Source organism: Thunnus maccoyii, chromosome 11, assembly GCF_910596095.1.
Source record: "Thunnus maccoyii chromosome 11, fThuMac1.1, whole genome shotgun sequence".
Classification (NCBI taxonomy): Eukaryota; Metazoa; Chordata; class Actinopteri; order Scombriformes; family Scombridae; genus Thunnus; species Thunnus maccoyii.
Genome location: NC_056543.1, coordinates 33,020,620 through 33,246,323, shown reverse-complemented (window position 1 = coordinate 33,246,323; position 225,704 = coordinate 33,020,620). Strand labels below are relative to the sequence as shown.

At 39.1% G+C, this 225,704-nt stretch overlaps 8 protein-coding genes across 21 annotated transcripts in view; 4 read left to right on the top strand and 4 right to left on the bottom strand.

Annotated features, from left to right (window-relative positions):
• The first annotated feature begins 15,558 nt into the window (after nt 1-15,558).
• On the top strand, nt 15,559-24,478 carry si:dkey-69o16.5 (Alpha-aspartyl dipeptidase-like). Of its 3 annotated transcripts, none has more exons than XM_042425432.1 (8): nt 15,561-15,789; nt 16,320-16,408; nt 18,117-18,191; nt 19,089-19,168; nt 19,861-20,034; nt 23,206-23,265; nt 23,718-23,800; nt 23,903-24,478. In XM_042425432.1, the coding sequence occupies exons 1-8, from the start codon at nt 15,740-15,742 to the stop codon at nt 23,967-23,969; spliced, it is 678 nt and encodes a 225-aa protein (XP_042281366.1). In that variant the 5' UTR covers nt 15,561-15,739; the 3' UTR covers nt 23,970-24,478. The 3 variants fall into 3 exon arrangements, with proteins under 3 accessions (XP_042281367.1, XP_042281366.1, XP_042281365.1); XM_042425431.1 differs by having other exon boundaries at nt 15,563-15,834; XM_042425433.1 differs by lacking the exons at nt 23,206-23,265; nt 23,718-23,800; nt 23,903-24,478 and adding an exon at nt 22,450-23,198 and having other exon boundaries at nt 15,559-15,834.
• Nucleotides 24,479-31,838: 7,360 nt separating this feature from the next.
• Nucleotides 31,839-103,377, bottom strand: rab3gap1 (RAB3 GTPase activating protein subunit 1). Of its 2 annotated transcripts, XM_042426029.1 has the most exons (25): nt 103,290-103,377; nt 103,111-103,166; nt 96,685-96,763; nt 96,437-96,569; nt 93,590-93,668; nt 91,117-91,236; nt 86,772-86,937; nt 82,433-82,532; nt 79,265-79,346; nt 79,013-79,081; nt 74,797-74,870; nt 72,099-72,191; nt 71,728-71,900; nt 70,217-70,324; nt 69,524-69,696; nt 67,395-67,449; nt 60,880-61,227; nt 58,973-59,110; nt 54,465-54,692; nt 54,121-54,217; nt 51,594-51,697; nt 49,409-49,524; nt 46,004-46,106; nt 41,831-41,854; nt 31,839-34,285 (listed from the first exon to the last, which is right to left on the bottom strand). In XM_042426029.1, the coding sequence occupies exons 1-25, from the start codon at nt 103,305-103,307 to the stop codon at nt 34,037-34,039; spliced, it is 2,985 nt and encodes a 994-aa protein (XP_042281963.1). In that variant the 5' UTR covers nt 103,308-103,377; the 3' UTR covers nt 31,839-34,036. The 2 variants fall into 2 exon arrangements, with proteins under 2 accessions (XP_042281963.1, XP_042281964.1); XM_042426030.1 differs by lacking the exon at nt 41,831-41,854.
• Nucleotides 103,378-106,638: 3,261 nt separating this feature from the next.
• itgb2 (integrin, beta 2) lies at nt 106,639-132,290 on the top strand. The gene is made up of 16 exons (XM_042426649.1): nt 106,639-106,690; nt 110,948-110,999; nt 113,449-113,546; nt 115,783-115,984; nt 116,520-116,690; nt 118,403-118,644; nt 120,077-120,235; nt 120,515-120,610; nt 120,711-120,800; nt 120,945-121,082; nt 123,836-124,029; nt 124,438-124,670; nt 125,466-125,685; nt 125,825-126,039; nt 128,117-128,283; nt 131,659-132,290. Exons 2-16 carry the CDS (start codon nt 110,951-110,953, stop codon nt 131,722-131,724), a joined length of 2,340 nt encoding a protein of 779 aa, XP_042282583.1. The 5' UTR covers nt 106,639-106,690; nt 110,948-110,950; the 3' UTR covers nt 131,725-132,290.
• A 1,121-nt stretch (nt 132,291-133,411) lies between these two features.
• ubxn4 (UBX domain protein 4) lies at nt 133,412-154,358 on the bottom strand. Of its 2 annotated transcripts, none has more exons than XM_042426151.1 (13): nt 154,090-154,358; nt 153,218-153,320; nt 152,553-152,581; nt 152,043-152,161; nt 149,564-149,738; nt 147,540-147,672; nt 146,668-146,722; nt 146,016-146,180; nt 142,938-143,065; nt 140,108-140,210; nt 138,576-138,707; nt 138,042-138,253; nt 133,412-135,632 (listed from the first exon to the last, which is right to left on the bottom strand). In XM_042426151.1, exons 1-13 carry the CDS (start codon nt 154,169-154,171, stop codon nt 135,494-135,496), a joined length of 1,575 nt encoding a protein of 524 aa, XP_042282085.1. In that variant the 5' UTR covers nt 154,172-154,358; the 3' UTR covers nt 133,412-135,493. The 2 variants fall into 2 exon arrangements, with proteins under 2 accessions (XP_042282085.1, XP_042282084.1); XM_042426150.1 differs by having other exon boundaries at nt 138,042-138,256; nt 154,090-154,356.
• Nucleotides 154,359-161,237: 6,879 nt separating this feature from the next.
• Nucleotides 161,238-171,951, top strand: nmi (N-myc (and STAT) interactor). 2 transcript variants are annotated; one of them, XM_042427335.1, is made up of 10 exons: nt 161,239-161,705; nt 161,804-161,851; nt 161,932-161,997; nt 162,775-162,933; nt 163,038-163,154; nt 164,418-164,580; nt 166,157-166,263; nt 167,340-167,526; nt 169,248-169,351; nt 171,128-171,951. In XM_042427335.1, the coding sequence occupies exons 2-10, from the start codon at nt 161,816-161,818 to the stop codon at nt 171,329-171,331; spliced, it is 1,143 nt and encodes a 380-aa protein (XP_042283269.1). In that variant the 5' UTR covers nt 161,239-161,705; nt 161,804-161,815; the 3' UTR covers nt 171,332-171,951. The 2 variants fall into 2 exon arrangements, with proteins under 2 accessions (XP_042283270.1, XP_042283269.1); XM_042427336.1 differs by lacking the exon at nt 161,804-161,851 and having other exon boundaries at nt 161,238-161,705; nt 161,905-161,997.
• A 2,967-nt stretch (nt 171,952-174,918) lies between these two features.
• On the bottom strand, nt 174,919-192,024 carry LOC121907494 (rho-related GTP-binding protein RhoE-like). Its single transcript, XM_042427098.1, has 5 exons — nt 191,609-192,024; nt 191,439-191,526; nt 181,404-181,513; nt 181,044-181,169; nt 174,919-178,455 (listed from the first exon to the last, which is right to left on the bottom strand). The coding sequence occupies exons 1-5, from the start codon at nt 191,711-191,713 to the stop codon at nt 178,210-178,212; spliced, it is 675 nt and encodes a 224-aa protein (XP_042283032.1). The 5' UTR covers nt 191,714-192,024; the 3' UTR covers nt 174,919-178,209.
• Nucleotides 192,025-204,551: 12,527 nt separating this feature from the next.
• mmadhcb (metabolism of cobalamin associated Db) lies at nt 204,552-212,444 on the top strand. 4 transcript variants are annotated; one of them, XM_042427159.1, is made up of 9 exons: nt 204,568-204,807; nt 205,056-205,083; nt 205,234-205,283; nt 205,631-205,775; nt 206,097-206,314; nt 208,611-208,719; nt 210,331-210,461; nt 210,854-210,940; nt 212,116-212,444. In XM_042427159.1, the coding sequence occupies exons 3-9, from the start codon at nt 205,275-205,277 to the stop codon at nt 212,308-212,310; spliced, it is 894 nt and encodes a 297-aa protein (XP_042283093.1). In that variant the 5' UTR covers nt 204,568-204,807; nt 205,056-205,083; nt 205,234-205,274; the 3' UTR covers nt 212,311-212,444. The 4 variants fall into 4 exon arrangements, with proteins under 4 accessions (XP_042283094.1, XP_042283093.1, XP_042283092.1 ...); XM_042427157.1 differs by having other exon boundaries at nt 204,605-204,643; XM_042427160.1 differs by lacking the exon at nt 205,056-205,083 and having other exon boundaries at nt 204,552-204,643.
• Nucleotides 212,445-224,076: 11,632 nt separating this feature from the next.
• lypd6 (LY6/PLAUR domain containing 6) overlaps nt 224,077-225,704 on the bottom strand; it is a 66,589-nt gene continuing 64,961 nt past the window's right edge. For all 6 annotated transcript variants that reach the window (XM_042427025.1, XM_042427030.1, XM_042427029.1 and 3 more), the window contains exon 5: nt 224,077-225,704. This exon is cut by the window's right edge and continues 2,952 nt beyond it. The gene's annotated coding sequence lies outside the window, so the exon portion shown is untranslated.

Genomic DNA, 225,704 nt, shown 5'->3' with positions numbered 1-225,704 from the left:
CAGTTCCAGCATTAAATGCAATTTGATAACATTTCTAGCAAGAAATGTGCATTTTATTTTCATAATCTTTGTTCAGTGAATGTATATGATGTTTAGTTTGTTAGTTATTATGACGGTTGCTTCAGGTCTCACCAAAAAATTGTTGAAATGCAATGTTTTCTATCATTGCCATGGACCCTGCTGCTGCTTGCATTTGAAATCCAGAATTTTAAGCTTTGCAATTGGCTGACTGGAGGACTTGCCGCCCGGAAGTATTTCCTCACTGTCAATGTGTTAAGGTTTTCTTTTAATGATATCTTCAACATTTCTTAACACAAAACACAAAAGTGTCCTTGATAAGTTAACAGTGCAATAGGTTTATCTTAAGGCCATTCATTTAAATTAAAAAAAACCCCATAGACTTTAGAGTGGAGAAATATATTGAATTTGAATTCCAGAATATGAAGCTTTATGATTGGCTGACCAGGTATTGGTATTGGTATGACCGGAAGTATTTTCCTCACTGTCAACGTGTCAAGGTTTTCTTTTAATGATATCTTTAACATTTCTCAACACAAAAACGCAAAGGTGTCCTTGATAACTCAACAATATGATAGGTTAATCTTAAGGGGATGGTAAACACATTTCTGTAATCAGATATTAAATATCTAATTGTTAAATGGGTGAAAATTAATTTTAACCATATTTTACCCATAACTGACAGTGCTCCCAGTTGTTGACTACACTCTCATTATAGCTAAGGTCAAGAGCTCTCTATAACAGTTGGTCCAATGTCTAAAGCCCCTTTTGTTGCTGAATTATAAGCCTTCAAACATGCACCGAAGTCATGGTTCAAAGGTCAGTACTGACATATGTTACACTTCAGGTCAAGACCTTTCGAACCATGTGTTTGGTTTAGCTCTACAAAAAGTTTAAATTTTCTCATTTCATGGACAAAAGCCATCTCAGGCCTAGTTTTAGAGAGCACTTTGAAGGCCCAAGATATAAAATGAAAGTTTTTGTTTGTTTGTTTGTTTGTTTGTTTTTTTCTTTTTAAGTGGAAATAGTGACCAAAATGAGGCACCTTTAGAGATTACAATACTGCTGAATCTAGTACATAACTATAAGCTTGGAGGAAGGCCTGAAGTGCTTGGGTTAGGGTTAGGATTAGGGTTAGGGCTGAAAACACCAACCCATTCTCATTTCCAGGTCATCAAATTCCAACACATGCATAGGTTACTATTTAGAGATTTTTTGTATCTTTATGATTCTTGGGATTTTATGTCAGCATGACATAAAGTAGCCCATTCAATCGCTGTTCATCTGTTTCATTAGCCAATGCAAGCAAAGAATGTGTCTTGGTGTTTGCTCCCAAAAACACACAAAACAGAAGAATAAAAATAGACAGAAGTAAGGTAATAATAATAACAATAATAACAATAATAATAATAATAATAATAATAATAATAATAATAATAATAATAATAATAATAATGAAAATAACAAAGTAATGTTAAAATTAAATTGAAATTTTAAAATCTATTTACAGAATGGAATAGTAGTAGTTTTGGAATGGGATAAACATTTGAAATAAAATATAAACTGTACAAAAGAAATACGGACTGCACTCTGGACAAAGAAATGAAATGTATGAAATATATGAAGGTGACAAGAGCAAAAATTAAACTTGATGCGTGTAATTAAATTATGCAACAGTGGAGGTTGAATGCAAAGTCCTGTTGAAATATATGAAAGTGACAAGTGCAGGTTTTAATTGGGTGATGTGAAACGTAAAGTCCAGCTTGATAACCCCATCTTCAATGTGGTACTGATGCGCACGCACATGCGCGTGCACACACACACACACACACACACACACACAATGGTGGAGTGCTTTATTAGATGACGTGGCTCAATATTCACTGAGGAAGACTATTTCTTAAGAAAGATGATTTCATATTAAATATCCTCAGCCACATATTCTTGGAAATATAAAATTAAATGAGCAACTTCACATTTTACAATCACAGGTTATAACAAGCCTTTTCTTAACACAGATGGATTTGATTGCAGTGTACGGCAGCTATTTGAAAGGGAATGAAGCCCACTGACGGCAGACAACCCAAAACAGTAGTCGAACGCACCACATCAGCCCACAATACAATGCTCTTCCGTAGCCTTTTGCTATCAAAACCTGACAAAAAAAATTTATTTCTCAGAATCAAAAGAGAAATAATTTAAATGGATGGCCTTAAGATAAACCTATTGCACTGTTAACTTATCAAGGACACTTTTGTGTTTTGTGTTAAGAAATGTTGAAGATATCATTAAAAGAAAACCTTAACACATTGACAGTGAGGAAATACTTCCGGGCGGCAAGTCCTCCAGTCAGCCAATTGCAAAGCTTAAAATTCTGGATTTCAAATTCAATTCATTTCTGCACTCTAAAATCTGTTGTTTTTATTGAAATAACATCATCAAATAGTTACATAAAATAACACAAATAACATAACAGCTCAGATAACGACACAATGCAAAGGTTTCAGCAACAGCAGGGTCCATAGTTACCACCATAGCAACGATAGAAAACATTGCATTCCTACAATTTTGTGGTGAGTCCTGAAACAACTTTCGTAATAACTAACAAACTTAACATCATAAATATTCACTGAACAAAGATAATGAAAATAAAATGCACATTTCTCACTAGAAATGTCATTATAACGCATCTAATGCCGAAACTATCCTAAAATATTGCATTTTCCACTGAGAATAAAAGAAATGGCAGCCATTTTGTTTGTTTTCTCAGACAGAAACTTGATAGTCATGTGACGTGGACACAGGCCAATGGAAAAGAATAGGCAAAAAAACGTAAGCATGTCACAATTTTATAGCCGATATTGTGAAACAAATACATTTTGCACTGTGGACCAATGTAGCTATTATACATTCTGATGTGAGACTGGGTTGGTATGTATAATAATATAATATATCTTTATACTGTATAAGTTTTATTCTTATTATATTACTGTATATACTGTTTTATACCATAAAAATTAATTTATTTTATGTAATTCTGCATTTTGTTAAAACTAATTTATTAATTAGTTTCTATAGTTCTGTTAATTATATTATACATAATATATGTTATATATAATAATTAATCAATGAAGTTATATTTAATTAATATTTTTTTTTACAACTTACTCCTACAAAAATTACCTGAGTCATAAGTAGGAAAATGAGTACATACATACACTAGATTATACAACATAAGATGACAGCGGACATATAATATGTAATCATCATACATTGTTTTCATTGCTCATGATTTTTTCTTACATAACCAGTTCATATTACTATTATTATGATTGCACGCTAATTATTTATCCATGATTTGCCTTTCTATGTTTTTGCAACACAGATGAACTTGCATTGCATGCCAATGAAGCAAAGTGAAATTGAAATTGAGAGAGCGAGAGAGAGAGACGGTGACCACTAACAGGTTTATTCCAGCTCATTAGTCAGATTATGATGAAACAACAGTGATATATGGGATCAGTGAACTCCGGCCAAAAGCTTCACACAGCCACACACACTGATACATTTATACTGTTTGTTTCTTTTTTTAAAAACAAAACAAAACAAAAACAAACTTTATTGCCTTTTCAGTCCATTCATTTTCAAGATTCAAGATTCAAGATTTAGTTTATTGTCATTTTCTTGTGCATTTGCACACACAAAAAATGAAATGCTGTTTCTTCCAGCCCACAGCAATGCAACAACAATAGAAAGGATGACGATGTACTGTATATCTAAAAATTCCCTTTAAAAAATGATAGAAACATATAAATCCCAAGAGAAAAAACAAAACAAAACAAAAAGAGAATGAGCAGTTAGCAGCACAGTGCATTATAGTGCATTTAGAGAGAAAAGTACATGTCTCAGTTTGATGTAGACAGCTCTTGCATGTCAACGAGTGACCAGCACTGATGGGAGTTATATAATCCATGTTTCCAGAGAACATTTTATATGTCTTGTCACAAGCTCCACCATCGAATCAAACCTCTAATGTTATTCTGTCACGGTTGATTACTTAATAATTTGTCATCACGAAATGTCTAGCCTATGGAGATGGAAAGTTTTAAATTCCCTGGCTATAACCAATATTTTTATATTAACAATGGATCACATAACTATGTGTATGTGAAAGGTGTTGCTCCTAGTTATGAACCCACAGAGAATTATCACCTGACTCGGCAGCTCCTCTGAGCTCTACAGAGCTTCACAGTGTCTTCTGGCTCATTGTTCTAATTTCCTTGCTTTGATTCAGTTTCATTGTTCTCATGGTGTCATTTCCAGCAGTAACAGGCATTGAAAAACTCTAAAAACACACTGGACAATATCTGCTCCGCATCAAACAGCAGACCAAGTTAGAGGCTAGCTGGTGAATATAGTGGAGCATTTAGCAGCTAAAGATCCATATATTTCTCTCAGGTGTTGGTGGAGATCAAAAACAGAGCAAAAAGGAGAGTGGATATTACATTCATCAGGTGACCAGAAACACAACCCCAATTGAATGAATCAGTGTAAAGTTAGCCATTTTGGGAAATTAGCTCATTTGCTTTCTTGTCAAGAGTTACAGGAGAAGACTGATACCACTCTCAAGTCAGGAGACGATTAGCTTTAGCTTAGCATTAAGAAAGGAAACAGGTAACCCTTAACCTGGCTCTGTCCAAAGTTCAAAAATACACCTATAGTGCCAGCACCTCTAATGCCCACTAATTAACATGTTATTTCTGTAAGTTTAGCCTGTAGTGACTTCTTGCCTTTGTGTGAGGTTATCAGCTTCTCCTCCACTGTATTTCAGAGGGAAATGTTGATCCACTACATACATATAGGTGACAGCTGTACAGTAGTTACTGCAGTTACTTGTATTTGTAGATTCACTTTTTACATTCAAAACTCACAATGACCGCATAGAATATGATGCATCTTTCTTTATTGTCAAAATCCTCTTGTAAAAACGGAAATATACAGATACAGCACAAAAACAAATGCGTAGCTACATGTTAGAATAAAAAGAATTGAGGTCTCATAAAATCAAACTACATAAAAATCTACCTTAAAGCCGATGGGTTTAGTGGGAATGAACTAGTGAGTATACATCTCTTTGCAACATTATTATTCAGTTACTCATTTTTTTGTCATAAAATTGAGAAAAAAATCAAAGTGTAAGTCTAGAGAAATTACACTTTTCTTCTGAATTTAAATGATTGTAAATGTGATTATTCCAACGGGTACTTTTTTTTATTCACAAATGTTTTTCTCAAAGATATATGTTTACTCACTCATGATTTGATCAGATTTCATAAACACAAAAAGATGTTTCAAATGTAACATTAATCTGCCTCAATTTAATTTACTCTGATTATTTTCTTTTTCTCCTTTATTATCCTGTCCTTTCTATTTCATACAACTTAACATTCCCCTGTGTAATGCTTATGTCGTGTATCACAGAATATGTTGGGAAAATGTATCTCCAGTGAAAAATGACAGAGAGAAGTTAGCGAACTCAGATGGCCTCTTTAGCAGAAAGGTGAACTTATGTCTGCACTTGAGCAGCTCCCTGTATACACATAAGTACTACTGGCACCACCTTTAGGCAATAACAGGTAACAACACAGCGCCTTCATTTTCACCATACCCCAATGGCTGTCATGCAACTCTGATAATAACCTGCTTTGTAGCTTTTCTGGGGTGACCACCCTGAAACCCCAGAGAGAACACAATCATCCTCTATTGTGAGTTCAAACCTTCGTTTCACATATGGTTGTTGAACCACCTCTGTTAAATACTTTGACATGACACCCTGAACACTGGGTTTGGTTTTGGAAATCTGTAATCTGGTATTGTCAGTCTGGATAATGCATCAGCATTTTCGTGCTGCTTAAATTGGTTTGTGCTGAATGTCATAGGTATATACAGCTAAAATCAGGGACCATCTCTGCATCCTCACTGAGGCTAAGAGAGGCACTCTTGGACCTAAGATCTTCACCAGTGGTTTGTTGACTGTTACTAGAGTAAACTTACGACCAAATACTCATGATATTTCATCACAATACATCTTCTATCTGAGAGTATTTTTCTCAGCCTTTGCATCCTAGAAGCAAAAGTTATGTTTTTCACTGCCATCAGGCATCTTGTGGGAGATCACTGCACCTATTCCTACTGGTGAAGCATCACACGCTAGTATGAGTGGTAGATCTGGGTTGTAAGGAAGGAAGCTGTTTTTTAGCTTCCTCAAACGCTTTCTGGCACAATGCTGACCACTTCCAATCAGCATTTTTCTGCAGTAAATCTGTCATAGGTGCTATCAGGGTCGAAAGGTTAGGGATGAACTTTCCATAGTAACTCACTAGTGAAAGAAAAGACTTGAGTTCATTGTTAGTAGTGGGGAAATTAGCAATGAAAAATTAGCAAAAGGTGAATTCCCTCTGCATCATGACATGTCCCAAGCATGACACACTATGCTGGAGGAAGGCACATTTTTCTTTGTTAACCCTGAGGTTGTCTCTTTAGCTCTTCTTCCAGGTTTTTCATGTGTGTTTCTGTGTCCTGTCCTGTGATCAAGATGTCATCCAAATAACAAATTATACCATCTATGCCCTGGAGAACTTGATCCATTGGCTTTTGAAATATCGCAGGTGCACTTTCCACACCGCAAGGGAGTCTGTTTGCTTGATACAGCCCTCTATGCATGTTTATGGTCAAGTACTGTTTCGAGCTCTCCTCTACTTGTTGATAGGCTTGTGACAAATCAAGCTTAGTGAATTTCTTACAATTTGCTAGGTTTGTGAACAGGTGTTTTGGTATGGGGTAATGATCTACCTCAAGCCATGGGTTGATAGACACCTTATAGTCCCCACATATCCTCACTGTCTGATCTACCTTAGGGATGTTGACAGTTGGTGTGGCCCATTCACTGTAATTACAGGTGAAAAAACCACATCAGCCTCCATTTTGCTTAGCTGGGCTTCCACTACCTCCCTTAGTGCATAATTTGCTATTATTATTACTAGTCATTTCTCTTGTATTATTATCATTGTTATTGTTATTATTGTTGTGTTGGTACTGGTAGGAGTGGGTTTGGTTATTAGTAACAATTCATAATTATCATAGATTCATAATTATCATAGATAATTATGAATTATGAAACCAAGAGATTATTAATATCAATTAATAATTCGGGCACCAACTGTTAAAGAACCTCACATATGGGACACAACTGTCAGATCTGTGAGGAACACAGTTGGTTATTAGCAATAATTAATAATTATCAGAGATAATTATTAATTGCAAAAATTAATAGAATTATTAATGTGAATTAATAATTACGGGGCACCACCCGGAAATCGGGACGAATAACAAAACAAAGTAGTCTCATAAAAGAGTTCACTTTGAATGTTAATGTTATCAACATTCACAGGTGAACACAGAAGGTATGAATTCGAGCTCTGACTCCCTCAATCAGCCACTTTTAACAATATATAAAAACAAAAAGATAACAGACTTCTCTTTAAGATATAACACTAATTATTAAACTTAGCAAAATTAACAAATTTAAAAAAAGCTTAACAAATGCTCTGTTCAATAAACCACTGTTCTAAAATCTAATCCTACTTAAGCAAACACATAAACAACAGATATGTACAGTGTTAATCACATGCAGGTGAATGCATGTGTGTGTGAGAGAGACAAGATGGCGACGGGATCTGACGTGATGACGTCGAGGGCTTAGACATGGACGTGACTATGGGAGGAAGTCAAGTCATGTGAGAACCAAATGGCGGAAGTGACGGCGGTGTCTTGGTTAGACAATTGCAAGATGGTGCCGCCTGGTGGTCGGCGTCCTGCACTCACCCAATTCCATGTAAAACACACGTGTCTGATGGCAGATAACGAGGGATGTGTCCCACGTTATCTGACCATCAGATGTGTAAAAAGATATGTGTGTGTGTGTGTGTGTGTGTGTGTGTATGTGTGTGTGTGTGTATGTGGTAGTATGCACGCGTGTGTGGGTTAGGCGAACGAGAGGAAAGAAAGAAGGGGGAAAGCGACCGGGGGAGAGAGAAACGGTTCCTTTGTCAAAAGAGAGCACGCGTACAGACGGCAGTCTGTAACACACGTCGTCTGCTTTCTGGTCGACAAAGCAACTTACTTTCTCACTCACGGTGGCACAAACACAGCAGTAGTCCCGAGCAGGACAAACACAAAATAGTCTAGCGTGGTGAACACAACTAAACAGGCAGCACACTTCAAATACTCCTTGGAGTAAAGCAGAACACAGGGACTCGGTGGTTCGTCAATTCACACAACAAAGAAAATGATAGCAAAGCTTAAAAGCTAAAAGCTAACAACAGCACTGAAGCTGAAAATAACAAACAATCTAACACTGTCTCTGCCCAGACTTAAACCTCTTTCTTGGTCACTTTAGAAAGCAAGCAGGGTGTGTGTGTTAAGTACGGTCCAGCTCGGTTCCTCGGCTCCGATGATGACGGGGCCATCCTTGCGCTGTCAGCGGGTTTCACAGCAAGCTGATCCTCAGCGGCGTTCCTGAGGAGACAGCAGAGTGGACTCAGTTGAAGAAGAGTGGCGCAGAGAGGTTATCCACGTCTTCATGAAGAAATCCTTTGCTTCCTTCTGCAGCAGCAGTCTCTCTCAGATCTGGTAATTGTGTTTGGTTGAACACAGGGCGAAGTCTCATCTTGTCTGGCGAGGGGAGAGTCTTCCAGTCGGTGGGGGAAAAGCATGTGCACGGGGTTACCTCCAGTAAACTGGCTCATGGAGGCAGCGAAGCTTCCCCCAGCTCAGTCACAATGGAAGGCGTGTTTTTCTGGGTGTCTCCAGCTTTTAAAGGTGCGGTGATGTCACGGTTGTGTCACCATGATTTCCTCTGTGCAGGAGTGTCTCTGCCAATGAAATACTATTTGTTGAGACCATTTCCGGTTAGCACATATGTGTGAAATGAACAGTGCATGTTGGTCTATGGAGTCCGAAATGGACTCCCTTTGTCTCCTGAGTGCCATTTCTGGCTATCAGGCTTTGGAACTTGCATGCAGGCCTGCCTTTGTCTTATGGAGTATGAGGCCCAACGTTTCTCTGTGTCTCTCTCCCCCCTCTCCTCCTCCCTCCTCCTTTGTCTCTCAAAAAAACGGTCAAGGCAGATGGCCGCCCACCTAAGGCCTGGTTCTGCTTGAGGTTTCTTCCCGTTAAAGGGGAGCTTTTCCTTGCCACTGTTGCCAAGTGCTTGCTTATGAGGGAATAGTTGAGTTTCTGTAAATTAAAGAGTACGGTCTTGACCTGCTCTATGTAAAAAGTGAGATAACTTTTGTTATTGTTTGGTGCTATTTAAATAAAACTGAATTGAAAAATTGGATTGAATTGAATTGAATTAAATAAGGCACAGAACCTGGTTTGCAAAACTTAGGAATAGCCACTTGTGCTACATGGAGTTTGGCTTTGATCTCTGTCACCTTCCCTAGACTGGGCTGAAACACCTCTGGGTACCTGTCACATAACTCCTCCACATTCTCAGGTGCTACTCTGTTTACAGAAGACCAATCCAGTCTTAACTTCTTGATTCAGTTTCTTCTCAGTAATGCTGGACCATTACCTTTGACCACAAGCAAGTTAAGTGTGTAACTGTTCCCATTGCACTTCACTGTCACAGAAATTCTCCCTCTCATTCTAAGTTTACTGTAGGTTTCCAGCACACAATTTGTAGGCATTAGCTTTACCTTCTTAAACCTATGTTTGTACAGCTTTTATATCACAGATACTGCTGCTCCTGTGTCTACTTCCATTTTTAGCTGTTTCTCATTACCCTTACATATACATAGTAGGGTTTCTCAATATCTGCATCACTCTCAGAACAAGTGTCCTCACCCTCAGTCTCTATAAAAACAGTTTAACCCCTGTGATGTTGCCTACCCAGTACTCAGTGACAAAGTCTGGTGCTGGTTGAGTCTTTGCTGTCTTTGCCTCTGTCGCTCTGGCATGACAGGCTGGGTGGCAGACTCTGGGTGAGATCTGGGTGGGTTGCCGGGAACTGGCCTCTACCACTGGTATTTCCTTCCTTTACTCTGGTCGCTGTCATCCTCCTGGGCTGTAACAACCAGATGCTGGGTCCACTTGGTCTGCTTATCTTTTCTCCCTTCAGGTCGCGAACGGCAAGACTTGGCGATGTTTCCTTTCTTCTTACATGCCTGCCATTCCACCTCCTTAAATTGACAGTCCCCTGGCTTGTGTCCTTTTTTGGCGCTGCCGCCTTTGAAATTGCGTTAGCCTTGAACATTCTTTTTGGTCACTTCTTGTGTGTCAAATAGCGAGAGGCACTGCACTTCAGTTTGACATGTTTATTGAGCCACTGCAGAACACAAGTTATTTTACTTGTACTCTTCACAGGTCTCTCTAACTTCCTTAGTATCAGATAATCCCTGGACTCCCCTGACATGTGTTTCGTGTCAACCCAGGATTCACAACATAGCTGTACTATTAGTAAAGATGCCCACTCCTACATACATCCTTGACACCTCCCCCTTTTTTTCTAATCTCTCCTTTCGTCACAAAACCTGAGGAATATTATCAACCCTGAACATCATTCTGTCCCAATTACAACTCTCTAGCACATTAACTCTTTTCTAGCATAAACTAAGTAACTTTGACATTAGGTTTTAATAGTACTTTTTTTTCTTCAACAACTATCTGCCCTTACTGCAAATATACTCAATACAACCTCTACAGAGCTAACTTTTCAATGGGCTACCAGACTCTTCCCAGCCTAGTGATTGCCAGTCCATAGGGAGTCTGTTTTAGTTGTGGTGAGTTCAGAGTTTGCTCACAGTCACTGACTGGGCTTGGTTGAGTCAGACTTACATATTTCAGTCTTTTGAGGGAGAGCCTGTAGATGTCGACAGTTCCCCCTCTTGTCCCCCCCTGCTAGGGAGTGGACCACATACAATCATTGAGTGATGCTCTGCTGCTGTACCACCGATGGAGAAGTCCACCGTTTCAGAGTCAAGTTTCACCAGGACTGCTGCCAGGCTGCCCTACAGCTTTGGTTGAAATAAAAGGCCTGCCACTCTTTCTCTGCAGTGTCCTTCTATTGGATGAGAAATAGGTCTGGCCATTTAGGTTTCAAGTTACAGTACAGAGTTGGCAGTGTTGTGTGAATTTTCCTGCCCATCAGAAGCTCCATTGGGCTCATCCCGGTTGATGTCATAGGTGTGCTTCGGAAGCTCAGGAGGGCCAGCAATGAATCCTTCTGCTGCAGGATTCTTTTTGTGGTCTGCACAGCCTGTTCTGCCAGTCCATTCCTGGATGGGTGGTGTTTGCTGGATGTGATGTGTTGAAAGTTGTACTCCTGACTTGAAGTTTTCACATGAAAACTGTGGTCTGTTGTCTGAGCAGACTGTATCAGGGATCCTATAACTAGCAAAGGTAGCCTTCCACTCCCCACCACTTGGTCTGCTGTGGTAACAGGTAATTCCAGTATCTCAAGATAGCAGGAGTAATAATCAGAAACTATTAAATAGTCCTTCCCTTTGTGTTCACACAAGTCCATCCCAACCCTCTGCCATGGTCTGTCTGGTAAAGGGGTTGGGTTTAGTGGTTCTTCACTGTGCTCTCTTATTTTCACAACAGAACTCACATCTCTCCACTCTTTGTTTCAAATCAGCTGATAGGCCTAGCCACCACACCGCTTGTGCCCTCTCTCTACATTTGGATGTAGGCCCTGGTGCCCCTCATGGATTTTGCTTATAGCTCCTCTCAGTGATCGAGGTATAACTATGTGGCTTCTCACAGTGACTAACCCACCAGTCTCTGAGGGCTCACCTCTGTAGTGGTTATAGTCTCTTGCTGAGGGGTGTAGATGGCTAGTGTAGTCTGGCCATCCATTTTTTACCAGGTTTACTACTGCTTGGAGTTCAATGTCAGATTTTGTTGCTCTCCTGATCTCATCCAGCTTCTGCCTGTATGCAGGTAAAGTGCTTATAATGGAGTTAACATAATGGCTGACATCAGCCTCTGTGTTGCTGTCCATGGTGCTGCCAGCTGGACACCGGGACAGCGTGTCTGCCACCACCAGTATCTTGCCAGGTGCATACTCAGCTGCGGCATTAAACTCATCAGCCTGAGGAGCAATCTTTGGCACTTGATTGGCACTGTGTCCAGGTCTTTGGTGTTGATTAAGGGAACTAGGGGTTTGTGGTAAGTTATCAGATTGAAACGATCCATGCCACTCAGATATTTGCCAAACTGTTCGCTTGTCCAGATTCCTGCCAAGCACTCTTTTTCAATGTGTGCATAGCGTGTCTCTGCGCTTGTGAGCTTTCTTGAGCAGTAAGCAATGGGTTTACAATAATTCTCATGTTGTTGGAGAAACACTCCTAACTCATAGCTACTTGCATCTGCTGATACCGCTGTTGGTCTGTTTGGGTCATAATATGCCAGCTGTGGTGCTCATTAGGGCTTGTTTCAGGCTCTGGAGGGCTCTCTCGTGTGGTTGGTCCCAGGGCCATGCACTGCTGGTCTCAAGGAGATCATAGAGTGGTCCCCTGATGGTTGCCAGGTGAGGTATGTACTTCCCTACATAGTTAGTCTGTCCCAGTGCTCATTTCAGCCCTTTTATGTTTGTTGGGGCTGGCAGGTCTGCTTTCGCCTTGACTTTCTCTGGATCTGGCTGTACACCTCTCTCATTCACCACATGTCCCGGTAAAGTGTAGCTGCTGTTGTCTGAAGTGACATTTGTCTTTGTTCAACTTTAATCCAGCTCTCTCTGTCCTCTCCAGAACTTTCTCCAGGTGCACATCATGCATGCTGGATCTATGGACAATTATATATGTATACCTCCATCCCGTCAAGGCCAGACGGTACTTCAAGCATTTTCCTTTGGAAGATTGCTGGTGATATGCTTATGCCGAAAGGTAGACGTTTAAAACAGTATCTGCCAAATGGTGTGATAAATGTCGTCAGCAAACCCAGTGGATGTGTCAAGAGAGGAGAAGATTTTGGTCCCTGATAGTTTTGCCAAGACATCCTGGACAGTGGGGAGCATGTATCTTCCTCCTTTCACCTGCTCATTCACTTTTTTCATGTCTACTCATGTCTACTTTCCCTTTTGAGTTCACTACTGGCACCATTGGACTGCACTAGTTGGTTGGGTGGGTGGGTGACTTTCTCAACCACTCCCAAGGTCTCCATCCTTCTAAGTTCCTCCTTAACCTTGGGTATTATGGGCAATGGCTCAGCTCAGTCTTCAATGTGCCATGTTTGCCAAACACCCCACTTAATTCTTCAACTCTTTTCACTAAGCCTACACTTTGTTTCATGGTGTTTCCCTTTGTAGTTGAAGGCTGTGTTGAAAAAGCCTAGGCACGTGAAGTGTCCTCCTGGGGTACTAAGAGGAATGTCAGGTTTGTTTAGAACCTGCTCTGCCTCAGTGCTTTGAACGTGTCATGGTTTATTACCATTGCATCAGCCCCTGTATCAATCTTAAAGTGGGCGTGTACTTGACTTAGCTCTAAAATCACTGTCCATTTTTCTGGGTTGGTCTCTGAGTCAACTGCTCCAAGGTAAAATGATCCCTCTTCATTTGTTTAATCTCCTACTACCATGACTGCTTTTGAATGGCACATGCATCCCCAGTGTCCCTTTTTGTTGCATCTCCTGCATACAGAGCCTTGTGCTGGGCAGCCTGACTTCTCTTTATGCTGTGTCTTTCCACATCTTGTACATTTTCCCTCACTATAGGCATATTGGCCTCTTTATGTTTTATTTCCCCAGCTATGTTTTGATCTCTCATTCCTGTAATAATTCCCTGTTCTGTGTGTCCCTCTCCCAGACTGCTGTTTATGCCAGTTTATCTTCTGTATACTGCGCGAAGGCTCCCCCTGTTGGCTAATTTGTTGCTCCATGTCCTCTGCTTGTCTGACCATTTGTATGGCTACATCCAGCAGCTCATAAAAGACTGCTGCAGGTTCTTTGATAACTCCTTCGCTAACTCTTTATCACGGATTCCCATAACTAGTCTGTCTCTGATGTTTTCATTGCTTTTCTCCCAAAATTCAGTTCTCTGACAGTTCATAAAGTGCATGTATAAAGTTCTCCGCTTTCTCATCTGGCTTCTGTGTCCACTGATGAAACTGGGTTCTCTCATGTATAATATTCTTTTGCGGTAAAAAGTACTCATCAAACTTTTTCAAGATGACGTCAAAGTCACTGTCACTCTCTCTCATAGGGAATGTGAATGATTTAATTACATTCTCAGCCTCATAGCCCATTGCATAAATTAGTGTGCTCACTTGGACCTCTCTGTCCTCCTCATTCAGCTTTGTTGCCATGCAGTGAAACAGGAATCATTGCTTACAGGTCAGCCATTCCCTTGGCTTCTCAAAGCTTTCTGGTGGCTTGAAATTTGGCATTTCATCTCGGCGCGGTCACTGCTCTGTCCGGACCGCTTCTGACACCATGTCAAATAGAGCCATTGTGCTTCAGTTTGCCATGTTTATTGAGCCACTGCAGAAAACAAGGTTATCAACAATTGTACTTTTTACAAGTCTCTCTAACTTCCTTAGTATCAGATAATTCCCGGACTCAACTGATACATGTTTCAGCTCTTCTACATACATCCTTGACAGTGTGCAAGTCCCATATCATAAGCTCATGACAGTGTCAAGTCTTTAGTATGGGCTGCATTCAACATGCAGTCACAGAGTTCTGCACTTTTAACCCTGCACACAAATCTATCTCTGAGAGCATCATCTGGAAATGTCCCAAAATACTAGCTCCCTCAAACTAGCCATGTACTCACTTATGGACTTGTTGTCTCTCTCTGGTTTCTGGAGTTAAACTTGTATCTTTCTGCAATGAAGTTTGTCTTCAGGACAAAATGTGCATGCGGCAGTCCTTCAACTCTGGCAACTTTTTTTATGACGGTTTCAATGGTGCACACAAGTCCATCAGCAGGGTGTGGTTTCCTGCCCACAATAGTGAAAATCTTCACCTTTCACTGTCCTGCCATCTTCGCTGTGCTTCCCCATCCTCTTCACCAAAAGTCTGTTGTGTATCACAGAATATGTTGGGAAAATGTATCTCCAGTGAAAAATAACAGACAGAAGAAGTTAGCAAACTCCAATGGCCTCTTTATTAATAGAAAGGTGAACTTTTGTCTGCACTTGAGCAGCTCCTTGTAAGTACTGAGTACTAAACAGCACATTGGCGCCACCCTGGCAATAACAGATAACAACGCACCGCCCCCAAACTGCACTGGTAAACAGTACATTATTTTCATTAAGAATTTTTTACTCTTCAGTTATACACCACAGCTTAGGTTTTAATCAAATGGAAATTGACATTTCTATTGATTCATAAAGTTGTATAGGAGGGAAAATTATGTTTCTGAAAAAAAAATCCAGCATTGACAGAAACTGTAATCGTCCATTTTTTTTCTTTATTTCGCTTTACAGTTGTTCTGATGACTTTTATTCTGAAAGAATTTGGACGGAAGTATTTGTGTTACTAGCGGAAAAGAGATAAAACGTCACTGTTCACTCAGGTGAAAGTGTGGCACAGCTCACTAAGAGGGATAGCAGTAGGTGTGCTATCAGCTGATACAGCAGGACCTGTGGACTGTGCAACAGGTTCGCTCTGCTTCTCCGCCTGAGCTCAGTCTGTCCGTCTGTCCGTACTATTAGAGATGAAGAGGAGACTCCTGCTGGTGTCCAACTCCACTCTGCACGGCAGCGGGTACCTGGAACACTGTCAGCAGCACATCTCACGCTTTTTCGGAAAGTAAGTGAGGAGCGACAGATTTCATTCACTGGAGCAGAAGATTTACAAGGAGTAGGAGTCAGGACCAGCGTCCGTCATCAGGTTTACTGAGAGGTTTAACACATTACAACGAAAATTTAATTAAAAACACTCATCTCAAATATATTTCTTTTTTTTTTTCATCTTTTTCACTGCATGCTGTTACCTAAGGTCAATGTGAGAATAGACATTGACATAAGCTCATATACTGTAGTAGCTAAAGTCACGTTGTAGGCTTGTATTTAATGATACATTTAAATGCCAGATTTTTCAATGGAATTAGGTGTGGAGAGACTTGACATGTAAGTGTGAATGGAACTGTCCCATTCAGATCAGAAATCATACAGGTGGAACTCATGATAATGCGTATAGAATGTAATCTTATATGACCACTAGAGAGGCAAGCATGGTGACTATTCTGTTCAGTTTCTTCACTATTAATGCTGTCTATTTTCATTATGTTTCAGAGATATAAAGAGGGTACTGTTTGTTCCTTACGCTCTCCATGACAGAGATGCCTACACCAAGACCGCCAGGGACAAGTTTAAGACTCTTGGTAGGTGTGTGTGTGTGTGTGTATATGCATATGTGCGTGCGTGTGTGTGAGGCACTATCAGGACCAGGAACTTGGACCTCATCTGAACAGATGACATATTCTCTCCATAGCTGCTAGAAATATTTATCTATCATAACATATTTGTACATTTAATCTCATTAATATGACTGTAAGCAAAAATAGACAATGTTTGTCAACAACATGTCCAGGAATTGAATGTTTCTGCTATGCTAACAAACCTAAATAAAGGCTCTTCGTACTGTATGTTTCCTATGTACAGTATGTATTCTGTGGATTTAGTACTGTAAATGTCAAGTATTGTATTGTGCTGAATATTGTTTAGGCATTTTCTTTTGTTTGTCTATGTATTTTCTTTATTTTTCTATGTAATTTTGGTATATTTACGCTCACTGAGCACGTTATTGGGAACACCTGTGCAAACTAAAGCAATCAAATCCAATAGAACAGCTCTGCCATGAATTCTACTTTTACAAAACTTATAACATTTTTAGTTTTATAACTGTACTAAAATAATATTTTGTCAACCTCATTAACATACAGTACTGTGCAAAAGTTTTAGGCACTAAAAGTAAAGTGAGAATGCTTAAAAAAATATTGCTATAAATTATTTTAATTTATCAATTAACTTCTTACAAAGTTGAGTAAACAGCAGAAACCTAAAGTAAATCAATATTTGCTGTGAGCAGCTTTGCCTTTAAAACAGCAGCAGTTCTTCTCGGTTCACTTTAACACAGTTTTTCATGGTAACTTGCAGGTATGTTGTTGTAACCATCCTGGAGAAAGAATGTTCCTCTGTGGATTTATTTTTTAGGCCATCTCAGGTGCTTCTTCATGTAATCCCAGATTGACTCCATGATGTTGAGATCAGGGCGCAGTGGGGGCCAAACCATACCATCTGTTGCAGGACTCATCATTATTGTTGCTGAAAATAGTTAAGTGAAAGTGAAAATAATCACTTTATGACTCTAGCTGTATGCTTGGGGTCATTGTCATGTCATGAATAAATTTGGGACAGATCAGACACCTCCCTGATGATATTGTATAATGGATAAGAATCTAAACATCTAGGGTGCCTAAAACTTTTGCATAGTAATGTACATGAGGGGGTAAAATATAAGGAACACTTTTCAATATAATGAACTCCAGTACACTACCACCACCACCACCCACTATGACCTCAATAATAAACATAATGTAGAATCTTCACCTTTCTGGCAATGTCAACAATAACTTAACATGTATACGCTTTGTGAAAGTAGAATTTATGGCAGAGCTGTTGTATTGGATTGCATTAGATTGCACAGGTGTACCTAATAAAGTGCTCAGTGAGTGTATGTGTATCATTTCTATATTTGCATGTATACACTTGTGTCTGTAATTTATTGGACACGCTGAGCTACATTTATTGCAATCCAATACAACGCCCCTACTATAAATCCTACATTTTGATTATACTGAAAGGTTTTTCTACTTAATTTGCTTTTTTAATATTCAAGAATTTCTCTTTATAATACAATTCAACAATAACTCAAAAAAAACCCTCAACAAAAACATTAAAAGCTTCCTAAATGTCAGACCTCCTGCAGGGCAGTGGTAATGGATTCAATTTAGCTAAGTGTGCCTAATAATAAACCAGTAAATTGGTGTTTATTCCATGGAGAGCCTCTGATGTGTATGGCCCCTGCAGGTTACGAGGTGGACAGTATCCACGAGGCCTCAGACCCCATTGACGCCGTCCAGAGAGCCGAGGGCATTTTTATAGGTGAGGAGTTCCTGCTACCTTTAGTACACTCCCACCCTACCCCTCTTTTTTTCCCCTGCTCCCTTATTTAATGGTTCCTCACTGCTGGCTCCTCGGGTAGAAGTTGATCTGCTCTGCCGTCATGAAGAAACATTGCAATAGTTTTATTTCTGAATGAACGAGCAAGGATCAAGGAGGAAACTCTGAGATGGTTTGAGTGAAGACACACAAGTCCAGCCTTCACTGAAGCCTTAATCACACAAACACTCCTTTATTGTAAATCTGTTAGGGATTGGACGCCATAGCTGATCACCTCACCACAGCTCCACAGTTTTATACTGGGACAAAGAGCATAAACTCAGGTGTCACATTTTTTACTCTTTACATTTAATTCATATTTGATGTGACATATATGCAAGTCCCACTTTGCCTAAAAAAATGATGAGACTTCATAATCACTCAATCACTCATGTTTCCTCTTCCTCTTATCTTTTTCCTTGCATCTCTCCTTGTGTCTTCAGTGGGAGGGACTGAAACTCAAGGAAAAGATGTGAGGGGAGGAAAACATGGAGACAGTTAAGGGGACTGAGATAAACCCTTTGCTTCCTCCACTCTTATGCTGCTTTTCTTACCTCTTTCTTTTTCTCATTTTCCTTTCCTCATATCCTATTATTCCTCTGTCTATGTCTCTGTGTGTCCTTTCCTCCTTCACCACTTGGTTCCTTACATTTTTCCACCATACCACCTTACCCCCGCTACATTACTTTCATCCTTCCTTCCTTTCTCCTTTCTCCTGCCCTTTCTTCACTGCTCACATCAGCATGTTTTCTCAGTTAATGTGCTTCAGATTCTCTTCTTTAGTATCACAATCAGCTGTAGGTGTCAGTCTAGCGATTCATAGAAGTGTCCGTTTTATAGGAGGAGGGAACACTTTCCGGCTGCTGAAGGGTCTCTATGACAGCAAGGTGGTGACAGAGATCAGGAGGAGAGTGCTCGAGGTGACACAAATACACAAACAAACACGCATGCGCACACACACCTGTCACCACCAGCAAGTCAGAGTTTGCACTTATCATGTGAGATGTCTCGACAGCTATTGCCATGAACTTTCATACAGACATTCATGTTGTCCTCAGGATGAATTGTAATAACTATGGCGAAATTTTAACTTTTCACCTAGCACCATCATCAGGTCAGAATTTAAATGTGTCAAATACTTTGGTTTATGATCAAATACCTGCAAAACTAATGACATTCCCATCATCCCCAGCTATACTTTGTGTTTACTTCTTTGTAGCAAATGTTAGCATGCTAACATGCTAAGCTAAGATGGTGAACATGGTAAACATTATACTGTACCCACTAAACATCAGCATTGTTAGCATTGTCATTGTGAGCATGTAAGCATGCCTTACATTAGCATTTAGCTCAAATTACAGCTGGGCCTGAGTACAGCCTCAAAGAGCTGCTAACATGTAGTCTCTTAAGGCCAATCTGTGTTTTCTGCGTCCATGTGGCCGCAAGGGTCTGTGTGATCCTTCCTCCACTGCCTTTATTCCTTGTGTACGTCCTCTCCTTCCCTTCCATCCCTCTGCTCTTCCTTCCTCTCTTCTGTCATTCTTCACTCCTTCTTCCTTGACATCCCTACCTTCCTTAATTCATCCTCCAACCAACCCCACGCCCCATCCAGGACGGTGTCCCCTACATGGGTTCCAGTGCCGGGACCAATGTTGCCACCATCAGCATCAACACCACCAACGACATGCCCATCGTCTACCCTCCATCCTTCTATGCCATTGGCCTTGTTCCCTTCAACATCAACCCACACTATCTGGACCCAGACCCCAGCAGCCGCCACATGGGGGTGAGTCAGCAAACTTCAGCTGGTATTTAACATGAAGGCAGGGGTGAGGTGAAGGAACCACAACCATAACTATTAAACTAGTTTTGTCCAACACTTTGGTTTGTGATCAAATACCAGCAAAACTACTGACATTCCCATCAGCCTCAGTTGTACAAACCAAGCCCCATGTACACTTCTTAAACATGTGGAGAAATCCGAACCTTAACAGGCCTGCTATGCCTAGTTACTGTTGCTAAACCATGATTGGATAGTTGCTGTTTAGGGGAGGGGTTTAGCAAACTTTTTTTTATTGCAGCCCTTTGTCCCTTGTACCAAATCAACCTGCCTTTCTCTCCCTCATATCTACAGTTTACTATGACTCTGTACTTATGCCCTCTTTATATTGCTTCAACAGGAAATACATCATTAAGAGATTATAGATGACATTTCTTCAGACTTTTAATCTCTGTTCATCCAGTACAGAGATCAGTTTAGTTTAACTTTGCTTAGCACAATTCCTGAAATCAGGGGGAAACTGCTAGCCTAGCTCCATCGTAAGTAAAAAGATACAACCTCCATTTCCTTTGATTTATCTTGTATGTCAGCAAATTACTCACCAATACATCAAAGAGTCTGGTTTTGGTTAGACTTGAAAAATTGTGCAACTTTACAATGGAGGTCTTTGTTCAGCCAGCTGATTGATGGGAATTATGTAACCTCATTCATGTGGGAGTGATACTTTTGCTCTCCCTGATTGGTTGATTACTTGCCATATCAGCCCCAAGGTTGATCAGGAACCACCCTGACAGTCCTCTTATCATTCCCCTCAGGTCAAATAAAGGCTGGGTATGTGATAAATGATGAAACTGTAGTTTGACATATTTTAAATGTAATGTCAAGAGTTTCAAAGTTTCAAAATTTAAATTTCAAAAAAGTCAAGTGCTCAATTGTGCAACAACATGCTCTGTTGTTGTCCTGTGAGGACTAAGGTTTATCACCTCCAAGGGGACATAAGAACACACATTAAGTAAAAGCAGAGGGATGTTTCACAGAAGTGGCTCAGACTAGGACTTATTGTGAAAAGTCTGACTTGAGTGAGTTTAACAAACTGAACCAGGATTAAAATGTTTCATAAAGCTAACTCAGAGCTGATGAGATGTGATTGAGAACTGCTTGTTCATGAGCACAGATCACATCCATTCATAATAAAGATGTTGTTCTCAGCCACACATATTAAACATGAAGAAAGAATAGTGAAACAAAAATGAACAAAATAACAGCAATAAACAAAGCAAAAGAAACATTTTGATAGACTCAGATACAAGTAGAGATGTGCACACACACATACACAGAGGACCAATTAGAGTTTTAGATCTGTGTGTGTGTGTGTGTGTGTGTGTGTGTGTGTGTGTGTTTGTTGGTGTGAGCGTGTGACAGAGTACACACACATACATAAACGTGCCCCTATCAATAGGTTCATAGGCCACACACAGGGAGAGAGAGATAACACAGTGGTTAAGCAGAGGCCATTACAACAGGTATAAAGGCATTGTCAGTATCATTTGTAACACCACTGCAAAATGACAAAACTGCCGACAGCTAAGAAAATGAGTTTATTGGCTATTTTGCATAGCTGTGGTAATGTAGGCAATAGGTTATATTTTTTTCTGAATGAATACTCTAGCAGATACTGAAAGTTGGTGTACTTTCATTTTTTTTAACACTTCTTTTATAAATTTCAGGGCTAAAGAATTACATCTTGGACATGAACATTTTTACCAAAATTCTTAATTAATTAATTATAATTAATATAAATATATAAAAAATAACTACAGGATCCAAGTAAAACAACAAATTAACAGTGTTTCATCAGATTAATGTCAATGATGGAGGAAACAAAAGACAGAGCTCAAACATGTTCATTACATTACTGAATGAGTACAGTTTTGCATTTTGCCAAAGAATTTGAACATGAATCAAACCCATTTATGTAATAACTCATATGCTGTGAAAATGTTATATCATACAATTAGAATGGGATACAGGGATACAATGGTGACTGAGTCCGCCCACTTACTGCCAAAAAGAAAGAGATATGCCGTCATACTAGTTCATAAGGTGGCTTTACACCTCTCTGGCTTTGCTCTTGGAGTGAACAAACTGGATGTCTCTTATGTTCACATACTATTGTTGTACATGTTTCAGGCCTAAATGGCACAGTAATGTCTAGTTTTTACACAAAGTATTATGTTTTTGTAAGAGATGCACAAACCTCTGTAAATTTCAAAAATCCAAATGACCAAGTACATTTTTTCATACACACTAGAAGATTTAGTTTGAGGTACAGATATTAACATTATTAGGTAATGAACATTAATGAGACTTGGCTCGTTGGTAACAGAACTATAAAGCTGTTTTTACTTGTGTCATCACAAGGGTGAAGGTCCTTTACTGCCTGAGGAAGTTACGCAACACGTGGAGCTGTGGAAACTGCAGTGGTTAACAAAATAAAGGCAGTGTCAGTAAACAGAAATAAAGTTGTTTTTTGTTTGACATTTTAGAGGTTTTTATTTTGAATCCCTGGATAGTTTGTGAGTGAGTGGGGACCTTTGCATAAACATTACAATCCAGCTGTCCCATAGTTCCGTGCTGCTTTATTGACTTTGATTTCATTGCAAAAGTGATGCAAAATTGATTTCTTACCTCAAATCATCTCTGCACATTACATTTTGACTTGTCATAGTAGCAGAATCACAGTCATAAATCACTATTTAAGTGTCTCAGTAAGTCATGACAGTGTGACAGTGAGCCAGCATGCACAAACCAGGACCTGAAACTGAAGCAGCTAAATGGAATAAATATTTGGAAGTAAAAGAAGTAATAACATCAGTTATTAATACTGTGAATGCTCACTTAACGTTTGGCATTTCACAATGTGTATTGACTAAAGCATGTAATGACCTTAAAATGCTTATAACATTATACATTATATAATGTAAATATTACCAATTGAAATGTTTTAAAAATGCAAACTCTGAGCATGTCTCTTTTTCTGCCAATAAGGAAAGTATTGTTCATGACATGGACACTACTTTCACAGTGCAATTTGTCTTTATGAATTATCATCCCATTCCTAATCATTTCTCCAACACCCACAATCTGTTTACAATTTGTCATGATGTTCTTATGCAGGAGACCAGAGAGCAGAGGATCACCCAGTACCATGAAGAGCCTGATACTCCATGTGTTCTAGTGAGTGAGTGAGTGAGAGAGAGAGAGAGAACATTAATAAAAAATTATTTATAGGATATACATGTGAATAAGCAATGACTGGTTTTGTATGAATATGGCTAATTGTTGATTTTATAGATTATCACAGAAAAACACCCAGATTAAAAAAAGCAATGCAGATCAGTTTAGATCAATTTTCTCCTGGGTTTAATCTCTCCACCTTCCAAACTTGTGTTTCCTGGTGCAAGAATACACTGATTACTACCGTTTAGAGTACCTATTTGTCTGGTTAAAGAAAGTGAAGAGAAAAGTTGGGTGGAAAGACAAAGTAACTGCTGATTATGTACCAGAATCCCTCTGATTAATGAAAGCCACAAAGGTGTGTGTTGGCGTTTCTAAAATCTTATATATTTTTATTTCTTGTGTCATTCATTCTATTTGAGAATTAACAGTCATTTTGCATGTGTTTTTAGGGTCTAAGGGAGGGATCCATGTTGCTGGTGGAGGGAAACAAAGCCACACTACTGGGAACCACCAAGGCCAGACTCTTTACCAGGTACACACACACACACAGTCAGTCCACTGTGAACCTTAAACACACCACTAACCAACAGTTCTCACCATGATGTGTTTTGTTTTGTACCTGTGTGTGTTGTAGGGGAAAGCCCACAGTAGAGTACGACCCAGGTTGTGACCTCAGCTTCCTGCTGGCAGATGCACATTAACGAGTCAGAGGGAAGCCAGATGTGGAGCTCACCACTGCAACTGCCAGTGTCTTATCCTTTGGGGAGATGATACAGAGAGCAGAAGTCATGACATCACTTCCTGTCTTCTGAAGAACAAAGCATGTTCAATTAATAATCTAAGACAAATTGGCTTTAATGCAAAACTTGCTTTTAGAAATTTGAACCATTGTGACTTTAACAAAATTAAACATTTTTTAGCATTCAGAAAAACTACAGCTCCCATAAAATTTATTAGTGTAGCAGCACAGGCACCTCTGTCATCATAACTTGGTTTCGTCCTCACAAACACTCTCATCTAAAGTCAATTTTCCAGCTTTTTAGCTGAAATCTGTGCTATCAACAATTTTCAACACAGGCATGTCTGAGCCAACCACAGATGCACAACCCACCCATGGACACTTTTTAGTCAAGTGTAATGGGAAATTGCTGATCACTCAATAAACACACAAAGAGAGCATTGTTAGGTTATGAAATAATGTAATCAAATAATACAATCAGAAGTATAATGCATCATAGTTCTGGAGACAAAGGTACATACCACCTAGCTATCTTTTCTTTGTCTGAAAGGTTGGCACTTAACCAGTCCCTTAAATACTGCTCGTACAGAATTTAAGACATCTGTTTACTAACCTTACAGGTCAGCAACCCTCAGATAGAAACATAAGTCAAAAGTTCAGCTAACCTAGGAACAGTCTTTCTTCACGACCATATATGACAGTACATAAGCATGCACCGAGTAACATCACAAAATAACATTACTACTATATTAAATTAAGGACAAACCACACTATCCTTTAAAGCTTATCAGTTTTACACATAAACATCTACATAACTACAATTTATCTTATCACTGGCTCAGGTAAGGGTATAACAGAATAAACTTAACTGTTAAACACACAACTGCCTCATCTTACACAGCAAAGAACTAAGTTTAGAATAGACATAGCACAGAAGAATTTAGAACATGTGTGAAACACAAACTAACACTAAACTGAACTTAAACACTATCTGAAACATGTATGATATATTGAAGAAATACATCAAATGATAACCTGTTATTCAGTTTTCTTTTATACAAGCCATTATGTTCAATCTGTGATGGTCTGTGAGCTTATGGGAAATGGTGTTCATTACAGGACGCTAAAAACATAAATATTGAAGAAATAATATTAGAAGAGTTTGTTTTTTTAAAATTAGCATCTTTATTTAAACATATGGAGAGAACCACACAGCATGCAGTTGAGTAAGGCTATGGTTCAAGGCTGCATTTCTACTTTTTGCATTATTACAATTGTCAATGTGGTTTTAAATCATGTATCTTTCCCCTGGAAAATCCAGTTGCACTTTGACTCTGTATTTTTCTGGACGACAGTACTCAGATGATTTTTCTGGTCAAACGAAATAAATATTTTGAAGAAGCATTCACTGTGTCTCTGTGAAGATGGGACAGTGCTGATAAATATCACCTTGAGCAACCCAAATGTACTGGTTTCGGTATGTGTGTGTGTGTGTGTTAAGCCGCGAGTATTGGAAAAATTTGATGGGAAAGATTTTGAACTATCAGACAATCTTATCATTTTAACTCCACACTGTCTATATTTTGTCTAACTAAAGTCAAACCAGTAAATGTAATAATAAAGAGAATGCATGTGCGTCTACAGCATAGCTTAGGTGTCAGTGCTGTGTACTCCACTGGTCATTGGTAGTATAACTAGGTTACATATTGTTAATTAACTTTTCAAAATGCCTAAAGTTGCTGTTTTACTCTTTATTCGTCTGATTTTTTAAATATTTTCTAATTGTATAACCAACCAAGCAATCAGAAATAAAATCTCAACATATTTCTATCAGATGCATTGCTATGACATTTGGTTCAGACATTCATGGCTGCCATCAATGATGAACCCTTGCGACTCGTTGATCGTGTTTTGCTCAGGAGAACCTCTCAGAACACTGTTTTTACAAAAGAAACTGTGGAAAAGAAGAAGAAGTGAAGACCAAAGTTTTTTGTCTGTATATACTGAAACTCATAGAATCAGTGTTTTTCTAGGATTCTGGGCTAGATCTGATAAGAAAACACTATTTTTTCCACCATGAAAGTGGAAGGGTGCTTTGCTAAGGAGAAGCTCCTAAAACACTGTTTTACAGAAGAAACAGTGGGAAAAGGAAGGAACTGAAGCCAAAAAGTGTTTGTCTGTCCATATTGAAACTTTTTATATAATCAGTGTTTTTCTATGATTCTAGGCTAGATCTGATGAGAAACCACTAATTTTATCACCATGAAAGTGGTAATGTATTTTGCTAATGAGAGACTCCTAAATCACTGTTTTGACAAAAGAAACAGTGGGAAAAGGACAGAAATGAGGACAAAAGGTTTGTGTCTGTCTTTACTGAAACTCTTCATAGGATCATTGTTTCCTCTATCATTCTGGGATAGACCTGATCAGAAAACACAAATTTTTCCACCATGAAAGTGGAAAGGTGTTTTTCTAGGGACAAACTTCCAGAACACTGTTTTTATAGAGGAAACGTTGTGAAAAGGATAGAAGTGAAGACAAAATGTTTTTGTCTGTATTTACTGAAACTCTTCATAGAATCATACTTTCTCTATAATTCCGGGCTGGATCTGATCAGAAAACACAAATTTTTCTACCATGGAGGTGGAAGGGTGTTTTGCTAAGGAAAACCTCTCAGAACACTGGAAATGGACAAAAGTGAAGAAGACAGGTTGTTGTCAGTAGTGAAAATCTTTCCAGAATAATTGTTTTTATATGATTCTGTGTTAGATGTGATGAGAAAATGCTATTTTTTCACCTTAAGAGTGGAAAGGTGTTTTTCTAAGGAGAAGCTGTCAAAACGCTGTTTTTACAGAAGAAACAGTAAGACAAAAGTGAAGACAAGTTTTTGTCTATCAATCCTGAAACTCTCTCTAGAATGAAAGTATAAAGGTGTTTTTCTAGGGAGAAACTTCCAGAACACTGTTTTCACAGAGGAAACAGTGGAAAATGGACAGAAGTGAAGAAAAAAGGTTTTTGTCTATCCTTAAAAATGAAAAAAATAAAAAATTTTCACCATGAAAGTGTAAAGGTATTTTTCTAATGAGAAGCTCCCAGGTTACTGTTTTTTGGGGTTTTTTTTTTTACAGCAGAGAGATTTAAAACAGGAGAAATTTGAAGAAAAAATGTTTTTGCCTGACTTTTCTGAAACACTCCCCCAAAAAGCAGTTTTTGATCATTGTGAGCTATATTGATGAGAACACACAATTTTTACACTACTGAAATAGATGATTTTCTTGTGACAAGCTCTCAGAACGCTGTTTTTTACAGCAGAAACAGTGAAAAAGGGACAGATGTGAAGAAAAAAGGTTTTTGTCAGTCTTTCCTAAAAATCTTTCCAGAATCACTTTTCTTTGATGATTTTGAGCTGGATGTGATGAGAAAATGCTATTTTTCCACCATGGAAGTGGAAAGGTCCTTTTCTTGTGCGAAGCTCCCAGCTCCCACTGTTTTTACAGCAGAGAGAGAGGTTTCATTACTCAAAGTATGATGAACCAAAATCCCAACATGTTAATCCCACAATGCTGTGTGTGCCGGTTCAAATTCAAATTTCACAGTAACATCCATGCTTGATGTGACAGTAACATTCGAAGTACAATATTATAGTGTGACGTATGACAGTTACATCTCATGAAATCATTGAAATAATTTACAGTGCTGTTAAATAGTTTGATTATATGAATTCATTAATTAATTGCTTAGCTAATTTGGCTAATGTGAATGGATTATTTACATTTTAAATTGATTGCGTACATTTTAAAGTAAAATAAATAAATGAAATTCTAAATTTTAATCTTTCAATTTTTAAAATTAAAAAATAAAGAACAGAGCAAACCAGGTTCATAGGTCATTATGAAATCACTGTTACAGGTTTGAGGGGAAAAAAAGCTAACAAAAAAATTAATTAATAATAATAACAACAACAATAATAATAACAACTATGGCCCAAGCTTTCCTTAGTCCAGGAACTTTGGGGAACCTTTGACAAGGCCATCTCAAAAATCAAATCATTTGTAGAAAGTATTCATAAAAACCCACTATTTGTGCTTTTTGGGATACTGGATTCAGATTTGGCTCCACCCCTAGTATCAACCATTTCTACAGCTTTGTCTCAATTCAGGGACTGCATCCTTCGAAGGACCCGTTCTACAAAGGCTGGAACCAAGCAAATGAGACTGTCTGGTCTACAGAGGATTTCCAGCTGTGTCGCTAGGTGTTCCCATGCCTACTCAAAGCGCCACTCCTGTTGCCTAGCAACCTTGACAGCTGCTGTTCATTCAGCTGATTACGTTACTGGGAATCCTCCATAGACCACCGTGTCATTTAACGACGTAAAGCTTAAAGTGAAGAAAAGAAGAAAAAAGGAAAAGAAATGGAGCCATTAAAAAAGGAACTTATATTTCTTTTGTTTTACCTGATGTTCACTGAAATTGAGATGCTTCAATGCCGGTGCCTGCATGTGACATATTTCAGGCTGAGAGAGGACCAGGGCCATGATAAACTAACATTGGTTGAGCTGTGCACTTTTAGCCAACAGTAATGTTAACATTAGCTAGTCCAATTAACATTTAGTGAACGTAATGTATATGGCTGTCATTTAACTTTTTAAATAAGACAAATTTTAAATAACCCTAACCTTTCCTTATTATTAAATAATGGTCTTGTCATTAATCAGCTACAACAGGTTGAGTAGATAGATAGATAGATAGATAGCCTTTGAGCCTTATCGATCTATGCTCTCCACACTAAATATCTATCTAGCTACTGTTTATTAAACAGTTTTACTTATCCCTCTTTCCCTAAACCAGTGCAGACCCCTGTACTGCAGGATCAACCTCAGTATTCCTGTGCTGGACAGGTTCTTCAACCAGAAGGACACAAGGCCTGATTTTTGGCTGAGCAGGGAGGCCCTGGCAGCGCTACTGGACCTCCTGAACCAGGAACACAGACATGGACAGACCCTGGTTTTCCTCTTCTTGTTGGCAAGTGTGGCTTCATACAGGGTGGTCTCCAGAGTGTTTGGGATGCCTCATCCCACTGTCCTCTGCACATCATCCACAGAGTCACTGAGGAGGTGGTGGCCGTTCACCACAAGGTGATCCACCTCCTAATCCTGGAAGACCTGGAGGTAGTCCTGTGGGTTTGCAGGGCTTCCCAAAAAGCAGCTGGAGCAATCAACGGCTGCCATATCCAGATCAAGCCACTGTGGCCCTGATGGTCAGTGCTACAGGGACAGAAAACTGTTCCCATCTATCATCCTGCAGGCTGTATGGGACCATCGGGACTGCTTTATTGACACCCACGTGAGCTGGCCTGGGTCAGTACATGACTCTAGAGTGCTCCGCCACAGTCCACTGTATAGGAGGTCACTCTACCCACCCCCAGGGCACTTCATCCTCGCAGATGGAGGGTACCCATGCCTCCAACATCCACTCCCCCCTATAAGAGGCCAGTACAAGGTATGGGAACCCAGCACTTCAATTGACATCATTCCAGGGCACGCTCCATTGTAGAGCATACTGTTGGGATGATAAAGACCATGTTCGGGGCCATCTTCCTGCAAGCGCTGTAGGCGCACCACATCTTTGTACCTCACATGAGTAATCACTCAACAGGATTTATAGAATCCTGAGGAAGAGTAAGTCAAACAGGATTAATTATTTTTTCTGGAGATATATATTTTTTCTTTTTTTAACATTTCAAGTCATAACAGCATGTGCCTCCTCCACAACATCTGCCTTGGGGCTGGTGACATCGTGGCCCCGGAGGATGATGTGGAAGAGGATGAGGGGGATAATGGGTTGGAGGCAGTCAGTAGTGCTCTCTGATGGGATCAGCTGTCCGCTGAGGTGTCTGCCTGGAGGAGTTACCCCCTGACCATCATTAATTTTAGTAAGAGGAGGTAAAAGAATTGTAGAGCTATGATTTCTATTTATTTAAAATGTTTTTCAGAATATTTTTACCTGTTGAAATATTTTGTGGTGAGATTTCTTTTGTCAAAATAAGGTTGTGAAGTAGTATTTTTTTATGCACTGTCTTCTAGTCTTGTCTCTTTCTGAAAATATCTTAGTGACATGGCTGCCGTCGACTGAGTCAGCCCTGCAAACCCAACCGATGGATGATGCAGTTGACAGTAGAGAAATGCATCCCTAAACACACTCTGGAGACCACTCCAGATGATGTCCCACTGACAGAAGACACCAGGGTCTTTATTGTGGCAGCCCATACAGGTCCAGCAGTACCACCAGTGACTCCCTGCCTCCCTGCTCAGCAAATTCAATTGCTTGATTTAGCAATCGAATTATTCAATTTTGACTTCTTATGTACTTGAGTTATGTTCTAAATAGTAGTAATACTATTTATAGTCTAAAATAGTCAAGATGAAAAATGATATATGTTGTAAATAGTTGAAAAGTTCAAAGATGAAATATGTTATAAATAGTTGGAAAGATTAAATAAACAATGTATTCAACAATTACTGTATTTTGCTTCATTCAAATTATATATGCAGTCATTCAATGTTATTTTTTAACTTAACTCTCAAGTAGAGAGAACAGTCTGTCCATGCTCTCTCTGCGTTCCTGTGCTCTTCTCTTCTCTGCCTCTCTCTGCCACCTCATGTCTTCTTTGATGAGCTCAACAAGCTCATCTCCCCTTCTCTTTCTGTTGACTGGCTCTGACTGGCTTCTTTTTCTTTTACACTGTCATCTGTGCACATTGCTATAAGGTCATACACTGAAATGTTTACTGCACATAATGTGTAATATTTGGACACATAAAATCAATGAATAATTACCTCTATCACTCATGATGTGATTGGTCACACTAACTGAACATTCCAATCATAGTTTTATGTCATATTGGAGATTATATGTATGAGTAAGCAGGATTGTGGTGCAGCTGTAGACTTTAAGATTTTAAAACTAAATCTAGTTTGAAGTGAGTTTTTTTTTTTTTTTAAGGTATAGTCTTGACTTGTTCATTTTGGTGACAATATTGAAAATTTACATTTGGTGAAATAGTTGAAATATAACTAGATGCTGTTGAGCAAAATCCAAATAGACGCCTAAAACTACTCTTTTTGAATCTCAATGTTTTTTCACCTGCAAATCACCAAACTCATTATTACTTGATCGGACTGTGAGCTTACAATCATGTCTTTATATAAGACACGTCTTATCTGTTTGATCTCTATATTTTTTTAATCTTTAACTATATTTGTCATTAGTCACTGCCCCCTGTGTTTTGTCCCTGTCAAAGCTGAAAAAATAGGAAATATAATGTATAGCCTAATATAAAGATTACACCACTTCATCATCCATTTAGGAAATTCAAGTCTGGTAATGAATTAATGGACAACACTGAATAAAACAAAGAAACAACATCGAGCATCCGGTCAAATTTCAAAATAAAACACCCAGTGCTCGTATATCAACAATAAACGCAATTAAAACAGACAAGCAAAGCAACAATTTAACTAATAGAAGCACAAAAATCAAGGAAAATGACCAAATCAACGAAAATTAACAAAATTGGGCAGTTTAGTTGCCCTGCTACTGCAGTAATTATGGTAGCCTTAAGGCAGGCCAGCGGTTGCAGTCACGGACTTGCATTTATAGGGCTGGCCCCACTTTTGTGGTACAGCCAAAAATTTATATTTCTGAAATCAGTACATTAGTATTTTCATTCATGCAATATAGTATCCATTTTAAAACTGTAAAATGTATATTTTGTTAATTACAATATCAAACTTTGTTTCCCAAACTCAGCAAAAGAAAAATCATACAAAGAATCACTGAGACAGCAGAAAAGGTTTATTTTTAAATAAGCAGACATTAAGGACCAGCATTTAGCATGTACTGTACACACATTTTGCCTGCATAGACAAAGGACCCCTACACCTACAAAGAATTTACCACTGGTTAACTTGATAATACTACAGTTCATTGAAATTGATACAAACTTTTGAGTGATCACCCTGGCCTCACTGTGATTAGTAAAGGTACGTTTTTCCAATAGGTATGTAATTGCACTTCAGAGCAAGATCTACACACATTGATGTGTGATTGCACTTATGTATCAACAAGCATTCATGTGCAAAACACTGCTTAAGTCTGTAAACTAGAGCAGGAATGCCATCAGCATATCGACAATAAGTGGGGTCAGTAAACCCATTACTGCACACCACAAAAATATAACAGGTATAGAACATGTTATTGAATATGTTATTCTATCACTTGGAATGTGGTCAGAAATAAGGAGATTACAGTCACACATAAGAGACCAGAAGAACAGAATCATATAGGCAATGACAATACATAAAATATTTAAATCTGAGAATAAGCTCTGAATGTAAAATGTGAAATGTTTTTTGTAGCACAACAGTGTTGAATTCTAGGACTCGTGCACATATAACTGATTGAAGAATTTAGTTTTATTTCATCAACATATTTTTCTGCCGTCAGATAACTAAATGACTACGCAATTGCAGCTCATGAATGCTACATGTTAACCAACAGTCATTCCTGTGTTGCTGCACTGACATCCTTGATGATTTTATGCTGCAAGAATATTAATGCAGACCAACTACATCTGTGTTGGGTAATCAGTTAACATCGATCACAGAAAACTGGCGATGACAGAAATTACTGCTACGTAGCACATGGAGCCCCCAAAGTCACAAAATATATTTGTTTTTATCTGTCCACTGCCCGACAATGTTCCTAGTCAGGGTCAGCAGCTCTCCTCCCCCACTGTAAACAACCTGGGATCAGTCCTGTTTCCCCTTCTGTTGTCTGACAGTTTGCCAGAACTCCTCCCACAACCGGGTTTTTGCTTCTGCAACCACTGATGCCATCCCCCCTTTTAGCCATTTGGAAACTGCCTGCTGCTTCAGGATACCCCTGGGCCAACCAAGCCTGAAAGGCCTCCTCCTTCAGCTTGACAGTCTCCTTCATTGCTGGTGTCTACCAGTAGGTTCTCAGGTTTCTGCCATATCAAGCACCGATATGTCCAGATATAGGGCAGATATTTATTTGTAGTGGGAATGTGATCTGATCTTAACTGTGAGGGTAGGTGTACTCTGTATGTTTGAGCCAGGTGCGCTTTGCATACTGGGATGTGAAGAGCGAAATCAACAGTTGCAAGCAGCTAGCCAGACAGTGAATCAAGGTCCAACCTGGACTAGCGTAACAACCGCTGCATTTCTGTGCGAAAAGAAACCATACTGAGGGGAAAACGCAGCAAGTTTACCAACTCATCTACAGATTCAGACAAGAGCAAACAAACTAAACTGAAAACACCCTTAGTCTGTACCCTTACCTGGGGCCTCACCTTGAGAGAGACTACTATGGGCCATTGCCCCTAACATAGCTCCCAGGTACACTGGGACATGAAAACCACTCCAGTACAATAGGGTGGTGATTTGCAGACTAAGCACATTGCCACCATATTGTGATGGAGTGGTTGTCATGTTGGGGTCTCCCAAGGCAAACTGCAACTTTTAGCTCAGTCTTAAACTGCCAGCTTAACTACAGATGAAATTGGGTGACACTTTTAAGTCCCCTCTGTTTACTAATGCTTGATATCTGCAATTGTGTACAGTGAAATTTCAGCATTCTATAGTATATGAAATCTCAGTGTGCCCATTACCTGAGTGCGGCTGAAAATTAAATTTTTTAAAGGACCAAATGCAATAAGGCCTACCTAAAGCTGTATGTCTCTTTTTTTTTTTAGATAGCAATGATCATAAGTGTGTTGGGCAGGGGGAGTTAGAGATATGTTATGCCGGAATAAAAACATTCACCAGTTTTGAACAAGCATTAGTGCCCACAACAAACTCATTAACCCACAGAAGAGCCACAAATAAAACTGAATAATTTTAATGAGACACCCTGTGTTCTTAACTGCCCTTCCAGTTCTGGCTACAAATGATCATTGTCGAATGGAACACAGTTTCAGATGAAATATCTTCATAATGGGTGTTTGTTCTTAGAAGAAGGAGGTGTCTGAGGAGAAAGCCCCTGCCAGCCTGAATTCTTCCCTCATCAACACACAAAAGAGCCGCTGAGGTAGAGCTTTGGAGTACGGTGCTGGCCGAGGAACACATGTACGTAACAGAATCTCCCGGCCTGCTGGAGGAGGGAAGTCAGGCATGTTGCTGCTTCCTACAGTCAGCTTCTTGTCCTCTGTTCTGGCTGCATGCCCCAAGTCTTCCTCCAGTGGTGCAAGGAGTGCGGCCTAAAAGTGGAGAGAATGTGAAATGTTACTAACTAGCAATCAAAACTTTGACAGGGGAGACTCTCAGAGCCCCGTATGTAGTTTGAAAAACTGCAGCCTGATGCAAAAATTTAAGCCTGAAAACACATGTAAGCTAGTTCAAATATACTGTTCATTTTCACAAAGAATAAATTTAAAGGCCAAAATCCTTGAAACCAAACCAACGAGTCTGTCTCTCAATACTTTCTGACCTCCCTCACCTGTCTGTGGCACCACAAATTCAGTATAGTTTCTTTTTTTTTTTTTTTTAAACAGCTGGTGACTAGTTTTTAGCGTTAACATTACTCAGGAGGACATAAGGCATTTGTTGGGCACTATTTCAGCAAGTATTTCATGCAGCAGGATGATGTATGAAGTAAAAAACAATCTGTCTTGGTCTACTTTCTTTGATGTAAATAAACAATATAAACTAAACATTAGAAACAACTGTTTGTACAATGCAATATATTTCAACAGCACAACTACAGGGCCCAAAATGAACACTTAGTTGAGTCAACATCTCTCTAAAACAGTTTTAACCTTCATGAAGGTAGGACTTATTCAGGACTCTATGTGTTAGACACCATTAGTTTTAGCTACATAGAACTAATAAAATGGACACTGAGTATGCATCTTCATGCTAAGCTAGGCTAAACATGTAAATTAAATGAATAGATATATCACATTTTTGAAAATTTAAGTCTATCTTATTTAAGCTTGTACGACCACTCTTGTATGGCTGCTTTGTTTTAAGAAAACGTAACATGTTGAACACTTCAAGTAAGATATCACAAAAAGTATGATATTCAGCACTTTGTGTAGTGTTATTTGAAGTGCCATGCACTGTCTGACTGGTGCAACAGGCTGCTTAATTATATTAGACTAATCCACAGTTGTTCAGGATGTACACCCTTTGATCTTCTGAACTGATCTTTCCACAAAGCAGAAAAGGGGATTTACCTGAGAGGCACACACAGGGTCACACACAGGGAGTATGGTGTTACACACACACACACACACACAGACACACACACACACACACACACACACACACACACACACACGCGCACACGCACACACACTAGACTCTCTGTAATGTAACATCTTGTTTAGTCATATTTAGAGTATGATGTTAACAGGGAACCAATTAATGTGGGTATTTCAAGGATTTTTACATGATCTACATGATAAGATTTTTTTTTCCAGTTTCCTCATCATGGTCTGTTCTGTGCTTTTATTCAACTCTGACTGGAGTTCTCTTAACAGTTCAGGATGAAGCAACTGTGGTTCCTGGCTGGACAGCATTATTGCAGTTTAACAGTATGCTAATTTTGGCTTCTCTATTATATTGTCAGTAATAGTAGACAAGTAATATTATCTTAGTATCTTCCATGTTACTGCTGTTAGCTAGAGATTTTCACAGGTCGACTTGGTTACTGGTTTTTAAGACCTGAGTCAAGGCAGGTCCATATTATATTCAGTCTATCGAGTTGCCAAGTAGAAGGGGCCACTGGTTACATAAGTGTTTTTCCCCATTCTGTATTCCCATTTCAAATTTTTATTGAAATATTATCCTCATATCCTCAATATTACTTAAAGTGGAGAGTCGGGACTCTTCTGGATAATGTAACAATCCTATGTGTGTGTGTTATGTTCAGCTTCAATGATTTCAACGTTGTTTATGAGAAATAATGTTTTGTCTATTATTTTGGAATGGTGTATAGCTAAAATTCTATAATACCCATAAGCCTTGGCCAATGAGAAGCGCAAATCTGAGCAATAATGAATTCAAAAGGCTTAGTTGTTGTCGTTGAATTCTGGATCTGAATCATCTTTGCAGTTGTTGCATGGAATTTTTACTTTCCAAATTTAAAGACTTATTGTCATTTTCTTGTGTATTTGCATACACAAAAAACAAAATGCTGTTCCTCCCAGCCCACAGCAGTGCAACAACAACAACAGAGAGGATAAAGATATACTGTATATCTAAAAATTCCCTTTAAAAAAATGATAAAAACACATAAATCCCAAGAGAAAAAAACAAAAAAAAAGCACGAGCAGTCAGCAGCACAGTGCATTAAAGTGCATTTAGAGAGAAAAGTACATTTTTCAGTTTGATGTAGACAGCTCTTGCATGTCAACAAGTGACCAGCACTGATAGGAGTTATTTAATCCATTTTGCTGTCCAGAGAACATTAGGCAACATGACTGTTGGAACAGCTGGTTAATATGGGTTAACAGCTAGCCTAGCTTGCACTCCTCCGTGCTTACCCCGCTTCCACATCCTGTTGCACTGCTTTCAATGTTTCCTCTCTAGTGCAGCTCCAGGCAAGGCCGTGGTCTCCTTTGGGTCCACTTTACGTAGCAGACCAAGCGCACACAGCTGATTTAGCTCCCAGACAGTATTTCTTGTAGCAAAAGTCTTTGTTACAAATGTCCAAAACAAACTGACGATCATAGACATATTTCCCTTGCACTCCACACGATGACACAGACATAGACGTAGACATTGACAAAGACACTGCATAGTTGGAACTAGGAGAGGCCGCTGCAAATGTTAGTTGCACTGCCATCACACCAGTTCATGGAGAGAGAGAGAGAGAATACCACCAAGGACCCCTTAATTTCTCTTATTGTCTTCATTAAATAACTCTTCTGTTGGCTTCCTCTGTGCAGTTTCTCTTTTGGAACGTTGGTAACAGTGGCAGGTAGCAGTTAGCAGTTGACAGACAGCTGGTTGTTTTGATTTAAAAAAATATATCCAAAGATATTTACTCTTCTGTTCTTGCTGATTAATGCTGTTACCTCTTCTTTAGAGTCTTTTCTGAAGATTATTTGAAAGTTATTCTGCAAAATGTCCCACTTTTTAGGTCCATGTTTGAGATGTATTCAGGAGCCCATATCTGGTGCAGCCACTTTCTCATAGAACATAGAGAACCAGGAGCACCCAAAATAGCTCATCTCACTTTGCAAAACCAGAGTGGATCATACCAGAGTGAAAGGAAGCGAACTCTATTAATGATCAGACGACTTACACGACTGGTAGCCCTGACACAGTCCTCATTGTGGCTGGGGACATAAATAAGGCTAACCTTAAATTGGTGATACCTTTTTCCAGCATATTACATGCCAAACCAGCTAAGAAAGAACATTGAATCACTATTACACACAGTGTAAAGATATTTATAAAGCACAGGCACTACCACCGTTCACCAAATCAGACCTGCCACCATCTTTCTCATGCTAAAGTATCAACGAAGGCTGAGGCAGGAAACACCAGTGATGAGGAAGAACAAGTGCTGGAAAGAAGCTGTTTACATGATGCTGACTTGTGCTTGTTCTGCAGCTCTGGTGATGACATCACTGATTTTACAGAAGCCGGATTACATTTACTAATGAACTGCCAAGGTTAGCATTACAGTCTCCCTGAACTGCAAGCCATGGGTGGACAAGACCAATCCGTGATGCACTGAATGCATGTACTGCAGTGTATAACACAGGGCTTGCATCTCATAGCATGGACAAGTACAAAACAGCCTCGTACAACCTACAGAAGGCAGTAAAAGACCCCAAACAGCAGTATTGAGAAAAAGTGGAATCTGAATTTCAACAACTCCCTGCATATGTGGAAGAGACTGAGGAAAGCAAGAGACTATAAGGGGCCTCCCACTTTCATGGCTAGTGCTGAGACATACCTGACCGACGACCTGAACATCTTCTTTGCCCGCCTTGACGCTTCCAGCAGATCAGAGGAGGTGACGCAGGTGTAGTGGTAGGTGAGGCAGAAATACTGATCACACTTTCATCTTGGCGCATGATGTAAGAAGGGCTTTTAAGAGAGTGAACACTAGAAAAGCAACAGGACCATCTTCGGGCCTGTCCTCAAAGTGCAGGCCAACTAGCCTCAGTGTTTATGGCCTTCTTCAACCACTCCCAAGCACCATCATTGTCCCCATGCCCCCAACTCATACCCTAATAGGTCTAATGACCTTCTGGCTTGTCAGTAAACTCAGCGATCCGGGTCTAAACTCCCTATGCAGCTGGCTGAATCAATTTTCTTACAGGCAGTCTTTAAGTTGTTCATGTGGGCAGCCACACTTCATCCACTCTCACCTTCAACATCAGCTCCCCTCAAGGATGTGTCCTGAGTCCCTTGCTGTACTCTCTGTACCCCATAGTGAAGTTTGCTGATGACACAGCCATGATCTCCAACAACGAGAGAGTCTACTTGAAGGAGATGGACAAGCCTATCACAATGATGCTGGGAAAATATCCTATTCCTGAAATTCAGTAAGACAAAGGAGCTGAGTGTAGATTTCACCAAGAAGCAGGACAGGAGCTACCACTCCATTAGAATAAACGGGGAGGGGACAAGAGCTTAAATACCTTGAAGGTTCACATCAATGAGGATCTTACATGGACAACACAGACTGACAACCTGGTAATCTGGTTAAGAAGGCATGCCAGAGACTTATCACTTCAGACATCTGTGGGATTTTGAAGAACTATTACTGCACCGTTGAGAGCATCCTGACAGGGAACATTACAAACTGGTTTGGGAACAGCATCCAGTGGGACCAGATTGCATAGGGTATTGCAATCAGCAATCCTGAGGACATATACCATTAATGCTGCAGGTCAAAAGCCAGTGAAATGGTTATGGACACCATCCACACCAACAATGGCCTCGCTGTGCTGCCATCAGGGAGCCACTGCTACAGCCTGAGGACCAGCACAGCAGAAAGGATGAGAAGGAGTTTATTTCTTCAAGCTGTCAGGCTCCACAACAGAACTTGCCTAAAGACTATAATCTCTGACAATGGCGATGTAATATATCACTACATACTGTACTTGTGACAAAGATCAACTTGATTTGATATTACTGCTCTTTTCTGCTGTGGCTGCTCATTAACTGCTGGACCATCATGCTGCTGCCAATGTTGCAGTTTTCTCATTGTTTGGGTCTGTTTGGGTCCACCTCATTCTGTATCTCAATCAAATTATCCTCAGGTCTACTCAGACCGGGTCTGATTGTCTTTGGGTCACATGGGATTGGGCATTCTTTTTTTGAATATTAACTTATACATGTCCGATTTGGTGGGTTTTCCACTTGATAATTTAAGATTGGGTCCAAAATTTCGGACCTGTGAAGATCTCTACCATGAGCTTTTCATTTTTACGTTCACATTAACATGTGGATCAATAATATATTATTTATCATTGTGCTGTTTGTTCTATCAATGAGTTGAAGATGTGACTTTACAGACAGTGATCAGAAATCTGAGTGTTTATATATCACATTAACCCAGTTACAGAATAGTTTAGTTGGCATGGGCAATAAAGAAACTACAGTTAATTACAATGTTGGTTTTACTGTAATAGCTCTGGCCATCAGTCAGTGGTCATGGCCATCAGACTGTGTGTGTGAAGTGTGTAATAAACTGTAGTTTTCCTGTAACCACGGTATGATGTTTACATACACAGACACACAAGGAAAATACACAAAAAAACCCTCACTACACCAGGGTTACCATCTTGCAGGTAAAATGCTATGTCTACCTCAGACCTACTGTACTCTACTTTAACAATGGAAAAAACTCCTCCCCCGGTCCAGGCTCCTTCAGAGGAGGAAGGAAAAACGGAAGCTTAATACATATATCAATAAAGGTATGACTCCTCAAATCTCTCCTAAATCTGAGGACAGTAAAGGGAGGATAAACAACATGTAGTAGGGGTGTGTAGGGAAGAGTGCCAAGACACAAAGGAGCTGACATGGAACTACAGGGAATCAAGCGTTCTTAAAGTGCAACACAGGAACAACGAGACTGCATCTATTACATATATAATACTTTGCTGTGCAAACCTCCATGTCACCAAAAATATCCTGCTTTCAAAGCAGGTCACATCAGAGAAACATGAGAGGAAGAAACATACAATACAGACATTTCTGTTAAGATCTGTGAGGTTGGAAAGAGGTCTATTTGTGCTTTAGAAAGGTCTTTCAGGGGTTTCATCTTTTCTGAGTGCTGTCATTTATGGAATGCATTTAAGCTTGCTCTATTGTTGATATTAAAATATTGATAGTGACAGTTACAGTTTAAGAGATCCTAATCTCAATAAGCCTATCTGTTTAAATAACAGGCATAAGCAACTAACTAAAGCTGTAAATAGACTTTAGATGATTGAAATCACAAAGACTAGACACTCATCACACAGACTACATACACAGATTCCATGAAATAATTAAAATTTGTAAATTCTCAACTGCAGTTATAAATGAGTAAAGGAATTACAGTGGAAACCACTTATAGTGATCACGTCTGTCCGGATCAAATTGATCACTATAAGCAGTTGATTATTATAACCAATTTTTTTTCTTTTTCTTTATTTCTCATGAAGTTTACAATTTAATTGACATTTGTATATTTATTACATGAATATAAAGTAATGAAACAGGCAGCTTCAGTATTTACTGAATTTTATTGACTGTTTCAAAATACAGTACAGTTGTTTCAAACGCTTGTTGTTTCACTGCTGCATCTCGTTGGCTCGTTTTTGGCATTTTGTCATACGCTTCAAGGAGACAACGTTTCTCATTTAGAGACAATGACTTTCTTTTTCCCATCATGATTTCAATGTATATGCAGCACCAGCCTCAGGTAACCAGCTGAAAACAGACGGGTTGTGCGTTTAGGCTGCAGGGGTGGGGGCCGCAGTGTGAAAGTTGAACCAGAATCAAATTTGGAGAAACGCAACTTGTAACACTGCGGTGGCCAACTATAGGCGGTGATCAGACTGATTAGAGCTGTGACCCTGCCATGAGGGAGGACAAAAACATTACTAGGAAGAGGAGATGACATTTCTCTTCTTTCGATAATGAGAGAGAGAGACAGAGAGAGAAGCAGTGGTTGAGTGAGCTAGAGAGGGGATGAGGAGAGCGAGCAGTGGTAGTGAGAAAGCTGGTGAATGAGAGGAATAAAACGTTTTCTGATTGTTTCATGGCGGTTACAAATAAAGGTGCCCACAACCATACCCCGCACCTCTACACAATCCTGCAGCCTCCTGATAATGGTGCCGCAGCTGCTAATTGCATATCATATGTGCATCATGGGAGTAAAATAGAAATACTGTAGTTTTAAAAAAAAATTCCATATGTTTTCATGTATGAAAAGACCAAAAATGAACACTGTAAGCAGACTACTTCATTACTATAAGCAAATTATTTAAACAGCATTTGTATAGGTATGATTCTGTCTAGAGCTTTTTGATACATATAAGTGGTTGATCACTGAAACCGTGATCACTATAAGCGGTTTCCACTGTATTGTTAATATTGATGAGGAAATAAGTTCCTTGTAGTGCACACAAACCTCTGGAGCCTATTAATATATGCTTATTTTTGTACTGAGGATAAAATCCAGCAGCTCTTTACTTAGTCCTACTCAATATATCATTGTTGGAAAGTTCCTGAGGGAATGTAGGGGTACAGTGGTAGTTGGGAGGAAAAGTCTCATTGTTGGTGGTTACCTCGTCACTCGTGAAGTCAGCCAGCTTGACGCAAGCAGCAGGGGGAGAAAAAAAAAAACATAAAAACACAGTCGAATGGAAGAAATGTACAACAAAAAAAGAAAAAGCACATATTTGTGTAAGGAACTACTTGATTGCCGATTACCTCAAAAGCATACACAATTACCAGAATGCTAAGAAGAAACACAGTTTCTAGGTCAAAACCTAGTATATAGCTGGACCGTGTATGGCCTTAATTTCACACATTGACCAATTTGTTACAGGGATAGTCAGTGGTAGTGTCTATAATGTGAATTCCTGGATATTAAATGTTCATCTGCAATTCTCTGTAGTGGTCCCAATAATATTTGTTGTTAAAGTGTACTGAAGTAACATATCACATGACATGGTTAAGCTACATTTGAGTCAAAAAAAAAAATAAACAAAAGGTTAGAAATGCAGTGATTGTTATTTGGGGTGCTTCAACTGTGTGCTCTCCCTCATGCCTCCTGGTGCATGGAGAGCTGTTTTCTCTGTGAGCTCACACTTTTTGTCCCGGTTTGGATGCAGCATGAAGCCGTGCAAACCAATGTTGAAGGTTTCTCATCAGCAGCAGCCCCATGTGCACCAGTGGGTGAGCTGCTGACATCATCCCAAGGAGCAACATGACGCTTCCTGCTGGCACTGAGGCCGTGGACCTCACGCATCAATTCAGCCGCAACAACGCCTCCACACACTCCTCCGACAGTTGTGCAATCATGGTGTGGGAGTCTAGGTGCAGACCGAGGCAGGGCATCTACTGCACCCTTAGGATGTAATAGAAAACCGTTTGCGCTGGTTCATTTTTGAAAGAGCAAAGGCCTATGGGGAGACTCCAACACTTGGCTGGCCGACCAATGGTGCAACTTCATGACTCATTCACTCAGTCAGAGACACTCCTATGTGTAAGGCTGGCTCCGCTGCTGTGGTCCAACCAAAAATTAAAAAATGTACTGTATGTTTTATAATCTGTGGGCTGTATTACAGATATTAGATCACACGATATCACACAATATCACAGCTCTGCTCAGAGGACTTCCCCTCTCTCTGCTCTCTTTATGACTGTTTCTGTGTTAACATTAATAGCTATAAATAGAATTTAAGCAGGTTGGTTAAATAACTATAGTATGTTTCCATCAGATTGTATTGATTGCTGTCAAACCTTTGTGTTCATAGAAGTACAGTCAACAAAAGACTGAATTTTAATTTTATTGTGTAACCTAATCAGAGGATTCAACTCAGGTATTGGATAGTGATTATGTTATAGATAAATGTGTCTCTGAATATTTGAGTAATGTATTGAACTAGGTAATTCATGTTTAAATGTGAATGGCAATGGTGAAATGGGTAAGTTTTGATTTAAAGTTAATCTAGGGTAATCAACTCAGGGGAAATAACGTGTTTTCTCTCAGACAGGATTTTCTGTTTTACGCAGGAGAATGTCCGTCTTCACCAAAAAACACGCCCCTGCTGAAAAACATAGCATATTGCTCTCTGCCCAGAGCTTCTTCCTTTTTGTATCTCCAAGGAGACGCATGTCGCATCCCTAAAGACTTCTACCATTTTAATTTTCTCTGTGCTTTTCCTTTCATATAACATGAGCTGCTAAGTTACCTTTCTTTCCTTTTAAGCTACGTGCAGTATTGTTACTTCAGCTAAACAAACTTTATGTTGAAATTCTTTCGCGCTTAATGCCTTGAAGTATAGTTTTGTTCAGCTGCCGAAATTATTTTTCAAGTTATTTAGTAAGAAAGTAAGTCAAGAGACTTCAAAGCAAAACAACCCACTCTTCCACAAATCAAGACATCTTCAACACTGTGTTACCAGAGACGACGATATCAAATCAACTTTGTCTCCTTCATCTAACGGTTAAATCCTGTGGTGATTCTGCGATTCACCTGAAGAAACCGTTAAAACATTTTGTCTTCAGGCTCCCGCAACACTCACGTGCGGGAAAACGCTGGGAAACCATGCCACTGAACAGCTGATCTCTCATCGCCCTGACAACAGCTGAGTCATCAGTTCATCTGAGGACAATGCTACAAAAAAGTAGGATACAGAAAACCTTTCCTGACCTCCTTCTGCTTCTGTGATTAAGAGTTGGTGTCGTTTGAATTGATCTCTCTAGTTATATTACCTTAGCCTCAACTAATTTACCAGTAATTATGTTATCATTCCGACATTTCACCATCAGTCATTCATAACTTGTAACTCGCCACTACACTCATTCTGGTGGATTATTCATTTATCTGTTTGCATTGATACCTCATTTATTCACTTATTAACCATTTTAGTTAAATAAATATGCATTTATCAGTATGTCGTTGTCTGTGTCTGAGACTTAGAGCCCTGTATCCTGCTCCGCAGTCTTCTGGAGTGCTAGATGATGACCAAGTCTCAGTCCAACAATTCAAAAGCCAAGGCAGCCAGGGCAGTGATGCCACCAGACCACTGGCAGATGGTCATGAATCAGAGATGATAATCCCCCAAACAACCTATTTGTGTCACTAGTGTCCAATTTTGCTTCCAATTCCAAATGTCAAATGAAACCTGCCTACATAAAAAACATAGCAGAGAGTACAATATATGGGGTCTTATTTATAAATCAGTGTGTAGGATCCATACTAAAAGTGTAGATGCCCACAAAAGAAGAAAACGGCGTGTACCAAAAAAAAAATCAGATTTATAAAACTGCGTACGCACGAATGCAAGCATGTTTCCCTTTATAAATCACAGTCTATGTGGAAATGTGTGCACGTGGATCAGCCTGATATCACGCCCTCTACGTGCCCACGTTCAACAAGAAATGGTCAATGCAAAAGCCTTCATGAATATTGATGTGCATGTGTTTCTTTGGCCGGACAGTCAAATCAGTCTCTCTGTCTTGAGACACCTGACCAATCAGTGTTGTTGAGAGTCAGTGTATGTGCCCTCTCGCTTGCTTGCTTGCTTGCTCGCAGCTGCAAAGAAAGGACCACAACAGCTGTGAACAGACTTCTACTGTTTTATTTCCCCGTTTTTGGACTTCTTGAAGGTATGTGTGTAACCCAAAACAACCATATGCAACTTCAGTAAATATTCCTGTTTATCGTGAACTCAGACATCTCTGGTTAAGTTTCTTACCGGACACCCTGCAGCCGGAGTTGCCAGTTAACCAGTTTTAAGTGTTTTTTACATCACACACTCAATATCTAAAATACAATAAACACTGTATTCATTTATATTTACTCTAAAATCTAGCATACAGGTGTTTCTCTAATTTACACAATCCATATATGAGTGCAAGTGGTGAAGATGTGCCGGTGAGGTGACTGGAGAAGGCAGAGTGTGTGTGTGGCCGTAACCACGGTGTCTCCAGTGATAGATGTGTGTTCACTGCAGTGATTTTACACACAAAAACTATATGGAAACTAAAATCATACCTGGTGATATATGCACAGTATTAGAAGATATTATTAAAAATCAATTAGCGCTCTGTTCTGAAATTATTTTCAAGTTGTTTGTTAAGCTAATTTATTTGATGTCATCTTGGATTTCTACAACCGATGATGATAAGTTCATCAGTTAGTTAACGTGGTTGAGGTGAAAAGGAATCAGTATATTCACGCTTAATATCAGGGAAAGGCAAGCCAGACTTTACAGAATCCTGCCACATCCTGATATCATATCATTCATTTCAGCAGCTGCTGTGCTGCTCCACAGCTGACCCTCCACACTGCGCTCCAGGTGAGGCAGCACTGATAGTGCAAGTACAGATAACACTGCTAGTTCAAATGTTTATGATAATGGTGATCTATAAATAAAATTTGATATTAGTTAAGTAAAATTAAATGTGTGAGAGGCATGATTATACAATCTGGCTTCAATTCACCACCTCACCATATGCGTCGCCAATTTTCCCTGTCTCCAAATGTTCATACACATGGGTCAGAGTTTATGTACGGGTGCTCACATTCTCCTGTCAAGTTTGTTTTTATAGATCACAACTTTTGTGTGGGAAGTGGTGTATATCTATTTCAAGCCCCGTTTTGTGCATACCCAACGGTTATAAATGAGAGCTCTGGTCTTTTCACATGGTACAATACATAAGGCTAGTGAAATAATAAACCCTGGTGAACAGTGTCATAGGGAGCAGGAGAGTGAGAGGCTGCTTACCCTCTGAGCGCTGGCAAACAGTCTGTGGATGATGCTGCCTGCCGGCCCCTGGCCAGCTCCAATCACCACCACCTCTGGTTCTTCCAGCAGAGAGCTAACAAACCTGGAGAAAGATGTCAGCAGCACTGGTCAGTGAGTTGATCACAATAGAGCCCTGCTGCTAGTAGTAGGGAAATCCGTTTGAATTTTTTCCAGATTCCATGTTTTCCATTCAAAATTTTCTGAATTCTGTGTTTGTCATCAGAAAGAGAATCTGATCATGTAGTGGATGAATACAATTTTAACAATTCAATAAGGTTCTAAATTGAATCATACACTAAATGAAATGAATATATATCAATGAATTTGGAATGATACAACACAACATTGCACTATTTTTTAATCAAAGAAAGCGCTTAAATACACAGTACACTCAGACATTAGCATGAAGAAGTGAAGCAGATATGTAAGTAGGGGGGACTGAAATTGACATAATAAAAAAAACAAATAAATAAATAGAGAAATAAATAATTAAATACTTAAATAAATTAAAAATAAGTATATTTTGGTAAAGAAAAAGGCTATTTCTTTATTTTTACATGTATAGATTCATTTATTTATTTACGCATTTCTACATTTCTATGTTTATTTCTGTATTGCTACATTTATTTATTTCTGTACTTCTGTCAGTATGTTAATGAGGTAGGCGGTCCTACCTCAGGGTAAAGCCAGATTGGTTATCTGGTCTTCAAGTCTGACCTATCATCCTTTCAAAATATAGTTTCTGTGTCCAGGCTGGGCCCGGGCTCTGGTCTTTTCAATAGTGTCCCTTGTTTGAATGGATCTGAATCCACAAAAAAGCTAATTTATGCTAAGTTCTTCAATACGTTAATGTTAGTTCACTAGCGTAATGTCAGAGCTTTGGTATCTTTACTCTTGTTGCTAACGTTACCCTTTTCAAAGTCCGTGTTTATTTTATTAGCAACTTGTTACTGAGCAATGCTAACTACCTTAAAGTTAGGTTAATATACTAACATTTGTGTCTGTATCATTAGCTTACATGTTACTTAGACTAAAACGCTAGCTAAGTGATTGTTAACTATACTAGATAAACCAAGATAAACTACAGCCTGTATGTTTAACTATATTTTAGTAATATACACCAGACTATAATTAATAGTCTAAAATAAAGAAATAGCCTTTTTCATTACAAACATGTATTTATTGTTAATTTATTTATATATTTAATTATGTATTTCTGTATTCATTTTTTATTATGGCAATTTCAGTCCCCCATATGTAAGTGCTATGGCCTGAAGTAATCTTTCATATTTTTGTGAGTGATCATAAAAAATAATGACCACAAAATAACATTTGTAAAGCAAGGCTTGTATGTGAAGGGATTTGAACAGCAATTTTCTCATTCTCCCAAAGTCAGAGTGTAGCCACTAACCAGCTGTAGGGATGGGAATCATTAGGATTTTATCTTTAACTTATCCAAACCTTTATTGGTCCACTTCATATTCTCACTGGTTCTTTTTCATTACTAAAGAATTCTTTTTAAAAAAAGAATAAATTCAGAGCAGGATTAGAATTGATTTATATTTTAAATATAACTAAATATTGTGTCTAAAGCAGTAACTGTAAAGTTTACAACAGCAAAGTCACTATATACGCTCAATAATATTTCACTGGAAAGAAATCTAAAATGTCAATAAAATAAATCATATTCCAGATATCAAAATACTGAGTGAGGTGTAGAAAGAATGAAGAACACAGACATAAGTGACTATCAGTCATTCCTCCTGTCCTCCTTCCTCTGCTGCTAGTAGAGGGAGGGGGGGGTCTGCTCTCTCAGCCAGTACCTAATATAAGTGGCACACTTTAATATATGTGGCACACTAAGGTAAATTGTTAGGGTGCATAGAGACAGCTTTCAATTTAGCTTGTTCATAAAAGTTCCCTATGTTCTAAGCAGTTGAAAATATTAATTTTCTACATGTTTATGCTTGTTGAACAGGTATTTTGATAAATTACTCTTATTGGCTTTTTACTTGCAAAGATTTTATTGCTCTTTCAGTAACAAGCAGTTTTCATCTACTCGAGTAAAACGTTATCTTCACTTCACCTTGTTCACTGTCTCAACTGCAGCCTCTCTGCTGGTTGTGTGTGTGTGTGTGTGTGTGTGTGTGTGTGTGTGTGTGTGTGTGTGTGTGTGTGTGTGTGTTTGTGTGTGTGTGTGTGTGTGTGTGTGTGTGTGTGTGTGGAGGAGCGGAGCCCCATCCTCAGTGAAACTCCAACACAGACAGCAGAAGACAGAAGCAGCACAACCATAAATGACACCAAAATGTGGCAGAGCCTCTCAGCATAGTTTTTTCTGTTCATTCGGCTTAGGTGCTGTGAAAAAACACTTAGGCCCTGCGCCTAACCCACATAATGGTTGGGAAAACCCTGATTTTTATAAACTGCATCCACATTTTGGCAAATTCATCGATATTTCGCGTTTTACAGTTGATTCTATTTTTATTATGAAATTCCGAGATTCTCTCCGTGTTTTCCGCAACGCAGGAGTCACTAATGTCACGCTCACAACAAATGAATTTGCAGCGCCTGTCTGGGGAATTTAAAATGAGTGTGTGTATCTTGTAATTTTTTTTTTTTTACAATTCTGAAACTCGCAGGCACGGACCATTTCATCATGTCTGCTACTTCTTCCCTAGCATCACACATGTAAATGGTAAAATGGTAAATGGACTGTACTTGTATAGCGCCTCTCTAGTCTTCAGACCACTCAAAACGCTTTTACACTACCGATCACATTCACCCATTCAGGGGCTACCATGCGAGGTCCCAACCTGCCCATCAGAGGAAATCTAATCATTCACACACATTCACACATTGATGGCACAGCCATCACGAGCAATTTGGGATTAAGTATCTTGCCCAAGGACACATCGACATGTAGACTGGAGGAACCGGGAATTGAACCGTCAATCTTCCGATTAGTGGACGACCGGCTCTACCTCCTGAGCCACAGCCGCCCCAAGTCGCCCTGGATGTAGATCCTCATGTTGTTAGCCATAGTAGTTCTTCCAGGCGGCTAGTATCTGTGTTTACTATCGTTCAGACAAACATTTAAAATGCTTAATGTAAAATCATGTGTATTTGGAAAGATGTAGGAGGCTTGCACAGCTTGCCCCAAGTCTTTATAACGGAGCTTGAAAATGCAATGTTAGCATGGCCCATAGTACTATATCATGAAAAATAGGTCAGGTTGAAATAAACTGGAATTATCGTTCAAGAGAGGATTAGTTTCTCAGCAGGGCTTATCCACCAAACTGTATAACATTTGCTACAAATGGTCATTTCCTTGACTTAAGCATTTCTGACTGAAAATCTGCTCAAATAGAGCTGTGTGCAACTTACTTCTCCAGCTCCTCTGTGTCTTCTCCCTTCTCACCCTCACCAGTGGCAAACTTGGCCTTGAGAGAGCGAACTCGGGTGATGACTGTCTCCATGGCCATCAACTGGTTAATGAAATCCTATAAACAGAGAAACGTCACAAATGCATGCTGTCAAAATAGGAGCTGGAAGAACTTCACATGAGGCATGCTTCAACCCAAAACACATGAACAATCCATGCAGTCCATAAGTGTCAGGATTAGTTTAGTTTTTGTTCACTCTCTACTTAAACATTTTAGATTTGAAGTTGTGACTATATGGTTGAAGTGCAAGTTTTTGGTTGTAATTTTAAGATGCTCTTTTTATCCATAGTTCCACAATTTCGGGAAATTAAAATGAAAAAAAAACTTAAAAGGGGACATATTTCGCATATTTCCAGATGTTTATTTTTAATCTGGGGCTCTACTGGAAAAAAAATTGCATGATTTACAGTTCAGAAAACTCCATGTATTTTATACTGGCTCTATACACAGCCCTTCAGTTCTGTCTCTGTCTGACACAGGCCATTTTAGCTCTTAGGTCTCTTAAAAGCTAAAAGCAATCACACATTGTTGTGTGATTGCTGACAACAGCTGTTGTCAGGTCTCACCAGTGTGCCATGTGATCAGGCACAGTGGAGAGCACAGATATTTTTAGACCAGAAAAAAAATTCTAGACAGTCTCACTCCCACAGTTATGTGGGAGTGAGATCCCACCTCAATATGTCGCCACAAGCCTCCTCTCTCTCAAAATGTAAATACATTTCACATAAGACTTATACTTTTTGAGATCTGAGCCTTAATTGATAGAGAGTCCCTGTCACACTCTCATTGACTGCAGCACATTCTGCAGGATGTGTGTCTCCTCTCACTCCAGTTCCTTCAACTTACAGATTCTCTCTTCCTCCAAACACTTTGTACACATATCATACATTTTCATGGTAAGCTAATCCTGCTTTCACTGCTGATGTACAAATATCTGGGCTACAAGCTCTACTTTGAGGCAAATAAATTTCTCCTCAACAAAATGGGAACTTTTTTCTCCCATTTTAGGGAATGTCTGTTGGCTCAGTGGTTTAGAACACTGTTCTCATGGTCAGCTTTCCCTGTTAGATGACAAGGTTCTGTGTTCAATACCCGCTCATTGCAATGCTCCTCGTAATATTGCTCTTATGTACAAAGTTGCTTTAGATCTTTATCATGTACCATAATTCAATGCGACTTGAATTCTCTTTAATATAACTACCTAAAATGTAGATTGATCTTTTGTTGTCATGTAAACTGCGTCTGAGTTGACAGTGTGACAGATCGGTTTAAGATCATGTCACATCAGAGCTCCTTTTAGATCCAAAGATTGTGAGTTTGAATCCTGCTTAGGGCAGAACTCAGTAGAGTTGAAGATGAAAAAAATGCAGATTCACACAGGTGCTGTCAATCTGCTGATGGAGACTGCAAAACACAGTCCTTGTGATGAAACCTCTCTCTTTTTCTGTTTTAAACTGTTAGTCACCTCAAACCCTCAGGTTTCATTTACAATTCAAAATCGTCTTCATCTCAGAAACACACAAAAAAAAAACAATACATACAAAAACATCATCCGATGCTGGAATGCAAATAGACGCACACATAATAATTCAGAAAACTTCTGTCTGAAAAAGTACAACCCATATATTTCATGCAATTGAAAGTCTAAACACAAAAATATGACCTTGCATTGCTGTGTGACATGTTAGCTTGGTGCATAACATGTCTGACTTACAAACATGAGGATGTAGGTTCAATTCCACCCATGACTGATTTTATTCTTGGTAGATTTTTCAATAGTATTCAGCTTTCAGTAATGCCATCTAAATCAGCTTTCAGCAATCACATGCAATTTCTACAGAAATTGCAGAATTTTCTAGTTATTATTATTAATTATTAATACAACAGTAAAAGTGAGAAAAACCCTATTTGATTTTGAGTTCCTTTAAGTGAAATTCTGTACCTCATTTTTTAAATTTGTTTGCTGGACAGTCAACTTCCCCAGTGTGTAATTTCAAAGCAGTTATGCTAACGCTTTGAGTACAATAGAATGACTGTACACAAAGTTATAGGCCTGCCAGATGCCTTAGCTTTAGAAGAATGAGAGGCTTGAGGTGAGCTGTGTTCCAGTCTTGCCTGTCACTGACCTCTAATTTCTTGTAGTCGTGGTTTGGGTGGTGCAGGAGTTTGCTGGCTTGAGACGTAGCTTGCTGGATTGTCTTTTTGACTGATGGGATGTCTTCAACTGACTCTGTTACAGAAGGGATGGGGAAGAGATGGGGAAGAGAAAGAGAGGAAAAAAAACAATGACAAAGGTTGTAAGAGTAATAGTAAGCAGGTTACTGACGAAAATAGTGAGAATATGGAATGATCGCTCTATGTGTTTTATTCAATGCTAAAATATAGTTTCAACAGAATATAGTATACTATATAGTATACTAATTACTACGTAATATAATTCCCACATTCCTGCCATCGGAAACACTATTTCTTCCCTAAGTTAAAGTAGTTTCTCATAATTTTCTATATTTTCAGCATTTAGCTGACAACCTTTACAAATTACATTTGATTAGATTTACTTTAAGATTTACTTTAATGAGAATTTTGTCTTTCATCATGGGGCAAACACTGTTTCATAACAAAACATACATGAGAAAACAAAAACATTGAACCAGAGCTAAATATGTAGCTGCAATGCAATTTCATCAATTTCATCATTGGCTTCCACATGCAGTGCTTCATCTACAAAGGTACATGTGTGTAGAAACTTACTAGCTGGGGTGTTACAGATTCCTGGTTTAGCTACTCTGACAGACTGATTTAACAAACTGACAGATTGAGCTGAAAAAAAAAGGTGATATTCACTAAGTCAACAGAGGGATGCAGCAGCAGGTCCAGCAGTTCAGAGCAGAGGAGGTGGAGATGGTTTTGATATGGATGTTATTACGGAGGTAAATGCAGCCAAACACAGACTTTAAAGACAGCTACATTTAAATTGGGTTCCTTTAACAACCACAATCTGCTGTGATTACACCTGGTCTTCAGAGGAGGAGAATTCTCCTTTCAAAACTGACAGTTACAAACTGCATGTTAGTAAATCCAGTGGAATACATAATCTACCTCTGTTAACATGCCTCCTCCTATTATTTCTGCTTCCTCCCCTAGATGCAAATGCATTGAATAGAGAGGCGCACCTTGCAGACACTCACACAAATGACACGCAAACTGTGACTCCAGGAAGCTGATGTGAACCAATATTAAATCACAGCTGAATCATGTCTTATAGAATCAGCTTTGATTTGACATCAGCCTTCAAAACAGGCATAATCTGCATGAAAGTGTTGGATGGAGAATGTTATTCATTCATAACATTCGAATGTTATTCGAATGTTATGAATTTTCCATCTTTGGGGGTAACAAAGTGGGTTATATTGGGTGAATCATGGGCCTTGAGGTCACACTATAATTCTTAAGTAGAAGGAGACATTCTCTCCTCTCCTTGAGACTCGGAGTAGCTGTCTGCGATGTTAAGGGAAGCGAAAGCCTCTCTGATAAAGGGTAAATCAGCGTTGGCATGGTCACCAAGGTCGGAGGGGGCCTTCGTAGATAACACAGATAGGTAAATGTGTAGATTCCATTGGCAAAATCAGACATTCAAACCAGAATGTGCTGACGGTGACCTAGGCTCCATGCAACATGACCTGAACTAACACGGGTAAAGTGCAGTTCCTTGTTTAGAAACTAGTGAACCAATTAGACTCATTTTTCATATTGTAGGCTGATCTGTTGGGGTTAAAGACTAAGAGTCAGGCCTTCAGAAGGCAGAACGGAAAGAGACAGCATCAGAGTGCAGAACATCTTGATGTTTACTGTTTCAGTTCTCTGCTTGGCCAAGTGTTTTCAAAAACATTCTCTGCATTAATATACACAGATAACAGATACAGTTTTTTCTTCTCAAATGAAATAGGCACATTATTCCTTTCCTTTCATTTTCTTTTTTCTGACTTTGGACTCTGTCTTGACTCAAACTCTGAGCTGCTTGGACTAGGATTAAACTCTACTTATGTCGTCCTGACTACAGCCCTAGCAACATGTTGTTTCTATTAGACTTGCTTGCCTTTGGCTGCCTAAAATAAAGGCAGCTTTTGCAGCAGTAACCATCAGTTAAGCCTCTATTCTGAACTACCCAATAAACAGAAAAAATGATAGAATCATTGAGGATTAACTGTCCCTAATGCCTGAACATTAAACTGGGAACTATCTACACCTCAATTTTTTCCGCCTAGATTTGTTTACATTTTGAAAAGGTCATGCTGAATTAGCTTCTAGCACTTGCTATTTACACTGCAACTTTGGATGTACAGGCATTTCATCTGGTTTACTTTTACTACTATCAATGTAAAGTTGCAGTGATTGCAGGATTGTGTGTACATCTTTGTGTTCCAATTTGACTGAGTAGACTCTGAGAAGGTGTGCTATTTTTGACACAAATTGCGACAATACTGTTCAAGGTTCAATTTATTTATTCATGAAATAATTTAATAATAATTTTTTTCCTCATTTATTATTATGTGGTGGTCTTGATAATACTGTGGAGATTAACTAGTAGTTACAGCCCATATGTTTCGCTGTTTGATGTGATTAAAATTTTTTGACAAAACAATGTTTGCTCACCTTCCTCCTTCAACTTCAGAATTGCAGCATGGAGTATGCAGGGCAGGAGATGGCGGGTCAGGTCTGCAGGTTTCTGCATTGCCAGATAGTGCAGAACCTGAGGAGACAGTCAAAACCCAGGTTGAGTTTAGCTACTTTATGTTTGCTTCTTGCTGCTCTCTCTCAGTTCCACCCGTTATGCCATTATGATGCAAGATACTTGATCATGGTCACTTTCTTTTTAGGTTTATTCACTGGGAACACTATCATATCCAGCTGTGGAAGGCTTTTACTGAACATATTGATAAACTGTTCAATCAGTGACTTCTCATGTCAGTGTATCATTCATCTCTACTGAAAATTACCTTTTCGGCCTCCTTAGTATCATCAAAAAGCCTTCTCTGGCGGCGTGCAGGTGTAGCCCTGGCTGTCTCCCAAGCCTCCACCCACATGTTGCTTGGGATCTTCATCCTGGCACTAAGCTCGCCTTTCACCATTTTGTTACCCTTCTCATCGACCACCTCTTCCTCCACATAATCCCTAGGTGAGTACCAGCGCACAAAGTCCTCTAGAACACAGCCTGGGTTCGCTGCCTGTGGAGAGACAGGAAAAGTTTTATTTCAGTCTGTAAAACAAAATAATAAAATAGAGGACATCAATTGAGTAGGTGGTCCTTCAGTGTGGCCCAGGACACATTGCGTTTACACTGCTAAAAGAATGTGGCCATATGCAGCCCACACCACCTACGGATGTGGTCTGAGTGATCGGATCTCAATGCGTCCTCAATGAGTCTTTGGTGTGTTCATACCTGTACTTAGAGCTGTCCACTTGTGATCGGATCATCCAAGACTCATGTTAATGCCAGGTGTAAACAGGGCCGATGTCACCACTTATCAGCCACTTACAATGCAGTCCTATCATCATCCTTCATAAGCCATGTAACACCCATTCACACCTGGACTAATGTGACTAACAACTCTAACCCCTGTCATATGACAGCAATGAGGACTAATAACACCCTTGAAGGTATAAACAACCCCATAGAGGAAAAATACCCTGGACTCTCCACCAGTCAGAAAGAACTGGTTCAAGGATTCCAGGATTCAAGGACCTTTACTGTCATCTCACGACAGGTACATTTATACTTGTTTACTCCAGATTGCCTGAGGTCCACACATTTCTTTTGTTTTGGCAACATTGAGCGTGGCCAGCTGCTTTAAGATATTCCCAATAATGGGGAAAGGAGCTGCAACGATTAGTTGCTTAATCAATTAGATCAACAGACACTTATTTTGATAACGAAATGGTTAATTAAGTAATTTTTCAAGAAAAATGACAAAATGTTTCACATTTTCCTTGTAATGCATTTTAGTAAATTAGATATTCTTGGGTTTTAGACAGTTGCATAGACAAAACAAGACAATTAATGATGTCACTTGGAGCTCCCGAAATATTTTCACTGGCGTTCAGAGACATTTTTCATTGTTTCTTGATATTTTATAGACTGATGATGATTATGATTATGATGACGATTAAATGAGAAAATGATTGGTGAATTAATCAATGATGACAACATTCGTCAAAGAGCATTTAGAGACAGATTAACATGTTGCCTTTGATGGAATTTGCAATAAGAAAAATGTATATCTCCAGCCTTAAATAAAATATCTAATTTAATAAAACCCTGACATTCAGCTGTTTACCACTGCAAGGAAAATGTTCAAACAGCTGGATGTGAGGCACACCCTTCATGTCTACTGCAGAGGTGGAAAATTTCATTCGAGACCACTACGGAGTCAGTGTGACTGAGGGGACACACTGATATATGGATGGTAACAATGGTGGAATCTGGACTATGCAATAGTTAAGGTGGGGAAGTCAGTTGATGTTGGGGCTATGGGAGTTTATTGGCATTTGGTGGCTGACAGAACAAAATCTTTTTTTCTTTTCTGTTTCCTGGACAACGTCATGGATGCTGAGTTCCTGGACAAATTTTCATAGCCCAAGTCCATTTTTATCAGGTCTTTTTTGGGTTGCTTTTTCTTTTGTTTGTATACTTTCTTTGCAACACCTTGTTCTGTGTTGCACTGTTTAAAAGAAAGAAAAAAGGACATTTTCAGGTTAATGTAGAAAGATCACATGGCAGCTCATTTTAACAGAGATACCAGGACCAGGTTGCAGTGACCTCAGACTGAGCAAGGTAACCAGGGCATCCTTTACCCTGGCAACATCCTCCAGCTCCTCCTGGGGACTCCCAAGAGGTTCCCAGGCCAGAAGATGTATGTAATCATCCCTCTAGTGCGTTCTGAGTCTGCCCCAATGTCTCCTACCATGCCCTGGAACACCTCCAAAGGGAGGCATCCAGAAGGCATCCTAACCAGATGCCCAAACCACCTCAGCTGGCTCCCTTCAATGCAAAGGAGCAGCAGCTTTACGCCGAGCTCTCTACATATCTCTGAACTCCTCAACCTATCTACAAGGCTGAGCCCAGACACCCTACAGAGGAAATTTATTTCAGCCGCTTGCCTTCTGGCTCAGCTCCTTCTCCACCACAACTGTCCAGTAAAACACCTGCAATTACTGCTGATGCTGCACCGACCTGCCTGTCAACATTGCCGTTTTAAATAATCACCATGATCTCAGACATAACATATGATACATGCCGGTTTTGAACTGCCTGTGGGAAGACTGAACATGCAAGAGTCTGTCCCCTCTTGACTGTTGTCTCTCGTCTCCTATCTCCCCTCAGAGTGTATATCTCACTCACTGACTCAAGACGCAATGCTTATCGGAATGCACAGATTTGTTTGGCTGAGCAGCATTATGTGAAATGATTTACAATGCATGTAATTGGTCTGTGAGTTTCCTGGGCCAATAAACCAGTGTTGTAAAGGCTAGGAAAGCTTTTAAAGGGATAATAAAATGTATGTATTCAAAAGAAACCCATGATTGAGGTTAGTTCTAACACTGCTACAATTCACATGATACTGAGGCTTGGAAGACATCTGGCATTTAAGTCACACTTCTAAAAAGCAACACATAAGTTTTAGATAAGGCATATTAGACGCTGGTTCATTTTTTCATTGATTTGAGATAAATATTTTAACAGTTAACATTACTTCATCCCTCTTCCCTCCCTCCAAAAAATACTGAAAAAGTCCTTGAACTTAACTATTTGCCTTAATATATAATGACATTTCATAAATAGTTAACATTCAACATTCATGTAAATGTAGCTGCATTCACTGTCCTTATACACATATTCACCTGTTGAGCAAACATAACACATAAAATACAAAGAAAGGAAATATGTATGCTTACTGTTACTTTAATGTCTGACATTAATAAGACAAACACAATGACAACATCACTGCTGACTATAGTTAATGCAGATCAATGAGGCTAGAAACTCAGATTAATTTAGCTAACATTGAATGCACCTCAGTGGCTGCTTGTTACAGAGGGGAGGACAACATATTTCTTAAGTGTATCATATCATTGATATCTTGTAGCCTGTGGAGGATAAAGATGCATACATTTTTCACAACTTATAACTAATTTAAACAACTTTGAAAAACATGTCGTGTGACAGTATCCATACCCTCTTTGCATGGGATGTTTAATGACTACCATATACTAATATAAATTCTCTGTCAGCTACACTCAGAAACAAGATATGAGGTACTGAGTATCTTGTTTTGTCACGCTGGATATAGCAGGAATAACAGGAATTTATTTACTTATTTTAAAAAACACCTGAGAAAAAGGGCACTTTCTCTCTAGGAGGCAAATAGCATACATTTTTCACAACTTTATAACTAACTTAAACAACTTGGAGAAACGTGTTGCGTGACAGTATCCATACCCTCTTTGCATGGGATGTGTGATAACAATAATAGTCCGCCTCCGAACCTTAGTTCTGTGCTTCTGAGTTCTGTCCACTACAGTCACTTTACCTTGCGGTAACTGCAAACACTATTAACACTAACATACACTAATATAAATTCTCTGTCAGCTACACTCAGAAACAAGATATGAGGTACTGAGTATCTTGTTGTGTCACGCTGGATGTAGCAGGAGTAACAGGAATTTCTTTATTAAAAAAAAACACCTGAGAAAAAGGCCACTTTCTCTCTAGGAGGCAAAATAGCAGGTCTATGTTTGCACATGCCTACCTATTAGTGACCTTGGCTATATATGACGCACACACTGAGAGCAATGGGCAGACCTAGAGATACTTGAACTCAATGACTTGGGGCAGCAACTTACTTCCAATCTGGAAGTGAGTTACTAATGTAGGTAATAAACTTAAGTGTTATTATCATCAACTGTTATCCATACCTAATTTGTTTAAAATTTATTTTTAATAATCTAATTTAATATTTAATCTAATTTTACATGTGGCCTGAGAAAATCCTGTCCATTATTGTTTTTTGTTTTGTTTTGTTTTGTTTTTTGCAGTTTTAGTAAAATTGAAAGAAACAAATTGAGACCACCTCTGTGTCTGTGGGGGAGTGTTAGTATGTAGCTGTAGCCCTGTTGTTTACTGTGGTTAACATTACTATTGACAGCCCTGAATATCTTGTCAAGCTGTAGCACAATTAGTTACTGATGGGTGCCACAGAAAAGGAATAAATCTTTTGGTTATTAGCATAAGCATGGTTCTCTGAGTAGCACAACGTCACCTCTCTGTTGTCTCTCATCAAACCTAATAACGCTGCCAGCAGCTCTGTGTGAGAGGCACATACTGAGGCTACGGTTAGCACTGTTCTGAGATTTATACTCGGCAGCAGCTTGGAGTTTTGTCTATTACGTCACAATTAGAGAATTCGGCTGAACTGAGTGCATAAGTACAGATCTCTGCCTGTCTCACCTTAAATGACTCCATGTCAGAGAGCAGACAGGCACTCTGCATCCGGGCACGGAGGTGAGCACCTTCAGCTGATGTTCCCAGCTTTGCCAGTACTTCTGATTGCTCCTCTAACAGATCTTCTGTCATGGGAGCAGGTTCCTGAAAATCAAAATACACACACACACAGCAGCATCAGTGTACATCCATTCATTGACGTTATTTTAAAATTGACTTAGTCATTTGTACACAAGTTTTTGTTCATTAGTGGTTCAAGCACATGGCACTGGTGTTTGTCACATGCTAGGCATGTGGTTTCATGAAAAATCACCATATCTTACATAACATCTGCCTGTTAAAGTTTTACTTAACTTGCAGATATATTAAAAGATGAACCTCTGACATTATTCTTGCACTCTGAAAGCGCATATGACACAGTACGCAAATATTTATTATATTATTTTGGAGATTTTCTCATTAAAAAGGACAGGTTCATATTTCTCAAGTCTATCTTAAAATAATATGAAATGCCCATATGTACACTGAAAGAGGCTTGGTTGCTGTTATTGTTCAACTTGTCCATACTGGCTGCAAAGATAAACCTTTGAAGAGCTATTTCAATGTAAGTGATGGAAGACAAAGTCCACAATCCTCCTTCTGTGCAAAAATGCATTCTGAGGTTTACCTGAAGTTAATATGAGGCTTCAGCTGTCTGAGTTAAACAAATCAAGTGAGCACAAAATGCCCTCTTTGGGATTCCATGGACAATGTTTCTTTGCGGAGTCGCGGCAGAAGAATGGTAACACAAGGTATTTGGTACTACAAATCACAAAACAGTCAATAAATAGTCTTGATTGAAAGATAGAATCTAAAACAAACGTAACTCTAACATAATGTAACGTAATGTAAAATCTTTCTTAATCATATGCAAGCATAATTTTTCTCTTAATATATGATATTTTATTATCATTCAGTACATATTCTATTTTATACGTCAGTGGGTTTTATCTTCCATCTTATGTTATGCACTCTATCTTATTTTTATAAATATCAAGTGGGTTTTATTTTCCATCTTATGTTACATAGCTGAGGTCAGTGGTTGGTAGGTTTGTTTTTAACCCTCACAGCACCACTAAGGCTGTTTTTTTCCTGGAAGACATTCTGGGGTAAGCTGAAAGAGGCTTATTTCGGTGAAGACCCATGGTGAGTCTGTGTCCACTGGAAAAAGGAAGGTTCTGTTAAGCTTATGGCTTCAGAGATCTAGGCACCGTTTTACAGATTGTGTACACAGCAAAATACTTTCGGAGTTTTCACTTATTAATTCTAAAATTACCACCACTAGGGTTGGGCATCGAGAACCGGTTCCAAACTAGTACCGGTTCCAAAATTCCGATTCCAAAAGAATCATTAAGAAATTTTAATTTCGATTCTGCTTATCAGTTCCTAAACGCGCTACACATCTGCAAGGACATAGCTATCTGATCAGAAAAACCCTGCATAGTAGTTTGTAATACAGACTGGATTTTACAACTCTGGAAAGTTATCATGCTGCAACCCTGTTTACTTGTGTGCACATGTGTGACACGTCTTTGTCCACGGACCTCTGAAAAAAGTATGAATGGAACTGCGTGCGTTTGAGCTGCATTTTTTGTATGAAAGGTGCTATATAAATAAAGTTTTAAATATTATTATTATTATTAATAATATTATTATTTGGAATTCATAATAATAATAATAATAGTGGGAGCAAACGCCGAGACACATTATTTGTATGCTTGCATACTTGACCTACAAACTGATTCTGATAATACAGTTCAGTACAATTCTGCTAATAAATAACTGATATCTGAATATTTTTAAACCCAAAACTTCATGAATACATTGGTAAATGAATGAGTAAGTGAAAAAACAGAACACAGAGAGATCCTGACCTGTGTGACAGGAACATAGAGAAGCTCTGTAGAGTGAAGTAGAACCATGTTGTTATAAGGGTGCATCCTCCCCTCCGCTTTGATTTTACTGCCATCCTTTCCCCCCTCACTGTGTGGAGCCTCCATCTCCTCCTGATCACTTAAGCACTCAAAGAACTCATCTTCACTGTCGCTCCATGAGTCCCAGGATTTTCCCGGAGAAACCTCCCTTGTTAAGTTGGATGAATTCGCAGTTGCAGTTGTAGACTCTGGTACAGGGCGGCTGGACCGCTCTCTCTCTTTGCTTCCCTCCAGCACCTTACGGGATTCATCTCTGGCCCTCTTCCTCTCAATGCAGCAGTTCAGCATCTATGCAGGAACATAAGCCCTTTTAAGACATGGAATACATAATATTGCTGTACTCTCTCTGCTAAAGTGATGGCTTGTTGTCATTCATTGTTCTTATGGCTTTATATTAAGACATGACAGGACCATTATGAAAAGAGCAAGAGGGAGTGGTGCCACCACTAAAACCTTTCTCACAGACCGCATCACTTATTTTGCTTTTACAGCCTTAATTAATGATCATAAACAACACAAGAGACACTTGCCCCCGTTTCTCTTCTAGTGAATCCACTAATACACTTGCTCCTCAGTGTCACAATTTATGAGATAGTGAATATGTATTTCATTCAATAAAATGGTAAGATGTTAAACTGTGACTCTTGTTTTGCCAAAGATGTGGCACATGCTATATGTAAAGCATTTTGCTGGATATTCATTTATTCACTGATGCAGTTGGCATGGATAAAAGTTGAAAATATTAGGAGGGAGACAGCTAGTCTGATTATTATTGTGGTTGTCCATGGATTTTTTTTAAAAGCTCTCTTGCCCTGCATTGCAAATGGGAAAGAAATATGTTTGTAGATTGATCAGATATGAAAGAAATCTCCACAACAAAGTAAAATGGGCTTAAAACACATTATTCATTGGTAGTTAAAACAATTAGTTTTTTCTTTGTGCATAGGAGATGATGCTTATGTGAGAATCTTATTACAGTGATCTTAATCATCAATCAATCAATTTTTATTTATATAGCGCCAAATCACAACAAAAGTCATCTCAGGGCACTTTTCACAAAGAGCAGTTCTAGACCATACTCTTTAATTTACAGAGACCCAACAATTCCCCCATGAGCAAGCACTTGGCGACAGCGGTAAGGAAAAACTCCCCTTTAATGGGTAGAAACCTCAAGCAGAATCATCTTATCACAGCAAACAATCTATACATCTATCCATTTTTCACCACTTATCAGGGACTGGGTCACAGTGTCAACAGAGTGAATAGAATAGGCTATATACAGATTCAGACATGCTTGTTGAGACAGTGGAAATGTCCATTAAACTCCCTTCTGATGTTGTCGGAAATCAACACATACCAGTACTGATCCACCATAAATCAAGCTTAAGTTAACCCAGAGGTCCTTCTCCCCGAGCAACATCCTGCAGTTTCTCCTCGGGGACCCTGAGGTGTTCCCAGGCCAGATGATATATAATCCTTCCAGTTGTGTGGTCTGGGTCTACTCCTAGGTCTGCTAACAGACGTGACTGTACACCTGCAATGGTACCCAACGCTTGTGACCATAGGTGAGGGTTGGAGTGATCGAAAGTGAAAGTGAGAGTTTCACCTTCTGGCTCAGCTCCTTCTTCCTCACAATGGTGCGGCACAACACCTGCATTAAAGTTTATACCTTCCTTCCTAGGTTGTGGACACAGTTCTCACTAGTGTTATATGAGGACCAAATGGCTCATAACAACAGCTTGTCAGTCTTGACCTGAGGAGTTCCTGTATGGGGCCATGCACTTGTTTAACAGTTGTTTTGTTGCCCCCCTTTTTTTGCAAGAACACCACAGCTCCAGATGGAGAAGAAAAGAAAAACAAATGTAAGAACATTGTCATTATAAATGTTGCTTGAGTATCTGAGAAACTCAGGAGAATTTTCTACAAGCACTGTATCCTGATGTTTTCCAAGAAGACAACATCTCAGTTTCAGTCATTTTAAATGTCATTAAATTACTAGCTGCTGTTATTAACCTGTATTTATGTTGATCTTGGCAGAGGATCTTGTGATTATAAAATATTGATTGTGAGAAAATGGATATTGTGAATTTGACAGCATTAAAATACAGTATGATGACAGAGAGGAGGGGAGAACTTTGTTTACAGACATATACAACTGATACAGACTTTGATACTTTAAACTGTCAAATACACTACGCTTGCTCACCAGTAGGTGGCTCAAAAAGACTGTGGATAGTGCATAGAAACTGCTATAAGAATGTACAGAAGTAGACAACAAGTAGAGTATGCTCAGCCATGTATGCTACTGATGTTTGCTGTTTTGATTCACTCACCAACATAACAGAGTTGACGGAGGTTTAACTGGCAGAGTAACTGGCTGGTCTGTCAGAAACAACATGCTGTGGCACAAGTGTGATGTAACCATGGCAAAAGTGCACCCTTTACACAGTAGGGTGGAAAACTTTAATAATACTTCTACACCACTACATTTCTGGGAGAAATATTGTACTTTCTACTTCAATACATTTATTTAACATGGTAATATTTTTTTTATTCCCTAGTAGGCTTGGGTGGTATCTATTTTTTCATACCTTCCTGACATTTCACCAGGATATATGGTATATGAAGGTATTTGTGTAAAAACAAAACAAAACAAAAAAAGAAAAACGTAAAAGCTGATCTACTGGTGATAGAAGTCATTGTAGCATGGCAGGGTCAGGGTCAGTGTAATGCAAGCCCGGTGGTCTGCCAGGCCTATGCATCAGGGAACTTTTTATTGTATTTTTAAGATGTTTTTTTAAACTAAAATGTGTTATAGAAGTAGCGTAGCTCCTTTAAGGAATAGCTCAGTGCATACGTTTGTGGTTGAGAGAGTGCAATGTGTGTACAGTTTAGGCTATTTGTTGGTGAATAAATGCTACAACTCCTGAAGACCTAAGCCAAGTTCCCAGGTCTTGCTTGCCACCCAGCTGAAGTGAAGTGGGTTAGCCCTAAAGTTAGCGACAACTTCAGCCCAGGCTCACTTAAGGTGAGCCAACCTTTAAGGTGGACCAGTTATTCTCATGTTATTGACAATCTCAGCCGCTCCTCTGAGTTTTGCTCAGCAACCTTCACCTTCCCTTTTATCATCGGGACTAAACCCTCCAGAAGAGTTACAGAGACTTGTAGAATCAATGCCAAGGCTGAGGAACACCATTCTTCAAAAAGATATTCCCTCATTTGGTGCTTTGATGATGGTGGTAGAGAGCACTGTCTAACACATCAGTCCAAAATCTCTATAGGCGCTCAACTGGGTTGAGATCTGGTGACTGTGAAGGCCATAGCATATGATTCACATCATTTTCATACTCAAACCATTCAGTGACCCCTTGTGCAATAGGGCATTGTCATCCTGGAAGAGACCACTCCCTTCAGGATAGAGTGACCCTTCCTTCTAAGGGGACAAGTGGACCCTAACCATGCCAGCAAAATGCCCCCACAGCATAACAGAGCAGCCAGATCCCTTCACAGTCGGGGTCAAGCATTCAGACCTGTACCAGTTTTTCCTTTAATTTGTCACCTGTCTGTATGTACACATGTATGTATATGCGTCATTCCACACAGCTCCGGTGAGAAACAGGACTGTGATCAGGGGTTATGATGTTTTGCATTACAGGCATGTGGTACTAGTAAATTATCAATCCTAGTATATACATTATGATCTTGCGAATTAAAGAAATACTCTCTGCCCATTTTATTAAAGAATCTCCATACATTACCCAAATTCATGTTGTCTACGTATGTTTTCAGGAGGTTACTTGTGTCTGAGGATATTGCTCTCTGACTGGATAACTGGCCACAACTGTTTGGCCCCTATAACTATGATATACCCCTGTCCTTACCTGCAATTCTTGTTTGGTGGAGTAATGGAACACTTTTAATGAATTATTATTGCCATACTGCTAGCTTTCATCAGAAATTTTAAATAGTATATTTGGCCTATCCACTTGCCCTTGATTTTGCAATGAGCCTTATTCTTCAAATCAAGTTAAAGGAAAATTACATCAGCCAGCAGGAAATTTAGGTTCTCTGTGAAAGCCACAACAACTCAGGGGAATGCCCTACCTGATGATATGAAGAGCTGCAGTTCCATCAGTGCGATCAAAAATTAAAAAATCTGCAAAAAACCACTCAGCTCTGCAACCAAAGACTCTAAATTTCACCTCATAGTCTTCTCATGAACGCAAATAATCTTGACATTGTGAGTGTATGTGATGTACTTTTGTGTGTACCTTTGTATTTTGTGTGAGTCCTGTGTGTTTTTTGCTTTGTACTGTTTGTTACTGTGCTGTTATATGTTTAAATTGTGGGGACTACAGATGAAAATTATTAATTTATTATTATTATTATTATTATTATTATCATTATTATTTTGATTATTATTATTATTATTTATAGGCTAACTCTGGTACAGTAGATCAAATGGTAACATTTATGTTTAACACTGTACATGGTCCCAATAAATACAACAACGAACTTACCCCTTTTCACTAGTTAATTAATATCATTTGCATTCCAAGATCAAAAAATTATGTGATTCTTAGTCCCCTGTCCCTCTCCTGTCAATGTATAGTATCTGTATGGTAATTTATTTTCACTGTTCTGGGACTTTTCATGCTGTTGTGCAAACCACAAAAAACAACCTCATCACTATGAACAACTACACCTCGTCCGAACAGCAGGTAAGTCTAACAGTTCACAACTACAAGAGCCAGTCTACTATAGCCCTAACCTCCTATCAATAACTGCTTGAGCCCTAACACTCTTCTATACTAATTAACTAGCTCCACCATTGTATTTCTTTGTAGGTTGTAAAGTATAAATAGTATCTGCATTATCTAAGTGAATGCATTTCTTACTTAGTTTAATTCAAAACCAGAAAGCCAAATATCATTAGCAAAGTCTCAGCCATTGCAATGACCTCACCTTATTTCTAGTTTTAATTTAAACATTATTTATGTATACAATCATATGGTGTCTCAGAAAAAGAGTGTAATCAAAACACTAAAGGTAAATGAGGTAGGTATGAGAAAAACAAATTGGGCCCCATTAACAAATCCATAAGGCATACAGTTTCCTCGAGGAATGGGTTCACAATTTTTCAAGTCTGTCTTAAAACAACAGTGCATAAAATGAGCATTGAAAAAGGTTTCTCTTGCCATAATCATTCCTCCTGTCCATACTGGCCATTAGAAGATCCCTTCATAATTCACTTACAATGTAAAATTGTACTTAAAAGTTTATCTGAAGCTAATATGAACTTCAGTCATCCAAATAAGTCAAATCAAGTAGATATATTTCATTGTTACAGTCTTTTTAGTGCCAAAGTCCCTCTTTTTGTTACTACACTTTAACCACAGCCCAAAAGGTGAACACTATCTACTTGTTAACCTTTATAGAGGGGGCAATAACACCCTGACTGGAAACTGTATATTCTGAAAGTAGTAGACAGTAGACAATTATTCCTGCCTGGTTTATTTCTCTTTCTTTATGAATGTAATTTGGTCTATTGTTAGATCATTTTAGAATGTTGTTTTCTGTAGTTTTTGTATTTGTTTTAGCATTTGTAGTTTGTTGCATTTAAATGGGTAATTATTGTATAAAACAAGTAATTAGAACCACAATAACATAATTGAAAAAGTAAAACCTTGGCCTTTACTTAAATTGTTCTGTTCTCCCAGTGTCACGTCTACCAATTGCGACCAGTCATAATGACTGATTTGTCTTGAGTATCCTTAATTCATTTGCATTTCCATCACTGTAGGGTACTGGAGAAATACAATTTACTGATCTTTGAGAATTTTAGATTATTCTCAAGTTTGTGCCTAGTTTATAAAATTTTAAATGGTTTGGCCCCTCCTCCACTATGTGGCTTTGTGTACACTCGCTCAGTAAGTTCTATTAGATCCTTTGGAATATTCTCTATACAAGATTGTACCATACCATTTTGTCACACTGCATTTTGGCAGTCAGCTTTCTCTGTGAAAGCCACAACTCAGTGGAAAGCCCTACCTGATGATATGAAGAACTGTAGTTCAATCAATACATTCAAGGCCAATTAAAAAATCTACTTAAAACCAATCAGCTGTGTGACCACTGAGTCTAAACTCCATCTATGGTCTTCTCATTAGCACAGGTAGTCTTGCTTTTAATTTGACAAGTTTACATTTTTAATCTCTAATTGACATTGTGGGTGTATGTGATGTGCTGTTGTGTGTAGCTTTGTATTTTGTACTGTGTGTTCTGTGTGTTTTTTTTGCTTTGTACTGTTTGTTGTTGTGTTTTTGTATGTTTTGATTGTGGGGGACTACGGATGCAAATTAGCTTTGAGCTAACTCCAGCGCAGTGCAAATCAATCATTTGATATTTTGTATGGCTAAAACACACACTCTTTATGTTTTAGTATCAATAGCTACCTGGAGTTTCTGGTGCAGGAGACAACAGCGAAGATCAGGAGGCCCACCAGCCAGTCTGCAGATCAGGAAGCAAATGGAGAAGATAAGGTGGACATGAGTCAATATGACAGTACTAATAAATTGAGCAACTACATCAACTACTTCTTGAACTGCTTCAACTGGGGCAGATTATTTTATCAAACTGTGCTTTGAATACTCAAAAATGGTGGTGATGAAATGTTTAAATTAAGTCTACACTGAGTCAAGAAAATCAAGATGTGCCAATATCACAAAAATTAGGGTTTTGTTCCTGTACTACAGGACAAGGTATTTGTTGTGCCGCTAGCTGGACAGCTGTGGCAATGCTTTTCTAGATGCTGATCTAAAAATGTTGCATCATATTTATGGTGCTATGCCTATAGCTTGTTGGGGCTTGGTACCCAATCTCGGAGTGTGGGGAGGATGATGATATCTCCCCTCTGACCTGTCGTCCTGGCTCCCCCTTGCCGTAGCATGTTCGTTGTACCTCATCAATCTCTACTTGTGATAGCACTTGCCGTTTGCGGATGTTGGAACACTGAGCTAGTAGCTGTTTCTTTGTCAGCTTAGATGTTGGGTTTTGAAGCATCCATATATCCCACAACCTCTGTATATAGTCGTTCTCATTAGGGTTACTTGTATAGTCGCGTTCCAAAAGATCCCTATTCTCTGCCCTACTCCATCTATGTCTTGTTTCAGTAGCCCAGTTCTCATCAGGGTGTCGTGGTTCCCCAACACCTGACGGGGACCTTGTTGACCCAGCGATGTCCGAGCCAGTATGACTCTCGAATTCGCGGTTTCACTCTTACTGAGGTAGGCCAGCAGCATCAAGGACCTTGCCTAAGGGTCCACACTGGATATGTGTTACCCCGCCCTGGCCGGGATTCGAACCCCCAGTCTCTTGCGCCAAAGTATATATATATATAAACTTTTGCACAGAACTATATATATATATATATATATATATGCAAAAGTTTTAGGCACTACATGTTTAGATTCTTATCCATTATGCAATAACATTATGCAATAACATCAGGGAGGTGTCTGATCTGTCCCAAATTTATTCATGACATGACAGTGACACCAAGCATACAGCTAGAGTCATAAAGAGCTATTTTCAGCAACAAGAATGATGAGTCCTGCAATAGATGGTATGGTTTGGCCCCCACAGAGCCCTGATCTCAACATCATGGAGTCAATCTGGGATTACATGAAGAAGGACCTGAGATGGCCTAAATAATAAATCCACAGAGGAACATTCTTTCTCCAGGATGGTTACAACAACCTACCTGCAAGTTACCATGAAACACTGTGTGAAAGTGTACCGAGGAGAAATGCTGCTGTTTTAAGGGCAAAGCTGCTCACAGCAAATATTGATTTCATTTAGGTTTCTGCTGTTAACTCAACTTTGTAAGAAGTTAATTGATAAATTAAAACAATTTATAGCAATATTTTTGTAGCATTCTCACTTTACTTTTAGTGCCTAAAACTTTTGCACAGTACTAATATATATGCATATATATGCATATAAGATTGATTTATTGTTTTTCACTAAATAGGATGTTCACTAAAAAAAGATGTGTTGCAATAAAAATATTTGTTTCTTAACAAAACGTAAGGTGAAGTGATTCCAGTATGGTTTAGTGCCATTTTAAGAGTTTTAAGCATATTTTGAAGATTATCGGGATAATATCTTGAATCACAATTATTTTGGCCAGGATAATCATGACATGAAATTCACAAAGTGAACTTTTGCCTCACATTATTTGCACGAGTGTGACCACTGGTTCATTTGTGTTTTTTGCCCCAACAGTGCAATGTACCAACTGTATGTTAGTTGTAAGCTAGCTAGCAATGGATGCACCAACTGTGTCTGTGGAAGTGTTTCTGTGTGTTTGTATTCAGTTCAGCTACTAACTGAACTCACAACTTACCAGAAATTCTAGTTATTTCCCTCCACTTCTTTGCATCACTTAGCTGCTCCCATTTCACATCTACTGACCTCTTTTCATTGACACATTGCATCTTTATGTAATCATGCCTCATCTAAATTGGCTTTGCGTTCTGTCTTAGCACACAGTAAGAGTGGCCCAGGTATGTCTTGTACCCACCCGTAGATAAGGAAGTTGTTTTCCCAGCGGTAGCGCAACTCTAGGACAAACTCCTGCCAGAGGTGGGCAACAGCCCGCAGCCCACCATGGTAGAAGTTGACCAGACACACACACAAAGCCAGTCGGTAGGTCAGACTGTCACTGGGTGCTGACTTCAGCTGGAGAAAAAGGTTCTGGACACAGGGAGATAGAAAGCAGAGTGAACAATGGATAAACATATATATCAGAAAACTTTAATTCAGAATAGAAATCAAATAGAGCTTGAAAAGCTCACTTTTGTGACTGACCACAAGGAATGCAACCATCAGATGGGAATGCACAGTGGCATCCTGACCCCATGTTACTAGACCCCATGTCACTGATCCCATGGGTGCATTAACTCTAGTGGCCTTGTATTCAACGTTTCTGGCCACACTGGTGAAAAAGTGCTGGATTAATGCAGTGGTATAAACAGCTAATAACACGGTTATTTTTCTTTATATCTGTTCTTATTGTACTAATTTTATTGTAACCCAATAAAATAAAGTTTTATTGTAATTTTTAGGGCTGTTTTGTAAAGCACACTGAGCTGTATCTTTGCATGAAAAGTGCTGTACAATAACGTCTTTATCATTATTATTATTAGATGTCACCTGGCTGGCACCCCAAATAGATAAACTCAACAGTGTGCAAGTGGTAAAGGCAAAAACATACGTAGTCACAGTTTTTATCTTGCTCGGTCTTCCCACAGGCATTTGACTGTGCGGTTTTACTCTTGCTATTCTCTGACGACTTCTCCACAGCAGCATCTGGGAAGAGATACTGAGACATGCAAGAAGAAAATCATATTAACACTTATAGTAAGTACTAATATGCATTTCAATTATACATTTATTTATATTGATGATTCAACCAGGAGAGTTTCATGCCAATCCAAGCTGTAGAAGAGCTAGGATTTTTTGTTCCGGTACCAGGGGCACCCCAAATGGCAGTTATAGCACTGGATATGTTCACAAAAGGAGAGGCTTCCAAAGTTTCACTTAGGAGTGAAAACATGTCAAATTATTCCTCCTTCTGTTCCAAAGAATATGTTTTTTCTTGAAGATCTCAATTTTGTCCCGGAACAAAAAACACTGCTACTGCAGTTTCTGCCTTGCATTGACATATTGAGCTGATTCAACTGTTCAAATATATCTGATAGGTAGGCCAGTTTTGCACAAAAGTTAACATCAGTGTAATGCTCAGCACGTTCCCGCGGATGCAGTGAGGTGATGTGGGAGACAACCCTGTGCCAGTAAAAGCTCCAAAGTGTGTGGTGAGGAAATATGACCCTGAATAAATTCAATATGGATTAATAATGGCAGGTAGTGATGCTGAGCCAAAAGCACAGTGTGTTGAACGTGGTGAAATTGTGTCAAATGAAGTGCAAAAACCATCAAAACTCCAGAGACATTTAAACACAAAGCACCCGGGATGTGTTGGAAAGCCAAAATAATATTTCCTAAGAAAGAAGGATGGGCTTCAGGAACGTCATCACAACATTAACAACTCAGTCAAAAGCCACTTTGAAAGCTAGCTATATGGTTGCTACTTTTGTAGCTCGTAGCAACAAACCCATTAACATTGCAGAAGAGCTTAATTTGCCTTGCTCTGTGGATATGTGCCGAGAGTTACTAGGGGAGGCAGCTGCAACCAAAATTCAGTTAATGCCACTCTCCAGTGACACTGCGAGCAGAAGAATTGTTTATATGAGTGATCGTTAACAGTGACAAAACAGGTTTGTCTCTACCTGCTGATGTGACTCGTGATTGGTACGGTGATATTCAAACATAACTGGTCATTGAAATGATGCATTTTAATTTGATGTTTTTTATCTATGTAAATTCTTACGCACATTTAGATATGAAAATAACTAGCTTTGTAAATTACCTATTTTTAATTAAAAAAAATAAATCTAGCCATTTGGCACTGCCACTGCCTCCGCGGCCCACTAGATGGAACTCTAATGCCCACCAAGCCATTCTCAACCAGTGGGCCTCACACACATTGCACTGCTGCGTCCAGTTATACTGCTAACCCCCCCTATAAAAATTTCTCCTTGGATTGACACAAATCTCATAGGTCTCTCTATCTCTGCAAAGAATGCGTTTTCACCGGCAGTTTCCATCATCATGTTGTTTTCTGTGAGGAAACCTTGTAAAACAGGGAGCACAAATAAGCCTTACCAGAAGGATGGAATTGAGTATATCAGAGCTGAGAGGTGACTCATCAATGCGTCTGTGGCGTCGGATGTGCTTTCGGGCACTATGTACCATATTGGACACGGAGAGTTTGGAGATCGGCACTGTTGCCGCTGGCTCTGTCAGCTTGGATAAGGCAGAGCTGATGTCACTATTTTCTGCAGAAAAAAAAAACAGCACATATTTTCACCATTTAATATTTTATACTGTATTAATTATGTATCAGATCTCTGAACATCTGCATTTGGATTTACTGAGAAGTTAGAGGCAGTTCTATGGAAACAATCATGCTTTGGAATACAGTGTGTTAAGTGACACTGCAGTGTCATTAATTCCAGTACATCCAGTAACCTGACCTTTGCCTTCCTCTTCAGCCAATCCTCTTCCCAGAACTTCTTCTATAGACTCCTTCCTACAACAGAGCTTAAAGAACTCTGTCAGAAAGTCACCTGCATGAAAAGATAATGGGCCAAATCCTTATAATAACATTTTTTACACATTATACTGCACAGCTAAAGACCCAACTAACAGAAAATTACTGAATTAATTGTTTGTCTTAAAAGTTTTGTTATCAACAGACAGGCACTGTCACACTGAAAGCACGCAATAACATACAAGTGTTGGCTCTGTTAGGGCAATATGCATCAACAGTAACATTTCCCTTGTGATGCTTTTCAGCAAAGCAATATCAAACATCAATGATATTAAGTTATTTAAAATGTCACAGTCACAGGTTGTCATTTGTCCTATTGATTGGTTGTTAAACCTCAAAAATGCCGGTCTTGTCTAATATGAGCCTATCAGACACCAAGGGATAAAGAGAAGAGAGTGAGAGTGAGTCTGCCAAGTACACCCCAATGTGGAATTGTCAGGTGAAACTAGCAAAATGGCGTAAAGTAAAAATAATAAATTCTGTAACTGTATTATCAAAGTCATGAACATGAAATATAAAAAAGAATTTTGTAAATGAAAACCAAAATTTAAGCCATCATGTAATAATTTATCTTGTAATTATTGTATAAAGAAGCTGATTTCCATTTATTGGACTGTTTCACCGCTTTTGTGTGTATTTTCCTGCTTTGCTCTCCTAAGTCCTGTTCTTGGTTCAGTTTTCATGCCGCTGACCCTGTTTCCATGTAGACAGCTTGTGATGACACATAGTGACTTCCGGTTTTACTGGATGGTTTGAAGGTGTGCAAGGAATTGGCAAATGAAAATGAAATGATCTACAGAATTGACAAATGATATGAACTGGTGCCAGGATATATAGATATTATGGAAGTGCAGGACCTCCCTTTTCATAGTATTGACCTGGTGATGGGAAAAGACGGAGCCGACACAAAGGTTATTCTAGATGACGCTAAGCAGAGACAAGTGGGAGGCCTGAAGTCAAGACCTAGAACAAGACTATTCGAGACAAGGTTTTCCCTCCGTGTGGTAAAACTTGAACCAGCCAAGAAAGCAGCACAGGAAAAGGAAGAGACTAGAGAGGTTGAGAATGCAGGTCCTGAGGAAAAATCACTGGCAAACAGTCTTGCTGATTTGGGGAATCCATGGTTTGATGCATAGGCAGGTCTTGATGCTCTCCACATCACCTTAGCTAACAGGAATCCCCACTCACCAGCAACAGTGGTGACTGCTGCCCATGCTGAATGGGGCTCTGCATGGGCCAGGGGGTGGAATCTGTTTCAGACATGACTGTCTCATTGTCCATTTCATTTTGCTATTACTTTGCCAGTTTATTAATGCCCCAACTGGGATTTGAACCCATGTCTTAACCCCTACTCTATTCGGCAGCTGCTTTAGATTGACACCCAACTTCACTCCATCACTCCAGTGTGGCCAGTCTGATTGTTGGTTTATTGAACACTTAAAAGAAGATGAAAGATGAAAGATGACAATGGCAAAATACCAATGGCAAGGGCCTATTTTACAGTAGTCGAGAGACAAAGAGAGAGAACGTGCGCCGGGCAGACAGAGAGTGGGAGACTCTTCTGCTGCTGCTGCAGATGGTCACAGAGCAGACACTTTTAGTTTATAATTGTACCGTCCATCATCCAACTTATTATTGATAATACACTTAATATTTTACAAATTATATAATATTTTTTATTCGATGAGCGTGGGCACTGATACATGACAATAAACTAAATGGGTTTTATTAAAAAAAAGCAACGACAGTGGGGGCAGTGGGCAAGTAATGTAATTGGTGTATGCACAAACACCATGTAACACCTGTAACACCTTTCCACACAGCAATGTGTTTTGCACAGCACCAACCCAAGGGGAAAAATAGACAAGATGGCACCTAGTGAACAACATCCTTGGTGTCAATGTGATCATGAGCCTTGGCATTATCTCAAAATTTAAGACCTGCCATCGTTAAAAATAACAGCGTGTAATTGGGTGTGGTCTAAAGTGTGTTAGGAGGCTTTAGCACAGGTCAAGGCCATTTTGTCCACTGTGTTGAAAGCTGTTGTCTTTAGCTCGCCATTTGCTCTTGCTGTGGATACTGTGGATGATGTAGGGATTGGAGCTCTCCATCTTCAGAATGATGGAACCTGTTGCATACTGTTACAAGAAACTAAACAAAAATCAACAAGCATATTAAACCACTGAGAAAAAGGTTTTGCTTCATGCCATCATTCAAATATAAAACCTGTCATTGTCAGTAAGCAGTACTATTTAAGAGTTATTCTGTAGTCAGTCAGGATTAGTCAGAGACCAGCTGAACCTGAAACCAGCAGGGTACTAAGGCTTCTCAAATAGTTTTTATATTGTATTGACTAAAAATTCTACATTAATGAAACAAAATCTAAAAGAAAGAAATATCTGATTGAGTTGAGATAATGTAATGATAATTGTTCGCAGTGCATTTTCCCTAGTTTCTGGAATATTTCAATCTCTTGAAAGAAGACAGGGTAAGGCAGATCACTGCACTAGTTTCAATAACAGTGGTGAAAGCAGGTGAAACAGTATCATCTCCTTGGCTTTTTCATGTTTTATAGGCATATAAATTGCATTGCCCACTGGAAACCAAGGGATTCATCTTACCCAGTAAACACTGAGGGTTTTCAACTGTCCTGACTCGGACTGACCAGTGAGGAGCTTGGAGAGGGTCAAGGTCACTGCCGGGGCACAAAGAGAGCACATATGATTAAATCATATAACCTGTTGTTTTCCACATTTCTGCCTGAGCCTGCAGGGGCACTGAGGCACAAAATAAACAAACTGGTAAATGTACTTAACAAGCAAAGGACATTGTCTGCAGTGGTAAGGAAGAATAGCATAACACAAAACATTTAGCATCTAGATTGACTGTGCAGTCATGAAGATTTTCTTTTGCACCACTGTACACTGTACAGTTGCCTCTTAGGTCGTACAGGCTTCGCCCTCTAAGGGCTGTCACTATTGAATTAAGGGTGAAGCTGATGTAGTCAATTCCCCACTGTGACACCAAGGTTTACAAGCAGATAAAAAACACCAGTTTACAACCCCATAAGTGCGAAGCATAATCAGGCAGGGAGGTACAGGCTGTGTCATGGTCATTTATCATGTCAGGCCCTGTGTGGAAAAACAGAGTGAAAATTACACTCCCTTCACACCACACACCACCTGCTGCAGGAAAGTGGGATGTTAATTACACAATGTAATGGTCCTCATCAGCTCACTAATCCATGATGGGATTTGAGGAGCACCTCTTGGCACCTGCATAAAAGTGCCAGATCTGACAACACGTCATTGGCTGTCTAGCATGCTTAAAACTGAGGAAGTAAGGGAGGACTCAGGACTCAGATACATTGCACAGATAGAAATGGAAGAATGGGCATGGAGAGGCCCAAGATGCTGCTGAGCAGATGTCCGCCACCACCATCTCTCTGAGGAGCGCTGTGGATGAGGATAAGGCTCTCGTGGAGTGAGCACAGATGCCCGGCGGAGGCTCTGCCCCCACTGCAATGTAGGCGTGTGTAATAGCACCACACAGCCAGTGAGACAGATGCTGCTTTCACAGGGACTCACCTTGTGAGTGTCCTCTGTAGGGGACAAACAGTTGTTGCATCTGTCTGATGTTAGCTGTGCACAAAAGATAATAAGACAGGGCGTGCACCAGGCAGATTTTGGGTATCAGCTTGAACTGGTGTTTTCCCAGAGTGTGCAGCACCAGGGTTAATCCCACTGAGGTGCAAAAGAGCGCACACCAGGTCTCTGTCATCTGACTCCTTTCAGAAAGTGCTTAACCAAAGGATGCACAGAACAGAAGTCTCTAACTGAAGCCTCTGTGACAGGATGAGATGGCTGCGGCATATAACTTAATCGTCGACGGAGCCAGTTCCTTATCTACCAATGTCTGGAGATAAGTCAACACAAGGGGCAGAGGACATGACATCGGGTCTGAGCCTCTCTCCATGCACCAGCACAGAATAGCGAACCGTCTATCTAACATCATCTATCGTAACAGGCTTTAGTAGAAGGAGTTCTCACCCCATGGATAGTGCATACCACTGCAGGGGGCAGGCTTAACCTTTCCAGGTGCTCCCATTCAGGTTCCAAGCCAACAGCCACTGGCCTATCACCAGGAGGTGGAGGATCGCAACATCCAGCTGTGATAGTGAGTCTCTGTGCCGTGTTAGCTGCCATGTCTTCCCTGCCAGTAGCTGCACCATGGGTGGGAACTGTGCTCGTGTGTTCTGGGGCCACCAGAATAACTGCTAGATGTTCCTCCTGAATGAGCACTAAGAAGCAAGGAATCAGGGTAATGCATAAAAAGGGACCTCTGGGCCACGGCTGGTGAGAGAAGGCATCCACTCCTTCTCTCACCACAGTGCACATTGCACGATCTCTCATGAGGCAAACAGATCCACCTCTGCTTTCCCAAATCTGTCCCACAACATGTGGGACTTATTGTGGGAGGGACCCCTGTGAGACATCAAGTCTGCTGCACGGTTCTGTATTCCCGGGATGTACACCACTTTGATAGAGTGCAGGTGTTTGTGAGACCACAGCAGGAGGCTCCTGGCTATTTCCAGAAACCAAGCTGAGTGTACACTGCTGCTGTCATGTTGTCTGTTCTCACTAATATCTGTTTGTCAGCAGCGGAGCAGTGTGTTTTAACACTTTCAGGGCTGTGGACAACTCCAGACAGTTTATGAGGAGAGACAGAGGCTTCTTCAACCTCCGACAACTTGAGATTGGCACGCTTCTCCTCAGCCAGAGAGAGATGTGTCCGTGTACACTGATGTGTGATGTAGCCTAGCTCTCCCGAGAGGAACCCCCATCTACGGAACATGGGGGGGTTTTCCAGTAAGCCAGGTCTGACTACAGTGAGAGAGGAATAGTCAGCACACGTCTTTGCCGTGCCGTATTGGGTTGAGACGCAGGCGGCTGAACCATCTCTGAATTTTCCTCATGTGGAGGAGTCCCAACAGGACAACCATGTGACTTGCAGACATCATGCCCAGCAGATGCATCACAGATAGCGTCATCACCACTCTGTGGGGAGCAACACGTGACAGGAGAGAGTTTAGTGCTTCCAGCCTGGCTGGGGACAGCTCTGCTCTCATGGTGGTGGAGACCATGTGCACAGCCACGTAAGTTATCAACTGGGTTTGAAGCAGAGAACTCTTTTGCCTATTGATGGCTAAATAAATAATCTTGATCTCAATATTGACCAAAATAATCGTGATTATGATTTTAGCCATAATCGAGCAGCCCTACTGGCAGGTGGCCTGCAGGGTTAGTGCTAGCCCGGCGTGCACAGTGCCAAGGCAAGCCCAACAGCGGAGGTGAAGATCTGACAGGAGAATGTAGCCAGTCCGGCAGCCGGGGTACAGGTGGACACCGTTAAACTTCTTCATCATGTTATTCTGTTCTTCACTTGTTGACTGCTTGGCACTGAAGAAAAAGTGGCAGCAGAGCTCAGGTCTTGACAGTGTTATATACCATAAATACTAGATGAGGACCTGAGAGACGCAACTGTACAGAGGCACAGAAGAAAATCTTTACAACTGCGTGCAGGGATAAACCCAACAGCAACAGCTCTTAGAGGGTGAAACCTATACGAAATATAACAGGTAGGTTTTTATGCTCTTATGTCCTACAGCTGACTTACTAATTAGCTGTCTAGCCTGTAGGGCTGTAGTACACCAAAGAAAATCTTGGTTGAGTGAAATCGTACATAATCTTCAACTAATTGATTAGTTTAATTGTTAGGAGAAACACTGATTCAGTAAACGCTCAGTACGTTCAGTAAATGTTGAGTACAGTTAGACCTACCAGGCTCCATTAAGTTGGGCGAATTGGAAAACGTGTTTTGAATACACCCCTGTTTTCACAGAAAATTTGTTAGTCTGTCCCTCCCACCGCAGGAAATAATGGATTCATCCTGGAACGCTATTGATGTAGCACTCCTATCCTCATGAAATTAAAACAGCGATTATTCAACCAATGAGAATTTGGTCACACAAGAGCATATTGACCAACTAATCGACCAGTCGACCAGGAGACGACAGCCCTACTAGCCTGCTAAGTGGCGTCAGCGGCGCACGTATTCTACAGCGGATGTTTGTTTGATCACTCATTCAGCAAGCTGAGGTGCACCACAAGACGTGTCCTTCCATATAGATAGGGGACAATGATTAGAAAGCTAACATGGGTTGTTGTCTAAAGTTTGAAGCTCCTTTCAACTACGTCTACATTAAGCAAGCTAAATTCTAAAATGCCGTTTTCAAGCAAAAACGACATCCCTCCAAAGCAGGAGTTTCAGCTTGTTTCTGAACAAGCTATCAAAGTAAACAATGAAGAGAAAAACAATCCCATGAAACCATCCACCATAGTTATTATCGTTGTGTTTCTTCTCCTTCTAGTTTGTCTCATTCTGCAAATTGGCTTTAGTCAGTGTCACTAGCAGCCAATGATTAAAACTGTGACAATATTGATTTATGCAAATACAGTTAAAATCAAATAATATGATTGCTTGTTGATTGGTCATCACACACTGGCCATTGCAGTGTTCATTTATCATGCAAAATTAGTGATAATGAGTCAATTAACATTTTCCTGAGTTTGGGACAGGCCTAACAGCTACACAACTGCCAAAAATAAACAGTGTAAAAAGTTTTTTTTTCATTCTCCATCAACTTTAAGGTGCACATTTTAGTTTAAAATTCTCCTTGTAAACAATATGAAATCTTTGGATGAACAGCATGAAAGCAGAGCGTTATTGCAGTGGTGGTCAGATACAGTCCAGAGGAACATTCTAGGACACTCTCACCTGTAAACATCATTATCCACGACTATGCCTTCTGTCAGGTGAGGCCAAGTGGTTGCAAGATGAAGTTCACTACAACAGCCAAAAACAGACACAAAATAATTGACAGTGTATATGTGATTATGTTGTAATATCTGCTGCACAAAGTGTGGAAACTGAAACCTTATCAAAGCCCAATGAAAACACTGCAATTTCAGTTTTGTTTGAGGTATTTTGCGAATTACTAGAATGTACCATCAGTTACAATGCCTTTACCTGATTGGCTCCTCACAGGCTCCAAAAGGAAGCTTCCCAAATTCCACGCCTCCTACCTCACCACCAAGGAGTGTGTCAAAGTCTGCCAGGAAGAAAAAATAAAAACAATAAAATACAAAGAATACAAAAGCAATACAATATGAAAACAGCTGCATTGCAAAGCAGTAAATCTGTTGTCTCAATAGTCTCCAGCATCGGTGTTAGGCCACATTTAACAACAGATTTACTGCTTTGAACAAGCAACAAAGTTCACTGGCTGAAAAGGGAGACATTGCCTTTGTCATTTTTGTACCATGTGCACATAATGCACAATAAATATGTATTTTCAGACATTTTGAGTGTCATTAGTGTAAAATGCATGTACTATGTTGTCACCTACAAAAAAATCTTATATGGAGTCTGTCTTTGTGATCAGCCTATCATATGTTTTAAATTTTGTCAAATAAATCTATCTATCTATCTATCTATCTATCTATCTATCTATCTACCTATCTATCTATCTATCTACCTACAAAGAATGACTCTGAATGCAGAATACACGACATGACACATGCAGTATCAAAATTGGACCCTAAACTATCTGAAACATTTCAAAGACTCTCCATTGTTTGTATACAATCGATTACTATTGGCTCATAGGAAAAAAGTTTTCTATTGATTATTATTACGTGGACCTCTCTACTTATTAGAGTCAGACTGATTTTTATGGCAGATGCCAATTTCAATATTTAGGGGTTTAAAAAGTTATTTAAAACTCAGACAACAATATATCAGCCAATACTCATTTTTTAACAGAATCGCATATCATAAACAAATATTTTTGATGAGGATCCCTTATATTTAGTTACTGAAGAGTTCTGACTGAGATATGTAAATTATGCATTTCAATTCAAATTCAAAGTTCATTAAGGACACGACTCATGGAGGGTCCATAGCACAATAACACACAAAGTGTAAAGTATAAAACAAAAACAAAAACAAACAAAACAAGACAAAACAAAACAAAAAAGCAAAACAAAACACCTGTATGTTCAACCCTGTACATAGCTGTTTGTGTTTGCTTTGGTAGAATTAGATTTTAGAATATTAATAATAATAAATTTAGTTTATTGAATGAAGCATTTGTGTTAATTTTGCTAAGTTTAATAAATACTGTTATATCTTCAAAAAGAGGTTCCTTTTGTCATTATTGTGTTTTATATATTGTTAAAAGTGGCTGATTGAAGGAGTCAGAGCTCGAATTCAACCCTTCTGTGTTCACCTGTGAATGTTGATGTCACTCAGATATTAACATTCTAGGTGAACTCTTTTATGAGACTACCTTGTTTTGTTATTGGTCCCGGTTTCCAGGTGGTGCCATGTAATTGTTAATTCATATTAATATTTTTTTTAGTTTAATAATTAGTAATTATCTCTGATAATTATTAATTAATTATTGCTAATAACCAACTGTGCTCCTCACAGATCCAACATATTGGTGCCTTCCTGTGTGAGACTACCCTGATAAACAGTTGGTGCCTGAATTATTGATTGATATTAATAATCTCTTGATTTCATTATTCATAATTATCAGATAATCATGAATTATTACTAATAACCACACATACTCCTACCAGTACCAACAGCTCTCAGTGAAATTCCCCTGAATAAATAAAGGTAAAAGAAAAAACAATAATAATTTTCAAGTCAGTGACAGCTGGTTACTGCAGGGCGCTGGGGCCCTTTGAATTATACAGAGAAGAAAAGTTATTAAAACATGTGAAAGATAAATTATTTATTTTGAAATAAAAATGTTCATTCGTACTCTGTGCCTTGTAGTCACGGCAAAATTTATTAAAAATGTGTTTTCAAACTGCATTGGGTTAATTTCGGTGTGAATACGTACCAAATGAGTGTGTACAGTAAGCAAGATGACGAGATGAGGAGTTTAGTAATGACTAACAGCTAGATGAAGGCTACAGGACTGGCATTGAAGAGGTGACAAAAAAAATCAACACTTTCTGTACAGAATAATAGACTGTGTGAAATTTCGTTGCACCTTTGAGCTGGCTTTGCACGGCCGTGACAAGAGTGATTGCTCTGATAAGGCCGGGATATTCCATGGGTTGGTGGATTTTGCCGCATCCCTTTAGGGAGTGCTGAAAGTGCACCTTGATAATTAAGAGAACTATTTAAGAAAACTTGGAAAACGGTGCACAACGAGGGATGTAGGTGAAATGTCATCTATAGATTATTTTTGTTTTGATTCTTTTCTCTGTCCCATACTGGGCCACAGCAGGGAACACTTGTCCTTCACAAACCATCTTGTGCCACCCTGCTGCAGGGGAACAAGTTTGAACAGTACAAAATAGCATTTGAAAGTGCACTGAGCAACACTTTGGGGGGACTACACAATGCTCAATGCAAAGCTGAAGACAGAGTTTAGCCTCATCTCCAGCAGGACAGGTTAAAAAAATGATGTGGTGCTGTGGAATGATACCAGCTGTTTATGTAGAATAACCTTGAAGAAGTTTTCTCTTCACCACACCCATGACCACAACGAAAGCTGAGAGTTGTTTCTCTTGTTCGTCTTTTGTTGTGCTTTGCATCTCAGTCACTTGCCCTCAAAAAATCATAATTGTGATCAATAACAATCATAATTCTAATCGACCTCTTGTGTGGCCAACATAGACTATTTCCCCTATTATTATACATACTCCAATATGAGTTATGTCACTGGACAAATAATTTCATATTTGAGTTGTACACAATAATAATTCATAATTACCCCCTTAAAATCTAAAATCTATGAGTTCACAAATTCCTACAACAGTATTTCATACAGAGCACCTTGTGCATGCCAACCATCCAATCATGGCCTGCATGATCCACATTTCAATTATGCCCTATGTGTTTTCAAGTATAGGGTTGCAATTCAAAATGTCAATTTACTGAAGTGCAGTTATAACATTGAGCTCCTACAAGGAGTGACATTTAATGATCAGTGCAGTAAAATAATTATTTCACAATATTACTATTACAGTGATATTTTTAGCTATTAAATTGTATTGTACTTATTTTGAACTTTGTTATCCTGACAGCCCTGTTCTTGTGGAAGTGACACTATGTGATCATGGAGATAATTTGGTAATAGGTGTAACTACATCACTCTGTTCTGCATGTGCCTACCTGGGGGCTGCTGTGGCCATGAATACTGCTGCCAGTCCTGGAGAATATAGGTAAAACGGATGGCAATATTGACTGGAGGTAGAGGGGATAGGGTGCAGCCCTGAGGAGAAAAAAAACAGAAAAGTCTGGTTAATATGTTCTCTGCATGCCACTGTTACTGTACCATTTACACTTAAAATATGTTTTAGTTACGGACATTACTCTTTAGCCCTTACATCCAGGAACTAAACCTGGATTTTTATAGGGTCTTTTCATTAGCCCAGGTTGGTCAGCTTTAGCTACACCGTGCTGAGCCAACCTGCAATTAAACATGCTTCACAGAAGGGAATAGCCGCGATGAGCTGCGCTGCTGCCGTCCTGCTTGTTGGCAGGGTCAACTGTGGTCAACCCGTGACGACCCCCTTCTCCCCCTAAAAAAAGTGGTATGTTGTGAGCAGTGTTGCCAACCAGTTTTCGGGGGAAGTTGCTACAAGCAGTCGTTCTGTTGCTAAAAGTTGCTAAATGATGGTGTAATGTCATCACATGATGATGTCATTATATACTGACATAAAATTGCGTCATTATGTAGCGAACACAATGACATTACTCAAATTGACTGGCCATCTCAGTGAAAAATATGACTTGAAATTTGTTTGTTTATATGTATTCATTTATTATCACATATTTTTATTTGTAAAATTAATATAAACACAACACATTCATCATCATTATTATTATTATTATTATTATTATTATTACTATTATTAGGGGCTGCTGTGGCTCCACTAATGGTGGAGGTGGTCCACTAATTGGAAGATCGGCGGTGCGATTCCCGACTCCTCCAGTCTGCATGTCGTAATGTCCTTGGGCAAAATACTGAACCCCAAAAGTGTCAAACATTTTGACCTGACAAAGATCCAAGTAGGATCGATGCATTGTCATTACATTTTTTGGGATTGGGGTTACCTTTTTTCATTGATTTGGTTTTTCTACACAAAAAAACATAATTAGCATGTTAAAATCCTTGAAATGGCATCTACTCGTACTCCTAATTAAAAATTCCAGTCTATAAATATGTAAATATATTTCATTTCAAAAGTTTAATTATTTCACAGAAGATGTCTCCTCCTTCAATTTAAAGTCCATTCTCAGTGTATGTACACTTGAGACTTCAAGTTTCTACATCACACTTGTGTTGTTGAATACTTGACCAGGATTGGCTACAAAGTATTTGTGATGTCACAAATCATGCTCGTAGGCCCACCCCTTAAAATTGAACTTTCAATAAGCTCAGAGAACCTTTCCTCCTTCAGCAGGTGAATGTGTAAACAAACTCTGCACATACATCATTCTGCACAGAGAACAGAACAACATCCAACTGAAGGTACAAGAACAAAAAGCTTAGCAATAACTTATCTTTTACTTAACAGTTTACTTACTGCACACTAGCAGCTGCTTGGCTGATGCACAGCTAGGGGAGAGACACTCACCTCGGCCGGGTGTCACAACATGTCACCACTTCTTCTATGCACTTTTTCAGCTAGGCGGAGAGACCGTGTGTTGTGACAGTGTGTTTGACAGAGAAACTGTCACTTTTCATCACTTCCATGCACTTGTTGAGCGTGTGACAGACAAAATCGTTTTTGCGTTTGAGTCACTCTTCAAAAGTTGTCTGTTTTAAAAGTAGCTAAATATGTTGATAGGTGCTTTTTGAAAAAAAAAAGTCGGCAGGGGAGTCTGAACCGTTGCTAAATCTAGCAACAAAATTGTTAAGTTGGCATCAGTGGTTGTGAGAATTAAATGAACCTTCCCCTTAGAGGGAAGGGTCACTGCAAACCCACTCAAAGCGTTTTTTTTACATCACAAGTCACATTCACACATTCATAAACATTCATACGCTGAATGGGTACAGGGGCTACCATGCAAGGTCCCAACCTGCCCATCAGAGGGATCTAACCATTGGGGTTCCGTATCTTGTCCAAGGACAGGAGCCGAGTATCGAACCACCGATAGTGGACGACGTGCTCTACCTCCTGAGCCACAGCGGCCCCTATGATGAAACATTTCTATCCTGGTGGTCTCCCAGGATGACAATGCCCCAATTCATAGGTCACAAGGAGTCAATGGGAAACTGTTGGTAGCGTAGCTCCTTTTAAGGAACAGGGCAGAGCAGAATATTTGTGTGTAGTGGGTGGGTGAGTGGTTGAGCAAAAGAGCGAGCGGCAGAAAAGTGACGGTGAATGTGAGTGGTGGAAAATGTTAGCTTGTCAGTCAGGCAGTAAATGCACATTAAAGACTACAGTGTGTCAGTTAAAAAATGCTAAAGTCACATCTGTTGTTACCCCAAGTGCTGGAAAAGTGAAGGGGGTTAGCTCTGAAGTTAGCAACAATGGGTTAGCATAACCTGAAGACACTAAACAGAGAAATAGAGAACAGAGAAATATGTAGCCATGTATATGTAGCTGCTGAGTCTACCGACTTTTGCTCAGCCCCCCCACAACAAGTAAGAGCTGAGGGTGGCAGCAGTGATGGTCTGGGAGAGCATCACCAGGGAAGATGGAGGGTGTCTTCTGATGTCTATGGCTCCAACACTTCAGCCAGTCATTGACCACAAAGGACTGTCCACTAAATATTAAAAGATGTTTTATGTGTATCTTCTGGTACATTTGTATGGACTACAATGAGAACCACCGGAAACCCCAGTCAAATTCCTTGTGTGTTCAAACATTCTTGGCCAATAAAGCCGATTCAGATTTTTACACATGCAAATTGTTTACCACTTTCCAAGGGAAATGTGTGCAAAAAATATCTGTGTTAAGGTCTGCACTCATGTCAGTTTTGTACATGAGAAATGCAACAGCTGGAAATATTTGCGCAGAAATATATAGAATTGAATTAAATAATTGCGCCAGACTCAGTTCACCCAGGTTAACAATTAGATGAGTTCCTCTCTATCAGCAGCATGACATGCTCATGTTTTGTATCTCTACTTTCTACAAATGACAACCTGTGACAGTGATAAGATCAAATTAGCTTGAGATTACTCAAAAGTCGACTTTTCTCTGACTGACTCGTCTGAGAGGGAGGAGAGGGCCTATAAAACAAACAATATCAGATTCAATTCATGAAACAAGATAGATTTGTGATTATGCTTGGTACAGGTTTGCCTCTAAGCAAACTCATGGCATTTTTCAATTGTTTTTGGGGTAGTCACACTGAGACATGCTGGGAGCACTTAGGCTGAGTCACCATGCATGTAATTTTCCATTACATGACACAGCAAGGTAAAGAAGTTGTTTACCTGCTGGAGGTGGGCTGATTTGCAGAAAATGCAGTAAGAGTCTGTTTTCTGCAGCTCTTCATCAAACATCTCACTGTGGCTGTCTCTGATTGTACTATTCCTCCTGGAATTATTTCTAGCTGATCCACTGAACAAATAGCGCCAAATATCTCCATTTCTTATTTTGTCGACCAGTTTTTATTGTAAAATTGTGCCGCTAATGAAGCTCTGCTAATTCAGTTATAAACAAATTTCATTTCCTATTAATTCCTCACAATAAAAGTCCATTCCATTATTCTGTCATTTAAAAGCTTTTGATATGAAGCAGCACAAACAGGAAATGCTGGGCTTTCATCAGCAGTAACTTAACACAGTTCCAATATGGCTGAAAGCGATTATGATACAGTAAAATAAGGCAGATATCTGCAAGTACAAACAGGAACAAACAAGAGAAGCTAAACTTCAAACCACAAAAAAAAAAATCAGCTTGACGGTACAAAAATGCTAAGAGCTTAACACACAGAGGTGTGACAGGTTGTCCGCAGTGGGCCCTGTCAGTGAACGGGACTGCAGCAGCACGGCTCATAACCGTTATCCCCTGATGTGAGGCTGTAGTGGAGACTGATTTCATTGTGGGTTGGCTTGGTTCAGCGTTGCTAAAGCAGACGGACCCGGAGCAAAGGAAAAACTCTACTGGGAGTGGTCAGTTTGTGGTGCAAACCAAGAGCTTCCATTTCTCAGTCTTTTCTTGTCTCAGTTCTGTTGTTTGGTCGACACTTGCATGAATTAGTGTCCATAGTGTCCCCTGATAGTTTTTAGACCAGCCTAAGTGAACCAAATCAAGCAGGCACCACAGTTCATTTAAACCACAACCACCAGTACAGAAAAATTATATAACATTAACTTAAAAAGAGGAAATCCTTGTCCATTCATACATAACCCCTGGAGGCAGGAACACAAATTAAAAATGCCCTCTAGTGAAAGGCGTATTGAGCATGTGTCCAAGTTAAAGCTGTATGATAGATCAAATTTATTCCATTAAGTCCATTTTTTCTGTGTGTATTATCCCATAGCACTTACTGTCTTAGACTTGAAGATGTCAAGCAGGCCAGACAGGTGGTTGTACTGGCTTGGAACCTTGCGGAGGTGGACCATCTCAAATTCAGTGCGCACACCTGGTCCCTGGCACTCTCCAGCGTACATCCGCCTCCACTTCTGCTGGATCTGCACGAACATGGGCACCTGGCTGAATGCACAAGATAAAAAGGAGCAGCCATTACTATGAAAAATTCAATACGTTAGCTATATCTCTTAGATACCAATTATATCCAGGGGCAGGTTTTCCAAACATGCTGGGTTCCTCTGAAACTACACAACAGGGCTGGGCAATAAATCAAATTTGATTTTCAATTATGATTTTGGCTTCCAACGATTATGAGGACAAGATAATCAAGATAAAACAATTATTGTGCCACATTCCATTTCACAAAGATGCTCTCATTTTCTCTTGTGTTATCCAGCACATTGTGCATCTTAGCAGCCAGACAGCACAGTGAGAGAAAGACAGGCAGAGCAGAGCTCTTCCTCATAGCATGAATGTGCCTGAATTTAACAAACAATTAAATTCAGGCACATTTTCTTATTTAGACATCTACAGGCTACTTTGTTTTAGTTTCAGTCAGACTTTGGAGTCGCATTATTGTGTTTATATATTGTGAAAAGCGGCTGATTGAGAGAGTCAGAGCTCGAACTCAAACCTTTGTTCACTTATGAACTCTTTTATGAGACTACATCACTGTCTGGTTAGTAGCCCCGGTTTCTGGGTGGTGCCCCGTTATTAAGTCATATTAATAATTTTATTATTTTTAATAATTAATAATGATCTCTGATAATTATGCCGACAGGAAACTAGGGAAGAGAGACATGGGTATGACATGCAACAAAGGTCCCTTGCTAGACTCAAACCAGGGATGTTGTGGACATGTGGCATGCGCAGCAACCATTCCACTCCTGGAGTGCTCCACAAATCTCAATTCTCACACCGTCTATGTGGTCCTTAATATAGATCAATGTTTGGAATATAACAAAATAACAAAACTGACTGAGGGATTTTTTATTTTGCTCAAACTTAAAGCCAAACCAAGACAACAGTTTGACTTAAAGACAAATCATCAGATGAAATCAGCATTTTGCATTTCATAATAACTGAAACTAAAAACTGAAACTAACATCTAACATCCTTTTAAAAGTCTGACAGACCATGAAGCAAAACTTTATCCTGTATGGTATTACAATGTAATGTAAAGCAGCAACACTGGATAGAGTGGGCAGTTAAAACAACACTAATGTCAATTTTAAAACATTTTAACTCCATTGAAGAGTTTTTGCTACCTACTTACTTTGTGGTGTTCTGTCTGACAGATTATTATTTGATGATGCACATGTCAGTTAATGTCATATATCATCCTCTGAACTCTGATTTATTTGTCTGCCCCATGAAAATGGCTCCAGTCTGTCCCCTAGCTTCAGCACAGAGGGTTCACCACCACACAGGTGGTGGTTTGTTGGTCACTCTGTGTTAACAGTAACTGCTGTGGCTCATACACAAGGTGCGAGGGCCTGTTCATTGCTGCTTGCAGCTTTAATTACAACTCGGATTTTACCTTTGAGGCTCTGGCTCGGACTCTGGTTCTATCTGTTATGATAATCACCATAGTACTTGTTGAGAAGGAAACACTGAAGCATCACTACAAATAAGTCCAAGGGGTCAAGAAACAAGCAGATGATTAGACAGGTTGGAAACAAACTAGCAGTTTATCTACATTATCCATAACACTTTATTTGGAGGTCAAACTGAAACTGGACAAAAATGAAATGTCTCTAATAATTTCTCATTGCACATTGAAACTGTGTGCACACAACTAAGTACAGTAGATCAAAGTTGAAGCAGATAAGTCGTTCTGTTAATTGACGTTTTCTCTTCTCTTGAACTTTGTTTCTAACATGAGTGATCACCTGACTGCATGTGTTTCTTCTTAGTAATGTAAGTTACCACATTTTGAGATTTCAGGTATTAGTTTGGTAAGTACAATAGGTCATTCAAAACTGTATTGATATTGCTAGATAACCACCGCACACTCGCATATAAGCTGTGAAATAAGACCACCCAGTCAGTTTGGTGTGGGCTGTCTTGTTCTGTACTCATGTGATTCAACAAGCCATTCAGATTTGATACCCTTCTGACATCACATGGGGCAAAGCTAGCTAAATTAAGCTAAGGGCGAAAAATTCATCCGTATCTCGGGGCTGGACCGGGGGACAGAACCGCTGCTTGTCGACAGAAGGCTGCTGAGCCCCGGCAAGCTCTGCAGGAGAGAGGTAGCCAGGTAGCAGAGCTGAAGTGTCCTGCGGTGCTGCTGCTGCTGTCTTCTGGAGGAATAAACACTCCATTTTGTTCTGATCTAGAGCAGTTTACTGGCAGCAGGACTAAATTTTTAAATTTTGGGATTAAGTGGATTTATCTTCAATCTTGCTTCTCAACCTAGCCGGAGCTAACACCAGAGTCACACACCACCTCTGCTGCTGTCATCAGTAATAAACATCTTAAATGCCGGCGAGTTTATTTAATTTTCAAGTATGTAGATATCTTTAATTTTCAAGCTACACAGTAGGTAGGTATCTATATGTATAAACATAGGCATAAATACGGTGCTGCCGTATTTATGCCTTTAGAGCGTTTTTAGCGTTAATTTGAGTGTGGATGGAGCAGCTACAATGTTAGCATAGCTCTGATCGATCAGAACTCCATTCAAAACACAAGCATTTTAACAGTTGTTTGCTTGTCGTCTTGCAGACAGACCTGACAAGGGATTAATTTGGGCTTTTTACAAATCAACATCATGATATAGTTATTTTGGCATCCTTTCGATCTGTTTATTGCAATTAAATAACAGCAAAATCTAAGTTTATTGACAGTCAGACTGGCCGTTCTGAACGGGGCTGTTTAGACAGGATGAAAAGGCTGCAGTGGCGCATGATCCTTGTGGTGTTTTCACCAAAACATGTCAGACACATTTTATTAAGACCCCAAGGAACTGTGTTACCTTGTGGAAAAGGGGTATAATATGGCCTCTTTAATTAACACTGCAAGCAGCTCTCACACAATTATAGTCGCTCTTTCTACCCTACGTTTTTCTGTTGCCTACTACTTCTGCATACTTTCAGCTACAGAAACCATTAAAATATCAAAATGTTAAGCTTTTTCAGGACAATACTGCCATCATTCAGTTTTCTTTATAATTTAGTTTTCTTTTTCTTTTTTTTTATTATATTTCTTTAAAGTATTACAATTTATAATGGAAAGTCTATGGGAGGAATGTTCTAAAAAACTAAAAGTCCTATAGTATTCATACCTCATGGACAGGTGTCCTATGGGGAAATGCTTAAACTATTAAAATGTGGTACCTATAGTGCCACCATATGGTCAGTTATTATGTGTTTTAGGTTTTGGCTAATAACTCATGAACCCTGAGGTGTAGCAAAACAATATTTGTTCCTTGGATGATGCCAATTCGACTGATATAGGCCACATCCATTTGCACCTGGAAAACTTTTCTGGTTTTTGGTATACACATTTTTTGCTTCAGCTGGCACATAGTTCATCTAATCTTCACCAACGTTGGTATACACTATATTTAGATGACTTCAAACAAAACTTATGAGTTTGTTTTTGGGTACACTTATTGTTTGTCTGTAATTGGTTACCAAACTTTTGAAGGCACTGCCTGATGCAACAGGCCATAGCTCCTCAATACTAAATTGAATTACAACCAGATTTGGGAATGTTGTACATACAGTCAGATTGCACAAGTGTGTAACATTTCATACAATTCTACACAGAGGGGGCACTAAAGTAACGTTAAAACATGATATTTCAGCAATTCTGTCTTTAATAAAAATGAAACTTGGTACACAAGTTCTCAATGAGAATGTGGACGACATACTGAGGCATGGCACCCATAGCCTCACCTTGTGGTCTTTAGTAAAACACCACCATACTACTTGTTAACTGTCATAATATTCCATAGTAATCAAATTCAGCAGAGGTGCACATATGGGGCTGCTGAACAAGTTTGTAGCATGTGGTACAATTTCACCTTTAGATAACACTAAAAGATTTTAAAAATTGCAGCTTGCAGCTGTAGCAGCAGCTGGCAGCAGCAGCAGAGGACAGTTTCCGACTCTCACACAAATTTCCTTCAGAAAATGCAAATGTACTACTTCTCTGTAATTTGTCATGCATCACAATGCAAACACTGTTTTACATACAGTACATAACAAAACAGATTCTTTCAAACAAACAACAAACCAATACTATAAACAGACATTTGTATTAGGACGAAAGTGAGTGATGAAGGTGACTCACCAGCCACTGTTGGCCAGAGAAATCGAGATGGAGCTGAGAAGGAGATTGCATTTGGACTCGCTGATGATGGCCTCACAGTTGGTTCCAGGGGAGATGACCACAAACTCTCGTATACCATACCTGTTAACACAGTTCCAGTTATGGATGAACACACATATAAGCAGCACGTTGTTCTCCACTTCACTATCTTTACACACCTGGTCTATTTTAGCAACCAGTTTGCATCTTTGAATTGTGCCTGCCTACATGCAGTCATAGTTGACATTAGCTTAATGCAGTGTTTATTGATACAGTTGATATTATGTGATTATTTATTAATCACAATGAATATAGTTTTATGTGGTATATGATAAATATGGTTTGAATGTATATATAAGGAAACTAAAGTCTGATAAATGGTAAATGGACTGCACTTATATAGCGCCTTTCTAGTCTTCCGACCACTCAAGGCCCATTACATTGCATGCCAACATTCACCCATTCACACACACATTCATACACTGATGGCAAGGGCTACCATGCAAGGTGCCAACCTGCCATCCTCATCAGGAGGAAAATCTGATGCTAAATACTAACATTTTGAAGGTGTGGCCTGATGCACTAAACGGGCCGTAACTCTTCAACACTAAATTCGATTACAGCCAATTTTGGGAATGTTGTGCATACAGCCACACTGCACAAGTGTGTAACATTTCATACAATTCTACACACAGGGTCGTTAAAGCAACTTTATAACATGATATTTCTGCAATCTGTTGTCTTTACTAAAATGAAACTTGGTACACATGGTCTCCATGAAAATGTGCACCACATATTGAAGCATGGCACCCCCACCTTGTGGCCATCAGTAAAACACCACCATACTACTACTACAACTGCCATATCTCTTACATTTACTATTCAATGATAACCAAATCCAATAGAGTTGTACAAATGGGGATGCTGAGCAAGTCTGTAGCATTTGATACAATTTCACCTGCAGATTTAAAAAATTGCTGCTGGAGCAGCAGCTTGCAGCGGTAGCAGCAGCATGCAACAGCTGGCAGTCACTGGTAGTGGCAACGGCTATGAGCAGCAGCCGCTAACAGCTTCTAGCTCACATGCATTTTCTTCAGAAACATTCTAGTTCACTTTGACATCAGTTTAAGAGTGTTCTAGTTAGCCGTTTTGTGATTGAAAGGTGGATTATTAGTAATCAATGACATATAGCTAAAAAGTTGATTGTAAAATTCAGACATGTTTGCAATTTACAATTTAATTTAGCAGATGCTTTTATCCAAAGCGATATACATCTGAGAGCTGATACAATACAAGCAGGGATCTAGTCAGGAGAGAACAACACAACTAAGTGCCATAAAGCTAAGTCTGAGTCCGAAAGGACGTAGGTGGCAACAGGCAGTGCACAGAGGCAATGCATAGAGTGCATAGAATGTATAAAAGTAGATTTTTTTTCCTTCAGTCCATCAAGTGCTGAGGTGTTTGTGAAAGAGCTGGGCCTTTAGTCTTTTAATTCTTAAAGATTGAGAGGGAGAAGAGAGGAGTCTAGCTAGCCACTTAGGGCCTTGTTATGGTGGTGGTACCAGGCGCCTTTCATTGGCAGAATGTAGTGAGCAGGAGGGAGCATAGACCTGAATGAGGGAGTTCAGGTGGGCGGGAGCTGTTTTAGTTGCTATTTTGTAAGCAAGTGTCAGGGTTCTGAATTTGATGCGGGCAGCGACTGGGAGCCAGTGGAGGGATACGAACAGTGGGGTGACATGCTGTTTTGGGCTGGTTGAAGACCAACTGTGCTGCCACATTGTGGATCATCTGCAGAGGTTTGAACGTACATACGGGGAGGCCTGCCAGTAAGGAGTTGCAGTAATCAATGCATGATATTACGAGAGCCTGTACCAGGAGTTGTGCTGCATGCTCAGACAGGTAGGGTCTGATCTTCCTGATGTTGTACAGGGCAAATTGACACGACTGAGCAATTGAGGCCTCATGAACCTTAAAGGTTAGTTGGTCATCGATCATGACATCCAAGTTTTGGGCAGACTTTGTGGGGCTTAGTTGGGTTGATTTGAGCTGGATGCTGATGTCTTGTTGTATAGAGGGACTGGCTGGAATAACAAGGAGCTTGGTCTGAGAGAGGTTTAGTTGAAGGTGGCGTTCTTTCATCCATGCTGATATATCGGCAAGGCATGATGAGATCCAAGCCGAGACTGTGTGGTCTTCTGGCAGGAATGACAGAAAGGGCTGGGTATCGTCAACATAGCAATGGTATGAGAAACCAGTTCTGTTGTAAGGTACAACTGTGATCTCAATGAAGTAAGCCATACTCCAAAGAAAAGACTGAAGTAGAAGTAAAATCTGATTACTGACCTGCCGTATGTTAACAATTTTACAAAAGCCAGGTCTGATTTTCTGCATAACTTGATTTTGTGAGTAACCTGGTTTCTGTTTGCATGTAAACATACTGAATGACTGAACTTACCATCTGACCAGGCAGTGGGCTCGCGGAGGGAAGTCATTGTTCATGCACAGAAGGTCTTGCATTGCCAAAGGGAAGGTATCTGTACGCAGGAAAGAGAGTTGGTGGAGGGATGACTGGGTGCATTCTCTTAACTGTTAACTTTTCCTTACTATTATTTTTTTACAACAAACATATGAGCATAAGGAAAATTTTAAATGTAGGCATGATAATTGGGATTTTTTTGTGGGAAAAATATGTAATAGATAAATTAACTGTGTGCTGGGAAAAAAACAAACAGAGTTGAAAAATGAAATGATGTAGTGAAAGATAAACAGAAGAGTAATATTCAATCTGTTTTAATTTAATTTATTAACTAAGTGGAGCTAAAATTTTGACTTGTCTGATAAGCTTTTACTGCCTTTTGTGAGTTTTCAGGGCTCAATAGGTCACTCTCCGAGACTGTCATTCTTTTCAGACTTAATGTTCATGCCTTCTCTATAGAAAGGGGCTATGTAAGGGATTAATTTTGTCCCTTAAAAATGCAGAGAAATTTGGGATAGCAAACCACCCAACAATAAAAAATGATAATTAGTCTAAAATTATAACAAAAGACAAAAGAACTAAAATGTGAAATGCAAATAAATGTAATTTGCATCCAAATCACAGCCTCAGTTTGATTGTATTGCCTGTCATTTGGTTTGCGTTTCTTATTTTTGGTTTGCAATTCTTAGTTTTTCTTTGCATGATTCAGTTTTCCTGAGCTTGATGACAAAATCTTCATATATACAGTGTAATGACAACACCAGTATTGTGTGACCACATTCTTGCATTGAGGGCAAAGATTTTATCAATTTCTCTGAGCAGTCAGATAGTTTTTCAAAGTCCATAGAACTGTTGGTGTTTCTGAACATTTACAGTGTATTATTAAATTTGACATAGCTTTATTTTTTCCTCCAAGCAGGCCTCAATGAAGGAACTTTTTACTGGTCAATGAAACTGATTTGTTGTTTTTTTCTTTTTACTAGGTCCTGGTAATTAGGTGCAAGATGTCACCATCTCATCATTCATTATGACACTGGACGGAGGTCCTACTAGAAAGGTACCAGTCCTTCCGTTTCATCATCCCACTCTTAACATAACAATATGTGCACGAATGCACAGTACTCACCATTTTCCTGTGATTTCTGTTTGTTAATAACCAGATTTATAAGAAGAGATGTGTTAAATGAATGTGCAGAATAACAACTCAGTGTAGTAGGTGTTGGGTCTCACCAGCCAACCACATGTTCCAAGACTCTAAGAAACAAAGGGAGTCCTCAAGAAACTCAATTTCCCCAGTCCTTGGTTGTTCGTACCTAAGTGTGAACTCCAGCCATGGACCCAGGTTAACAAAACTAGAGATTCTCCACTTCTCTCTCTTTCCCCTTATGGCAGCTGTTGGAGCTGCTCAGCTCTCTGCTCTCTCGTGTGGCCTGCTCATAGCAGACTCTTTTCTTTACGGCAGAAGACATGAGAGCCAGCCTAAGCCTCAGTAACTAAGTTATCTAGTGCCAGCAGCTACTGCACAAGTCTGCTGGCTGATTTAACAAGCATAGGAGCCACAAAGCAGAGTTAGCTTGCAGCTATATGACCAATGCTATGCTATGCTGTATTTACATAGTAAATAAATATAGTGTCATTGAGGTTTTGAGGCTTTTCTAACCAAATTTGAGGTGGATCAGTTCAACCTGCTAGGACTTTTTTGTGCATCTGGACATGTTACATGTGCCTACCAAAATTTGTTAATCTATGTCAAATTTAAAAGTGGGGGCTTTTAATTAAATTTAAAAAAGAAAAAATTTAACATCCAAGCCAAGAACCCATATCTGATATCAAGTTTCGCCACTTCTGATGAACGTGCAAAGTTTTATGAGTTTTCCAGGAGTCCTAGTACCTCAAAAATGCCAAAAGTAATTAGGGGGCGCTGTAGAGCCGACATGCCATGCCCAAGCCCAATTGTGATACTAATCACAATACTTTAATTAACAACAATAATAATAATAATTCGAACATATGTACATATGTGAAGTTTTCGCGCATCCTAAAGGCCTCAAACATGTTCGTAAAATGAAAATTGACGCACGAAATTCAAAATGGCTTACTTCCTGTTAAAAAGATTTGAAAAAAATATGTATTATGTCAATAATGATGAGAGCCATGGACCCACCGAATTTTATGCACATCAAAGAAACTTTGTTCCAAAATGGCCTTGTGTTTGGGGGTGCTATGGAGCCCGCAGGCCACACCTGAGCACAGTCACTGCAGAACTTTTCACCAGTTCTGACATGTTTGCCAATTTTCTTGAGTTTTTGAGCATCCCAAGCCCCTCAATGCAAAGCATGGGGGCATAATAATAATAATAATAATAATAATAATAATAATAATAATAATAATAATAATAATAATAATAATAATACCTTCAAAAACAATAAGTTCCTCGCACTTTCAGTGCCAGGGACCATTGGGCCCCTGGCACTTTTGTGCTCGGGCCCTAATAAGAAACGCAAACCAAAAGAAGGCAATATAGTTCAACTGTGGATGCAAATCACAATTCTTTGCATTTGACATTGTGGCTCTGTCATATTTTGGAATGATAATAATTCCGAGTTGCATTTATTTTTGGATGATTTGTAATCCTGCATTTCTTTGTTTTTGTTAAACAAAATGAATCCCATACAGCCTTTCACAGTATTGAATACACACCATTGCAAAAAAATGCAAATGAGAATGCACTACTGTAAATATGAAGTTAAAATGGAACTGTTTAAACATTGCTATCATCAACATCATGTAGATTACATATTATGGCACATTAAGACATGACTTTACCCTCCTCGAGCTCGTCCTTTCCATCGTCCTTCTCACATTCTTGTTTCAGAAAGTAGTGAGTAATGGAGAACTTAAAATCAGCAAAGTTAATCTCCTGAGACTTCTCCTCCCAGGTACCACTGGTGTATTCACCCTGTGTTTAATATAATGTAGTGATATGACAAAGTGAAGGTGAAGAATATACTGGCAGCATACTGCTCACTGGTGTTATTCATCTGAACATTCAAGGCTGAATGAGAGCACAATACCTTCTCTGGGGACGACTTTCCTCCCGAGTTTCCAATCAGCTTCCAGTCATTTAGCACTTCCTCAACTCTGGACACGAAGCTGCAAGTAGATAAAATTAGTTTTGTTGTCAGCAACAGGGATTAGTTGGACATGCACTGTATGCTAAATCATTTTTACATTGTACACATCATATATCATAAAGGCTAATGTTGGCATATGATGTTAATACAGGTGTTGTTTCCAACAATACACATATTGTGTCAGTGTTTCCTCTAGGTTTTTTCCTCAGAGGGCTCTGAGGTGGTGTGGTTGTAGTGGGATTGTGTCCATTAGTCAGAGGGTTTAGGGTTATTTCACTAAAAACTATGCATTTTCACATCATTTTGAAACATTATCATTACAATATTTATAAAAAAAAAAAACAATATAGGCTGTAGTTTTTCACAATACACTTAGACATTAGAAAGAAGAAAAGTTAAACAAATATGCTCACATATCATTATCATTACAATATTTATAAAAAAAACAATATAGGTTGTAGTTTTTCACAAAACACTTAGACATTAGAAAGAAGAAAAGTTTAACAAATATGCTCACTGATGAAATAAATGCTATGTCCCGAAGTAGGCTAATCCTTCACATTTTTGTAAGTGATAGCACGGTATACAAAATAATAATCACAAAATAGCAATGGTAAAACAAGGCTTATAATAAATGGATTTGAACTGCGATTTTTAATTTTTTTAATTTTTAAAAAAATTGTGAATAATGGTGGGTACAGTAAGTACAGGAACACATAAACAACCAAGAGAGATAACAGATGGTACGACAAAAAGAAAGGGCAATAACAAAGGGGTATAAGACAAACTAAGGAATATAACATCTCTGACTAAAGGTAAGCAAGTTGATGGATGTGTGTCTGTGTGTGGAGTGTGTTGCGTGTGTTGTAAGAGACCAGGGGTCCGTTTCACAAAGCGGGTTTAGTGAAAACTCAGGGTCTGTTAACCCTGAAATGAGGGAAACTCTGAGTTTTCCGTTTCAAAAAGGGATGTAACTCAAACCAGAGAAAGAGGGATAACTCTAGCCTGTTTCAGAGAGAGGGGTAACTTAAGCTCTCGGTCAGTTACCGTAGTAACAGACTCTATGAACCTAACCTGGTCGGGACCAGGTTTTTCTCAATGAACCTCGAGTTTCTCTCAGTCTCCGCCCTCTTTCAGAGCCACACACTCCATTTGATTTCCTCATTCATTCAGTCAGCAGGCGAGTTTTGGCGTAGCCTAGTTCTGCCGTCTGTCATTTAAAAAAATCATTAAAAAAATCAGAGTCAGTATATTAGAAGTCCATTAGGCACAGTAACATTTTTCACTAACATGGCATGTCCTTTTGATAACGATCCCGTGGATGAAGGTGCAGCATTACTGCGCAGAGAATTAAATATTCATTGAGAGATGGTTATCAGACCGCGCATAGATGTTCTAGCATTTCCAGACAATTATCTTTTTGAGCGGTACCGTTTCACGTCACAGTTCATCATCTACATACACAACCTAATCCGTCCTTACATTTGCAACATTACCCAGCAGATATTGTGTGTTGCGCTGCATTTCTTTGCAAACGGAAGTTTTTTGTACAATGTCGGGGCCAGCCACTGGCCTTCCTAAATTCTGGCTTATGACCAGCTCCTCTGCCTCCGTTAGAGGTGGCGGTGTTTTACGGGCATCTGCCTTCTTTCTGTTGGCTGAGTAGAAGTCTGTGTTAGTTTAAATAGGCTTAATTATTTAAAAGAACATGATGTAAATGAGAAGACATTTATGTGTGTGAAACCAGCATTATGTTGGGGATAAAACAGCTGCTCAGTCAAACAGCCACTTAATATTTACTTTACAATGTAAAACATGATCAAAATGAGGTTCCCCCATGAGATTATGCCGAGGTCTCACCTGTTTGAACAATGTTTTTATATTTCATCCTAAACTGCTGCCAAGTGCGCTTCTCCCTCGCGGGATTGGACCTAAATGAAATAAATTAATAGGCGACCAATCAAGCAGTTTTCCTCTGTAATATTATTGTGATTGCAAAGGACTACATTTAAACTTAGGCATTGACCCGAGCAGCGATGTTCTCCCACGCCGTCTCCCTCTCTTTTGCAGCTGCAGCGGTGTTGCACTTCTTTTTGAAAACATGTTCAAACTCGCCGTATTATCGCATTAAGATTTCTAGTTCTAGTGGGGCGAAAAACGCCGCCCTCCTCTTCCCCGTTGCCATGGTGACTCGTTGAATCGGGGCTCCATTGATGCTGGCTTTTATAGTTGTGGTGCACGCGCTTAACTCCAGGTGAAACTACTCCGAGTTGAATAAACTGACTCAAATCAGCTGTTCTGGAACCGGAAACTCAGAGTTTCCTATCTCAGAGTAGATCAACTCAGAGTTCAGGATTAGACTCAGAGTTTGTTGAACCTGCTTTGTGAAACGGACCCCAGGGCAATGGGAGTGGGGTTAGATCAACCAAGATAGATATCCAAATACTTTCAGCATTCACACTATTGTCATCCAAATCTTTATTTATTATTATTATAATTATTATTCTGCATGTTTTTTCCTCCATACTTTGAGCGACAGAAATAATTCAAATATTAAAATGTTCAGCTCTTTAATGACATTTATGCTATTATTTTACAGTGATTTTATATATTTTTTTAAAATATTCAAATTTATAATGGAAAGTCTATGGGAGGAATGTTTGAAAGCTAATATCTCAAAAACTAAAAGTACTAGACTGTTCATATTTGAGATACAGGTGTCCCAGGTGAGAATGTTTAATATATTAAAACATGGTACCAATAGCGCCACCATGTGGTCAGTTATTACATGTTTTACCTTTTGGCTAATAACTCATGAATGGTAAGTCCTATCAAAAAAATATTTGATATGTTCCTTGGATGATGCTGATTAGACTGATATAGGCCAGCCCATTTGCGCCTAAAAATTTTTCTGCCATTTTGGATTTTTTGATTAACACATGTTTTTCTTATGTTGGCACATATTTCATCTAATCAAATATATACCAAAATTGGTATATATCGTATTTAGAGGACCACGAACAAAAGTTATTCATTTGTTTTTGGATATCACTTACAATTTGTCTGTAATTGGTTAGCAAACCTTTGAAAGCGTGGCCTAATGCACTTAGAGCTATAATATGTAATTATTCCACATTAAAATGTCTAAAAACAACTAGACCTATGTTATATATTTTGTTGAGTTGTGTACTTACATTATCCCAAATGTTTCCAACATTTTTCAGACCCAGAGAAACCTATAATTTTAATCAAGGTAACGGACTGTTTCATTTGGTCGCCTGTTATTTAATATTAATATTATATATTATTTTATTATTACTATTATAGGGCCTGAGCACTGAACGGTGTGAAGGCCCTCTTGTAATTGAAGGAATTTCCTCTCTATTATTCTTTTTCCAAAAAAAAAAACAAAACACATTTTGAGGGCCTAAACATGCTCAAAAACTTTACACATTCATCAGAAGTGGTGAAAAATTGCATATTATACGGGTCTAGGAGGTGGATGTGGCAAAATGGCTCGAGAGCGCCCCCTACAAAATTTCAAATTTGAAGCCCCTTCTTTCAATTTCATGTAGATAAACAAAATTTGGTAGGCACATGTAACATGTCCAGACACACAAAAAAGCCTCTTGCAGCCATACCCTAAATTCAACAGGAAGTCAGCCATTTTGAATTTAATTTCAATTCTTGTGCAGATTTTGCCATTTCCAGGCGTTGTATTTTACCAAACTCCTCCTAGAGATGTAATCCCACTGACTTCAAACTTGGTCAGTGTCATCCAAAGACTTTTGTGATGAAAAGTTATCAAAATTTTGAGTTTTCACTGAACGCCATTGCTGTGGCGATGCAGCGAATTTTGATGTTACGCCATGAAACAGGAAGTTGTGGTAACTCAAAAGTACATTGTTCAATCTGCCTCAAATATCTCATGCTTCCTAAGTGTTCTGACCTCAACACATCTATGTGTCAGTATTGAGTTATAGTCATAGCGCCACCTACTGGCAACAGGAAGTTGCAGGTGCTGTTTTTTATGACCTGTGCCTAGCAGGATGAACAGATCCATCTCAAATTTGGTCAGAAAAGCCTTAAGACTTTGATGATGCTTTATTGTGAAGATTGCTTTTATTATTATTTTTATTATTCCCTCTATTGCATTTCTGAGGGGCTTGCGATGCTCAAAAACTTCTGAAAATTGGCACACACATCAGAACTTGCAAAAATCGTAAAGTTCTTTAGTGATTGGGCTCGGGCGTGGCCAGCAGGCTCCATAACGCCCCCAAACGCAGGGTCAATTTAGAACAAAGTTTCTTTAATGTGTATGTTATTCAGTGGGTTCATAGCTCTCATCATTCTTGATATAAAGATATTTTTTCAAATTTTTTCGCCAACAGGAAGTCAGCCATTTTGTCAGCCATTGGATTTCATGCATCAATTTTCATTTTACGAACATGTTTGAGGCCTTTAGCATGCATGAAAACTAACAAAACTTTGCATGTATGTTTGAACGAATAAATCTTATATTAATATCAAAATTGGGCTTGGGCGTGGCATTTTGGCTCTGTAGCTCCCCCTAATTACTTTAATTATGTCAAAAATTTCAAAGTCAAAGCCCCCACCTTTAATTTTAGGCATAGATTTATGAAATTTGGTAGGCATTTGTACCATTTCCATATTTAAAAAAAAAACAAACTCCTGGAGCAACACCTAAGTCCACTAGGAAGTCAGCCATTTTTTTATAAATTGTGCATTTTTTTCACAAAGTGATGCCATTGACAGACATATTTTAACAAACTCCCCCAAGAGGTTTAACCAAAGTGACTTCAAATTTAATAGGTGACATCAAAAGACGTTTTCAATACTAAATTGCAAAGCTTTTTAGTTTTCATGGAATGCCTTTGGCATGGCGTGCTGGACAATTTTGCCCAAAACGCATTTGGGGCATTAAACAGGAAGTTGTTGTAACTCGACTTTACATTGTCCAATCTGCCCCAAATTTCTCAAGCTTGATAAGAGTCCAGGCCTGAACACATTTTTATCATTTAACGCTGCTTGCAGCTTTAATCAATGTTAATTCTATGAGCAACTTGATGACAAAATTAAATTTGGCTCTTGTCAGGTTTATGTGCTCTCTGCAAACCGATGTCTACTCAACCAAAGATCATTTATGAGGAAAGATAATTCATTCACTGTATAATCAAATAAGTCTGATCAAAAAAGAGTGTTTTTGTAGCTTACACAATACTAACAAGGAGTGACACAGTAGTCTTCTCAAGTAAAATAATCAGCCGATCACGTCACGCCAATTTCGCATTCTCAAGTCAAACTTGTCATTCATATCAGATCAATAATTTAAGGTTATCAGGTTATTAGTTCTGAATCAGGACTTCCAGTATTTGGAGGAAGTTGCTTGAGAAAAATAGAGCAGGCTACTGTTATTTCATTGGATACATATTTAATCAACATTTCATATCTTCCGTGCTATGAGTATTTATTCTACTCTGGTCTTTGGCACAAACTTGCACTCGTTTGCATTTTTTAAAATTTAATTTTCAAGTTGCAACTACAGGTAATCAACATGAGTTAGCCTGCCACTCAAAATTGTTTGTGTGCTTTCAGCCTGCAGATTTCAGCTGCATCTTTTCAGTTGTAGTTACTTATGACTTTAATTTCTTCAAACATTGAATACTGAACATAAAGGGATAGTGAGAGGGATTTTAATGGATTTAAATTTGATGAGCAGATTCAATTATGAAGTCAGATGCACCAAACCAATTCAACACTGGATTAAGATTGGATAAAATGCAAACCCCAACCCTGACTGCAACGACGCACAAGAATAAGTAGCAGAGTAAGTCAGGTTGCCCTTGTATTTTGTGTACACTTTTTATCATTTTTAATGATAATGTAAAAAAAAAAAAAAAAAAAAAAAGAAAAAGAGATGGATAATGTTATTTCTGAAAAACAAAATTACGAAAAACGAAAATGAATCAAAAGAAAATGAAAAACCCTATCACATCCAGATCAATCATCTATGATTGCTTGTGTTAGTCATTGACTGGTACCTTTTCACAACAAAGGGCAGTTTCATTTTGTAACACCAACAAACAGATATAACAAGAAAAGTGTCTTGTTTAAATGACATAAGTTCTTTTTTTAATAATGAAATGAAACTGTACGTTGTTATTACGTTAAGTTACGGTTCTCTTTAAAATGGGATTTGGTCATAATACGAAAATATCTTGTTATAACGTGAGGACAAAACGCCGTACTAGATATCCTAATTACTTTAAATTATTGTTATAATCTAATGTATAATAGGTATAAACCACCAATTATAGTCAGCAAAGTAAGGATAAACTCGCCTACCGTTCCCATTCTGATGCGGTGGTGAAATCAGTGATCTCAAACACCTCTGACTCGGGCTGGAAGAGAAAGAAACAGGTTAAGAATAAAAATAAATTCAATACTGTTGTTTTAACTGGGGATTCACGTTTGGACAACCGCGTTGTCCTCCTTCACTGAGTAATTTGGCTAAAGAAACTCACGTCACTGTCAGCAGCCATGTTAGTGTCTTGTTATTATTCTCTTCCTCGTTGTTGACGTCGACTTTTCTTCTTCTTGTTGTTGTTCTTCTTCTGCCGCTTCTTCTTCTTCGTTGTGGTTTATTGGCGGTTGGCAAACAACGAATTGGCGCATTACCGCCACCATCTGGTATTGAGTGTGAATCCGAATGTCTGGTATTTACAATTTTCAAAAAAACAAAACAAAACAAAACAAAAAAACCCTCTCATATCTTAATCAAATTAGTTAGTCTAAGATACTTAAATAGGATTCGATAACACTCATTTCATGAGTTCTTTTGTAGAATATATATTACTTTTATCTTTTTATCTTTTTTTTCCTTTAATCAGATGCCTTCTTTCTTCTTCATATTTCTGACATTTCTTCTTGCCCACAGTATTCACATCTGCCTGTTTTATGTTTATGTATTTTGAAAAATGTACTGTTTGGTCCTGTGTGTCCAAATCTAAGTCTTGATAGTATTGTCTAATCTCTCTTGTTCCTTCCTGCACACCTCATTTCTCCCACTTTCCTAAGAACTCTGTTAAACTATTGTCCTTTCCTCTCTTCCTGCCATTGCTTTTGCCACCTTTCCTTCAAACTCTGCTTAGTAATAATCTTGATTTCTGTCTTGCTGAAGCTAACTGCCAAATCAATGTGATTATTTTTTGTGGCCTCCTTTGCAACCTTATCTGCCATTTCATTTCGCTTGATACCAATATGTGCCAATAAAAATATTACTATAAGACCCATCATTTGAATTCTGTATAATGTTTGTTGTACTTCTATCAAAATGTCTGGCCTGCTGTCTGAATGGCTGTACTGTAAACTGGCCAGTGATGAGCTTGAGCTTGTTATTAATTCAACTGTTTCAGCATTAAAGTGTAACACATTTCAATTGATAAATTCAGTGGTATTGACCTTTAAGTGCAAGAAGGATAATTTATTAAAGATTTTGAGAATATAACAATTATAGAGTAATTAACAATAAAACAAATACAAATAATTAACTGATAAGTTCAGAGTAATAATACTCATAGTAGTAGTAATGATAATAACAGTAATATTGTGTGTATATTTTGTTTTTTAATCTGTAGTACTATGTTCAGTCTTTTTCAGACAGTTCCCTCTCAAAGTGATTTTCAGCCTCCTTGTCTCCTGCTATGAAGTCTGGCCTTCTGCTGCAGATGGTGTCTGTGTGCCACAGGTCAATGGCAGTGGAGGGGTCATAGTTGGATCTGGTGATCTAAGTTGTACCATGAGGAGATCTGACAGGGAGGCAGATGTCAGTTTCAGAAAACAAGGACAAGTGACATTAAGTGAGTGAATACTTACCATTTTGGCACTCATAGAGGAAGAATTAAAATAGAAGTTTGAGTCTTTGCCTGCTTCATTGTGTTGAAGCCTCACTTGCAATTTGCAGTAGAAGCAGGATAGACAGGACCAGGTCCAGCAGGTGGAGGACATCAGAACAATGTTCTTTGTGCTTTCCAGGACATCCTTTTCAGGCTCTCTTTTTCTGCATAGATTTTGCCTTCAAGATAGTCCTCTGGTCAGGGATGTTGTCAACACAGACACCAGCAGAGTTCAGGACAGGTCCAAAATGTTGACAGAAGGTGTCAACTTCTCTGTCCCCAAAATCTGGAAATGGCAGGGAACACATTTCAAGACTCAGAGTATCCATGTCCATCTCACAAGGTACCCAACATACCCAATATAGAGTTTCACAGCCATTTCTATAAGCCAATGCTATTCTAACATAATGGCAAACTATCTATCTTGGACACATACTGCAACTAGCCAGCCCGCAGTAAATATACAAAAATATATTAATATATCTATAAATTCATTCTGTGTAATGTACAATAAATGTAAAATATGTGGTGAGTCTCTGTCTGAGTTTTGTCTGTCAAACCACCGTTGGCCTTCATCATTGGCCCCTCTCTAATGTTAAAATTATTCATTTAATTATTTCAAGATTTTTTGAAATAAATCTTCTTAAATCCTTAATCAATTAATTGACTGAATAGTTTGTAGTCACTTGTAGTATATTCATGATTACAACAAGCACAATAATGACACTGACAAACCTGGTTTTGTATTTTTCAGGCACAGCTTGATTGGCTACCAGAGAGGCTAATGCCTCTGCTAAAGTGATGGACACTCTAGGCACTAGGCGCTTGAATCTGAAATATACACACCAACCAAGAAATAACAGATTAACAATGAAGCTGTACTCTTTCTATAATTATGATGTCTTGATCTATTAATTTTCATTAAATGTATACAGTGTATGGCAATTACAGACAGCATTACATTACTGTCATAATCTTACATTAAGTGTAGATGTCTTGGTGTGATGCTGGATCCAAATTTCAACTTTAAGAAACATGTTAAAAAAAACTGTTAAAATGATAAAGTACAACTTAGCAAATTTGAGACATATTAGAAACTGTCTCCTTTGAACACAGCCAAGATATTTATGCATGCTATGATTCTTTCCCATATGTCTGATTGCATCACATGTTGAGGGCAGGCTGGAGAAACAGCCATAAGACCTCTTGAGTCCTTATGCAAACAAAGTCTGAAAACTCTGGACAAAAAGCCAATGCATTTCCATCACTGTAGGGTACTGGAGAAATACAATTAATAATATTTTAAATGGTTTGGTCCCTCCTCCACTATGTGACTTTGCATACACTTGCTCAGTAAATTCTATTAGATCCTCCAGAATATCCTCTATACAAGATTGTACCATACCATTTTGTCACACTGCATTTCGGCAGTCAGCTTTCTGTGTGAAAACCACAACTCAGTGGAACGCCCTACCTGATGACATGAAGAAGTGTAGTTCTATCAATACATTCAAGGCCAAATTAAAAAATCAACTAAAGACAAATCTGTGTGACCACTGAGTCTAGTTTACATTATTAATTTTCAATTGACATTGTGGGTGTATGTGATGTGCTGTTGTGTGTAGCTTTGTATTTTGTATGGTGTGTTCTTTGTGGGGGTTTTTTGTTTGTTTGTTTTTTTTTGCTTTGTACTGTTGTTGTGCTGTTGTATGTTTTGATTGTAATGGACTTTTTGTGTGAAATTATGTGTGAATTAGAGAGCTTTAGAGGTATTTGTAGGTGTGTTTGAATTCAAGATAGAGCCTTATTTATGTGACTCAGCGCAAATATGACGTCTCCAGCTCTTGTCGGCAGTGTATTTTTAAGATCTAGCTGTAATGTGTGACCTACTCTGTGACCCAACTCTTGCTGTTCTTTTGCACGCTCTCTTTATTGCTGCACACTTCCTGTCATGTGGGTGGAGTTTCTACGTTCATCTAACTCAACTGTCAACCACAGAGGAGAGCTGCAGTTGCATCTTCCTGATTCTGGTAAGTGTGCTTCTGTAAAGAAATAGTTTGTTTTTGTAAAGAAACAGCTTCTTGACTCTTCTCATGCTCTCCACCTTTAAGTTTTGATAATCTTACATGAGAAGCTGGTAGTCTTGTGTTTCAAATTAAGGTTGATGAAAGAAAACTTTATTTTACATAATCAGATATTATATGATGCACTATTATTTCATACTATTTTTTTTCATAGTATTAGAAGTTTCATAGTATCGTGAGTCACTGAAGTCAGGCTGCTAGAATTAAGAGTAGCTGCACCACTGATTTGTGAGAAAATGGGAATTTATAATAAGCTAAATGAGGAAGACAAACTTCCTGTTTCTCGTTGCTTGTTTCTGAGAGGAATTAACTACTAACGGACGCATTTTCATGAACTGAATTTTCCATTTACTTTATAAATCCAGAACTATGTAATTACATTATGTGAATTTCACTTTTTAAACTCAATTTCATGTCAGCTAAATGTGTTGCTATTCCATGTACAAGAGCAAATCATTTCTCCTACATCATATCATATTACTTGTCCAAATGAGCTGCTAACAAGCAAAAACATCAATGGTGGTCATTGTGTTGGCAGATCAAGAAAATTAATTATTGCCTGATATGTTAACACTCATATAGTCACCTGTTTTCATGTTAAGTGACAAACTATGATGTAGTTTATTAACGCTATGAATTTAAGTTCATCAATATAAATATGAAGTAATGAAGGACGACTTAGTTACTTCTCAGTTTGATGTATCACTTTACTTGAGGGAGTATAAAAATAGTAACTAATGTTTAAGTAGTTAGCAATGAATAAGTAGTTACTAGTTTTGTGGCGCTCAGCATCTGGAATTAATCAGGAACGACTCATGAAGAAAGTGGCCAGTGATATTTATGAACTAAATATTACCTAATTATTAATTAGTATAGTCAAGTCTGTTATTTAGTAACTCACCATTATCTACTATAAAGGCCTCAATTTGTATTTATTCAGGAACTACTTATTATCAATTAATCGATTATCAAGTCATGCGTAATTAGTTCTTCACTTGTAACGTAATAAATACTCATAATTTATATTCATAACAACTTATTGTAGTAAGTGATACTGACCTAACCATATCAACCCTAGTATCTCTTTAATCTTTGCCCCTCAGATAGTATCTCTTGACTCATGAAAAAACAGAAAGGCATCTTAATATATTTGTTTTTTGAAAACTCTCTAAAGAAGCAGTTGCTTCTTGTAAAATTACAATTTGTGCATTGAGTACAATATACAACCAGTGGTGAAGTTTTCAGGTCTTTTATTTAAGGCTCAGCTGCTGTCACCATTTTGGTCTCTCAAAACCACACCTGGTAAAAACAGAAATAAAAATGGTGTTGTAACTTTTAACTCCTCCCATACTGTATGTAAGCTCACTGGATGGTTTTAACCCTTTAACATCCATCTAAATTATAATAAATTGCCAATTTTTGATCGTTTGGACCTTGCAATGACCTGGAACATTTCATTTCAAGGATTTATTCAACTGGCATCATACCTGGATTATTTTTGACAGGGCATTCTGTTTAAAAATAACCACCCTGAAATATAGAAATGTAATCTGTTACTTCATATCTTTCATATTCATGTAACATTTCATAGCACTAGCATCCCATGGTTGGAACAGTCTGTGGTAAATATTGTTTATAAGTAATTGAATTTTGATCTTTTCTCTTGTCTTGTGCGATATTTAATGTTATTTTTATTTTTATATTTTAAGTCCATATATTTTAATCTTCTCTGCTTCTTCACTGTGTTGAAGGATAGAATTGCAATTTTTCAAGTCTGTCTTAAAACAACAGTCAGGTGCCCATATCAACATTGAAAGAGATTTTTCTCCTCCAAATGTGCTCTTAATGTAAGTCATTTTGTGCAAAAATGCTTTTAATGGGTGTATCTGAAGCGTAGTTGTAAGTGCATTATAAAGGGATCTTCTCTTGGCCAGTACAAGCAGGAGGAAGGATTACAGCAACTATTTTTGGCAAATTGAGGAACTTTGCAGAAAGTCCCTGTCCGGGAGGACTTTGTCTTAGAATGGGTAAATTACAAAAGCCTGTTGACCATGAGGGCTTGAACTATCAAATGTTTTACTGCATCATTACACTTTTTGCCTGAGACATCTGGCCCAGTGGATGTGTCCCCCTGAACAAGCACCACCATGGTATAACAGAGAGAGCTATATATGTAATCCTCTCCCTCTGGTCAGTTACCTCTCAACTGTCTGATCTGCTGAATATAAATTATATCCTATTATCGCACATCTGAAGTGGGTTTGGGACAGATTATCAACGCAGTTTGACTTGAGACCATATCTAAATACCTTATCACATTTGTGGTTAAACCCTAAACTCTGCATCAGTAATTCCTCATTTATATGGAGTCTTTGGTTATATTGTGGCATTAAGACGGTGGGTGATTTATATAATAATAATACTCTAAGGCCTTTTGTGGATCTTTGTCAAGAATATAGTTTACCTGCTAATCAATCATGGCGATAGATTCAAATTCGTAGTCTTTTTTTGTATACATTTGGAACTAATGTTGCATTTTATGATGCATTTTATGAGTAAATGTGTAAATATATTATTATTACTATTATTATCATTATTATTATTTCAGTATTATTATTATTATCTTATTATTAATCATTAAGATAGTTTTATTACAGGTGCTGACAGTCTCTAGATTTTTTCTTGTGAGTTGTACAAAGCAATGTACACAGAATACTGTCGAAAGAATATAGGTACATACAAGATAGATATATTCTGCTTTCTCATGAGCACTTTTCAGCCTGAGTCAAAAAGCGGAAATGTACTGATGACCCAACCCTGTGGTGTTGCTTTCTACCTTTTATGGTGTTGACAGTGTTGACACAGTGTGCAACACAAGCCTCCGTTTACAGGAAACCATTATTTCATATGACGAGTGCATCAAACTTAGTCAATCATTATTGGTTAACCAACTTTTTCCATGCCCTAGTACACATCTCATTCAGTCTGTAGGGTTTTTGTTTTTTTCATGAAGTCAGACAGCCGGTGTATTTGGATGAATGCTGTCACACTGTCAATGTGCACCATTTTATACAAGTTTATGATTCATAACCAACTCTTATTGGAAATTCTATTTCAGCTTGTTAGCATTTTAGTATGGCCAGACTTAAATGTGGCCACAGTTAGTAATCTTGTTGTCTACATGAATACATGTATATTTCTAATGCACACATTAAAGCTGATATTTCACTCACCTTGTTACTTCCTTGCATCGATTGACTTGCTCCTGAGTGGCCCTAGATGTGTTCACAAACAAGATCTCCTTCAGATACATAATCTATGAGAAAGCAATTAAAAATCATAATCAACCCCTCATACACCAGGGGCCTCATTTATCGAAGTATGCCTTGAAAGAGTTCGACATCTGTGTGTAAGAACTGCCAGTATGCACAAGAAAATTGGTAGATAAATTCGTGTTTGCTCTTGCAGTGGCACACACAAGGTTATGCTTTTTATTACAACATATAATATTACATTTTACATTTAAAAAATTGCTACCAGAATGATGCTACATTATGTGCTTAACATTTTGATTACAATACCCAGATAAATACATTATCAATTTTAATTGAAATGTTCTTTAAGACTCCATGGTCTTTTCTAATTAATAACTAATCAATTAATAATTTAACTGCCTGTGTTAACCACTTGAATTGGAGTGTCTTTATATTTACAATTGAGGATGTTAAATGTAGGTTTGTACACTTTTTACCAGTGATTTACCAGGTAGTCAGTAATCCAGGAGGTTATGGAGGCATCTACCTCTGAGGCTTCTCTCTCAGCAGTACAGGCTGGATTGTGTTAAAGGCACTGGAGAAATCAAAGAATATGATTCTCACAGTGCTGCCTGTTTTGCCCAGATGAGTTAGGGCTCAATGAAGCAGGTAGATCATGGCATCATCAACTCCAACCTCAGGGTGTTAGACAAATTGCAGCAGGTCCAGAGAGGTGCTCAGTTTAGGTCTGAGATGGGCCAACACCAGTCTATCCAGGACTTTCATTATGTGCGATGTCAGGGAAACCAGTCTGTAGTCATTGAGGGCAGATGAAGATATCCTAAGGTATTTAATTTATTTCCAGGCGTAAATCAAGGATTAATTATTTCTATTTTAAGGGATCCTTGTTTCATAGTTTTTCATACATGTTTTTATTTTTTGTCATCAGGAAATGGATCAGTGTTTGTTAATTCATCTGCTCCTGTTGATGGCTAGCAATGGTAAGTTTTAAAAAGTCAACATTACATTATTTATTTGCAAAACTATTAAGGTCAACTAATCAATATTTGTTATATTAATGAATCAATGAATGAAATGATTATGTGTAATGCAAAGGGGGTCAATAGTAGTAACAAAACTTTATTAATAAGGAATGCTCAAGCCAAAAGGTCATTCAGTTTCAGTTGCAGTTAGTCCAGTTAGTCCTAAACCGTTTTTTGTACCAGGCTATAAACATGTTTATTTCTGCTGTAAAATTGGGCATTTTAACATGGGGGTCTATGTGGATTGACTTGCTTTTGGAGCCAGCCTCAAGTGGCCATTTAAGGAACTGCAGTTGTTGGCACTTCCGCATTGGCTTCATTTTTCAGCCCTGGAGGTTGCTGCTTGGTTCCCATACAGATGCAAATTATTGGAAGAGTCCCTGCCACTGCAAGAGGAGCTGAACAGATGGGACAATGTTCATATCAATAATTTACCAGAAGCAATTGAGGGACCCAACGCTTTGTCCTTCCTCATCTCAACACCTCCCAAATGGTTCCCTACATGGGCAGAGGGAAAGATGGAGGTGATGAGAGCACAAAGAATTGGTCCTGAATGCACCAGTGGACCACCACGTGCCCTCATCTTAAAATTGCTCCGCTTCACAGACCGGGACCTAATCCGTAAAGCTGCTAGAGAATCTCCGCTTATACTATAACTATACAGTGAAATGGCACCATGCTTTTTCCGGAACAGTGGAGACGGCCAGGAAACAAGGCTACAAACCATTTCTACTCTACCCTGCCAAGCTTAAACTGTCCCATGAATCAGAGGTGCACATCTTTGGCACCAGTAAGGAAGCCGAAGATTTTCGTCATACACAGTAGCCTAATCAGTCGCAACCCACTGGACTACCAGTATGTTTGTGTTCATCAATGACTATTAAAGTGAACATGGATATTATGTAGTAGAACTATTGGGACCAATTCCTTTCTTAACCCCACTGTTATGTTTCTTGAATCTGAACTGTATAAGGGCTAGACAGGGTATATCATTTATTTATATTTGTTTATTTATTTACTTTTTATCATCTTAGCTGGTCTTTACGTTCCAATTATGATTCCTAATACAGTATGTTACGCACAGGGAGTCCAATGAACAATTAGACCAGTTAGGGGACAGCGATGCACACATTTTTGTTCTGCGGTTTTATTTCTTTTGGGCTAATGGCGACCTGGGTTTGGGGTGTAAGATTTCTTAAGTTCCATGATATCCTCTTTCAAAAGGAATTGTTTTTTTAACTTTTGCCCAATCTGGACTCTTATGACTAGTTGTTCTGGTATAAATATTGCGAGCTGGAATACGAACAGCTTTGACGAAATTAATATGAATCTCTGTTAAACACTCTGGAACAAGAACAACAAAAGCTGGGGATCTCAAATGTTAAGAAGAAAGAAATAGAAACTACTAGGTCAAAACTATATACTCTCCTAAGAGCTAGAGCAGAATTTAACATTACAGAGCAAAAAGGAATTATTATTTCAATGGAGCCAGTCCAAACCCTACCTCTAGCTTTGAAGTCGCAGAAATGTTCAAAATACCCTAACATAACAACCATTAGAGGCTCTCATACTAAAATATACACATGAAAACCACACATTCTATACAAAATTAAATCACATGATATGACCACATATAGCTGTGTGTCACACATGCAATGATCTATCTCTTCACATTATACAGCATCTGCCCTGATGAGGACCCTGTGAGGTCAAAAGGAGTCAGTGTTTTAAACCATTATGTTCAACTTAGTAAAAGCTTTTACTATAACTATCTCTCTGAGGAATTTTATCTTTTCTGAAAAAGGTCAAGCTAAGGGACAAATCTGGATGACAACACAAAATTTAGTTTCGATCCAATACCAAGAAGGGCCAGTAGCAGCAATATGTTTTACTATTAACAGCAGCTAATTAACTATCATGTAGGGGACAGCCATACAGTATGTCGTCATTTACTATGAAGTGAATGCATCTTTATTAGGTTACCTCTGAATAGATTTTTATTACCACTCAGTGATTTGCCAAACATTGCATTTCTTTTTACTAATCTCTGTTATTTACTATATCCCATAAATATTAAAACACAAGGCAGATTATCATGGTGAATAACAAATATTCACTGTGTGAATTTTTTAACTAATTACGTGAACTCTGCACACGTACACGCAACAGCAGCAGAGAAACAAACATTGCAGATTGTGCCCAGAGCGTGATCTAAAGTGAGACAGGTCTGGTCAAAACAGGACTTAATATTGGTTTTATAGATACCACAGGTGTTTATCTGCCCACCCCTACAAAAAACATTTCTATACAAGGTCGACATAAAGAAAATAGATTAGAATTATGTGTCCACCGCACATTATTCCAATTTATGAATATTTTTGAATACAGTGTGTGTTTTTCTGTCCAGGATTATGTCAAAAAGAGGAAGTCTGCTCAAAGTCTGTGATCAACTCCTGTAGTGACTGTATCAGATCTGGGCCATACTGTGTGTGGTGCCAACAGCTGGTAAGAAACACAGTTCATGGTCCATGGATGTTCCCATGCTGTATCTGTATAGCTGTAAATATTTATGTTTTTATGTATCTATGTGTAAATACAATGAGTAAGTCACAAGGAATCATTTTATTATCTGGATATAGAGTACATGAAGTCCACAAGTCTCAAGGTTTAACTGGGAATCCACATAGACAGCAGATGAGAAAGCATTCTATCTGTTCAATCCACACCGACTCCAACCTGTGTTTAGACGTCTCTGTCCACAGAACCAGCTGTCTGTCAGCAGCAGCTCCAGATAAGCTGAGAGGACAGAGTCAAACTCACTCAATCAATATAGATACCCTTAATAAATTCAGAACGTGTAAACAGCAGGAGATTTGTGTTATTTAAACAGATTTCTGTAGAGACTATACTACTATACGCTTTACTAAACATGCCAGAGGAGGAAAATATTTGATTTGGAGAGTCAGTCTTGATTTCCCAGAGTCAGTGTGGATCGAAACATTTAATAAAATGGAAGCAGATCTGTTTCGTGAGATGTGTGAGTGATGGATGTCAAAAATGCTTCTAAAAATGCTTTTTATGTGGATTCATCATAAGTGTTAAGGGAAATTCTAGTATTTTTCAACCTGAACCCTATTTTCCCATCATTCTGGGTGTAAGTGACTAATGGGGACAGAAATCTTTAGCATTGGTACTGTACTGAGCGAGAGCACTTAAACTGGCAACTGCGAAACAGGCTGCAATGTAATCCTTGGGGGCAACTTTTTAGATTCCTTGTATTTTCAACTAAGGTGAAAGTCAGCCTCATACATGTGAACAAACTGGCATGTGTGGACGAATATGTTTCGGTTAGCTGGCAAGCTGCCCTGGATATATCCCTATGCAGTTAACCATAATGCTGCTACAGGTGGCTAGTTCCTGTGTTTACGTTCATTGTCAGACACTTATAATAAAAATCTGACCCTATCAGTGGCAAAAACAAGCACTTTTAGTGGACATACTTTGACAAGCACAATTGCCCCCAAGGATTACATTGCAGCTCATTTTGCAGCTGCCAGCTGATTACCGGACCAATTTCAAATTTCTTGTCACCCTCAGTCACTTAGACTCAAAATGATGGGAAAATAGAGTCCAGGTTGAAAAAATACTGGAATTTCCCTTTAAGTTTGAACTCATAGCTAGCAAATGTTATTATAAGTTCTGTACTTCAGATCATCTCATGACTTAAACTTCAAGCAACCATTTTGAGACTATTCACAAGAACAATGTCAGCATTGGGCATTTGTTCAAATGCTCTAAACAGCAGGTGTACTGCCTGTCCATTGGGCTGGTTGGCTCCATGACATGGTCACATTTCCATTCGTTAAACAAATAGCAGAAACTTTATCTGAAATTAAATTTCCAGATTTCCAGATCCATCATTGTTATATAAAACCAATAGATAGCATATTGTTTGATACTCTTCCTAATAACTAAGAATATCTCTTGACAACCATAACACAGACAGCAGTCTTAACAGACTTGACCTCTGCTGGTTTACTACACTGATTTGTTTGACTGTTGCTGTAAAGAACCAAATTATGGCAATTTAGTCTTTAGAATTCAAATCTAGTTAATCTTGTTGAGCACTATGCTTAATCAAGAGTATTTACCGTTTCTATACACCACCCTGGTACTACTGTACCAGAAATTCTCCAGCACTGGTTGGGCCAATGTAGAGAGAACGAGGCCTTTATCTGGAAAAGGCTTATAATAGACACAGACCTATTCATAATTTCTCCTATTACTTGGTTAAACTGAACTCGATTTCCTCCATGTTTACTTGATGTCTTGATAAGAATACATTTCCACATTCCATCAGTACAACAACAGAATCATGTCATACTCACCACTGTGCTGCACTAACTAAATTCAAGAGATACTAATCATTAATTATTTGTATTTACTTACTTTGTTGTTTTTGGATTGCTGTTAAGCTACTGTCAATGACACAAAACACACCCTGCATAGATGGATGTAGAATTACTGCTGTGGGAAAATAAATTATACCTAATTTACTATGTGAGCTATCATACTACATTTATTACTTGAGACTTTTACTTGAGAATTTACAGTATGCTCAAACCTCATGCAAGGGAGTAATAATAGCAATGATATATGCAGATGCAGATAAGTGAACCTAGTATAAACATCAAATTCTTATCTCTTTAATGTCTTTTATTTTTGCAATCCCTTTGAACAGAATTTCACCAAAGCAGGTGAGCAGGAAGCAGCACGCTGTGACACCCGGGCTCAGTTGCTGGAGAGAGGCTGCGAGGTGGAAGAAATCATCTCCCCTGAGAACAATATAAACACTGTCAAGAATGATCCTCTGACCACGTCATTTGACAAGCAGGAGCCTGTCCAGCTGAGTCCACAGAAGATTAGGCTGAAACTGCGACCTGGTGAGTTTGATTTCCGGATTAGAGTAAAAGTGGGAGCAGCTGTGTGTTCCAAGGTTATTATCTGGATTTGGCTGGAATTGGAATTGGACTGGGTAAGGGGTAATAATTTCCAAAATCTGAGGAGTGTTGAATCAAGGGCAACTGTACTTAGTTGTAGATCATTGAAGACAAAGTTCACCTTTCATCCAAGGGGCGTCTTCATTTCTATCTGACTGGTGGAGAGATGAGGTATCAAAGACCTTGATAACGACCCCACAGAAGTTAAATACCTGGGACTCCCCATCATTCAGTTAGAACTGAAGAAGCCCCTTGGATGAGAGGAGAAACATCTTCATGTATCTACAGCCAAGTCCAGTTGCCCTTGATTCAACCTTCCTTGGATAACCATGGCCTGAATGATTGAGAATCTTCACAGACAAATTCCAAAATATTACTATATTTTCATGTCATATTATGACATGAATATGAGCATGGTTGTTTTTCTTCCTTGTTTTATTTCTTTTTTCACTTGTTTGTTTCTTCTCTGTGATTACAGGGCTTCCTTCCGCATTCAATGTGTCTTTTAAAAGAGTTCAGGGTTATCCAGTTGATCTCTACTACCTGATGGACCTGTCTTACTCCATGAAAGATGACTTGGAAAATGTCAAAGAGTTGGGACAAGATCTTTTTAAAGCTCTGAAAACCATTACTAACTATGCAAAAATAGGTAATGAGATTGCAATCTTAATCTGACAATTTGACTTGTCTAAAATACAGATTTTAGACAATATACAAATATATTATTTGGTAATACTGTAGAGTGCAGCCATAACTTATGGTGGAGTTATTTTGTACATACCATGTATCAATAAATACCTACTGGTTACCATTATTGAGACATACTGTAAGTAGGTACAAGGAAAGAAGACAAGAAATTTGTGTTTAAGAGAAACTTAAAATAGATTACAGCAAAAGCATTAAAAAAAACCCCAACTAATCAGTGTAATAGTTATAGGGTATGTTTGTAGTGTTACTCAGTAACAAGAGAGGAAAAGTGGAGAAAGTCTCTGTATTGAAATTAGTTATGGTATTGATATACTTACATTGTAATACATTTTAAATTATAGGTTACTGTAATTATATATGTATATGTTACAACAGGTATATCCAAAAGCATTTATTTAACAAACAGGTAAAAGAACAAAACACAATACTAGTCAAGCTAAGTGTACCTATATACAAGTGTGAGTGTGTGTGTGGGGAGGACAATGGCAAGATGGCTGCAGTCACCTGGTGACTGAGCACATGGCATGCCGACAATTTGGCTGACAAAGGGAACTACAGAGATAAAAGGCCAGACCATGTGGTGTCTTGAACCACATGTCCTGCCTGAACCAAAGTTTGCAAAACTGGGTTTTAAACCTCTTAACTGTGTGGTTCTCTATTCAAGACCAATTGATGTAGGATCAAGGTGCCAGGTTAGGAAGAGGTTAGTTGCATGCAAGGCCTAGTTACTGGGTGTAACATGTGTTAAGAATGCTAACATTAACTTAGTGTGGCTATGTAATAACCTGACTATGAACAACAGGGACATCACAACAATAGTTCAATGAATAGCCTTAACCAAATCAATACATGTACAGTACATCGATTAAGTTAAACATTCTTGCTTAGCTGTGCTATGCTTCACTATATGTTGCTAGGCTGTGCCCAGTTGTTACCAGTCCATGAGGAAAGAGATGCTTTGTGGTGTTCTGCTTCTTAGCTGGTGAATCCGTGGAAGAGACAGGCTGAGAAGAGTTTGGCTCCAAAGCTGAAAGAATGCAGGATTTGCTGTGTAGGTCTGGTGCTCCCATTGTACAGTTCAGAGGGCCCAGGTCCAGTCCTTTGTATAGAGTTAGTGGCAAGCTAACTCTGTTTCGTGGCTCCTGTACTTGTTAAACCAGCCAGCAGACTTGTGTGATAGCTGCTGGCACTGGAAAACTTAGTTTCTGAGTCTTAGGCAGGCTCTCGCGTCTTCTGCTGTAAAGAAAGAGTTCTATGTGTGTCTGCTGTGAGTAGGCCACACAAGAGAGCAGAGAGCTGCTGGGGAGAAAAAAGAGCTGAGAGCTGCTCCTTCAGCAGTTGGAGGTGAAAAAAGCAAGGAGCTGCTCCAGCCACAGCTGGAGGAGAAAAGAGGAAGATAAGAGGGGGATCTCTTGTTTTGATAACCTGGATCCATGGGTGGAGTTTCTTGAGGACTCCTGCTGTTTCTAGTCTTGAAACATGTGGTCAGCTAGTGAGACCCAACAAGGTTATATTCTATAACAGTATTGCCCATTATTACAGTATGTTATTCCTTTGTACACCTCTGAAATGTCTGGTAAACCTTTCAAGTGGTGTTACCTTAAAAATAGAAAAACAAGACCAAGGAACTAATTGCTGTTTCTTTAACTACAGGGTTTGGTGCGTTTGTTGATAAGACAGTCCTTCCTTACACTAACACCAACAAGGAGAAACTGCAGAAACCATGTGATGAGAATGACCAGCAGTGTCAGGCTGCCTTTGGCTACAGACATGTGCTTAGTATGACATCAAGTCAGGAAGAGTTCAAGAATAAAGTGAGAGAGCAATTCATTTCTGGGAATTTGGACTCTCCTGAAGGGAGTCTTGATGCCATGATGCAGGCTGCTGTATGTGGGGTAAGGACTCAACCAAACACATAACTATAAACTGTAAGTAACACAAAGAAGTAGCAGTACTGCTAACTACTAACATTCATTCAAACTCACAGGCTACATCTTTAACAGGCTGTATAAGTTTAAAGGGCATAACTCAACAATTTTTGGACAATAAAGTTAAAATTAGATTGGCATTGCCACACCATTTACTGTGCCTCTCCTCCCACTGGATGTACAGCGAATCATCAAGATAACAAACCAGTGCAGTTGGGGAAACGACCTTAGTGCACCCTCAGAAAACAAAAACAAAAACAAAAAAACCCCAAAAACAAAAAACAAACAACAAAAAAACAAACAAAAAAAAACAGTTTGCCGGTGCCACAATGCATTCTGCACTAAAATGGGGCCTATAAAGTTTAGCATGACCTGCTATCAGTCAACAGAATTTTCTCTTCCTCCATAGGTGCTCCATGATGCAGAATGACAATTGCCAAAACTGTCCAGTCAATAAGACTTTATGTCAACAACTCTTGGTTCATTTGTCATAATATAATATATAATACAATACAATAAAGTACAATACAACACAACACAACATAATATAATAATAAGTGTGAACACGAACAGGGCCAGAGCTAAAAGGCGACATTTTTTTCCTTGGTCTTTACAAACTGAGCTTAACTACAGGTTTAAAAGCACCCTATTGTCTCAATTTGTGAAGGCCCTCTGTAGCCTTGGCTGGCAAATTATTGTACGGTGTCCTGATTGGCTGGAAAACAAACATACTATATGGACAGTAGTCAAGCATATAGACTCCATTGGATGGTTTAGCCTGTGTTAAAGAAACAAAGGACATAACATTAAAACTAAAAATTGACAAAATAAATGAATCAATTTATGCAAAAAAAAAAAAAGAATTAGGAGCCCATTCTGACCAAAGGATGTCGCTGTCAAATATTCACTATCAACATATTTCACTTCACAAAACAATATCTGCTCTTGGCTGCTAAGTATTTTTTATGATTCTGTTTATGCAACGCAAAGCTTGAATAAGGTATGGGTAAAATGGTGGCCTTGGTTGAATTATTGAAATGGTCAACGCTGACATGAAATACAACAAGGGCCTATTATATTCTACTGTAATCTATATTTTTATTCAAACCAATGCACAATCTTTCCCTAACCTTAACCAAAACTGCATCTGGCACAGAACGTGAACACTGGTCTCCGGCTTTTGTACTCCCAACCATTCACCATGACTTCCTCTCTACAGCAAAAGAATTACAACACACTCCTGACAGCAATTATGTATACTTCAACTAAGCAATTTAGTGGGATATAAAGGTTGACAAGCATGATCACAGTTTTTTTAAACCAGTAAATTAAAAGTTACTTTCAACTGAGCATTTAGGCTTTCTTGCCAAAATGGTCCCTAACACATATTGTTGCTTAGGAAAAAATAGGTTGGAGGAACAGCAGCACTCGGCTGATTGTGCTGACCACTGATGCTGGGTTCCACATGGCCGGAGATGGAAAATTAGCCGGTATACTGGAGCCAAATGATGAAGACTGCCACATGAAAGACAACCTTTATGCCAAGAGCAGTGAGATGGTATGTGTGGGATCACATAAGGGAATGCATTGTTATCGTAACTGATAGGAATGATGGGCAAAACTATGAAAATAGACCCAAGTTGGAACCACCGTCATCACTGACTTATTGTCACAACACTGATTCCAAAAACAGTTTTCTTGCAAATCCACAGCCGGGGAGTTTTTTTTTTTTTTTTTCAGGGGTCAATATATCAAATGGTCATTTAAGAGGCGTAACATGGACATCATAACATCAGATTTACAAACTTTCACTGATTTCACTAATTATTGTGTGCAGGATTACCCATCTGTTGGACAACTAGCTATGCAGTTGGAGAAAAACAATATTCAGCCAATATTTGCAGTGACACAAAATGTGGAGACAGTGTACAAGGTAAATACCATGTTCTTAATAGTTTTTGTACCTATTTTTATATATAGAGTACACACTGTAATCTTGTGAAATGATTTTTGAATCTTGTGTTTTATCCCAGCAACTCTCTAAAATGATTCCAAAATCTGAGGTGGGAGTTCTGTCATCAGATTCTAAAAATGTTGTTGACTTGATTAAAAGCGCCTACAATGTAAGTTGTCAGTCGCCATTGAAAGATGTGGCTACCTCTCTCCTTTTATGTATTTGTAAAACTGTCATTTGAGACCAATACATTTTTTGCTATTTCTGTCTCTATCATATCTCACAACCCTCTCAAATGTGTAATCCATGACAGAGATTGTCCTCCAAAGTAACTGTGACCCATGACAATGTCCCTGACAATGTAAGAGTTGTCTACACCCCAATATGTACTGATCCAGGACCATCACAGCACAGCGAGGGGATATGTGACAAAGTCCCTGAAAACAAAATGGTCAGTCCTTTTTTTCTGTTTTTTAAATATATCATGGTGATGTTTATATATCAAGTGCACACAGTTCTTGTTATATCAATTTCAGGCTTGAACATTGTATTGGGTGCTCCTCATGTCTGTGTCCATATTGCACTTCTCATTAAAAAAGACATCCATCCACTTCCCCCTGCTTATCTTGGTCCAAGTCATGGACTCACCTCACTTACTCACTTAGTAAGGTAGCCCAGACATCCGTCTCCCTAGACACTTTCCCCACGTCAGGTGGGATATGTAATCACTTTGTGTCTCCTCCCAGTTGGACATGCTCAAAGTATTTCTAAAGTGAGGTGGCATGGAGGCAACATATTCAAATGCCCGAACAACCTCAACTGGCTCCTTTCAGTATAATTTATCTTTAAAGATGAGCCTAGCCATGCTGTGAAGGACACTTATTTCAGCCACTCATTCTTTTGGTCATTACCCAAAGCTCATGATCATGAGTCAGGGTTGAAAAATAGATGAACCAGTAAATCAAGAACTTAGCCTTCAGGCTCAGCTCCCTCTTTTCTACAACCGTCTAGTACAATTCAGGCTTTAATGCTGATGTGGTATCAATCCGCCTATCAATTTTGTATTCCATCTTACCCTTATTTGTTAACAAAACCCCAAGATACTTGAATTCCTGAGGTAGTAACTCACTCCCAACTCAAAAGGAGCAATCTGGCCACCATCCATTCTGGAGGAATACCATGACCTCAGACTTGGAGACGCTGACTCAGTCTTATCCAATCTACTTTGCACCCAACTGCAAACCATCAGTGCAATGCCATGCGTGTTAGAGGTCACAGTCAAATGAATCCAGCAGAATCACATCATATGCAAAAAGCAGAAATGCACCCTTCTGTGAGATCAACTTTCATTGAGGATATGCTTAACGTCCTCCAAATGGCGAGTAATTATCCCAGCACCTTAGTGATAAAACTTTAGTATTGTAGAGTCACTATTGCACTAAGCTAATGTCAGCAGCTCCACATGCACAGCAAGGTGTTAATCCCAGGTCCTTGAGATTTGTGGCGAGCCTGGAGGGAACTATGGTGTTGAATGCTGAACTGTAGTCAATGAGCAGTAATCTCTAATAGCTCCCTTTCTTGTCTAGGTGAGATAGGGTGGTGTGGAGGATCTATGCTGTGGCTGCCATATTGGTCCAGTCTGTTCAGCCCTCTGAATGTATATTGTGGGAAGAGGTCTATACGCTCTCATAGCTATATAATTCACAGAATTGTCAATCGATGTGTAATACAGAATACTTAATACTTAATCAGAGGTGATGGTTTTCATACCAAAACACTTCTATAATAATTCTAACAGTAGGCTAATATTACTACAACAAATTAAAGTTAAGCATATGTTTTGTAATTATTTTAGAAGTATATTCTGTTTTCATATTGTGTTGGTATATGGCTACCATGATTTATAGAATTTATAGAATAGAGACTCAATGCTAAAGATTGGGGACAGGGAAAATCAGGAGGGCCAACCACAAAGAGCCAACCACAAAGACAGTTGGTTCCATTACATACAGTATTTTTCTAAAATAGGCAACAACTTGTTAAATCAAGTTTTTAAGTAACATTATAGGCACCAAAGCAAACAAACTGAAAAGAATTACACCACATAGAGGGGATGTCAAAGTCTGGCACACTGCAGACACACACATGCACAAAGACAGCTAGCAGACAAACGCAGCAGCATTAACATTAAACCATACACTACATACGTAGAGATAAAACGGCAGCAGAACACAAGCCATAAAAATCTAAATCAATGAGCCTACTGGACACAATAACAGCCTGGCGCTACTGCCAAATAACCACACAGTCACACAGCAGCAGCTGATTTAAACACACCTACTGGGGTGTTTAATTTAAATAGTTTATAGTTATTATCATTATTACATTTCCATTATCCCAAGTATTTACTTTGCTCTTGTTAAAATCACCAAAAGTAACAGAAACAGACATGGTTCTTAGACATCTATTATCAGTGCAATATCTAAGACCCATTTACCACCAAAATACCAACAACTCGCTTTGCGCTGCTTCATTTGAATGAACTTCCCACCTGTTTGTGCCTCTCCTCCCACCTGTACACCGTCTACTCTGCCCTAGGCATCTAAATACCACATAGAAAGGCAAAGTGAGTTTCAAGGTCAGGAAACTGCCAGAGTGCTGCTTGTGCTGGTGATTGCGTCTCCTATTCTTGCAAGGGTAAAAAGCTGGTCCACTGTTCCGTGGCAAGGACAGAATCTGCTTTGCACATCCTGAATCTGAGGTTACGCAATCAGTAGAGCTCACTATACTCTGCAAAGGGTGGCAAGGCAGCAGGGATTGATTTGATTCGTCCTTAGAAGCAAAAGTCTCTGAACACTGTAGGATTGTTTTGGTTGACTTGCCTCCTCAATGTTGCGTAGAGGTTGAGTACCAAAAAAAAAGGAATCAAAAGGTGCACTGCAAATTTTGGTATATCACATTGCTTAGCCTCCCAAGGAAAGTTAAAGCCATGGTGCTGGAAAACAGGATCCAAGCCACTGTTGCACCTCAGATTCAGGAAGAGTTGGAAAGGATAGGTTTGAGGCATGCATGTTACCACAAGCGGGGATCAAGAATGTGAAACTCTCATTTTGACCCAACTTCTTAGTTTATTATATGTTTAAAGTGTTCTATGGAATGTATTTCTCTTCTGTATGACATCCCAAACCTAATTGCACTTTCCAGATTTCCTTTGAAGTCACTGTGACAGCATTCGAATGTATGGAGGACAAGTCTTTCACTATCAGACCACTGGGCATTAAAGACACATTGACAGTGACCTTGTCTACAAACTGTGAGTGTGAATGTAAAACTCACAATGACAAACGTGAGTCGCAACACTGCAAAAGCGAGGGAAGTATCAAGTGTGGTATTTGCAGGTAAGTGTTACACATCCTACATCATGACTGTGACAGTGAGTTGGCATGCACTGGAACCAAATAGTTTTTTTCACCTACACTTAAAAGAATAGTTTTATATTTTGAGAAATATGCTAATTTGCTTTCTTGGATTCTGTGTCTAGTTTGATTAAACTGTAAGCAGCAACTGGTGACATTAAGGAGAGTTGTGTGGATTAATTAAAAAATGGAAAATCTGTTAAGGTGACAGAAGAGAAAATTGTTTTTGGCTTTCAGAAATGATTGAAGAAATGTTCTATTAAAAATGCATCATAGAGGGAGGGATGCTGGTAAAACAGGCTAGCTCTTTACAGTTTTATTGTTACAGTTTATAGGGTTTTTTGCTAGTTTTTAAGATTTTTACATACTCTCGAATTTCTTCTTATTCAGCTGCAAAGAGGGCTTTGTCGGACAGTTCTGCGAGTGCTCCATTAATGAGAGAGAGGAGCGCGCCAGGCGATCATCCTGTCAGAGGCAAAATGGCACTGAGTGTGAGGGTCGAGGAGACTGTGTGTGTGGCAGGTGTAAGTGCCACACCACAGAGAGTGGAAAGAGTTACCATGGTGACTACTGTGAATGCGACGATGAACACTGTGAGAAGTTCCAGAATAAACTATGTGGAGGTACAGTTTCAGTCATTTTAAATAATTTGCATTGTTTGATTAAAGAGTGGATCTGCATGTTTAATCTGCAAATGTTACAGCAAAGTAACTGATGTTCTTCATTATGGTTTACTGATACAAGTATTTCTCACCAAAACACATGTGGCCTCACGCAAGAACCACTCATACGAACAAATTCATTCTTAAGAGAAAATCTGTGGCATTCATCACCTTTTTCGTACTTAGGTACCTGTTGTATGAGTCATGACCAGAGAGTCTCTGCCTTTCTTTACAAAGGGAGAAACACTTATTTAACTTCAGATTAACGTCTTTATACTAATGAATTATAATTTGGAGGATTTGTTGGAAAAATGAGTTAATATGAGCCATTGGCTTTATTATTGTGTGTTAGTGAAAGTCTTTCAAGTCGTTCTTCGAGTTGCTTCATTTTTTCTTCACTGTCAACATTTTCCACCAGCATTAGAAACTTGGAGAAAACAGCAAGACAGACTGACCAAGCACAGCACAGTTCTTTCAGTCTCCATAGTGCATGTCAGCCAAGACCTTTAATTATGAATCTTCATTTTCAAAGCTATCTGCCAATGTTGCAGTTTGTTCAGAGTCTACTGCTGACTAGATATACTGTTCCCACTGTTCATATGTTTAATTCCACCTTGCAGATGCTTGGCATTAATTTCTGACGTTTCTCATAATCATCCTTCAAAGGGAATGTGGGATATGCAGGTGGTACCATACACATGTAAAATTGTAGTTAAAATCATTCTAACTCTCCTTTCCATTGCTCACAACTTGTAGGAAACGGTAAATGCAACTGTGGTAAATGTGAATGCGACCCAGGCTTTGAGGGTTCAGCCTGTCAGTGTAAGGTGTCTACGGAGGGCTGTCTTACCCTTAACAACACTGTGTGCTATGGCCGAGGGAGCTGCAAGTGTAACCGCTGTGAGTGTAACGAGGGATACCAGCGTCCACGATGTCAGACATGCCTGGGCTGCCCTGACCCTTGCCAGACCAAAATGTAAGTAGTCCAAATGTAACCCAAAGTTCAGAATGTGATCATAAACAAATAAAAAATTAGCAATTTAAGGAGCTCCATCACTGTTTATGCTGAGATCAAAAGACTTGACACTTGACACTTTTATTAATCTTGTTTTCAGGAACTGCATTGAATGCCTTGGCTTCAACTCAGGTCCCTTCAAAAAAAACTGCAGTGTGGCTTGCAGCAAGAACATTTATCATCGGATGGTAGACAAGTTTACCATGTCAAGCAAGCAGTGCCAGCAGAAGGACACGGAAGGTTGCTGGATTAAATTTAAACTGGACCAGTTGGTTGGGGAGGATAACTACGAGGCTGAAATTCTGAATCAGAGAGGTAAGCTGCAAATTAAATACAGTAAGTTCTTCAGAGATGACAAATTCTTAAATTTAAGAACAATTTCACCGTTTCAGTGCAGTTTTCTGTGGTTCCACAATTTGTAAACATAAACAAGTCATGCTAGCAGCTCTGTGAGGCTGTCCTTCAGCATAGCGGTGCACTGAGCTAAATGCTAATATCAGCATGCTAATATGCTAACAATGATGATGGTAACATGCTGATATTAAGCAGGTATAATGTTTACCATATTCACCATCTTAAGCTCTCAACATGGTCTGCGCAGCGACCTGCATGTTTTCAACTTGCTTTTTGTTTTCCTCAATTTCATAAACACATCACATTGAAAATTTTGACCTGACAATGGCACTAGATGAAAAGAGTAACCAATGGTGTTATAATTCATCCTGAAGGGAAGCTGAATGTCTGCATCAAAGTTACTACAAGGAATTTTCATTTTGTGTTGATTTTAGTGGCCTCTTTGGACAAAAGCGGTAGTGTTTACCCATAACGAAGATCGCATTTTCCATGAGCACCACCACCTCGTGTCATAAAGATCTTGGCTAGCGAGTGCATTTGTTTTGGAAGCGAGTGAAAGAAAGACGCTACTTATTTTTAATACTGTTTTTCTTTTGTAAACACAGCTGTTTGCAGGATGCATAGCAATGAGGCAATCTATCAATTTGTGGCTATGTAAGATTAATAATTGTAATATGACGATGGTGAAACAAAGTAAACTTTGTTTTTGTACTGTTCATACACCTAGGTTACAAGGTGTAAGGCATTCACAGCAAATCTGCTTTAGAATGTAACCACTGTGAAACAATGAGAAAATAACGTTTTATTTCTCAGATTTACTCCTTTGTTCTTGCTACACCGTTGCTCCCTCTCTTCATTCACTCTCTAGCTTGCTCGACCACTGTTGCTGTCTCTCTTGTGCTATCAGCTCGCTCGCACACTCTTTCTTTTTCTCTTGTCTTTTTTAAAATGATTCGGGAAGCTGACAACAAGTCTAACTTCACTTTCAACCAAGTGGGTAGCTCTCGGTCTGAAAAGTGAAGCCAATGCGGAAGTGCCTTAAACCTGCATTCTTTCTAATGGCCATCAGGGGGCGACTCCACTGGCTGCAAAAATAAGTCTGATTGTATGGAAGTCTATGAGAAAATGACCCTACTTCTCACTTGATTGATGATCCCAGTAAACACTTTCCTAATGAATTTATGGTCCCAATCGCTAGTATCAGGTCTTCTTCAATACATCATGATGTTCATTTTGTAAATTGTGGCCCCATTTAGAGTGAAATAGATGATAAAGCAGCGTATGCTTTAGGGTGTGGCTACGTTGTAATTGACAAGTCGCTACCAACGTTGATTACGTAACATAACCATGTCGTAACCAGATTCACAGAGTATAGGCTTATCCGCTGCTATTTCACAGTGTGTTTTCAGTTCATGAAAATTAATTGTAACATTCAATTAATTGCAACAAGAAGAGAACTCTCTTTATACATCCATGCACTCAAGGCTTCAAAACAGCAGTTCACAACCCAATGAGTGACGTCACAGTGACTACGTTCATATTTTTTTACAGTCTATGCTTTCAACATTATCAATCAAAGAGAATATCCTCCCCTTGTCCTAGTACTTGTACTCACTCATGCTACAATGCTACAATGCTACATGTAATGTAAAATAGGCTCTTCCGGTCTGTGTGCCATAAATTGCTTTGTCTGATTTCATGGGGAATCTGACCCATGGCAGGCATTTAAAATGACCGTATAGAAACAGCCAATCTTCTTGCTGATGGTCTTGTTTGCTTATGTAGGTCATATAGAGGCATCAGAGGCATCATGAGACTGTTTCATAACCAGTTGAAAGTTGTGGAGGCATTTTGAATGTAAACCTCATAGTGGTGCCCGAGAAAAGGTCAGGGAATCACCATAGCAATTAGGATTCATGCCATGTCACTAGCGTGGCTAAAAAAGTCAGCAGACATCCACCTAGTTATATTTCATTTTTTTCTCTAGTTTGTCTTTTTGGATGTGTATACCTTCTGTACTTTATTCCTCTACCCCCAGACTGTCCGGAACCACCCAGTGTTACAGCTATCATCGGAGGCTCCATCGCGGGTGTGGCTCTCATTGGCATCCTTCTGCTCCTGATTATCAAGTTCTTAATCTACATGAAGGACATGAAAGAGTTCAAGAAATTTGAAAATGAAAAGAAGAAATCCAAGTGGGCAGAGGTGAGACAACTTATTTTGATGTCATTTTTTTTTATTATCACAGCTAACAAAAATAAAAACTAGAAATAATTACATTTTAAGATTTTTTTTTCTTTTATAGTGTTATTGTTTTTGTTATAATCTATTGTTTGTTGTTAAGCACCTCCTTTCATGTTTGAATGACAAGCTACTTGATCAACTCTCTAGAAAAACACGATTCTGCAGTACAGCAGTTTAGGTTGAAGGCCAGTGTTAAGTGCTATTCAGTGCATGTGTCTGTCTATATGTATGCATGTATGTTTGTCCTTTGCATATCTCAAACACCATTCATCCTATGTACTTCATACCTAATGGATGTATTGCTGGGGACCTAAGGAAGTGCAGTGTTGAGTGTGAAGTTCTTTGGATGAGCAGTTCTTGAGAAATATATAAAAAATACATGGTAAACAATGTTAATATGCTCCCTCCTCTGCCCGTGGAGTCAATGAGTGGAAATACGGACATTACAGACAAAGCACAAATCTTTTGAGTAAACATACCCACTCAAATGAGAAAAGAACATTCATTTACTATTGGAGTACTTAGCCTATTATTTATAGCATCTGTATATAATAGAATGTTAGCTTCTTTCAAGTTATTGGTATATATACTGATTCACACCTCACATCAACTGTACTAATTTTTCTATGCACTGAAGCAGTGGTGGAGGCCAAGCAACAGGCATGTTTTGAACGGGCACTGCTCTAATAACTATAATTATACGGTGCTATTAGCAGATTATAACTCGTTATAAGTATGTTTTTAGGCATCATAGACATGGGCTTCATAGAAAGTGTTACTTTTATGCATTTGCATCAGGTTTAAATTAGAGAAAGGCCTTTATTTCAAAATGTCCTTGTATTTTTAGTAAGAAGCTTCCCTTTTCCTGAAATGTTCATCTTTTAACTTGCTGTTGATGCAAAGTCAAGACTTCCTCTTTCATTTTTACTTGGGGCATTTTTCAGCTGTTTTTGGGGTAGTTGTGCCAAGCCATGCTGTGAGCACTGGAGTCAAGCTGGCACACTGCCAGTGTTTTTCCATTACACAGGGTAAAAGAAGTTGTTTAGCTGCTGGAGGTGTGCTGTTTGCAGAAAATGCAGTTAGAGCCTCTTATCTGCAGCTCTTCATCAAACATCTCACTGTGGCTATTTTTGCTTGTACTGTTCCTCCTAGAATTATCTCTAATGATCCGCTGAACAAATAGCTCCAAATATCTCCAGATCATGTTGTGTCAAGCTATTATAATATATAATATGAATATTAATATGAAGCAGCAAAAGAAGGAACTGTTGAGTTTTCATCAGCAGTAACTTAACACAACTATCATGGCTCTCAATTTTATCAATCAATCAATTTTTATTTATATAGCGCCAAATCTTTTCACATAGAGCAGGTGTAGACCGTTCTCTTTAATATACAGAGACCCAACAATTCCCCCATGAGCAAGCACTTGGTGACAACGGCAAGAAAAAAAAACTCCTCTTTAACAGGTAGAAACCTCAAGCAGAAACCGGCTTTTGGTGGGCGGCCATCTGCTTTGACCGGTTGGGTTGAGAGAGAGAAAGAAGGGGGCGGGGGGCACAAAAACCTCCGGGGAAGAAGCCAAGTTAGTAACATGAATTGATGGTTCATGAATGCATACAGATGGAGAGGAGGGGTAGGAGAGAGGAGCTCAGTGCATCATGGGAAGTCCCCAGGCAGTCTAGACCTATAGCAGCATAACTAAGGGCTGATCCAAGTTTTAAGCCTACTCTTAGACGTAGAGAGGGTGTCTGCCCCCCGGACCGAATCTGGAATATGGTTCCACAGGAGAGGAGCCTGATAGCTGAGGGCTCTGCCTCACATTCTACTTCTGAAGACTGTAGGAACCACCAGTAAGCCTGCATTCTGGGAGCGCAGTGTTCTAGTGGTTTAATATGGTACTATGAGCTCTTCAAGATATGATGGTGCCTGACCATTAAGGGCCTTGTAAATTAGGAGAGGGATTTTAAATTCTATTCTAGATTTTACAAGAAGCCAATGCAGCAAAGCTAAAATGGGGGAAATATGATCTCTTTTTCTAGTTTTTGTTAGTACATGACCAGCTGGAGAGTCTTTGGAGACTTGTCAGGGCAGCCTGATTAATAAGGAATTGCAATAATCCAGCCTAGACGTAACAAATGCGTGGACTAGTTTTAGTTTTTCTGCATCTTTTTGGGACAGGATGTGCCTGATTTTTGCAATATTATGTGAGTGAAAAAAGGCAGTCCTTGAAATTTGATTTATGTGGGAGTTACAGGACATATCCTGATCAAAGATAACTCCCAGATTCCTTACGGTGGTGCTGGAGGCCGGGGTAATGCCATCCAGAGTACCTATATCATTAGATAATGTGTTTCTAAGGTGTTAAATGCCAAGCACAATAACTTCAGTTTTATCTGAGTTTAGTAGTAGAAAATTGCAGGTCATCCAGGTCTTTATGTCCTTAAGGCATGCTTGGACTTTGTTTAACTGATTGGTTTCATCAGGCTTCATTGATAAATATAATTGGGTATCATCTGCGTAACAATGAAAATTTATGGAGTGTTTCCTAATAATATCACCTAAAGGAAGCATATACAAGGTGAATAGTATTGGTCCAAGTACAGAACCTTGTGGAACTCCGTGTCTAACTTTTGCCTTAATGGCATGCCCTGCTGTGAGGCTGTAGTGGAGATACATTCCATTTTGGGTTGGCTTGGCTGGGTGCAGCTAAAGCAGACCAACCTGGGCTAGTGGAAAAACCCTATTGGATACTTGTCTTGATAAATTCAGTATATAGTACATTTCCAGACACTAATTCCATAAGTAGGCTACAACAGAGTCATGTCATACTCACCATGTCATACATCACCACCGCTGATTTTTAGTTCTACTTTGCGATTTTTGCTCAGTTTGTAATTGCTCTATATGAAACTCAACACTCAACCTTCACAGACTTTAAAGCTTTGCATAATGGGTCTGTCCAAATACTCACATTTGAGGTATTTGCAACTAGTCAAAACAGAGCAATACAGTAGTACTGATAAAATTAGTGCTATGGAAATATACATTATTTTCAAGTTGCCATATGGTCATTATGGAACAGATAATAGCTATTCTTTGAGATTTCCATTTTAAATACTAGTTTGTATCAGATAATTTACAGTGCTCTTTCTAGATTGTGGATATGACCACATGCACAGCGCTTGAGGGGTCTGTCTACAAGGACCCAGTGTCCTTTTACAATTTGCTTTTTCCACATTATGTGAAATCTTTAACTTCAGTGACTTAAAGACATGATTTCAAAAATCATCAGAAATGGAAACACAGTAATCATCAGGCTTTCTCTGTTAACAGGCTGACAACCCACTGTTCCAGAATGCCACCACCACCGTGACCAACCCAACCTTCACTGGAGAATGAGTATTTACCCTGCAGCAAAGTATTCATACAGCAAACACAGCTGTGGAAAGAGTTCAGTGCAAACCTGTGTATCTGAATTATGTAATGCTTATTTGTAATGCTTATATATTATTGTAATGCTTATATATTATTGGCAAATGTTACTGCTTTCCATTTTCATGTTCACAGATTTATTTACTGGCATTAATGCTGACTTGTCTACCAAGGCCTTTCCTACTGATGAATTACTATCCAAAGATGCATTGTATTACCCTGCTTATTTCCAAATGATGCACATTTTTCCTCATTGCTTGTAATAATGACATAACGTTATAGTAAGCTATTTTAAGAAGTTAAATGAGATTGAAATATAGTGTGGCTTATAATATACACAATATATACAGTGGGAGAATTTAGAATGGTGCAGAATATAATAATAGCATACACTGAATGTATCATGTAAGTTGCTTTTCTGTTGATATGGCACATTCTTTTACTGATTTCCATAATGATTCCTTCTAAAATGTGTTTAAAATGCTATTTGAATTGGAAGTAAAACCAATGAATAAAGATCAAAGTTAAACATTTCCACAATTTAATCTTATTTTATTTAAGTGACATATATAAGATTGTTTCAAAGATTTTTGGCCATTAGGGAGTAGAAAAGGCTGTGAACATTTAACTCTTTTGGTCATAAAGTTTAAAGTTTAGTTTTCGGCCAATAGACACCAATGAATCCAATATTAGCTCTTTAGCTCTGGTTTGGTCTCCACCAACTCCTGAGAAAAATGTCTGGTACCAGCGACCCGAAGCAAGGAGGAAGATTATGATGAGACCTTGATGATTCTGCATGACTGAAGAATAATATGGACATACCCAAACATTTTATGGTGGTTAGACTCTGGGCCAATTTCATTCACTTTGTCTGGGACTGTCTATTAGCAAGCAAAACAGTAATATCAACTGAGCTTCATTCTTGACCTTAGAAAGAGCAGTTGACAAAACCATTTTGCCTCAAGATCCATTTAATTGTTTTTCTGGAGCTATCTTTTTCTATCTTTCTCTGAAGTTATCTTCATCAGCAGACTGAGTATATTCACTGAGTTTTTTAAGAATATTAAAGTCCTTGCACACAGGTAAAACACAGTTTTCTGTTACAGGGGTCTGTACAAGATAAGAGGATAAAGGACCCAAATGCAGAGACTGAGGCAGGACAGGTTGATTAAAGCATTTTACTAACTCAGTGTTGAAATTAACAGGGTTACAGTCAGGCAGTCCAAACAAGCCAACAAATCCAGAGGGGCAAGGCAGACAGATAGGTCAGCCTGATAGTAGCTATCAGGCAGGAAATCAAGAACAGGTACATGATCAGATTTAGGTGGTTGGAACACAAAGGCACACAGCACCACTGATGATCTTGCCAAGAGTGCATGAACCTTGGCAGGTATATAATACTGGGGCTGATGGGATAATAAGAGGCAGGTAAGAATGATTGTGTTTATAGTAGTTCCCTTTGACCACACTCAAAGGTGTTAAAAGCCAATTGTCATAGTGACATATAATTCGACTTGCCCTAACAGGCACAACAAAGTTAACAGAATGTAATATGAGTGAGTTAGTGTAATGTGCTATCTGTCACAAACTGACTTGGGGATATGATGAAAATAACTTAGATATAATAAAAAACAGTCATCAAATACAACATCAACAAGGTCAACCCAAGTTTTTTATTTACCAACAGCACACAAAAACAAGAACATAGCTCAAATTCTCTGTTTCCATTTTATATTTACAAAACCAAAATATAACTGGATCATTTGTTTTTAACGAGTAGCTGGGCTAAAAACCCGTGTTTCACTGATAGCAGGAAGAGAAAAGAAAATGACCTGATTTCCCTAAATGTGATTTAAAGTTAGGACGCCAAAATATAAAGTTGACCATTTTATTTTCTGTGTAGGTGGGACACTTCTGCTAACAGTGCAGCTCTGTCAAAATAAGAGTTTGTTATATTTGACTTCTTTGATGGTCTCTAGAAGAATGCTGCAGAGCAAATTGAAAGACTTGCTGAAAAAGGTGGGTGGGTGGAACGTACTGTCCAGGACAGAGCTGATGAGAGGTTGATGGTAGCTAAACGATAACTTCTCAGATTTTTTATTTAATGTCAGCATAATATGAACAGAGAAATTCAATGCATAGTCAAATATGGGATATGCAAGGATAGACGTGTCTAATAATAAATCATGAAATTAATTCTCAGATTACATCAGCTTTTTTAAATTGCCTGGTCAGAAGAATGCATGAGGTGTCCACAGTCCCACCGCACATTCTGCGTTTATTAATACCACTTTGGTGTGTGCATGGTTTTCATATGTATGCACCGTTTATGCATCTGGCCCCTGCTGTGAGGCTTCTGAGGGGCTTAAGCTTCCAAATAATGAGAATAAATATGAATTAAATCAGATATTTGTGGGCGGCTGTGGCTGAGAGGTAGAGCGGTTTGATCGCGGCTCCTCCAGTCGGCATTTCGAAGTGTCCCTGGGCAAGGTACTGAACCCCAAATTACTCCTAAATTCTGTCCCATCGGTGTGTGTGTGTGTGTCTGTGTGTGTATGAGCATTAGAAACTCCTCCTGATGAGCAGGTTGGCACCTTGCGTGGCAGCCTCTGCCTGGTCGATAAGGGCCGTGCGCAGACATTTGGGGGGGCACTGACCCTAACCCTGCTGAGGGAGGGAGGAGAGGAGGACGTAGAGGACAGGAGCAGAGGAGAGGATTGGATTGGATCAGAGGAGAGGAGAGGAGAGGAGAGGAGAGGAGGAGGAAGTGTTCAAAGAGCCAACTTATCTGGATGAGCATTTTGGCCATATTAACATTATGTGGGCCAGGATTATTTCACCCATGTGAACGGTGCTCAGGTAAGACTCAGTCCTTCTTAACAAACAACCAGGACACAATTCAACTTTTGTTGTTTTTTTTTTTTTGAAAAACAGGTTTCTTTTATTTTCATTGATGGATGAGGAGCACTATGGTAGTTGGCCAGTTATCATCTGGCAGAAACACATACTGCTGAGGTGTGTGTGTGGGCCTCCACCTTGGTAGAGCTCTAACAGCTACAGATGTACAGTCCTCTGCCAGCAGCTGCAAGCTGTCTGAAATATTTCATACATCTAAAACAAAAACTTCTTCATTCCACTGTATAATAATGTGGCCATCAGCAGGTGACTTTTCAAAGTTTCAAACATTTCCAAAATGCAGGGACCCCATAACATAATATAAAACCGGTCTCAGATTACAAAATCTTCTTGTCAACCGTTTACTGTTGACTTGCTCTTTTCAGAAAACTTAAGGCCAGCTGGAAAATCACAACCAGGGCCACCCATATCATTTTAAACCTGTTTGATGTTTTTGAGAATGATCAACTATGAGCAAAAATTAACTGAGAGGACTTTTGCAATGGCTACTGTGATGCTGGCGTAGCCTTTCACAGTCTATCAAAATCTTCAATCTGCTGTAATCTGAGCACGGTTTAGGGGACAGAATCATATCATAATCAACAGAGAAACACTCAACTTAAGCTCAGAAGGGGGTTCTGTTGATTATTTTTGATCTACCCATGCAGGCGAGTTGCAGGGGTGTAGGCCTGTAACACAATAAAAAAAAGAGAAGAAAATCAAAAGGATCAGCCCTAAGTGCAGCAGAAAACTTGAACTGTCCAGACAGAAAAAATTCACACAAGGACAGCTAGAGGGGGGGGGGGCGGAGAGAATGGGTGGGGGGGGCGCTTTTACTGCACTACATCTGCTGGGTCGAGTTCCCGTTCCAGGTGTTGTTGTCGTCCTCACTGTCCTCCTGAGTCCTGAGCCTGCAGATTTTACCGTCTTTCTTGAAGTCCTTGGGCCGCTTCTCCAGAGCGTGCCTGGAGAGAGTTTCTCTGAGCGGACACAGAGGAAAATGGCAGGTCACACAGTGAGTGAATGACCACATGTACAGTATATAGCAATAAAATATATAAGCTGCATTACCATTGAAAAAGCCTTTTCTCGGTCCAAAAATGTTGCTGTTGTAAATGCTGGTGAATCTGTGCTCTAATAGAACAAACTGCATTCTTATGCCCGGGCCACACAGCCTACCTTGTGTGCGTCGTTGAACTGCTGCAGCTCGCAAATGTGCGGCGTCCACATAGACAGTGCTGCTGCTGCTGTGGAGCTGCTACTGCCAGCCCTATCTTTCTACATAGAGTTTAACTTTGATAATAATAATAGAATGTTTCATATAATTTCATTCTAAGTTTTATTTATATTCAGTTTAGACAGAAAAAGGTTAAGAAGCGTGTGCTTCAATGTTAGCCAAGTTAATCTGAGCTTCTAGCATCAAATTGATCAAATTGTTTCCTGAGCCCATTGCTGTTCACCCTGATGACCCACATAATCAAGTTTGCGGATGACATAACAGTGGTGGGCCTCATCAGCAACAATGATTCAGCTTAGAGAGGAGGTGTATAAAATATGTGAGGTGAAGCAGCTTTCTTTCTGACAGCCATGGTGGAGTCTACTTGGGGATACTTCTGTGTCAGATACATACACTCCTCACACAGGGTAGGATTTTTTTTTTATTGATTATACTGATTATTCTGCCAGTTAAAACCCCGCTGTCACCACTCCAAGTAAAGAATATCCCTTCAGACGCCACTGAGTTCCCCCAAATGAGCCAAACACACTCCGACAAACAAACCTCCAAACGAACTGTCAGGAGGGAAACTAACAACAAATAACACCACCAAATCTCTGTCTGGAAGCAGGTAAAACAACAGGCTGTGAAAAGTGTAATGTTGCTGGTATCAATATGACTATCAACAGGTCATTTTCACTGTCTATTTTTGCGGAGTACTGCGCGCATCACGCCGAACAAATAGGCGACATGCCGACATGACAGACCAGAACAATTTTCTGGGTCACCTGAGAAGCGAGGAGACATGAAATAAGGTCATGAGAAGCACCGATAATCATTGAAACAACCTGACAAAGGGCCAGTGGAATGAAAGCACAAGCAGGAAACAACAAACATGTTTCCTAGTGAGGTATAGTGTGATTACTTCTTATTTTACTCATTTTAAGTTTGTTGAGCTCACATTAGCCACCATCACCTAATGGTCATACCAGAGAGTAAAACTGAAGCAGCAAAAGGTTGTGTTATTGATGTTTTTTTATGAATTCAACTTTTTATTTTGAAGAGAATGAGTGTGCCATTAGTTCTTTAAAAATTAATTAGTAGTGATTAAGAATGTTTCAAGCTCTCATCATCATACATGGTAACTAAATATTGAGGGTCAATGGAGTAGAGTTCTGTCTATTAGAACCTGAAAAAGTCATGTCATGTCATGTCATGTCATGTCATGTCATGTCATGTCATGTCATGTCATGTGCTCTCAGGAACACATAATATGGAGTTATATTTGTGCCTCATTCCTGGGTTTACAATGGGACATTTTAAGCACAGAAAAACATTTTTGCATGCAACAACTCTGCTCTGTGTGCTCTTGGGTTTGCCTGTGTGCTGACTCAATTTGACAGTGTTATAGTGAGTTACAATTCCTGCCAATCAGAAAATTAAAGTAGGTCATTTCTAATTGGCTGTTTTGTCTGATTATCTGATTATTAGTGTGCAGCCTAGCTATCTCGGTAGTTTGCTAGCTAACTTCTTCCGTATATTTAGTAACTAACTAAGATATTTGGCTAACTTGATGAGGCTACACAGCCAAGACATTAAAATTGTAGCTAACAGCAAATTTACATTACATCATATATGTTAGGTCATAGTGTTAATAATGTTTTAATTACCACAAGGTAAAGTAAGTATGTTATGGCGGAACCATGTAAACCTCATGAATGATTAATCGATTAATCACAAAACTAATCAGCAGATTAACTGATGATGAAAATAATCATGCAGCCCTCACTGTTAGTGATATGCTGCTTGTGTTGTGTTGTGTTTAACGTTTTAGAGTTTAATGGAAAGTTCCCAATTTTGGCAGGTGCATTGATTTTACACAAATTTCACTTTCACTTTGACAGTTTAGTTTGGACCTGGTTGTCTATATATGAAAGCTGATGGACTGGCCTGGTCAGTTTTTGACACATATCGGTGAATGTTTACAACCCGACATGTAATGTTCCTCAGGCTACAGATGAGGGAAAGTTGAGTCCTGTTTTGCCTGGTGAAGAGTTTGTATACTGCAGTATACACAATATTGTTGGATTTCACTTTCGTTTTCATCCATTCTTTCTTTTCTGTTGTATAGAGAAGTACTTCTATCTGAAATAGAGCAGTGACTGTCCCTCACCTCTTTGGTTTGTCAGAGGCTGATGCTGAGTTGGTGTAAGAGTTGGACTGAGAGGTTGAGCTTCTGGATGATGTTTCAGGGGGGGGCGGTGTTGCAAACAGGAAGGAGCTGAGGAATCTCCACACAGCCAGCAGAGGGTAGAGAAGCGTACCCAGGACTGCCCAGACACCACCCCCAGAGGACTGGACCACTGTGTTAGCAGGCCTGCCTGACTGCTGAGGGAGAGAGCATCCGAATAATGATTGATTTGATACATGTTAATAACATTCAAGAAGCATGTTAAAGGAATGATTCAACAGTTTGGGACTTGGACTTAGGAGCCAGCTATATGCTTTATGCTACGCTAGGCTAACCTTGTCCTGACTCCAGCTCCATACTTAAAACATTGCATTTCTTAGAAAGAATGCAATGTGCTATTCCTTTAAAACCAGTGACAGTGTTTACAAAAATGTCTATTTGTATTATTCAGGGATGACTCAGTTAGGTGGAATGTTGAGTCACTGACACATGGAAGGTGGACTATGTTTTACTTACAGGCAGAAGCACGATGGAAGCACTTGGAGCCAGTTCCAGCTCCAGCAAAGTCTTGTTCAGGTCCTCACTGGTGAACTCCCGCCGAGGAAACATGGTCGCCAGGGAGAAGTTACCGTAGCGGTTTCCCACTTCCTAAGCACAAAACATTTCAGTCATTAGGGTTAGTGCAGTTAAGTGATTTATGTGAGTGAGTGAGTGAGTGAGTGAGTGAGTGAGTGAGTGAGTGAGTATGGCGAATGCATAAAAATGCAGGCTTCAACAACTCTGGCTCCAAGTGCATTACTAAAAGCTACATTCAGCATGACAACAATATACTCAGTACCTCATATCTTGTTTCTGAGTGTAGCTAACAGAGAATTTATATTAGTGTATGTTAGTGTTACCAGTGTTACTGCAAGGTAAAGTGAATATAGTTGACGGAACTTGGTAGCACAGAACTAACATTTGGGGGGCACTATTATTGTCATTGCACATCCCATGCAAAGAGGGTATGGATACTGTCACGCAACATGTTTCTCCAAGTTGTTTAAGTTAGTTATAAAGTTGTGAAAAGGGTATGTATCTTTATCCTCCACAAGCTACAAGATAACGATGATATGATGCACGCAAGAAATTAAGGATGTTTTCCTCCCTTCTGTAACAAGCACCTCATGAGGTGCCTTCAATGTTAGCCAAGTTAATCTGAGCTTCTAGCATCAAATTGATCAAATTGTTTCCTGAGCCCATTGCTGTTCACCCTGATGACCCACATAATCAAGTTTGCGGATGACATAACAGTGGTGGGCCTCATCAGCAACAATGATTCAGCTTAGAGAGGAGGTGAACCAACTGGTGGCCTGGTGTAAAAACAACAACCTGTCACTAAATGTTGACGAAACAAAGGAGATCATTGTCGACTTAAGGAAAAACTACACAGAACACACCCCACTCAACATCATTAGCAACGATATGGAGTTAGTCAGAAGTACTAAGTTTGTGGGGGTGCACCTCACGGATGACCTGACCACCTCCCTGGTCATGAGAGCCCAAGCAATGCCTGCACTTCCTGCAATGGATCAGGAGAGCAAACCCTCTCCCCTCCTCACCACATTCTACAAAAGTCCCTGCAGAGAGTGGTGAGGACAGCTGAAAAGCTCCCTCTAAAACACACACACACACACACACACACACACACACACACACACACACACCATTCCATGTATTCCAGCACTTAATGCTGCTATGCTCTTGCTGTTTGTTGTTTGTTTACATACTGCTACATTGTGAAATAAGTCAATCTGCTGCCGTTACTCCAGCACTCAACACTACTATGCTGGGTGCATATTGTTACATACATACATAGTGCATATCTACAGGTGTGTGTCTACTGGCCTAGATTGTCTTATTTATGTTAACTATTATGCACACTGAGCTAGGAGAAATGAAATTTCGTTTCTGCTGTCCACTCCTTGTTGTATGGTCTTCAGCGACAACAAAGATCACTTTGACTTACCAACAACTACTGTAGAGGAGCAGTGACTGTCTGGACTGACCTGAACAGCAAACTGGTGAGCCTCTTGCAGTTTGCTCTGTGAGGGGAACTGGTTGGTGAAGGATGAGCCGTCTGGGAGGCGGAACTGTATCCTTGCTATGGTACTGATCACACACACACACACACACACACAAAGGTTAAAATTCAATACATTTCATAGATGCATCTCTGGTTCCACCAGTTCCATAAGTTAGGGTTATGTTAGGGTGAATTCTGTGAAGTCTCTGTATTGATTCTTCTCCATTAAACTTGAGCCCTTTCTCTCTCTCTCTCTCTCTCTCTCATGTGGCCTCAAGTTACTCAGTTTAGCACAGGGTGACCAGATGTCCCAAAAAATTGGGGAAAGTCCTGAACCAGGAGCAGTTGTACTGTATCCCATCCTGTTTGTCCTGAAAATGAACTGTTAAGATAATAGTAAGAGATCATATGAACAAGCTGAAATGAGAGCTGTCTGTATGCTGTGAGACTTGACTTGACTTGAGACTTGAAGGCAAAAATGCTGAGGAGACCTGACTCGGTGACACAGTAATATTCAAAGATGCTGCACTGAATGTATTTTGTCTTCTGGAATGCTGCCAAATTGTCACGGATAATTAATAACATAACAGATGCAACAAGCTGCTGCTGTCACCGGAATAAAAAGTAGAAAACTCTAAATTCAAATGAGAGAACCCTTTCATTAAATGATCAATTAGTCTAAAAAAAATAGACTAATTTAATTTAATAAAGTTAAAAATATTCTGATCAAATCACTTAGGTTATAGGCTAAAATTCCTGCTTTTCATTATTAAAATGTACTGTTCATTTTGGTAAAAAAAGTTAGGAGTATTACTGATGTGTTTTCTATTGCACTCATCATCATAAATAATGGATTGTTGATGTCATTCCACCTGTTTTAAAGGCAGATGATGGAGAGTGCAGCTGTCACTGCAGGTGTCACAGGACACTGTGCTTCATATCATCCTCAGAGCCAATCCATCTATCTCTCTAGTTTATCAACCTGTACAGACTCATCTTCATATTCATAAATGATCAGAGTCTCATATTACTCTCAATAATTCCATACATTTTAATCCTTCTGATATTTAAAATTAAGCCATCCATTTGAGTCATTGGTTCAGTTGTTTCAACATGAAAATGTGAGTGACTTAACTCGGTATAAACATGAGTCAGCTGACCTCAGGAATACTAGATTTATGTCCAGTGAGGTGTTATAGAGCTTATACAGTGAAGTTCCGAGGTAAACGTGACTATTGCTGCTCTAGAAACAATAGGTAGTTATTTTTGAGATATATATAATTGTATATATTATTTTTAATAAAACAGAAGTTGTAGGACAGGGGAAGTGTAGCTGCAGGCAGCCATGAACAGGAAGTGATCTGACGTGCACGTTGCACAGACAGATGTGATGTGAATAACATTAAATGAATCGTTCATTGTGTTTCTTTTTCCTCATGAAAGACTGTTGACTTAATGAACAAAAATAATACATTTTAACGTTGAGTTTTGACTTTCACATGTTTTACTGTATGTTGACACTGAATGTAATGTACTGGAGGCCACGCCCACCTCAACCCCCCCCCCCCCCCCCCCCCCCCCCCCCCCCCCCCCGTCCTGTCCTGAATTTCACCCATTCTCATCTGGTCACCCCAGGTTAGAAACAATCCTACATTTGTTATACTTCTTCGTTGGAGTAAGCTTTTATTAGTCATTCCTCAAGAGTGGAAAGGCTTCCTAAATATCTTTTAGACCATCAAAACCCAAAAAACACTTTTTTTTTAATTTTACAGCAGACATTTTGACTTGCACAAGGAGGAAAAGCTCAGTTTGTATCTCATAACATTAATGATGGCTCTGTTCCATTTAAATGTCCAACTAGCTGCATTCTAGATGAAACTGGGTTGGAGGTGGAAGTAGACAAGCTGCTTCACTGCATACAGTAGAACACCATATTGTATGTTAAATGATCTAGCTCTGTCCAGGAGATGTTGAAAATATAGTCATCATATACCATTGGTATTAAGGTTATAATCCAACTTTTCAATGATATCCAGTCCTGTTTTAACAAACGGCAGACAGGGCTGGAAAAACCAGAAAGTAAAAGCCATAAGCCTATGCTCCATGGAATATATTTTACTGTAAATCTCCATTAAATCAAATTCAGAGCTGCATGTAGACCAGGTGGAGACCGAGTAATCTGCCTTTAATGGTGAGCCACCACACTCTCCTGGCCAAGATTCAACTTTTGCACAATCATGCATTTCCACCTTTTATTAATTAAAGAAGCATTTCTTCTGATTAGTACAAGAAATCATGGAGTTTGATGAATGAAGTAATACGCTAGCGAGTCATTCCTGCGCCTGCTGACCGTGATTAACCCCGACGTCTCTGCTTTCACTGTCACTGTAAATATATTCAGTTCCGCTCCGCCACAGTACTGGTGGCAGCGCTTGAGTTATGCAGCACATAAATCAGCCGGCCAGTTCATCTATGGCGGGGCCCTGGTACTGGCTCACCTGAATGCAGTTTTTAAATCAATGCTATTGATTACACACCTGTGCTTTTTTATGTGATATGTCAAAATGCTGTTGTGAAAAAGGCAAAGACAAAGCTGGTTTTTGGGTGCATCTAGTTATCTATGCTAATTCAGAGGTGGGCAAAATACTACATAATATGAATAATCTATATTCATAGTATTGTTCTGATATGCAAATTTCAGGATGATAATTATTGTGTTAAGATATTGGCTATAAAAACAAATGATTGTACATTTTCTTCTACTGTGCTGGCAGCTGGCGCATAAACAGTTTATGCAACCTGGGTGTCCTTACCTCCTCTCCCTCAATAATGCCTCCTTCCTGACCTCCTGCTCTGCCTGTCTGGCCTGCAGTAGGGCCTGCTTGGCAGCTTTCTCCTCCTCCTGAGTTTTGGCATAACGGGCTGCTCTGTCAGCTCGGTCCTGCAGGGACAAAAGGGGACAAAGACTTGTCTGAGAGGAAGGGAATGTGGGGTCTTTTGAATAAAAGTAGCGATATGGTTAATGTCCGTGATATGTCCGCATAGTTTTAAACAGCTGAACAGAGTTAAAGCTGGTAATCTCAGTTGAATCCATACATCCCTTCACTACAAGCCTTGTTTTTTACCGATGTTATTTTGTGATTATTCATTGGCACACAGCGCGATCACTCCTCATGATGTGAGTGATTACTTGAGGACATAGCGCCTACATCATCAGTGAGCATATCTGTTTCACTTTTCTTCTTGCTGAAGTCTGACAGCCAGAAGTGCAAAAAAAATGGAATCGCGCAAATGTGTGCTGTGGTTTTCATTCAGTTCGCGGCTGCAATCTGCACATATTCAGAGTCTGATTTACTAAGACAGCAGCACATTACGCAGTCAGCTCCTGGACTGTGCCAGGGACAGCCCCCCCTCCAGTACACACTGCCAGTGAAGAAGAGCTCATAGGCTGAGCTCAGCAGGGGGATTTCAAAGAGATTGCTGACCTCAGAAAAATGAGAACATAATAATCTTGTCGTTTGGTCACACTCAACTCCACCTGAGAAAAACTGTTAGGCTATCACTGAAAATATTACTCATTAAATTGTGATGTGATATAATATTTTGCATGTAGATATTAATACATCAGTTTCTACTGGCCCGCCAGGCCTGTACTATTACAGGCCTCCTCCTATTATTTACACCTTCCTCCCATCAATACAAATGCATTGAGGCGCACCTTGCAGACACTCACACAAATGACATACAAACTGTGACTCCAGCCTGCTGCGACTGCTTGATAAATACAGCACGTGTTTGTGTCACACTTTAGTACATCTGGCCCTGCCAAAAAGTACAACCTGCATTGTTTTTTATTGTTATGGTCCAATATTATGTGAAAATGCATTTTTTTTTTTTGTCAAATAACATCAAATTTTCACCACCCAAATTAAAAGCCTACTAAGAAAGGGAGACAGCATACTAGGGAATAACACAAGTGAAAAAGATAAAGCTGGAGAGGTTAAGAAGCCGTTGTCTTTTACAGTGGACTTCGGCCAAAATTAAAATCTAAAGAAAAAGTTCATACAAGGGCATTTTCTAACCTGCATTGTTTAGTCCGGTTGAATTACGCCTGAGCCACACAGCCTACGTCTACCTGAGCAGCGCGTGTGCATCGCTGAACTGCTGCAGTTTCCACACAGACATCATTGCTGCTGCAGTGCTGCTACTGCCAGCTCTATCTTTCTACATAGAGTTTGACTTTGATAATGGCCATCAAAAATAGAATGTTTCATATCATTTCATTCGAAATTTAGTCTATATTTAGTTTAGACAGAAAAAGATTAAGAAGCGTGGGCTCGATTGTGAAAAATAAAAAATAATGTGAAGTGAAAGCGGCTTTCTTTCTGATGGGCATGGTGGGGTCTGGTTGGGGATACTTCTGTGTCAGCCATATACACTCCTCACACAGGACAGGGTTTTTTTTATTGATTATACTGATTATTCCACCAGTTAAACCCTGCTGTCACCACTCCAAGTGAAGACAATCCCTCCAGACAACACCAAGTTCCCCAAACAAGCCCTACACACTCCAACTAACAAACCTCCTAACTAACTGTCAGGAGGGAAACTAACAAATAAGGACAGTAACACCACAAAATCTCCACCTGGAAAAAAGTGAAACAACAGGCAGGAACCCCGGTTTGAACTGATATCACAGAAAGTGAGCAGGAGTCGTGAAAAGAAGCTGTGTGTGTCACCAACTCTCGGTGCTGGAGTCTCCCACCAGAGAGGCTCCCTGCCCCTATGTGCACAATGCAGGCTGACCCGCAGTGGTGACACTTCATGTCTGTGACATATTCTACAGATACAGACATTGAAACTATAGTGAAAAGTGTAATGATGCTGGTATGATGTCAATATGACTATCAACAGATCATTTTCCCAGTCTGTTTTTGCTGAGAACTGCGTGCATCATGCGGAAAAAGGCGAGGCCCGAATCTCCAGATGACACGCTGCAGCAGCTGTGCGGCTGCTCTGATCTGTTAACATAGGTGCCGAAATGAAAAGCAAGAGGTTCCAACACACACACACACTGCTCACGCAGGCTGTGTGTCCAAGGTGTTAAGACTCTTGTTGGTTTTCCCTCTTGGTACAATTCATATTGGCAGATCTGAACACAGCAATTGTACTTGGGTTCGGACCAAAACAACCATACCGAGACCCTTTGGAGGAAGTGGTCTTGGTCTGGTGTTCAGACCTGGATCTGAACCAACTACTACACATACACTGCAAGTTTGAGCTAAACGACTCCCGTAATCAGGTGTGCTGTGCAAAGAAAACAGCTGCTAGCACCAAGCCGTAGAATGAATTGAGGTCCTACCTACACTAGAAATAAAGTACTCTGTATTCTTGATATTTGGGAAAATAGGACCGAGCGTTTATGTTCTCCTGCCCCAGACACATCTAACCAATGAGTGGGGTGAATGTTCTCACATGGCTTTTAGTGACACATTTTGGTTCGCTTGGATTCTTTTCTGTGTGAAAAAGAAACTGCACCAAGTTTACCAACTCATCCACTGATTTGGACCTGAGCAAACAAACTACAGGTTTAAAACGCTTCATTTGAAAACTGTTTCAGATAAAGGCCTGCTTCTCTCTGCAGTTGGGGTAAATAAAGGCGAGTATTTCCAGAAAAAAAAAATCCCTGATACTGTTATTGTGCCCAGTTAATAATTGAATTTAAAGCATCATCAGCACCAACTAACACTGTCCACTCCGGATTTCTAACACTGGCAAAAAGGGGCCATTCAGAATGCAATTTTTACTTCTCACAGTTCGCATGGTTTAAATGTGAAAGGTATCAATCAATAAAATGGTCATCTTTGGGTAAGAGAGGAAGATGCAGTTACCAAGGCAATCTGCTGTTTGACCCGCTCCCTGGCAGCTTTCTCTTCCGCCTTCTCTCTATTCCTCTCCTCAAGGAGTCGCTTGGTCTTCTCCTCTTCCTGTTTCCTCTTTAAGTCCTGCATGTCCTTCCCCATCTTCCGCCGCTCCATTTCCTTCTTGATCTCATTCTGAATCAAAAAGGCAACACACAGTTAGGTCAGGGCTGGAGCGGACCACATGAATTATGTATTCCAGTAACATTACTGTACACACTACTGAAAACTCACAGCTTAAAATAAATAACCCAAAATGCTGTTTGTAGAGACCTAACAAATAAGCCATTGAATTTAAATGAAGCACTCGTGGCCAGTGCTGCTGATCTGGAAAAATCAGGCTGTGCTTGTACTCATGGTGTCTGAGGTATTCTGCAACATCAGCAGGTCACCTTGACTCTTCATGTACTGTAGACAGTCTAAATGCAATCTGAAAGTAACTATTTGCCTCACCAATCAGTGTGGCACAGAGTTCGTATACATGAGTGATATGGACCATGAGCCTGAGAAAATACGCGCCCAGGTGCACACAAGTCTCAGAATTACCACACCGCACCTGGATCCAGCTCCATAAAACATAGGACCTAGTGTTTAGCGCCTAAAAACAGCCTTGTCTCCTTACCTCTTCTTCTCCTTTCTTCCTTTGTTCTCGTCTCTCCTCCAGTTTTTTGGTTAATCTAACAGGATAACATTACAATAAAATATCACATTTAACCTGAGAGCAATAAATGTAACAACAGCAGGTTTTTAATACATCAGTACATGGAATTTCCTTCCTTGCCTTGGCTATTTCTGTTTTGTTTGTCCTAATGAATCACTGTCTTGAGCAGTTAAAAGATTCTGGATGTCTTGACCGGACTATAGGTTCATTGGTTGGTTGAACTTCTGGTTAGATGTCATTGGTTGATGTAGCCATTTTCAGATTCTGACAATTTATTGAAAATTTCAATATGAGTAAATAAAAGTCAATATGAGATTTATAATGTCATTCAGTAAGTGTGGTTTATGGTCCAGTCTTAGCTATAATCAAATTCAGTAATGAGACAAATCTCTCCTTGTGAAGCTAATGTAACATTTTTGTAGAAACTATATCAAAAAGAGTTGATTTAACATCTATACAAGGGGATAATTACTTTGTTACAGGTACACTGAGGTACTAACTAATCCAACAACATTAAAACTGTGGAGCTGCTAATGTTAGATTTGTGTTGACACTGTGTCAGATTGTAGGTGAGTGAACTCTGTAAATCATTGGCTGTAATTAGTGGTGGAAATATATTGGACTCCATTATATTGAAAGGTGTTTCCAATGTTTTGGGACTTATAGTTCCTACTGATGAATTGTCTGTTTAGTAGCCTAAAGTCTGTTTGATAACTGTTGTTGTGGCTGCCATTTGACTTACACAGAGATGGTGTCCTTGGTACTCACACCTCAACACAGAGCGAATTTTCTGTCCAGAATGCACAGAGCTTGAATTGTATGTGTGCTCCTACCTCTCCACCTTAGCATCCAGGTTTTCCTCACTTTGGGAAGGTGAAGTAGCATGATCTGAAGATGCATTTCTACTTTCTGCAGGAGTCAGTGTGGCTGAAGTGCTGCCATCTTCTGCTGTGCACGGGAGGGATGCTGGGCAGAACAGACACAAGGACAGAAAGCACTGGGCTAACTAGGTACAAACAAATTCTATCCTTCCTCAACTGATTGATTCCTACATCCATACTTGATTGCAATTGATTGATACTTGATGCAATAGTCTGTTTCATCTACTGCAGCCTCACCTCTTATTTTCCATACTAAAAGTGGTGAAGTAAATTTCTATATTTGCAGAGTGAACCTGTACACTCACCGGTCACCTCATTAGGTACACCTGTGCAATCTAATGCAATCCAATACAACAGCTCTGCCATAAATTCTATGTTTATGAGGCTTATACATTTTCGGCTTTTGTTGACATTGTCAGAAAGGTGATAATTCTACTTTGTTTATTATTGGGGTTGTAATAGGTGGTGGTGGTCAGTGTTTCCCCTATAATAGTACAGAACGAGAACCCCCATCAGGCAAAAAAATATTTTTTAAATGCCAAGAATAACGCCAAATATCCATTCATTCAGAAATCAATAGCGTTTGGGAGCCCTCTCCTGCCAGGCCAAACACACTGGGTGGTGGTGTACTGGAGTGCATAATATTGAAAAGTGTTTCTAATATTTTGCCCCCCTCATGTATGTTAATGTAATGGACAAAATATTAGGAACACCAGTCATTCAAATTGTTGAAACAAGTGTTGAAACAACATAGGGGGCTGTGTTGGTTGAATCGAGCTGTATGTGTTGGGTCTAATTAGCTATGCATCTTTAAATTCATTTAACTTTGAGTCTCAGATTAAACAGTGCTCCCCACTTCCAGCAGTACCTGTCCAGCAGTAGCAGAGAGAGAATCAATGATACCAAAGGGCTGTTAACGATCCAGCCAGCCAGTCCCTCTATACAACAGATCAGTATCCAGCCCGAATCAACCCAACTAATGCCCACAAAGTCTACATGAAACCTGGGTGTCATGATTGATGACCAACTAACCTTCAAGGTTAACGTGGCCTCAATTGCGCAGTCATGTCGATTTGCCCTGTACAACATCAGGAAGATCAGACCCTACCTGTCTGAGCACGCAGCACAACTCCTGGTACGGGCTCTCGTTATATCATTCATTGACTACTACAACTCCTTACTGGCAGGTCACCCCGCATGTACGTTCAAACCTCTGCAGATGATCCAGAACGAGGTGGCACAGCTGGTCTTCAACCAGCTCAAAACAGCATATGTCAACCTGCTGTTCATATCCCTCCACTGGCTCCCAGTTGCTGCCCGCATCAAATTCAAAACCCTGACACTCACTTGCAAAACAGCAACTAAAACAGCTCCCGCCTACCTGAACTCCCTCATTCAGATCTACACTCCCTCCTGCTCACTTCATTCTGCCAATGGAAGGCGCCACCACAACAGTGCCCTAAGTCGTTGGCTAGAATCTTCTCTTCTGTAGTTCCGCGGTTGTGGAACAAGTTACAAAACTCTGTTTGATCTGCAGAGTCCCTTTGGATCTTTAAGAAAAGACTAAAGACTCAGCTCTTTCGCAAACACCTCCATACTTGATGGACTGAAAAAAAAGAAATGAAAAAAAAATCTGTTTCTATGGACTCTATGCATTGCCTCTGTGCACTGCTGGTTGGCACCTACATCTTATTGGACTCGAACTAAGCTTAATGGAACTTACTCACATTGTTCTCCCCTGACTAGATCCTTGCTTATGTTGTATCAATTCTCAGATGTACATCGCTTTTGATAAAAGTGTCTGCTAAATGAATCTCTGGTAGTTAGCCTCAAATCATGCAGAAAAAGGGGCCACCATGGCCACCTTGAACCAATTCAGCTAAATTTGATCTGAACCATGCCTTTGTCACCTGAGGAGCATTAGGGTCTAAGCTGAGCCTACCTAGCGGATGACTGTGTGATCCAGGCTCACTCACCGTTTGCTGCTGCTGAAGGCCAACTGGTTTCTACTGATGAAATGACCGGAACTGCTGCTGGAGCTGAGGCTGGAGCTGGGGCAGTTTCTATGGCTGAACTGTCACATGGGCTGATCTCCACAGGAGAACCTGCCTCTGGTAACACTGTCTCACCTCCAACGGGCTGAGCATGCATCTATCAGAAAACAAGGAGAATTAAGCAGTGATGAGTGAGGCCTCTCAAGTCGGAGGGAGTAGAAGCTGTGGTATCACTATTGGAGGTCTGTTGACACGGCTCTGAATTGTCAGGAATATCGGTCACTGTGTGAATGGGTAAAATATTATTTCTGGTGTGCAGGATGTGGTGCTGGATATGACATATTAGAAAATGTGTATACATTTGATGAACTAAGTGTCATTTAGGCCTTGTTTCTGTTGCATGTAGGTAATGCTACATATTAATGCAGTGATACATTTACCAGAGGGCAACTGACATGGATCACTTCCTGTGTCCACTATGAAGCGCTACAGAAATCCCACTAATTATACATCACTTAACTGTATATCATGTTTAGACCACACAATGTAAATTTCATGTAAATCGTATGATGTTTGTCACATAAGGCTGATTTCCTGTTGTCAGTAGGTGGCACTATGACCAAGACCCAATATTGACACGTAGATGTTCAGGGCTGGACTCTTATCATGCATGAGAAATTTCAGGCATACTGGACAATGTAAAGTGGAGTTACAACAACTTCCTGTTTAATGCCCCAAACATGATTTAGGCAAAATTCACCGGAACGCCACACCAAGGGTGTTCCATGAAATAGAAAAAACTTTGCAATTGAAAATTGCAAAAGTTGTTAGATGTAACCTACCAAATTTGAAGTCACTCAGGTTAAATTTCTAGGAAGAGGTGTGTTAAAATTGAAATTTTCTAGGGGGCACTCTCGAGCCATTTTGCCACACCCAAACCCAACACCCATATCAGATATGAAGTCATGTCACTACTGATGGATGTGCAAAGTTTCATGAGTTTTCGAGCACTCCTTGTACCTAAAAAATGCTAAAAGAAATTAGGGGGCGCTATAGAGCCGAAATGCCACACCTAAACCGAATTGTGATACTGATTGAAATATTTACTAGTTTGAACATAGTTGCAAAGTTTTGTGAGTTTTCACAGATCCTAAGGGCCTAAAAGGTGTGCGTGAAATGAAAATTGATGCACAAAATCCAAAATGGCTGACTTCATGTTGAGCGAAAAAATATGTTTTATGTCGAAACTTTGCTCCAAAATGAACTTGCATTGGCGCTATGTAGCTTGCTGGCCACACCCAAGCCCAATCATTACAGAACTTTTAAATTTTCACCAGTTCTGACGTATGTGCCAATTTTCCTGAGTTTTCGAGCACTCCAAGCCCCTCAAAAATGCATTGGTCACCCCGCATGTACGTGCGGGGTGACCAATAAACTTTACAAAAACAATAAGTTACTTGCACTTTCAGTGCCAGTCAAGATCTTAACATTCCAGCAAGGGATGATTTGGCCTTGATCTTTTATCGGATATACTGCTAAATTCTAAAAGTATTTATGAAATCTCAGTTTGAAGTGTCAGGGCGTCAGGTCAAAATACATAAAGAACATTCTTCTGTATTTCTTTAACAACAAAACCAAGAGTCTACAGCCATGCCAACTGCTCTGTGAGGCTGCACTTAGGCACAGCAGTGCTTTAAGCTAAATGCTGACATCAGCATGCCATCATGCTCACTATCACCCCATTTTCACCTGGCATTAACATGCAATCAGTATCCGGATATGTTTTCTGGATAAGGAAAAACACATTAATGGTGTAAATGCACTCAGAACACATTGTGATGGGAATGCGATTGGATCGCCAAGACCACATTTTGAAGTGGTCAAGCTCGCATTGTGATCGGATCTCAGCAGGTGTAAATAAAATCTGTACAGCATTACTACATTCCTAAGGAAAAAATTGTCCCAGTAAGTTGAAAGGTCACCTAGCTCTGCCTCTTCCTGCCAGCTAAAGCTAGCCCTGTAAAAGTTACAAATAGTAGCAGTAGCTAGAAGTTTTTCCTTGCAAAAAGTGAATTATGTCCATTCGTGGCAGCAGTTTTCTTGATCTGGGACGCAACATGTTTGTTGACAAGTCTGCCAGCTATACCCATCTAATTTGCATATTGAGATCCGATCACAATGTGGGCATAGCTGAGAAAATGAGAATGCAGTTTAATACCAGGGGTAAATGAAAAGACCCATGGATTGGATGACATTATCCAAATAATGTATCCAGACATAGATCACATGTTAATCTCAGGTGGGAATAGGGCCTTTGTGACAACATGCATGTGATTCTTCATTATGGGGTACTGTGGATAGCTAGATACTGTAAAAGAACGTTAAAGGTTTAAAGAACCAGTAATGTTATCCCAGCAAATATATCTGTATGCAACCCAACCTGTGTGTCCTTACTCCTTACCTGCTTGACTCTGTTGATTCTGTTCATCAATTCTTCTGCAGACACACTGCCAGCGATGACCTCCAGGGGAATCCCATTTTCTCCAATAAAGAAGCTGGAGGGTATGCACACCACTGGATCTTCACACAGGGGGTGTTAAGGAACAAGCTCCCAGCAACTGACTTTTTGTGTATACATACATACATACATATACATACATACACATGTATATGTGTATGTACACACATACATACACACACATACATGCATACATACACACACACACACACACTGTAGCTGTATCATGTCTACATTGTGTAAACGTCAGCCAGCCAATATGCCTATATAGTATGGTGTTATGCATTATTTTCCTTTGTATGTCAGTCTGACTGGGAGGTTAAATGTTTGGGCTGTGGGGTAGTTAACTAATGACCCTTTCTTTAAATTTAGAGATGACTTCTTAACTAACTTTCTGTAGTAGCCCCACATTCATTTAACCAAAGATGGTCAATACTACAACAAAAAAGATACAGATCTGGGAGAACTGCACACACGTCTCGCTGTGGAAAAAATGTTGCATCATCACATGGTGAAATTCCCTACACATGAACACATCTATTCTTCGAAGGCATTATATCAAACACCTGTCAAATTAATCAAGATGTCAAAGTAAGTTGCTTATTTTTCAGTGAATGAGCTAACATTCAGAGTGGCAGAGGTGTACCTTACAACAGAGATGATTCCTTTATATTTGAAAGAACAAATATTTGGGGAATTCAAGAAAGAATTTTGAACAAATCAGGACTAAACTAAAACTAAATTTTTAAAAAGTTGTTGGCACAAGCCAAATTAAAGTTTCATGCATATACATATAAGTTCCAGTACAGTCAGCTTCATAAGACAAATAAATGTATGACGTGAAGAGTTATAAAACTTAACATACATTTTATAGTACTAAGCAGTAGTTTGGATTTCTCTCACAGGTCTTTATGACAGGTCAGTTTAAATGCAGTTGGATTTGTCTATTACATGCATTTCCTTCCTTCCAACAGGAAGATAATCAGACATTTTTAACTTAACAATCACAAGACAAAATGCAACAACAGCATACAGACCAAACTGTATAGTTACAGGCAGTGTAAATGTCAGTATCATGCACCTCTTTTCTTCGTTTCTTTAACTTAACACATCAGTACCTCTTGGCATCCACTTTGATGGCAACACAACAGTTCTGTGCAGCCTCTGAGACTCTGTCATCCTCCCAGCTGGACATCAGCTGTGTTGACTGTTCATCTTCCCCTGAGAGCAGAGATTGTGAAAGTGATATCACAATTTCATTTCAATTTCATCAAATGACAAAATCATTTAGTTACAGGTCACTGTCAACACATTAGACTGACCATCCTGTCACAAGTTGGACACTTTTTAGAAAGCTGCATTGATTAAGCAATTTACTAACGCCGCCAACGCTAATACTGGGGTCTATGATGCAACAACGAGCAAACACAAACTGGTGACGTTTGAAGTTACCTGGCTAGACTTGGGCCGATTGGCTATCAAGTGTGAACCAGTACCCCCTAAGAGGTAGAATCCATTAAACGGATCTCAAATCATAATTGAGATGTGACTGGTGTCACATGAATAACATGACTGATTTATAAAATAAATTAGCTGGCCTACAATCACCTAGCCTGTGCGTTTTCAAACCTTACGTTAATCTGATTATTTGACACCTGGCGCTGTCGCAAAGTTGTTTCTTATCCTAACGTCACACACGGACCAGTAACCAACATTACTAGCCAGCACATAATTTTACATCATATTTGGGTTACTACGTCCCTGTCTACTTGCTTTCGATGGTTGTTTTTCCTCAAATATGCGTAACGGACACGTCTTATTTGTTTGACTGCTGGTTGGCTATGCTAGCTAGCTAGCTGGCTGGCTAATGGCTAACGTTGGGTATGACAACTGCCACGGCTAGCTGGCTAACACACTAATGCTATCGATTCTTTATCACTTGTTACCTATGCAGGGTAACTTTAGATAGCTCCCTAATAGACAAACATACCTGTGATGACAACGACAAAGACTAAACTTCGCTCTTTAGCCGAGTTAATGGCTTCAGGAATGGATCCCTCAAACCAAAGCATCTTTGCTTGCTGTGTTTTCAGTCTCTGATTTGATGACGCTGTTGACCAGCTAACGCTAAGCTACATCAATTCATAAAGCCAAGTCAGCCTGTCAGCTTGTACTTCCGAGTATAAACAGGAGCACTGCACCGCTGGTATGAGAGAGACACCTCAGGGAGGCGTTATTTCCCACCCGCATTCTGCGAAGACCCGCCCCTACTCTGCCTATGATTGGCTCTGACCAGGATGTACAGTATGTCTGGACTGAATAAACGAGTGTTACTTCCACCATTAAAGCAATCTTTAATTCTTCAAAGGATAATTCTATCCAGTATCCTATATGAAAGACGTTGGTTGTTTCACTGTGCATATGACAAATTTCCAGAGCTTTCTATTTCATCAAAGAGAGGAGACCAAAATACTTTGATGGAGAAACAGTGTTCTGATAACATAATGTCTAATAAGCTGTAAGTCATTTTTTCTTTTACAATGTAAATTCCCCCAAAAAACATGTTGAGAAATTAACAATAAATAATAATAATACAAGTATTATTATTGTAGAGTTCCACTAGTTCATCCACTGGTGGAGAAGCTGGGCAAGTGATGTGCTGGAGGTCCATAGTCATGATGGCGGGGTCAATGTTTTTCCAGTTCCGAAAAAGCATTTGATTCTTAGGTTTAGCAGGGGCTGACAGAATGTCAAATCCATTGAGACCATCTTGTGGTCAGATACACCTAGATCACAGACCTGTAGGTGAGCCAGTGATGACCAGGTCAAGTGTGTGCCCCCTGGTGTGAGTAGGGACCTCAGCATGCTGCTCCAGGCCAAGACACTCAATCAGACTCAGGAGCTCCACTGCGAAATGATGGGAGGGGTTGTCGACATGTATATTCATATCACCAACAATGACAATGGTTGGTTGACATGGAGCACAGTGAGGTGATGAGGTTGTTTATTTCAGGGAGGAAAGATGAGCCTGTATAGACCAATGCCTGATCGTTCTCTTTCTTTCAGTTCAGCCCGGTGTATGATTGCTTCACTACTACAGCCAGAACTGCAGGCTTTTTCAGTGTAACTATAGGCAGGAGGGCAGGCCTCATTAAGCACAGAGTAGTCTTCTGGTTTGTGCCACGTTTCAGTAAGGCATATAAAATCAAGCCCCTTGTCTAAGATGTGGTCATTTATGAGGAGGATTTATCTGTGAGGGATTGTGTATTAAATAGTTCAATGGTGGCAGGAGATAGAGCAGAGGATGGAAGTCTCTGCAAACCATGCAGTACACTGTGATCCAATCCATATTTTGAAGCTTCCCTGGTATAGGGTAGTCTTGCAACGTTTCCAACGATGACGCCCTTCGGTATGCCATACTGAAATCATGATGCAAGCCTCTATGGGTGCCTGTTTCTTAAAATCCCAAGCTCTTGGCAGTGGGTTAAAAACCCCTTGTTGGGTCTAATTAGGAAGATGCGTAAACTCTGTAGCTGTGTGGCAGTGTAGGACATCATAACTCTGAACAGACGCTGAAATGTATCATGGCAACATTTTTGGCAGGAAAATATTATTACTGTAAGATAGTAAGATATACTGTGGTATATCTTACTATCTTACAAGGTCAAACAACATGACTGTCTACCACTGACCCCCCAGCTCTCTCTTTTGGACCAATTTCAACTTTTCAATTTTCCAAGTCAGTATTTCAATTGTACCACCTATGGCAATATACTGTACAGTGTATATGTATATATGGGTTATAGGGTTATATATATATATATATATACACACACACACACACACGCACACACACACACACACACACACATACATACATACATATACATATATGCATACACATGTGGTTATGACTAAGCCTACTTTCAGGGACACACACCAGACTTAAGAGAACAGTGATAGTGATGAAGAAAATGTAGGCAAGGGGGAGCCAGGATGACTGACGGGTACCAAGCCCCAACAAGCCCTTACAACCTTAACACAAGGGCGACTGACCTGAGAATGAAAATAATGCTAAGCTGGACAGCCGGCACCCCTGTAGCTGATTACCAAGGCTGGGTGACAAAGTAAACTCTGAAAGTCTGCTAGAGGTTTGAATGCAGCACTTCGTACTATCTCTACTGGGATCATAACTGAGACCAATCAGCTGATATATCAATCAATCAATCAATCAATCAATCAATTTTATTTATATAGCGCCACATCACAACAAAAGTTATCTCAAGGCACTTTTCACATAGAGCAGGTCAAGACCGTACTCTTTAATTTACAGAGACCCAACAATTCCCCCATGAGCAAGCACTTGGTGACAGTGGCAAGGAAAAACTCCCCTTTACTGGGTAGAAACCTCAAGCAGAACCCGGCTCTTGGTGGGCGGCCATCTGCTGCTTTGACCGGTTGGGTTGAGAGAGAGAAAGAAAGAGGGAAAGGGGGGGGGGGGGGCGGAAAAACAACAATCATAACAACAATCATAACAATAATGACAATGACACAGCAGCAGCCAGGGAAGGATGCCAACAGGACTGTGAAGGACCGCGAAGGCTCGGCCCAGAACCCAGGGTTTCAGGATTTACAGCTGTTTCTAAGGTTCCTGTGTTTGGGGATAAATCGGTGCCTGTTGAGGGCAGGAGGTGGTTAATTTTGTCTCTAATAGTTAGATTTTTATCATTAAAGAAGCTCATAAAGTCATTACTACTGAGAGCTATAGGAATACATGGATCAATAGAGTTATGACTCTTTGTCAGCCTGGCCAAAGTGCTGAAAAGGAACCTAGGGCTGTTTTTATTCTCTTCTATTAATGCTGAGTAATAGGCGGCTCTGGCATTACAGAGGGCCTTCCTATATGTTTTAAGACTATCTTGCCAGACTAAGCGAGATTCTTCTACTTTGGTGGAACGCCAAATCCTTTCCAATTTTCGCGATGTTTGCTTTAATTTGCAGGTTTGGGAGTTATACCATGGAGCTAACCTCTTATGTTTTATTATCTTCCTTTTTAAGGGGGCGATGGAGTCGAGTGTTATTCGTAATGAGCCTGCAGCACTATCAACAAGATTATCAATTTGGGAGGGACTAAAGTTAACATAAGAGTCCTCTGTAGTATTGAGACATGGCAGTGAATTCAGTACTGATGGAATTGCTTCCTTAAATTTATCTACAACACTATCAGAGAGACATCTAGTGAGGACATTTTTGTCTAATGGCGTGTAATCCAGTAATAGGAATTCAAAAGTTATTAAAAAATGATCTGATAAAATAGGATTTTGTGGAAAAATTATTAAGTGTTCAATTTCAATCCCATAAATCAGAACAAGGTCTAGGGTGTGATTAAAACAGTGAGTGGGATTATTTACACACTGAGAGAGGCCAATTGAGTCTAATAATGAGATAAATGCGGTACTGAGACTGTCACTATCAACGTCCACATGAATATTAAAATCACCTACTATAATTACTTTATCTGTATTAAGGACTAAGTTTGATAAAAACTCTGAGAATTCAGATAGGAATTCAGAGTATGGGCCAGGAGAACGGTACACTATAACACATAGAGCTGGCTGTAAAGTTTTCTAGGTTGGCTGAGAGAGACTAAGAACAAGGCTTTTGAATGAGTTATAATTAAATTTAGGTCTAGGGTTGATGATTAGGCTTGAGTTGAAAAGGGTTGCAACTCCACCTCCTCGGCCAGTGTCTCGAGGAATGTGAGTATTAATATGACTGGGGGGAGTGGATTCATTTAGGCTGACATATTCTTCATGACACAGCCAGGTTTCAGTAAGACAAAATAAATCAATATGATGATCTGAGATTAAATCGTTTACGTTTTTGAGAATGCAGGCAAGTTCATCCTATGGTTTAAAACCTCATCCCTGGGGCTTCAAGGTTTGGGCAAGAACAGGAATCTCAGGCTTACTCCGTGAGTTTGACATGAACCAACGGAGTGTGCAGTAGGGGTGTGCCCGCATACAAATACCTTATTCAGTAAAGCACAAATAGTGGGTTTTTTATGAATATTTGTTTCATACAAATATTTCAAAAATAATTTGAAAAAACATGTCAAATACCAGCGCGCTGGTCAGTTACATTGCTATCTCAGTCTCTCTCCTCTGCTCTGCTGCTACCTCAATCAGCAGGTCTCAACGAGGGGAGTCACCTGCTACATGACGCACATTTCTTTATTTAGACATCACTCCTGGAGTTGGGGGTGTTCCCCAGAGATAAAGCTGAGCTACTGACACACGTGAAGTACTCCCAAGGGACTCTCCATAACCTGTTGTCCCCCTTCTCCTTTCCACAAAGTTAGGTTGTAAAAAATAGGCAATAAAAGAAAAGTGCAAAGCAAGAATCACCTTTGAAGTTCCTCCCTACGTGTTACAAGCTGTGCTGTCTCTGTGTTATGGGTGTACAAATGAACAGAGGTCTGTCTGCAATGAGGCAATAAGTAAAGTTTTAGCTCAGTAGTCAGCACAGTTTCAGGGTCTTGGTATTATGCATGCTGCCTCACTGTCACACTGTCACACTGTCACACTGTCACACTGTCACAGCTTACTGGGACAGTTGAATAAAACAGAGCCATCATAAATGTTATTATTAAACTCCTGTTTTCCTACTATGACAATTCAAAACGACTGCTGTCAAAAGGCCTCTTATTATGAAAAGGGTTTGTTGTTTCATAACTGATAGTCATAAGGGTGACATCTGCTTGTATTGCATTTTGTATAGAAACTGAGTCAGACTATAACTGACTTTACTTCTGTCATCCCTCATATTTTGTTCAAAAAATATTATACTATGAAAACTGAGCACTTTAAAATGGAGTAGGGATATACTGTTAGATGCTATATTGTCAACAGGGAGCTGTTGTGGCTCAGTTGACACGTGATGTTTCCTCAGGAATCATTTTTAATATTTTCATGACTTTTGATATTTTAAGGAGCATTGCTGTAAGGTGGTATGTTGTGGTACTCATATTGATCATGTTATAATCTGCACAAAGTAGAATATAACATCGAGTTACCAGTAAAAAATAAAATATATCAGATAAAATTAGACTGACTCTCTTACAACCCTGTCTGTAACAGAGTGGGATTAATTGCAGTGTAGCTCATAGTTGCACATTACAGTGTTGTCCAATGAGTTTTAATGCAGTTGCTCTGCTTTGTATATCAAAGGGATGCATTCTAGTTGGGCTAGGAGCAGTTTCTTATGAGTGGGTCCCCTTTTTATTTGTTTTGTGCAGGAGATCAAGGACAATGATGTAGGTGGCTGTTATATGCGATGCACCAGCAAAGGAAGAGGAAAAGAAGAAGACATAAAACATAACTTTTGTTTACAATAAAACTTCACAGGGCAGCTTTAAGGTCATTGAGCTCTTCTTAAACATTTACGAAATATTATTCAATAAAACAACTCAAGAACATTATGTTACTAAAACCTAGGCCCATACAAGTCACCAAAAGCAGCTAAATTGATTGACAGTCAAAAAGGAAAAATAAAGAAACATGGGGCCTCATTTAAAACCGTTGTATACGCACAAAATGGGGCTTGAAAGATACATATGTTACCTCCCACGAAAAAGTTGGGATATATAAAAACAAAGTTGATGGGAAAATGTGCACACCTGTACAGAAGCTCTTACCCATGCTTATGAATATTTTGGAGACAGGGGACACTGGCGACGCAGGTGGTGAGGTGGTGAATTGAAGCCATATTGTGTAATGATGCCTCACACATATATTAAACATAAATTATAGATCCCCTTTATCATAAACATTCAAGCCAGCGTTGTTAATTCTGCTTGTGCTAGTGAGCCATAACTATTCCATAAGCACCTTTCAAGGTAATTCAAATCTTACCCAATTACATCTGTAATTTATTCTTGAACTATCATTGAAATATTGAGCTCAATGTGCAGTCTCACCATCACATTGCCCGAGCACAGAGGGCAGGACTGTATGGTACTCACACTCGTGGACAGTTGTGGAGCAACACAGCTGCTTAAATGCCAGGAATCCACAATATTAAGCATGTATGGACTGATTCCTTTTCACCTCAACCAACTGTTTCCTACTAACTGAAACTATTTGTCAATCTTAGTGCCGTGTTTACAACAGTTATGGACGTCAGCAACCTTTTAACAGCTGATGAAAATATTGCGTTAACAGAGTTGTTGTATAGTGTTAGTGCCTGTATTCAAAGCTCTGTAAGGCCTTTCATAGCAGGTTTTAATCTTGTGCTTTGACTTTTGTTTGTTAGGATGTCCTTTAGTTCGGATAACAGATTGTGCCCTTAAAATATTTACAGAACAGTGGTTTATCTAGATAGTTTTTTCTGCCCCCTGCTTTGAACGTGTTCATGTCTCTCCATCACCTGATGCCTGGGCTGCTTCTATGTTTCTCTTTCTATCCTTAAACTGTTTCTTTAAATCTTGAATCAGTTGCACCTTTTTCTTTTTGAATCTGTTCTTTACTTTCTCCTTGTTTTCTTTCAACACTATCAATGTTACATCCTGCGATTCTTCTTCACTTCTGTCTCCTCTCTCTTGATTCCTTCACTCACTCTGGAAAAAAGTCTGACAGAGCATGAAGCAGAACTTTAACTTATATGGCGTTAACTACAGTAATTGTGGACAAACGACACACGGTGGGAATACATCAGCAGTCGCTATCCAAACTATCAAGCTACATTAACATTACTGTAATGTAAAGCAGCAGCACAAGATAAACTGTTTTTAAAACAACACTCATGTCAATTTAACAAACTTTAGCTTCACTGAAGAGCTACTTACTTCGCTGTATTTTGTCTGACATTATTATTTGATGCCGCACATGTTAATGTCATATATGATCCTCTGAACTGTTCATTCGTCTGTCCCATTAAAGCGGCTCCAGTCTGCCAGCTGGTTTCAGCACGAAGGGTTCGTTTATTTTAAACACCCGCGTAGCAGGAGCTGGTCGTGGTTTGTTGGTCCATGTTCTCATACAAGGAAACAATGTTCAAACGAAAAACAAAACGAGCGCTCCTAGAAGCTGCAACAGAAACTGCAATAGGAGGCCAGTCTGCGTCACTATCAGCTGTAAAGTGATGCAAGACTGTGTAAATTAGGATATATTTGATTTTGAGACGTGGCTTAACGGCGTCACACATATTACATTTTTTTGTCCAGCTTCATACATTCGGGGCTGAAGCCCATGCAAAATAACCTGGCGACGCCGATGATGAAACAAACATTTATTCCAGTTAAACTCACACTCAGCAACATTTAAGTTGAATTTTAATAATTTACGTTCATTTACGTCTGTATTTTTTTGTAAAAATAATAAATAATGTATTCCTCGGCGTACACTATCTTTATGTAATTGTTGCACACATAGTTTTCCACAGAACAGCGCCCGTCTCGGCTGTGGCGTTGCAGAAATCCAGCTTTACTTTCACTTTTGATTTTCACTTCAGTGGAAACTACAGCGCACCGGAGCCTCTGTGTTTGCTTTCGTCTCACTTTACGGCGTTTCGACAGGAAAATAAACCAGCAACCACATACAGTCACAGGTTGTGTCGTTTATCTTTGCGATGTGTATTATGACTTATTTATGGCTTTATTTTACATTGGCTACTTTTGTTTACCGAATTTCGTTTCCGTCAATCAGGTCAACATATTCATGGCTGACACGAACAACAGCCCGATAAATGGCAAGGTAAGCATGATTAAACTCTTTGAAAAGTGTAATCGTTACTTCTCGTTTCTCAGTGATACAGTGACAGTCCTTATTGTCAGATGGACGGCGGTTTGGAGGAAGACAGTCAACTTGCGGAGGCCAAGAAAGAGCTGGATACATGGAAGGTAAGAAGCTATGCGTAAAATACTGACGTCATTTCAACAACTTTCTCTTGGCCAAAATATAAAAGTTCCAGTAGGCCAAGTACATCAACCCGTTTTCTTTTAGAACTTAAGCCGAAACTCAGAACATAACGTGCTCCGGACCAGGTGAAGTTTCTTCAACTTCAGTTGTGCTTTGGCGCTATATAAATAAAACAAACTTGACTTGACTTCTCAAAGCGAATCTTGGTCCCGTTCTCTGGGTGAAAGACTTTGTCAGTGCCATGAATTAGAAGTTGAATTGGAAATGTCATGTCTGATATTGTTATAGTGCACAGCAACATGCTATATGTTCATTTTGCAGTGTACCTGATAGTTTTGCAAAAAAATAGCCTAACCCACATGGATATCAAGCATATCAAGTTGATTGCATGTGTGGATACACATGTGAGCAAGAAGTGTTTGTGTCAGGATAATGTTGGAAATGAAAGGAGGAGGATCACAGAGGTTAGATGACAGAACAGGGTCAGATAGCAAGATATGCCAGTGCTTTTAATATAGACTTAAGGAGAAGAAGTGGTAGCACAAGTAATTGAAAATCTTCTCTCTCCTCTTGATGTATGTTTAATTTAAAATTACATCTAAAAATTCTATAGCATTTGTCTTTGCAGATATATATATGTATATATATATATATATATATATATGACTAGAAGAACAGTTTTACAGGAACTACTTTTACTCGTCCTTAAGAAAACTGTCCACTTTTCTATCTGTATTCTCCCTGAATTCTTCTTTAAGGCTAAAGTAGAGAAAGCATATGATGTGAAATCCCGGCTGATACTGGAAAAACTGGAAGAAGATGAAGCCAAGTCAAAGGCCCAGCAGGAGATGTTGGATTGTGCCAAAAATCAGAAAGAGTGTCAGGAGGAATTCGCTGAAAGCATGAAGGCAGTGCAGGTACAGTTACTGTCATCTCTGTTATGTTAACAGGCTGCTAAGCAAAAATGAGATGGAATTCCAAGAAGCTCACTACATTTTTTTCACATGATGCTTTCACATAGGATGAAATCCTGAAGCTTGGCAAACGCAAGCAGGATTTGCTGGACAAACTGATGACGTGTCAAGCAGAGCTAGAGGCTAAGAGAACTGACACTGCCAAACTGAAGCAGAAATTCAAGGTGGGATTGAAGAAAGTCCTCAGAATCATGCACCAGCCAAAACTGTCATTGCATTCATTTGTATTGAGAAGCGAAATAAAAGACAACGGGCCTCAATCACAAACAGTGCGTATGCACAAATCCGGGATTCATAAATATGTTCTCACCTGACTTTGTTCTTACGCTGCAAACAAATTTAGAACTGCCTTAGACCATGCGTATGCACAAATTGTAAACGTCCCACAGTTTTAAAAAATGATATGGTCAATATTTATTCAATGTAAACAGTATATTTCAACCACAATTATTTTAAAAATAATTGGGCCTAAATATACAACATTTAAGTGTGAAATTGCTAATAATACACAACTTATTTACTAATTATAACATGAATAGCTAAGACGTTGTAATCCATCATCATCATAAATGTAATGAAATTATTAATATATTCAAATTGTCCTGTCCACTTTTAGATGACAACGCTTATATTTCGGAATTTTCATATTGGAATGTGACAGCGATGAATTTCGCTGTCAGATTTGGCCGTGATATATGCAGCTGGTTAACCAGCAGCCTGTTCAGTGTTCCACAGACTGACAGTTCAGTAGTGGCATAGGGAGGGACGCTCTGCTTTCACTACACCATGATCTGTTGTGGACAGAGATGAAACACGATGAGCACCTGGCACAGCAGTAGAGATTTATTAAGATCAGTTCCACAGATCTACACATTTAACAACTTTTTATTTTGTAGTGGACATAGTGGTGCAACAACTATACAGGCTGTATTCACAATTGGGCTCCGAATGGTTGTGCCAATAACATGTTTACCAGCCAAATCTGCCTTTTCTGGCTTCTTCTTCTGAGCAGTAAAGTTTTTCTACATTTTTACCATCACCACACTTTTTGCAATGTGTGACAGCTCTCTACACTGCTGCACCGCTCCATCAGAGCTTTCCTTATATAGAGAAACGGGGTGTGGTTTTATGCTAATTCCTGATAGTGGGCACATGCCTGTCGATTTAGAATGATTCTGATTCACTAACATACACACGGTGGTAATGTGTCATGAATCCAACGGTAATTTTGCATGCTCACTTATTTTGTGAGCCAGGTAACAACATTTCTACACATATATTAGTGAATGAGACCCAATATGTTTTAATAATATAATGCAACATTGAAATTAAAATGATAACAATAACATACAATGTAGCGTTTATCATTTGACAGATGGAAATAGTGTGTTGTACTGGTAACTCAGTGTATTCATCCACATGTCCAGATCTACGCCCAGATTCCAGACACAGAGGTGAAGTTCACTTGTCAGAATAAAGAGGAGAGTGATGACAACAGTCAGTCAATCAGAGAAGTGTTTGCCATCAGCCAGAGACCCACTGTACCTCTGCAGGGAGGACAGGCACTCATCACTTTTGAGGAAGAGAAAGGTACACATAGGTTCCTTTGACTGTATGATATTATATGATGCATGCTAGTGGCATTGTGCTAGGGATGGCAATTTCAGTCTGTCGCTCCACCACTTTGGTTCAAACTGAAATATCTGACTGAAACTATTGGATGGATTGCCGTTAAATGTGGTACAGATAGTCATGGTGCAGAGACATTGAATCCTAATAATTTGAGCCCCTGACTTTTCCTCTAGCACCACCAGCACCACTAGCATCACTTGACACTCCAGTGTCCTACTTCTACTGGATGGTTGGCACAAAATTTTTATAGACATTCATAGTTCCAAGAGGATGTGCCCTGCATCCTCCAAGTGAACTGTGATGGAAGAAATAAGTCAAATACTTGCTTATTAGACCTGTTGAATGTTTTTAGTTACCACTTTTTACTGCAAAAATCAAAGGAGTTTACAAGCTTTAATAATCACTGTCCCACATTGAACTTTGATAACTGCAGTAGGCCTTTTTAATTTTATCATGGTTTTGTTTTGTTTATTTTTTCAAGGATATTTAACTAATATTTCCTCACATGAGGCCTTCCATTTTGTAGAGGAATTTTGCACTTTGCACTTCCAGAAGTGTCTTCCCTCATCAGGTCCAGATCATTTGTTTCATTGCCAGTGCCAATAAGACAGCTTAAATTAAGTAGTGAAACCAAAATTATTGAGTTTTAACATGTATTTCAACAAAAAAAAGTTTTATTTCCATTTAAGAAAGAAAACAAATTCATCAGTATTAGATATCTTAAAATCCAACTGAAATTAAATTACTGCTCTGTAAAACACTATCTTATTGAACAAGCCACTAGACAAACATTCACCGGCAGTGCGTGGCTAACGTCAGTTAGCAGGCTAGATAGCTAATTAGCTTCTTAGCTGCAGCACATTACAGCATGTAAGCAAATGTCACTTCGGTCCAGTTAGACGCTGGTGTTACTTACTCTTCAAAACCACCGCTGACAGCACACTGTCTGCCCATGACTTGCAGACTACAGTAGTTTGTTTACTTTGTCTCTCTGTAACACTTTTTTGGCAGCCTGCCAGCTGCTGTCAATCAAACAGAGACATCAACATGCCCCTACAGCTTACTGCTATTTCCCCAAAGACCCATGTTATTATTTTAATAATAAATACTATTAACAAAATATTGTTAAGAAATGCATTTACATTATTTTAGACAGCAAGAAGAGATAAATAAATGCGAATTCAATTAGACTTTAATGCTTACAGGTATGCATGAACATGGCCTTAAATAATTATTGAACCAGGTAATATGTGATCAGAGTAAGTAAATAAAAGTGTCGCCAACCATTCAGTGCCACTTTTTAGCACTTCTGAGCACCTCTGAGCCCTCTCATTACAGTGGTGACTGTGACTCACTCATTCTCTATGACTCAAAGACAGGAGAAGGATTTGCTGTCTTCTGACAGTAAATGAAAAAAAAGTTTGACCTCTGGGGCATGTAATAATTAGCACAACCCAAAGTTTGTCAACTAATAAAAACAACACTACTATATACACATCTGATGTGATTCTCTGTCATATTTTCTTTCTACCAGTGACTTCTCAGATCCTGAAGATCGCCAAGTGCTCAGTGTCCTGTGAGAACTCTACTTTGGCTGTGAAACCAAAAAGAATAACCATGGATCCAGCTGTTAAGTTTGAGGTGAATAAAAGAGCCCTACATATTTCCCACAGAGTAACAGCATTTTCATTTATCAGATAATTGATTGTTTATGAGTAGTTTAAAGTGTTCATGGAAGGCCATACTGTGTAACACTCCAAGCAGTTTCTCAGTATGGAAGTGTATAAATATACTTCTATCCAAGAAGGCTAAACATTTTAGATAAAATCCTAGTATCTCTCAGCTGCATAAATACCAACATCTTTCATGCACAACAGAGGCATGTACTATGGAGCAGGATTTTGGGTTAGCGAGGTAACTTCAGGTTTAAGTAAAAAAGATCAATATATAATTGTATAGGTCAGTAGAAACATTTTATTGTTCCATATTTCTATTTCCTCTCTGTTTTTAAAACAGTTTCTTTTAAGTTTTTTTATGTGACATGTGTGAATGATTTCTTCATCATCCAACTAAATAGCAAAAAATACCCCAAAAAATACTCACTCTATAGTTAAGATATATATAATAATTCCTCCATGTCCTACAGCCTTAGCCTACTTTTAATATTTGGAAATTATTTATAGTGTTTCTACATCATCTTATTGATGTTGCATGAGTACAGGCTGTTGTTAACATTTCACTTAGTTGGTTATGACTTTTTTCTGTCCCTAAAACAGAAATTTTCGGCAGGTACTTGGTATCACTGTTTCATCTCATATCATATGAAGTATTTCGTTCATGGTTATGATGATGTTGCTCGTAATTAACAACCCTGCCTCTTTCACATGAATGTGCTTGTAGCTAGGTAGGAAAACCCAGAGCTGACTGAGCTAGTTGACTGTTCAGTGTGCTGCCTGAAATAACACTATGCTTTATTTTGTACTTTTTAGTTTAGTTAGTTTAGTCATTCTTTTATTTATTTTTTAAAATCTTTTTTAAGGATATTTAACAAAAATTTTCTCTCATGTTGCCTTCCATTTGGCTGTATAATTGTGCACTTTGCAGTTCCAGAAGTGTCTTCCCTTCAACATGGCTTTAAGAGCCAGCATCGGGTCTTTGTGGTAGACTAGTAAATTGAGGAAATTATTTACTTTGACACTCTCCTGTCATCAATGTAGATCCACCTTGATGTTTCCAAAAAGGAGCTCAAGGTCTCCAATGTCCCCCCTTCCATCCCAGAGGAGAGAATGAGGGACCGACTGGAGATGAGTTTCTCCAGGCCCAGCAGAGGGGGTGGAGAGGTGGAGAAAGTGGAGTACGATAAGAACACTGGGACAGGACAGATCACCTTCCTCCACCCTGGAGGTATGACTATCTGTTTGTTTGTGTAAATGTGACTTCAGACCAAGTGAAAACTTGAAGCTACTCTCTGTATTGTATTTAAACATCACAACATCACTTCTGGCTTGTACACGGCTGTCCGCGTGGTACCTCGTCTCAGGCTCTTGCTCTGTCACCCCGAATCCCGCCAACAGATTTTCCTGGTGGCGCACCTCAACTCTGCCGTCCAAACTTTGTGTCATGGCTAAAACTCCCCGCTGCTCTAGGTACACTCGTGCCTTGTGCTCTAGGTACACTTGTGCCTCATGCCTCACGCCTCGCGCCTCGCGCTTCACGCCTCACCTGTATCAGATCGACTTAAAAAAGCACAATGTCCTGTGTCCGCCAATCCTACGCCGTGTGGGGGGTCTGGTCCAGTTAGACACAGCTGTTTCTCATCACCCTGATCCTCAGTTCCAAACATAGACTGTATATAAAGATGGACGTCATGATGTCATATAGGTCATAAGTCCCGCCCCCTCCATGTTAGTGGATGGGACATGAGCAAAACTAAAAAATCAAAGTACAAGTCAAATAAGTTTTTCCCAAAGATGGTTTCTGTCATTTCAGGTAGTTTTTATCATGCTGATGTTTGTCCAAGTGCTCATTTTTCTTATAAGTTTGTTTTTAATTAGTTATTTGACAATATAGAAAGGGGGTCTGACGTCATGATTGACAACGGTGACAGCCACTCTCAAACCTCCGTCACGCCATGGAACGGCTGAGGGGGAGTGTTCCGCGGGCCGCCATCCCGCCGCCCGACTCTACTGCGCAGGCTCTGGCTCCAAATTACGTCATACAAGCAATATGGCAGCTCCCGGAAAGGAGATATTTTGGTTTCACTTTTGCGTAGCGGTAGGAAGTGGAGACATGTTGTCCATATTTATCTATGGTCCCAAACAACATGCAATATAGAAAATAACAGCAAATCCATAGCCCCTGTACCCATTCAGTGTATGAATGTATGTGAATGGGTGAATGTGATTCGTAGTGTAAAAGCGTTTTGAGTGGTCGGAAGACTAGAAATGCACTATACAAGTATAGTCCATTTACCATAAAATAGAGACACAACCAATATAAAGATGTTGCAACAATATTTCATGAACAAGCAGTTTTGTTAACCAGGCTTGGCTTCTAAGTTGTCTTGAGTTCGTTAGGCTCATTCAAGACAAGCCTTGTTTTTTCTGAGCCACTCTCATGAAGCACCACTCTGAGCTAGTGCTAAGCAATAAGTGTAGCAATACAGTTAACATCAATAATTCCATGCAGGGGAGGAAGATGTCTGACATGGCAAAGTATTCAATGGCATCATGGAATTAGTCATAATCATTATGCCCCAGAACCAGTTAATGCTAGGACATTCAACACAGGTACAGACAGGCATTAAACTGCAATCATTCAAATTGTACATGCCAAGATAAAAAATATATTTTATGTTTTTACTAACTTTAATCATAAAATATCTTATGACAGATACAGAAGCCTACTCTCCCAAACATTTCAGCAGTTTCTCTTTTTTACAGTTTTCTTTTTCTTCTCTTACTCTACTTACTCTACTCTCACTTATACTTAAATAATACAACTAGAATCACAACCAGGATTTTCAACTACTGGAATCAATGAACAGAACTGTTGAGTGATAGCCACCTTTTTGAGCATCAGTGTGTTCATGATGTATTAATGCTAAAATGTGTGCCTGTGTGTAGTTGCTGAGAGTCTGGCTCTGAGAGGGAGGTACTGTGTGGATCTGGACTCTGAAGTGAATGTACAGGTTGGACCCATTTACAAATACGAGCTGCGTAAGTTTCAGGTAAGATTCCAAGATTGGTTCATTTTTATCTGGGGGGGGGCATTTTATTATTCCTTTATTAAAACAACAGTAGCGTGATGACAGGAAATGAGGGGAGAGAGATTGGAAAGACATACAACAAAGGTCTGGAATCAAACTGTGCACATTGCAATTATGTGGCATGTGTCCTAAATAAGAGGCTACAGTGGCATCCCATTAAGACTGGTTGGAGCAATCATTAACTAATTTGTTCAGCATTGTTTCAGCATACACAAGGCACAATGTTTTTGTTTTTTGTTTTTTTAAATAAAAAGTGAATACAGAATATGTAGCTATGGTACCTCTCACATTCTATTTGATGGCATTTCTGAGCCCAACTTATCCCAGAAATAACATGAATTAAAGAGAAAAACAAATAAAGAGAATAACAACCAAGCAACTGGCTGTCTTTTCAGTCAGTTCAGAGTGATATGCTGAATCCATCTTAAAACATCTGCTGATTTAAAATGGATTTATAAGGAACAAAACTGCCACTGGGAGAAGCTGGCAGACTACATAGACCATCTCACTGACACATGTTCAGTTCAGTGCCTGAAACTATTACCAAATAATTCATCAATTACATACGAAAAACAAAAAGTGAAAAACAAAAATAAAGAGGTTGAAAGAGTAAAGAACTTTTAATTTTGTACTAAAAAGGAAATTCTAACTTTTACCCATTGGTTAGGAGTGATTATTGTATTTTGTACAATAAATTCTGGACAAGGGTTCTGATGTTTTGTACCACCCCGATGAGAGTGAAAACAATGGGCGAATACAATGTTGTATGTTGGAGATGAGTGGTGCCACTTTTTTTTTGTCTTTTGTCCTCTATTTAATTTATCCTAAACTTAGCTGAATATGCTCTGTCTGAGCAGTCTGCTCTCTAGTCAGAGAAAACCAATCTGAATAACTGAAGTCTAAAAAAATCTGAATTCACTTTTCTATAGTCATCACAAAAAACACTGTTGTCAGATTTGGGTATTAACAAACTGGCCCTTTGGATCGGGGTCACCCTTTACACATGCAGTTTAATTGGTTTATGACCCTTAACATTTAAAGGATAAGTCAAAATAAGCTATAGAAATGGCCTTCATATGTGGAAACCAGTTGCAATGCTTTGTCTTTCCACCAGAAGGAGCAGTGATGGAAGCTGAAAACAGCTTACTGCCATCATTGCTGCTGGACATTTTCATTCACCCAGTGTGCTTGAAACCAGCTGTTCCCATTATATTTGATGTAAATGAGGGACTGATTAGTAGGAAAGTGTTTGTTAGTCATTAAGGGGTTTATGCTGTTCAAAATATGTGAATGATCAAAAGATGACCAAAAGTGGCAAAAATTATTAAAGTTATAGTAACTACTGTCAGGGAGACATACTGTGCAAGTGGGGGCCTAAATAAAGATACAAGACACTGTAGTTTTAGTTTTCTGTTAATCGCCATACATTGGTTTAGGTGTGAACGTGTTTTTATGAAAGGTCCACTGCCTGAATCGAACCATGGATGTTGCAGTTATGTGGCGTGCATCTAAACCGGCAGGCTACTGTGGCATGCTGAAGATTTCACTTTTCTTCATTCATTCATATAAATTTCAACCCAATTTTGATCCTTTTAGTATTGAACATAACTCATATGCAGATCAACAGTCAGTCAGCTTGAATTCACCAGATCAATATCGATCTCTTCTAACTCTGAATACGATAAATAAGCTGTGCAGCAGAACTATGACAATGCTGATGTCTGTGATTAATTTCAGACCTTCTGTGGCACTCCAAAGCGAACCATCCTCCTAGATGACATTGAGGACATGGAGGATGAGGAGGACCTGCAGGACCACCTGGAGATTCACTTCCAGAAGCCCAGCAACTACGGTGGTGAGATAGAGAGCATCAAGTACATCTCCAAGGGGAAGGCTTTGCAGGCCTTTTTCTGTGAGGACATGGAGGAGATGGAGGACTGACTTTAACCAGCAGGATCCCCCCCAGCTACAACATGTAAAGAAAGTAATAAGAGCAACTGGTAATCTGTCTGTCCGCTCCTAAGGCTTGTCTGGAATACTGAATCATATCTGTAATACGTTTTTTTGATTGTTTGTCATCCTGATTAGAGTCAGATAAGAAGATATAGTAATTTCATCTTGTGTGTTCAACAGAGGGTATGCATTTGATGATATGGTATATTTGGTGTATCACATAGAAAAGGGTGTTAAAAAGCAAAACAAAGGCCATTGGCAAGGCATTCAACAATGATCTTGATCTTTTGATGTACCACACAGTCTTTTCCCTTCATACAAGCTTTAGTGTGGAATTTCTTATTTACAATTAATCTAACCTGGGCTGTCAAGAGATAAAAGTCTAAATAATACATGACATGGGAGGTTCAAGTGGTTACACACCAGTTGACAGAGGTGACAGTTATTTCTTCTCCTTTGATTGATGATGGATGTGATTAGAATGTCTGTAAAGCATTAAAACAGTTTTCTAGGCTTATAATGTACCCGTCTTCAACTTGTGTTTGAACTCTCAATCTGTTTTTCTCTTCTGCTGTGCATTGTAATAAAAATTCTGAACACGGATTCAATCATGGGAATTTTTTTTTTCTGAATGACAGGGACTTAGACTACATACAGTCCAGACAAGTATTTGGACAGTTACACATTTTGTGGTCTCTGTGCTTCACCATATTCAATTGTAAATAAAATAATGGATACTACATTAAAGTGCCAAGTCTCAGCTTTAATTTGAGTAGGTTTACATCAATATAGAAAGAACCATGTGGGAGATATAGCCCTTTCAACACATAGTGCCCAAAGTTTAGGGGTTCCAATGTAATTGGACGCTTGGTTACTAAATGTTTCTTGGGCAGCTGTGTGTTGTTTCAACTAGTGTTAATTTTGTTAATGAAAATTATGACTAATATGTTCGTCACTTACCTTTTTTTCCATGACTAAGACGAGATGATGACAGGATGGCACCAAGATCATTAAACACTTATTGTGACTATATCAACATGCAATATTGTTGATGAAAAAAGACAAGACTAAAATGTAGTTTAAAAAATAAAAACTTTCCAAAATCTCTCTTTATTTTTGTTAACAAAAAAGAGGAGACAAAATATTATGGACTGCTTTTTTTTTTTTCTAAATTAAAATCCAAATATCCTGATCATTGGATGGCATGTGCAGCAGTTCTGTTTCCTGTGCCGTGTACACCATATGAGGACTACACCAGCACAATGAGCACAGTGAGGACATCAACTATTTTACAGAAAGCAAGTTAACATTAATAATGATAACAACAGGGTTTGGGAGAAAGAAACTAGCTGATATCTGGGCTCATTTTTTGTTACAATGATGCTGAGAGAAAAAACAAATGCATTGCTTTATCAGAGGGGAAGCAATGTGGCCATAAAATAGTTAGAACACCACAAACCTGAAAAGACACATTGAGGCTGACCACATAGAAACTGAGGTAGGTTAACGTCTGGTAACGTTTTTTTTAAGCTATATTAAACCAATTAGTGAGTGTGGTGTTACATTATATAGGCTGTGCCAAACAGTTGCATGATTCATCTTAATGATTCAACCTGTGTTTTTCATCAGATAATGATAACATAAAATCTTATGTGAAATAAGTTTGACTAAAATGTCAAAAAATGATTGGTTTTGGCTAGACTAGACTGACTGAAATGTTCAATATAATCTGATGACTAAAAACGACTAAAATGTCAAGTTTTCATTCACTAAAACTATACTAAAAAAGTTATAGTTAAGGTTTTCTTTGACTAAGATAAGACTAAAATGCCCTGACTTTTAGTCAACTAAAACTTGACTAAAAAACAAAAACAAAACAGGATGAGGTTGACTAAGTATGATTAAAAAAAAAACTAACAAGGCCATTTGACACAGGACTAAGACTAAATAAAAAAAAATAGCTGACAACATAAACACTAGTTTCAGTGTTAGTTCTGCACAAAAGAGCTCACATGGCTCAGGGCTGATTGAGAGTTGTCTGTCAATATATCAAATGAGCTGGTAGACTGAGGAGCACAAGTCTTGTTGATGAGCAGAAAATCATTTGCGTGGTGAAGAAAAAGCCTTTCAGGACTGCACAAAAAGTCAAGAATGCTCTCCAGGATGTAGGTGGACATGTTTCCTTGTCAATGATCAGGAGAACACTTGATGACCAAAACATCACCACAAGATAGAAACCCCTGGTATGCCTCAAAAACAGAAAGGCAGGCTGCAAGGAAGCAGTAGAGTTCTGGAGCAAAGTTCTATGGACTGATGAAATATAAATCAACTTTATCAAAATGATGGAAAGAGGAAAGTACAGAGAGAAAAAAAAGGAACATTTCAGGAGCCAAAGCATAGCAGCACATCTGTCAACTATGGTGGTGCTTCTGTTATGGTTTGAGCATGTATGGCTGCCAGTGGAACTGGCACACCGGCATTTATTGATGATGTCACTACTACAAGCAACAGGATGAATGCAGAGGAATATAGGAGCATTCTGTGTGTCACATTCAGTCAAATGCATCAAAACTCATTGGAGCACATTTCATCATTCAGCAGGACAACCATCCTAAACATACAGTACCAGTCAAAACTTTCTCATTGAGGCCACCTTTTCAGGAATGGAAAGGTGTGTCCCAACTTTTGACTGGTACTGTACGGCCAAAGCAACCAAAGAGCTTTTCAGGGTTTCAAGAGGTGGTCTAGTTGATCACCTGATCTTGATCAGATTGAGCTGCATTCCATCTGCTGAAGACCCGATTAAAAAGCAAGAGCTGAAGGTGTCTGCAGTGAAGGCCTGAGAGAGCATCACCAGGGAAGATACAAAGCATCTGCTGATGTTTATGGCTCTAAGACATCAGCCAGTCATTGACTGCAAATGATTTTCTACTAAATATTAAATATGATGATTTAGTTTGACTTGATGTATATCTGTCCAACTGCATTTGACCCCTAACTTTGGGCACTATATGTTAAAAGGGCTATATCTCCCACTCAGTTTTTTTTAATACTGATGTAACCCAACTCAAAAAAAACTGAGACTTGGCACTTTAAATCTTCAAATTGAATATGCTGAAGCACAGAGCATGAAGAACAACAAAAAATGTGTAACTATCCAAACACTTACTGTCTGTACTGTATATATTGTCTGCAGTGACAAGTCAAGTTAACATGACTCAATGTATAGTTTGAGTGATAATTTACATAGTAACCTCTCTGTAACTGTGTTATTACATCAAATGAAATGTAAAATAAAATCTTCATACCATCGGTTAATATTTTATTAGGTTGGTTCCCAGCATCAGTAACAGTGAGTTCTTTAAAGCGGTTACACAATTTTTTTCTCTTCTCCTTTAAAGCTGTTCCTCCAGCAGGCATCAAAGTTGTAGAGGACCAAACTCCACAACATTATTGTGTAGATAACCGATAAAGCTAATGGGTTCAGGTCTATCAATGCCAAACAGCTGTTTAATATAAGTGACTGTCACCGCACTTCTTATGTTTCATATTTATTTATAATGTTTTAGGTTTTAAGTAAAAAATAACAGATGAAATGTTAAGAATGGCTGACATTTGCCCTGTTATGTCATGGTTTTTACTTTGTATTCCTTACATTTAAGATAGTACATCAATATGTTAAATTTGTTCATTTGTATGTTCATTTTAACAGACCAATTGCTATATAATTTGCTTTTTTACTATCATACCTAATTTTTCATCACTTTTCGTTTTTTTGGTGTGCTGTATGCATGTCACATTCTCATTAGGGGCTGAGCCCCATTGAAGGTCTGATCTTACACTCACCCCTGTGTGACACTGAAAGGTTTGGCTCCCAAACATATTATAAAAAATACACAAATGACAGAGAAAGGGTAAAATGTAAAGCTGCAGATAATGAAGCTATTAAGCTAAAAAAGATCATCAGTTCCACACTTCATATTTAATCCACATTTTCACTGGTTTCATCTAGACACTATGATTATATATAACTAGTTGACCAAAGTGTACTCCAGTGGTGTCTTTGCACCTCTGCTGAATATGGTGCTGTGAGAAAACATTAATAAGTCAATTTCTGGGGGGGTTACCATACCACACCCCGATGCAAAAACATAAAACCAATTCAATCAAACTGAAATAAAACAGTTATCATAGAACCACAATCATCGAAAGACTTTTAAGAGAAAATAAAGACACTGGGCCTCATGCAAGAACCACTTGTACGAACAGATTTGTTCTTAAGAGTGATTTAAGAAAAGTTGTGGCATTCATCAACTTTATCACACTTAAAATTCTCTCTTAGGTAAGTGGTCCAGACCTGTGGTATGAGTCCTGAACAGTCTGCCTTTCTTCACAAGTGAGGAAGCACGTGTTTGACTTAGAATTATAATGTCTTAGACTGAATGAATTTAGATTTTAAATATGATATGGAAATCAACTACAATGAAATATGTAACAAACAAACTTAATTCATATTCTGTTCACCATATTATCACCATGGCTGCCAATTTAATGAGAGATTTTTTTTAGATTGGCTGATTTTTATTGGCCATCATTATTATTATTATTATTATTATTTTTATTTTACACAGCACCTTCTGCATTTCAGTAGTTGCTAAAGTTCTCACTCTGACAGACATTGTCTCTCTGCCACTCTCTGTCCAGTATCAAGTAGTGTTGCAGCAACAGTGTAACATCACCTATCGTAGTCTATAATATTCTCTCCTCTAATATCTTTGTGACTATCACATGACCGCCTCATATTAATCATGGAGCACTATGCTGTAGAAAGGTGGTTTTTAGCATCTACCTTCACGTCAAATCATTCCCTCTTTATTTCTATCAAAGTGCAGAGCTGCTCTGATGACATGTTGTTGGCAGCTGGATTCATGTTTTCTTATTGTTTCGGGTCCCCTACTGAAACTCAGAAATTTGTTATGTGTCTGTTTGCTGAGCTCTGATAGCAGGACTTGAAGTTCTGTGGTGTGAAATTCTCCTTTTTACTCTTTGGGAACATTATTCACAAATGGAGCCTAATTTGCCAATTTTAGGGGCATTGATTAAGTTAATGGTTGAATATCACAAATGTTCACCTCCTCATAAACAGGTGACATTCATCAGGCTGAAACAAGCATTTACGAAGTTTGTGCACTTAAGAGTGTTTGCTAAATCTGACTTGAAACACTCACACAAACCTTACAGAAAAAAAGTCAGAGTTTTGGGATAAGAATATGAAAATGTTCTTGCATGAGGCCCATTATTCTACTTTCTTACGAGGATGCCTAACACTAGAATGAACACTATTTGCTGTCAATAACTGTCCCAAGATCCAACACCCCATCTCCACCTCCAACATGTGATCTGCATAATGAAATCAGATCACAGTGTGGGCAGAACTGAGATGACGAGAACACTTATGAATACGAGGTATAAAAGTAAGTAGGTGGAAAAACATAACATCTTAGTGGTGGCCTAAAGGTTATAGAAGTGAGCTTGTGGAAAGTGAAAAAGCAGCTCTTGCCCCTCCCTCATTACCACCACTGAGGTGCCCTTAAGTAAGGCCCCTAACCCTAACTGCTCCAGTGGAGCTGCTCAGTGGCCAGCAGATCAGACTGTGGTTGTATTGGGCAGCTTCCAGGTATGAATATGTAACTGTGTGAATGTGATCAGGGCTTCCTTGAAAAAGAGAGCACTGCTCTCAGAAAAACTCCTATGAATAAATAAAGGTTAAAAAAATTAACCTCCTATTGTACTATGTGAGGCCAAGTTAACCTGAAAGATCTATAAGGGAAGATGTCCTCATCCACAGGGCTTGAGGATTCTCTGAGTGGCTTGATAAGGATGAAAATGCAGATGATCCAGAACGTGGTGGCACATCTGGTCTTCAACCAGCCCAAAACAGCATGTGTCACCCCACTGTTCATATCCCTCCACTGGCTCCCAGTTGCTGCCCGCATCAAATTCAAAACTCTGACACTTACTTACAAAACGGCAAGTAAAACAGCTCCCACATACCTGAACTCCCTCATTCAGATCTGCACTTCCTCCCGCTCACTACGCTCTGCCAATGAAAGGCGCCTGGTACCACCACCACAACAGGACCCTAAGTTACTAGCTCTTTTGTAGTTCCCTGGTGGTGGAACAAGTTACCAAACTCTGTTCGATCCGCAGAGTTCCTCCCAATCTTTAAGAAGAGACAAAAGACCCAGCCCTTCGCGAACAATTCTGCACTTGATGGACTGAAGAAAGAATTGAAAGAAGAATGCATTGCCTCTGTGCACTGCCTGTTGGCACCTATGTCCTATCAGACTCAATCTTAGCGTTATGGCACTTACTCGTGTTCTCTCCTGAATAGATCAGGAGAGAAGATCCCTGCTTGTGTCGTATCAGCTCTCAGATGTACGTCGCTTTGGATACAAGTGTTAAATGAAACTGTAAAAATTGTGACTGTAATAATTGTAACATCTTACTAACACACTTTATCTTTTCCTTTTGTTCTGTCAGCTAGCTGTAGTTGAAGGTGATGGTGTATTGTACATATAATATGTACTGTGTTGGTTCTGAGCCCATCATTTATCTGTCATGCACACCCCAGATTGTATTCTGTCAGCCAAATGTGTACATAAAGTCTGCTTGGCACAATTTTTCTCCAAAGCATCAAATCAGTCTTCACATCTGCCTCATTTTTAAATAAAGCCCAGCCCATAGACACTCCAGAACACTGTGCTCTTGGTTTTGAGTTGAGAGAAAAAAAAATCTTCATCAGCTGAGAAAACCATTTCAGTTGTTTGCCATCCAGCACTGTCCTCTGTAGTGTGCATTTATGTTTACATGACAGTACAGCTTTTATCTTTGGTCTGCTGATAGTGTGTTGTTACCACAGTGGACATGTCCCTTCCACTGTGAGACATCCTCTTGGTGGCTCTGGAGGACTTCCTCCTCTTCATGTTCTTGTTGTTTTTGCTGACGCAGGCCAGCGTGGCCACATGGAAAATGTCTCTGATGCTGTTCTCAGACTGCAGGGAGGAGCACTCCAGGTAGGGGGCGCTCAGCTGCTTGGCTGTGTTCGAACCCTGTTAAAGGAGACATGAACAGGAATAATAGTATGTCACATTTATACTCTGCATTTCAAAATATTTTGTTAAGTGCTATACTGAAAACATGTTTGGAGCATTAATAAGAAGTTGTTCTAACAAGGCTTTACATTGTTACAATGGATTTCTTGAATCAATTTTCATTGTACGAACACACATTTGAGGCCTTTAGGACGCGGGAAAACTCATGAAACTTTGCAGCTATGCTTGAACTAGTAAATATTTCAATTAGTATCACAATTGGGCTTGGGCATGGCTTTTTGGATCTATAGTGCCCCCTAATTACATTTAGCATTTTTGAGGTGCTGGGGACTGCTCCTACAGTCTTCAAAAGTAGAACGGGAAGCAGAGCCTTCAGCTATTAGGCTCCTCTCCTGTGGAACCATCTTCCAGATTCGGTCCGGGGGGCAGACACCCCCTCTACGTTTAAGAGTAGGCTTAAAACTTTCCTTTTTGATAAAGCTTATACTTAGGGCCAGCCAGGCTCACCTTGGATCAGCCCTTAGTTATGCTGCTATAGGCCTAGACTGCCGGGGGACTTCCCATGATGCACTGAGCTCCTCTCTCCTCCTCCTCCCCCTTTCCATCTGTATGCATTCATGTACTGTCAATGCATGTTACTAACTTGGCTTCTTCCCTGGAGTTTTTTGTGCTTTTTCATCTTGTAGGAAACTCTGGGATGCAGACCAAGCTTTCGCGGTCCTGTTGGTGTCCTTTCCCGGCTATTGCTGCTGTTATTGTTATTGTTATGATTGTTGTTATTCTGTCCCCTCCAACCCCCCCATATGTGTGGTCTACATATGACATACAGCAAAATGACGTATAATTAGTATTCTCTAGCACCACATGGTGGACACAGGGTGTGATAGTTATCTCCTACATGTAATGTCCAATATTCATGAAAATGTATGTCCATGTCAGTTGCCCTCTGGTAAATGTATCGCTGCACTAATATTTCACTTATGTAGTATTGCCTACATAGTTGAATGCATAGTTGCATTCTAGGTTTTATAGCAGTGGTATGCAAATAATGGCCCAAATCCGGCCCTGCAGAAAAAAATTATTTGGCCCCCTGATGAAAGCTTTGACTTTCATAGTTTATATCATAAACCTTACATAATGTTTCACAAATCTACAGTAGATAACAAAATAACACAAGGTTCCTGTAAATCCCAATTATTGTAATATATACTTGTTACATCTATTACATGAAGAGAGACATTAAACCTATAGTTGCGCAATATAATTTGGACAATGCATGGTGCTGAAATTAAGTCTAATAAACGTACCGGAAATTAAAGTTTAATGTGTGAATTCTAACATAGTTTTAATTCCAAAACTTTAGCCTCTGCGACCATAACAGATTTGTTCATCACAAACAAAAATGGTTGGCAGTCGAACAGCCATTTCTTCCCCTTAGATACAATCCTTAACATTGGTATAAATATAATTTAGTCTTAAATGAATTAAAAGAATTAAAAGAAAAACAACATATGAAAAATTTTGAAAAGACTGGCCCATGGTTGAACCTAATTGCTGACCCCTGTTTTATAGCATAGGGTTCACCTCTGAGATGGTAGGCAAATCCTTCAAACCGCCAGCCATTACATTTAACTATTAGCTTTATTCAGCGTAATGTTCTCTCCAACTCAAAGTTCATTCATTGACATTTTTTAAATATTCCACCTTGTAATCCTTATTAGTGATTGTGAAAGAAACGTTTTTTTTCTGGTTACTTATTCTACACTAATATTCTTGCCTATACTCCACATCAGTATTCATCACGTTATTACTTTATCATATAGCCTATGTATACTATATTGAGTTGTGTTAATACATTTACATTTAAATGAGAGAAGTTGTTCCACCTCCTCTGTATGTGTAAATGATTGTAATACTGGAGTCACTGAATTTCCTAAACTAGAGAGTTGATGGCTACACAAAGTTCTTCACAAACTTCTGGTTGAGGTCGGTAAGCAAACTATCTGAGATTCTCTGGACACACCTGCAAGCAGTTTAAGACCACCTGTTCACCACAGCCTTTCTTTACTCTTTAGTCTGTTCACTAAAGAGTAATGAAAGGAAAGTGAAAGAAATCAGAAGCCCTTTTTGAAAGACACTCTAATGAACTGAACACAACAGATGGACATTTATGGATGGACATTACAACAAGTGTTCCTGAATTAGAGAACATAATGTCATAGCCTTCCCTGCTCCACTCACTAAGTCTCCACAGCCAATCAAAACACAGATCCATTAAGATGTGTTCATGTGCTACATCTTTGTTCCTCAGAGAACAATCAACAACTGGCTGTAAAATTTTCCACTCCAATTCATAACACCAACCACATAAAATGGTAGACCTCCCTTTAAGGATGTAAAATGATGATCTTGATGAATAGTTTATGTTTTTCACACAGTGTTACATTAGTAATAATCAACACTATAATTTGTTATGAACCAGGTTCCATTAAATAGAACCAGATTCAAAAAAAGAACTGATATTATCCCAAAACCTCCTGATCCTAGCAATGAAATGAACAAGACTAACAGACACATTCACCCACCTGATCATACGATACTGGAGTTTGTCTATTGTGGGTCCTGGTGAAGAGGTCTGTCCGGAGGTCTGACTTGCACCCCACCAGCAGCATCTTGGTGTTGGGACAGAACTCTTCAATCTCTGCTCTCCACTGAGAGGAACAAAGAGCAGGAGACTGTTATCATTGATCTGTGATTTTCATTGATCTGCCCCATACTGGTTACTTTTATCATTTAGCTGACTACTCTAGAAACTATTAAGAACATTGGGAAAGTATATAAATATAGGATAGAACCCCTGGGGGAGCCCACAAGGCAGTGGAACAATGGAAGAATCAGTGGAAGAATCTCCACTTTCTACAGGGAAGGACATTCTTTACACTCACCTTCTTGAGAACGTTGTCTAATGTTTCTGGTCTGCTGATGTCAAAGCAGATGAGGACTGCATCAGCATCAGGGTAGGAGAGAGGCCGCACATTGTCATAGTAGGAAGAACCTTCATTAAAAGAACATTACAGGTCAGTTGTTCTACTTAAGTAGTGCTTCAGAGACATTCCATAAAGTAGCTTTAAAGCAACTTCGTTATGTGTTTCAAAAGTCAGTGTAGAGCAGCTTCTGTCAGAACAACTGCATACAACAACCATGTTATTACTCCTGTGTTTATCTCTTTTTATTTCACTTTTTGGGATTAATACGTTTTGAATTTTGGTACTACAGTTCATGCCTCATTATACTTACAGTATGTTTCTATGGAGTGAGTCAATTAGCAATGGGCTTTATAATAAACCCTTGATTTTTCTCAATCTTTATATTTTGGCTAATCTTTACCATTACATATTACATTAGCTACATGCAGTTCCTGTTTACACTGTAACCATGGATGTGCAGACAACAATCACTGGATTACTATTGATACTGAAATTTAAGTTTAAACATGATGATTATTATGATTATTAGACAAGAGCTGAAGTTATAAGTAGCGTCTTTTTATATGATTTCTGAATTGATTTATAAATGTTGAAGGGCAAAGAAATGCTATTAGTGGAAAGAGCGTTGTGACTCAATACAAGCTGCTATATTTGATGAAAACTTGTTAGTCAGGTGCTAAGGATTAAGAATATACTGCCAGACATGATAAAAAGATTTTCTGCACATCCCCAGAGAGTGGGCTATGACAGATTTAATAGAATACCATTATTTGGTTCAAAACAGAGGCTCTTAGGTGAAAACTGAAAAACAACTAATTTAGTGAGTGCCATGTAAAATATTTGTACCAAAGATTCAAGATTTAGCTTATTGTAATTTTCTTGTGTATTTGCATACACAAAAAAACTAAATGCTGTTCCTCCCAGCCCACAACAGTGCAACAACAACAGAAAGGATGAGGATAGGCTGTATATCTAAAAATTTTCAACATTTTTCAACACCCTCCTTAAAGCATCCATGATCACTGGTGGTGGAGATGTGACAGTGGAGCATTGACTCTCCCTGTGGAAAGCAACAAATACACTTGATACAAACTAGCTGTGAGTGGATTTTTTGTTTTTGTCAGTCATGTTAAAGTTACAATGGTGCTTGTTTGTCATGCTAAAATGCTAACAATGACAATGTTAACATACTGTCCTTATCAGGTATGTTGACTATGGTCAGCATCTTAGTTTAGTGTATTAACACATGGACATACAAATTAGCAGTTATCAGAAAGCAAAGTTGGGAAATCCATCAGTTCTGCTGGTGTTTGGTCATAAACCAAAATATTGGACGAATGGAAATTTTGACCTGATGATGCTGCCACCATCCTTGGCATGAAAAACCAAGGAATCACCATAGTCATTACATACGCGAATGTCTGCACCAAACTTTGTGCCAATCCATCGAGTAATTGTTGAGAACTTTGACCTGCTGGTGACAGTATAAGTTAGAAAAGCCACCAAAGTCATTAGGATTCATTCTCTAGGGACAACAAATGTCCTTACAAACCTACATGGCCATTCATCCAATAGTTGTTATGATATTTCACTCTGAACCAAATTGATAGACCAACCAACAGAATAACAGACTAACACAGCCAACCCTGCACGCACACTGCAAGTGTGACTAAAAATTACTTTACAAACCCAAGATATAAAAGGTACATCAGACCCACACGACTATGAACACAGCTGCATCAACACACATCCCAGAAAAAATGACCTAAAGTGAAAATAAAAGTGAAGTGGCTACCACATGTATTCATTATGTATAAGTAGGAGCTGAGTCATAGTGCTGTCTCCACTCAGCTGCATAAATCAGACTGGTCCTAGCATAGTCCTCCAGGGAAAAAATCTTTTCTTTGCTCCACAATGATGACAGTGTCTTTGTTATTCTAAAGCATGGCTAGTATTACAGCGGTGTACATTCCAGCAGAGAATCCAGCACTGAATCCTCCCAGGCATTTTTCCAGCAGGAGTCTGCAAGACACTGTATAATTCCATTTGTGATATCATGAATGAGCAACAAGCAACTTGGTACACAGCCCAATGACCTGAATACCTCTACTAACAGAGTGATGGATAGATGCAATGGAATGCTGCAGGGCATCAGGTTACTAAAGCTGGTAAGATCTAGGATCTTATTGGATCATGTAGCATGATTCATGGGTAAAGAAACCTTTCTGGAAGTCTGTATAGTCCCTCAGAAATATGGAGAAAACTTGACTTCCCAGACTGAGATGGTCTATGAGTCAGTAAAGTGTGGCTTAACATCATTTAGAACAGATTCTTGAGTACAGCTACAATGACTGTGAGCCTATAAATCATAAAAGAACATCCAATATTTGGACTCAGCACCTTAATTATTTACTGTACTTCACTTTACTGTACACAGGCTTTATACACACGACATAGACAGGCACAACATGTGACAAGACAATTAAGCTATTTTATATATTTCAAATACTTTTTTTTTTTTAGCAGAGAACACATAAAGTTTTGTCTCAAAAATGAGTCTTTTCTAATGATTTATTTCACACAGGCTTGGCTGCAGGAAAACAGTAGCTTATTTCTGAAGAGAAGGGTTGAGTCATTTGGTGAAGACATCTTGCCAAGTGGCCTCTTCATCGAACAAAAAAAGAATATAGAATGCTACTATGCTATTTCATGGCTTTACTGGAAATCATAAAAATCACTCAGAACCTGATCTAGTACCTCTCAAAGTGACTTCATAACCTATTCAAACCAAGATGTTTGGATTCACAGATGGAATCCAGATGGTCTACTCTGGACCAGCTCAGAGACTACAATGCAAATGACCCCAGAGGTCTCTTTATATTATCAATCTACTTCACCTACACACAAATTAAAGTGAGTGAGAATCCTCTAGAGTCAAATCAGTACCCTGAGGCCCCTTTTCCACATGCAAGAGTTCTTTAACATGCTGAAATCGGATACCCCAACCCTACACATTTTTCCATGAACAGATCCACATGGGCAAGATGTAAACAGTGATGAAATTTTTTCACATCTGTTAAGTCAGGTTTCTTATGTTAAACAAACAGAGCAGAGGCCCTTATTTTCATAGCCTTTACCGCAGTGCCTTGAAAATGGCTCTGCCACCCTTCAGGAGCTGTGGTATGAGGGGTTTTCCATGGGATGTTTGTGGGAGAATCCAGATTACAATGCAGAATCTGACTGAAAGGGAACCAAGGGAGCAAAGGAGGGACTTCAAATTTGACACTTTTATATCAAATGGGAAGTGTTATTTCTCATAGATCTCATCCTTAGACTAATGAAACAGTGTTGTGAACTGGTTGAAAACAAGAAGTAGAAACCATTAAGGTAACTCTAAATGTAGCAACTCAAATATGCAATCGAATTATACCTTACATTTATTCAGTATTGTCACTTTAATGAGTCTGATCACTAACATTTCCTTCTGTTGAGTACTGAGAGACTGTCCTCATCACAAAATGACACCATTAGTTGTTTGTTCAAAAGCTTAAAAGGCGACCTCTGTGGTCACATGGATACTGACTATTAGAAGCAAAGAGGCATGATAAACGATGATAATCCCGTTAGGGACGAGTTTGGGGTGGATAATTGGTTTGGGCGTACCAAGTGTCGGCTGGTAATATCCCGTTCTTGGTTTGACCATGTGACTCCAAAATGACACATAGGAGCGTTTTCTAATCGCCCTTATCAGCAGTAATTGGCCAGACAAAATAATTTATCTGTGTTTACGAAAACCATTACAGATCACTGTTAAAAAATAATTATGTTTTATAATGTGACAACGCTGTGGTTAAGGTCTGGTTAGGTTTAGGCACAAAACCTATGGTTAGGGGACAATCGTAGTTACAGTTTTTAAAAAACTGTCCCAACTTACAGGATGGAAACAGGAAACAAACAGCAGTCTCTTGTGGCAAAGTCCACCACTGTTGGGTTACACCATTCCCCCAACCCACCACCTCCAAATGAGGAAATTTGTCAACTTTTATGTACATAATCTCAACTGTTGTCTGATGTCTTTTTCCTCACTTACACTTCTCATAATTACATAAAAGATCTCTAACATTGTGTTTTGCACCGTGTTTCTACAAAGTATCTCTCTCTTCCAGTCAGTGAAATGACCTTTAGGAAAAACAAAAGGGGTAAGCTATGTTCTGCTATGTTCTGGTATCTGGAGTTTGTTTTCTGCTCCTTTGTTAAGGAAATAATGTTTTAGCTGTGTGTGCTCAGGATGGGGCAACTTGTCATTTAGGGGTGTTTTGTTTCTTACCCTAACCCTGAAATGTATAGTGGTTGACGGAGGCAGCTAGCTGCTTCATTAGATGGAGAGCTAATATCTGCAGGGTGTTTCTAGTCGGATAGCACCATTTTTGTTGTTGTGTCGTTATGCTGGTTTGTTGACACTAGTGGGAGAAGGCAAGGCATACGGGAGCGCACATAAACATCACTTCTGTTGGATTTTCACAGAAAATCCACCCCGGGGCTTTCAGTCCACAGGCTGTTACCACCGAGAAAGTTGGGGAAGGTCTCATTTTTTTATGTTACATTAGTACCCGTTCACTCATTGGCAATAAAAAACAAGTAATACATGTAAATTGCTTCACAATTTTACATATAGAACCTTCAAGTAAGGCAGGAAGTTGACATGGAAAATCTACACAACATCCACATTTCAGTACAAGTTCTAAAGCAATACTTCACTCAATATAAAAAGTAATAGTCAATATTAAAAAGGAATATACCAATATTTGAACCCTTTTTTCTTTTAACAAAATATGCAAAACTGCTCAACACATTAGTGTTTAGTGAAGAACCTTTCCAAAATAAAATGTAGCCATAAATCAGAGAAGTGTCTACATGAGGTTTTCCTAAGTGTTGAAGTTCAACACCCAGCCCTAATATAAATAATATGAATACTCAAATGAATATTTTTTCTCATGGGCTATTTTGAAAGGCACTGGCAAATGACTGATTCTGTCATGTAGCAGGTAACTTCATAAATACTTGTGGTCCAGAAAGGTTGAGGAACATGAGCTCATTTCTCATTTGGCTGCTTACATTACAGATGGATATTTTAATCCAGAGTGCAAGGGAGCTTGACCCAAGCACCAAGGAAGGTGATAGGGGGCAGACTCTGTTTTATTCAGACCAATAAATAGGGTTGAGAACCGAAAACCGGATCCAAATTAGAACCAAATCCAAAATGCCAAGAACCGGGTACCGGTTACCGGGACCTGTCTACATCATGCATCAACGCAACAGCGTCAGTTTGTTTAGATATGAGCATGCATGGCTAACGTCACAACAATAGTGAAAGATGGACTGTGGTAAATGCTCAAAAGTGTGGTCAGTGACAGCAACATACAGGAACTACTCAGCTGCCTTCAGATTAAAAACAGTCCTGTGTATCACAATACAAAGGGCTGGGTTGTGTTGTTTAAAGTGGTGGTGAGACAACAAAATACGATCCAACATGGTTGCACTGACAGATTATTGCGTTTAAAGGCTTATCAGAAAAACACTGCACAGCGGTTTGTAATAGTCACAGACTATATTTTACAACTTTGGAAAGTTATCATGCTGCAACCCTGTTTACTAGCGCATACATGTGAAATGCGTCTGTGTCTGCGGATGCCTCTGAAAAAAGTTTGAATGGGACTGTGTGTGCATCCGCAGTCCATGTGCAAGTCCATGGCTGTCCTTGGACACAGAAAGCATGAATTGGCCTTTACAGTGACAGCACACTACATCATTGAGGAATGAGACAGAAAGTACCCAAAACAAAAGCATGATGTTCACTTAAAAAGAATTTGAATTTACTCATTTTAATGAAACAATTAAAGTCAAAGTAAATGCTTAAAAGACTAAAGATATTTTGTTATCTAAACATCTGACCTCTTTTTTTTATCATAATGGAATTGAAACTGGGAATCGATAAGAACCGGAATCGATAAAATTCAGACGATACCCAACCTTACCTGTGTAACCAAGAATAATGCTGCGTTCACATAGATTCAGGCAGATGGTAGACAGCAGACGGACAACACCTGGACGGCACGGGAAAAACAAACAATCCGACAAATCGCAGGACGGAAAATGAAACATGCATGACGATATGTTATGGTGATGTTGTATTGTTTACAAAGAGTGGAATAAAATATATTAAATCAAATTATTTTGTGTCTATTTTTTTATGTAAATTTCTAGTAATGCATGTAGCTATAAAATGCAGCTTTCTCTAAATATTCTATTGCAAACTTAAAATTAATATTAAATTCCCTCTAAAACTTCCCCAAAATCTTCAGTAGGATTTCAAGCTCTGATCGTATTATTCCAGGTGTTGTTGCACCAAAATTATTAGCTTCTCATTGTCCACACAAAAAAATGGGTGATCTGCCCATACTTATGTGAGGGAGCTACGTAACATCCAGTTATAAATTCCATCACAGAGAACAGCAAAAAGTTTTAATATTTTAACATTTGATGGCAATGCCATTTACCATTACCATTGCCGGTATTCTCTGCCGGCCTGACCTTAATTTTGCCATCCTGCTCTTGTCCACTAAAGTGATATCTGGTTTGCCGTCTCTCGTCTGCCTGGATCCATGTGAACGCAGCATAAGTGTCTCCACGAAAATTAAATTAAATCACACTGCACTACACTACAAAGCTTGGCATGATCACCTGCTCTCTCCCTAAACCAACAACTCTCCCCTTAAGCAGGCCTTCCAATCTGACTGGGCAGAACCATATTTCTTGCAGGGGTGTCCTCTCCCTTATACCAATAAATGGTATATGACAGTATCACTTGTATTAGTTAACATGGTTTGCGCACATCATCCACAGTATAGTCCTTGCCATAAACCAAAATAAGTACAAATATCATAACCCATGACATCACTGATGACAATACAATACAATACAATACAATACTTGTCTGTCTTGATTAAACCATAAATGCAGATGTAAATGTAACAAAATAATGCTAAACACAACCAGGACCTGGGATAATAATGCAATGCCACAAACTGGCTAAACAAACAAATGACAAACATGTTAAGAAATACAGCAAAGTGTAATGGGGACAAATGGCGTGGTCTCACTCACTTTGTCACATAAAGGATACAATCATTATTACAATGCATGATTAATGGAATAGATGGTGAGTGAATGTTCAGATAATATAAGCAACCAAAAGCATAGTACAGTACCAGCAGGTTGAGCCACACCTCCCAGCAAATCTACAGGAGGGAAATAACCTGCAGGCTGTGGACTGCTCGAGCTCTCCACACATCTGAGCAGAGTGTGGAATCATAGAAGCTTTGGAAAACAACACGTGATCGGAGAGAGTAGATGTTTGGATTCCTTGTATTATATTCTGACATTTCTTTGTTCAGATATATAATTGTTGTAGAGCAGCTTAAAGACAGCAGTGACTCCATGCCATTGGATAGCTGTGTGTATATTCTAGGGGAGTGGGTGATGAGAGAATTTCATATGTTGGCTACAGTGAAATCTGACTCTTAGTTAGTTATATCCAAAATTCCAGAGCCAGGGTTTCGCCTACATTCCAGACACACAGCGTCAGTTTTTCTCTGGAACTTGTAGTGTTGAGAAAATGACAGCTTACACCCCTGCTTCACAACAGGCAGCTCACCCACCATTCAAAGAGTTTAGCTGAGAAACTCTGAACTGTCTTACGTTACACTCAAACTTTTTGTTCCCTCCTAAATCCCTATCACTAAAATGTCTCCTCTTGCTGCCCAGCCCTCCTCCGAATCTGGCTGAGACACTGCTCTGAGTTCACAGAAATCCAGATATATCCAGTCATACTGACTATAGCAAAAAAAAAAAAAAAAAAGGCTTCCTATTTATTCTCAGTCAGCATTGGGGCTACGGGGATGTTGCAGGGTGGTGTGGCAAAAAGTGTGGCTCTTTTTTTCCTGCAGCACAATGTAACATCAACCAGAAATGTACTACACCAGGCAACAGAGGTGGAAATTCCAAATCACTTTAATTTCTGGATGTGATTTTTGGACGTCAATCATGACGTGCAGAATTGTCCATCATGAATGTCATTCCATAGATACTGGGCTATCTTTACTTCGTCTGTTACTGGTTTGTTTGGTTCGATACAAATCTAGGTCTTTATAAGCAATGTTCATATGATTAATAGCTAAGGAACCACCTATCTACAACAGAGTAATGACATCATGATTTTTCTCTGTGAATTTGATGGTCTTTCAGTAACCTTATGGACTCATTATGTCAGTGGCATTTTCAGTCACCAGTGAGGGGCTTCTCCAATGAAAAAGCTACTGATTGGGTCAGTGGCAACAATAATTCAATACAATTCAGTACAAAGGTTTGAGGATTCAGTAATAAGGATTCATTCACTCACATCTTGAACACCTCTAAGTTGTAACTATGTGCTGCTTGATTGACAGTAACAAGATGGAAAATAATTACTGCTGTGATTACAATGTGTATGTAATAATACAATCCAGCCTCAAAGGAATATAAACCTCTCTGCGATGTCCTACTGTGACTTTAAAGCTAAACCTGTTGCTTTGTATTTCATCTTTAGCTGTACCCTGTAGTATTCCGTAACTACGCCCCAAGGGTCAGACAGTGCCACTGTAAGAACAGCAGGTAATGTGACACCCTGGCACCCCAGACGTTTGCAATACAGCTCAAGTACAAAAGAAGAGCTGTAAAACTTAAAGGAAAATTCATTTTTTTGAATGATCACAATTTCAATTATAAGACACAATTACAGTCCAACTGAAATCATCAAAATCAAAATCATGTTCAAGTTCTTTTCAAATGTAATTATATTTTTATCACTGAAAAGCTCCTTGAGCCTACAAACCTTAAAGTGGGCGGGCTGGTGTATGTTGTGTGTATGACTGACAGCTGGGGCTCAAAGATAAAAAGTCAATAAATTTGTTCCGGCACCTGTGGTTTAACACCAATAATAAGCACCACTCCATTTAGCTTAAACCTTCCAATGTCTATGACAAACAGGGTTCCCATTAAAAAATCATTTTCCAGAACATTTACAACAATCTAAAGAAATGGGGCTTTACTAGAGATGTGACTCCAGTGCTGTGGAATTATGTTTGAACTAACTTCCAATCTTTGAGATTATATCATATACCAAGGTAACTTTGGCCAAGATAACTGAACTATAAAATTATCATATCAGCAAATCCTTAGGTACAAAATACTGCTACAAACAACGTCACAGTTCCCACATTACCACATCCCTGAACAGCTCCATGGTGACAACTGCCAGCTGTTGTGGGGACAGTGGCCAAAAATACTTTTTGGGGACTTCTGATGCGTCTGGCAGTTCATGTTAGATCCTGCCAGTACTGTGGAACATTAGAAACTTGTCCAGGTGCCAGTCATTGTAATCCATTCTAATACCATGATACCTCTTAATAAACCCATAAGCTGGGAAATAAAAGATCATTTTAATGACAAGTCTAATGTCTCCCTGAATATTTCATTATGTTAGAAGCAGTGACTAGCTGTAAAAAATAAAGGGTGCTTTGAAATGATTTAAAATCAATATATTTTCCCCCATTAATGACATCTTAAAGTAATTTACAAAAATAAATGAAACGTTAAGAAGGATATCAAATAAAAAAAATACTCTGACTTAAGAAAATCAAATTGATGAAGGGCAAAGTCATACTTACAAGACCAATCAAAATGTCTTACTATTTAGTTTTAGTAAATCTCATATTTTTGTCACAATTAGACATCTTATTTCTGACTTTCTATCATTCCTTGCTTTCATTTCCTCCCTAGCTGAAATGTGTTCAGTGGTTATTTCTGGGAAAGGAATGGGGAGTCGCCCGAAATCCGTGCCATTCATTCCTATCCCATACACAGTAAGTTAGCACTGAGCAGTGTGAGTATCCTCACCTGAAGTGTCCCATAGCCGCAGCTCGACTCTCTGCATGTCCAAGTCAAAGCTTGCCGTGTAGTTTTCAAACACTGTGGGCACGTAGCCCTGCAGAGAACACAGTACAGTAAATGTAGCCTACAGTCATTTCTGTGATATGTCAGCGGCATTAATATGGCACATGACTTACCTTAGGGAAGCAGTCTTTAGCGAAAACGTTCAACAGAGCGGTTTTCCCACACTCACTGTCTCCAACAACCACTATTTTGCATTTAACGTTCGGATCTGAATCCATCCTGAGTGATGTAAAGTCTCCACTAGTTAGGCTATAAGGTTTGATTCAATATCAGGGGGAGAAGGAATAGCGAAATTCCGATTCGATTTCGATTTTGTTAAACAGATCCAGTCCAGTGAGAGTGTGACATAACGCAGCCCACCGTCTACAGAACGGCTCTGCTGAGGATGAGGAGTCCCGGCTGAGCTTCATGGAAAGTAGTCTGAAACAGTCCAAAAACAGAAATGGATGCACTGCCTGTTCCGTGGGACTCTTTCATGTATGAGATGCCCCCTGAGGACTGCTGATCCAGGACGTACATGGTCCTCAGAATAGACTCGTATTTCCAGAGAAGGAGGCGGGGCTCCACCGCGGGAATCCCGTCAGGACTATGACGGGGGTTGTTCAGGGAAGGACCCCAAGTAGAATTTGATTCCTCACCACATGGCTAAAGTAAATAGATACATAACACGTTGTATTGGAGACATTTCTTTTTTTTTGGCCATGCACATTAAGACATTAACATTAGGTTACATTAATTGAAAGTTTTACCCAACGAGGAAGAAATCCTTCAACAGCAGTTTGTTTCTCAACTGCCATAATTGGAAATATAGGTGTGGTTTACTGCTGAGTTTATAGAAAACTTTTTAACGCCCATATCGACAGGAAGACATTGTCAGTTCCTGTCAAATGTGTTACTAATGAACTAAGGGTATTGCTCAAATCGTGCGAAAAATGAAACATAGTAGGCCTATCCTATCTATCTTGTTTATTTTTTTGCTGTGGATTGTGTAGACCAATACATCTATCCATCCATTCATTCATTCACCCAATCTTTATTTAGACCTCATTGACAATATAGCCAGCAAAGCACATACAACACATCCTGGGTACCAAGAAACACAGATAAGATACACAGGTAAGAAAGTCGATAAATAAAAAAAGTAAAAGTAATGATAATAAAAAACAAATTAGTAAAAAATGCTAAGGTATTAAAAACCTTAGGATAAATAAAGCAATCAAAATTAAATACAAGAGCAGCTGGAAGTGAAACAAGATGAATTTAAAAATTTTAATTGCCCTAAGGATAAAAATGAGGTAAGTTTTAGAATGTTCTGCATGTTATTCCAGGTTGCAGGTAGACAATGCAAAAAACTGGATTTTCAGTAAAAACAGCTGGCACCTGCAACGTAATCAAATCATCTGACATGTTTAATAAGGGCTAGCATTGAAAGAAAACAGTGAAATAATGTAAGGGGGTAAAAAAACAGTAAGAGCCTTATAAATAAATAAAACCCAGTGTTTATCATGCCTTACAGAGAGAGAGGGTCACTCAACCTTAGCATAAGGCTCACAATGATGAGTATTATAATTATCATCAGTGATGAATCTTAGTGCAGAGTGACAAGGACTTCAGAGTTGCAGCTGAAGCATACATGTATAAAATGTCACCATAATCTAATACTGATAGAAAAGTCGTCTAATAAGTGCTTCTACAATGCAGAGGAAAACATGTTTTATTCCTATAAACCTATTTTTTTTAAAAGTTGTCTTCTCATCTATACAAATTCCAAGATACTTGTATTCTATGACTCTTTCAATATTTGTGCCATTATTAGTAGAGATGATGAGATTATCATAATCAATCATGTTTTGGCTCTGGTGAAAAGCATGAATTTAGTTTTATCTGCATTAAGAACTAATTTATGGTTATTGAGTGCAACTTGTAAATCACTAAAGCAGTGCTGAAGGGATTTATCAGAATGTACAATATCAGCATTACAGTGCAAAATAGTATCATCAGCATAAAGATGAATATTACACCCAGTAACAGAATAAACAATATCATCTATAAACAGAGTGAACAGAACAGGTCCCAGGACTGAGCCTTGAGGTACACCTTTTGCAATATGCACAAATTCAGATTTAACAGTTCCAATAGTCACACACTGCTGTCTGTCCATAAAGTAATTCTGATCAAATCCGATATTATGAAGCCTTTTTAAAAGCAGTGTATCAATTGTATTAAATGCCTTTGTAAGATCAATAAAAAGAGCTGGACAGTGTTTCCTTCTATCCAAAGCCAAGATAATATGTAAAACAAGAGTGGTGGCAGTAATAGTGCTGTGCTTTTCTCTAAAACTTGATTGGTGCATGCTTAAAATAGAATGTGCTGAGAGAAATGATTTAAGATGGTTATTTATTAGGGATTGTAGTTTTTTTGGAAGGCATGATAGTTTTGAGATAGGCCTATAATTGTTAAGATTGGCTGTTCCACCGCCTTTGTGTAATGGAGTTACATAAGCAGCCTTTCAGACCTTAGGAACTGTACCAGTTAAAACTGAAAAGTTAAAGATGATTCATGTTATATAGTTGACTATAATTGGAGTGGCAAGCTTTAAAAGTATTGGTAAAGTTTATCCTCCACCAACTGATTTCTTAATGTCTACTACTAGTAATGCATTGGCTATGTCACATGGAGAGAACAGCTGTAAAATAAAATGAGGCCTTGGCATTACCTTGGTGTCAGGATCAAGAGCAGAGGGGATCCTGTATAAGTTTCATCAAATAGGTTATCAGCAGATGCAAAATGTTTATTAAAAGCTACATAAATCTCTTTATGGTCTGAAACTGAACACTCAACAGCTGCGGTGAGAGTAGGAAACGGAGGGGAAGACTTATGGTTGAGAGAATTTACTACCTTCCAGAATTTTGCTTGATTTGAATACACTTTGGGAATTAAAGACAAATAATAATTAGATTTAGCCTTTCTTATTGCAGATGTGCATTTGCTGAGTGCTGGTCACTCGTTGACATGCAAGAGCTGTCTACATTGAACTGAGACATGTACTTTTGTCCCTAAATGCACTGTGCTGCCAACTGCTTGTTCTTTTTTTGTTTTTGTTTTTTTCTCTTGGAATTGATATGTTTTTATCATTTTTTAAAGGGAATTTTTAGATATACAGTACATCTTTATCCTTCCTAGTGTGTGCCCAGGTTTTATTTCTCTCTTTAAGTAAGGAGGAGATTTCTGCTGAGAACCAGGGACTTGACCTATTCCGTATTCTACATTTTTAAAAAGGTGCATGCTTATCAACCACTGAATTAAAAGACTTACAAAAATGGTCAAGAGCTGATTGAACATTTGGGATTTTACCAGTATTATGAATATCACTTTTCAAAAGATCATTCAAGAAGGCCTGCTCATCAAAATATTTAAAATTGCATTTAATCACCATATGCAGACATAGTTTTTTCATCCCATTGTCCGAGCTATTGGACGATGACCACTAAGTACGAGCTCAAATGCTCCTGAGGCCATATCTTTTATTTTCTATTTGTTAAATTTAAGTCAATCATTCATTTAGAACACTGACATTTTAATTCTAATTACGGAAATACTGTCTTGTTTGGATGATCTGGCTGGATTATTGCAGGAAGAGAGAAAGAGAGATTGACTGTTGGGTGAGCTAGATTGACTTTTAACAAGAGAGAGTTTAACCACGGTCAATTCATAAGCTTGTCTCAACAGAAATGGGCTATGCTTTCAAGGCAATATAGAGACAATCACGTCAGTCAGGAATTTTCGGCTTTACCTCCCGTCTTGCCTACATTGTTGTCTAGGTTCTTCTAGTCTCAATAGGAAATGCATTTCCAGCCATGAAATAAAATAATTAGAAATTATTAGAGAGTGACAGCATCTGCATTCTAAACCGCTGATACATGCATTCTACACAGCTGGATACTGACATGTTACTATAGCCAATTTAGAACGTTGGGTGAAAGCCTGGATAAAAACACATGAAAAACCAAATCTGCTTCCGTACCGTGACATGTGTGCATGGGTTTAACAGGACAATGAAAAATGGCCTGTTGTGATTGGTCCAGACTTCAGTAGCCAAATAAATGTTGTCTTTTACTTTTTTAGAAAGGAAAACTTTTTTTGGTCTATATTGTGTATTTAAATGTTAATTTTACCTAGATTCAGATTCAGATGAACTTTATTAGTCCACATGGGGAACTTCGTTTGGTCCAGTGCTCCAGACATAAAAGCACCATAGAATCTGCAGTAAAAGCAATAGAATACCCAATAAGACCGCATCATAATCATAATAGATAAAACACATTTGATTGGCAGAGCGTAGTGAGTGGGAGGGAGCGTAGACCTGAATGAGGGAGTTCAGGTAGGCGGGAGCCATTTAAGTTGCTGTTCGGTTTGTTACAAGGTGTTCTTGTTTATTATGAGAGCCTATACCAGGAGTTGTGCTGCATGCTCAGACTGGTAGGGTCTGATCTTCCTGATGTTGTACAGGGCAAACTGACACGACTGAGCAATTGAGGCCACATGAACCTTAAAGGTTAGTTGGTCATCGATCATGACACCCAAGTTCCAGGCAGACGGCAGACATCCGAGCCGAGACTGTGTGGTCTTCCAGCGGGAATGACAGGAAGGATTTGGACCGAGTGAGGTGGTGTATAATGAGAAAAGAAAGGGAACAAGCACTGATCCTTGAGGAATCCCTGTGGATAAGCTGTGTAGTTTGGACACTTCTCCCCTCCAGCATTTACATTTTTCATTTAGCAGACACTTTTATCCAAAGCGACGTACATATGAGACTGATACAACACAAGCAGGGATCTAGTAAGGAGAGAACAACACGAGTAAGTGCCATAAAGCTTAAGTTTGGGCCCGATAGGACGTAGATGCCAACAGGCAGTGCAACAAGGCAATGATTAGAATGCATAGCAGCATGTTTTTTTGTTTTGTTTTTTGTTTTTTGTTTTTTCTCTCCCTACAGTTCATCAAGTGCAGAGGTGTTTGCGAAAGAGCTTGGTCTTTAGTCTTTTCTTAAAGATTGAGAGGGACTCTGCAGATCAAACAGAGTTTGGTAACTGGTTCCACCACCGGGGAACTACAGAGGAGAAGAGTCTAGCTAGTGACTTAGGGCCCTGTTGTGGTGGTGGCAGCGTTGGAAATCAGTGGGGGGCAAAGGCAAAAATGCCCTAAGAAATCTCAAAATGCCCCTAAAAACCATGATCGAGGGGCAGAAATTGCCCCCAAAAATTCGAAAAAAGTAATTCTTTACCAGTTTATGTCAATATCCTAATTCTACATGATGCCATATTTTATTTTCATCCAATTCATTTAATTTTAATTTCAACACACAAACACAAACAGCGCTGTTGTTCACACTCTGCACTATGACACCTGACAGAGGTGTTGCACTCCTGCTGCACCTGCAGTGAAGTTCGCCGCAAGGATGGACCGCTACCTCCTTACAAAAACTCTACCTGCTCCACCCGATGAAAGCAACCTAAGTCCCGGGCCCGTCACCAACACCACCACCAAGCAAAATAAAGTAATCATGACTTTATCAAAGGAAGTGAACAAAAAAGTGTTCGGCTCATCGGCACCAAGCCAGCAAACATAATTGATTTGCTTATGATAAGTAATATTAACGCTACCGCTGGTGTCTTTTGTCTGGCATGTTAGCCAATATAGTGTTAGTAATTTGGCTAACTAACGTTAATGTTAATACTCTCATCTCATGTATTCTCACTTTTTTATACAGACATACCGCATTATAGCTGTAAAGGAGATCCGTCACTAAGCCACCTTCGCTTTTTTTTCACCGAACCAAACATAACCAGCATAATGCCACCGTGTGTGCTTTTACATAGCATCCTGGCATGTTGTGTAACACAATAGCGTCAGCTCCCTGTCCAGCCATGCCAGCTATCCCGAAGCTTGACACAGACGTCCATGCGGCTGTGACTACCTCTGTAGCCGGCTTACTGGAGGAGCAACTCTGCCCCCCACTGTGTGTCCATACCTTTTATACAGAACAGCGAGGCGGAATAAAGGCGCAGCATTCCCGCCTTGAACAGGCTGTGTAAAAAGAGCCGCAACTAGGCCCACCCACAATGCTGCCCCTGCTAGTGAATATTGCAAGTTCCCTTACGCCGCATCTTAACCTGGAGTAATGTCTACCGCTGGAGACATAAGACGGTATATTGCGGTCTATGAACCAAAGTCTGATCCTGAATGAAGGGAAGAACCTGCTGTTGCACAGTTGAGACTTCAACAGGATGTTTCAGAACTGTGAGATTGTGTCTAAGTTTCCTCATAAAGTAAAACTATTTTTTTCAAACGCAGCTGGAGGTCACAAGCTTAGCTTTAGCACAGATATATTAGCCTATATTCCTTTAGCTGAGTAACAGAGAGAAACCATGTTTTAAAACTTCATCAAAAGATTGAAGATGAAAAGTAGAAAATCCTGCGGCGTTCTGAGACTCGTTAAGCAGACAGTTGACTGTAAAATGTGCCAAACACACACACAACCACTCAACGATAATGGGGGAAGATTGTCTCCAAAAATTAATTTCAACCATTCCTGACATAACTGTCCATCCTCTGGAGGGCTGTGAAGACTGTTTAGATGCTGAACAACCAGCAACACTTCCAGTGTGCTGCTTTGCTCACCATCTGGCTGGCATTTCAAATAAATTAAAATGACTGAGGAGATAGAAATGAGTAATTTTACAGCACAGGAGGCCCCACCATCACCCTAATCTGTCCCAAAGCTCATTTTCTTGCTTTCCACAATACCGGCCCTTTAACCAAAGTTTTTTTTGTTTTGTTTTGTTTTTGTTTTTTTCCCCCTTAATTTAGGCAAGGACTAAGGTTGCAAACCTTGGTCTCCTGTGTAAACATCCTGCAATTGTAGGCCTGCAATCCACCCAAACCATCTCCGTCCTACCTCAGTGTGGCTGGACATAGAGTAAATTTATAAAGGTTGCATTGGGGCTGCAGGGGGTAGCCCCAAAATAGACTTCAACACTAATGTTTGTGCAGGAAAACATACTTCAGTTTGTTGGTTGTTTCTCTTCTGTTTGGTTATTAACCTTTTCATATTTCACTCTTATCCAAGTGCAGTTTGAGAGAAAACTTACATACTTTCATGCTGTCACATTTGGAGCTGTGTTACTTTTATATACTTATTTTTTTATCCATATTGTAGTCCATGCACATTTTGTTCTTTCCTCCTTAAATGTCAAGAAGAGGCTTGTGGTTTGCTGCTCCCAGGTCTGCTCTAGCTTTATGAAGTGGCCACAAGCCCTTATGAGTGTGTTCAGAGCTTCAGAATATTGACTAGAGCCATGGCAAGACATTCAGATGCAAGTTCCCTGGAACAGTTTTGATCTGTGAGGTTATTTTCGCATTTTGGACGTAGTTGCTATTGTGGGATAATGTGATCCAAAGTGAAGTGAGGTTGGAGAAATGAATGCACCTTTATTTATTTGATAATTCAATTCATGATTAAGTCTCACATTACTATTTAGTCTGGATGAGTAATCTGATATCAGAAGTTTTCTTTTAGAAGTTCAGGTTTACTCATATTGTAACTTGTGAAAAAACAGTGTAAAACCATAGATAACCATAAAAACAGTGACCGTAAACATTAACTAATGGATTACACCCGACTCTATGACAATGGAAAGCTCTATTGAGCAAGACCATGGGGAAGCGTGTGTGTTTGCATGTTTGGGTGGTGAGGGTTGGGTGTTAGCTTTGTAGAAAAACACAGAAACATGTGGGTGGTGGACATCACAGGGCAAAAGAAAAACATAAAGAAATGTGCCAACAGCCAAGACAGAACAACCTACACTACACTTTCATTCCACCTAATATCTCTGCTTTTCTGGATTTTTAGGTTTTTTGGTAGCATATGACAAAAGAAGAGTAGAATTCTATAATCTATCTAAATTATCTATTTAATAGAAAATGTACAAGGGTGAATAGATGAGGTGTGGACCTTGTGGTCATGATGGTCCTCAATTAAGCTACAGAGAGAAACATTAAACCTTTGCTGCAGCCTCTGAGAGAACTCTCTTCTTCCTTCATGTAAACTCACCACTGTTCACTAACAGTGCCACCATGCCCTTTCACACACCAGGTGCCAAATGTTGTGCAAGCATTGTGGCTCTGTAATGGCTCTGCTATGTTTGAATAAGCCATTATGAAACATTTGCGGAACAGTAACTTATTGTCAAATGACAAAACAGCATTACTTTAACGGCCAGATGTTACAGGTCCCATGTCTGAAAATGACTTTAAATGTGTAAATCCAAATGTTCAGGCCAAACTTTACATTTTGTTTGCCCTTCTAGTGACAAGAATCTAAGAATTACAAAATTGATATTATGGAATGTTGTTCACAATACCTTCATAATGCTGGGGGTAATAGAGACCTGTAGCAGGGGTCTAGGATATTTTTTCAAATGCAGTTTGAGAATATTCTATAATTTTTCCTGTCAATTACAGTGGAAAAGCCATTGCTGAGTACTTGGGCATAATTCAATGTGACAGTCTCTCCCTTAAATGTACTGATAGCTTTGGAGAGAGCACTCACTGGACAAATGGCCCTATTACTAGCAAGCAGGTCTGAGAGCCATTGACAAGGGAGATATGACTTTCAAAGACCACATGAGAGTGCTGAGAAAAGAGCAGTGAGACCTGCCCTAAGGGTAAACCCCCCCCCCCCCCCCCCCCCCCCCCACACACACACAGTGGAATTCAGTCTCTAGAAAGACATGACAGAAAAACAGGAAATCTGGGTCACCCAACAGTATAGAACATCTCATACTTAGCCAACATAGCAAAAGAACCGTGCATAACACATACCCATTTCCCATGATGCATTTCTTTTCCACATTTTGATGAATTTCCTACAGTATTTTGCCATGGGGGCAGACATTGAAAATGTCAATAAATGAATGTGCTGCTGAATGTGCCAGGTTGTTTACACCAGACATTATCTGTAAGTCAGTTCTTTTTGGGTGTGGTGGATTGTCTGTTCAGTTGGTCCAGTAGAATTCTACACCACCACAAAATATAAGAGCATATACCAAGCTCCTCTCCATTGTAATGAAACTGAGGGAGGGTCTCTGAAAATCATCTGTTCTTTGTGTTCAAAGACATATGACTGGATTCATGTAGCTTTAGTTTCAGAAACATGTTAGAGGCTTATTAATGCATAGCTCACTGTAAAAGACTTATGGCCCTGACTGTTATATTTAACAGAAAGGTTGAACTTGGGGAGAGAAAATATTGCAGTGTGGTGACAAACCATTTTCTTTCAAAAGAAAATGAATTTTAACCTTTCTTTTTTGAGCTTGATTAGGAACCATTGAAGTTGTTGACCTGTAAAGCAACAGCACATTCTGTTTGTCATATTGGCTCATACAAATAAACTTGATGTGACTTGTCCATCGTCAGGTAAACAATGTAGTGTTTAATGATGAGTATTAATATTAATTCACATCTCTCATTTGACCCTCTATGTCTGGTAAGCACCCCCTTCATTTAAAAACACTTCCTCCTAATTCAATGTAAACTGTTAAATGTCTCAAGATAGTCCTGATTTCTTTTTCCTGGTTCTTTTCGGTGACTTTAGAAAGCTCCTCTGGAGTCATGGAGGACATATAACTTTTCACAAGGAAAGGCTGTCTACTGAAGGATGCCCACTATCTTCTTCTGAGCAGAATTAGAAAATTACTCACAAAGTGGCCCGTGAAGTTAATAGAATCACAAAATCATTGATTTGAAAGGCTAATTTTTTCCCACAGCACCACAAGCAAAATGCCACAGAGCTGTAGTTTGTGGTGTTGTTATGTGAACTCTGTTTTATGCTCTGTATCCTCTTTTTGCAGAGTGCCTTTTCAGAAAATCAGAAATGTTTGCATAAGTATAATTTCTCACAACCCACCTTGGTGTCAGTGGTTTGTTTGGAAAGACAAAATTACACACGTTAAAAAAAACCTTTAGATATCAGTTTAGGATTTAACCAGGATCTATTGTGGGAATTGGTGCAATACATTTCCATGGTTGAATTTTGTCTAAATGTCATACCGGAGGTGAACTTCAGCTGTACAAGTGCCCCTAAACCATATTCTCCTATTGTGACCACAATTTTTTTTTAAAACTTTCTTTATTTACAACAAAGGGGTATAACAGGGGGGGTATAACAACAATTGCCATACAAAAACAGTTCAAATAAAACTATACTTCATTTAAAATATTGAAAGTCTACATAGCTTTTTTGTTCTTCACATCTTGATTAAGGTGCCAACCTGCTTGAGTTCAACAATAAACCAATGAAAGCAGGTTTGGAGCCAGACCATTTAGATTTGTGGATGTTGAATTTACCAAGAATGATCAGCGGCTGAATTATATAGGTAATATTGCTTTCCATCCCACTGAACACAAAATATAACATAACATCAAATATATCAATCTGTACATTAGGACCCATTTTCCTATATTTTTGCATGTTGACCCAAAATAAATTTGAATGAGTATGGTTGCCCTATCTGAATTGCAAAAACACAGGCATAGTCTATATTTAGCCTCCATCTTTCCAACACTTCTTTTACTGGGTAAATTCACTGTAAAATCTTGAAGGATACTTATTTCACTTTATTAAGACCAAAAGAATTTTGCTGCAGGAGGTGTAACACAGATCAAAGCATTTCTGATGTGTCTGTTCCTGCATGGTTTATTCCGAATACCAATATCTCCAATCTCAATAAAAATGTGCTTGGCTAATAATGTTATTTTCTGTCAAATTACAATTCTTTAAAAACTGAAAGAGTCTGTGGAACTGCACCAAAAATAATAGCGTATGCCTTTTGGTGTGACTGGTACCTTAAATTCTTGAAGAAATTCTGAATATGACAGTAACACACTGTTTTTGTTTACCAATTGACCAACCAACAAAATTTCATTGTCAAACCATGAGTGATAAAACAGTGATTTGTTTATGTATAAAATATCCTTATTATTCCAGATAAAGTAACTGTGAGGTCTGAAATTGTGTTTATTTACTAAGGTCCAGGCTAAAAGAGCTTGCCTATGAAAGTTATATTGTGACCACAAATGCCAAGGGACACGCATTGTATGTGCAAGTATTGCCATCCAGTGGCTATGTACAGACTGGCATTGGAGAGCTGTTTCGAGTAAGTTTCCTGAACAGAATATTTACTAGTTGGCAGAGCAGTGGTGCCATGTCAGTTTCAATTTGAGATGTTTAAAATCTTCAGATTGAACTGTTTTGAGATAAAGTGAGACTGCAGCAGCCCCTCCTCTTGCTGTGTGAGGAGTTTGTCTTTCCTTTAAGCTCCTAGGCAGTGATGGGAGGGAGCAGTCGGCATAGAAACGGAAGAAGTGGAAGTAAGCAGTCACTGAATGCCTCAGGAAACAAAAAAATTAGGACTGATGATGATGAAGAATTTCAAATCATCACTAACAAAATCAGAGATCATTTCTAACACAGGTGACCCACCTGAATTTATGTGTGCTTTGACTAAGGCCTCTGGCAACCACATAGGCTCAAAAAGCTAAATGTTGTCTTTTTGTTTGTTCAGAACATGACAATAGAGAATGTGGCTTGGAAAAAATTGTGGTCCTTACCTTTTAAATACTTAACTCCTAATAAAGTGAAAGAAGTTGCGTTTAAATTAATTCACCAATTCTACACAGCAAAATCTGTCCTTAGGCGATATTAACGGGATATTGATTCAGACTACTCATTTTGTAAAAACTCAGATGAAAATGTTTCACATTTGTTTTGGAATGGTTCTCATACAGAGTTCTGGTCAGACATCCTAGAGTTCATCCAAACATATCTCATTGCTGATTTTTCTTTTTGTTTTAAGGATGTTTTTTTTTTTGGTGTGTTTGATTGAAAGAAAGAAAATGAAGGAAAATATTTTATAATAAATCTCTTATTTTTCCTTGCTAAATATCACATCCACAGGTTCAGTGGTTCTAAACCACTCTTTCCTGTCTTTAAGAATGAACTCAATGAATATGTGGATTCCTACTATACACAACACTTGTGACCTCATAGGAATGATACTGAACTGATATGGAAACATGTTTGACTGAAGTTGGATCTATGATTTGAACTTTTGAATGAAGAGCCTTGTTGGACATTTGTCTGTACCCCTGGGACATACATTGTTGATGTTGTTTGTCTTTTGTATGTCTTTTGTGTTTTATATGTATTATATATGATATTGTTGTTAATAAAGCTTAAGGAAAACAAAAACAAACAAACAAAAAATCCATATTTTTTACAGTCTATGACTGGTGGTGTTATTGTGCTTTAATCATGTGGGGGAGAGAAATGTCATGATTTATGAATTGCATAATTAATATGCTATTTCTGGATACATTTTCATTGCCACACAAGGATTTGCCAAATATTAAGGATTTTTTTTTTTTTTTTTTTACAATTCTCTGTTAATGACTTATGCAAAAACTCAAAGACTAAATAGCACATGGTTATTGTGTGAATTCTCTAAACCAACAAGGTGATCACTGTTTGCATGCACACAACAGCAGCAGAAGAGAAATGAGTGCATGCACCAAGAACGTGATCCACAGTGAGATGGATAGTAAGATAGATGGATAGTAAGTGTAGTGAACATTTCCCTCTGAAATGTACCTAATGGAGCTGAAGTATAAAATTGGATGGAAATGAAAATAATGATATAAAGTACGAGTACCTCAAAATCGTAGGCTGTACTTGAGAAAATGTATACTACTAAGTTAGTTCCATCTCTTCTGTTGATTGATCTGATGATTTTTTCTAATTTCAATGACAAACTCTTTGCATGTATTTTCAGTTTTTAATGGGTATGTGAAAGAAAACATGAGTGGAAGTAAAACTGGGAATCTAGATTATATTAGAGGCGTAAGAGACGACCAGCCAGAGTAACCATAAACGTCGACTCCACACTCCAGACCAGTAGGGGGCGATAAGGCGTATTTAAGTTATTGCCATTTAAATTGTTCGCATTGAACACAGAAAAGGTCTAGTCTCAATCAAAACAGCGCACGCGCAACTTCAAGGTGAATGGATGACTTCAGCAGCTAATATCGTGGTAAATATAGCTTCGAATGCGCTCGGTCTTTATAAACAAGTTACAGAAATAGCACGGAACGCTGTCGCATTGAAGACTTGTCTGAAGTCTTTTGATGGTCTGGCTAACACTACAAATGGACGTTGATTAGCACAGTGTGTCAGTTCGAACTTCACTATTAGTAGGTAAGTCCATGTACTTGCTCATGTGCTAGCCTACTAGCTTACATAAGGTAACTTGTTAAAACTTTCCCAGTGTTTCACTGAAATATGTGACCCGTCCAAATTTTATGACGCTGATGTATTGACCAAACATTGACAGGCGACTGTATGCAATTACTACGGACGCACATGTTTAGGTAACAGCATTCTAGATACATATTTGTAACAAACTAGGAATTCCTAATCAGCCTTAACGCTAAATTACGTCTCAGAATCTGCAAACTCCGGTTCGCCTATCAGGTAATTATCTAATAAAATCTCAACAAGAGTAATGTAAGGTCACTGTGGGCTAAAACATTGGTTGTTTGTTTCATTATTTATTTAGTTTGAGGTTCTAACAGTGATTGTATCAGAATACAGGTGTTTGGAAATGATAATTTGCTCTTACAGAAACACAACTGGACACTGCAAGAACACAGAGGCACACCAGGATGGCCACTGTAAGTCAAGTGTGTGTGCAGTCACTTTTCTCCCTCTAAATGTCTTTATTAACAAATGTGTGTGTGAAGTCGTGTATGAGAGATGCTATGACGTCGACATAACGGTGTGAGTGTATGCATGGGATGAGTAGAAATAATTTATAGTTAACTTCATGTTTGGGTGGTGAGAGTGTGTCCCATTTCCACAAAAGTACACAGTAGATTATGTGTGCTGGTGCTGCGAATCACCTCACATTTAATGGGCCTGCTGGGACAGGTGTCTATATTAATTTTGCCTGAAATTAACCTGTTTTGTATAACTTGGTTGTGTGCATGTGAGAGGCTAACATTAATGTATTTGTGTTCAGATGCTGTGCAGTAGAGCCAGGCTGGTAAGTTACCTCCCTGGGCTTCATGTGTTGGTGCGTCGTGTGGCTGGAGCCAGAGCCTTCTCTGCTGCTGGATCCTCCGGCTCTGATGAGCCTCATGTAGCCATCACTCCCTCTGATATGGGTATGTCATTCATTCTTGTCATTCACATTTTTGATTAATTAGCTAGGGCTGAAAATGAGAAGCCTGGACCAGAATATGTGTATTGGTATGCTACATAGACATAAAGCTAGTCAACTTTGAGCAGGAACCCAAAATGGGTTCAAAGGGAAATGTGTATCAAAGGCAACAGGAGGGTTTAGTATCTGTGCAGTCTTATCCTCTGATATGTTGATTTGTAAGAAAATACATTTTGTTTGGGTGGTGAGTGTACATGATGCATAAAAATGAAACTTGCATTTCCCTGTGTCTTGTGCTTTTCCTAACATTACCTCCCTGGTTAAGGACTTCGGACAGTGTGGCCTGACGAGAGTATGGGGCCATTTGGGCCCCAGGACCAGCGCTTCCAGCTGCCTGGTAATGTGGGCTTTGACTCCCACCTGGAAGGAGTAGCGGAGCAGAAGAAGAGCCCAGCACAAAAGACAGTCCCTGACGTGTTGTCTGCCCCGTCCAGTAGTGAGAGGCATGAGTTCATACTGGCCCAGTTCATCACAGAGTTCTTTGTAAGTGTATACTAACATTACTACTGTAACTGAAGACAGGAAAACTGCCTCAGGTTAAGGGGGGGTCTCAGGCAGGCAGTTCCACAGCTGCAGGGACCAGACAGTTGTCGTGACAAGGCGAGTTTTAGGACCCATTAATTGGGCCCTGCTAGAGGATCTCAAGCAGCGATCAGGCTTACATGGAGTGAATATGTGACAGATATAGGTGGGACCCTGATCATGCAAAGCTTTAAACATGAGCAGTAAAATCTTAAAATCAACAATAAAACTCACAGGCAAAGACAGTGAAGGGCAGCAAGGATTGGTGTGATGTGCTCACTTCTGTTGGAAGATGTTATGGAATGGAAATGGAAATTGATCTTTCTGCAGCTTTGCCGTTAATAATTAACCGATTAAAAATACATTAACCACTAATGCAGAAGATGAGGGATGTGTAGTGTAACTGTTAGAAAATGTTCCGTAGATTTGCTGCAGTATGCGGTTCCGCCACTAGGTGCAGTCTCTTACTCTTTAATAAGGTTGGAGTGCAGGTGTGTTTGGTGTAGGTGGGTAGCTCCCAGCCTGAAAAGTGAAGCCAATGCGGAAGTGCTTTAAACCTGCATTCTCTCTAATGGCCAGCAGGGGCGACTCCACTGGCTGCAAAAAGAAGTGTGATTGTATGGAAGTCTATGAGAAAATGACCCTACTTTACTTCGGTAAACACTTTCCTAATGAGTTAATGGTCTCAATTGCTAGTTTCAAGTCTTCTTCAATACAGCATGATGTTCATTTTGCAAATTATGGTCCCATTTAGAGTAAAATGGACAATAAAGCAGCATATGCTTTAGGGTGTGGCTAAGTTGTGATTGACAAGTCGCTACCACGGTGACAACATTGATTACGTAACATAGCCATGGAGTAATTGCAGAGTATAGGCGTAGCTGCTGCTACTTCAGTGTGTTTTCAGTTCATGAAAGTTAATTGTAACATTTTTGTCACCTAAAAAAGTCTTGTTCAGTGTCTGGTTGTGATAAAAGACCCTTTAAGGAGTGGGATGTTCAGTTTTTACAGCGAGTACATTTTGCTTTAATGGTTTTAGGCCTGTTTTTCACTAGCAGAAATTACCATTAGCATTATCACTGTTAACCATAGATTGTAAATGCACCATGCTAACCAAGCTAGTAGCTAGCGCTATGGTCAACTCAACCCTCTTGTCCAAATATGCTCACTTCTGGCTCCAAAAATCAAACATGGTGGCGGTCAAATCCAAAATGGCGATGATCAAACGCTAAACTTGAGGCTTCAAAACGTCAGTTTACAAACCACTGGGTGACGTCATGGTGACTGTCCATATTTTTTACAGTCTTTGGTTTGGTGACAGCTTGTAAGGGAAAAAAGTCACAGGCCCAATTCCAGTGTCCACACTCATGGACTCACTGCTTAGGGCTGTCCCACTGTCAAATCGTCAAGTGCATGAGGGCTCTCCAGCAGACATTTCGGGCCCTTTATGCACACTTTCTGTAAGTCTGCATCTCTGCAGACTTTGCCTGAAGTCGGTCCCTTACTTGACTGTTGTGCACATGATACTTTTATGTGTTGGATATTACCTATCTGGTTTATACTTTGTTTAATGTATTATGTGCTTTATGAGTGAATGGTTTTACTGTGTTTGTCTTTTTCTATTTTTGTTAAAGTGATCTCACTAAGATCAATTCCAATCAGTCATGTTGATATGACAATAAAATATTGAATAAAAAGTCCCAAACCCACATTACATAACTTGTTTTGGTATCATCAAAGTAACGTGATAAATCGCAAAGTGCTATCCCACTCCTATTAAAACCATTCTGAGCCCTTGCAGCCTCTTGCACTCAATCACTTACCAGGTGATGTCAATGAAGTCCATTAAGGGTTCAGGGTTTAGGGGGAACATTGGGATTGGGCCACAGTGTGCCTTGATCTGCTCACTGTGACAGTTGTGTTAGTGAACACTGAAGCATAAAGTTGTGAAACTTCCACAGAGTTGTTGTTTGGCAGATGTCCAGTTTAGCCATCTGAGGCTGCTTGGTTAATGCAGGCTGAGAGCTGAGTGTCAGACAGAGTGGTCAGCTTGCAAGCCTTTTGCCTTTACTGACTCATTTAATTAGATTTGTCTGAAGTATGCTGCCAACGTAAGTGAAACAAAATATCTAATGGGAAAGAGCATAGAGGAATATTACAGCAGTATCTGCTAACTGGATAGTTTTTCTGAATAGCTGGCTATATGCTTTTCTCACAACTGTTTGGTGTGTGCTTGTTGTGTGTATGTGTGTTTCAGGAAAAAGATGACCCAGCCTTGTCTCAGAATGTCAACAGAGCTGAACAGTACTTTGATACCTCCAGTGTGGAGTGTGCCATACAGTCCTGCCCTGAACTACTAAAGAAAGGTGCAGCAACAGTACTCCACTCAGCACACAATTATCATGTTCATTTTCTTCATTTAGACCTAAAGGGAAACCTAAAGGGAAACTGGTCTAGTATTGAGCAAGAGTGCTTCAATCGGAAGCCACAAAATGGACTGCAGTGTAATCATATGGGGCAATTGTGCACCGCCAATGTACGTCCACTAAAAGTGTTTGTTTTTGACACTGACAGGCTCAGATTGTTATTATAAGTGTCTGAAGACAAAAGTAATGTTTAACACAGGAACTAGCCGCCTGTAGCAGCATTATGGCTAACTGCAAAGGGATCCACATCCGGGGCAGCCTGCCGGCTAAACTAACCTCGCTGTGCATATTAATCTGCGCACGCCGGTTTATTTACATGTATTGAGGCTGACTTTCTCTGCGGTTAGAGTGTAAGGAAACTGAAAAACTAAGTGCAATGATGCATTATCCCATGGACTATCCATCTGAAGCAGCATTATAGCTAACTGCAAAGGGAACTATATCTGGGGTAGCCTGCACGTTGGTTTGTTTACGTCTGAGGCTGTGGATAGCTCAGCATCTGTTCATGCTAGAAAAGTAAGGTTAGTCACACGGTTATGTTTTGAAATCACTTTTTTTTTTACCGTGTGGAGCTGAACGTTTGGTCCAGCTGGCCTTGGTCTTTTCATCCAGTTGAGTTTGTGGAGTTGAAACAGTCTCCAGGACAACAATGTCGATAAACACTGTAAATCCATGTGTAGTAGTTACACAGCTGAGATGACTCTGTGGACACTTGTAGATTTTCTGAGTGTGGCAGCAACAGGTCTGACTCTGCAGAAAAGGGTTTTCCTCTTCACTCGTCAGGAGAGCAGTGACTGCAGGAACACCAGCAGCTTCTTTGAGGTAACCGTTACTGTATGTTGACTTTCCTGACAGTCCTGTTGCCTTTCTGCCTCCATTCCTCTTTCGTTTCCACGGGATAATATGTCATTTAGTCACTTGTTTTTTTTTTCCGTTCAGCTCCAAGTTATGAAAAATGTGATTTCTACATGTAACTGTGATTAATGTTACTTCTCTAGCATGAACAGATGCTAAGCTATCCACAGCCTCAGACGTAAACAAACCAACGTGCAGGCTGCCCCGGATATATATCCCTTTGCAGTTAGCCATAATGCTGCTACAGGCAGCTAGTTTTTATTTAATGTTACATTCATGGTCAGACACTTATAATAACAATCTGAGCATGTCAGTGGTAAAAACAAGCACTTTTAGTGGACGGACATTGACAGTGTGCAGTTGGCCTCAAGGATTACAATGCAGCCTATTTCATGGCTGCTGGCTGAAGGGCTCTCACTCACTACTGGACCAATTTCATTGTTGTCCCCATTAGTCACTTAGACCTAAAATGATGGGAAAATATGGTTGAGATTGAAAAATCCCAAATCTTCCCTTTAAGACAAAGTGTTTTTTTTCATCATGCTTTTCATCAGTTTCATTTGTCAAAGTGTTACTGTCTTTCTGGTGCAGTGTCTGTAATTTAAATGTGATGTAATTATCTTTCTGTTCACCAGAGCAAGAGCAAAATGAACAAAGTCTAGCTCTTATAATGTCTGCTGATAATGTGATGAACAGATTTCCAGTCCATGTTTCCTGAGGCTCCATCCTCTGGTATGATGGTGGTCACAGTGACCCAAAAGACCCACAACAATATGACGGCATGGTGTGCTGAGGTGGAACAGGAGAGGGAGCAGATGCTTGACAAGGTGAGCTGATGTCTTGAGTCTGTGTTGCTCATGCAAGTGCTTATGTCAGGTTCATTTATGGATGGCTTTGTGGGTCTTTTGCGCTAACCAGACTTTGTATTTTGCTCCAAATGATCACCCTGGTGTGTCGTAGCCTGAATATAAACTTAATTTGTCCATAAAATGAATGTGGAGAAAACATTACATATTTTCATTATCATATGTGCATGGGATGAAGAATTTGACAAAGCCATACCTGGTGTCTTTGGAGTTTTGGGGATAAAAATCAATTAGATAAATATATGATCAGTAAGCATATTATGAACATATCTCACACATTGATCGCTGAAGACAACAAATCACTAATCATTGACGTCACTCAAGTGAGACTAAGTTGGTCGTCTGTTGTGCAGTTTGTTGACGGAGCTAAGGAGATCTGCTACGCCCTGCAGAGAGAAGGATTCTGGGCTGACTTCATCGACCCCTCCTCAGGCCTGGCGGTAAGATTCCACTAAGTGCATTTCCATCCTGCTGGTATGCACATTTTCAATTTGTGCAAAAAAATTTTTAATGTCACTCAAGCGTCCACTGAAGAGATGAATACAGCAGATCTATGAGGAGCGATAAGGAGACTGACTGGAGAATTAGCACACCAACTGTTTTTCTTGAAGACCCAACCCCTAATGATTGTAAAACAGTAGTGGATGGAAACAGGAATTAATTTACATTTTCTTTTGCTGATTTTTCACAAATTTGATGAAAATATGACCATGTGCTGATGTCATGCTGCCATGACATGACAGATACTTGTTTTATCAGCCTGTATTTGCAAAATTATGAAAAATCTTTGTTAAAAATCCACCTCCTGATTTATTTGGAGTTCCCTAACTGTCTCCCAACTTAACTGTGCAACAAATTGCATGTTGATGACGGGACAAGCTGCAGTCTGTGGTCCCAGGAAAAACATGAACAGATGCAAATTAGCTCCAGGTGCTGTGAATGGACATTGGACATGGTATGTACTGTATACTGATTTTGATAATATTCTGAGTTGAGCAGAATATTATTCTTTAATAAAATAGTTGCTGATTTTAAATTGGGAAGCTGTTGGGCACTGTAACAACAGAGGGAGACTGAAATGGAATGGATAGGAACCCAGCCCAATGCTGATACATAAGTGTTTATAAGAACTGTTCATTTCATGCTGAAGAAAAGCCAGTACAAACCTTCTCTGTGTTGAAGGTTTCTGTGTGAGCTGTAATCTGATTGGACACACCTGGAAAGAAAGCAGTGAATGCAATTTAAGATAAAGAATCATAGCTTGGAGTGGGACAGTTGAGTTACAAAATTCCAGCAATGTGCAGCACTCAAGAAAGCCACGTGAAGGTTGAGCGTCTGCTCTCTCTGTAGGACTTCAGCTGGCACAAGTATACTGCTGCTGATAATGTGTAAACAGCCCTAAAATCTAAAAGTGATGGGTTTGCTGTCTTCTAGCACAGACATGCAGGCCTTATTTCTTTATTGAAATTGTGTTCTGCATCTGCTAATAGGTTACACTCAGAAGTTTTATTGGAGAGAGTTACGAAACTTAAGTTGTATTTACAATCACTGCTGTTTCAGTGGAGATGGATGCGATCAGATAACTGTACCATAAGTGTCTTGTGTTCCTCCCCAGTTCTTTGGTTCATACACCAACGACACGCTGTTCGAGACAGATGACAGGTACCGTCACCTGGGCTTTCAGATTGAGGACCTTGGCTGTTGCAGAGTGATCCAACACTCTCTGTGGGGGACACATATTTTTGTGGGGACAATATTCACCAACGCACCACCCAGCAGCCTTATCATGAAGAAGCTGCAGGGCAGCTGAACACAGCCTCAGGGACACCACGCAGGTCACCATTAAAGCTATGTAAAAATGATATGGACTGATTTATATTTATAGATTCAAATCTCACAGGCTGAAAGGCTGCTGTTGTCACAATAAAGTGTTTCTTGATTAAACTGGTGTTTCTGTTACCTTTTAGACTCAAGCCCCTCTCAGAAACAAACACATTCCGTCCTACTATTTATGACTGTGTTGTCTGAACTGTCCCATCACAGTTTTTTCTAAATATCACAGAGGGAACAGTGACTGCATCCTGAAAATGTAATAGTGAAATACGAATACTAGAAATAATAGTAAGCAGAGGAGGACTGAAATAATATTGTACCTACCTGCTTAAAATGTACTCTGTCAGAAATGGGATAAAGCAGAAGAGTTGAAGTGATGACAAACAATAGCCTTTAATAGAGCTGATTATTTGGTAGATAGAAAGTTAATCAGCAACTTCTTTTGATAATTTAATCATTCATGATGATGTCTAACATAATAAATGTATAGCCTCTCAGTTGTGAGAATTTGCTGCTTTTCCTTTGTCTTAATGATGGTAAAATGAACATCTTTGAGTTATTGACAGACAAGGCAAGCAATTTGAAGACATTTTTGAGCATTATCAGACATTTTATAGACCAAATGATTGATTGAGAAAATCAGCAGATTAATCATCCAGTTAATAGTGTTTTAATGTTTACATAGGGAGAAGAGGAGGGTGGTCTGTACTGTGGATTCTTAATATCTAGTATGAACAGGATCAACCATGTGATCTACTGCATCCAATACAAACCTACTCTAGATTTCAGTCAGAGCATTTCTAGCTGTTCTTATTGCCACCTCTTCATAGAAAATGAAATGTTTGGCATGATAGTTGAGTTGAGTTTGGAGTGTGATGAGACACTCACTGAAACTAATGCTGCAGAACCAACAGGACAAGTCTGTGGTCAAAGACCTTCTACTGGACAGATGCAGTAACTACAGTAAAGACAACCACATGGAAAAGAACCAGTGGCCACAGGCGTTGTTTCAAACTCATGCTGATGCTTTGAAACATGTTCGTGTAGAATATTTGTTGGATGTAAGGTTGAAGCCATAAAACAGTGTAAACATCATATAGATTCAGTGAAGAGCAATACCAAAATGATACTCAAAGTGCTGCCAGAGTGGATGGGATCATTTGAACAACCTTAAAGCTGCTAAAGTGCAACCAAAGGGGGAAACTTAATGTTAGGCACATAATTGCCAAGAATTGATTATTTACACACAAAGTGGAACTAACAAACAATATACAAATACTGTATGCATCATACAAACCTATTCTGACTAACTTGTTGTCACACACGATTGGCTACTACTGTCAATATACTCTTAGACAAGGGGCTTCACAATAGCTTTTATTCAGGGGAAGGGCCCAAAGAAATTTTTAACATGCCTTCAGCCCAGTTGTAACATAGCATGCACTTACACCACCACCAAGTTGTTCTTGTATGTCTCAGACTTACTGAGTTGTGGTGATGTGATAGTATTTTGTAATCTGGGGTGTCTTTTGTGAGCTTGATCTGGTGCTTAACAGTCTGTCTTCTTTAGTGCATTCAAATCAACCTTTATGGGCTGTTTGTGAGCAAACGTACAAGGAATGGTGATATAGGATTACAGACTAAAAAGAATAGGATGTGCCTATACATTGTGTTTTACAATCCTAATCCTAATGCTTGAAGAGATTGCTCAATTTGCAATTGCCTTGTTTGTGTCTTCAAAGGTTTGAAAAACTAAAAACTCCTAAATAAAAACATCTTAATTTAAGGTCCACTTACTAGGTTTTTCTTGACTCGAGAAATGTCAAAGATATGTTTGAGGTCATTCAGAGACTGTCTCATTTTTTTTAGCAGTATATTTTTATTATTATTTTTAATTTCATCAAACTGTAGATACTATAAGCAATGCAGCCCACACATCATCATTCCCCTCCACTCCAGGCCACAAACAAACTAAAGAAAACTAAACTAAAGAAAACAACAACAAAAAGCAAAAAACAGCACTTCAATGTGCAATGAGCCAAAATTATACCTTTAAACACTCTGTTGAAAAATGCAAAATGCCATGAAGACTAGATGATCTGTTACTGGGTACTCACACCAAGAGATTCATGAGTACCATATCAAGTTTGTAGTAGAGCTATTCGGCAGGCTGACAGTGAACTTGACAAGGACAATAAAATTTACAATTTTTCATGTTTCTGCTGTGTATTATTTCATAAGAAAAATATGCCTAGAATAAGAATAATAATTGTAGAAATAGCCTGATATTAATGCAATAGTAATAATAATAATAATAGGTTATCTATAAATATATTGTTAATGAATAGCCTACTCCTATGGCTATTCAGTTTCTAATGTGTATTAGGCCTAATATAAGCTAATTTCAACAATTATTATTTAAGATTTATTCTATTGCCCTTCTGAGGTTTTCCATTCTTTCTTTCTTTCTTTATTGGGAATTTTTCCATATCTCTATCAGGCGCAGCTTTGTGGATGGGCCTAATGGGCCTGGACCCTGGCCTGGGCCCACTTGTACAAATGGACCATCCTAAATGAATGAGTGGACATATATTTTCTTAACTACTATTTTTAATTATTAAAATTGACATTTAAATACACAATAAAGACTAAAAAAACGTTTCCCTCTCTAAAAAAGTAAAAGACAACATTTATTTGCTACTAACTTGTGAAATCTGGACCAATCACAACAGGCCATTTTACGTTGGCTCAAGCCACACATGTACGTCACAGTACGGAGGTCGTTCAGCAGCAGATGACGGCAAAAGAAACTTGCTACAGCTAAATTAATTCATTGTTATGGCACAACAGGCATCAATTTATAAGTAAAGAGTTAGAACCGAGTAACCAGAATCCCCAACTGCCTGTGCCTCTGGTGTCTCCACCACTATCTCTGCATGCTAACGAAAACCAAGCTAACGCTAGTGTGGGCTTCACGCAGGACATGGGTTCTGTTGGTGGGACAGAAGGGGCTATAACTGAAGGACAAGGCCTCCAGTTTCACCCTGGTGAAAGTCAGTCAAGTTCTCCAGGATGTATGTTCATTCATATCTTCTCTTCATCAATCTCATTCACCTTGACTGCCACTGCCTCGTTGACTCCAATGGATCTGTCAGCTACCTGTTTAGTTTGTCTTCACCATGCTAGACTGTTTGTGTTGTGCCACTTGGGACTGCTGTGTTCGTGCCACTGCGAGTGAAAAGTAAGTTGCTTTGTCAGTTAACAACCAGACAGCGTGTGTACAGACTACCATCTGTACACGCACTCTCTTTGGATAAAGCAACCACTGCTCTCCCCTCAAGGTCACGGGACTCTGCCAAGAGTCGGCTTTTCCTCCTCTTTTTTCCCTCTTGTTACTAACCCACACGCACACACCTACACAGCCACACACCTTTCCTACACATCTGACAGTCAGATAGTGTTGGACACAGCACTGTTCTGCCCCTTCTCATCTACCATCAGACACTTGTGTTTGATAAATTGGGTCAGTGCAGAGACGCTGTTAAAGCTTTAAAGAGAAGTCTTTTGTCATTATTGTGCATGTTTATTGTGATAATAAGTGGCTGGTTGAGAGAGTCAGAGCTGGGCTTAAACCTTCACTGTTCACTTGTGGATGCTGATATCCCAGATAGTAGCTCCAGTAGCCATGTTTTCTGACATATGGCTGTTGGGAAACGTCTCCACTCCCACCAAAACAGTTCAGTTGATCACATGATTCGATTAAATTAAAGCCTTGATAGGAAGCTGTTTTATGCACTGGACATGTGTTTCAGAGCCTCAGTATGAAACATAACATCACTAGCTATGGAATTCTCTTCTGTTGATTGCTGAGTTTCTTTATTTTGAAGAGTTTATATATTTACTTTTATTTGCTTCAATTTTTTATATTGTTTTTCACAACCACACCATAACTAGTCTGAACTGTTCTCTTCTGTCTGGTGAAAAGAACAAATAAATCACTGAACAAATAAACACTGTGAAGATTATTCCTGCTCCCCACCACTCAGCCAATCCTTACATGCACACTCACAAACATGGATATATACAGTATGTCCTCAAAATCAGAGGCCCATGTAATCTCACCTGGCCTGTGCTTCTGACCTATCTCTAATCCCTCTCTCCTGACATTCCAGTGAGATAACAGGGAGGGGTTGGAGCTGAGGGGGGCACAGCTGAGACCAGAAACAGGAAAACTCCCCTCACTTTCCCTTTCTGCTCCTACCATGATATCAGCCTTACACACTGGGCAGTTCATGGTCCATCCACTATTCCAGGTGCAATGGCTTAATTGTATCACTGTTTCAGATGGCCGACACAATAATACTATATTGGAATTCTTCTGCTGTATATTCATTAGAGAGAGAGACTGTGTTTTCTCTGCAGTTCTCAACGTGTGCAGCATAATTAAACTCTCAGCATTGCCACAAGGAACAGGATATGCTACCATGCATACAATAGAGATCATTCTTTAAGGGTCCTTTTTTTACTGCAGTTCAAACATTTCATGGCTTATAATGATGACTTTGATAAAATTCTACTGTTAAACCTGTAAAATGAGACCCCGCTATAAAGTTATTATGGCCTCTAGTGGCCCATTTACACATGAAGCAGACACAAAACATCAGCATTTATTTGGAGTCATGCTTGTGTTCATCTTATGAATGAATGTAAGATCAATCTTCACTCTCCTTTTAGCTTTGGTTTGGTCTCCACCAACTCCTGAGTAAATATCTAGCTCTTCAGCTGCTAAATGCTTCATTATGTTCACAAACTACTCTCTAACTGTGTCTGTCTGCTGTGTGATGCTGGACAGGTAGTGTGCAGTGAGCTTATCAGAGCTTTTTCACTGAAAACAGTTGCTGCTGGAAACCAGTGATGAGAACGATGAGATGGAGCCAAAACAGTATTATTGCAGGCTGTAAAACCAAAACAATGAGGAGAAAGTTTAATAACTATCAATGGGTTTTTAATGCTTCCTTGTATTAACCCCTGTGTCCTCATGTCCACCAGAAGTTCCTAGCTGCTTCCTTGGATGTATACTGTTAATGTTTTTCATCACAAACTACAGCCATTTAGTTACATACTCAGGAATTAGTGTTACACATATGTATATGGAGCTTTACAACTTTAAGTTACTGTTCGAAAGCACAAGACTGGACTTCACAAAATGGGTGTTGCCTTGTTTTTTTCTATCTATTCCACATGACTTTTTTTCTTGCTGATTAGATTACCAAAGTTCCAAAGTGCTTGTAGATAGATACCCAAAGACATAGGTGGGGATGAGCCCACCCAATTTTCTTTACTTCTATTGGGCAGTAAAATTATATAATCTTGTCTCTCTGCATACAAGGTCCAACATGGACCCTCATGAAATCAAAAGGTAATTCTGTGACATCTCACATTTCTGCCATATTCCAAACCTGGTTGTGAAAAACAACAAAAAAGTTAGGCCACCTTCATCATCATGGCTACAATAATAACCACAGGGTTGAGATGATCCTAGCAATTTATTTATTAAACTGTCCGGACTTGCATTTGGAAATGTGACATTTGTGGTTAGAAACATGAAAAGGAACAGTGGTCGGGTTATAATCTCTATCCATCCCTCCTCCTCTGAATGAGGAAACTTTTTATTGGAAGAAGTCAAGTCATTTTTTTCCAAAAATATTTTTTTAGTGCAGGTTGGTTCTATCACATCATATTACTTAAATATAACCTGGTTCCAGACCTCTGAATCACCACCCACATGTTAAATGTTCAGTTATCCAAACTTATCTGGTGTTGTGCTCAATAACAGCTGTGTCCCCAGGTGGTTGAAACAGACAACCAATTAGAACTTTGTGGGCAGAATAAAGAAGTGAGATGTCATCTTCCTACATAGCTAAATTACTATGTAGTATACCCTACATCCATGAAAAGTAGAAACAGAAACAACTGTGAAAATGGTGACAAGCATGGATGAGATGGTTGCAGCTGTGCAGGTTATTTGCAAGTCAACTTGCAAAAACAACAACTTAATCAACATATTGTATATGACCACTGTGAATAGCCTTAAAGGCACAATATGTAACTTTTCCACATTAAAACAGTATTAAAAAACAACTAGACCTATGTTATATTTTGTTTGTTTTTGTTTGTTTAATGATGATTATTATTGTATTTCTCCAGTACCCTACAGTAATGGAAATGCATTGGCTTTTTGTCCAGAGTTTTTAGAGTTTGTTTGTATAAGGACTCAAGAGGTTTTATGGCTGTTTCTCCAGCCTGCCCCCAACATGTGATGCAATAAGACATATGGGAAAGAATCATAGCATGCATAAATATCTTGGCTGCGTCCAAAGAGAGACAGTTTCTAATATGTCTAAAATTTGCTAAGTTGTACTTTATGGTTTCAACTGTTTTTTAAATATGTTTCTTAAAGTTGAAATTTGGATCCAGTGTCACATCAAGATATTTAAAATCAGTAGCTGTCAATTTTTTCACCTTTGATGAAAATATCAGCATTAGGTGGTTGTACCATAGTTTAAGAGAAAAACATACCCTTTGTCTTGTTTACATTTAGACTCAGACATGATTGCCATCATGTGTGTGATCCTTCAGCTTAGCAGCAGCTAACTAAGATGTTTTTTGTTTGTGTGTACACAATGGTATCATCTGCATACATTTGTAGTTCTACATCATGACACTGTTGAGGGAGATCATTAATATATAGGCTAAATAATAGGGGACCTAACACTGACCCTTGTGGAACACCCATTGTGCACTTCATGTTACTGGATAGTGTGTCACCAACTTATTGATGACACACTATGATGCCTTTTATCCTACTAGATAAAAGGCAGTAATACCAGTGCTCTAGATGAGAAGTTAAATTTAGAGAGTGTCGATATTAAAACATCATGATTGACTGTATCGAATGCTTTAGGCAGACCTAAAAATACAGCACAAACTACTCCTCCTTCGTCAAGTATTGATTTAATTTGCTCTATTAAGTGCAAGGTAGCAGTTTCGGTGGAATGATTTGCTCTAAAGCCAAATTGCATACAATGTAGACTAAAATTGCTTGCATTAAGAAATGTTGTCAGTTGTTTAATGACAACTTTCTCAGCAACCTTTGGGAGTACTGGCAGTATACTTATTGGTCTGTAGTTACTGGCTTCAAGGTGGTCTCCAGATTTAAAAAAAGCGTTACAATGGCATGTTTCCAGTCATCAGGGAAGGAGTTGTGTTTAAAAGACAAGTTACTTAAATGAGCAATGGGGGGAGTTAAAATATCTTTGTGTGATTTGACAAACATGATGTCAAATTGGAAAGCATCTCTACTTTTGGAGCTTTTTAAGGAGCTTATGATTTTGTTTACTTGTAACTCATTAGTCTCAACCAGGTCGAAAACCTGACCTGTAGCATCTATAGGAACAATATCCAGTTTCCTATTTCGTAATTTTTTTTCCTAACTCATGTGCAGACTCAAGAATAAAATGATTAAAGACAAAAGCAACAGTAAAATGATCTTCAATTAACTTTCCCTGTACTTTGAGTGTAAAATCTCCCAAAAATTTTGGGTCCCTCCTCGTGAGATTGTTGATGTTTTTCCAGATCAATTTACTGTTGCCTTCTGCCTCATTCAAAATATTGAGATAAAAACAAGATTTAGCTTCTCATAGTTCTTGGATGACTTTGTTCCTTAAACCTTTATAAATCAGCATGTCAGTGTCTCTTCTAGTTTTAATTGCCTTCCTTAGTGCAGCATCTCTAGATTTCATTAGTTTCCACAAATTTTCATTAAATCACAGTAAATTGTTTTTATTTTTAGATTTTATCTGTATCCTCACATTAAATCTTTCCCTCACAGAGTTGATTCTGTGAGTAAAAGTATCACAGCCATAGTCCAGATCATCAGAGGACAGTACATCATCCCAGTTCAAGCTGTTAATTTCATTGGTAATTTCTTCTTGCTTAGCTCTGGGTATGCATTGAAGGATCATTGTCTTAGTTGCCGTGGTCTTAAATCTACTTTAGTCAGTTTTCTCGCACATAGGGTTAGGTTATGATCTGATAAGCCAGTGATTAAATTAGAACTTTTAGTTATTCTTTCTGGTTTGTTAGTAAATATCAGATCAATTTGTGCACTGGAGCATTTTGCAATCCTAGTTGGGCCTTTTACTAATTGTTCTAGTTGGAATTTCTCTATGATCATTTTTAGTTTTTTCCTCTTAGTTTTATTCTCCCAGTTCACATTAAAATCACCCATTAGTAATAATTCTTTGTTGAGATTGCACTCTTTCAAGACTTCTGTGAGTTGATCATAGAAAGTGTCATCTGCAGAAGGGGGCCTATAGATACCTATGATGTTAAAAGACATTTGAGAGAACATTATGATGGGATAACATTATTTTTATCCCAACATATTCAAACATGTTACCCACATTATAAACCACACGTTCACATTTGATGTTGTCTCTAATATAAAAAAGCACCCCTCCTCCTCTTCCATAAGATCTGTCTCTTCTGCAACATTGGTATCCCGGCACTGTGAACACACTTGAAGGAGTTGTTTGTTTCAATCATGTTTCAGTCAGACAGAGAAAGTCCAGATTTGAGTCAGACACAAGATGAGTTAGCTGATTGCTCTTTGCAGTAATGCTTCTGTTGTTAAAATGTCCATTGTATAGCCCCCTCGGTTTCAGCTTTGGGTCCCTTAAGACTTTTGCATGATTGACAGTTTGGAGTCTGTTAAGGGAGAAACCCAGCTCAGAAAGTTGCTGCTCATTCATCACTGGCACCAGAGGAGTCCCAGACACACTCGGGCATAAATCAGCATTGAAGTTCTGCAGCACTCGAGGGGTCACTGGTCCAGAATTTAGCTGAACATCTCCAGAGAGCAGGATCAGCATGAAGAGGAGACCTGATATTCTCCGAAACGGGGTGGCAGATGACCGGTCCACTGGATCAGTGATTCACTCTAGTACCTGGGCTCGTCTGTGCTGCTGATGACAAGTTATGATGAAAACTCACTGTAAGAGCGTCAACTGGCCATGAACCAGCATTTGTTCCAAGCTCAATCACTCGGTGTCCCACTTGTTTTCCATCAGTGTTGATTGCTCTGGCCAGACAGACACATACAGGCAATACAGCAATGAGTACCAACAGTAGTCCAAAAAGCACTTCATGAAACACAGCCTAGGTGTTTTTGCTGATGAAACACTGCTTTGAACTTGACGCAGTTTTTGACAGGCATGCTCTGCGGTACGATAAATGGCCTTGGATGACAGTCCTATGTAGCAATCCTATACAGAATCCCAGTGGCCAAAGGGTAGAAGCTCCTCTCAAGCCCCTCAGCACTGGCCAGGTGCACCTGGAACCTCCTCTTGACCTCAGCAGGGAGAAAAGGCCGCCATCTGGGCGGTTTTGAACCCCAGAAGATCCATGTGGCCAGGACCGTTTCCTTTGATGTTGAGATGGATGTACAGATGGTCTTACTTGATGTTTAATCTGATGTTTACATTTGAAAACCTGGACTGGCCTGGTAACAGAGTTGGCAGCTGACCATCTCCCCATCCTGATGAGTGACCCCCAGTCATATGCCATCACTTCTTGAATCCAGGGTGCATAGAGAGGCTCCAGCATGCGTGGATTACATTACCAGCAAGGATCCTTTAAGTTTTCTTCTTGTTGGTTGTTTTAATTGAAGTCTCTGACTGACTGACTTTCTTACTAAATAACTCGAAAAATAATCTCGCCGGTCAAACGAAACTATAATTCAAGATATTAAGCGTGAAAGGATTTCAAAATAAAATTTGTTTTACTGAAGTAACAAGACTGCACGTAGCTTAAAGGAAAAGGAAAGTTAACTTAGAAGATCATGTCATACAAAAGTACGGAGAAAGTTAAAATGGTGGAAGTCTTCAGGATGCGATGTGCGTCTCCTTGGAGATTTAAAGGAAAAGAGCAGAATGAGCTTAGCAAGTATGATGTTTTTATTAGGCTGGTGCTAAAATGTGCGTGTGTGGGTGGAGATAAATGTACTCCCGCGCAAAACGGAAAATCCTTTGTCTAAGACGAAACATGTGATCTTCTCTTGAGTTGATTAAATTTCAACATGAATATTTCACCATTTACTAAAATGTTCAGAGACAAACACTTATAATGTAATCACCATCACAATACCTGAATTGAATCCTTTGATTAGGTTCAACGTAAAAATGTAGTCTTTGTTGGCTATATATCCATCAACAGGGCCTCACACAAAGTTATCAATCATCAGTGCAGCTTAATTAATGGTATAGTTAACAAATTTACTTTTCCTACCAGCTAACATACTTTATAACTTCTAGTGTTAATTCTTTACTATTTGCTACGTAACAATTAAAACTAGGTATTTCTACCTCAGCTATACTTTATTGCAGAAAGATCAGAGTTGGACTGGTTTGACAGGAATTACTTTGTGAGCAATAATATATAGATTGCAAGATGGTTATATACTTAGGAAACATTGAATCAAACTTCTGGCTTTAAGGAACACAGAAATTCAACTAGGCTTAACTGAATTTACGACAGGTCTGGCCGATCTTTATCTGGAGTCACACCAGGGTGAAAGCAACAGGGGAGGGTGTGCTTTGGAATGTGGGTGTGTGTGTATGTATGAGATTAAAAGGTGAAAAGAGAACATAAAATGTAGGTAGTGTTGTCCAAACCCATCAAACAAATTGATGAGGTTTCACTATGATATAAAGTCTCTCTGCATTTGTCCAAGGAAAGGGTCATTTAATCCAGTATCCTCTGAAACTTGGTGAGGTCACTGAGGTCTACTGACCAATGCATTCTGGCTGTCCCGAAATCTAGGCTTAAGACCAAAAGTGACCATGCTTTTGCAGTTGTGGCGCCCACCCCCCGGAACCGTCTTCCCCTTGTTATAAGAAATGCAGAGTCTGTTGATAGTTTTAAGAAGCTGTTAAAAACTCAGCTGTTTCGTAAGCACTTTGTCCTGTAAAGTGTGATTGCTCTCTGTGTTGCTTTTATTGTTGTATCTGACTTGCTGTCAGCCCTGTGTTTTATGGTTTTATTGTTTTTATATTGATATTTCCTGCTTTTGACTTTTTATTTTATTTTCTTTGAATTAAATTGAATTGAATTTTTCTCTCAATTGTTTGCATTGTACAGCACCTTGTAACTCTGGTTTTGAAAGATGCTTTATAATTTTACTGCTTTATAAGTTTACTTACTTACTTTCCATTACGCTGGAATAAATCACTTTTTTTAAGTCACTGACAAGTCTCTGCGTCTGCCTCCTGTCACATTTCTTGGCACTCTGGCTAATATCCCTCACGCGGTGAAATTATGTCCCTGTTTTCCAGTGATACTGTAATATAGTGAGGTTAATGAGACAGATTTGCTAGTGTAAACTCTGCAGCTTGGTCCCAAATACAACAAAGCCCAGATACAAAACAAGGTGTGGACCTTAACTGTCGTCATAAGTAGCCTACCATTATCTGTTTTCTTTTCCCCCATAAGAATAAGATAGAGGTCGATAACATCCTCCTCCAGGAAACTCTTATCTGAAAATACAGCTGCCTCTGCCCATTAAGCAGACAAACACTGTTCATATGAATCACTCAGAGATCAGCAGGTAGAATAAACTAGCAGATTTATTGACTCCATGCTCAGTCTATCGCATGGAAAGTCAATGGAAAATTACTGACTATAGCAAACACAAGTATAACATACAACATGACATGAATAATATTAATTGATGCTCACATTTAAAAAACTCATTTGGAACATGAAAAGTGAAGGTTTCACATACATAAATAATACATACTCATATACAGCATATATATGTATATACATATTAATAACAAGCAGCTGGCACAAAATAGCATGCAACACAGATTGATTTTCAAAGTAACACTAATACATTTATGCACTAGTGCTACTTTCACATCCTTTGTACAAAAGTTTGCCAGAAGCCAGTAAAGGCAACTTGTGAAACATCTTTTAGCTTAGAGTTAATACAAAAGCCTGAACCTGTTAAATATTGCCTGATACAATAAGATGTATCAGGTATTAGCCCTTGAACTACTCTGGCAGAATAATTTACGACTGTTGACAGAACAAACTGGACAATTTTTAAAACAATGTGTCTATCAATCATAATGATAAACCGTTTTCCTCTGGAATCCTGGTTTGAACAAAGTGAGATGAGAAAAAGAGAGTGTGCGAGACAGTGACAGTGAAACAGTGAGAAGGGAAGTGAGCAGCCTCCTCTGTGTCTCGGGCCACCAGCCTAAACAAATTTCAAAGCCTCCAGCACAATAACACTGTAAATGCAGATACAGCATTTTCTCACTGGCATGCCGCTGAGTGATGGATGAGAGATTTGTCATATGTATTCCAAACACAGAACTCTGGGACTGCAGTGGAAAACATTAAGGGCTATAATTTTATGAATTAAAGGTGTAAAACACTCATTCCATATCCTCTGGTCCATAGCATGGGTTGGTGTTTGAGATATGTGAGTGCAGGTGCAGTATAATTATAATATGTAATACTTTAACGGAAAAGTACTTACAACATTTAGGAATGGAAGCGTCTCCTAAGAAAACAGCTATTTAGTGGCTAGAATGTAGCTTATTCTAAACCAAGCCTATGTAACTTTTGCTGGACAGCCACAAGTGGTAATTACAGGTTTACAGGTATTAATGAAGAAAATCCATAAAATCCTCTCTCTAGCTCAATGTCACACAGCAGTAGCCTATCTAAAGTTTGCTAGCATTAGCCATCATGAGCAACTGGTTATACCAGACTAAGGCTGTTGCTTGCTTATGAATTCAACTTTCCAAGAAGACTGTTATTTCTTTTTTCATAATGTATATAGTCTAGTTTTAAGGTAGACAATGCCAAAGTAATATGAAGTTAACACAGTTGGTTAACATTTTTACAGAGATGCTGACATAGCTCTTTTAGTTGTTCTCTGTTTATCATGAGGCATATGACAATCACAGCTACACTTTCATAGAGACAGGCAGAGCCACAGTAACAGCCTACAGTAGTGGCCCCTGGAATTCTAAAATTAGGGCACAAATGAGTTGTGAGATGAAAATGATGGTGGTGCTGGAAGAAAAGGTCAGGACTAATCCTCCGGTGATTGTGGATATCTATCAATTTAATGGAAATTCAGTCATTCTTTTTCAATGAACCAAAGAATTGATAAAGGGGAAATTTTGATCTGATGGTGGTCCTATGACAAAGGTCACAGGAATGTGTGCTTTCTGGCTTTGAACAAATACATTTATGCAATTATATCCATAGGAATTAAGATCCTGATGAGTTTTA

What these genes read in the sequence shown, in the direction of transcription:
- si:dkey-69o16.5 (XM_042425431.1), top strand. Translation starts at nt 15,740, where the DNA reads ATGAAGAGGAGACTCCTGCTGGTGTCCAACTCCACTCTGCACGGCAGC. An exon ending in ATCTCACGCTTTTTCGGAAA is followed by an intron (nt 15,835 to 16,319) that starts GTAAGTGAGGAG and finishes ATTATGTTTCAG; the next exon opens with AGATATAAAGAGGGTACTGT. An exon ending in CTGATACTCCATGTGTTCTA is followed by an intron (nt 23,266 to 23,717) that starts GTGAGTGAGTGA and finishes ATGTGTTTTTAG; the next exon opens with GGTCTAAGGGAGGGATCCAT.
- rab3gap1 (XM_042426029.1), bottom strand. An exon ending in GCCTGTGAGGAGCCAATCAG is followed by an intron (nt 79,082 to 79,264) that starts GTAAAGGCATTG and finishes TGGCTGTTGTAG; the next exon opens with TGAACTTCATCTTGCAACCA. An exon ending in GGCTGAAGAGGAAGGCAAAG is followed by an intron (nt 71,901 to 72,098) that starts GTCAGGTTACTG and finishes TTTTTTCTGCAG; the next exon opens with AAAATAGTGACATCAGCTCT.
- itgb2 (XM_042426649.1), top strand. Translation starts at nt 110,951, where the DNA reads ATGGATCAGTGTTTGTTAATTCATCTGCTCCTGTTGATGGCTAGCAAT. An exon ending in TGCAGGCTGCTGTATGTGGG is followed by an intron (nt 118,645 to 120,076) that starts GTAAGGACTCAA and finishes ATTGTTGCTTAG; the next exon opens with GAAAAAATAGGTTGGAGGAA. An exon ending in ATCAAGTGTGGTATTTGCAG is followed by an intron (nt 124,030 to 124,437) that starts GTAAGTGTTACA and finishes CTTCTTATTCAG; the next exon opens with CTGCAAAGAGGGCTTTGTCG.
- ubxn4 (XM_042426150.1), bottom strand. Translation starts at nt 154,171, where the DNA reads ATGCTTTGGTTTGAGGGATCCATTCCTGAAGCCATTAACTCGGCTAAA. An exon ending in CTTTGTCGTTGTCATCACAG is followed by an intron (nt 153,321 to 154,089) that starts GTATGTTTGTCT and finishes CTCTGCTCTCAG; the next exon opens with GGGAAGATGAACAGTCAACA. An exon ending in ATCAAAGTGGATGCCAAGAG is followed by an intron (nt 152,582 to 153,217) that starts GTACTGATGTGT and finishes TTTTTTCCACAG; the next exon opens with CGAGACGTGTGTGCAGTTCT.
- nmi (XM_042427335.1), top strand. Translation starts at nt 161,816, where the DNA reads ATGGCTGACACGAACAACAGCCCGATAAATGGCAAG. An exon ending in AAGAGCTGGATACATGGAAG is followed by an intron (nt 161,998 to 162,774) that starts GTAAGAAGCTAT and finishes TTCTTCTTTAAG; the next exon opens with GCTAAAGTAGAGAAAGCATA. An exon ending in AACTGAAGCAGAAATTCAAG is followed by an intron (nt 163,155 to 164,417) that starts GTGGGATTGAAG and finishes CCACATGTCCAG; the next exon opens with ATCTACGCCCAGATTCCAGA.
- LOC121907494 (XM_042427098.1), bottom strand. Translation starts at nt 191,713, where the DNA reads ATGGATTCAGATCCGAACGTTAAATGCAAAATAGTGGTTGTTGGAGAC. An exon ending in GCGGCTATGGGACACTTCAG is followed by an intron (nt 181,514 to 191,438) that starts GTGAGGATACTC and finishes CTTTTAATGAAG; the next exon opens with GTTCTTCCTACTATGACAAT. An exon ending in TAGACAACGTTCTCAAGAAG is followed by an intron (nt 181,170 to 181,403) that starts GTGAGTGTAAAG and finishes TGTTCCTCTCAG; the next exon opens with TGGAGAGCAGAGATTGAAGA.
- mmadhcb (XM_042427157.1), top strand. Translation starts at nt 204,620, where the DNA reads ATGACTTCAGCAGCTAATATCGTG. An exon ending in GGCACACCAGGATGGCCACT is followed by an intron (nt 205,284 to 205,630) that starts GTAAGTCAAGTG and finishes ATTTGTGTTCAG; the next exon opens with ATGCTGTGCAGTAGAGCCAG. An exon ending in AGTTCATCACAGAGTTCTTT is followed by an intron (nt 206,315 to 208,610) that starts GTAAGTGTATAC and finishes TGTGTGTTTCAG; the next exon opens with GAAAAAGATGACCCAGCCTT.